Here is a 288,358-nt window from a genome sequence, read left to right as displayed (position 1 = left end):
TTTGCCCCTTTGCCCCTCAGGTACCTGCAGAGAAACGCTTCTCTCACAAACAACCTCAATGACTAGGAGACCTGCTTTCTCTCCTTAACCCACCCACATAACACGTCTTCTTAAAGGGCCGGGGAGGCAAAGTAAAAATAACTGAGGAGTTTCAAGGTAAGTTACTGTTCTAACTTTGTTTTTTAAGAACAATAACACACTGGAGATTTCAGTGGCCCGAAAGAGGACGGCAATTCACAGGGTCAGTGAAGAAGTGAGTCCCCATGTTCGGCTCTCTGTGAAGTCACAGCTGTCCTTAGGCGAAACTCAGGGGACACCTGCACAGCGGCCCAGGCTGAGAGGCAGCTCAGACTTGGAGCGGCTTCTACAGCATTAAGTTACTTTCTTGATAAAAGTTGAGGCTGGGTGGAATCCTAGAGGTTGGGGGGTAACTTACTATACCAGACCCAGGACTGACAAACAGATTTTATTAATTATTTGAGAAACTTTTAAGGTGAAATACTATTAGAAAACTACAAACTGAACCTCATCACCATCCATGGAAGAAAGCAAAAAGTCATAAGAAATGTCTCTTCAGAGTTCTGCTCTACGCCAAAGACCCAAGGCCCAAAGGGTCCCCGAATGCCTGCCTGGTCCTTCTACAGACTCTTTACAAAAGTGTTAAAGAATTAGAAAAATCTGAGATTAAGTGCAACACACTTCACATCCATATTGACTTCTTGGATCTTAATGAGGTATTTCCTAAACATTGTGCGAGACAAAAACTTGACAGGACTTTGGGCCTTGCAAAAGTTCAAAAGCTGCTTGGTCTCCTGAATGTCCCTTCTGAAAGCTGCACCTATCAGCCAGCTTAACAGGAGAGTGGAGATATTTGCAATTGCTTCTGATAATTGTAGGTTGCCACCATGGAAAATTCTGATTAGGGAAAAATACTGGACTGAAATCCCTGGAAATTAGTTCAAGTCCCTCCCCTTCCCCAAGTTTCTTTTGCCAGCATAGATCTAGTCTGTCAGTTTGAAACTCAGATGTTGAAAAAGAGACCTAGCCCAAACCAAACTCCAACTCTATCTATTGCATATTGCCATTTTTTCCCTCACCCAGAAAGAAGATCGAGTTCTGTTCATTTACATAGTTTATTGTTGTAAACATTAAAATTGTCTTTCTCAAAGAAAGAATTTATCAGAAAAAAACAAATCAGTGTCTCTAACTGTCATACACCATAGAAAAAAAAAGGCAGTGACTCATATCATGTGCCATACTGGAAATATACAAAGAAAAATACTACAGAATATGGCAATATTAAAATTCTTACTCAAACATAAAATAATATATTAACTGACAATTTTAGACATTAAAAAAACAAAAAAATTCAAAGTGCTCAGTAATTTCCAGGGAGTTATGTGTATTATAAGCACTCTGGAAACAGTCAAAAGCTGCTGCATGCAAGTTTTGTTTAGCTTTAGACAACAAAATAATCAAGATATAAACTTTCTTTTATCAACATCAACGGTACATACAACACTTACAAACAAGGAATGTTGGACGGTGTTACAAACACTATGTGTCCCTTTTGTCAGGATGTTCTGGTGTGTAGTACTTGTGCCCACCTATTTTACAATTGAGAAAATGTTTAAGCTCAGATAACTACCAATCTTTATAAAATCTAACAGACTACATAGTGTCTGAAATACTATTTATATAATATAGACATTACTGAAGTAGCAAGTGCCTATAACATTTCAACCTAGAGTCAACATGCTGGTCCCTTTTTTGTGTAGTTATAATTTTTTTTTTTTTGCAAACAACACTTATCTTTTAGAATTTGCAATATTTATTCATAAATAGGCACAAAATAATTTAAAAAGCCAAACTGCATTGGGTAAATTTACAAGCCTTTGCCTTCTTCAACTCATGCCACCCACGCAACATTTAGTTTTACTATATATTACAGCTTTCTTTACAGCAGAAAACTTTGAAGTCTTTTAAAGGGCAATACTTATGGGTCCCCTTACGATGTGTGTGTGTGTGTGTGTGTGTGTGTGTGAACATTTCTCTTAACTGCACAACCAAATGCGGCCAAACATTTCCCAACATACATTAGGAATCTTTCTTCTGAACATTTAACTGATTGTTAAACTTGATAATAAAAAGTTTATACCACTGTACTGTGTGTAGTCCATGTTCTAAATCCAGGATGCCCCGAGCCAAAATGCCCTTTCAGGTTCTGCCTGCAGGTTAGGAAATAGCAACAGTTTTTGTTTTCTGTTTTTTGTTTTCCTTTAAGGATTAAGGGGCCGGGGGGTTATGGAAGGGGTGGGGTGGCTACAGCTGAGACAGCTCAAGGGGTTATCTCTGCCCTTGTGACTTGCCCCCTCTGGACAGTTTTAGGTTTTCTTTCCAGTTCCTTTGAAGTGCATGGGAGGAGGTCTAGAAAGGTAAAGTATCCAGAAAGAGTTTGTCAATTATTGCTGGCGGTGGTACCAAGTCTTCCAGTTTCAGGTAGAAAATGCGCTGTAGACCCTGTGTGCAAAGAGTACGGAGTTCTGGGAGCTTCCCCAACAGTTTGGACAAATAGTTGGGGCGGTTCAAACCCCCGTTATTGAAAGTCACGTGGTCTTTGAGACAATTGACAATCTTGTTTTGTAGTTCTTCCACTCTCTTGGGTTCCTTGAGCCCATGTCTCTCTGCAGAAAACACAATCCGAAACAAAAGAAGAATGCAAAAAGCAGTTAGCTAGCGGGCAGGCAAAAGCAGGGGAGGTGGGAGGCAAAGGGAAAATGGGCCAGATCCTTCTGGACAGTGCTGGAGAAGAGCCTTGTGCCTATGGTACTGACCTGTGACCATAGCCAGGGCAGCAATGCAGGAGAAGGCAGAAATGTCGATGTTCATGTTCTGCAAGTTGGAGGAGAATTCAACAATGGAATCAATCCATTCCCCAAAGCCACGAACGCATTGCAACCTGTGCAAGACCACCCCATTGCAAAAGATGAGTTTACCCTCCACTGGGTTGGACCTGCAATTAATACCAAAGAGAGAGAGGGGAGAAAAAGAGAGAGAGAAAAGCTAAACAACTAATTACTTGAAGAGCAATAAATGAGGGATTTAAGAGGCACCTAATTACCGAAGAGTTAATAAAACGTAGACCAGTGGACCTTGAAAGGGTTCAATTTCATAACAATCAAGAACGCCCCCTATCCCACCTCCGTGACATTCATCCAAGACTTCTGGGCTCACTCCTTCCCTTCTCTACCTTTTTCTATGATCCCATCCCTCTTTCTCCCCCTCTTTCATTTCCTATTCTGACCACTTCTCTTTCCTTCCTTTTATTTCCTTTTTCCTCTTTCTTGTCTTGTCTTGATTGCTCTCTTCCTTCTTTCCCAACCTCTCCGATTGCTTCCTCAGTTACCTGTATGCTAATCGCAGTACAAAGAGCTCTAAGAAAGCCGATTCAAAAAGCAGGTCCTGGTCGGCTTTGGGCAGGTCAGCAAAGCCCGGAATCTTCTCGGCCCAGCCCCTGATGATCTCCATGGAGCCAGTCAGAAGATCATAGAATTGTTGGATATGCTGGGTGTCATCTCCACTCATCTGATAGTCAGGGTTCGCCTGGAACTGGAATTTCATTTTAAAAAGCACTTAATGAGGTTCTCTAAAATATATAACCCGTGAAATTGCTAACCCCGTTTCTAGTAGTGGAGCCAGGTTTTTATAACAATTAAACCTCTCTCTGACCAGTAAGGAAATTAGATGTTCCGGGGCAATTAATTCAATTAGGGATGGTGCTATGAGGTCGCTGCTTTAAATATGTAAATTACCATTTCCATACAGACTAAATACAGTGCCATCCAGCCCAGGGAAACGTTCACTCTTATCTCCACAAAACAATTGACATGTTAGTATTCATGCCAGTCCCAGAGTGGGTCTCGAGCAGAAACGCCCTTTGCAAATCTTAATAAAATTGCAGTGACTGTGACTTCTAAGTTTGCCCAACATACTTCCTCCAATGAAAGCCCTCACATTCCTCACAGCGGGGGTAAAAGAAGACTCTGACACTTGATTCCCCGCCCCACCTCCGACACACTGTCTTTCCCTTCCCCGACCCCCATGCGGGTAGTGCCCCCCCCCCCCCCAACGGTGCCAGAGAGGGTGAGGATTAAAGCATCTCTGTGGAAGGTTAGGAATACATCCAAGTGGGGGCTTTTCAGCAGCCTCTGGGGTGGACATCGGAGGCATTAGCGATTGCATATGTGGTGGTGGGAAAGGGGCTCAAAGATGTTTGACCACTCTGGCCTCACACTTCTTCCTGCCGCTGCACTGTCCTCCCGTCCACACTTGTCTGCGGGGCTGCCCGCCTCCTGTGGCTCTCCTCAGCGCTGTGAGAACACAGTCTTGCTTGCCTCCTTTTATCCTGAGTTTGGGGGGGGGGGGGTGTCCCTGATGGGAGTGGGGAGGGGTTCCTGCCCATCTGTCGGGTTGGTCCACACGATACCCCCCCTCCAGCTTCTTACCCTGGAATAGTCCAGGCTGGTCATAGCCGGGTTGGAGTCGACATGGGCCCTGACGAGGGCACTGATCAGACTCACCGGGGGCGAGGGGGGAGAGGGCTCCTGTGGGCTCTTCGGTTTGGAAGGTAAACGACCTCTCCGGCCTTTTAAACTGTCGGTGCGAACCACTGCAAAGAGAGCGCCGGTTAGTGTCCCTGGGCCTAGTGGGACCCAGCTGCCTCCTTGGCCCCTCCGGGGGGGATGGCTGCAGCTGGGGGGAGTGCGGCCGGGCGGCCCTGGGCCCCACTGCTTGTAAAGCCTTGACTGACGAGAAGCATAAAAAACGCGGGGCTGTTTTATGTCCTCTTACAAATGGGTCGTATAGTTAAAAGACGAGAAGAGCCAGTGGGCTTTCTCTGGGGCAGGACGGATGGGCAAGCAGGCAGCGGCCGGTTGGTGGAGGCGGGTGGGGGGACCGGGGCTCCCCTGGCTCTGTCTGTGGAAAGTGGGGTTGGAGTAGGGCCGTGGTTCCCCGAGGGCACAGACTGCGGAGAGGGACCTACCTTCTTTGACCATCCCAACCGCCAGGCACTTCTGAAACCGGCAGTACTGACAGCGGTTCCTGCGCCGCTTGTCCACGGGGCAGTTTTTATTTGCTAAACACACGTATTTTGCGTTCTTTTGCACCGTGCGCTGCAAAACAAAACGAAAAGATAATCGAGGCTGAAAATTAATTTTCTCTTAAAAATCCAGCAACCCAAGGAATCCAGAAACAATTCCTGAAAGACCGGGGTCTACACTCTCTCTCCACAAACAAACACATATGCCTAACTGCTTTCTTTCTTTTTTTTCTTCCTTTTCCTTCCTCTTTCTTTTCTTTTTCCTCCCCCCCGGGCATGTTACGGAAGAAAATTGACAGCGTTAACATTCGAGCTAACCTCGCCGCTCCTTGCTGTGTTTTATATGCCAAGAGAAGGGGAAGGAGACGCTCAGTAAATACAAATCCGTGGGCATTCATATTATTTACATCCCTTGGAGACCTTCTCTATTTAAAATGATAAGATTATTCAATCAGGATGGCGAAATAAAGAGATCACTTAATTTGACCATAGGGAATTCTGTTCCACTTGGTTAGCTCAGACACGGCTCTCTGTCCTAACCAATTTCAATCTGAGCAGAAGAGACAGCTCCGCGCTCATGCAAATGACCCTCTTCCGACTCCCGCTCTGGCAACTCGGGGCGGAGGCCTGCGGCCGGGTCGGTTTTGTGCGGGGTGGGGGATGCGACCCAGATCTCGGGGTCTCCGGGTCTCCGGGGTCTCTCTGAGTTCTTTTCTCACCGCAGGCGCCCGGATGCCCCCACCGCAGCCTCTGCGGACCCCGGGGAAAGAACCTTCCGGGACGGGGCGGGCGGCGGGAACTGAGCCGCCCGCACCCAGGCGCAGCCAGCGTGCACCCCGAGGCTCCAGGCTGCAGGGGGACTCCCCTACCTGCCTCCGCACCCCGTCCTCGCTCACCTTGAAGAACCCCTTGCAGCCCTCGCAGGTGCGCACGCCGTAGTGCTGGCAGGCCGCGTTGTCACCGCACACGGCGCACAGCCCCTCGTTGGAGGGGGAGCCCCGCGACGGCGGCGAGGGCACCTGCGCGTCGAGCAGCTGCGACGCGTGGCCGATCTGCAGGCCCGGGAAGCCCATGGACGCGGGCTTGCGGATGGGGTTGGGCACCGCGAAGGTCTGCCCGTCCACGACGTGGTGGCCGCCCGCCGCCGGCTCCGGGTTCATGGGGACGTGCAGGGGCCCGTCGAAGCGCATCTGGCAGCTGGACACCGGGGTGCCCGGGGGCGACTGCTTAAAGGAGAAGAGGGAGAGGCGGGACACGGGCGCCTTCCTCTGCTCGATCATGTGCGTGGTGGCCACGTAGTTCTGGTGGAAGTTGTGCAGGGAGCCCGGGTCGTCCCACACGGGGCCGTGCTGCACCTGGAAGCCCGGCGTGGAGGACGTTGGGGGCGAGGAGGGCTTGTAGTAAACCGACCCGGAGTGCGGCATCATCTCCTCGGCCTGGGGGGGCAGGTGGCTGTGCTGCTGGTAGTTGTGCATCGGAATGTCTTCTACCTTAATGGAAGCCTGCTGTCCGGACAGGGGCATTTGGTACAAGCAAGGCGGCTTGACGTCGTAGCCTGTGCTGTAGTTGTCCATAAAGGTACTGAAGCTGGGGAGAGAAGTGGTGGCAGTGATTTCAGTGTTGGTGAGGTCCATGCTAAACTTGACAAACTCTGGAGTTAAGAAATCGGAGCTGTATTCTCCCGAAGAGTGGTAACCGTAGCTCTGAGAAGCGGGGCTGGCTCCTTGAGGCGAGGACCCATACTGCGCCTGAACACAAGGCATGGCTGGAAATGAAACAGGGTGATAATATACACTCAGCCTGGTCGACCGGACACTTCCTCCCGGGCTCGGGGGCACCTGGAGCTGCACCGGCAGCCCCAGCCCGCGGCGGGCGGAGCGCGGAGGGGCGCGGGGCAGGGCGGAGCCGGCGGAGGCTGCGGGGCTGAGCCGCAGGGGCTCGGGGAAAAGGCTGATCAGATGCAGACCCAGAGCTAGAAAACCACGAGGGTCTCCCCGGCTCTCTTCAAACGCCTCCCTCCCCTCCCCTCGACCCCCTTTCATGGGCAACCCAGCTCAGATGAGCCTCTCCCTCCGTTAGCTCGGATTCAGCAAGCCCATCCCAGAGATGAAGTTGAACTGTACACAATGAGAAAGTTGTTCCCGAGGGCGACAGGTTAGACAACCTTAAGTTACAGGCTTTGCTGTGGAAGATCGCATTGCCCCTGGTCTTGATATTTTAGGGAATCGGGGTTAGGGGGGCGCGGGGGGAGAAAGAAATCAAGTTGCACTAACCTTCAGCCGAGTTACAGGCGTTTTCAAGGAACTGAAAGGTGGACAGTGTCGTAAAGCAATGAAGGGTAAAGTTTCCGAGATGTTTAGAAAAGCATTGGAGAGCCCAGCCTGTCAGATCTCCTCCCTGAAATACAGACACAGAAAGCTTCAGGGTGCCTTTCCCTCCGGCATCTGCGGACTCTCACCAGGCAGCCCTCCTATGCCTTCCGTGATTCTGTCCTTGGAAACCTGGCCGTTAAAACGCAGGTGTGAAAGGGATGGCTGGAGACAACAGAAAACGCCACCCATGGCACCGTGCAAATCCTTGCGGAGGAGGGCTCTGGGGAATCAAAGGCATTCCATGGACTTATTTCATTCTTAAGAGGAAACAAATTGGCCCCTTTGGCAGGGTGTATGGGGGTGGGGGTGGGGTGTCATTTCCCATTTCAGGTTAATTCTGACCCGAAAAGAGGAAACTAGAGTTGAATCAAATACAGCATTGGAACCTTCTCTGATTTTTTTTTTCCATGGTGAAACTGGCTTTTTCTTTGGGGATTGGGGAAGGAAGTAGAGGTCAAGAGTATAAAATAAGAAAACCTCTTCCTCCACCCCTATAAGTTACAAAACCTTAGCTAGCAAGGCCTGGGCAGCCTGACGATCATCTGAATGTGCTTTTGACAGAGCACCAGGACTGGGGAAACAGGTGAACCGGCAGGCACTTGTCCACGAAACTTATCTTTCAACACTTTTACTGGCCAAGGGGTGGGAAGAGCAGACCCTGCTTTTGCAGCAGCATCTTTGGTTGGTGGCAGGGGGAGGGCAATGTTGCCGATCTGGTGTTGGCACCGTGCTGGAAGGGCTTTTTCCTACATGGCAAACCCCTTCCCTACCAGCCTGCCGTGGTCTGCCTACTTGCTGGAACAAGGCATTCTTGTATCCTGGTAATTTTCAGATGTTCCTACTTGGAAGGCATTCTACAGCATAGATGATCTTATTTAAAAATGAAAAAGAAAGCCAAACATCTACACCTTCTGTTGCCCTTGCCCCCCCCCCCCCTTTCATAATCTTGCTTCATGGGGGAGGGAGGCTAACCAGAAAAAAGTGGAAAGAATTAGACTCTTGACCCCCCACAGCCCCTGAGAAATATGCCTGTGCTAGATGTTACCCGTCTAGTTACTTCCCAGTACTCTTTCCATATTCTCCCCCCTCCGTCTGTCTCTGACACACTCACTGGCACAAGCGCGGCGCACATCAAGCCAGAGATTTCACACCAATTAGTAACAGGACACTCTCCCCCCACCCCTCTCCTTACTCAACAATGCCCAGGAAACACGGGCACCCTGGCCAGCCGCGGTGACACAGTTCCCAAGCAACACACACTCACTGAAGCACTCACTCCCTCGCTGTCACTTTGTGGGTAGCGTCCGGACCGTCCCCCTAGTAGACACCGGACTTGGCGTCTCTCCGTGTCCAAAGGCTACAATCCATTTCGCACTAAGAGCAAACTTCCAGCACATTTATTCCCGCGGACAAGTCCACGGCTCCCCGAACTATGCAAGTCTCCCTTCGAGTCCACCCACGAGGAGCCTGGAAGCCTCTCTGGGGAGCCAGCTCCCCGCTGGTGCCGAGGCTGCGGGGACCAGTGCCCTCTGCGGCCGCGCGCACCCACGCCCCATCCTCTCGCCCCACTCGCGCCCCGCGCCCCCGGCGCCCACTTCCACAACACCTATCCCGGAGAGGGAGGAGGAAGAGACGTGCAAAAGAAGAAAAAAGGACTTAAAACATTAAAAGAAAAAAAAGAAAAAAGACGGATCGCGAGCTGCACTCATGGCACCTACTCATTTAGGAGTTCTCTGCGCCTCTCTTCATTCATTCAAGTCCGCCGGAGTGCGGTTCCGCTGGGATCCGGGAGTGGGTCGGGGAGCGGGGTCCGGGAGCGGGTCGGGAGGGGCGCGGGGAGCCGGGCGCCGGGAGCGGCGGGAGCGGAGCGGGCGGCGGGCGCCGGGCGGACGGCGGCGGACTGGCGCGGCGGCCAATGTGCCTTTGTTTATGTGGCCGCCGCCGGCCCCGCGCACCTACAGCCCCGCGTCAGCGCGCGTCACAGCCCGCCGCCCAATGGCCGCCGCGCCCCGGGCTGGCCGCCGCTCGCTTTGGTATGTTTCCGACCTGACGTCATGAGCGGGGCCGGCTTTAAGGTGGGAACCGTTCTGGGCTCACCTCGGTGACCGGCGTGGTGGGTTTTTTTTTGGGGGGGTGTGTGTGTGCGCGATTTTTTTTTTTTCCGAGAGAGGTGTGACCTCTCCACTCTGGGCTGCTCAGCCCGCAGAGCAGCGACATCTCACCACCCCGCCCCCGTACCCCCAAACCCCCAAACCCCCGCCACCGAGGCCGCCCGGCCGCTCACACGGGAGGGAAGGTGAAACCAAAGGCGGGGCGGAGGGGACCACTGGGGTGGGCACGCGGACCCGCAGGGAGGGGGGTGCCTGGCAGCGCTCTAACCTCACTGGCCCGCAAGCGTCATCTCCACCAGCGGAGGCGCGAGCAGATGTCCGGGACAGGCACGCTCAGAGGGCTCGGGCCATGGGGGTGGGATTTCCCCAGCCCAGGGCACCCCCCTTCTCCCTGGCCCTGGCCCTGGCCGCCGCCTCCTCCTCTGGAATATTCATATTCTCTCTCCCCATCCCCCACCCCACCCCAAACACACACACACACAGAGTCCAAGGTGGAAGGGGCTCATGTGTGTTCTCTTCTTTCCTTGCATTGTCCAAGTGCAAAGGAAGGACGTGGTGCGTGGGATGGGGAGGGGAGGGGAGGGTAAAGGGGGAGGAAGGCAGGGACCCAGCCCTTCGGGGACCCCAAAAGCCAGAGTGAGGCGCCGTTCACTTTTCCTTTCGCAGACAATGCGGCCCGGCAGAGGGCAACAGGTGCGCCTTGGGCAGAGAGATCCTCTCATCTCTCCAGATGCGGACTCGGGCACTCTCGACCCTCCCTCCGTGCCCACCACCGCCTACCCTCCCAAGAGTTGTAGGTAAATGAATGGACCCTCCTCGGAAGCGCGGGGCTCTGGCCGCCTCCACCTGAGAGCCAAGAAGGGAAGACAGAACACAGGGAGGAGGGGGCAGGGTCCCTCCGCTAAGCATCGCGTCTCGCCCTCCCCGAAGTGTGGGCTCCGGGGGAGCCAGCCGCCCCCCGCGGCCCTCCGGTCCCGCCAACTCCGCTCCGCAAGTCCGTGTTTCCGCACCCCCTCCCCGCGCGGGTGGGGCCGGGCGCTTTTAGCAAAGGGAACGCCGCTCCCCCCCACCCCGCGCCCGGCCCTGGGCCTGAGCTGGGCCGGCCTCGGGGGCTTCTCGGTCGGGGCTACAAGAGGCTGGGACCACGGGAGAGGAGGGATGCGGGGGGGCTCTTCCTTGTGCCCGCGGGGTTCCAGCAGCCTCTCCACGGGGCTCGCTTCCAGCCGTGGAGGCCCCGTGGCAGCTCCCCGCCCCCTCGTGCCCCCCCCCCCCCATCCCGGTGTCCCCGGGGCTGGCCCCGAGCGCCGCGGAGCCACCCAGCTCCGATCTGCACGCCGCCTCCCGCTCCCCGGAGGCACGAGCGGGGAAGCCATCAGGTGCCCTGGCTGCCCGGGAGGCCAGCCGCAGGCTCTGGGCGCTGCAGCCGGGAGAAGCCTGCGTGACCGCCTAAGTTCCCCATGTGGCCATGCCCGCTGCTCTGCCGCCAGGCTCAGCGCTGCCCGTGCAGGCGCGAGGGGGGGGGAATTAAACCAGGAAGTGTGTGCATGTGAGGGAGTGTGTGTGCATGTGAGTGTGTGTGTATGTGTCTGAGTGTGTGTGAGAGTGTGTGTGTGCATGTGAGGGAGTGTGTGTGCATGTGAGTGTGTGTGTGTGTGTGTGTGAGAGAGAGAGTGTGTGTGAGAGTGTGTGTGTGCATGTGAGGGAGTGTGTGTGCATGTGAGTGTGTGTGTATGTGTCTGAGTGTGTGTGAGAGTGTGTGTGTGCATGTGAGGGAGTGTGTGTGCATGTGAGTGTGTGTGTATGTGTCTGAGTGTGTGTGAGAGTGTGTGTGTGCATGTGAGGGAGTGTGTGTGCATGTGAGTGTGTGTGTGCATGTGAGAGTGTGTGTGCATGTGAGTGTGTGTGTGCATGTGAGTGTGTGTGCATGTGTGTGTATGTGTCTGTGTGTGAGAGAGTGTGTGTGCATGTGAGTGTGTGTGTATGTGTCTGAGTGTGTGTGAGAGTGTGTGTGCATGTGAGTGTGTCTGAGTATGTGTGTGCATGTGAGTGTGAGTGAGTGTGTGTGCACGCGTGTGAGTGTGTGCGTGTGTGCATGTGAGTGTGTGTGTGCGTGTGTGTGTCTGAGTGTGTGTGTGAGAGTGTGTGTGTATGTGTGTGTGTGAGAGTGTGTGTGTATGTGTGTGTGTGCCTGAGTGTGTGTATGTGTGAGTGCGTGTGTGAGTGTGTGTGTGTGTGAGAAAGTGTGAGTGTGTGTGTGTGTGTGTGTGTGTGTGTGTGTGTGAGTGTGTGTTTGGGGGAGGGTGTAGTGGCGAGGGAAGGCGTATGAGCAGGGGGGTCGGAGGGGAGGGCGAAGGCGAGCTGATGAGCATGAGATCGGCAGCGTCAGAGCCCCGTGGGCAGAGCGAGTCCCGCGAACGAAAGGGAAAAAGTGAGAGTCGGAGCCGGCGGAGGAAAGGGGTGGAGGTGGCGGTGACGCAGGCCGCGGGCATTGACGCACCGGCCGGCGGCGCCCAAAATAGCAGCTCCGCTGGCGGCGCCCTCCCGGGCGGCCTCCCCTTCCGCCGGAGCGGGGCGCCCGGGAGCCCGCCGGGCCGGCGCAGGGCCAGGCTCCCCGCCGCTGTTTCAGGCAGACGGAAACTCAGCAGGCCTTGCCGGAGTGGCAGTTATTATTTTTTAATATATTCCTAGGAAAGCGGGGGCTGGAGAACTATTACCCTGCAACACACAAATAGGCATATCTAAGTAGAGCTAGTTCCTCCGCAGGCTCCTCCACCCCTTGTGCGGTTTAAAAAATAATAATAATAAATAAATAAATAAATAAATAACACTCTCAGAGCCCTGGGTTAAGTCTGGGGACAGCGTGAGGATTTTCTCCCTGAGAGTGGGAAAATGTTCTGGAGTTCTTAAAGTGAGCTCCAAGGAACACATACTGTGATTCGCTATTCTATACCAGCAACCTGTGGAGTCTGGCTTCTTGATAACATAGACTTTGCCCAAGTCTTAATGCACCCAAGAGGGAGAGGCAGTTTTCACAGCAGCTTAATATAATAATTATTAAATGACTTGGAATGGAGTAATTAGATGTAACGTTAAAATGCGAGAAAAGGTGGGCTGATTTCCTTCTCACTACAATCCATTTGAGTTCTCTGGGAAGAGAACTAGTTCCTGGGAAGCTTTACTTTTGAGACACACCATATGCAAGACTGAAATACCCAACTTAATTACTGGCTAAGCTACTCCCAGAGCGGGCCTTTTCGGTAGGGGTCTGAAGTGCTGCGGTGAAAAGGATCAGAAATTGTAAAGGAGGACTATGCTTAAAACTCCAAATTGCTGTGTCCCCACCAGGTTCTGGTGGAAATGTCAGTAGGACCGCCCACGACTGTAATTGACTGATTCTGTCGGTAGGGGGCCAGACTCCACAACGTTCAGGAGGATAAAAAAAAAACAGAGAGAGAGAGAGAGAGAGAGAGAGAGAGAGAGAGAGAGAGAGAGAGAGAGAGAGAGAGGGAGAGAGAGAGAGAAAGAGAAAGAGGGAGGAGAGAGCCAGTACTACTTAGGCCAATCCGGAGGAGAGCATGCTTCAGGCCCCAATATTCATATTGTGCTGGAATTCATAAATATTTACAAATCTGTGATTCTCTTCCATTTGTCTGGGAAAGGGAAAGAGTTGAACACATGGAGTTAGGTTCACAATAGATTTTCTTTATTTCCTCCTGCTCTTTTTTAACTCGCTTTTAGGTCAGGGGGGGCAGAGGGAGGGGGGTCAAAATGGTAATAAAATCTTTCATTTTATCACCAAGCAGTTCAAATTGGCATGCAGTTTGGAAAAATGAAAGCATGTTTTTAAAAATCCTATGATTACATGTTTAAATAAATTATAGTTTAGAAGAGGATTCCTGTGGGTATATTTGCTAGAACATAAGAAAATGATTTTGTGCATGCAGGTTTAATTACACATATAATGGAATCAAAATGTACAATTGAACAACCTTTTAGAAAATGTTAAAAATGATGCTTTAGGCTAAAAGGAACTGAAATTGTGCATTTATATGACTGCAACCCTTCAAGATTCTTGAACATAGATTCTTGAAAATAAACTATTTCATAACTCAATTAAAATAACAATAATGCTTTTTAGGGCTCAGAATCTGATATAACTTTAAATTATTGCCATTTACAGTTATCCCCAATTGGTGGTTTATTTTCTTAGTAAAAGTTGGTCCTACTTCTAAGTAGCTCCTATTTTTGAATCCAATAAAATTTAAAATTATTATTCCTATCAATATATGCTACTATTAGATGACCTCAGTAAAGCATTTAGGAAAGTAATACTATGATATTATATGTTATCATAGTAACCAATATTAAGCAGGACATATTGGCACATGTATGGAAAATGTTTTTATAAAAAAATCAATATAATATATACATTCACATCTAAACCAAAGTAGAAAAATATGAAAAATCAACATAAATAATACATACATTCACATCTAAACCAAGGCTAGGTAGATTATACTTAATAAAATTGAGCTTTTCATATAATTTAGAAAGCAAACATGAATGTAATCCCTTAGGATTTTCTATCTTAATACATGTGAAGAGGGCCTTAGGGATTCACTTCACTAGTCTCCCAAAATGAACCCAGACTAGCCTCACAATGCAGATATGGTGTATATACACAACTCTTATGTTGTACGAATCAAGGTAACTCTAGGATATGTCATAATAAAATTACTTAATGAAACCTATTTTAAGCATAAAAATGAGATATACATTTTAAGTTATATTTAGACAAACACATTCATGGCATTACTTCCATTTGGCAAGGAAGTTTCACTTTATTGATTGAAGGAAAAAAATTTAGAAAAAAAAACCTGTTTCTGAAAATGCAAAATCCTTTTATAATATTAAGGGGTTTGGTTTTGGGGTGTTTTGTTTTGTTTTCTTTTGTTTGTTTTTCAGTTTTTTGTTTTATTTTATTTATCTATTTATTTATTTTTGCTTTTGCCACTTCATTTGACTTAATAGGATATTAATCACCCAATAATTTGTTCTTTTGCTATAGGATGTTTACAGAAAAAGTCAATTGCTTAGCTGACATTCACATTTTGGGTAGTTGTGATTTCACTCAATTTTATTTGGCCCATTTTCATCAAAAACCATTTAATGCAAAGACTTTCAAAAATTCTTTCTTACTTTAATTCAGAACCCAGTTCTAGATGTGCAGAGGAAAAAAGGACATTTTTTTCTAGAACCATTTACTTGTAAATTAAAATTGTAAAACTGAAAAATATACGGTGAAACCTCATGACACTCAAAAAGTATTTTGCATAATAAAAATCCTTCACCTTTTCTCTAATGTTTGACTCTGGATAATCATTGCCTATTTACTTTCAACATTTCACATTTTCTTTTTTATTGTGATAAAATACACATAACACAATTTTATGATCTTTACCATCTTAACCATTTTTACTTGTACAGTTCAGTGGTGTTAAATACATTCACCCTGTTGTGCACTCATCACCACCCTCCCTTCCAATAACTCTTCATCTTATAAAACTGAAATTGTATACCTGTGAAACAATAACCCTCCCTGTTCCCCTCCTCCCAGCCACTGGCAACCACCAATATTTTCATCTGTAACAATTTTTTTTTTGTTGTTAAGCAAGGAAGTGTAACTTTGGTTTTATATTTCATTGCTAATTTCAGTAAACATGGGGGTCATTAAATGTACAAAGCCCTAAACGACATTTTAAAGATCCTGAACATAAGTTGCTAGATGCTAAAAAAATATCCAGGATACTTGAAATTTTAAAATGAGCTATTAACATTAGTAACCATCACGCTATTATATAGCATTTTGTTTAAGTAGATGAAATACATACATGTTGCAACAGTTTTTATGTGTATACCTCAGTTGGCTAGTTTTTGTTCTACCTTTAATGATAAAATAACCACTTTTGATTTTTTTCCTCAAACTAACTGGGTGATAACATAGACTCAGGGCCTAAACTAAACTCTTAATTTAATAAAAAATAAAGATACGATACTGATATATTATGACATATATATGCCATTTTCTCATCATAATTCTGCAATTACCAAGCCTATAACTTTAATACCATAAAAGCAACCTATAGCAAGGACCCTTATAGTGATAAGCAATAAATCTAATTACCATATCCTTTGAATACATGTAATATAAATTTCATTGCTCACTTAAAAGTTCTAAAGTTAACAGCATAAACTTGAAGTTAAGTAATTAAGTAATCCTTATATAGACACTTATTAAAGTATTTATACATATTATCTTAAATCTACATCTATCATTTTGCCAATTAAAATTAGGACTTTAATTGCAATTAAGTAATTTAATTGCCAATTGAACAGCAAAATTGCTAAGTGACTAATTTTAATGCCTATTTTAATTACCAATCATGACTGGGGAGGGAGCTAATCAAGTTACATCAAGCAGTACCAGAGTAATGATGTGAAGAGAAGAAAAAAAAAAAAGTAGAACAAACATTCCAGGCTACATGCTTGAAAAAAAAAAGAAAGAAAGAAAGAAAGAAAGAAAGAAAGAAAGAAAGAAAGAAAGAAAGAAAGAAAGAAAGAAAGAGAGTGAGACATAAATTAAATAAATGCAAACATAATCTTACAAATGTATAAAATACTGTGTTTATCTGAATACAGAACATGAACAGATCAAGGTTAAAGAGCTCCTGCCAATCATCAGTCAAAGTAGGAAAACCAAGTAAAAATTGTATGTGGTATTTACATGGCACTCACCCTAGCCCAGATAAAAACAGAGCTGCATATGTAGCTGAGAATAAAAGACTGTTTTCTGCTTGGCTGGTTAAATATTTACAGTTTGACAGTTTTTAAAAATCCTTTAGAAATGGAATGCTATCACAGAGAGAAACAAGTTTCCAATGCAGCAACATGAGTTTACATTTGAGAAGCAAACAGGGCCAGTGCAGTGCGATTATATTCTCTTTCCTACTGGCTCCCCTCCCCTCCCCCACTCACTGGAATGAAGTTGTATTACAGGCCTGATGCCTATTCATAACCTGCCCCATGTGACCATCAGAAACGCATAAATCTGTCCTATTTTAAATGTTTTAAAATACATTTGTGAATTAAAAATTAACAATTAAAAGAAAGCATTGAGGATTGCATCACAATTAAAATTATTTAGAGCATGGGGAATATACCTTATCCTAAAAGTATTTCTCATTTTTTCATTAAAAATAAACATACTAGCTCAAGATAAAGTCTGTAAATCAGAAAGCAACCAAAAAACAAAACAACAAAACAAAACAAACAAATACTGGTAAAAATCTTCTTGGCCATTACAAGCACATTCTCAAAAGTTTTCATATTCAAATTATCAGATTAGCAATATGAAAGGCAAGATAATATTGAAAGAGAGAAGTGAGGTTGAAAGCCAAAAGTGTGAGAGAGAGAGAGAGAGAGAGAGAGAGAGAGAGAGAGAGAGAAAGGAGGGAGGGAGGCAGGGAGGGAGGGAGGCAGGGAGGGAGGCAGGGAGGCAGGGAGGCAGGGAGGGAGGCAGGGAGGCAGGGAGGCAGGGAAGGAGGGAGGGAGGGAGGGAGGGAGGGAGGGAGGGAGGAAGGAAGGAAGGAAGGAAGGAAGGAAGGTAAGTTCCCATATAAATAATGCTAGCACTTTCCAGCTATAGGATTGCCTTGGCAGCCAGTTACCTCTTGTAGAGTAACAATGGAAATCCATCAAATCTTCATTTAAAATAAAATCATGATGCAAGATGCATATCTTGATTCTGTTACTGTGTGTGTGTGTGTGTGTGTGTGTGTGTGTACCAAAAACATACATAGTTTGTATACAAAAGGACCCAAATTATTCATGAACTATATGTAATGTTATATAACACTTGAGAAAAAACAAATAGTGCCACTTAGGATTTTATTGACTAATGGACTTGAATTCTGAAATGAAGCATAGCAGGACTTTAACCTGGCTTTTGAAGGAGGAATACATTAATACCCTCAGGGCCTAACAAAAGGCTGCAATATCTGTTCATGACGGTAACAACTTTGTAAGACAAGTTCTGTGTGACTGGTAGAAGGGCACACTTACTGTCTATTCAGAAGTCATGAAGATAGAGCTATAATTGACAAGCTCACCACTGATCAAGGTTAAAACTCATTGAGTGTTGATGTCTTAGAAATGAAATCTCAGCCATTACAAGATTACCAAAAACAGCCTCCAGAAAAGGTTGCCATAACTCACATATACAATATATCTTAGTTTGCTCAGTGTAAGAGTTTCTGCTATATAAAGACACAAATTATCATATTATTTGACAATAATATCAAACTTATTGCATTAACTCGAGCACCAAGTAACCAATTATCAGCCATCTCAAAAAGAGAAAAATGGAGAAACATTATATGGTAATTTAAAAACAGACCTGAAAGGACATGAGGTATAGACAAATTTTCAAAATGTTAACTTTCTGAAATTTGACATGACTGAAAATATATACTTTTAAAGACTGTTTATGTCTATTTGGTATTTCCCTAATCCATCAGTTCACACGAATTAATATGGTTTGCATATTGTTGTAAGTAAAGTCTTTTAAAAATAATATGTCTATAACTTTCAGGTAAACGTAAAAATGTTATAGTGAGTCAATTTTCTAAAAAAAAAAAAAGTTTTTAAAAAAAACCTTTAAGTTTCTTATTTCTCAGTGTTGAAAAAGTTAAAAAAAAAAAACCAAAAAAAAACCTTTAAGTTTCTTGTTTCTCAGTGCTGCCTCTCTGCATTAGTGAAAGAAAAATGAGGGATACAGTAAAGGACAGCCATGTTTATCATCTGAAATTAGAGGCCATGAGTTAAATATATAAGTCACCAGGGTTTGTAAAAATAAGACCTGTGAAATATTACAGGATCATTCCAGGAGGCTCCGAACAGAGACTCAGTATGCTGTCATTGACACATTGGGGATGGGGTGTTGGGGGGAACAAGTGACCAGTACCATCACATACAGGATTCAAGTTGGAGTACACATGTAGTATGTAGTGTGTGTATGTATAGAAATTGATTTCCTCCTTATTTTTCTTATATTTCACATTTCTAAGCACGGTTTTCTGTAAGTTACTTTCCAAAGTTTAATAATGATTGAAGTTATTAAAAAAATACACAAACAGCCGAAACCGGTTTGGCTCAGTGGATAGAGCGTGGTCTGTGAACTGAAAGGTCCCAGGTTTGATTCTGGACAAGGGCACATCCCCAGTAGGGGGTGTGCAAGGGGCAGCCGGTGGATGTTTCTCTCTCATCGATGTTTCTAGCTCTCTCTCTCTCTCTCCCTTCCTCTCTGTAAAAAATAAATAATATATATATATATATATATATATTTTAAAAATACACAAATACACAAAATTTCAAATAGTTAATGAATAGATTTAGGAGTTCTATTGAAACAACTCAACACCACTTTTCATAGCAGGCCTTTACTGGTGAGTTTCAAAAGAATGGCGTTCCTAAGATTGCTACTCTTAAGTAACTAGCTCTGAAAATCATATTTTCCATACCCTCATTGATTGCTGTTTGGAGGGTTGATTGGCAATATCCAAGAAAAACAGTTTTGCTAAACTTTCCAAACTTTGTATCACCCAGAGGTGAGAAGAGGAAACAGATTTCTAAGCCAGAATAATTATCAGAGCCCCTCAAATATAAAGAGGTGTGACAGAATCTGAAATGTGGCTCTGTAGTTCAATGAACGCCACAGAAACTTTGGATTGCTGTCTTCCTGTTGTTATAACAACATATCAGGTCAAGGGATATACATTGTGCCAGGTCATTTATTTTACCTTTCAGAGAGTCATCGGGTCATTCCCAGAATATAAGTGATTGACACCCCTGGAGGTGAAAAGGCTAAAGGAACCATATGGCAACATGTTGCATTCCGTCTGCTCTCTGCCCATCCGTGCTTAAGCTGCCATTAGCAACATCTGTACCTCACGGAAATCCAGCTGCGCCGCCGCCGGCTGACGGAATTGTACTTGGGGAGGGGGGCGGAAGGGGGGGGGGATCTAGCTTAGCGCCATTGCCTTGAGACTTCAAGTCTCTCTAAACCAGGACGGATGGAAGCTCTCACAATTAGACGAGACGACACAAATGCTTTATTAAAGTTTAATTTTGAACTCCCAATTAGCGAAAACTGCATTACAAATCGATTGCAATTTCCTAGAAGGCACCGCAAGTTCTCTGCCTGCCTGCCTGCCTGCCACGTGCAAGGCTGCAGAGCGAGCTTCCCCAGCTCCAGGCGGCTGAGAGGGGAGGGACCCGGGAGGTCCCCCAAAACCCCCGCCGGCCCCTCCTTCTGCTGCGAGGCGGGGGCTACTCCAAGGGCAGACCCCGCGGGAGGGGGGCCCAGGCTGGGAGGGGGGACTCCCCAGGCCCGGGCTCCCGGAGGGGGTGGGGGGTGGACGGAGGGAGGCGGCGGGAGGCTGCGGGGCGGAGAGGGGGGGGTCCCCTATCCATCGCCCCGGCCTCTCGGGAGGAGCCTCCTCCCGTCAGTTACGCAGAAGTTTCTCTTTCGCTCTCTTGGCGCTAAAACACCCAGACGGGCTTCCGGGGCGGAGGAGCGGGGCGCCTGGAGTCCCTTGGGGGGGGCTGCCCGGCGATCACCCCCACCCCGGGTCCCCTCCCCTCCCCCACCCCACACAAAGCCCGGGTCCGGGTCCGGGATACGTTACCTGCGGGCGCTCCGGCCCCTCGGAGTCCGCCTTCCCCGCCGGCCGCGCCTCCTGTGCGTCCCGCTCCCCGGGGCGCACCGAGTGGCCCCCTGCGGGCCAGGTCCCCCCTTTCTCACCAAGGAGCGGGGAGACGGGGGGAACGGGAGGAGTGGGAGCGAAAGCTGGGCCAAAGGGAACTTACTGATTTAAAAACAGAAAGGAAGAAGAAGGTCCAGCAGGCGAGGGCCGGTCGGGGCGGCGGGAAGAAAGGGCCGGCCGCCTCTCGGGGGGCCGCGGGCGGGCGGGAGGGGGTCGGGGAGCGGCCCCCAGCCCCCGGCCCCGGCCCCGGCCCCCCGCGGCGGCGGCAGCCGCTCACACAGGAGCCCATTGTCACCGGCCGGACGCGCAGCCCCGCGGCCCCGGCCCCGCGGCCAAGCGCGTCAGCGGCCCCGTCAGCCGGGCCGGGCCCGTGACGCGCAGCGCAGCCGGATCCATAAATAACCCGCGGGCCTCCCGGGGCGCGGGGCGGCGTCGGGAGGGGGGGGGGGGAGAGCGGGGACAGTGAGCCCGCCCGCAGCCCCAGCCCCCCGCGCCCCCGCCCGCCCCGGCGCCCCGCGCGGGCCGCACGCGAGTGGAAAGGAGCTGGGCGACCGGCGACCTGCCGGCCCCGCGGACACACCGAGGGCCGGGCCCGCGGGGACTCTGAGCTCCGCACCGGGGACCCGAGGGCACAGGGAACTTGGCGACGAATTGAACGAGGGTCGTTGTTGGTGCTCAGAGGGCTTTAGACCTCTGGGAGCTCTCTGCGCTCTCCCACACTAAATCCTCCCTTCAAGACAAAAAACTTGCATCTTAACTGTCCTGATCCAGCATTTTAAAGTATATGCGTGTGTTTGCATCCCATGGGGTTCCGAGTACATCCCATATATGGACCATAGCCTTGCTTTCCTCAAACTCCACCTGAATTATTTGTCTAGTTTTATTTATTTGTTTGTTTATTTATTTATTTATTTTTTGCAAGGCTGGCCTACGTCATTCCTGTAAGTTGGGGTTAGAAGCAGCGTGGGTATGACTCCAGGACTCATGCTGCTGTCAGTCCCAGAGCATTTGCATGTCTTTTTGGCCTTAGCAGAGGCCTTGAACATAGCACATTTGAATTTTCCAGAAGGCTACAATCTGTCAATGGTTCTAGAGTTTCATAAACGCTTTCTCTATAGGTAGTAGTTGTTGTTGTCATTGTTATTATTATTATTGGTAGGGACTTTCTGTTCTAGCTCCCATACTTAGGCGATTCTGCCTCACACCCTGACACTGCTCTGCCCATTGAGGTGCCCATATACAACTGGAGGTAGTAAGTTTTCCTGGGACCATCAGTTAATAGACTAGTAAAAGACTCTCTCCTCCTGAGCAAAATGTCTCAGATTATATGAACTCCACATTTCCTGGGACGCTGAGGGAGACTTTGCCCATGCCAGTGGAGTACTGAGGCGAGCTGCATGGAGAGAGTGAGTTTAAAGGCTGGGGAAATAATGCTCCACAATCTCCACCCAAAATGGTGTAGTGAAGGGTTTGCTGAGTGGGGGTGTTGGAAGACTAGGGAGTTTAGGTTTTAATTACAACTTCATTGTACCTCTGTGCCCCCTTGCAGAACTCAGCCGCTCCCTGCCTCAGTTTTCCTGTCTTCCAAAGGAAGGAGTGATGGCTTCTGAGCCCCTTTGCACACTAACATTCTAGGACACCAAAGGACACAGTTGTGTTCAGAAATTACTACTATGAGCACCCAGTGTCTCATGGGAATTGAATAACCAAATGCAGAATAATTTAGCTCCAGCCTATGATTTTGTGCATTTTACAAAAACAAAGCATATTGGAGCCAGTTGAGAAGAAGAATGAATTCAATTATACCATTAAAACTGTATGCTTCATTTACATGACCGCAGATATAATTACAGCCTGGTGATGTTTTAGGCCCTTTCCAACACCATATTCTTTTATGTGAACTTTAATGAATTGTGGGTAGCACAATGTACTAGGACCATTTTCTCTAATTTTGCCCCCATTCTGGCTTGGGTGGAGGAGGTTTTCTGTTGAAAGACACTTCAGGGAGTGGTATTTGCGGGGCAGGCTAAGGTCTGCTTTGGATGGAACCTCCACAGAGAGTTGGAATCTGCCTCGTTCTCCTGTCTCCAGGTTGGTGAAAGCAGAGAATGTAAAACTGGCAGAAACACGTTTAGAGCCAAAACATTTGCTTCACGTAGACACTATCAAAGTGTGATCACAACTAAAAGTTAACCAGTATTTTTCCGGTTCTGAACGCACATCTGCCTCCCTTTTCCATAAAATGTTTGGTGTCTCTTCTTCTGCAACTCAGAAAGAGCTCTTTTTCTTTCTTTTACTGCTACTTTCCTAATGCTTCCAGCTTCTCACATAGCTTTACATCAAAACTCTTTTTTTTTTTTTAATTTCCTTATCCTTTTTTTCATGTGGTCAATTCCATTCACCATTATCCTAACCCTTAAATGTTGAACAGAATGAGAATTAGGGTACAGGCTAAAATGGAAACATTTTCAATTTTAGAGGGAGGAAATAAAACTTGGTTCTAGGACTAATAGAAATGCAGTGTGGGGGGGGGGGGAGGACGACACACACCACACTTTCTTCCAAACAAAACAAACAAACAAACAAACAAAAACAAACCTTCATGCTAAAATTTGCTAAATAAGAGACTGAAAATATGGAAAATCTCTTTATTTGGGGCTCCTTGATAGCATAGAGCTTATTACAATTTTTCAAACATACTAAAGGTTTTAGAATGTGGACATTTCTCAATATTTTTGAAGTTTCTGTCTACCTGAGGGTAAATCCTTTGAAAAGATTCCTACAGTCACAGTATTGAAAAATTTATTAAAGAAACTACTGTGCACTCTTGCCTTATTACTCAGTTAATCCTGCTCTATATTTAGAGAGTGGTGCCAGCCAGGCTGAGGCATCAAAGGAATGAGCACAAATATTTGCCATGTCCCATGCAGTATAGTTTTGGTGATAGAAAATTCATTTTGGAAAATATCAAATGGATAAATAGGTTAACAAGAAAAGCGATGAGAGATTCTCAGCATTCCAAACGAAAGGAAATGAACAACCAAGGTCATAAAACTAGAAGCTTCTGCATTTATAAAACCAAGAAATGGAAGCTTTTAAAAGAAAATAAATTCAGCAAAATTAGCAAGGCTCCCCACATCAGTTCAAAATATGGACATTTATACATAACTGCTCCTTCGGATAAGGTGGTCCTGGTTTTGATGGCTCCTCCCTAGAACTGCACAGACTTTGGTAACTCATTGATGGGACCTATTGCAAACTTTGATGTTGAGATATAAATTCTAACATCAAACCAGAATTTTGTTAATAGTAAATTTTAAAAATTTTATTTGTGAAGGTGCAAAGTCCTAGGCCTCTTTGCCGTCTGGTCCATTCCTGGCTCTTCTGACTTCTGTTCTCTGTCGCGGGGAGCTGGTCCTGTGAGCAGCATTTCCCTACATTTCTTAGGAGCTGGCTGCCAGCTGGGTGTGACCCAAGGGAAGAAACTGTGGGAAAGTGGAGAGCTGGAGGAGGGGAAAATTAGGGTATACCTCACTGTGCCCCCATGCTCCTGACAAGTGCCCCAAGATTCATTTGTTTCTAACCTTCAGTTGTTATTAACGCCTGCACAGACTTATGGGGTGGGGGTGCAGACAATCAAGGAAGAGAACAACATAGCGAAGTATAACCTGCATACCGCAGCTCTCTAAGACTAGTCAGATGGTCCCGAGGCAGAATAGTAAGATGGGAAAATTGCTTGGCAAGTGGAAGGGGACACTGAGATAGACAGACAGCCTATTCAAATTGGCCCCACTCAGCACCCTCACCCACCTGCTTCCTTCTCCCTTGCAAGACCACTCCCTCTAACCTTAAGCCCTCAGGACAGTGAGGTTCTGATCAGCATCAAATAATCTTAGGAACAAAGCCTCGGGTCTGAGTTTTGGTCAAACAAGAGGTAACACCTAGGCCTCAGTGGTGTTTCAGCTCCAGGCCCAGAAAAGCAGCGAAACACATGAAGCCACGCCATGACTGACATCAGGACCAGATGCAATGACCAATGACCCATTACCTTAGCACTGACCAATCGGTAGAGACCATGACCCTGAAAGGACACACCTGGAAAACTGATGAATATTCTACTGAGGACATCCTCTAAAACTCTCGCCTGTAGAAAACAGATTAAAAACCCTTAAGACAAAGGATCCGGTTTAGGCTTTTTTTTCTCTCTCTCTCTAGCACACCTGTGTCTCTCCATCCCCGCCCCCCTTCTTTCTAAGGCACATATCTTTGCTTTCTTCCTCCAAGGGCCCTTCTTTAGCCTCTGTAACTTGTTTCCTGAATCTGTGCAGCCCAGCTGGCTTCACTTACTCTGCCTCTCACCTTCTTTCTAAAAGGCTAAGTAAATCTCACGCATTAGTCTTCTTGGCTCTGAATTCTTTCTTTGCCAACCTCAAGGCCTGAAGTCTAAGACCAGCGCTTACAGTCCCAGCCTCTGGCAAATATCAGAGAAATGAGTGGTGGCCTGAGAAGGAGCATGGAGAACAAGGCCCCTGACAATTTGGGAACAGACAAGAATGGGTGAAAGGTGGGGGGGTGGAGGGGATAGGAGGGGGAGAGAGAAAGGGAGGGGAAATTTTGTCCAAAGTATCAGAGACTTTTGTCCATTCTACCTTTGAGAACTGAATCCCTGTACCCACCACTTTCCCCCCTCTAAAATTCTGGTTATTTCTTCCCTCTTTCTTCAATTCTCATAATTTTTTTTCTGGATTTTTGGCGACAGCCACCTATGTTGTCTCTTGTGACCAGTGGCGTTCTTGCTGTGGTCTGGTTCTATCACCATGGTTGTCTTTCTAAAGACCGCTGACCCGTGATCTCCCCCTTCCAGTATCTCCAATAAAAACCTTCTTTCTGCCTGTTGTTATCTTCAGGATTTCTATAGAAAGTAGCAACTTTCCTTTGGAACTTTGTCTTTAAAAAGGTGCCATTAAAGTTATTTGTCATGCTAACAGAATTTTATTTAAAGAATTATCCGTTTAAAGATTACCCAAGTTTTCAATATTGAGACAGATGGCCCACAGTAGAAGCAACAATGCCCTCAAAAATCTGTCAAATTGGGGAAAGTAAGTGTTCACACAGTGATCAAAAGACTTGTGGAATATGCTTTTTAAAAATAAATCTATAATTCCGTCAAATATTTCTGGTCCTAGGTGAATCTGGGTGGGGAGAGATGATAATAAAGGACAGGATAGACAGCCTGGTGGACTGGTGAACATACATTTTGTATACAAATGGATTAATTTGGGGGCAAGGCTCTTCACCTCTGCACCTCAACTTTGTCATGTTGTTGTGTCAAGGGCTTTATGACACACAGAGCCCACTTAATTTCCTGAAATTAAGCTATAGTTAGCGTTTTCAAAAGTCTTCTTTGAAGTTGTTTTTGCCCAAATTTCTAATGTGCATAATAGTTAGAAAAGAGAATGAAAGAACAAGAAAATATGTCCCTCAAACTGTCCCAATAAATCATGCCATTGAAAAGGGACCCACTCACTCTAGCTTTGAAATCCAGTCTAGAGTCCCCATTACCCCTCTAGTTTATATCTCTGGTCCATCTTGGTTGGATGGTCAGCATAAAGCTGATATATGGAGTCTTGTCTTCCTGTGTATCATAGAGAAGAACATCACTGATGTCTTCATAAGTGTCATTAATATAAGGTTTCTCCTATATCAATAATAATGTGATAATACATTCAACCTTGGTATTTAGTTTACATGCCTTAAATGCAAAAGCTCTTCACCCACTGCTGCCCACATATGCTGACAACTGTTCTGATCCCAGCAGGAGTAACAGATTTTATTTCTAAAGCATTGCAGAACTACAACCAGAATGTTATTATTAGATGAAAGATCTCATACTGGCTTTGCGATAGAGAATCAAGAAAGAGTCAAGATGGAAATAATCTATGCTATTTTTAAATGCCTCACATTTTCAATATTGTAATTCAATTTGGTTTTCAAAGGTAACATTCAAAAGTATAATTCCTCATTCCCCTGCCATCCAGTTTCTTTCCAGGCTAACCCAATGTTATAAAATGTAAGCACACATGTTTATTTAAGAAAGTACATATATATATTTTACCATTAACAACTTATTTTGAAGATAGTTTGTATCGGGACCAAAGAAGTTTTAAATTATTTTTTCTGGTTGCATACTATTCCATTGTAAGAATAGTCATAATTTTCTTCACAAGTATCAAGTGAATGAACATTTAAGTTGTTTCCAAACTTTGCTAATGCAAAATATTCCCTCACTTACAATACATTATTTTACCTATGGACAAATATTTCTTTAATATAAACTCCTAGAAGTTGTATTTATTGGTTAAAACTATGTTATAATTTTTTAAGGAATGTAATTTATCTATTTTTGAATTGTGATAAAACATTCAAAAGGGCACTGGCCAGTGTTTCTCAGTGGATAGAGCATCAGACTGACCACCTGGTTGGGCGGGGGGGGGGGGGGGGGGGGGGGGGGGGGCGGTTGCAGGTTCCACATTCTATCAAGGGCACCTACCTGGATTGTAAGTTTGATATCCCTGGCCCCACTAAGGTTCGTGCAGGAGGCAACCAATCAATGTGTCTCTCTCACATCAATGTTTCTCTCTCTCTCTCTCTCTCTCTCTCTCTCTCTCTCTCTCTCTCTCTCTCTCTCTCTCTCTCTCTCTCTCCTCTCAATATATCTCCAGTAGACACAGAGAAAGAATGTCTCAAAGGTAAGTTTTTTGAGACCTTGAATTTCTGAAAATCTCTTTATTCTTCCTTCTCATCTAAGTATAATAATAATTTGGGTGGTAATACAGTTTTAGGTGGGAAATTTTTTTAAAATTAATAAGCATTGCTCCAATATCACTTTTAAGAAATACAATGCCAGCCCTCACTTATTTGGCTTGGTAGATGAAATATTGGCATTCAGACTGAAGGGTCCCAGGTCCAATTCTGGTCAAGAACACATGCCTGGGTTGCAGGCTCAGTCCCCAGTGTGAGGCATGCAGGATGCAGCCAATCAAGGATTCTTTCTCATCATTATTGATGTTTCTATCTCCCTCTCCTTCTACTTTCCCATCTGAAATTAATAAAAATATATTTTTTTAAAAGAAAAACAATGCTGCAAGGGTAGTGGGGGAGGATCAGAGTGGGCTAGCAGAGATTAAGGAAAAAGGAGGACCTATGTAATACTTTCAACAATAAAGATTAAAAGAAAAAAAAAATACAATGCCATTATGATTTCTACCACAATTTTCCCTCTCTGAAAACTTTCATGATCTTTGTTGCTAGTGTTCTAAAATTTTTCAGTGATATGTCTCAATGTGATTTTATTTTCATCTATTATATTGAGCACTGGATAAGATTTTCAATCTGGAAATTTATGTCTTATAATTATGGGAAATTTTTTTTAATTATTTCATTGACGATTTAGTGAAAATTATATTTATACTAGAGGCCCTGTGCATGAAATTTATGCAAAGGTAGGGTCCCACCCTTCCCTGGCTGCTGGCTGCCAGCCAGAGCCTTCCTTCATTCTGCACTGCCCTTGCTGATCAGTGCATGTCATAGCGAGTGATTGGTCTCCTGGTCAAACTTCTGCAGGAATAATTTGCATATTAGGCTTTTATATACATAGATAACTTTTGGACTTTTCCTTCAATGTTACCATGTCTTTTCTACTCTTTTTCATTTAACTATGTTTTTGCTGTACTTCTTTTTTTTTTTTTTTTTTCAAAATTCATGAATTTTCTTTTTATTTTTAAAAATACATTTTTTGTTGATTTCAGAGAAGAAGAGATAGAAATATCAATGATGAGAGAGAATCAGTGATTGGTTGCCTCCTACATGCCTCACATTGGGGATTGAGCCTGAAATCTTGGCATATTCCCTGACTGAAAATCGAACCATAACCTCCTGGTTCATAGGTCAATGCTCAATCACTGAGCCATGCCACCCAGGCTAAATTTTATTTTTCAACTAATATTCTTATATACTTCCAATTTTTGTTTATTTTTATGGTGGCAAAATATATATAAAATAAAGTTTATCATTTTAAGCAATTGTAGGGGTTACAGTTCAATGGCAATGGGTGTATTTACATTGTTTTACAACCACCCCACCAGCCATTTCCAGAACTTTATCATTTTCCTATACTGAAACTCTATACCCATTAAATAATAACTCCCCATTTCTCCCTTCAATCCCTCTGGCAACCACCATTTTATGTATTTTTTTCTCTATAACTTTGATAGATTCATATAAGTAAAATCACATAATATTTTTTCTTTTGTATCTGGTGTATTTCATTTAGTATAATATCTTCAAGGGCCATCTATGTAAAAGTATGTCAGAATTTCATTCCCTTTTAAGACTGAAGAATATCCCATTTTATTCATATACCATATTTTGTTTGTCCAGTCTTCTATCAGTGGATGTTTGGTGTGTTTCTATGTTTTGGCTATAATGTTGCTATAAACATTAGGGTATCATATTTTTTAATTTATACTAATATATATATAAATATACTTATATATTTATATATATTTCAAGAATTCTCTGAATGTTCCCTTTGTGTAGTATTAATCTTAATTATCTGAAGATGTAAACTGGAAATATATATACTTAAATTTATACATACATCCTATCTAATAAAATACTAATATGCAAATTAACCATCACTCTGTTACACCCACCAGCCATGCCAACCAGCCAATTAAGAGCAAATATGCAAATTATTAATCAAACCAAGATGGCTACAGCCACAGAGAGAGCAGGAGAAAGGCTTGCGTTTTCCTGGTAATGGAGGAAGCCAAGCTTCTGGAGCCCTGGTCTGCCTTGACCTCCACTTAAGGCTACAAAGTTTCAATTATAGAAGACAAATAAATCCCAACAGAAATGGCTGCTGCCATGGAGCAAGCAGAAGGCTTGGCTCCGCTCCAGGCTACAAAGTTTCAATTGTAGAAGATAAATAAATCCCAGATACCAGGGCCTTTGCTTGGGTTACCAGGGGGTGTGGCCAGCCTGCAGACCATCACTGGCCCCTTGCCCAGGCTGTCCCATGCCCCAAGGGAACTCCAAACCTAACCCAGGACACCTTTCAGGGCAAACCAGCCAGCCCCCACCAGTGCACCAGGCCTCTATTCTATTTAATAAAAGAGTAATATGCAGATTGATCATCACTCCAACACACAAGATGGCTGCCACCTTGTGGTCAAAGATCCTGCCCCCATGTGAACACAAGATGGCCACCACAAGATGGCTAGCAGAGGAGGACAGTTGAGAGGGACAAGGCCAGCAGGGTAGGGCAGTTGGGGGGGACCCAGGCCTGCAAGGGAGGGTAGATGAGAGGAACCAGGCCTGCAGGGGAGGCAGTTAGGGGCAAACAGGCTGGCAGGAGAGCAGTTAGGCATCAATCAGGCAGGCAGGGGAGTGGTTAGGAGGTGATCAGGCTGGGAGGCAGAAGTGGTTAGGGGCAATCAGGAAGGCAGGCAGGTGAGCAGTTGGGAGCAGGCAGGCCTGGATTGTAAGAGGGATGTCTGACTGCCCATTTAGGTCCAGTCCTACTGAAGGGTCCCAGATTGGAGACGGTGCAGGCTGGGCTGAGAGATAACCCCCCCGCCATGCACAAATTTTGTGCACTGGGCCATATATATATATATATATATATATATATATATATATATATATATATATAAATTTATTTTCCCTGCATAATGGTATCCATTTTCTCCAAGTTGTATTTGATTGCTTATTTCTTTTGGTCTTGCTTTCCCTGTTAGAGGTTTTTCAGGTATTTTTTAATCCTTGATTTTCTGCTCTTGATTGAGAATAAAAAACTAAAAGCTGATTGGGAGCTCTGAGTGTCTGGGTCCCAAGGGGGGCATCAACCCTGAGCTTTCCTGCAGGGTGACCTGGGAAGGCTGTTTGTTGGGCATCCCTCCTGGTTGGGAGTATATTTAGGTCTTTCCTATTGGGATGGTGAGAGTATTAGAGGAAAGCCCACCTATCTCCTTCCTGGAGGGTTGAGATCTGGCTGCCAGTGTCCTGGGAAAAAGGGTATGAAGGAGTGTTTGAGGAGGTGTTTCCAATAGAATATTCATCTCTTCAACTGTGCCTGGCCCCTTCAGTCCAAAATAAAGCCACAGACATATTCCAAGGTGGGGAGATTCAGTCTCCCAGTGGTATAGATTTGGGAAGGAGATCAAAGGAGATAATTGCTTCTTTTTTCAGCTCTCACCCCATTCTTTTTGAGCACTGGCTTTCCCTCCTTCACTTTCAGTTCCATAATTTCCCAATTGCTAGCATTTTTTAAACCATTTGAGGTTTCTATTATATTCCTGCGGATGATTCTCAGCTTCCCTCACAATCAGCTTAATTTCCACTGTGGGATCTGCTAAGTCAGCTAGGATTTATCTACCTACAATTTTCCTATTTTCTAAAGTATGCTGTTGGTTTTTTTGTTTTTGATTTTTTAAATATATTTTATTGATTTTTTACAGAGAGGAAGAGAGAGGGATAGAGAATTTGAAACATCGATGAGAGAGAATCATCGATCAGCTGCCTCTTGAACACCCCCTACTGGGGATGTGCCCGAAACCAAGGTACATGCCCTTGACCAGAATCGAACCCAGGACCTTTCAGTTGGCAGGCTGACGCTTTATCCATTGAGCCAAACTGGTTTTGGCGAGTATGCTGTTTTTTAATTCCTCTCTTCCTCCCCATCTTTCCCTGTCTTAAAAAAAAAAATGTCTTGAAGATTGTTTCTGAAGTGGTGATAGTTAATGTGCACGTGTGTTCAGTTCTTGCCTTCACTCCATACTGGCCCAGCATAATTAAAGCTTTTCTGGAAAAGAAGATAAGGATGTCCTTAATTCACCAAGCTTCCAATAAGTTTAGGGATCAGAATTTAGTTTTATGCCACTCATTAATGTAATGTTGCCTTGCTGAAAATTCTCTCATTTCCTCATTTTGAGGGAATATTTAGAAACTAGTTTATTTATTCATAACCAAGGTATTAAAATTTGGCCTAAATCAGAGAAAATACTCATTCTGAGAAGGCAATGAATATGTCAGCAAATAAATCTGATTTATAAAGATACAATTTGCCTACAGACACTTTATTAGAAGGAATAATCATTGAGAAAGTATATTTACTTATGAGGGATTTTTAAATTATAAATGATTGGTTAATTGCTCCCCATTTACAAAAAAAAAAAAAAAAAAAAAAAAAAAAAAAAAAAAAGAGCTCCTCTAAGTGGTCTTTTTGAAGAAATTTCAACATATCTTTTCAAGGTCATGGTAACTGGCCAAATTAAAGAACTGCTGCAAGTAATTGAGGTGAATCTGCAAGAAAAAAATAAACTTAAAAATAAAAATGGCACCTGTTTATTACCCAGATATATCTGTTCCCTCTGCTTCATTTTAGTCATAGCTATTTAATTTCCTGAAACAGAAAACAAACAGATTTTTCACTAATGTCAGTACTGCAGAGCTAGCATAGGACAGAAGAGCCAGCTGTACTCGATTTCATCTTATGCATCATCAACAAAATTGGCAGCTAAGTTCTGATTTCAGAGCCTTTATGGTTAATGGTGATGTACAAGCTGTGCTTGATTTTCAGATACAAGCCTGATCTTTGCTGACAGAAAAATCTATTTTTGATTTGTAAATTGAGCAAATTTGATGCAAATTTATTGATGTAGGATAAACGCAGATGATGAAGATATCATTTTTAGACACATTTCTAACCCTAAAACCACTTCAGTTTATTATTATTATTATTATAAGAATCATCATCCTGATAATTAATCCTATAGAATAAAAGGCTAATATGCAAATTGTCCCCTCGATCGGGAGTTCAATCAGGGAGCTAGGCCAGTGGACCTGATCAGATCAGCCCTGACTGGGGCAGGCAGGCCAGATCCCACCATTGCACAAATTTGTGCACCAAGTCTCTGGTAGCATTATAATGATGGTAACTAAGTATTTAACTAAAATTGCAGTTAAGATTTGTGAATGAGTCATAGTATGGACAAGTCTCATACTTAAGAATGTAACAATGAAGCCAAAACCAGTTTGGCTCAGGGGATAGAGCATCAGTCTGTGGACTGAAAGGTTTCAGGTTCGATTCCGGTCAAGGGCATGTACAATACATTGGTTGTGGGCAGGAGGCAGCTGGTAGATGTTTCTCTCTCATTGATGTTTCTAGCTTTCTATCCCTTTCCCTTCCTCTCCATAAAAAATTAATAAAACTTAAAAAAAGAAAAAAAAGAATGTAACAATGAAAAGGAGCAATAAAACTAATTAGCATTAAATTCTATTAGCATCCCTGTCCTGGGTATAAGGCTAATTCAGAATCATATATTGCAAGTGGTCATGGATCAAAGTCTTCTGAGGTTATATAAAGAATGGTGGAACAAACAGGTGTGGAAAAGGAAAAATATACTTCCTTGGTTATAAGCTCTTTGATAACAGAAATTGTGTCTCAGTCATTGCTTAGAGCAGCTATAATATTTTTTAATTCACACAAATCAATACCATTATCATACTTCTTAATGATGTACCACTGAAAGTATTTTAGACTCAGCAATAATGGCTTTATGCAAAATTATCCTAATATATAAAACCTTGGGTCCATCACATCCACAATGATCAGGAGGCTTGACCAACTGGAAGTCAGTCCTGCAGTCAGTGCTGGGTTGCTGTGGTGACCCAGCACTGACTGCTATGGCTGCAGGCATGGTAACACAGCACTAACTGCTGAGGGGGCTACAAATCGGGCCCAGAGAGAGGCCTGAAGAGAGAAGTAGGGTCTGATCCGTGGCCTCTGTGGCATCTGTTGATCAGCACTTGCCTCTTTCTTTAGCTCTGGACCTGATCAGCAGCTGTGCCTCCATTTGTCTCCAGGTCTCCACTGAGGCTGCTTATCAGCCCCACCTTTCTGATCAGGCCTTGTTGATAGGCCCAGAAACACTGACTGGCATAGAAACTGACCAATCAGAACTAAATCTAGGTCAACTGTGAGAAGCCAATGGCTGCTTAGGAGGCAGAGCTTTTGATGCTGACTGGCATAGAAACTGACCAATCAGAACCAAATTGGCCAGCAGAGGAGGGTATTTGGGGGCCAGATCAGGCTTGTAGGGGAGGGCAGTTGGGGATGATCAGGCCTGCAGGGGTAGACAGTTGGGGGCGATCAGGCTGGCAGGGAAGACCAGTTGGAGGTGAGATCAGGCTGGCAGTGGAGGGATGTTGGGGACAAGATCAGGATGGCAGGGGAGGGCAATTGGAGGCCAGTGTTGTCAATCACAAATTGCTTGTACAGAGTAGACAAAAGTAGGTTTACAGTTGTGAGTACACAAAACACAGAGTTTAGTCTTGAATTATTATTCATTAATTATTGTATTATTTATTTGTAAACCTACTTTTGCCCACCCCTGTATTTAAGATGTAACATCTGTACCCACCTCATAGGGTTGTGGTAAGAAGCAAATTAATTCATGCATGTAAAATTATTTAAAAATTAATATCGAGAAATAGTAGGGCTTCAATAAATGTGAGGTGTTATTATTATTTATGTAATTGACATTGTATAAGTATTCTTGCTAAATTACTGATTTTTCTTGGTATCAAATATAGGTTATATACACATGTATATGGCTCTAAATGAATCTGCTGCAAGACACCAGTCACTCAAATAGACAATTTGATGTCTAACATACATATGTATATATATGCTTATATATGTTTATAAATATATACATATATTACATATATATTCAAAAATTATATAACCCTATATAAACCAAGGATATGTAAGTCATCAAGCTTTGTTCAACTTTGTTTCCCCAAAACTGCATATAATAATTGATAAATGAGTGCTCAATTTTGTTCAATCCACTATGAAATGTCTTTGATTATTATATATATTTATTATAAGGAAGAAGTGGTTTGAATGAAGAAAAAAGGTGGATAGATTTTTACACTATACACTTTCACTGAATCAAGCCATTTTTTGTGTGTTTCTTCTGTACTATCAAATGAAGCATTCTCTTAAAAGGCCCATCTCTGTGCCATCAGAATAAAAGAAACCTCACACATTATAAGCAATAAACCAGTATCCCGAGGCCTAATTTACTATCAAGAAGCAGATTAAATACCTTCAGATTACTAGCAAAATATGCCCAAGTATACTCCAAGGGTCTTAAAGAGTTAATATCTCCCTAAGTGCTACCTGGTCTATTATCAGGGAATAATTTAAACATTTAGGAAATGTTTTAATAATATCAACAAATCAACAGTAGCATAAGTGATGTTTGGTCCAATTCTGCAGGGAATAATTAGGTATGGAAGTTAAAAATCTTTTAGAAATGAAGGTGAAAACCTGTTCTAGAATCTTTAAAATTTCTCATCTAAGAGATCATTAAAAATTAGCATACAGTGTTTACTTAGAATTTGCAGTGAACTCAACCCAGGTATCTTTTAAAATTATTTCTATACTAGATGCCTGATGCACAAAATTCTTGTAAGAGTAGGCCTTCCTTCCCCCAACTACCGGTACTTGCTTCCCTCTGGCACCCGGCTTACTGTCTTTTTGTTATTCTGCCATTATTCTCACAGTCTTTCTTTTTGCTGCTTTAAATACCTGTATGGATGATACATCTTGTACCATAGGCTCTTAGTTTCTAGATTTTCCCAGCTTACAATAGAATAATGTTGTTATTCACTCACCCACAGCTACTTTCTCATAGGATCATACTTTTGACTTTGGGATCATCAATGAATTCATCATCTACAAATCTCAAATTCAAGTATTCCACTCTCTGACTCCTACCACCTCACAGTTCATTAAACAAGGTACATATACACAAACAACATTTTGATTTTATTAAGACTTTCAAAACTATTGAGTTTATGACTTTATCACTGTCGGTTTGCCCTCCTCAGATCTTCTCTTCCCTCTATACCCAGCTTCGATTCTATGATACATTAAGACAGCCTTTGAAAACACCCTTTGCTCCTTTCTTCTGCCACCCTCTTTCACCTGCTGATCTGCAACCCTGGTTACAATCAATAGTTCCCATGCACCAAAATAAATAAATATTGATGAGGACACAATAACTATGTTGGCCAGGAACACTCAAAATTCTGACTATATAACTCAGTTGGATAGTTGCATTAGTCAGGTTTTTCAGAGAAACAGACCAATAGGAAATAAATGATAGATGACAAATAAATAGGTAGATGATAGATAGATGATAGATAGATAGATAGATAGATAGATAGATAGATAGATGTATTATAAAGAATTAATTGCCCTAGCCAGTTTGGTTCAGTGGATAGAGTGTTGACTTTCATACTGAAAGGTCCCAGGTTTGATTCCGGTCAAGGGCACATGCCAAGACTGTGGAGTCAATCCCCAATGGGGAGCTTGCAAGAGGCAGGTGGTCAATGGTTCTCTCTCATCATTGATGTTTCTATCTCTCCCTCTTTCTTCCTCTCTGAAATCAATAAAAAAAAAAGTTGTTTGGTTTTTTTAAAGAATTAGTTCATGCAATTATGGAGTCTGAGAAGTATTAAGATCTGCAGTCACCAGAAGAGTGGATGGTATAGTTCCAGTCTTTATCCAGACAGCTGAACCAAGAAAACCAATGATATAAGGTCCAGTTCAAGTCCGAATCTGAAGGCAGGAAAAGGTGCATGTCACAGCTCCAAAACAGTCAGGTAGAGAGAGAAAATTTTCCAAATGTTAATCTTTGCCAGAAACACCCTCACAGACATATCTAGCATAGTTGGGCACTTCATGGCCCAGTCAAATTGACATAAAATTAACCATCACAGAAGTCAGGAGCAATCTTATTACTTCTATAGGACTTTTGCATTCCTGCTTTCCAAAATGACACTTCACATCTTGTCTTTGCTCTTTGTATCTCCTAACCCCTTTTACTCTCTGCTCATGACATTGTTTCATAATTCGTTGAGAAAATGGAAGTAATTCAATAAGAATTTCCTCACCTTTCCAACATAAAAGTGTCCACCTCCTCACTCTATACCTGTTCTCTGACTGCCTTGTTTTATTATAGAACAGTGTCTCTGTTGCCCCTCTATTTTCACTCTGGGTTCCATTCTCTCTCACCTCTCATGGGCTTGGTTTCTCAGTTACCTTCTCATCCTCTCCTAAATCATCATTTGTCTAGTCAATTACTTCCATTATCATAAACCACCTCTAGTAACTACTTTCTTACATACACCCACAACACACACACCACAATTACAACTGCAACCATAACAATAGCAACAAACAGTAGCAAAATACCCTCACTTCACTTAACACCCTCTTCCAATGGCCTCTTGGGTCTCCACTGAAAGGTTTTCTTGGAGGAGTCTTTCCGGCCACCCATTTAAAAATTGTATACAGTTACTCTTCATCACATCATTGCATTTTTAGTCTCCATATTGCATTTATCACTCAGTTATATGCAAATTTGTTGATTGTGACTGTGTACTGTTTTTCTCCCCTCAATATTACATTAGCTCTATGAAAGCAGGCGACTTCTGTCATTTCACCTCTCACAAATGACATACACAAAAGGCTCTTAATGTGATTTTTAAATAATTGAATGAACTATTTTCTGTGTTTTGTTTTGTTTTCCTGTCTATTACTAGTCCATGGATCCTCAAGGGAAAGGACTTATCTGTCTTTGTAGTTGGTTTCATAAAGTCTTGTTGAATGAGTGAATGAATCATTGACATAAATGAGCAATAGCCTAAAGATGAAAGTTATTAACTAACATGATGTTCTGCTTTTAAAATTTGCATTGGCATTTTTACTTTTTAAAAAATCGGAATGATTTCTTTTAGGGTAATACTAATTCCTCTAAAACTAGTACTAATTTGTGTGACATACATATTCATCTAAATTAATTTTTCTAACTTTAACTACAGCTTATAAATAAATAAGTATACATATATGTATGTAGCTGGATGGCTATATATACACCTACCCACACATATATAAAACATATGTTAGCCCAGTTCTAAGAATCTGCCAAAGTTTCTTGGTAAGACTTGCCAAATGCAATCATGTGACAGGATGACAGTTCTCTTCTCTGGGAGAAGTCCAGACTTCCAGTGTCTGGGACAGAAATAATATAGACCAAGAAACACATATAGCTGATGATAGATGATTTTTGGCTCCTATAATGTAAGTTTTGGTCTTCTTATTGGGAGACTTCGAAAATCATTAGTCCAGGAATTATTCTTATTTCTGCTCAGCTGAAAAATTTTCTTCTTGTGTTTCTATATTCAAGCACACTGTAAAGACAGTTTGCCTGGTCAAGATGGGTTTATATTAAACTTTGCCACCCAGTGATAGCATGAGATATTTTTTGCCAGGATAGCTGCCTTATTTTTATCAGAATGTATCCAAATATACCCAATTAATTGCAGCTGCTTTCCCATTGTCAATAATACAGCACTGCTTAAGAGTGAAGATGTTTTCATTCTCAGGTGGGACTGATTATGAGGAAAATACAGGGACACATCCATGACAGTGTTTATTCATAGAGGACAAAGCAGTTAGGGGTGCTTTCAGCTGCAAGCAACAAGAGAACCAACTAACAGTGGTTTCAACGAAGTTAGATTCAGTGGATCAGTGACATTTAGGCTGCCATCTCTGCAATTCTGCTGGCCTTCCCCTCAAAGTCAAACGATGACCACAGCACAAAGGTGTTCTGGCACACTTGTCCTAGCAAAAATGGTGTTCACATGCAGCAAGGAGGAGGTGGTACTGGTGAGTTTCTCCCTGCACCCTATCCTCTTACCAAGGAGAGAAAAGTCTACCTTGAACCCCTCCAACAGACTTCTCATTACAGCTTATTGGCTACAAGTTGGTCCCATGACAATACTTAGACCAGTTATTGGAGCTACCTTTCCTGAGTACTAGGAATTGTTTGATTTCTGAACAAACTAGGGGCTTCATTTGAGAGAATAAAAAGGGGAACGGCTTCACGTTGGCAAGGAATAGTGCCTCCCACAGAAGGCTGCCAAGAACATTCATGAGGCTTCATGGAGGAGATCATGCTTATGTTGAATATTCAATTCAAGTGGAAGTAGCCTGGAGATAGAGTCTGGAAAAACTGAAAGGCACTGAGAGCTGCTCTACACGTTTATGGAACAACCAGGGAAAGACAATAGTCACTTGTAGAGTAGTGAGGGAAATCACTGCAAAGGTTGACAGGAGCCATGTCCTGAAGGCAGTGTAGAGGAAGCAGGAAGTCAAGTTCTCACACCTTCAGGCATGCATTCTGAGATTATTAAAGTTGCAAATAAATGCCAGACTGGGCTTTCCCTCCATAAGTGGTCGAGAAAATCTAAACATTTCAAGGACAATGCTGTCATTTCTCTATTTTTAAAGAAGAAAGGTGAGAGTAGTCATTACTTAGGATATTTTTTTTTCTCTCTCTCTCTCCCTAGCTAAATCTTGCTTGGGGTCTCTCACTTGTTTGCTAAACCAGATCGTACTCAATGTGTTATGGCACCTCAGAGGACTTGCCAACTACACTTTCTCTGAAAAAACCTTTACAGAAAAGAAGCTGAATGCTTGGAATGAAGTCAGTCCTGCTACCTTGATCATTATTTACTAGAAGCCCAGTGCACAGATTCGTGCACTGGGAAGGTTCCTGGGCCTAGCCTGTGCCCTTTTGCAATCCACAACCCCTCGGGGGATGTTGGATAGCTGGTTTTGGCCCAATCCCTGCAGGCCCAATTCAGACAGGAGGGAGCCTGATCCTGTGCATTATGCATCTGTCCCCTGGTGGTCAGTGTGCCTCATAATGACCAGTCAACCAGTCTTTATATATATATATTAGAACAAGTGATGAGTACCTGAGACAAAAGCTACCCAATGGGAATGTACCTTATTGGGTATTCACAGACTAACATAACCAGAGTTTCCACTTTGGGAAGGTTAGCAGAGTCAGGGGTGGGTGGGTGCCCAAAATGTCCATAGTAGAAACAAGGTGCAAAGGAGGGAGGAGAGAGCAGAGAGAAAAAATGAGAGAAAGAGGGAAATTGAACAATAACTGAACTCTAACAAGGAACATAATAAGTATTTGATCTTGGAAACTGGGGTGGGGGTGGGGGGGGAGTGGCTGGAAGGGGAACAGAGAGTATAAACTTGTGATCAGTTCTTTAGTGACCTAGATTATATTGTCATCACCATTCTCATCAGACCATAAGAATCATCTAATTTATTTTCAAAATATGATTTAATCTTATCCTCACCTCCAAAGAATATAATATAGTCAGATATAATTATTAGTAAATGTTGCAATTATACATTATTTTGTATATATATATATATATATATATATATATATATATATGTATATATATATATATATATATATATATATATATATATATATTTTTTTTTTTTTTACAGAGAGGAAGGGAGAGAGATAGAGAGTCAGAAACATCTATGAGAGAGAGTCGTCGATCAGCTGCCTCTTCAACACCCCCTACTGGGGATGTGCACACCCCCTACTGGGGATGTGCACACCCCCTACTGGGGATGTGCCCGCAACCAAGGTACATGCCCTTGATCAGAATCGAACCCGGGACCCTTCAGTCCCCAAGCCGACGCTCTATCCATTGAGCCAAACCAGTCTCAGCAACAATTATACATTATTTTGAATCAGGTTGAATTACTGCTCATTTTCTAGGGTAGCTGAGGAATGAGGTCTTTGAGAAGTCATGTCAATGTTTCCTTTGTGTGAATTTGTAGTTAATGGATCATAGAAATGTCTTTCTTTCTTCTCTGGGTACTTCTGAGTAAGAAAACAGTAGTTGGCCCTAGCCAGTTTTGCTCAATGGATAGAGCGTTGGCCTGAGAACTGCAGGGTCACAGGTTCAATTCCTGTCAAGGGCATGCACATAAGGGCATGTATCTAGATTGCCAGTGTGTGGGAGGCAACCAATTGATGTTTCTCTCTGTCATCAATGTTTTTCTCTGTGTGTCTCTCCTTTCCACTCTCTCTAAAAATCAATGGAAAAATATCCTCAGTAGTTTTTAGGAACTGAGGGCCAGAAGATCCATGATTCATGGATCTGCCAGGATGAGTATAGTCTGTAGGGCAAATATAATAGAAGCAGGATCTGTTCCAGTTGAAGCATACCTATGTATCCCAGAAGAGTAGTTTAGTTCCACATTGTGACTACTCAGAATTACCTGAAGTATTTTGAAAAAAAAATTTCCAGACCTTACAAAAGTGCTACTGAATCAGAATATAACGTTTGTGAAGCTGGCCCAGCAATGATGGAGCTTTCTCCTGTATATGAAAAAATGCCCATGTAATGATAGCATCAGGTCTTTCTTGAGAGAGACTGTCTTTTGTTTTCAGATGATGGCTATCTGAAGTTTTACTAGAATGGTATTCCTTTTATGAAACTATTGTGACAAAACATCAGACTTTAAAATATGTTCTTTCTTTTTTTTCTTTCTTTTTTTCTTTTCTCTTTTTTTTTTTTTATCAATCTTTATTGTTCATATTAGTACAAAGGTTCCTCATTTCTTCCCCCCTCCACCAGGTTCCCACCCCACCCTCCGCCCCCTCCCCATCCCCCATTGTCCTCATCCATAGGTGCACAGTTTATGTTCAGTCTCTTCCTCCCTCCCTTTCCCCGATAGTTAATCCCTTTTCAGATAATAAATCAGTTACTTAGCATTTTCTCATATCGATAATACCTCCACATGCCCAATGATACACTTCACACAAAAGACATTTCCAAATAGGTCAACCAGCCTCATCTAGGCCCCACCCAAAGCACTCACAGATCAACACCCCAGCGCTATACTAACTCAACACATCCAGATCTTCATCACTTGATTCATCAGACCCTCAAGTTCCCGCAAAAGTTTCCAGCCATGTATGAGAGGCAGCCGTGGGGCAGGGGCAGGCGAGGAGTGAGCTGTTCCGGGCCTGGCTGCTCTGGGCCTGGCCTCTGTTGCTCTGGTTCGTTCCACAACCAGCTGCTTCGGTTCTGGTCACTGCCACTCCCGACCTAGTTGCTCTGGACTTGGCTGCTGCTGCCCCGGGCCTGGCCACTCCCAGCCTGGCAGCCGTTGCTCCGGGCTTGGCTGTTCCCAGCCTGGCAGCTGCTGCTCCAGGCCTGGCCACACCCGACCCAGCTGCTCTGGGCCCGGCTGCCCCAGGCCCGGCCACTCCGAGCCTGGCCGCTCCCGGCCTGAATGCTCCGGGCTTGGCTACTGCTGCTCTGGGCCCGGCTTCTCCAGGCCCGGCCACTCTGGGTCTGGGTGTTCCTGGACTGGCCACCCTGGGCTTGGCCGCCTCCGCCTCAGGCCTGGCTGCCACTGCCCCAGGTCTGGCTGCTCCAGTGCTGGCTGTTGATGCTCTGGTTCTGGCTGCTGCTGCTCTGGGGCCTGGCCATTGCTGCTCCAGACCCGGCTGCCACTGCCTTGTGCCTGGCCACTCTAGGCCTGGCCGCCACTGTTCCAACATTCTGTCCTTTTTAAAAAAAAAAAAAAAACAAAACAAAACAAAAAAAAAACGCATTTATGTTGCAATGTTGGCTGGTGAGTTGAGTTCTGACTTAGTCTTTGATTTTTCAAGATCTCCTTTGTATTCTTTCTTAAGTAATTTTACTATCTTTTGCTCTCACTTGATTTCTTCACATTGAGAACTTCTTTGGTTTCTTCCTCCTTGTCCTAGGAGCTCAGCAGGTTGGCCTATGGCACCCCTTTGTTCTCCGTGGGCTCCTGTGCTGCTTCAGCTTGTTGCCGGGATCAGCGCTGCCCAGGAAGCAGCCCCCGGCCTTGGCTCTGTTGCCCGCGCTCAGCGGTCAAAGGCTCAGGGGCATCCCCCCACCCCCCGGAGGCCCCGTCGCCTGGCTCCTTGCTGGTGCCTGGCTGGCGGGTGTCAGGCAGGGGCTCCTGCTCCTTGTTGCGTTCCTCCAGTCTGGAGCTTTTTTTCTCCTTCCCGCTAGGGGAGTCTAGGATCAGAGTCAACAGACTGTCCTCTCCGCGCAGTGTGCGCGACTCCGGGGGCTCCGCTTTTCGCAGCTCCCTCAGGACTCCACCTCACAGCCCCGTCTCCCTCTGCTTGAGCCTGGATCCCCAGGGATTGGCCTAGAACTGGAGTTCAGGGCAGTCGGGAGTGGGGCTCAGCACTGCCGGAGATTTTGTTTCTTCCTGCCAGGGCAATACAGCATCAGAGTCAACATTCTGTCCTCTGCATGCATTGTGTGCGTCTGCGCGCAGTGTGCGCGACTCTGGGGGCTCCGCTTTTCGCCGCTCCCTTGGGATTCCGCCTCACTGCCCCGTCTCCCCATGCCTGAGCCTGGGTCCCCAGGGTCTGGCCTAGGACTGGGGTTCAGAGCAGTTGAAACTGGGGCCCAACACGGCCAGGGCTCCTGTTTCCTTCCCTCCAGGGCAATCCCGCATCAGAGTCAACATTCCCTCCTTACTCAGCCTTTGGAAGTTCTCCCAGGACTCCACCTCACAGCCCCGTCTCCCTCTGCTTGAGCTTGGGTCCCCAGGGATTGGCCTAGAACTGGGGTTCAGAGCAGTCAGGACTGAGGCTCAGCACCGCCGGAGGCTTTGTTTCTTCCGGCTAGGCTAATACAGCATCAGAGTCAACATTCAGTCCTCTGCGCTCAATGTGCGCGCGACTCCGGGGGCCCTGCTTTTCGCTGCTCCCCTGGGATTCCACCTCACAGCCCTGTCTCCCCCTGCCGGAGCCTGGGTCCCCAGGGTCTGGCCCATAACTGGGGCTCAGCGCTGCCAGTTCGGGGGTTCAGCCCAGGCTGGGGGTTTTATTTCCTTCCTGCTAGGGAACACCAGGCGGCACCCAGCCCTCTCCTCCTCTCTGGCTGCGACCTCTCCGCGCGCGTGCGTGCGGTCACGCAGCATGTCTCCGTAACTTGGGCTTTTTTTCAGCTCTTCTGATTTTCCTTCTGGTTTTCTCTTTCCTTCTTGTTATAGAATTTTCAGTCAGTCGACTACCTGTAGCTCTGGGCGATGTCCACTCTACATTTTAGTTGTATTCCATTGAAATTGTTGTGTGCTGCTGCGGTTAGATGTCTACCCGAGCAGCCATCTTGAATCGTCTCTCCTTAACTGTATCTAAAATATGTTCTTAATAAAATAAAAATTAGTAAAACTATTGCTAGGTTTTGACTTTGGGTAATTTATCGGCATCACTATCAATATTTTTCTGATTTAAAATAAGAGTAATAAAATATAACAGCATTATTTTGTGTATATTAAATGAGATAACATGTATATGTTAGACATAAGAAACCCTTGAAACTTTCTTCCTAAGTAAGATGCTTTGGTTTGCAAAGTTTGCCACCTCTGTGTTAAAAATAAAGATGACCTGCTGTTTCAAATAAGCGAAAAGTCTAGATCAGTGTTGGGCATCACCTACAGCTGAAGCAGGACTCTAGCTCTATGATTCTTTCTGTTCTACCCTCTGGGTTTTGTTTTGGCCTCTGGGTTTGTTTCTCAAGGTGGCTGCCAGGATCCACATAGTGAGAGAATGCTGTTCCTGAAACTAGAAACAAAATCCCATTCCTAAGGAAATTTGACGGCCCGTGAGCTAGTGACTATGGCCAGGGAATGCCAATCATTGACTGGCTTAACCGAGGTAGTGTGTTCCTGGATCAATGCTGTGTTAAAGGAGATGAGATCACCTCCTCTCATGGTCAGCAAACTGTGGCTCTTTGGCCCTTTGAGTGTGGCTCTTCCACAAAATACCACGGCCTGGGCAAGTCTGTTTTGAAGAAATGGCATTACAAGTTTGTTTAAAAATTTTGGCTCTCAAAAAGAAATCTCACTGGTCGAACTGTTGATATTTGGCTCTGTTAACTAATGACTTTGCCAACCACTGACCTAGTCAGTTTAACACAGCAGGACCAGTCCCTAAAGCTGGAGATGCTATTACAATATATCCCATCAAAACTGCAAGCATGCCACACAATGGGCAAGAGGAGAATTAAAGTTGTGGGAATTACCACAATCTCCCTCATAGCCTTATTCCCAAAGATATTTGGTATTGGCTACTTGCATACAGTAGCCCCTTTCACAGACCTTCACTGCCTGCTTCAAGTATTAATAGTTTGGGTTACAATGAAAGAAGCTACTAATATTGTACTCAGGGGAAAATGTTATTTACTTCACTTAAAACTTAGAAGAACTGAAATGCTATTGAAGTGTGAAAATATAGAAAATTAGAAAGGAGAAGAAAGGTTCTTATTTTACCAGAGAAGATAACCATTATTAAAATTTAAAGTATTATCATTGTCTTTCTCTTATGTGTGTATATATTATGGATATAGAGATATAGATACAGCATAGATATAGGATATATAGATATAGATATAAATATAGATACAGATATAGATAGATATAGATAAGTAAAACTTTGTATAAGGCATTGTATATATAATGTACTTTTACATTTTATTTTAAATTGAACTTTAAACATATATGTGTTTTTCATTATATAAGGAATGACCATTTTTAAAATTGAAAAATAAAGAAGTATAAAATAAAAAGGAAAGAGAAGAAGGAAAGAAAAAATGGAAATCTCATCATGATACTATTTCTATTTTGCAGTATGCATCAAATATTTGTTTTATGTTGCTAAGGTAAAGCTATTTATATTTGTGTTTTAAGCATGATTAACAAAGAAATGCTCATTTGTCTTAAATGACAGATAATATTTACCACTGGATGGTTTATTAGTCTTTCCCAATTAAAAAAAAAAAAACGACTCAGGTAATCAATATGAGTTTTAAAGATGAGAAAAATCATAACTCAAGCTTCCTAGCAATAAAAAGTGACCACTGTTGCTATACATGGGTCTATTTTATGGAAGAGAGAAAGGAGGATTGCATATAATAATTCTTTTAGTGTGACTCACAACTTAGTAAATAAGTTAGCCATTTTTATTTTATTTTTAATCAAAGTTGTATAATTTTAAAAGACAAATATAAACACAGGAGTCCTCTGCTTTACCTCTCCTTGTGGATCCAATTGTCCTGCTCCATTTTCCCAGAGATGAGCGCTTTCAGCTCTTTCAGCTTTGTCTTCTAGACTCCCCTGCCATATTTCTTCATGCTTTTAGTGCCATTCATCATTATTGATTTTTTAAAATATTTTTTATTGATTTCAGAGAGGAAAGAAGAGGGTGGGAAAGAGAGAAACATCAATGATGAGAGAGAATCATTGATCACCTGCCTCCTGCATACCCCACACTGGGAATTGAGCCCACAATCTAGGCATGTGCTCTGACCAGGAATCAAATCCTGATCTCCTAGTTCATAGGTTGCAGCTCAACTAGCTGGGTCATCATTATTGATTTAAGACAATGCTTATTACCTCCCAACTCTAGATGATGAGTATATAGCACTCTTCCACTCCCTCTCCCACCTTCCAAATATTGTTATATCACAATTTTTGGTGAAACCAACATTGCTGTGTCCATATAAATGTTGCTTGAAGATAAATATATGATTTATTGTGTTTGTATTTTCTTTCTTCTATAACTTTGCTTTCCAGAGTTAATTATTGTCTAATTTTGTTGTTATGTTTTACTTTCTGTATATCTTACATTATTTACCTCTCAAAATCTTAATCTTAATATTAAGAATTAAACTGGCCCACTGTAGTGAAAAACAGCAATAGAGTCAAACATATCCAGTTCCTGTTTCTTGCTTCTGTGCTTGTTTTGTGTGTTAGCCCCTCACCCCATCTTTTCTCCTGTTACAGCTTTTTATTGTAGATACCTGGTGTATTCCTGAGCCTTCCCAGTATCCATCCATCAGTTTTCCTTCTTCCAAATGTTTTGACTTCCCCTCGTCAATAATTTAATTTTATATTATCTTCTTCCTGTGGGTTTATGTCACATTTTATTCCTTTATTTTTATTTTTGTAAAATGTATGCAAGGTTCAGAGAGAAACAAATATAATCATTAACCAGAAGTTGTTTATCCTTTTAAACAAGTGATAAAACCAGAGAACAACTGATAATATTTTATGTTGTCACTAAACATGGTTCTATGTAAATTGACAGGTACAGATGTGCAAATAAACATTCGTGTTCAGCTACAAAACAAAGGAAAAGGAAGAAAGATTAAGGGATCACTGTGGATTAAGATTTTCCAAAATTGCAGAATTCACTTGATATCATTTAAAAAAAAAAAAAAAATATATATATATATATATATATATATATATATATATATATATATATTATTGTTGTTGTTGTTGTTGTGTTTTTTTTTACAGAGAGGAAAGAAGAGGGATAGAGAGTTAGAAACATGGATCAGCTGCCTCCTCACACCCCCCACGAGGGATATGCCCGCAACCAAGGTACATGCCCTTGACCAGAATCGATCCCGGGACCTCTCACTCCACTGAGCCAAACCGGTCAGGACATGATATCACATTTTCATTTCAATTAATGAAAGGAACCCAGGTGAATTAAGAAAAACTATGCAAGTACCTTTACATCATCCTTCAATATTTTTCATTTCTTAATTCTAAATCATCTCAGAGTTTTCCAGACTAAAACTCCAGGACATGATACTTTTTGAGACAATGCATATCAAAAGATCGTTTTCTTTGCCCTAATGCTTGAAAGATAACTTATTTAAGTATGTTTTTAATTCCCCCCCCCCTTTAAATCTCTTTAGATGTTTGTTTCTCCGTTGTCTTGGAAAGGTGCTGTTGTGCAGGCATGCGAAGATGGCTTTTTGTTCCTTTCCATACAGCCTATCTCATTGCTTCTGAGACTTTTCTTTTAGGTCTTGAAATCATAAATGTAGACAAATTTGGGTTATATACTATTGGCAGTGAAAAATCAATAAATAGTTACTTTAACATACATATTGACACATTTCTGGGATTAGGGTAAAATATGGAACAATGGTATAATCAAAGGTTCTTTGAATCAAATACAGATGGTCTTGCTTAATGATCTATCCTAATTAAAAAAGGTCTTAATTTTTAAATCAGCTTTTCTATGGAGTCACAAGTGAGGTTAAAAATTAAAGGCCTGTAAAAAGCTGTATCACTTAATTATCTGGAAACTTCTTACTTTAAAATCTGTGTAAATCTGTGTTATTACTTTCACCCTCCTTATTTCAGAATGTCAAAGCCATGAAGGCTAGTGTTTATCCTTTTTGTAGAAGCTGACGTATATGAAGCTTTAGCTTTTATAACAAAGTGGACATTGTTACGATCCTACTTTTATGGGCAAAAGAAAGAAAGAAAACAATGCCAGCTGATTTTATTATCATTTCAATGTTTCACTTTTTTTTAATTGGAGAAGTTTTCTATTCAAATTACAAGTGCTGTTTTGTTTCCTCCTAATCGTTTTTTTTTTCCCTTAGTCACTTTTTATTGACTTTGTTCATGTTACAAGAGTTTTTGCACTGTCGAACCATGCCTGAGAATTCAAAGAAATAAATGGTACAATGGACAGCCTCTCCCCTCATCATATGTCATATTAAAACTTGATTCATGTGCATGTTGACAATTTCACAGACTTTTAAAAAGTTATAACAAGAGTTTGTTTTAGATCTCCTGCAGGTCTTCAGTTTTTTGGTACAGTAAGTCATTAAAGAAGTTTCACGTACCTATCTCAGTTCATTTCTCAGTAACAACCCTCAACAAAATTTTGCTGGGGGGAAAGAAAAAAAAAAAGCATACTCTTCAGGAAAAACATGTGGCTTAAGGTCCAAGAGATTTGTTAAGATTTTTGGTTCCCAAATGAAGTCTTCAGTCCAAGAATCTTCTATTTTTCACTTAACCATTCAACCTCTCCTTTGCTTGTTCAGCAACTCACCCAAACACATCAGAAGGCAGGCACCCCAGCCCACCGCCAGGAATGGCTGGCAGTCCTGTCAAGAGATCTGGTGCCCCCCAGGAGTCCAATTCCTGTGTTGACACTTTTATCAAGACTAAAGTCCCACAGAAATAAGCTCCCATATCAGGATAGTTTTACTCACCCGTTTGCTTCACTCTTGCCAGTAGTAAGTCTGCAACTCTCCCCATTCGCTTTTTTTAAAACATATATTTTTTGTAACTTTTTGTATTTATATCAGAAAGGAAGGGAGAGAGATATAAAAACATCAATGATGAGAGAGAATCATTGATTGGCTGCATTCTGCACACTCTCCCACAGGGGATAAAGCCCACAACCCAAGCAAGTGCCCTGACCAGTAATCAAACCATGACCTTCTGGTTCATAGGTCAACACTCAACCATTGACCCATGCTGGCTGGGCTCCTCCTAATCTTAAAGATAGATCAGGTGTCACCCATTGCTATATTTGCAGGGTCTAGACAAGCATTTGGCATAGTGTGGGTGCACTGTGGCTCGTGTGAATTTATACCCGAGTATTTTTAAGCTAGGAGTCTCAATGGCGTTCTTCTCATCACTGCATGCTCCGGTGGACCTCCCACATCAGATGGTTTGATTTCTGACTTTAGTTGTGAATCTTTCATCTGGAAGCACAGGATACTTGTCTTTGGAAGATCCATTGTCCATCCCAGCCAAGACACTGCCAACAGCATATTTAATAACATGTTGAGATTTGAGGTCAGAGCTAAGGCACTTGTTGTGAAGCTGTTGTTGAATATGCGCTGAAGGAAATGCAAGTCTTGAAACCTGCTCAGAATGATGAGATTTATCTAGATGGCAGAACTATAGCAAACAAGGAATTATTAAATTTCTTGACAAAAAGCATAAGGAATTGGAATTCATACAGCCCAAGAGAGTTTTAGTCAAATTGAAGGCACTGAAGTTTTAGCAACATCACTATTTCTTTCATATCCTCAGGGCATATATACCTCTATAGTAAATCAAATTATATTTTATTCCTATTGAAGAGTATAATCCATTTAATCTCCATTGTCCAACAGAACTTTTAAGTCATGTTCTCTGACCATTCCTTTAATGAGCAAGTGAAGTCCTGTGTAACTTGAGTATTTCAACAACTGTCAACCAGACTTGTAAGCAGAAATTACTAGAATAATGGCTGGACTATTGTATTTACCCAATCAAAACAAGGTAACTCAAGAATTAAAATAAGCAAAATAGAGCCAGACTCACAGGTAGAGAGCAGGCAGACAGCTCTGATGGTGGTGGTGGTGGTGGTGGTGGTGGTGGTGGTGGTGATGGTGATGGTGGTGGTGGTGGTGGTGGTGGTGGTGGTGATGGTGATGGTGGTGGTGGTGGTAAAGGTGCTAGAGGAGTTGGGGGAGTGAAGGTATTGAGCATAAAATAAAGAAAGAACTCATGGGCATGGACAATAGTGTGGTGATTTCAGGCAGGGGAGGAGAGTAGAAGAGGGCAGAGAAGGTATAAATGGTGATGGAAAAAATACAATAAAAAATTAGTTAAGCATAATAAATTATACTCAAAATTCTTGTTTCAGCTTCTGGACTTGCCATGAGTCTGTGAGAGAATTTGGTTATATTATGAATGGCCTTCCTAATAGGTAGGAGCAAGCTAACCTCCTAACCTCCCTGGAATTGCTCTATTGCAAACTTCTCTAGTCTCTGGCACCTTTGTTTAGGATCGTGATGGCTCAGATGAGTCAAAATCACTTAGAAAAAGTTTCATTCAAGTCCTAGTCCCATCAAAACTAAATAAAATCACAAATAACAGTCATAGAAAAGTCCTTAAATACCTCATTTTATAGGATATTTCTTTATCATGCAATTTGAAATTCAAGGCAATAAATAAAATTTTTTCAAGTCAGTAAAGTAAATTACATATATATGTAATAATTCAAAACAATAAAGAACTTCTCAAATTATTTCCAAAATTACTCTATTTATGTGTCCTGGGTATAACTAAGTCTTAGAGTATATGCCTCCAAACTCCATATTCCAGGTAACTAATTTATATATTCTATTCCATGTATATTCTATTCCATTAATTCTATAGAAAGAGCTAACATTTATTATTTCTATGTGGTAGCGTTCTAAGTGCTTTTCATATATTTACTCAATCTCTTTTAGCTTTTGTTATTTCTGTTTAGAAACTGAGGCAAACAAAGGATAGTAACTTTCTCAAGGTTGCACAGGGAAGAAGTAGCAGAACTAGAATCCGATCCTAGGTAATCAGACTGCAGCATCAGGGTGCTTAATCTCACACAATAAAGCCTCTCTGTAAAAAATCAATAAAATATATTTTTAAAAAATAAAATAAAATTCTTAACTTGCTACACATATTTATCAAGTACTATGATTTTAAAGAGAGTTTCCTGAGTGGAGGAAAGAAGTAAAGAGATCTGTTAAAAAATGTTAGGACCAAATGTTACACTGCTATGTTCATTTTTTGTTTTGTTTTTTTAAATCTTTCATCATTGCCCTAATGAGTACAAAGGAATGTGTCCCCATCCAGATACAACACCAAACTGAGTGTTACAGAAATGAACTCAGAATCTTTGGTGATTATAGACAAGTGACATGAAGGAACCTAATCTAAACAAATTGATTGGAGCTAAACACAAAGCTCCAGTTAATGGCACCACCTAGAAATGCTCACTGAAAGGCTACATCTTTGGATTTTTGTACTATTTGGAAGAGGAGTGGGTTCTGCTAATAGGACAGACTTCATGCAACATATGTTAAGAAAAAAAAATTGGAAGCACTTAAAAAATACAAGTTGGAAGCTCCATCTTGCAAAAGAGGAAAAAAATTACCTTAAAATATTTTGGAGCGTTTAGGAGAAAGTCGATAATAAAATTAGTAAGAACACAGAGAAAGGGGTTTATGAGTCAAGGGACTGTTGTTTTTCTAAATGTCAGCATGGAAAGCCAAACAGAAAGAGGTGAGTTGGGTCCCTGGAAAGACTGACGGGGAAAGCTGAGTGTTAAGTTTGTGACGCGGTTTGATGGCAACCAAAAATTGTCAAGTGCATGATGACAAAGTATTTCCTGGAACTAGGGGCTGCTGCAAGACATATAAACATTGGTAATGTTGTAGGGGCCTGTGCTTTCAACCAAGGTGGGATCTATATGTGGCAGTATTACCTGCGGTATAAACGAAGTTCCCTCGCAGAGGTCTCTGGGACTTGGAAACCATTCATAGATAGTTTGAGCCGAGCTTTATACTGAATTAACAACCTTTGTATATAGCCGAAGAAAATAACCAACTTTAAAATACAACTTGCTCTCTGCTTTTATTGTGACATCATGGAAAATAACCAATTCTGGAACATAAACTTGCACTCTGCTTTCATTTTAATGTCATGGTCCTGAAAATATAGTACTTGGCTATTGACAGAGACTAGGACTTACTTCATTACAGCTTTTAGGGTTTCACCCTAAAAATCATATTTAGTTGAGTTCTTAACTTTAATTCAAAATTGCCTACTCTAAGGAAAGCAGGAAAGTGTGTTCTAGTTCAAAGTTTCCAAATCTCTGTAAGTCTTAGTTTTCTCAGCTATAAAAAGGAAGGATTGGTGTAAACCCTTTATAAGAGTTTTGGGGGCTCTGGCTGGGTAGCTAGGTTAGTTAAAGTGTTGTCCTGATACGTCAAGGTTGTGGGGATAGGGTTCAACCCCCAGTCAGGGCACATAGAAAAATCAACCTGTGAACAGCAAATCGATGTTTCTCTCTCTCCCTCTCCTTAAAATCAATTTTTTTTCTTCAGTTTGTGGGGGTTTTGGTTATTTTTATCCTCATAAACAAATTCAGATGTTGTTGCTATGAGATCTCTAAAGTGACTATTAGTTCCAACAAAAGAGAAGCCTATGTGTGGTGCATGTGTACGTGTGTGTGTGTGTGTGTGTGTGTGTGTGTGTGTGTATCAGACACACAGAGGTAATCATATATGTATATAATATATATAATACTCATCAGTGAACATGATGTTCAGGAAATTTATCATGCTATAAACTAAATAAGAAACCCTCTGTGAATACCAGAAAGCTTCCCTAATATACTTCTCCAGAACAATTGTTTTCCCCACAGAGTAAGAAAAGCACTTTGCAAATTACCTAAAACACAGTCTAAATAGAGTTGTGACTCTTTCTAAAGCCTTGGGTGTTTCAGGCTCACACCTTACCATTTACGTTTCAGTTTGTGGAAACAATGAAGTGTTTTTGTTTAAGTCTTTCCCCTCTAATTAAACAGAGATGGAACAGAGTCAACAATGGAGTTCTGGAAGCAGACAAACTGAAAATGTCAATAAGCTATTAAAGACATGCTCTCTCTAAATATCTCTCTAAAGATACTGGGAAGTTGCATTGATCCTGAATGTTTAAGAAGAGAAAAAGACCTTCAGATCAGAAAACAGGGCTAAGAGAAGCTCTGAAATCTTAGCCTAATGACTCTATCTCCTTTCAAATTCTTCCTGATCCAGATGCAGGGAAAACAAGGCCAAAGCTTGTAAATTTTCAAGGAGGGAGAAAATCCCACAATCCTTTGGAACAATTGTGTTCTCTCCTAATCCTTTTGTAAAACGGAGGAAACTTCTTCAGCAGGAAGCCCCCAGTGCTCAGAAGCACACTAGCTGGATGGCATACAACGATTTTGTCTTTTATCTATTTTTTATACTTGGGGTTGGGATGAGAGTCTATATACTAGTACATGGACCACAGAGCAACCTCAGCTTCTATAAAACTTTTACCTAACTCATTAGTTCTCAAATCTATGGTGATGGCTGCATAAATTTGGGAATATACCAAAATACAATGAACTGTATACTTTAAATGGGTGAATTTTATAATATGTAAATTATATCTCAACAAAGTTGTTATAAACATTTTTAGTGTGTGGCATAAAATAGGATACAGTTTCTTGAGTCACACCCCAAAGAGCTGAATCCTTAAATGCTAAGTCCAGGCAACAGTATTTTAAACATCTCAAATGACTCCAATGAAATGACCCAAGGTTCACTCTTTTAAGGAAATCTAAGAGAGATGGGTAATTCTACTAAACAAGAAAAAAATCTCTCCAAAGTTCAGAATAATCAATAATAATTAAAGGAGTACCCATCCTTCAGATAAATTTGATATATTTTTAATTTTCCATTATGAATGTGAATATTATCAGTATTTTAGGAACCAAGATAAATTTTTACTGGAACTAGGTCAGGAGACCCCTCAGATAACTTATATGAGCATTGAATGAGCCAGAAGGGAGTTTTTCTTACTGTATATTTTCTTACTGACTCCTCACTTAAGACCCTGTTGAGTGATTGGAGCTGTAAAAGTCACCTGTCTTCTACAGATGGGAAGGTAGAGATTCAGCAAGGTTAAATGTCGTGCCTAAACACCTAACGGATAACTCACCAATCTGCTTGGATACTAGGTTTTCCGACTCCTAGTTCAGCACTCTTTTCACCATAAATACCTGTCTTTAAAAAATGCTTCTTCAGCATGTACCAGCACGGCTTGCCCCTAACCTTTAGAAGCTATTGTTTGAGCACATTTATGGAGTTTCTATTGTTAATGATGCTAAGAACCTGAACATCTTTTTTCTACCTGTACCACGAAAAGAAAATGGACAATTTAACATATTTTTCCCACTTCTCTGTAACAGTTTTTGTCTAAAAAACTGGATTAATGTATAGCGCAATGTGTATGTGTGCGTGTGTGTGTGTGTGTGTGTGTGTGTGTAGAATGTGTCTCCATGTGTTTGTGGAAAGAATAGCACATTATTCTAATGTGAAATTGTAAAACAGAATCATTTACTCATGTGTATGTGAACTGTTCAAAGAAACTAACATGAATTGGATATTTACCATGCTGTAAATCTACCTCCCTCCAGTCATCAACCTTTCCCTACCCCCATTCCTTAAAGATATGCATCTGGCTGCTCTATCCAGACCCCACTATCCCTCTAAGCCTTAGAGTCTAAGGTGAATTAATGTTCCCTTGAACATCTGAAGCCTATCAATTCCTTGATCATCTCATCTTTATTAACCATCGTCTCTATTCTACTTTAGATAGTCACTTCCAGGGTTATGTCATTGCTCTGATCTTCCCTGTCTTTGAAATATTTATTACAAAGATCCCACTGATCAAACCTTAAACAATTCATTCTCATTTGACCTCAAAAAATTCTTCAAGCATCTGGTCAACCCTTTCCTCTCTACTTCCTTTCGGGAAAATCTTAGAGCTCCTGCTCACCTCTTTAGTCATACCTTTGTCAGTTCCCAACATGTCTGGCCTTGTCGTGCTTTCGTCACAGGCACCCCTTTCTTGGGCCCCACTGCTGGACTGGGGACTCTCTACATTCCTTTCTCCAGCCTCATCTGGGTCTCCATGCTGCCTGGAAGTTTTCTTTTCTAGTTTTTCCACTTTTAACAAATCTTTAAACATAATGGCTTGGCCACGACACCAAGTAGTTGCACTCTATTCTTCACAGAGAAAATAGAAGATTTCATCATGGGAAAATCTTGAATTTACTATCACCAAGTATACCACAACTCATCCCTTCCTGCTTTTCTTTTGCTACCATAAAGTGGGTGTAACGCCTTAAGGAAGTAACTTAAGGAACTTTTCACATATCTTTATTGCCTCCTTCTCTTCTGACTCCTTTACCTTTTCACTCAGACATACTGAATCTCCCATTTTAAAATAAAAATAAAACCCAAAAGAAAGCCTTTATTACCCTTAGGAGCTCTTCTATCTACCATTTGTTCACTTAGTTGCTCAAGTCAGAAGCCTCTTTTATTCCTTCCTTCTTATCCCTCATACCCGATGGGCATGCAAGTTCTGCCAAACCCATGTCCTCCGTGTCTCTTTGTCCATCCCGGTCTCTATTTCCAACGCAAAGGCTCTAAATCAGTGTTGTCCAGGAGACAGTAAGGTGAGCCACGTGTGTACATTCTACAATTTGCTAGTCGCCACAAAAAAAAAGTAAGAAGAAACAATGAAATTAATTTTAACAATCTACTTTATTTAACCTAATGTATTAAAAATGTGATTTCAATATGTAGTCATGATTAAAAAAAAAAACACTATTAATGGTTATTTACCTTCTCCATTTAGATTAACCACATCTAAATAGACATGTTGCTAAGTGGCTACCATAGGGGACAGTGCAGCCACAGAGCATCATCTCTTGCCCAATTCTCTGCTAAATGCCAGGAGAAAGCTTCCAGTTGTTTCCTGTTGGGGCCCCCTCCCATATGTTCAATATATCACCGCCAGAATGATTTTCTAAAAATAAAATTTCATGTCGTTTTCCTCCGTAGGACTCTGCATGGTTTCTCACATCTAAAAGCTTGTATGGTATTTACAAGGCTCTGCATAAACTAGATCTCACCTACTCTCCAGCTTCAGCTCTTCCTTTTCAGATTCTATAATATAGCACATACCTCTCCTCCCCCAACCCCCACCCCCACCACATACACACTAATTTTATTTTTGGCCCTTAAAGCCACTTTGATCTCCTTGGATTCTAGATCACTGCATATTCTGCTCCTTCTGCTTAGAAAGCTCTTCTTCATCCTCTTTGTCCCCATTCATCCTCTGCTCATGCTTTAAGTGTCCCCAGAAACCTTCCCTCAGGTCTGGATTATGTGTTCATCCTGTGTGCTCATATGGAACTCTTTAGTTTCCTCTACCATATTCTTTATTGCACAATTTATAACTTTCTTTATATTTTGTTCCCTTCCCCTCATGATGGTCAGAATAGGGACAATACTACCTGTCATTTTTTTGTCCCCAACTCCACCCAGCATCTGGTAGGTGATAGATATTTGCCGAGTAAGTGAATGAATAAGTGTCATCTTTTTTAGTACCAGAAAAAAAGCAAAACAAAACTTTTCTATTTGCAAATTCTCCTGTGATTTAAAATGCCTTTATTTATTTTATTTTTATTTTTGTATGCCTTCTTGATTCCTTGGCTCTTACTAATTTTCAGGTGAATTTATTTTCAAAGAAATAATATCTTTAAGGTAGGTTTTTAAATTTCTCATAGAGAATAACTAAAAGCTGCATAGCATGTATTAGAAGAATCAACATTTGATTTTGCTTTCTTTTTATTTATTTATTTATTTATTTATTTATTATTAAATTATTATCTGTGTACATATTTTAACATTGCCCCCCCCCCCTTTCCCATACATACCCTCCCTCCCCAGAGTTTCGTGTCCATTGGTTGTACTTATATGCATGTATACAAGTCCTTCAGTTGATCTCTTATCTCCCCCAGATCTCCCTACTCTCCCCACTGTAATTTTACAGTCTGCTTAAGGGTAACAATGACCTCAATGTCACTAAAACTAATGGACATTTTACATCTTGGATCTATGGCCTGATTTCTCAGGTGCCAGTATTTAAAAACTCACCTCCCCTTTGAAACAGTATTTTCCCATTGGGGTCCCTAAAACCTTATTTTTCTGGTTTTCCTCCCGTCTCCCTGGCTGTTCCTTTTCATTCTCCTTTCTCAGCCTTTAAATGTTTGGGTTCCTCAAAGCTAGACCTTTAGTTCTTTCTTGTCTCAGTCACCACTCTCTCCCCAAATAGTCCTATCCAGTCCATCACTTTATTTTCTCTATACCAGTGTTTCTCAAATATACATTTTAATGTCAAACCTCTATCCTTGTCTCCAAATCTATCATCTAAGTATCTATGGAAGATCTCCCTTTGAAGAGATAAATGCATCCCAAATTGAACAAAATCAAGATAGAATTAATGACCACTTATAAAGCTCACTTTCTCTCCCTCTGTTTTATTGAATAATACCACCATGCTTGTAATTATTCAAGTCAGAACACTGGAAATCATCTTATATACTCCTTCTCTTCTAATCTCTATTTCCAATCAATATTTAGTCAATCAATATTAGAAATTTTAACATTAATAAAGATGCATAGAGTTCTTAAAGCATACATGTATTATACATTTTCACTATGCATATGCAAATATATACAAATATATTTTCAGAGCTATGAAAATGTTTTCTGGGGGTTCCACACAATATTTATATAAATACTGTTATTACCCTTTTTTTCTTTTTGTATATCAGTGGGAAACTTTAGTTTCCTGAGTAAGTGAAGATAAGGGTAATATCATAGTTGGCATCATCTTAGTTAGACAAGATGGACAAGAAATATGAGCATTTGGGATACCAGTTAACATTTATATTTGTTTCTCACTTTTTAAGGAGTTTGTAACACAATAACAAAAGCTTAGAATTGGAGGGGAGCAGCATGAAGTACTAAACCTCTGAGCTAAACCTCTGAATTCCAAGGAAAAGCTATGGCTGCTTTTTTCCTCTTAATTTGCTTCTACTCAGTTAGGGGTAGTTAAAACACAGAGGAGCTATTGAGAAAGAGTATCTCCTTAGGCTGTAATTGCCTTTCCTCCCTTTCCCTTTTGGTGATCACTAAGCAAGAAAGTTCTCTATCCTTTCTTTACCGAGCATCAGTGAAGAGGAAAATCGCTGGCTGCCATCCAGCCTGTCTGAGCCCAACTCCACAGGTGGGGCGGAGAGAGCCTTGGCCTGTGTGGTAACCCTGACAATACTGCCCATCAAAGAGGTAACGTATGCCTCTATGTTTACTCTGTCCATGAGAGAGTAATTCTTTTTATCGACCAGAAGTTAGGTTCTATTATGGAAAAGAGAGATCCTAAGTAAAGTGGCTGGAACATGAAGAAAACTTCTTCCTCATAAAATCCAGGTGCAGATAGCTTAGGGCTGGTGGCTCCACAGCTGCTTGGAACCAACTGTGCCCACCTCCCCAGGTGTGCCCTCCTTCCTAAGTTTCCACCCACACTTTTCTCCAGCCCTCATTTAGGAGCTATGTTTAGTCACAAGAGCACGGTCCGGCAAATGGGATGTGAGGGGAAATATGTCCTTAGAGGAAGGAGATGTGCCTCTTTCTCCAGAGTCTGGCAGGGCTGGCCATGTCATTGTTCTGGTGGCCTTGTGTGCAGCTGAAAGTCAGAAGATCTATTATCATGGAAGGGAGACCAGATATTGGAGACAAATAACAGCCTTTGGCACTAATTTAGAAAGGATTTCTTTTTTTTAAATTCTTTATTGTTAAAAGTATTACATAAGTCTCCTTTTTCCCCCCCATTGACCTCTCCCCAGCCATCCCCAAACCCCAGCACATGCTCTCCTCCTCTTAATTGAGTTTTGGAAAGTCATATTTTTCTAGGAATATATCCATTTCCTAGGTTGTTTAGTTTGCTGGAGTAGAGTTGTTCATAGTATTTTTTTGTTTGTTTGTTTTTACAATCTTTTGTATTTCTGTGGGGTCTGTTGTTATTTCCCCCCTTAAAAAGGATTTCTTTAGACTTACGCTAATCATACAGCCTAGGGGTACAGATTTAAGGCTAAGATAAATTTGATTTGACTTCTGCTTTCAACATCTCATCTATAGGAACTTGGGCAAGTTAAAATGTTCTTGTGTGTTTGTTTCTTCCTTTGGTACTTCATGCAAAATTCCATTGTAAAATTCACTCAGTTGGATTCCAATTTATCTCTGCGTTCCCCTGTGTTTAGTTAAGCACCCAACACATACATTGTACTCTCTACCCTTGTAATAGTTATTGGAAATTGTAGTTTCCCTAACAGCCGTTTTCTTCTTTCCTTCTATTCATAAATCATTGTCTTTCATCTTCCAATTTTCCTCTTTCGTGTATCATCTTTTTTCTTTTCCAGGTCAGTTGTGCAGTTTGCATGTGTAAGTTTTCACTGTCACATCAATCTCATTCCATTATTAGCACATTTTGTTCCTTTACATACCCCCTTTAAGACTTTTTTGGGATATAACTTACATATAAAATTCAACCATTTTAACTGCACAATTAAGTAATTTTACTGCGATGTGAAAACATCACCATAATCCAATTTCAGAATATCTTTATCACTCCAATAGAATCCCTTATGCCTATTTATTTTTAAAGACACGTTTTACCAATTTCCCAATTGAAATTGTAAGTCAGCATGTATTAATTATATGCCTGTTGAGAACTCAGTGGGTGCTTGGTGCTATGGGAATTCATATAGAATAAAATATAATACCTAATCTCAAGCTAGTTGCAAAATGAGACTTCAGTCAGAGACCACCATGAGAAAGTATGTGTCTTATTTGTAGCTTTTGTGAATGGGCCAGTACTACACAACTACAGAAACTCCTATGGTATGCTAAAACTGGTTTGGCTCAGTGGATAGAGCATCAGCCTACAGACTAAAGGGTCCCAGGTTTGATTCTGGTCAAGGGCATGTACCTTGGTTGCAGACACACACCACAGTAGGGGGTGTGCAGGAGGCAGCTGACTGATGTTTCTAACTCTCTATCCCTCTCCCTTCCTCTCTGTAAAAAAATCAATAATATATATATTTATATATATGTTTTAAAAAGCTCCTATGGTTGAGCAGATTGTCTAAATTTGAAAAAAAATCTTTCATACCCCATATACATGGAGATTTTTTTCTCCTTCCAGTCTTTTTTAAATTTATTTTTTATACTTAAGTAAACAGTTGGTTCCTTCCAGTCTTAAAACACCCTTTCTTAAACTTACTGATCATTGATAGCTTCCAGAAGTGTGGGCTTTTGTAACATCTCCCTTAAATACCATCTTAAATATGTACCTCCTTCTGTTTCCACATATTTGTAAGCAGAATCTATGTTATAGAATTTTCATCTTTCCAAGTAGGATCTAACTTACTGTTCAATAAATACTTGTAATTCTAAATGCAAAGTATGGTCACTATAATTTTTCATGTTGGTGTACTTATTGAAAAGAGGAATGTTTATTAACTTTCTCTGAATTAAATGTAACCAGTAGCTTTTTTGAGGCCCCCAGGTTATTGTTAATGATAATTAACTGTGGTGACGAAGAATTCTTAGTAGTTATGACATGAAGAGTAAAATAATGTGATGCAAATTGCCCTAGCTGGTTTGGCTCAGTGGATAAAACATCGGCTGGGGGGACTGGAGAGTTCTGGGTTTTATTCCAGCCAAGTGCAGATTATACTCCTCCTATCCCTTTCCTAGTGTCTTGTAGAGTCTTTCTAATTAATGGTTGAAATGAGATGTAATTGATATATGACATTGTATTGGTGAGGTATACAGCATAATGATTTAATGTCTGTATATACTGCAAAATGATTAACACAATAAGTTAACCATCACTAAACATCTCTTGTTGACATGCAAATAGTCTTCAAGCAGAGGCTCTCAGGCTTAGCTGCACTTTGGAATAAACAGGGAGTTTAAATAGGTATTGATGTCTGCACCCACGCCTAGAGCTTCTGATTTAATTGGTTGGGGTTGGGCTCACACAGGCACCAGCATTTTTAAAGGCTCTGCTAGTAATCCCAATGTGCTGTGAGGAGGAAGAACTGCTGCTTGGACTGTGAATACGCCTGTGAGCTCAGAGCCGGCTCTAATGGAAAGATCCTCTACACCTGCGGGACAGAGTGCCAAGAGCTGCAGCAAGAGTGGGGAAGGAACTGTAGAAACGGTGCCAGAGAGAAACGTCACCTGCCTAAAGTGAGGGCCTAAGATCATTCAGTGTGACTAGTGTGTGTGTAATGTGCGTGACAAAGAGAGAGTGACAAGAGGGAAATCGGTCCCCAATCAAGAGAGATATGAGGAGGGTAGAACATAGGACTGGGCTTTTAAATTGATTTTTAATTATAATTGGCATAGCATTATATTAGTTTCAGGTGTACAGCACAATGATTCAACATTTATATATCTTGCAAAGTGATCACACTTCTAGTAACCATCTTTACCACACAGTTATTATGATGTTTTTGACTCTATTCCCCATGCTGTGACCTTGACCCAGCTCCCCTGACACCAAATCTCTCCCCTACTACTTCCCAGTTATTGTACATATTGGAAGCTTGTACCTCTTAATCCCTTTTCCCTTTGATTCATTCCTTCAGCCATGATCAGAACTGGAATTTTTAATATTCCGTTAAGTTGGACATGTAGTTAGCCTCTCTTTGCCTGTGAGCAGAGCTGGGATAGTTGTATGCACCTACAGAAGAGTGGCAATCCAACAAGTTTTCCTGACAAGACGGCCTAATTCAAAACTGGGCTTCCTGTTTTATCTTTCCCATCAGCCACCGAGGTTGAAAAACCCCACTGAGTCTTTCTCTTCCATGAAGCCAGTCCCATAAATCAACTTCACTTCCTCTGTTGGCTCCAGAGCTTGGCTTCATTTTTTTTTTTTAATTATTATCTGTGTACATATTTTAACATTGACCCCCCCTCACATACGTATCCTCCCTCCCCAGAGTTTTGTGTCCATTTGTTGCACTTATATGCATGTATAAAAGTCCTTCGGTTGATCTCTTATCTCCCCCAGATCTCCTTACCCTCCCCTGCTGTAATTTGACAGTCTGCTTGTTGCTGTACTGTCTTTATATCTATCTTTTGGTTCATCAGTTTATAATGTTCTTTATTATCCATAAATGAGTGAGGTCATGTGGTATTTCTCTTTCATTGATTGGCTTATTTCACTCAGCATGATGTTCTCCAATTCTATCCAGGTTGCTGCAAATGATGAGAATTCCTTCTTTTTTATGGCAGCATAGTATTCCATTGTGTAGATGTACCATAGTTTTTGGATCCAATCATCTGCTGACGGGCACCTAGGCTGTTTCCAGATTCTAGCTATTGTAGATTGTGCTGCTATGAACATAGGGGTGCATATATCCTTTCTGATTGGTGTTTCTAGTTTCTTGGGATATATTCCTAGGAGTGGGATTACTGGGTCAAATGGGAGTTCCCTTTTCAGTTTTTAAGGAAACTCCACCTTGTTCTCCACAGTGGTTGCACCAGTCTGCATTCCCACCAGCAGTGCAAGAGGGCTCCTTTTTCTTCTCAACCTTGCCAACATTTGTCGTTTGTTGATTTGTTGATGTTGGCTATTCTGACAGGTGTGAGATGGTACCGCATTGTTGTTTTGATTTGCATCTCTCAGATAATTAGTGACTTTGATCATGTTTTCATGTACCTCTTGGCCTTCCTTCTGTCTTCTTTTGAAAATATTCTATATTAAGGTCCATTGCCCATTTTTTAATTGGATCATTCATTTTCCTTTTATTTAGTTGTATAAGCTGTCTATAGAAGTTGGAGATTAAACCTTTATCAGTGATAACATTTGCAAATATGTTCTCCCATACAGTGGGCTTTCTTGTTGTTTTGTTGATGGTTTCTTTTGCTGTAAAAAAGCTTTTTATTTTGATGTAGTCCCATTTGTTTATTTTCTCTTTAGCTTCCATTGCCGTAGGGGCAGTATCAGTGAAGAAGTTCTTTTGGCATATGTCTGAGATTTTGCTGCTTGTAGACTCCTCTAGTATTTTTATGGTTTCCCGTCTTATGTTTAAGTCCTCTATCCATTTTGAGTTTATTTTTGAGTATGGTGTAAGTTGGTGATTCAGTTTCACTCTTTTGCATGTATCTGTCCAATTTTCCCGATACCATTTATTGAAGAGACTGTCTTGACTCCATTGTATGTTCATGCCTCCTTTGTCAAATATTAACTGAGCATAGTGTTTTGGGTTGATATCTGGGTTCTCAATTCTATTCCATTGATCTATATGTCTGTTCTTGTGCCAGTACCAGGCTGTTTTGAGAACAGTGGCTTTGTAATACAGCTTGAAATCTGGTATTGAGATCCCTCCTACTTTGCTCTTCTTTCTCAGGATTGCTGTGGCTATTCGGGGTCTTTTATTGTTCCAAATGAACTTTTGAAGAGTTCTTTCTAGGTCAGTGAAATATGCCGTTGGTATTTTAATGAGGAGTGCATTGAACCTATAGATTGCTTTAGGAAGTATGGACATTTTGATGATGTTGATTCTACCAATCCATGAACATGGTATGCTCTTCCATCTGTTTAAATCTTTCTCTAACTCTTTTTTCAGTGTCATGTAGTTTTCCGCATATAGGTCCTTTACTTCCTTAGTTAAGTTTATTCCTAGGTATCTTAATTTTTTTGGTGTGATGTTAAATGGAATTGCTTTTTTAGTCTCTGTTTCTGTGAGTTCACTGTTGGTGTATAGAAGTGCCACAGATTTCTTGGCAATAATTTTGTATCCTGCTACATTGCCAAATTCATTTATTAAGTCAATTAGTTTTTAATGGAGTCTTTTGATTTTTTTATGTACAATATCATGTGATCTGCAAATAAGGATAACTTTACTTCTTCTTTTCCAATTTGGATGCCTTTTATTTCCTCTTCTTGTCTAATTGCAGTGGCTAGTACTTCCAGTACTATGTCAAAGAGGAGTGGCGATAGTGGGCATCCCTGTCTTGTTCCTGTTCTTAGACGGAATGGTTTTAGTTTTTGCCCATTGAGTATGATGTTGGCTGTGGGTTTATTATATATAGCTTTTATTATGTTGAGGTATGATCCTTGTACTCCCACCTTGTTGAGAGTTTTTATCAGGAAAGGGTGTTGGATTTTATCAAATGCTTTTTTTGCATCAATTGATATGACTATATGATTTTTATCTTTCAATTTGTTTATGTGATGTATCATGTTTATTGATTTGCAGATATTGTACCTTGGCTTCATTTTTTTAAATCAAATGCATCTAGTTAGGCCTTGGGCAAGTAGGATAGGAGGAGTGGGCCTTGTAACAGGGGGCCTTTTCTGGCTTCAGCTCTGAAATGTCAGAATTCTGTGAGAAAGAAGTCCCAGAGGGCCTCACGTAATGGACAGGTTAGCCACAACTTGAGGAAAGGATCCTAAAGAGGATGTCAAGGTGACGTCACCAGAGGCAAAGAGCTCCTTTTCCAATGACCTTAATATTACAGTTATAATTTGCACTGGTGAAATCCTTGGGTCGGAGAAGCGGCTCTGCCCCTCTTTCCTGATTCAGAATCAACAGATGTTCAAGTTCTAGGGCCTCAAGATGGAATGAAGGGTTTGCTTTGGAAATCTTCTGGCTTGGCATGGAGCTCCCTAATGACGGTCCCATGACGTGGCTTTTTTTTTTTTTTTTTTTTTTTTTTTTTTTTTAGTATTCTGTATTATTGCATTATTAGCTCAGCATGTGGTTTGTACTCGTTAAAAAACAAAATCTGATTAGGAGCCACTATTTGTTTAAATTACCGTAAGCAAACACAGTAACATTTATTTTTAATCTGGGAGTTAATTATGAAATTTTGAAGCGTCTGCTTTCCCCCCCTGGCTTCGGGCCTGCTGCCCATGTCATGTCTAAGGGGTGACTGCTGCCACTGAGGGAGTGGGCATTCTAGGCCCCCATTGTGCTGCCTGTTGAGGTCAGTCTTAGTCCTGCTGGTTGAAGTGACCTTGACCCAGCTCCCCTGACACCAAGTCTCTCTCTCCCCTGCTCCTTCCCATGAGAGTGTCTGAGGCTTACCCCACCCATCTTTGTCTTGTGTGGGGAGGTAGCAGGCTAAACTGCTTCAGAAAGGGCCAAACTCATACCATCTAACTGTGAATGGCTCACGCTATTTACCTGGCAGACAAACAACCTGCCAGGAGGAGCAATTCCTTCTTTTGGGGCAGGAGTGCCATTGGTGGTTAGGGACGTTTCAGAGGAATTCAAAGGTGTCCAGTGAGTTACATTACCTTCACATCCATCAGTCAGATGGGTCCAAGATGTACATATCAAACAGAGAAAAACCCATCCTGCCCTGACTGTATCACCACTTTTCTATAATCAAACTACAAAGAGAGTAGCGGTGTCGGTTCCTTTCTTTCCGTCTAGGCCCCGTGAAAGAGAAGAGCATATTGCGAAATCGTTTTCATCTCCAAGAGTTATCTGGAACGCCCACATGCCACCCCTTTGCAGAGATCTGGCGCGAACAGGTCTTTTGCCCGGGATCAGGGTTTGTTCGGGGGGTTGTACTGATAAAATCATAAGGTTTTCGGGTTCGCACAGAAAGTCCCCACCGCCCAGCTTTAGAAGCAGGTCTCCTGAGGCACCAGGGAGACACTGGCATCTCAGGTGCTGGGTCCCCGGAGTCTCCACCCGCCCTAAGGAGGCACTCCGACTTCCCACTCTCCCGCTGGGACGGCGGGCCCCAGAGTGCACAGAGGCCGGTGGGTCCTCACTGGGCCCTACGCTGCCGGCTGAGCGGGGTCCAGATGCATCACGGAAAGCAGCTGAACCCGTGCAGGAGGGGTAGAAATGTGCGGCAGAAGCTCGCACCAGAATGAACGCCTAAGAAATTAGTGCAGAAATGTGACCAACAAGAAAGAGAATGAATGAAAGTCTATTCCAGGAGGGCTGTTAGCGGCTGGGGGATGTAGCTCAGTGGTAGAGCGCGCGCTTCGCATGTGTGAGGTCCCGGGTTCAATCCCCGGCATCTCCAAACAGCCACTGACTCTTTTTTCCCACTTCTATTCATACCCTAAAAGTACACAACACATAATTTTTGCTCACGTGGTTTATAGGACGTTCCCCCCCCCCACTCCCCCCCGGCCCCCATAAAAATCTAAAGGGGAAGCCGAAAACCAGTGAAGCTTAGAAAGACAGCTGTTTCTGTTCTCAAAGTAAAAGTGAAACGGGAAATTTGCCGTGATTCACTTCCTTATTTGCTTAAGGTAAACATTTTGTATAATCACTTAGTGTGTTTTGTACACCTAAAGATATGTAAGCTAAAATGAGAGTAAAACTGCATGCTGCATTGGCCGGGAATCGAACCCGGGCCTCCCGCGTGGCAGGCGAGAATTCTACCACTGAACCACCAATGCTCACAAGTGCAAGGTCCTTCCAGATTCACCTAAGTCCTTCCAGATTCACCTAAGAGCTATTTCCATATGAGTTTCGTAATGTTTCTGAAATTATATAGTATTTATATATTCAGTATTTAAAAAAGCAATGTAATGCTTAATTAAATAATTATAAAAATATTGAGAACACATTAACATTTACAAAAAAGTCTCATTAATTTGTGTTGAACTTTATGAGGAGATACTTCTGAAGCTGTCGTTGGTAAAGGAGACAAATGAAAATGTTATGTATATACAGAATTACACAACTACCTATCTGTAGTTTCAGATATTTAGATAATTTTAAATAACTCCTCCCTCTCCATCCTTTTGTCAAGGATTTGTAGTAGGGACAAGGAAACAGCGAAGGGGTACTGGGATCCTGAACCATATTATAAGGATAGATAATAGGGAACTTTGAAGCATTGGTGATTCTTAGCCAAGTGGCCTAATTCTTTACACTGCCCTTCCTTTCTTTATAAATGACTTTTCAACATTAACATGTGAATCTGATCTTTTATCCTTAGTTTCCATGAAAAGTAAAAAATGAAAACCATAGAGGATAGATGAGGAGAAGGTAAAGTGAAAAAATGAATTTATGGAAATGAATCTAAATATATGATAGAAAGCTCTGGATTTAGGCATGATTGGCTCTTTTTCTCTGGGAATAAAATTTCCAACAATTTTCAAGATCACTGAAGACCGAGGAGGATTTGGGGGGAAAGTATTAGAAATTAGTAAACACATAGCAGTGTCTATGTGCTAGGCTATGTAAATACATTACACATGGATGTTAATCCATCGAGATAAGGATTATAATTACTCCAACTTAATAAATGAGGAAAGTGATGCTCATGGAAGGATTGGAACACATGTAGTATCATGTTTAACATCTCGGTGCTTAGTCACCACCCTGTTTGGCCTACAACAGATTAGATCACTGATTACTTGCACCAGAAATACTGTATTTTACTCAGGATTCTATATGGAGAATAGTAGTTAGAAACAGATCATAAAAGGCTACTGAAATAATGTAAGAATTTCTGTTAACATTTATTTTTAAGGACTTTTTAGCATATGGACGCAGAAAAAATATTAAAGACAAATACATTACAGGATTATAAAACATAGGAGTTATAAAGAGATCAGGGAAGCAAAAAACCTAGACTATAATTCTAAATAATCTGTTAAAAAACAAGGTCAAATCATTTTACTCTCTGAACCTCAGTTCTTTAAAATGAGAGAGCTGGAGGGGAACTGTGGTTTTACACTGCATTCTGAAGGGCTCTAGCTTTCCAGAGGGCTTCAGGGCCATTGGCTGGTAAGGCCTCCACCAGCTTATGTTTATACTCACCCATTTATTTGCATTTGTTTGATGAGTTACACGTCTGAAGTAAAAATAAATAAATAAAATTGAAAAGCCCTGAACTAAATGCCTAAGTTCCTTTGAAGTCCGGAATACTATGACTGGAAATAAAATAACAATCTAAAAATAAAAATAAAATAAAATAAAAAGACAACCCTCTGTGTGAGAAACACTACCAAAAGTTTAAAAAGTTCAAAAATCAAATAAGAAGTATGATGTAATGGCAAACATTATTAGTCACCTACCAAAGGTCGTTTTACTTTCTTTCTTACCGATCCACCTCACCCCAGGGACGAATGTGGTACACTAAGCCACTCTCCCATTTTCCTTCCCAAAGATCTATCTGGGATGGGTTTCTGATAGTTCCTGCCAATGACAGGGACGTATAGTCTCGTAGTAGGAGCTTCTGAGAGGGGATGGGAAATCTCTTCTGCCTTATTTTCCTGCTTGTAACACTGCCATATGAGGTGTGCTTGGAGCTCCCCAGACACCTTGCAACTTGAAGACTGATTGAGGGTGGCCCAGCAGAAAGATGGAAAGAGACACTGCGATTGTATTGACTTAATACACACAGCTTATTCCTGTCCCTGGTTACTATCCTGGGATATTCTCTTTTCAGACTTTTGGTTAAGTAAGATAATGACAGCTCTTTATTGTCTAAGCCCCATAGAATTGGGCATTTGGTTACATGTAGCCAAAATCATTCAGGGTGTGTGTGTGTGTGTGTGTGTGTGTGTGTGTGTGTGTGTCCATCAGTTCACATACTTTCTTATGCAAATCTTAGACAAATCTATTCTGTAGAGAATAAATACCTTGAGATTTGGGTAACTTTACCCTAAATCTGTTTTCCTCTGTCACAATGGTAGAAATGTGAAACAGGTCTAGCCAAATATTTCCCTCCCCATTGTATTTAGAGATGGATATGTGACCACACACCAGGGACAATCAAATCTTTACCAAAAGTTTCTTCCCAGCCGAAACCGGTTTGGCTCAATGGATAGAGCGTCGGCTTGGGGACTGAAGGGTCCCGAGTTCAATTCCAGTCAAGGGCATGTACCTTGGTTGCGGGCATATCCCCAGTAGGGGGTGTGCAAAAGAGGCAGCTGATCAATGACTCTCTCTCTCATCGATGTTTCTAACTCTCTGTCTCTCTCCCTTCCTCTCTGTAAAAATAAATAAATAAATAAAATTTAAAAAAAAGTTTCTTCCCAGACCACAAACATAGTAAATTTAGAGAACTCATTACCTCAAAATGTGATAAATGCTGAAACTGTGAAAGTATAAAAAGTTCTTAGAGAAATTCATCAATGGTAAAATTACAAAGGGACAATGAAACTCATTATTTCAAGTTTGTTGAAATAATGTTAAATCTGTAGCAAGTGAACATTTTTTCAGCAGAAGGATCAGAGCAATTGAAGGGATGACGTGGCCAACAGTGTGTCAGAGAAGTGAAAGTTTAAAATAGAGAAATTCACCCAGGAGGTAGTTCAATGGCAGTGGAAAGGCAATGAGGTCCTGAACCAGGGTGAGAACTCCAGCATGAGGTTCATGGAAAGGCAGAATGAGGAAGAAAAATGAATGTAGGAATCTAGCCTCAGTGACCGGCAGAACAGTGGTATGATGTCAGGAAGTCAGGAGAAAGGCCTGGAAGGAACAGGGTGGAGTAAAATGTTTACTCTTGAAAAGACTACACAAGTAGGTGGAGATGCCTGCCTACTGGCAGGTGACATCGCGATCTGGAGAAATAAGGCTGCAGAAGTGGAGCTGGGAGTCAACTGCACAGAAGTGAAAGGTGAGAATGGAGAGGTGGAGGAGATCCCAGAAAGAGAAGAGAGCTGAGGACAGAGCCTCGGGAAGATCTATCTCAGGGAGTGGAAGGAGTGGAGGAGCCAGAGGTAGAGAAAGAAGAGTGGGGTGTCAAGGCTTCTTCAGGCCAACACAGGCTGCTCCCCTTTTCTAAACCTCAGTAACACATTATGACAGACACATGTATCATTATATTTCACAGACATACTCTAATATTAATTCTGGTTCACATCTTAGATGCCATGGCAGACAGTGATTTTCTCATTGGTGTGGTCAAGCAGGGAAAGACCACAAGATAGCCAACAGTGCCTTCTGGGTGGCACACACTAACGCTTGTTCTGGTCTGCCGTGATTCCATGCTCTGTTGAGCGGCCCCACTGTGGTGGGTAGAAAGGAAGAAAGCAAGGAATTCCATGACATGTTACACAGTTGTCTCATTCAGGAAACCTGGTCATTGTGGCAGCCCAATGGGCAGGCAGGAGATTGTAACTTATTATACATCCTATCCGTCAAGGCACCTAGTCCCTAATTGCTGTTGGCTCACTGTGCAAATGTGGCCAGATTTATATCACCTGAAGAAAGCAAACCATTAAGAAACAGAAATAGTTCATATCATACACAGCCAGCCACCAAAGCAATGACTTTTTTTTTTTTTTTTTTTTTTTTTTAACTTGTGAGCGATTGTATTGATTTAATACACACTGCTTATTTCTGTCCCAGGTTACAAACTAGCCCTGGGGAAATGGTGGAGCCAGTCATTTGGATTGCCCTTTACTGGCTGGGAATTAAATCATTACTTATTCCGTTTTAGAATCACAAGCAGTACCCCAAGGCCTGCTTTCCTGAGGATCAAGCCAAGGCCTGGAAATGAAGAGTCCAGGTGTAGTGCTCGGATGCATGCAGATGTTGAGAAGGCAGCATTTTCCCTGGAAAGCTGTCACTGCAAAAACATCCTGCTCCGGATCTGCCCATTCCTAGCTCTCCAGCATGTCTGGTTTCCCCTAGTAAAACGGCACTGAAGTTCCCCGGTCCTCCACATGCCCATCCCTCCTACCTGGTGCACAGCTTTACCAGCTCACTCCCAAGGCTACCTGGGAAACCTCGGATTTATGTCCTTTGCCATTCTGCCTGCTGCTACCGGTTGTATTTTCTTCCTCCCTGTCCTACCCCTTCCCATTTCTCCCTTTCTCTCCCTGTTTCTTATCTCTTTAATTTTTGAAAATTCAATCATTCCTTGATTGCTGGTTCAAGAATTTAATTTTAAACCCACACAGAGTGCTCAGGGGAGGGAATGTGGGTGTGAATTTCTTTTCTCCTTTTCTTGGTACCCATCCCTGGACAGAGCATTTATTTAAATTCTGAGCTGTTTCCCTTGGCTACCCACCATCTAACTGCAGAAATGGCCATCCTCTTCTTCCTCACAAGTCATGTGGTCTTTTAAAATTTGCTAGTTTTTATAAATAACCCACGCATAGGGTGCAAAATTCAAAAAGTATAAGAGTATGTGTTAAAATTTTGATGGTTACAAGATAGGAGGGGAGTTGAGAGATGGATGATAAAGGGGAATGGATTAAGAAGTACAACTTGGTAGTTATAAAATAGCCATAGGAATGTAAATTACAGCAGAGTTAATATTAGTAAACTAGAGGCCCAGTACATGAAATTCGTGCGTGGAGGGGGATGGTTCCTCAGCATAGCCTGCACCCTCTCCAATCTGGTACCCCTCTGGGGAGTCTGAATGCTGGTTTAGGCAGACATCCCTCTTGCAATCCTGGATGACTGGCTCCTAACAACTTGCCTGCCTGCCTGCCTGATCACCCCTAACTGCCCTCCTCTGTTGACCTGATTGCCCTAACCCCATGTCACCCTGATCTCACTTCCACTGCCCTCCCCTACCAGCCTGATTGCCTCTAACTGCCTCTGCCTCCACCCCCACCACCATGGCTTTGTCTGGAAGGAAGTCAAATGTCTGGAAGATGGCTGGTCCACCCGGTCTAATTAGCATATTACCCTTTATTAGTATAGATAGATTATATAGGGTAGGATTGCTTAAGTGTGTGTGTGAGGGGGGACTTTTTCAGCAGGAGGAGATGCTCTTGACAGACAAGAACACATAATCCCTATATCTGGACTGATAGCCAGCCATATACACTATACCACCAAACCAGTCATTAAAAAATTGAATCACTTTCTTAACACCTTACACCAAATAGCTGCTGCCCTTAAAACTCCTCCTCAGCCCCTACCTTAGCCCCTGCCTTCGCAGGTCACCCAGAGTAGGTTCTGAATCGTCAGTTTCTATGACAGTCAGCATCAAAAGCTCCACATCCTAGGCAGCCATAGACTCCTGGTAATTCCCCCAGATTTGGTTCTGATTGGTTGGTGTCCTTGCCAGGCAGCATCTCTGGGCCTATCTCTGGGCCTGACCATAAAGACAGGACTGATCAGCAGCTACCCCAGGCTGCTGGCCAGTGGGCTGACCTGCTGACCTCTGGGAGAGAGAGAGAGGCTTGGCTGCTGGCAAGGTCTAATCCACTTCTCTCTTTGGGCCTAGCCAGTAGCCATGGCCACTTGCTGATCAGCCCTACCTCTTTCTCTCTCCAAGAGGTCAGCAGTTCAGCCCGCAACTACAGAGTCCTCATGAAACATTATAGTATAGTAGGTCATAGAATGGTCTAATTTCCCTGTGTTCAAACCTGCCCACCCAGAGCCCACTCTGCTGGTGCTGACAATTCAAAGCATCTCCTCTTCCAAATCTTGACTTTTTAGGGGTGTGAATTCTGTGGTTTCCTCTTCCCTATTGCCCTGGACTTGTCAACTTTCTTGCTTCTTGGTACCCCCTTCCTGGGCATTTATCTCTAACTGAAAGCTCCGTAGGCTCAGTTCAGCTCACTTGTGAGGATCCCCATTGGTTGCCACTGGGCAATGCTTTTTGCAACTGTCTGCCCCCTCAGCATTTCGCACAAATTTAGTTTTCTGTCTATACTAACATAACGGACAAATCCATCTTTTGAGTTGTTCCTAAATACCTTACGCTTTTTTCTTCCAGGATTGAGTTATCCTGGCAGTGAAGTTGTGGAAGGAAGATATCTCAAGAGACACTTACAGATTTAACTTTTATTGAACACTAAGAACCATTAACACATGTGTTTTATTTTTTATTTACACTCCTTTATTGCAAGGGGCTGTACTGCCAAGTCATATACCGTTTGTCTATTTTGCTCCTTAGCACTCACGACCATCTTATCTTCAATTCATGCTTAAAAGGTTAATACTGCTATTAGTTACTTAGAGACCTCTTTACTCTTCATCTTTCCTCTATAATCTGAATACAGTATTTACCCAAAAAGGATATTGTGCTGGTGAAAGGTATATTCCATTTGGTCAATTAACCAAATGTCTAACACAGGCTAATTATTTCCAATTTAATGTGATTTTTCTCACTTCTAAGATAGAATCTATGTAGTAGAAAAAAAAAACAACAGTGTTGATGAAAATAAGTAAAACTACATATAGTATTTTTTAAAAATATTTTTTATTGATTTCAAAGAGGAAGGTGGAGAAAGAGAGAGAAACATCAATGAGGAGAGAGCAACATTGATTGTCTGCCGCCTGTAGGCCCCACACTGGGGATTGAGCCCAATTGAGCCTACAACCCAGGCAAGTGCCCTGACCGGGAATCAAACCATGACCTCCTGGTTCATAAGTTGATGCTCAACCACTAAGTCACATTGGCTGGACACTGCAGATAGATAGTATTTTTTTTTTTAAGTATATTTTATTGATTTTTTTACAGAGAGGAAGAGAGAGGGAGAAAGAGTTAGAAACATCAATGAGAGAAGAAACACCAATCATCTGCCTCCTGCACACCTCCTACTGAGGATGTGCCCGCCACCAAGGTACATACCCTTGACCGGAATGGAACCTTGAACCCTTGAGTCTGCAGGCTGACGCTCTATCCACTGAGCCAAACCAGTCAGGGCCACACGTAGTATTTTTAAGAACCCAGTCTTTGTTCATCTTGAACTAAGAGCAAAATAATTACTACCCCAAAACCAGGATAATTCTAGTTAACAGATGAAAAAAAACTAGGGTTTAAGTGACTTGCTTAAGATCCTTGAGAGGCTTGAGAGGCTGCTGGCTAGGCCCGAATAGAGAAACGGATCAGACCTCGATTCTCTCTCCAGGCCTTGCCAGCAGCCAAGTCTCAAGCCTTGCTCAAGGATCCTTAGTAAGTAGAGGGTAGTTTTCTAACTACAGAGTTTATACTTTTGACAACTGGCCTATACCACAAAACAAATTTACTCTGATTTGTAGAACTTTTCAGTCATATTAAGCTCTGAATATTAAATAATGTAGCAGTGAACATTTCTAGCAGTTTTTCCTTTAGCACCAAGTAGCTGGAAGACATCAAGCTAATAAGATGTCTTCTACTGTGACCTTAAGAGTCATGAAAACTGAGGTTGTTCCTCAGAAAGGCAAGAAATTCTATTATTTCCATATTCTGACTCTATGATCCTAAATTATAGAACCAAAATATATAAAAATAACATTTAAATTTTAAATCATTGATAAGAATTCTTCCCATGGAATTCTTTTTTCTTTTTCTTTTTAAAAATGTATTTTATTTATTTATTTTTTACAGAGAGGAAAGGAGAGGGATAGAAAGTCAGAAACATCAACCAGCTGCCTCCTGCACACCCTCCACCAGGAATGTGCCCACAACCAAGGCACATGCCCTCGACCCGGAACCTTTCAGTCCACAGGTCGACGCTCTATCCACTGAGCCAAACCAGTTTCAGCTTCCATGGAATTCTTTATAAGTTTTTAAGTAATGTGCCTGGCCATAAAAATATGTTGGGTGGGAAGCCAACCCCACTCAGATATTAAGTAGTTTCCTTGACTCAGTGTAGCATCCTGAGTGGAAGTGCTTGCTCATGTCATTTGAGAATACTGGTAACCACCCAAAAATTCCACCAGTAGGGTTGAATAATAAAAATGTAGACATTATCTGTCCACCTTAGAAAATGCTGCAGACAGTTGTGTGAAACTATTGTGGCATGGTATAATGATTAAAAGTACAGGATCTAGTCAATGCTACCGAGGTTCCAATCCTATCCCCATCTCTAGCTCTGTGAATTTAGGCAAGCCATTTACCTGTCTCAATTTTTTTTCCTTGGTAAAATGGACAGAGAACTGTATTTACCTCAGAGTAAATGGGCTAATGCATAAAGTTCTTCCATAGTGTCTGGAACATAATCAGCTTAGCTCAATAAATGTTAACTATTAATAATAATAAATGAGACTCAGTATTGTAAAACCTGCTTATAATCAGGTTTTACAATCAGTATAAAAATAAGTAACATGGTTATAAGGACAAAGAAATATAGAACTGAGAGAAGAAACTACTTCCGGGGATGGGCAAAAGTAAGTTTACAGTTGTCTCTATGGAAAATAATACAATAATTAATAAATTAAAACACAAGAATAAGCCAAAACCGGTTTGTCTCAATGGATAGAGCATCAGCCTGCGGACTGAAGGGTCCCAAGTTCGATTCCAGTCAAGGGCATGTACCTTGGTTGCGGGCACATCCCCAGTAGGGGGTGTGCAAGAGGCAGCTGATCGATGTCTCTCTCATCGATGTTTCTAACTCTCTGTCCTTCTCCCTTCCTCTCTATAAAAAATCAATAAAATATCTTTAAAAAAACAACAAACAAAAACACAAGAATAAATTGTGCCTTATATACTCACAACTGTAGACCTACTTTTGCTAACCTGTATAGTAGCCAAGATATATTTTTACTAAGTTAACAAAAATAGCAGTTCTTTATTTTATCAATATTTCATAATCTTTTCTTAGACTGTTTGAGGCTATTTTGGTAGAAGTAATGTCAAAATTAATAATCATGATATCCGTTTATATTATAATATACGGATATCATGTAACTTATGGTTACAAAGTACTTTCATAGGCATTTTGCTTGGCAAAAATTGTCTGATAATAATATTTCCTTGTTTTATTAGTGTGGAAACTGAGGGTTAGAAAAATATAGCTATTATTTTAAAGAGGCAGAACTAACACAGGTTTGTGTGTGTGTGTGTGTGTGTGTGTGTGTGTGTGTTTATTCTAAGTTCTTCAATGGGAGTATGGAGAATGGAGATTTATATACTTAACACAATTAGTGAATCAGCAGAAAGTATTCAATTGGATTGAGTTTGCTTCAAAATCTCAGTCACGTCAGCTTACATAATTTGCAATGTTAAATTTAAAAGTTTTGATTCAAATGCACAATTCACTTGGTGACAAAGTTTGATTATCCTTATAACTGAAGGACAGAATCTTTATGTCATTCTTGCTGTCACTTAAATTAAAAATTTGTACTACAATTACAGAGAACATATTGATCTATTTTCATCTTAGTGTTCTAAATAAAACTGCTTTCAGAACCCATGTTTTAAAGCACACTAGTAGTTTTTTTTTTTAACATAAAAGACCTATAGTATACTATTTACCTATTTTTAAAAAAATATATTTTATTGATTTTTTACAGAGAGGAAGAGAGAGGGATAGAGAGTCAGAAACATGGACCAGCTGCCTCCTGCACACCCCCTACTGGGTATGTGCCCTCAACCAATGTACATGCCCTTGACCAGAATCGAACCTGGGACCTTTCAGTCTGGCTCTATCCACTGAGCCAAACCAGTTTCGGCCTATTTTTTATTTTTATTATTATTCAGATTTTATATAAACAAAGTTAAATCCAACATTTCTGTAATAACAATGCTGAGGCAGGAGAGAAAATCAACGTGAGGTCAAACATTCATATTAAAATTTAAAGCATAGTTCTATTATCTGAAAGTATTCATAATACTTCTTACAGATATACTACTATATAAATGTGTTTCTATCCTAAGAAATAGCTTTAGATATTCACATGCTTTATGGAAAAGATGTGAACCAAATGATCTCAAGTTATTTTCTAGCTCTGAGGTTCCATGACATTTTAACGGCTTTAGTAGCATCATTTTATTAGTGAACTTTATTTAAAAAGGGAATCAAGCCCTAGCTGGTTTGGCTCAGTGGATAGAGTGTTGGCCTGCAGACTGAAGGGTCCCAGGTTCGATTCTGAACAAGGGCACATGCCTGGGTTGCAGTCCCAGGCATCTGACCACCAAGGGGCAGCTCCTGCATTGAGCGTCTTCCCCATGGTCAGTGTGTGGTGTGTGTCATAGCAACTGGTTGACCAGTCTTTCGGTTGTTCAGTCGCTTGATCCCTTAGGCTTTTATATATATATATATATATATATATATATATATATATATATATATATATAATGATTTTATTGAATTTAGAGAGAGAGGAAGGGACAAAGAGATAGCCTCTTCCCTCTTCCATCCACATGCCCCCTACTAGGGACCAAGCTCAAAACCCAGACATGTGCCTTGACTGGGAATCAAACCACTGATCTCTTGGTGCATGGGTCATTAGTCAACCAATGAACACACCAGCCAGGCTGGAAGGTACTGTTTTTTTGTTCTTGTTTTTTTAAGGAACAGCAGAGGTCCTTTGGTTGCAATGGAATGAAGGAGGGAAAAGTGATGGTTGATGAGATAAGGGAGATAGATGGGTAAGCGGTGGCCCTGGTAAGAACCAGGGCTTTGGTTCTGAATGATAAGGAAAGCCATTCAAATATTTTAATTAGAGGAAAGGTCTGACTTTACTTAACAGGATTAGACTGGCTGCTGTTTTGAGAATAGACTGGGGCAAGCAATAGAGAAAGCAATGACTTTAATAACCCATGCAAAAGATGATGGGGGCTGAAACCAAGATGGTAGTAGTGATGATGCTGGGAAATTGTTGGACTCTGAATATATTTTGCAACCAGAATTGGGAGTTGGATGCCACCAAAGCTAAAAAAAAAATCTGTCTCAGATAGGCTGTGGTTTGATTAAGAACAAGTGGCCTGTTACTAACAGAGTTAACATAGGATCACAAAAGTGATTTTTCCCCCCCCCCAGATTTTATATTGAATTTTAGAGAGAAAAACATCAATGAGAGAACAGGACATCAGCTGCCTCCTGCACACCCCCTTCCTGGGCATGTGCCCTGACTTGAAATCAAGCCGGCAACATTTTGGTGCATTGGAGGACTCCCAACTGAGTCACACCAGCCAGGGCTAAAAATGATTCTTGAGTGTTTACAAAGGTGCCAGATTCTGGAGCTCAGCTACAACCTGACTCCACTGAAACCTCAGATTGGCTGTCCTCAGTGCCTCTTGGTCACTCACTGCTGTGTCACTGACACACGTCTTGATATGTCTAACACCCTGAATTATATTTATCTGTATAACTGCCTGGTTTCCTCATAATATTTTAAGCACATGGAAGGATTAAGTCTTGTTTTTCTTTGCATTTTCAGAATCTAGCATAATACCTCATACCCAGAAAGTATTTGTTGAAGTGTGAATTAATCAAATTCACTCAGAAGAATCTGGCCTTGGAGCACTTCCTGTTTACTTTTTTATCTAATTCCTTGCAAGGCGAAAGGCAATAAAAATGGATTGCTGAAAAGTTACAAAATATTATCTGTATAATAAAAGGCTAATATGCAAATCGACCAAACTGCAGAATGACTGGTTGCTCTGACATGCACTGAACACCAGGGGGCAGATTCTCAATGCAGGAGCTGCCCCCTGGTGGTCAGTGTGCTCCCATTGGGGGAGCTCAGCCAGAAGCTGGGCTCACAGCTGGCAAGCCCAGCAGCAGTGGCTAGAGCCTCTCCCACTTCCACAACAGCGCTCAGGATGTCTAACTGCTGGTTTAGGCCCATTCCCAGTAGACATCTCCTGAGTGCTCCAGGACTGTGAGCTGGTGATGGCTGGGTTGAAGGCCCCCCTCCCTCAACCTGAGTGCACAAGTTTTGTGCACTGGGCCTCTAATTATCTATATACATATGTAAAAGCCTAAGTGACCGTTACCATCAAACAACCAGAACGACTGGTCGCTATGATGTGCACTGACCACCAGGTGGCAGACGCTCAACTCAGAAGCTGACCCCTGGTAGTCAGTGCACTTCCACAGCCAACCTCCCGAAGTTTCTCCCCCTCCCTCCACCACTTCCCCACGAAACTGGGCCTAGTTTTATTAATAAGTGCTTAAGTACATTCTGAAACTGCATAAAATTAAACATATGCCTTACAATAAAATTATGGTTCATTTAATGAGTTAAGCCAAATCTTATAAATAGGCAATGATTTCCCATTTGTATTCCCCCCCCCCACTTGTATCTTGTATTCAAATTCCTAAATAAGGTGCTAAAAATTAGTTAGAATTTATTCCTTAGTTTACCAAATATTTATTGCACATCTGTTATGTCACAGTTTGCCAAACACTCTTAAGTTCATGAGATGCTTTTAGATGGCATGTGCACACTTTAAAAGTTTTAATTATTTTAATATGTTTATATTTGTGGAAATTATTTCTTAGGAAAATGTTAGATTAAAAGTAAATTACTTAAAAGTAAGTTACATTAAAAAGTAAATTGGTTTGAAGAAAAATGTTAATAGCAAAGGAAGCAAAAGTCATGAGATGGTACTGGAGTGTAACCCCTGACATTTGTTTGTTTTTTCCTTTTGTAATGCAAATGTGACTTGAGCTTTTCATTGTCCTTTCAAAGAGGCATCCTTCAAAGATGGTTATCTGGAATAAACTCATTGCTGGCCATTGACTAGATAAAAAGCCAGGTCACCTTCCCCAACTGAGGCTTCTTTGTATCAGAGATCTTGGTTGATTTCAAGAACCAACCCTGTGGGCTGTTTGTATTCTCTTCCTGAGCTTTAAATTCCTGCTACATGCAAAATTTATCAACAAAGAGTGAGCCCAGGAAACCCAAGCCCCCACCTTCTAGCCCAATCAAAGCAGAACCCAGGGCCCTAAATACTCTCTCTCTCTATGGCCCCAGGTGTGCTATATAATCTCTAGGTCAGTAAATAATAAACTTCAGTCTTTTCAAAGTTTCAAAGTTGATGGTATTACAGAATTTATCAGGCGACTAAAAAATACATAGGAGTACTTGGAGATACAGGAAAAAAAAAACATTCATTGTCAGATGTTTTGCATGTGCTAGTACAGTGACTCAGGGAGACTGTTTCCAAATCCTGAGCAAACCAATATGGAGGAAGCTCTTCCTTTATACCCTTTGGTTTCTTTGTCCCCCAAATATGGATGGGACTTCTGGACCTTTCATGGGCTTTGCAAAAAGCCCCGTGTGTTAGGATGGGGGCCATGAGACCACAGCTAAAGGCGTGGCCTGATGCCAGCACTGATAACCCTCTGGGGGGGTTATGTATTATTCACAGTTTTTGGCCTCTGTAAAATGGGAGTATTTAGGTAAACAGGTCTTGCAAGATCAGATTGTGGAGAAAGGGGCAGTAACTTAATTATAGGCTATCAAGAATATGCACTAGGTTACTGGCACAGATTCAGATTGTTAGTCCCTCTCCCCCCCTCCCCCATGCCTTATTTTCCCCATCATTCCTCGGCTCCTCTCCCCCCTCACCCTCCCACCATCCTCAAGCTGATTTTCAGCCTTGAGGATTCAATAGAAGACTCACAGCTAGGGCATAGGGTGTTCAGCAACTTGAGTCTTTTTTTTTTTTTTTCATTTTAATCATCCAAGGGATTGTAATAGCAGTCCAGAGGTCTGGTCTGGAAAACATCTGGGGCTGATGGGCTTGTGGTAGGTGGGTTGCTCTCCCGTGTCCCCACCTATTGCTTATGAAAGTGGACTTCTTGTGATGTCACGAGAAAAGAAATTTTTTGAGATCTTTTCAGGAGAATTAGTGATATTTATTTGCTTGGAATTAACCCCCAGAGTTTCCAAGGTTCCATTTCTCTCCATTCAGACAAGAAAAAAGTCCCCTTGTGAAATAGAAATGTTTAGGGGTGAAAGGGCAGGTTTAGGGACTTTTTAAAATTAAGAGGGTCCATGGAAGAAACACAGTGGGTGTCTCTCAGCCCAGACTGAACACTCTCTAATCTGGGACACCTCAGGGGATGTCCAGCTGAGAGGCAGTCAGATATCCCTCTCACAATCTGGCTCCCAACCACTCACCAGCCTGCTTGCCTGATTGCCTCTAACCACTTCTGAGTGCCAGCCTGATCACCCCCTAACCACTCCCCTGCCAGCCTGATCGACACTTAACTGCCCTCCCCTGGCAGCCTGGTTGCCCCTAACTTCCCTCTCCTACAAGCCTGGTCCCCCACAACTGCCCTCCTCTGATGGCCTGGTCGCCACAGCTGCCCTTCCCTGCTGGCCTGGTCCCCTAACTGCTTTCCTTTGCTGGCTTGATCCTCACAACTGCCCTTCCCTGCCAGTCATCTTGTGGTGGCCATCTTGTCACTACATAGGGGTGGCCATCTTGTGTGAGGGCATGTTAGTCAATTTGCATATTACCTCTTTATTATATAGGATTATCTCTTTATTATATAGGATAACTAGCTAATTACAGTGGTAACAGGTTGAGGCCAGTTCAAAGCATGTAAAAATATAAAAAGTTTGAGAAATATTATACCAATAATCATAAAATGACAAACAAGATTCCTATAAACCCCTTTTTCTCTGACCAGTCAAATAGACCATAAAATATTATAGCAAGTAATGAAGCTTAGTTTCATGAAGAAATAGCTTCTTTCCATTTTTAAGAAGAAAAAAATCAGCATTCCAATTTATTTTCTTGTTGTTATTGTTGGCATTAAATTTATACATCTAAGGGACTTAAAGTTTCTCAGATATTCACTTTTTGTTTTCTCTTTTTCTTGATCTCTTTTGTCTTTTTAAAAAGTCCTCACCCAAGGATATGCCTTTAATTGATTTGAGAGAGAACAAAAGGGGGGGAGAGAGAGAGAGAGAAACATTGATTGGTTGCCTCAGATACTCACCCCGGCCTAGGATAGAACACAAAACCTTATGTTCTATTCAGTTCCATTCAACTGAGCCACTAAGCCAGGCCCTCTCTTTTGTCTTTTGTCATCTTTATCTGACTTATCATCAACAAGAACAAGTTTGAAGAGACAGAATGTTGTTGAATTTGCCTTACCAAAAAGGGAGATTGGTTCCTTACCATCTTCTTAGATTTTACCTAAGTTTATTTTCCCCACTACCCTCTTGACATAATTTTTTAAAAAATCTTTATTGTAGAAAGTATTACATAAGTTCCCTCTTTTCCCCATTTGACCCCTTCCAACCTGCTCCTCCCCTTGCCCAGGACCGCACCACTTCACTGTCTGTGTCCATAGGTTACACGTATATACCTAAGTATTCTTTTTTATTTTTTTAAATATATTTTATTTATTTTTTTACAGAGAGAAAGGGAGAGGGATAGTTAGAAACACCGATGAGAGAGAAACATCAATTAGCTGCCTCTTGTACACCCCACACTGGGGATGTGTCCGCAACCAGGGTACATGCCCTTGACTGGAATTGAACCTGGGACTCTCGAGTCTGCAGGCAGATGCTCTATCCACTGAGCCAAACCAGTCAGGGCTACCTAAGTATTCTTATAGTGAAATAAACATTGATGAATACCAATCAAAAACTTTTAAGTGTTACCTGGCTATTTCTGTGTCTTTTTTGTTTTTGTTAATAAAAACCAACCATTGTCTTATCTAAAGTAAAATATAGAGAATGAGGACAACTAAATTTACATTGCATTTTTTAAGTTCTAACAAACTTTGAAAATTTTCTGTAAGTGTATTTGAAACATAAGGAATTGTGGGCTCAAAATTGTCATTTGATTCAACATAAATTTTCCCTTTGGGTTTATTGCAAATATTACCATAATGATCTAAAATAATTATTGAACTATTTAATGAAATTTTTGACATCCTAACAAATGTTCAGATTTGATTACAAGAAGGTTATTTTTAGCCAGATTTCTAAAAAGACTAACACAATGAAATTTGTAGCTTAATAGGATATATTTTACCAAGTTTACACCTTTTATTTATTTATTTTTAAATATATATTTTTATTGATAACAGAGAGGAAAGGAGAGGGGAGAGAGAAACACCAGTGATGAGAGGGAATCATTGATTGGTTGCCTCCTGCACTCCCCTCCCCCCAACCCCCGACTGGGGATAGAGCCCGGAACTTGGACATGTGACCTCGACCTGAATTGAACCTGGGACCCTTCAGTTCATAGGCTGATGCTCTACCCACTGAGCCAAACCAAGTAGGGCCGAAGTTTGCACCTTTTACAATATCAACTAGTAATGCTAAATAAAAGCTCCATCATTGCCACTATTTACTTTTAGTTCCAGCTGCATAATTTTACAATTTAAAAGGTTGATCAATAGAAACTGACAAGAAAAATAAAACCAAAACCAATTTTATTTCATTTAGTATTTATTGATCATACTTCAAGCTATTTCAGTCTTTTTTGCTACAACTACCCATAAAGTCATTTATACCTAGAAACGAGTTAGAAATTGATATATAAGCAGAAGGGGATAACTAGGGGACTATTAATAGACCATTTGGACCTCATTTTTTCTCATTACTTTTCCTGGAATATTTGTGGAGTCTTATATACCACAGGTTTATCCTTCTGGGATTTTTTTCCCCCCCACCCAGATTACTCAATTGATGCTGGAAACAATTTTGAGATACAAAGCTTTTTGCTGCATCTTCCCAGTGTCCAGTATTATCTGAATTCTAGGTACCCCCAAACCAAATGGATGGGACTTTTACTTTTCATGAGAATTTTTTGTGTGTTGGATCTACTCCCCAATTATTTGCTGGCAGCTATCCTATGGACAGGGGGTTATCAAATTTTAATCTTCATATACCGTATTTTCCAGCGTATAAGACGACCCCCTAATTTTACAGTTAAAACATAGGTGTAGGCCTATATTCGCTGTATAAGACTACCCCACACTTCCGAAGCAACACCAGTTCTTTTTTTAATAGACTGCCTCTCTGACTCTGGCCAATCTGAGCAGGCTTTTTGCTAGAACACAGTGTCATCTTATACACTGGAAAATACGGAAATCACCCAGGAAACTTGTTAATGTGCCAATTCTGTATAGCAGGTCTAGGATAAAGTCTGATAGTCTTTACTTCTAATAAGTATACATGTGATGCTTTGGCTGCTTACACAGGAACAGCTCTTTGGGTAGCAAAGGTCTACAGCAGAGTTGTTCAACACGGAGCAGTCTGTTCAGCATGGTGTCGTCTGAGGACTACCTACATACAAATTAGCTGAGGATGCTCATTAGAATGCAAATCCTTCATCCTTAACCTGTTTTTACAGAGGCAAAGTCTGTGTAGGTAGCCTTTACTCCTAGACTCAAGCATTTTTAAAAATATATATATATATATATTTTTATTGATTTTAGAGAAGAAGGGAGAGGGAAAAAGAGATAGAGACATCAATGATGAGAGAGTATCATTGATCAGCTGCCTTCCGCACCCACATTGGGGATCCAGCTTGCCACAGGGCGTGTGCCCTGACTGGGAATCTAACTGTGACTTCCTGGTTCTTAGTTAATGCTCAACCACTGAACCACACTGGGGGGCTAGCCTCAGTCATTTTAAAACAAGTGCTCTAGGTTATTTTTACATACATTTAATATAAAACGACAGCAGCAACTTTGCATCAAGCAGCCTGCCACCTGTACTTTTCATGGGAGCAGAAAAAGGTTCTCTAGAAGGTACGGGCAGAGTGGGCTAGGAGGTAGCAGTGGTTTGCCTTTCTTGAAAATTCTGTCTGATGATGTGGGTGATGGAAATGTGCATGTGAGCATTTCAAAGGTGCTCCAACTACTTACACTATGCTTGAGAGTTGCAAGGGGAGGGGAGGGAAAGGGGAAACTACAACTTTTTTTCTTTATATCCTTTACCATAGATTACACAGTTATCTTTTAAAATTACTCATCCTTAAAATCTACTAGGCCCCAAGCCAAAAATGCCTTGCTTTAGAGCAGTGATTTTCAAGCAGTATGGCATGGTACATGGTTGTACCACAAGAGGCACACCTGTGGGCTGCAAGAATTTTTAGAACATGCAATACCTGATTATTTAGTCAGGAGCACTGACCTTTTTCCCCTTAGATTGTAAAATAAATAAAAAAATGTCCAACAGCCAACACCATAGCCGTTCAGTGTGACTGAATCAAAATTATATCTTTTTTTTGTGTGTGTCAGATCAGTAAAAACCTATTTTTGGTGTATCGCTGAATTTTAGGAATTAGTTTATGTGTGCCATGAGATTAAAAAGGTTGAAAATTGCTGCTTTAGAGTATGACCTCACTTCTGAGCAGCTTGAAGATAAGGAACTCTTTCCTGTTCCTGTTTTCCTCCCCCAACCTCATACTGAGCTCAAAAGAGTCAGGAGGCTTTGGCTAAAAGTAAATGACAAAGATTTATTCAAGGGTCTTAGGATTTGCAAATCACAAGCACAGGTGGGCAAATACCCAGTGTTACAAAGGAGAAATAAAACTTTGAGAGATTTTACAGTGAAAAGCACATGTTTGAAACAGTTCTTAGTCCGCAGATTGGCTCAGGATGGTAATCTCCCAGATGCCAGGTGGTCTGGATAATGGATACCAGGTGGCCTGCACAATGAAATATTCTTTCTGAAGCATGACAAGTGGTTATCTGTAAGACTTATACAGGGTGAGCAGGAGCAGGTTTACAGTTGTTTGTACAGAAAACACAATAATTAATAAATAATAATATAAGAATAATCTGTGTTTTACATACTAACAACTGTAAACCAAGTTTTGACCACTCCCATATACATCTCCAGCACTGAACGTTTTTTATTAAGTCCTTCAGAGATTTATCTATAGGTACGTCCCAGTGCTGGTGCACAACTGAATGTTCAAAAGTTAAGTTCCAGTCATCCTGTGAACCAAAAGGTCACAGATTCGATTCTCAGTCAGGGCACATACCAAGGTTGTGGGTTTGATCTCTAGTTGGAATGGTATGGGAGGCAACCAATCATTGTTTCTCTCTTTCCCTTTCTCTCTAAAATCAATAAAAACATATTTAAAAAACAAAACACACAAAAAAGAAAAACAAAACAAAACAAAAAAACATTGCTTAAAAAATAAAAAGTTTAATTCCAGACTTGTTAAAGCAAAAATAGAATTGTTTCCTTATGCCTCAACCTACTTGTTTTTAATAATTTAGCAGCTTGACCAGAGTGACTCCATTTTATTTATTCACTCTTTTCCCTAAACCTCTCTTCTGCTTATCCTTCAACACCCAGCTCTGGTACACCTCCCACGGAAAGCTTTCCTTGGGCAAGCTAGTAACAGGTGCTAATTTTTTTTTTTTTAATGTTCATCATCTTTGATTCAATAATTCCACTAAAAATATATCCTTAAAAAATCAATTGAATAAGAAATACAAAGATATTTAAAGCAATATTATCTATAATATAAATTGGAAGCCATCTTTGTAGGTCCTTTGTATAGGTGATTGGTTGAATAAGCTATGGTATATCTTCTCCTTGAAATGCTGTGCAATCAGTAAAAATGATTATATCAATCTATGTTTATTGTCATGGAAACATATTCTTGATATTATGTTAAAAGACTTACAGAACATTATATTAATAATTATAATATTTAAAATAAATATCATATTTAGTTCACTGATGTTGGCTAAATTCTTAGTGCAAAGGGCTCTTAAACATTTGTTGGATAAGTGATTTCTACTGCCCAAGTTTGTTCTCTAAGAATTGTACTTCTATTATAGGGGTGTTGAACTCAATCAGAGAAGGGGCCAAAATCTAAAATCCAGCCTAAATCGCGGGCCGAATGGTTTACTGAACAGTCATAAACTGTCATTGTGATGGAAACGCAGCGGAGTGCAGTGATGACAGCGCGGTGCGGGCCACATTGAAAGGCCTGGCGGGACGAATTTGGCCCGCGGGCCTTGTGTTTGACACGTGTTCTATTAAGTCATTTATCTTTACAATACTCTACTAAGGTAAGTATAAATACCCATATATTATAGATGAAAAAAACAAACAAACAAAAAAGAACCCAGATGCTCAGAGAGATTAAGTAGATTGCCTGGTCATGAAGACAGTAAGTGGTAAGACCTGTTTTGAACAATGTAATTCAAAGCCCAATGTCTTCACATATTCTTTTATCTTTTATTATTTTAAAAAGTTGTGACTATCTAGTATAAAACATTTGTATAATATTTATAGCAAGTTATGAACAGTGGTTAATTGTGGTTGGAGTGGTGAGATGACAGAGATATTTTTTTTCTCTTTTTTGTTGATATGTTTTCATGCTACTAGAATGAGCATGGATTATTTCTGTAATGAGATACCTACATTACAAAGGGCTTTTGGGGTTGGTTTCACCACCATCAATAATAAAAAAGCCTCCTTGGCATTTGTCTTTCCAAAAAGAATGAATCATTCCCTTTACCACGCTACGTCAAAACCCAGTTCTAACATCTACTTTTTGGTCTTTCCATTCTTTTATAGAAATTATTCTTTCAAAGTTGTTTTTTTCAACTTGACAAAGTTGGAAAATGTATTTCATTTGTCTTTTCAGTTTTAGGGCTAATATACTAGTAGTGCTGGGTGCACCAGACAAATATTCACAGAGATTTCTTTCATTGAAAAGATCTTTAAACCATGGGTCATGCTATCTTTCTTTGTCCCTTTCCTTGTGCAGTCACTATTATGTGTTTGTCCTCAGTCTCTGCCATGCAGAGCGAGCCTCTACTGCCCTTTATCTCCTACTGCTAAGAACAGTAGCCACTAAGTGTAAAAAATCAAAACAAAGCACTTTTCCATCTCCCTGAAGGAGTAAAAGCAGTGAAGCCCAAATAATGCTTAGTTACCAAAAGCCACGCCAGGTGTCTAATCGAAAGGGTATTGATTTTAGCTAGTAAATAGCCCTTAATATAGTTGGAACCTGGGTTGAATATGCAGCCTGGTAATTAGCTAATAAAGCAAACAAGAGCTGGAGAGAACATGGCACAGTTGGATAAGCAGCAGCCTATCATCCAGGAAGCTTGCTAGGTCTAATACCTCCTCATACAGAGGACTGAAGTTACCTTTAAGACTCCAGGCCTAGTGTTTTCAGCCGTTAAATGAGGAAAAACTATAACCCTATCACAGGGTTTGAGATACAACTAAAAGCAGTTGTAAATGATTGGCAAATATTACATGCGATAGACATGCTTCCTGAAGACAGATGTTGCAATTTAATAATCTGAAGGAGGGAGGCTTAATAACTATTTTAGATCATTAGGATAATGTTTAGTGCCCCAGGATAATTATTAAACGATTCTTGGTTTGTTAACTCATCGGATACTCCAGAGAAATCCATAGCCTGATTAATTCTCACATTATCCACCAACTGCTGGGTGAAGCTGCAAAATGGCAGTGGCCAGTTGGTAAAAAAAAGAAAAGCAAGGGTAAGCAAGGACCAACCTATCACTTTCAAAAAGAAGAAAATCAGGAGAAACCAATATGGCAGCATAGGGCAGACACCCGAATGCAGCCTACCACAACAAATTTGAATTTAGAACTGAAAAACAGGGGAGGCATTGCCCTGAAGTGCTGGAAGGCTAGCTGAGAGGAGGCTTTGCCATCTGGGAAGGAGAGAGAAGGCACGCTGAGCCTCAGGAACTGTGAAGGTAAGAAGAACTGTGTGTGCGAAAAGGCACTGGCTTACTCCTGGTGCGGAGAGGAAGGCTGGACCGAGATTGCTGCTGGCTTACTCCCTGCCCGCAGAGAGGGCGGGCCGGGCTGAGTTCACTACTGGCTTACTCCTGGCGCGGAGAGGGTGAACAGCTAACTCGTGGCTGGCTTTCTTGTTCAAGAGGAAAACAGAATCACCCCATTGCTCTGATAGACGGCCTCAGACAGGGAGAGTTCAGACTGTCAGGCAGTGGGCAGAGATCTCTTGGAGGTGTGTGAAGCCAGAGGCCATTACTGCGGGACTTGGGGAGGAGCCGAAGGGAAAATAAAGTTTGTCTGCACCAACCTGAGACGCTGCCCCATCTGTGGGTGAGCACAGAAGCTCTCCCAGAGGTTGGCTTTCTCTAAGGAGAGACTGGCCAGAATCCAAAGCTTGTCTGTGCCTCTACCAAAGAGGTGTGCATGCCTGCAACCATTCTTCCAAAACTCTCCGAGAACAGGACTTTTCTAAGGTGAGACTGACAGGGAACCAAAGATTGTCTGTGCCACCCCAAGACCCTGCCCTATCCAAGCGGAGTACAGAAGCCCTCCTAGCTGAGACACTGCTGATCCTCACAGCCAATTGGCTTGGAGATCAACGCTTCCCAATGATACCAACAATAAGTGAGGCTTAACAACAAGACTGCACACACAGCCCACAAAGGGCTATACCAAGACTGTCCTCCGCAGGTAACTGGGAAGGCTGTGCTACTGGGCTCTACCAGAACACCTAGTACACAAAGCTATTCCATCAAATCAGGGAAACAACTAAAATGTAGACAAGAGGAAGGACACAAAAGAAGGAGATGGAGGAAAAGAAAAGATTGGACATTGAGTTCAAAACTACAGTTATAAGGTTATTCAACAATATCCTAAAAAAGGCCGATAAAATAAATGAGACCTATGAGGATATGAAAAGGGAGCAACTAGAAATAATAAAGGATCAACTAGAAATGAAGAAAACATTGTCTGAAATAAAAAATATTATACAAAGTCCTAAAAACAGACTGGAAGATCGCAAGAATCAAGACAAAGATTTAGATCACAAAGAGCCAGAGGACACTCCTCTGCAGAAGGGAGAAGATAAGAGAATCCAGAAAGTTGAAGATAGTGTAAGAAACCTCTGGGACAATTTCAAGTGAACCAACATCAGAATTATGGGGATTCCAGGAGAAGAGAGAGAGCAAGATACCAAAAGAATATTGGAAGAAATAGTGACAGAAAACTTCCCCCACCTGAGGAAAGAAATAGACTTACAAGTCCAGGAAGCCCGCAGAACCCCAAACAAAAGGAATCCAAGGAGGACAACACCAAGACACATCATAATTAAAATTCCAAAAGCAAAAGACAAAGAGAATATTAAAAACAGCAAGAGAAAAGCAGGTAGTTACCTATAAAGGAGCACCCATACAATTGTCAGCTGATTTCTCATCAGAAACCATGCAGGCCTGACGGGAATGGCAAGAAATATTCAAGGTGATGAATAGCAAGAACCTACAGCCAAAAATAATCTACCCAGCAAAGCTATCACTCAGAATAGAAGGACAGATAAAGAGCTTCACAAATAAAAAAAATCTAAAAGAGTTCATCACCACCAAACCAGAATTATATGAATTGCTGAAGGGGGTTATTTAGGAAGAGGAAGAAGATAAAGATAAAAACTATGATCAACAAATACATAACTATCAACAAGTGAATCTAAAAATCAAGGGAATTAGAAAATCTGATGAACAATATTAACTGGTGAATATAATAGAATCAGAGGTATGGAAGGGAAGTGGACTGACGATTCTCGGGGGTGAAAAGAAGAGTAGGGGTGCAGGAAGAGACTGAACAAAAACTGTGCACCTATGGATGAGGACAATGGGGGTGGGGAATGGGCAGAGGGTGGGGTGGGAACCTGGTGGAGGGGAGCAATTGAGGGGGGAAAGAGGATCACATTTGTAATAATCTGAACAATAAAGATTTATATTTAAAAAAAGAAGAAGAAAATCAAAGGGAGAGAGAGAGAATGAAGGTGTCAAAGAAAAAGGTTAAGGTGCAGAAGATCTAAAGCAGAGATAGGAAACCAGAGGCCTATGGGTCAGCCTCAGCATCCCAATGCATCACAGGCCTGCAGAGGTGTTTTGTGTTGTGGCTGGGCTTTATTTGTTTTTAAATTTGAGTGTTAATATTTTCTTAAGTGGAAAAAAATACTGTATATACAAAGTTCAGATCATCATTTTCTTAATTTTAATAAATAAATACATTTTTACTTTAAAGTTCAGAATATCTAGTAACAGTAAGCTTAATTCACTCATGACAATAATGGACAAAAGCCGCATAAAGGCTGCCCTTTTATTTTTTCTAAAGATGTTGAATATGAAAATCTTAAGGCTTATAGAAAAATAGAGAAAAGCATCTATGCAACAAATGCTAACATTTTGCTATATTTATTATAGAAGTAAGTACTTATATCTATGCATTTAAATTTTTGCTGAATCATCTTAATGTAGATATATTACTTTTTCTCTAACTACTTTAGCAGACATTTTAGAAAAAATAAGGACAGTTTCCTATATAAATGCCATATGATTATCAAACTGAAAAAAAAATTTCGGTTGTAATTCAATATTCAGTCCATATTCAAGTTTCCACGGTGTTTGCAAAATGTTTTTACATTCATTTTCTTTTCAAGCCAGGATCCAATAAAAGCGCATAGGTTGCATGTGGTTATGTCGCATTAGCCACTTTGACTCTAGCTCAGGCTCCCCCTTTTCTACTATGAGACTATCTTATTGAGACGATCAGTTGTCTTGTGGACTTTGTATCAAAACTCTTGCAGTTTTCTTGCTTTTATTTTATTTAGTTCTTTTTCTGGATGTTTCTTCTGTTCTTTCATTTGTGACATATTTCTTTGTCTCCACATTTTGGTGCTTTCCTGTGTTTGTTTCTATCTATTAGATAGATATGTCTCCTGGACTTGGTGGTCATCTTGTATAGTAGGTGTCCTCTAGGGCCCAGTGGTTCAGCCTCCCAGTCACCTGAGCTGGACACTCTAGGTGTGCCCGTGTGTGAGCTGTGTGCACTGTTTTATTGTAGTTGAAACTTGGTTGATGTTGGCATTACTGGGAGGAATTGGTTGTGAGAATTGGCTGCAACTACAATGGAAGAGCTGATGTGAAAGAGCTGACCCTATGGAGCAGGACTTGCTTCAGTGGGGCTTTGGTGCTCCCAAAGTTTACCTTTTGAGTGTGTCACTTGTGGAGGTGGTAGTTGAAGTTGTCCACCGGAAAGAAAGAAAGGAAGGAAGGAAGGAAGGAAGGAAGGAAGGAAGGAAGGAAGGAAGGAAGGAAGGAAGGAAGGAAGAAGGAAGAAAGGAAGAAAGGGGGAAAAAGTACATTGTGACCTGGCTGGGAGTTGTTTACCCTGGGACCTGGGAGTTAACCTTGAAAACTGTTCCTTTCTCTGTATCTAAGAATTGCCTGTCATTATGGAGTTGCTGAGACAATGGATTCCCCAAGTCATCTGCCCTTTGCAACCCCCAGCCTGCCTTACCTATAACCTGTAACCATTATACCCATTCTTATTCCTTTTGCCTGCTTTCCCATGTGATCTTTGTCCTACTACCCAATATAACCAGTTGGCTTATGGTGGTAGGGGGTGTGAGGGGGAGCAAAGCAGACTTTTCTGGATAACCTGCTGGCAATGCTGGAAAATACAACACTCATATACATTTTAACCCTGCCTCTACTTAATTGGCTAAAGTATTCACAAGCAGCCCAGCAGCATTTGTCGTCCAGTTTAAAAAACTATGCTCTATGTGGTATCTATGTGATACCTTAATCAGTAAAGAATTTTTAAAATAAAATAAAACAAACAAACAAACAAACAAACAAAAACTATGCTCTATTTTTTTTTCAGCCTTATTTTGGCATTTCTTTACTTATTAAAAAATAAAGTAAAATAGAAAATAAAATAATCCAGAAAGCTCTCAAATTTTAGAAGTCTCTGGTATTGCTTAATTCTCTTACACAGTAGAAAATTGAGACCAGTTAAGAGGATATATATTGCTTTATGTGGATGTAAATGCTAATAATGTCCTGATGGGCCAGCTCTGCAAAGACAGGTTGGCATTAGTGCCAAAGGGAAGTAAATAAAAAGCTGTATCAGTTTCTGATTGCTGCTGTAAATTTCAAATTACTACAAAGTTGGTGGTCCAAACAAGAGAACTGTATTCTTCCAGAGTTCTGGGGTCCAGATGTCCAAATCAGTATCCCTGAGCCAAAATCAAGGGTAAGCAAGGCCTCACTTCTAGAGCATCTAGGGGAGAATCCATTCCTTGTTTCTTCCAGCTTCTGGTGGCTGCTGGCATTTCTTGACTTGTGATCTGCATTTATTCCAATCTCTGTGTATAGCAACATTCATTATCTCTACCATCTGTGTGAAATCTTCTTATTCTCTCCCTATTCTTTTTTAGAAGGATTAGTGTGATTGCATTTAGGGTTTACACTATGATCTCAAGATATTTAATTTAATTATATCTGCAAAACAACCCCCTCTTCCCGTATAAGGTAGCATTCATGGGTTCCAGGGAGGCCATTCAGACTACCACAGGGTAGTTTTTAAGTCTTTGCTTTTGCCATGAAAGCCTGGGCACAATTTACTTTCTACTTAGTCCAAGAGCAGGAATATAAGTTGTGTCTAGGGTAAGCATAAGGATAGAAAAGCTAGAATTTCAGCCTCAGTAGTCTAAGACCCACTTTAGGAAGGCCATCTTTGTGACTATAGGACTCTGCTCTTGTTGCAAAACCGAGGACAGGCAGGTTGATAGCGAAGAGCACATGCTTGGGAGACATTGCCTTCCTCCATGTTTGACTATTGAAATATATTTTTAGAACACGTATTACACTTACCAGAAAAAAAAATATATTTTTAGATGCCCTGACACAAGTTTCTGGCTTCTTATCGCATATCAAGTTGTCTCAGTTCTCAGAAACTTGGCCAGGGTTAAGAGCTAGGCAGAAGGAAAGGAGATTATTTACAGTGTGGTCTAGAGAATTTAAAAATATAGACACACTTCATTACATTGTCAAATTTCTCCTAGATGAAGTTTTCATTGAACCATTCTCTCCTCTTTTATACCTGCCAAAAAAGCTATTTTACAAGTATTCTATAACTTAAAGCTAATAGAAAAAAAGATTCTCTACTTTTCTGGTGTCCATTTTTTTTGCTGATAGAGGGGGAATGAAGGAGATTTGCTTCTGAGGCCAAGTTATTTGCTGAGGGAACAGCACTGGTAACTCTCTGGCCTATGTGCTCAGTGTGTAAAGCGTCTTCCTCTTGGCTGGGCAGAAATTAGGTCAATGTCTACATGTTTCAAGGCTGCTGAATGAAGACACAACATTGTCATTTTAAAACTAGTCATGCACAGTCACAAACCCTGTCCGTTACTATTGTTGACTTACTTTTGCTAATCTGATTCACTTATTTTAAAAAATTCATATTAGACCATTACAAACAGTGGTCAAATTTATTTTACGCATTTATTGCCGAGATGCAAGCCATTTTCAGGTTTATATAACAGCTATTCAGATGAAGAACTGAACAAATCTCCAGTTTCTCTGGCTGTTTACCCTCTGCTCACTTGCCTCTTTCACAGAATCATAACCAGGTTTACTTTGAAGAACCCAATTCTCCATTTTATTTCAACTCCCCCCTTAGAGCCTAATACTTATTCATGATCTCTGCAAGAGTTTTTTTTGGGGGGGACATTTCTGCTTACCCACAACCTTCCTGCTGCTATTAAATAGGAGGTTACATTCCAGAGACAACATTATTCAGTGGACATCATCAGCACTTGCTACCGCTTATTTTCAAGGCTGCCCTGTTTGAGGAACGAAGTGGATGCTGCCTCGAGAAATCCACATTTCCTTTATCCTTGAGACCTTTCAATCCAAGGGAGTTTCTCTCTGGTGCCACTTTATATTGATGCTTTAAATATTTACTTTATTTTATTTTATTTAAAAAATATTTTATTGATTTTTTTACAGAAAGGAAGGGAGAGGGATAGAGAGTTAGAAACATCGATGAGAGAGAATCAGCTGCCTGAGAATCAGCTGCCTCTTGCACACTCCCTACTGGGGATGTGCCCACAACCAAGGTACATGCCCTTGACCAGAATCAAACCTGGGACCTTTCAGTCCGCAGGCCTACGGACTATCCACTTAGTCAAACTGGTTTTGGCTAAATATTTACTTTAAATATACTTTTCCAGATTTTTATAAAGCAGAAATAAAACTTGAAGTACCCATTAAATATACATTTAGTATTTTTACTTCATTTTTTTCAAGGATCATATATTTTCACCTCATTCTTGATCCTAACTCTGAGAATCACTGATGTGGGGAGATTTCCCATTGACTATATTTAGTTCTCTATCATTCTGCTTTTAAGAATAAATAATAAGTAGTTGGAAGCCTACAAATGAGCTGTTCTCATCCCAAAGCCCCAGTGTCACTGGTCAAGTCTTGTTCAAAGATTTGTTTTAAGGTTTTCCTGGATAGTATTAATCTTTTAGAAGTTTTATATTAACTTTTTTCTTTGTAAGTAGAAAGCTGTAGTCTTTGTTTACAAACTTTTTGTTATGATCTTAGCATTCTCAAGTATTGTTAACAATGAATTAGATTATAGGTACACATATTACTTAAATTATGTAAACTACTCAAATGCACCAGAGTAAAAAACAATATAATGAACATACAGAGTCATTGGAGCTTGGAACAATGGTGTCTTGGCTCAATTTTGGACCCAGAGTCAGAATGTCTGGGGTTTAGGGAAGAAAACTGACATTGGTGTACTATTATTAACAATCAATATGCTAGGCATTTCACATGGATTATCCCATTCAATCCTAGTTTGATCATTTACTGTTTGTGTTATTTTAGGCATGTTACTTAACAATTTTGAATCTCAATTTAGCCATTTGCAAAAATAAAACACCCCCCCGCAAAAACAAAAAAACACAAAAACACAAAAACAAAAATACACCTCATAGAATTACTCTGAAGCTTAAAGATTATATGTACCTTGATAAAACTAATGTTTGTCAGAGTAAACACTGTGTTAATGTTCTCTATTACCATCCTCACTGATGAGGAAACTGAGGTTGAAGGATGCTAGAGAGACAGGTCCAGGTTAAAGAACTTAGATAAGGATGGATTTGTTAACATGAAAACATTCAAACCTGTAAAGAATTTTTGTGAGTTTATTTGAGCCAAACCATGGACAATTGCTGGGAAGCAGCATCTCAACAGATTGGGATAATGCTCCAGAGAAGGGCTGTTTCTCATTTATTTTTATACATTGCAATCAAAGGAGGGGACATAGGTGGGTTGCATGAAATCCATTGGTGATAGATTAGAGAAGAAGGAGAAAGCAAAGCCGGAGTGGGGGGGTGAGGGGGTGGGAGAACCCCTAAGATTGGATAAAAAGTAAAATGATAGACACATACTTTGGTGGGTGCAGCATAGTAACAGTAAACTATTAACATGGTAACAATAACAATAAAGGAATTTGTGGCATCTGTCCTGGTGCCCAGGCACATTAGAATGTGCCCCAAGGAGTCCAGAAAAAGGGAAGTTACAAGTTACCCAGACATTTCAAGGATATTATTATAGATGCAAATAGACAGATAGGCTCAGTTAAGGTAAAGCTTGACCTTATCAGTGAAGATACTGGCCTAGGAGGTGACTATCCACCATAACTGCTTTTATTTTATTTTATTATTATTATTTTTTAAATATATTTTATTGATTTTTTTACAGAGAGGAAGGGAGAGAGATAAGAGAGCTAGAAACGTCGATAAGAGAGAAACATCGTCCAGCTGCCTCTTGCACACCCCCTACTGGGGATGTGCCCGCAACCCAGGTACATGCCCTTGACCGGAATTGAACCTGGGACCTTTCAGTCCGCAGACATTGAGCCAAACCGGTTTTGGCCACCATAACTGCTTTTAGTTAAAGTCTTATTTTAGTCCATCCTTTGTGGTGACTTTAGGTCTCTGAGTTTGCAAGACTGCCATGCAGGCCTTCCCTGAGCTTGTCAGGTTAGCATGTGTCCCCTTTCGGCTACAGATTTGAAGTTTACAAACTGTTCTCTTTACCAAGTAGTTTCTAATTTAACCTTGGTTTTAGGTTTAACTAATTCAATAATTTCAGACTTCCTGGCCTTAATTGCATCATTTGTAAAACAATAAAAACTTGGGTGTAAATTATGTTAATGGCCCCTTTCAATCCTTTTATTACATAAATTTTACAATGAGTTTTGGTGACTGATGAATACTTGGGGAAATTTTGTTTTTTCTCTTGCAGACCTAAAAGGGGTTCTATGGAAAATAACATCATTGAGTGATCTGATTATAAATTCTTAATGTCAACTGTAAAAAAAAAAAAATTCATGGTGACTAGCCACACCCAGGCATATAACTTTTTAGTAAAAAGGTTTATTGTTGTCTAAGAAAGCCCTGTCCATTGTTTCTGGGCATTTCAGTTAACACACGTTTGAAATGCCTCTTTTTCAGACCTCTCAAGTAAAACCATCTTGAAAAGAGCTCATAATCTTGTCCTTGTAATCCAACCCCCCTTGCTTTCTTCATCTTCATATCTTCTTTTTCAGTTTCAAATGCATAAAGAAGCTGTGAACTGCATTTTCTCAGTCCTTTGAGATCTTGCTTCTAGGTGTATCCCCTCTTTGGTTCAAATCCATTTTTATAAAATTTTTTTTCCAGGTTTGGATGTTCTTACGTTGACACTCTAGAAATGGGCAAGGGCTAAAACAGCTGGCCCTTGGCATGTGGTGGATGTGTAACTGGACAATCAATGGGTCCAAGCTGCCTGTCACTACTTGAGCCAGTTAAGCAGAGACAAGGTTGAATCATATGTGAGCTTTTATTCCAATAATGCCATCTGTAGGGGAGAGCAGTGGGTCATCCACAAAAATCTGCTCTGTAACCTCCCATAAACCAGCTGCTTATATAGGACAAAGTTTACACGGGGAAGTAGGAATTACAGACATGGGGAAGTAGGCAGTGTGAGCTGGGGCAAGACTCCATTGTTTAGGCGACAAGGTTGTTAATCTTTTCATGATGTTAGGCAGTTCTTGAATAAAAATGGTTGACTCCCAGCTCCAAAGTTGACTGCCAGGTTCAAGGTTGACTACCAGGTCCTGAGAACTTAAAACTCCCAGCCAGGTTAGAATGTCCTTTTTTAAATCAGAACAAGGCAATCACGGTTGATTGAGCATGATTAATATTTCTTACAACTATAGCTATCCCCAATATTCTATTTTTGCCCCTAATAGATGGTCATTAAAGATACTTGGTAGAATCACCAGTGGAAGGTTCCCCATGTTGGGGAAGGTTCATCCCACATTTGGGTTTCAGATATCTCATCAGCAAGTAGCCTTGGGAAAGGAAGGAATTCTTTTTTTTATATATATATATATTTTATTGATTTTATACAGAGAGGAAGGGAGAGAGATAGAGAGCTAGAAACATCGATGAGAGTCATCGATCAGCTGCCTCTTGCACACCCTCTACGGGGGATATGCCCGCAACCAAGGTACATGCCCTTGACCGGAATCAAACCCAGGACCCTTTAGTCCCCAAGCTGATGCTCTATCCATTGAGCCAAACCGGTCCCGGCAGGAAGGAATTCTTGCTAGTTTTGTTACACTATAATATGGAAGATAATCTAAATTCACCACTACAAAAGCAAGTTAGATTAATTGTGGGCAAAGTTAAGCTTTGGTAAGACAGGAACACATGGAACGAAGTAACCTTTTAGATTTGGGTGCCCCTGTGAGGCTGAAAACCCATGACTGTGCTAAAGTTTTCTTAGGCACAGGAGAAAAGACTTAGGTGGCACCCAAGTTATTTGACACCCTCCATTTGAAAGACAGTAAACATAGTTTCATTCCAAATGCTGAGTCATGACTATGATGACAAGGAGAAACACTTAAGACTTTAACTTCCTAGTTGTCAGTAGATGACTTCTGCTGAAGTAGTTATTTCAGGTTTTAAATTACGTTATAGTAAGTACTTCCCTCTTACACTTTTACTCAGTCTTCCATGTTCTTAGCCCTCACCCTAGTTACTTGTTTGGTTTTATTTTAATTCCATGAGCAAAAAGAAGCTGTAGCAAGTGTATGTGTGCATAAGTTTTTTTAAAAAAAATCTTTATTATTGAAAGTATTACATATGTTCCCCTCCCCCCCTCCCATTGACTCCCACCCCTGTCTATCCCCAAAAAGTTTTTTTTTTAAAATAAAAATTTTGTAGATATAGCATAATACTTAATTCTGCATTTTGGTTCACAAATTCATAATTATTCCCCTCTTTCTCTCAAAATTATCTTAATAATAACAAGAAATTGCTTAGTCATATGGGAAATTATGCTCCTGTTAGATACCCCGATCCGTAACCAAACTCAGTGGAATTCTTGTCATAATATGCAAGATGTGGGGGCAGAGATGGAGAGGCAGAGGCTACTTTAGGTCCTCATAACTAGTATACTTAACTCTGAAGCATTATGTATAAGGCTAAAAGGAAAAATTTATTTTCATATTTTATTCCCTCTAGAAAATACCGATGAAGTATAATAAATAGGGGATCATTTTGATTTCATAGGTTTTTTTGGGGTTTTAAAGTAGAATTATCATAAACCTACATTTTGAAATTATCTAGTATTTATCTTAAAAAATTGACAACTTTTTAAAAACCGTTTTGCATAAAACAAAAATGGATGCCTAATTTCTGCTGATTAATTACAAGTCAGCTATGTTTTCTTGTGATATTTTACAGCACTATCCTATTAAAAAATTTTTTTTCAAGGCTGTAGTTGAGATTAAGTGTGTGTACAGAGTGGGGGAGTGGAGGGAAGAGGTGGGGTTGTTTAGAAAACCAAGGTCCAGAGTAAACTGTAGGCTGATCACTTTAAGCTTCCTTATCTGTCCTTCCCAACCTCTCCCATACACACCTTTTTCTTTTGGTGCTTTTCCTGAATTCCACTGGATGTCCTGTGTCCTTGTGCTTTCCTTTGGTTGTTTTGGGCTCCAACTTTGGCAAGAGAAATCATCCAAAGCCTCTGACTTTTTTTTCCATCTCCTCTAAATTCTCTACTTCCTCCCAAGTCCTATTTCATTATGGTCTGACTTGGGTTTGACCATTATTGATAAGGACTGAATCTGTGCCGACTTGTTAGCTGGCAAGGTGACTAGGACTTGTGTGGAAAACACACAGTCAACATAATGGGCCCTGGAGCAAATTATTCACCTAAGCATTAATTTCAAATCAATAAATACTATTGAACACGTATTACGTTATAGGCAGTGTGATAGGCTCCAGAGTATGAAGGGGAATAACAGATGGTCTCCATTTTCCAAGCACTGAACTGTTTTGGGTGTACTAGGGGTAAAGAAATCCAGGACTGGCACCTCAGTTCAACTAGATTAACATTCTGTGTAGCATGCTGCTCTTCTAGAGTTTGGGATTGGAAAAACTATAAAAGCATTGATCTTGCATTGGTTCTCAACACTGGTTGTTTATTAGAGTCACCTGGGCAAGCTTTTAGACTGTGTTTCTCAAACTTTAGTGTGCCTCCGAATTACTGGAAAGGCTTGTTAAATCAGATGGGAAGGCCGGGCCTCAAGTTCAGGAATCAGTTAATCTGGAGTGAAGCCATATTTGCATTGCTGTGAAGTTCTCAGTCGATTCAGCTGGCTGCTAGCTCCCAAGGGCCCCTTTAAGAACCACAACTTTAAAATATAAGGACTTCCGGATCCTATCCCCAGATTGACTCAACGGATGTGGGGATGGGAACTTGGCATAGTGATTGTACACCCCACTCCTATTCCAATGTGTATTTTGGGAGAGGAACAAACTTTCCTCTACCCTTCTATGTTCTTCTGGCTGGTGCAATAATCAAATGGACAAGAGAGATTAACAAGAGAAAAATAACCAAATGTAATGACATATATATCTGTATTTATGGAAACACCACTTACGTGAGCAGCACAGAGCCAGAAAGGGAAAATGAGGTGCATATGGTATTCTGAGCTAAAATGACACCAGGCCCTTGGAGCTTCAGAGGGGAGGAAGGTCATTTACAGGAAGATAAGACAGATGTTTAGTAATTATGATAGAACTTGCCCTGCCCTATAGATAAGTCTTAAAACGTTAGTTCTTGTCATACCTCATTATCTGCAAAGCTCCCAATTTAGATTCTTTAAAGGAGAGGTGAAAGTTTCTCCTGGAGCCCCCCCAGAGGGTCTCTATTGCCTCAACTTAAAATAATCCACCTGCCAAAATAGCACATCTTGGTGGGGCCTGTTCTGAACCCCTTCAGTAGCCACGGCTGACAACCACCGTTCCACCAGATCCACTACCCACTGGATAGGCTGGCTTCCTGAAGTTACTGGGATGCCATGAACCTACACATGCCTCTGGGTTAATTTTAATAATGATGTGGTATTTAAAGAAATTAGTATGCGACTTAATAAAGAACTGGAAAGAAGACCCACCACTTTGATTCTGGTTGAGACAAATTTGGCTGCCTTCTTTTGGAAGGCCTTCCTGGATATTTTCCAACACCACGATAGAAATATTTGTCAAGCGCCAGAGGTCTTCAGAAGAAAGGTCTTCAAGAAAGACATGGGGTCCATTTATATGAATCCCATCAGCACCCTCCTGGGCTCCACCTGGTCTGGCCTCTACACTGGTAGTTCCAAGTGAGCTGGGCATGCTCAGTGGGCAGGGTCAGTTTTGAGGGGTGAACTGGGAAGCCTGCTGCTGAACAGCGGGGTCCTGCGCCTCCCTCCTGGGGTCCGGGCTCGGTCTCCCCGGCGGGTGCCCGCGCGGACACTCGGGCGGGGAGTCAGGAGGCCGGGCGCGCCTCCAGAGCGCGCGGGGGGAGCCGGGCCAGGGCTCTGCGCTCTGTCGGGGGAGGGAGGGCGGAGGGGGTTCCCCAGCCTCCCAGACGCGTTTCTAGGCCCAGGGAAGCCTGGCCGCAGAGCAGGGGAAGCCAGATTCGTGGGCGGGAGGCGAGCATCAGGTAAGCCAACCCCGCGGGCGGGCGCGCGGCTCCTCTCCAGGGCGCCCAGAGGCAATCGGACACCTCCACCCTCGTCCCCGGCCTGGTGCCGCCAGGCTTTCCCGTCTGGCCAGGCGGAGCGGCGGGTTTGGAGTGGGTATCGGCGACAGCTCAGGGCAGGATCCGCCGCCTGCGATCGGGCCCTTCGCAGCCGCCGCGCCGGGGCCCCACCCGGCGGGCCTGGAGCCCCGGGTCCCCGTCCGATCGCGTTCTTAGGGCCGCGGAGACCTCGCCGGCGCTCCCCGCTTCCTCCCCCGCCCCCTCCGCCCCAGCTCCCGCCTCCACTTCCGCGCCTCCAGGCTGGGCCCGAGGAGCCTGGGCCCCAGAGCGAGGCCCTAGGGGTCGGGGCGGAGCGGTGGCCGGGGCGGGAGGAGGAGGAGGAGTAGGAGTAGGAGGAGGAGGAGTAAGAAGAGGAGGAGGAGGAGGAAGCACGGGCGGGCGGGGCGCGGCGCCGGGGCGTCGGGTTTCACCAGCGCGGCCCGCCCCGCGGTGACATCCCCGCGCGCCCGGCCCCGGCTCTGATTCCCGGCGAGACCGCCTGCGCCCGGCCCGGAGGAACCGGCGCCCCTGCCCGCGCTCCCCGCCGCCGCGGGACGAGGCTCAGGTGTGTGCTCCCCGGGGCCCCGATCCCGCCCCCGGGGCGAGCTCCCCGCCGACCCCGGCCCGTCCGTGCTCGCCGGGTGGGTGGTGGCGGGAATCCGGGGATGCACGCACGCTTTCTCCCCAGCAGAAGGTGGACCCGTGCTTACTGGGGCTCAGCTGTGTACTTTGGGGGGTGGGGGGTGGTAATACATTCGCTTCCTTAGTGAAGTGGCGGACTTCGGAGGAGGGAGGGAGGGAGTTCTCTCTCGCTGGAAGTTCCCTGCAAACTTTGGGCTGGTGGGTGTCGCTCCTCTGGTGGGGGACTGAGCTCCCTTCCGAAGCGGGGGAGGGAAGGGTTAGAGGGGCGCTGAGGCTGCTCCGAGGACCTCACCTGCTGGAGGCTGGCGGTTCTGGGAAGCGGTGGGAGGCGTGGGCACTCAGAGGAGCTGAAAGCCGCCTCCACGCCCCCATGAGCCACTTGTGCGGGGCAAAAGGAGACCTGCACCAAAGGCGCCGGCAGGAAGGGACAGGACAGCCTCTGAATGGGGTGCTGCTCCAGGCTGCCTCCCGCCGCGTGGGGAGAGGGCCACTCGCTCCTTCCGTCGGTGTCCCAACGTCGTTTACAATCACAAGTTCTCCCCAAAGCCTTCCTGGCAAGGGCCAACCCAAATTACAAACACATCATAAATATCACGAGAAGAGGCAACTATAGGAGAGCTAGCAGCTAGTTGAGTCAACCTATACTTGCATATCTATGATAGCTGAGGGGAGGAAGGGTACGTTTCATCAGGTCTTGATTGCTTAGAATGCTGCCTTGTTCCAAGTTTAAGAGATGTGAAGTTTCTTTTCGGAGTGTGGAGGCTGATGGCAACTTGCCCAACCGGTGCCAAAGCACTTCCTGGTAGCTAGCTACTGAGCAATCTAGTGTGGAGTCCTACAGTTTTTGCTGGCCATTTGCTGGGTGCCATTGCCTAGTGGATATCATGGGTAGCCTGGGACACCTTATGATGTGTTTCTCAAAGGGGCATGTGTCAAGTTTAACATTCCCTTGGCTTTACAAATCAGCGCTTCAAATAATGACCCAGTTCCTTAGAGAATACTAGATGAAAGGTGGAATTGGGGCTTGAGAACCAACACGGACAGAGCTGCCCATTCTGGTAGCTCACATAGTCACTTGATTTTATAAAGAAATTCTCAACAGCATTAAAGCTGTGCTTCCTTTCCTCTTCCTCTGATTATTAAAAGGCGCAGTGTCCTGGCCCAGTAATTGACAGCAGGGCCACAGAATGCAGTGGGCTTTACATCCCTCCTATCCATTTAGTTTTTGCTGCTATTTAATCTCATTATAGATATTAAAAAATCATTGGTAAGCTATTATACCTCTGTTTGGTTATTTGTTTTCTGTCATTCATCACGAGCTTGTCAGTTCTGAGGGAGGAGTTGGTCAGCCTCACACAGTTTTGTATTTCCAATGCCTAGAGTGGTGACTAGCATGTAATACGCCCTCAGTAAATGTTTCCTCCATGAGTGACTACCTGGGACAAACTCTAGCTGAGTGTAGTTGGGGAAGAAAACCAAAGACCTTGGCATTAATCTGTTTAAATACACTGAGCCTCAATTATCTCCTTTTCGAATTGTGGGTAATGTATGAGATAATACATGGAAAGCTGCTAGGGATGGACCTGTCAGGAAGTAGACTTAAAAATATTAGCTTTCTTCTTTATATGCTTTCTTTTTACATTCAGAAAGGGAAGATTTGGGTAAAGAATACAGTTAGCTAGCATGTCATGCATGAATTATCCAGGCTCTCTCCTCTTTAATTTGGTGTGTCTGATTGGGGGAAGAGGGGAGGGAAGGTGGTGAGTGGCAGCTAGGGTTGTTAAAGAAAGGAACTAATTTCCAGATCATTATCTAATTTCTCCTATTTTTTTTTTAATGCGATAATGTTTTCAAAACTTCTGTTTTCATGCTTGTCAACCAGACTCACTAGGTTGTCCTAAGTGCAGAAACAACACTTCAGAAAGAGCATTAGAAATCAAATGTATGTAACACTTGGCTTCTTAAATGAAGTTTTCTGCGGGCTTGTGCAGCATTATATAGTACCAAGCTCGAGGTAAAGAAAAAGTATGGAGACTAATGAAAGACCTTGCATAATCATATACCCAGTGGTAGAATGTCAACTTATAATTATTAAAAAAAGTATATATATATATATATATATATATATATATATATATATATATGTATATACACGCACACACACACACACACCTATACACACACACACACACACACACACACACACATATATATATATATATATATATATATATATATATATATATTAATTTCAGAGAGAAAGTGGGGGAGAGAGAGAGAGATATGGAAACATCAGTGATTAGAGAGAATCATTGATCAGGTGCCTCCTGCATGTCCCACACTGGGGATGGAGCCCACAACCCGGGCATGCTCCCTGACCCAAATCAAAATGCGATGCTCAACCACTGAGCGAAGCTGGTCTGGCTTAGCTTGTAACCCTTGTGTTATGGAAGGGAGATGTTAATGTGGGTTCAAGTGCTTGAGACAATTTAATGGTGAAGAGAACTTCATATTGGCAACAGAGAGACTTCAAGTTTCCTAAAGATTACAGCAGATCATCTTTGTTTTAAGAATGTTTGCTATTTTGTACTTAGTGTATCAAATTGCCAGCTCAATCATCTGCTTTCAAAATGAACTATCTGTGGAAAATTATATTAGAAACCTATAGCAAAATTTTGTATGTGTACTAAACAGTGCTTTTCACTATGTCTCTGAAATTTAAAGCCCAGGATTGGAATTGCCATGGCCTGTTGCTCTATCCAACTGGGTACAATGGTGTATATAATTGAGTATATAATTTTTATCTGAAGTTTCAGGGAATGTTACTAGTCATTAAGCTTGGGATCTTTACAACTGGCTAATTTCAGGATCGTTATTCTGGGAGATAGGGAAGGACTGAATGTAAGTAAACCAAGAAGGTATTATCGAAGTGTTTTTTGATGTTTATCAAAATAATTAGATAATTTCATTAGGACTTACCACCTGTGAGATAAGAGGAAACTTGGAAGAAGAAACTAATAAAGGGCATGTCATATATTTCCTTGTTTAAAATTGTTGACAAGATGGGGGAAAGAAATGTAGAATGAAGGAATTGATCTCAGGGACATTTATGGAAAAAGAAACTCTGGGAGCTCATGGTTTAAATACCTGAGGATAGCCGAAACCGGTTTGGCTCAGTGGATAGTGCAGTCGGTCTATGGACTGAAAGGTCCCAGGTTCGATTCCAGTCAAAGGGATGAACCTTGGTTGCAGGCACATCCCCAGTGGAAGGTGTGCAGGAGGCAGTTGATTCATGTTTCTAACTCTATTCCTCTCAATTCCTCTCTGTAACAAATTAATAAAATATATTAAAAAAAATAAATAAATACCTGAGGATGTTCAGATAATATTTGTAATCAGAGTTTGTCCAGAACTCTAATTTTGTGTCCTGACATGAACTTGACTATGATTTCCCCCCCCCTTCATTTTCCAGGATTTTCATTTTCTTTGTTGGAGGCTCTTACTGGTTCCTTGGTTTAAATATTTCTCCCTACATCATGTCTGTGCTCTTGTTTCCCATTTTTTAGGTGAAAATTTTACATTGGTTCTTTCAAAATCAGAGTTTTGATTTATGCAGCAGACAAAACATGGTTTTTGAATGTAATTAGGTCAAGTTTTTGTTGTATTAGTTCACTAAAATTAGTGAGGAAAGCTAGTTCATTAGTGGGAAAATGTTTCCCTCCTAAATAATATTTGTTGTTACATATGTATTAACAAAATTTAAAAACATTATTTGGGGCTGTCCTTTAATTTTTCAGGCAAATTGAAATTATTACTGATTGTAATACTTTCTTTTTTAATAGATACTGTTAAATGTGTGGAGATATATATATATATATATATATATATATATATATATATATATATATATATATATATATATATAATTGTTCTTGTTAATCCTCACCCGAAGATATTTTCCCATTGATTTTTAGGGAGAGTGAGAGAGAGGGAAAGACAGAGAGAAACATCAATGTGAGAGAAACACATTGATTGGTTGCCTCCTACATAAGCCCCGACCAGGGCCCAGGCCAGGGAGAAGCCTGCAAATTGAGGTATGTGACCAAAATCAAACCCTGGACCCTTAGGTCCCTAGGCTGACACTCGATCCACTGAGTCAAACTGACTAGGGCAATGTGTGGGCCTTTTTTTGAACAATTACTGTTTAATGTTTAATTTATATATATATATATATATATATATATATATATATATATATATATATATGTATATTTTAGCCTAGTATTTTTTAAAATAGTGATATGTCCTCTGTGGAATCTCATGTTTGATCACCTGCCCATATTCTTCTGTAAAATATTTTAAGATAGTGGAGAAAAGAGACCCCATAAACCACATGTGTCAAACACAAGGCCCGCGGGCCAAATCCGTCCGCGGGCCAAATCCGTCCTGCCAGGCCTTGCAATGTGGCCCGCACCGCGCTGTCATCACTGCACTCCGCTGCGTTTCCATCACAATGCGGCCTGCAATTTAGGCTGGATTTTAGATTTTGGCCCCTTCTCTGATTGAGTTCGACACCCCTACCATAAACTAACAGTTTTTTGAAAATGAGATTTCTACAAGCTGCTACTGTCAAATGGGATGGCCTCTGAGTGTGAGTTATTGACATAAGCTGAGAAAGCTTTATTACTTACTTTATATCCAACAATGACCACTAAGGCCAGCTGGTTATACCATAGGAACAAAAGTATATACTCACAGGAAATATTTAAGAAAAATTTTGGTTAAGATTTTTATGCTGTTATTTCATTAAAACATAATAAACATCTGAATGCACTTGCAAAGTGGTAAAAATGATGCAGTTAGTTCAGAGTATTAGGTTCTCAAAAGTCATTTTTCTTATTTAAGTGGAATAAAGAAAGGATGTTTGCTTTCATTGTGGTAACATCAAAACTGCTTTGATCATATCACCCTCTGCTCCACCCTTCCGAGGCTCACTCAGCCTGTTGGATAAAGTTCTAAATATTTGTCCTGGAATTTATGGCTTTTCTCAGCTTTTCCCACTTTATTTTATTTTTTTCCATCACCATTTATCCCCCATATACTCTCTCCCACCTTGATTCTCCACCCCCTACCCGCCGCAATCACCGCACTATTGCCTGTGTCCTGGAGTTCTTTCTCTTTTTTTTCTTTTTTGTTCAATCCCTCCACCTCAGTTTCTTGCCTTACCTATCTAGTGAATTAGCCAAATTGGATTACCTGGCATCCCTTTAATCTGTTGTACTGCTTACCCTATGCTAATGATCCTCCTCCTGCTTCACCATTTGAAATCCTATCTATCCTTGAATATCCTGACCACTGGTTGCAGTTTCATGATGCTTTCCCTCACAGCCCAGTTAGAAGTGTCATGCACGTTTTCTATGTTTTTTTGTCTTAAATTCTGTTTTTTTTTTTTAATAGATATAGTTGGCATATTAGTTTCAGGTTTACAGTATAATGATATGACACATGTGTAATCACCACACTAAGTCTAGTAGTCATCTGTCACTGTGCATTTATCATAGTACCTGCAATAGGCCTTCCTTCCCCTGGCAGCTGGGACCAGTTTTCCTCTGGCACCCGGGACCCAGGCTGCAGTGGAGCCAAGCCTTCAGCCTTCAGTCTTTGATCCATGCTTGCATATGCAAACCAACCCACCATTTTCTTGGGTTGATTTGCATACTCACACCTGATTGGCTGGTGGGCATTGGGGAGGTGCGGTCAATTTGCATCTTTCTCTTTTATTAGTGTAGATTACTGACTGTATTCCCCTTTACCTTTTTCACACACACCCCCATAACCCCTTTTTTCTGGCCACTATTAGCTTAATCTCTGATTTTATGAGTCTGTTTTTTTTTTTTTTTTTTTTGTATATTTTTTATTAAATTATTATCTGTGTACATATTTTAACATTGCCTCCCCTCTTTTGTTTTCTTTATTTGCTTTTTATTTTAAAAAAATCTTTATTGTTGAACTTTGTTTTTTAGATTCCACATATAAGTGAAATCATATAGTATTTGGCTTTCTCTGTTCAATTTATTTCACTTAGCATAATATTATGTCCATTTACATTGTTAAAAATAGCAAGAATTTATTCTTTATTATGGCTGAAGAATATTCCATTGTAGATATATACCACATCTTATCCATTCATCTTATCAATGGACAGTTAGGTTGCTTCCATATCTTGGCTATTGTAAATAATGTTGCAGTGAATACTGTACAATTTCTAAACACTTCGGCTACTCTTATTTTTTCCTGTGTATGATAATTAAAAGTGCATCATTTCCTCTCCTGCTGGAGATCATGCAGAACAAAGGCTGGATCTTACACAATTTTGTAGACCCGGCATGCCCAACCCACATGTCTTGCATGTAGACACCTAGTAAGTAGTTGTTGAATGAATGATTGCATCATGATTTACTCATCACTTAATTGCTCAAGAGCTAAGTGGCAGGAATGGGTTGGGTGTGAGTAGACAGCAGATAACACTCCGGCAGGTACATCTCAGATAATCGGTTAAACTGGATACTTTGTCTTTTTCAGGCCTCTCCTTTCTCCCTACACATTTGGCAGTTTTGACACATAAAGTATATTTAGGAGGGGGGATGGAAAACTGCATTTGAACCAAATTTATAAAAACAATCCCTGAGAATCGGGGGAGGGATATACAATTGAGGAGGTCATTTGATATCCGCTGAGGACTCGGCTAATTTTGCCAGAGCTCTTAGGACTCTTTTCTGTCATTCATTTAACCCTTCTTCCCGACCTGCCCACTAATCCAGTCTCTTAAAGAATTCAGAAAATGAATTCATAACAAGAGAGTTGATAAAGTTAACTTGTCACTTTCTCAAAGGTTTCTGGGTTCTCAGGGGACCAAAGTCTTGGGGACCATTTATATGGGCTAGATCACATGTGTCAAACACAAGGCCCGCGGGCCAAATCCGTCCCACCAGGCCTTGCAATGTGGCCCGCACCGCGCTGTCATCACTGCACTCCGCTGCATTTCCATCACAATGACAGTTTATGACTGTTCAGTAAACCATTCGGCCCGTGATTTAGGCTGGATTTTAGATTTTGGCCCCTTCTCTGATTGAGTTCGACACCCCTAGGCTAGATAATAGGAGACTTTGTGTCCATTGATAGGAGATTTTGGGGAGCTTTCTTTACTTCTATGCATCCCCGCAGTCACATCTTAGCCACTTAAGTGGGGCTTTGGTCGGTCTTTGAAAATTTCAGTTTCTTCCTCTGTTAAATAAGGTGGCTGGACTGCATGGAATTTAAAGCCCACAAAAAAGTATGGAGTGTTTTATTACTCTTGTCCTGCCTAAGGGAAATAGTCTTGACCAGTGGGTTCTGTTCACTGCTGGACCCTGCCTAACTTCTCTTACGTCCCTGAGCTTTTTTTTTTTTTTTTTTTTCAGCCTCTCTAGATGTAGCATTTACTTTTGGGAGATGCTGTTCCTTGGTCTCCTTCCTGCTTTATGCTAATAGGATCTGTCCTACAAGTACATATTTATTTATTTATTTCATAATATTTGCTAGTATTAACCTCTTTCCCTCACCCTAACCAACCATTAAATAGCTGGTATATTTATTTAAAAAAATATAGATTCACAGGATTTTTTAAAGTAGGAAGGGGGTTAGAAAGCTAATCTAACTTTGTCTTTTTATTATTTATAATAAATAGTAGTATCATTTATTGAGCAATCATATTCCAAGTCCTGTGCTAAGCACTTTGGGCACATCATTTCAAATCAACAGTGAACCCTGACACATCATATGGGGACCAGTTCCAGAGAACTTAAGTGAGTCACTCAAAGCACATAGTTATTTTCTGGGACGACAGAAACTTCCTTGAAAACACAGAAATAGAATCAATATATAATTGTACTCGCATATCTGTCATGCATTTCCTGCTCTTTGCTACTTTGGTTTCTATTGCTGTACTCATTGAACTTTGACTTTTAACACTTCCGTTTTCTTTTTGTTTTTAAAATATTTTTATGAATATCAGAGAGAATGGGAGAGGGAGAGAGAGATAGAAACAAAAATGATGAGCGAGAATCATTGATCAGCTACCTCCAGCATGCCCCACACTGGGCATCTAGCCCACAACTTGGGTGACTGGGAATTGAACTGTGACCTCCAGGTTCATAGGTCGATGCTCGATGCAGGCTGGGCTTACCACTTCCACTTTCTAATACTTTACTCTTTAACACCCATGATATTCTTTTGATTTGGCTTCAAGGAACCCATGACAATTTAAAAATCCTCTTTAGTCTTAATGGGTGTGGAAACAAACTACGACTTGATATTAGTCTGCTTTTTGTACTTCCACACCTGGGTTTATGGATGATATTGGAGAAATGAACACTATCATGCTCATTGGCAATACATACAAATTTATATTCTTCGGCTGCAGTTCTTGCATCTATTTCTAGATTGCACCTTTTCCCATTTCTTGCCACAACTTTTCCGAATCTTCGACATTTTCTTTGAGCCTTTTACCCTACCTGTGCATTTTTTTTAAAAAACAGAAAATGATTGATAGTGGTTAGAGCAGACTAAACTGTCATAACAGAAAGACCTGAAAATAGATAAAAGCACAAACACAACAGATCATGGCTTTGTTGGTGAATGGCTTTCCTCCACTGGGTGATTCAGCCATTCTAGAACTTTTTGTTTTGTTACTCTGCCATCCCTTACTTAGGGCAACGTTTTTCAACTCATGGCACACATGGACCAATTACTTAAATTCTGTGGCACACTGAAAAATGTATACTGAGTGGCCAGATTATTATGATCTCTAAACACATAATAATCTGGCCACTCAGTGTATATCCTATATAATAAAAGGCTAATATGCAAATTGTCCCCTCTACCAGGAGTTCCACCAGCAGGCATTTCCCCTCCCCCTGGCCAGGCTGGCCAGATCCACCCATGCATGAATTCATGCACTGAGCCTCTAACATATATATATATATACACACACACACACACACACACACACACACACACACACACACACTGAGTGGCCAGATTATTATGCATTCAAAGATCATAATAATCTGGCCACTCAGTGTATATTTTGCCAATCTGACAAAAAAAATAGTTATAATTTTTATTCATTCACACCAGATGGCTATTGTGTTGGCTGTTGTCAGTTTTCAAAATTTGACAAGGGAAAATAGGTCAGGCATTGCATTTTTAAAAAGTTCTTGTGGCACATTGGTTGAAAATCACTGTATTTTCAACTAGTGAAAGTGAAAGAGAAGCATATCTACTTTCTTATTGCTTAGTCTTAAAATAAATGTATCAATTCCACTCACATACCATTGGCCTGAAATCAAGTGCACAGACACACTTATTAGAAAAGGGAGATTGGCAAATGTAGTCTAGCTGGGACCAGGAAGAAGAGAATATAGGTTTTTAGTGAAGAGTTAGCTATCCCCCTCACAGTGTTCTTGCGTCCTATTATACTGAGAAAACACAGATAGATCAATTTTCAAGATTTTACTCTCCTTTCCACATCTACATATCTGAGTCCACCAACTCCATCAATCACTACCAACACTGAGGTAGATTTATGCAAACTTGATGATTTCCTCAATACTTTTCATCCCCTCAGATAGCTTACTCCATGGAATTTCTCCATGTTAAAAGGCATTTTAAACATTTGTAAGAATGTTCAAGTTTCTCTGTGGGGGCCAGATATGGCGGGGATCTCCCTTTTTCTGTGTCCTGCATGTAAAGAGATCAACAAACTGGTTCTAAGTGGAGACAGCCAGGGATTGAGAAATAGAAAGAAAGAAAGAAAGAAAGAAAGAAAGAAAGAAAGAAAGAAAGAAAGACAGACACAGAGATAGATTTAAAAGCTGGGAGCTGGGTGGGACACCATTCTCTCTGATGGAGAAGCAGCATGATGACCTTAAGCCAGGAAACACATTTATTTTATACCCCTAATACCAGGAAGTGACACAAAACCTTAGGATCAAAGGAGATTATTTGCATTCTTAAGTAGGCCCTAGCATTCCTGTTGCTTGACTGGATAGACCTGCCCCTGCCAACACCTGGGCTGATATGAAGGCCAAGCTGATTATACTGTCTGCCATCTTGGGGAAATGTGTATCCAAAATGCGGCTCTCCAGTCGTCTCTGGACTCAGCTGACAATTTAAAGAAATGCCCATGTGCCTTCCCAGAATGCCCTCTACATTTCTCACATTAAAAAAACAAACCAGACTGAAAACCAGAACTATTTCTCCACCCAGTGCTCTCCTCTTGCTACATGTTCACTTCCTCCTTTCTTTCAAGCTGTGCTTCCTGAAAGCATATTCTATACCTTGTTTTTCTACTTCTTCCCATTCCATTTACTCTACAGCTGTTAGAAATTTGGCTTCTACCTTAATCTGTTCTTGTTATGATTACTGGTGTTCTCCTGGCTGGCAAGTCAATGAGACCTTATTACTTGAAATGCCTGTGGTGCTGCTCATTCTCTCATGAAAATGAACTTTTACTACACTGCTATGATTTGTTGTTCTTTGTTTGGACTGCTCCTTGTGGATATTTCTGAAGATTCTTCTCTTTGATATTGGAGTTCCCTCAATTTACTGTCTTCTCGTTGTAGATGCTCTCTGCACTATCAAGTTTATCTGCTATATCCCATTCAATGATTCCAAAGTCAACATCTCCAACTGGAGCTCTTCCTTGAGTTCAAACTCAGTGAACATTTCTACTTGGATGTCCTACAGTCAAGACAGGACTCACCATCTATCCCACTCTCTAAATGCTGTCTCTTCTCTACAATGCTGTTTTCTTCCATCTATGTCATCTATTCATTTGTGAAGTTTATTAGTCACCTAATTATGTGCCAGACTTTTTCCTACAAATTAAGATTATAGTTATACACAAAACAAATATGATCTCTACTTTAAAAAAATATATATTCTTATTGACTTCAGAGAGGAAGGGAGAGGGAGAGAGAGAGATAAATACTGATGATGACAGAGAATCATTGATCAGTTGCCTCCTGCATACCCTCCACTGGTGATCAAACCCAAGCAGGTGGTGTGACCAGGAATCAAACACTGACCTCCTGGTTCATAGGTCGATTCTCAACCACTGAGCCACACTAGCTGGCTGATTTCTGCTTTTGTAGAGTTTACATTATGGTATCGGGGAAGAAGTAATAATGATTAAATTAACAAGTGATTTATGAGATGGTGATAGCTACGGGATTATTTTGGATTTGGTTGGTTTGAAAAGACCTGTCCAAGGAGCTGACATTTGAGTTGTTTCCTAAGTGACCAGAAGGGGCTAGCTGTGCAAAAATGAGCAGAGCATTCCAGGTAGTGGACACGGCTGGTACCAAAACCCCACTTGTATACGTGGTGAATTCGATGGGCAGAAGGTGAATAAACCTGGAACTTAGTGAGTGAGAGTGACAGATGTCTGTTCTGGTTTCCTGTGGCTGCTGTAACGAATTCTCTAACCTTGGTGGCTTGAAAGACAGACATTTATTCCCTCATAGTTCAGGAGGCCAGAGTTTCAAAATCAGGGTCACTGGCCAAAATCAAGGTGTTGCAAGTCTGTGTTCTCTTCTTAGGCTCTAGGGAGGAATCTGTTCCTTGTTTCTTCCAGCTGCTGGTGGTTTCCAGCACTTATTAATTTATGGTTAATTATTGCAATCTCTGCCTCTATGGTCACAATGCCTTCTCTTCTGTGCGTGTCAAATCTCCCTTTGCTCTTTTTATAATGATGTATGTGATTGCGTTCAGTTTCCACCTTGGAAGTTTAGGATAATTTCTCCATCTCAAGATCCTTTGTTTAATCACATTTGCAAAGGTTTTTTATTTTATTTTTATTTTTGGTTATATAAACTTTTGAGTGGATATCTTTCGGTCTATACCTCAATGTACAAGAGAATCTTTAAAAAGTAGGCAAGGTTCAGAAGAGCCTTTTTTTTTTTTCTTTTCTTTTCTGTTTTCACATTTTTATTGGGGCCACAGAGAAGGGTACCTCCCACCCTCCCCCCGTTAGTGGAGGTGTTCACAGTTTCTTCAGCCACTCCACACTTGGGCCCCATGGGTCCCGGGAATGGTTGGGCACATGGGGCATGTTCCCATCATCTCGGAGGGGCACTAGGTGGTTATAGGGTGTGACCCTGTTGATTATGGCCGTGTGCTTGGTGTAGGGGCGGAAGGCAGGGAGAATTATAGTTCCGGCCATCTTGGTTCAGGCGGCCAATCTTATGGAGCTTTATAAGGCCGGTTAAGGCACTTAGTTTTGTTCAACAGTTATATAAGCCATTGGATGATTATGTGCCAGTAAGTGAAATGCTGTGGTTTTGCTATAAAACAGAGTCCCTCTTAACTTCTCATAATGTCTCTCTAAAAAGAAAAAAAAATAATGGAAACTAATTTAAAAATTAAATTAATTGTACTCCTAGCAAGAGAGTACTAATTAAATATTAAGGAATAAGGTTTTGTTGAGTAGAGTTGAGCTTTGAAGAACAATAAATCATTGTTATATAAATTATCTCCCCTTCCCCAACCAGTTTTGTCCCCTTGGAGGTATTACTGCTCCCATTCAGAATGCATGCTATCAAAGACTGTTTTGATTGCTATAAATGGACTGGATTAAGGTAGGTGAGGGAAGGAAGCTTGAAAATAGGATTTTAATTAAGAGTCTATTTTAATTGCCCAAACTGAGGAATCACAGTTGTATGGACAAGCAATTATGTTAAAGATGGAAGGAAGTGAATGGACTTAGGATATGTTTTTGAGATAGAGTTGGTTGACTGATCTTGCTGAAAGATTAATTATATATAACAAGAAACAAGAATCTAGACAAAGGCTTATATTTGTTACTTGAGGAACTGGGCCATAAACTGAGAAAGGGAGAACTGGGAGAGAAGCAGGCTTGACAGAAGGCATAACATTCTGTTTTGGGCCCTGTTGAGATTGAGGCACTTATTAGATATTTCTTTGGAGATGTCAGACAATTAAATAAATGGAGTTTGGAGATTCTAAGTGGCATTTTGGCTGAGGATATGGAGTTAGGAATGATTTGCTGTAGATTGTATTTGATACTGCTTGGCATTACCCATAGAGAATGCATATATAGAGACTGGGGCCATTAGGAGCACTGAATTATTTAGAAGAGAAGGAGGAGTGGCTAGTGGGATAGGAAGAAAATTAGTGTGGTATCCCTCAAGATGAGTTCAAATCTTTTTGAAGGAGATGTGTCAGTTATAGTTATTGCATTTGGTGATATGAGGCCATTTGTGATTTTGACAATCTGACATACAGTTTAAGTAGAAACTGGATGAAAGGTTATTGGGTTGAGTTGTGGAAATAGAGATAGTGCTTATAGTCAACTTAATAAATTTTGTTGTGAAGAGGATCAGAGAAATGGGAAAGTTCTTGGAAGAAGAAGATATTGGTTAAGGGAGTTTTTTTTTTTTTTGTGTGTGTGTGTGTATGTTTTTTTTGTTTTGTTTTTTGAATCAGAGAGTAATAGAGTGAGCTTAAGTAGAGAAGAAATGATAGAATGATTAAGGAGCAAGGAAAAACTAATGAAGCTAGGAAAGAGTGATGGATAAATGTTGGAGTATAATTCCTAAATGGCCAGGAAGTGAGGAGATCTAGGGTACAAATGAAGAGGTTGGTGGTTACCAGGAATAGGGACATTTCAGTCATAGTAAAAAGGACTGCAGAGCCCAGCCGTTGTGGCTCAATTGTTGAGTGCCGACCAGGAGGTCACAGTTTGATTTCGGTTAGGGCACATGCCCAGGTTGGAGCTTGATCCCTATGGTGGGTGGGTGTATGTGGAGGTGGGGCGCGGGAGGGAGGGTGTGCTGGAGACAGCTGGTTGAAGACTCTCTCATCATTCGTGTTTCTATCTCTCTCTCCTACTCCCTTCCTCTCTTAAATCAATAAAAATATATTAAAAAAAAAAAAAGGATTGCAGAGACAATGGGTAGAAGCTGATAGGTCATGGATTGAGTTGTAGGAAGTGGAGTTCTTACCTGATTGCTTCTTCCTTCCCAAAGAAGTGTGATAATATTGGGGTGGGGAGCAGTGAGACAGGTTTGGAGAAAAAGATTTGCAACAGCTACCAGGAAGGGCCAATTACAGATGTGCAGTCCTGAATATTAAATAGAGGTTAGTTGTGGCTGTGCGCTTTCCTCCAGGCATTTCTTCAGCTTTGTAGGTGGAGGCTTGGAACTGGCCAATGGTTGGGTGCGATCTGAGGATGAGCCAGGTAATTGAGAAGCAGGAAGAGAGGTCTAAGGGACTTAAGGGTGCTTACAAAGGAGAGGTGACAATGATGGACCGTGACTCTAAACTTGGAAGAAATGAAAGTGAGGGTGTAACTAATAATGGAAGAAATTGTAGGGTTGGAAAGCCAGATACTGCCAAGAAGATGCTGGAATAGAAAGAAATAGCAGAATAGATGAGCTGGAAAAAGAAAAGGCGGTGCTCGCATTGTGGGATGCTTGAAATCTCAGAACTGGTGCAAGTGATCAAGATGCCAAATCAGAGGTTAAAAGAATGAGAGTGGGTGGCCGAGGCTGTGTCATCAGAGGTGAGAAGATCATCAGAGGTGAGATGGTTTAGGAACTGGAGGCTCCATGGAAATGTAGAAGATGGCTAGAGTGAAGTGAAACGTGATTCTGTCTGATCCTACAAGGAAAGCTTGGGAAGGGAAACAGCCAGGTGCTCGTCATCAGTGAATGAGGGCACACAGTAGTAAATGAGTAGATGACAGCAAGAAGGGAAATGGGGGGTAAAGTCCAGTGACATGAACTTCAAAGCAGGTACAACTTTTGAAAGAGGATAGAGGAGAAATTGGAAGGTAAAAGGTGAGGCAATCCATTTCCAGGCTGGGGGATTTTTAGAAAAGGAGCTGAAGTGTTACTCAAAGTATTTACAACTCAAGTGGAATGGGAATCACAGAAGCAAGCTTTTGGTCTGTAGTAGGAGCCTGGGTACCTTTTGTGAAGCTAGGCATTAACTCTTTAAATCACTTTATCATAGGAAGGTCCCAGGCAAGGATATACTTACCATCTGGTTTATAGACATTTTGGTATTTTAGCAACTGAGACAGCCATCTCTATTTACATTGGTTGAGCACTAGGCTTAAATCTGAGTGTATAACCAACCTCCCTTGATGGAATAATGGAAAGACAGTGTTAATAAGCTTTAGCCTTAAAATTCAGGTTAAACCTTGCTTTCTCCATGTTTCTGGGTTTTACCCAGTGGAAGGAACATCCAGAGAAGAGAATATTATGGAGTTTGTAGAGGGTAGACAGAGGGGCAGGGGGAGGGCTGAGAAGGTGAAAAATGAGCAGATTGTTTCTGGTGAAGACTGAGGTAACGAGGATTAGGGGACATGCTGGAATTGGTCCTGAGAGGTCTCGGAGAAAGCTGGGTGAAGACCTTGTGGCAGCTCCTTTTGACATGGTGGCCAGGGATGAGCAAAAGGCTCCTCAGAGTTTCCATAGCCTTAGGCATCTCCTGGTGGCCTAATGGCTTATTGGAGAACAAAGGCCTCCTTGGGCACCACTCTCAAGTGGCAGGAGACCACATTCTCTAAGGGCCTCTTCCTAGCCACCATGGTGGTGTGATCCCTGGGGGGGTGCTTTCTCCTATTTGGCAGAAACTAAGGAGTGCTGCTTCTGGAGGTAATGATCATAGCAATCTTCCCTCCAAGTGGATTTAGACTATTGTATTCTTCACTCCACTTAAGTCACTGTCATAGGCTTAAGTATATACCTTTAGGGGTTCATGTGTGGCTGTTTACACCCAGCCTCCTGATTTCCCTGCTCCCAGACTCATGTCCTTTCCGTTTATCTCCCAGCACGGCTTCAAGGAACTGGGAATGGGAGAATGATCTTTTAAATTCAAATGTGATTCTGTCTGATCCTACAGGGAATGTTGTAAGGATTAAGATAATGTGTATAAACTGACCAGCACAGTCCTTATAATGCAGTGTGTAACCAGCAAATATACCTAAAAGCCTTCCCTGCCAATTCATTGCCTACTGGACAAAGGCCAACATCCTCTGAATGGCATGTATGATCTCCAGAGATGGTGCCCTGCTGCCTGGTCAGTCTCCTTCCCCACGTATGACTATTGGGTTCCTGCATATCACACCCTCTTGTTCTGGAAAGTGAAATATTCATTCTTGTTGCCATGCCTTTGCTCATGTTCACCCTGTACCTGGTCAACCTTCAACAACATTTGAGCTAATTATTGCTTTCTCTACATACCTGTCCTGATGATGTTTCCTATCTCCCTTTCCCCCAGGGTAATTCCCCCCTAAGCCCCCTTCCAAATCTTATTTGTATCACTTGTATTTGTTTTAGAATCTTCTCTAACTTATGAATTTCTTAAAGCCAGAAATTATGAATTATTCATCTTTGTTTACTCACGGGCTACCACACTAGGTGCCCGATGAATATTTGTTGAATAAATAAAAATCCAATATATATTTGAGTTTACAAATTATATTTTGTTTATGTATGTATGTATGTATGTATGTATAATATGTATGTATGTATTTATTTATTTAGTTAGTTAGTTAGTTACTTCAACAGTGGAGATAAAATTTCTGATAGAGAAGATGAATGCAGGAGAAAATGAGTGGCCATGAGTTAGGATGGGAAGTGTACTTAATCCTGTTATTTTTCTTTTACTGATGGCTTTTATTTACTTGAGTTATGTAGTGGTTTTGCTCTCAGTTGTTATTGTTTTATTCTGAATTGGAATCATGAACTTAAAAACAATTTTTACATTGAAATATAATTGGCATGCAACATTATATTAGTTTTAGGTTTACAACATAGTGATTCGACATGTGTCTTGTGAAGTGGTCACCATACTAAGTCTAGTAACCACCTGTTGCCTTGTACTTCTTACAATATTTCCTGTGCTGTAAGATACCTGCCAAAGGTATCTTACTGCTGATTTGTCTTCTAGGAATTAAGTGGTTTCACGCCTTACATTTATACCTTTGATCCATTTTGAATATATATTTGATATGGTGGGAGAGAGTGGTTCAGTTTAATTATTTTACATTTACCTGTCCAGTTTCTCCAACACTACATATTAAGGAGTATGTTCTTGCCTCCTTTGTCATAGAGTACTTGACTAAATAAGCAAAGGTTTATTTTTGGGCTCTCTGTTCTGTTCCATTGATCTATGAGCCTGTTTTTGTGCCAGTAAAATACTGTTTGGATTACTATAGCTTTGTAATATAGTTTGACATCAGGGAGTGTAATACCTTCAACTCTGTTCTTCTTTCTCAAGATTGCTTTGGCTATGCAGAGTCTTTTGTGGTTCCATATACATTTTAGGATTATTTGTGCTAATTCTTAGAATAATGCCATTGGTATTTTGGTAGGGATTGCCTGGATATTGCTTTTGGTAGTATGGACATTTTAATGACATTAAGCTGCCCAACCCATGGGCATGGTATTTCTTTCCTTTTATTTGTGTACTCTTCAATTTCTTTCACCAATGTCTTATACTTTTTACAGTATAGGTTTTTCACTTTCTGTAATAATTACCTTTCTGAGTTTCACACCCTACATCAAATAAAGTAGTTTTCTCATGGTGTTTAGGTATGATGACCAGGCAGTTTCCAGTGCCTTCTTACAATTGCTGGATTACTATGGGGAACCTTTTGGAACCTTGGTTAAAATATCCAATTTCTGCCAAAACCGGTTTGGCTCAGTGGACAGAGCATTGGGCTGTGGACTGAAAGGTCCCAGGCTTGATACCAGTCAAGGGAACGTACCTTGGTTGCGGGCACATCCCCAGTGGGGGGTGTGCAGGAGGCAGCTGGTCGATGTTTCTCTCTCATCGACATTTCTAACTCTCTATCCCTTTCAATTCTTCTCTGTGTAAAATCAATAAAATATATTAAAAAATACATATATCCAATTTCTTTTAGCTTTCTGCATATCTTGAGTTTCTTGATCCTACATGAACTGGTTAATAACAAAGAATTGAGGTCATGTAAATCAGACATCAGCAATAAGAACCTAGTAAGAGAAGAATGGAAAGGGCACATGTGAAATGAGGTGGCAGGAGTGAGTAACTTCTTAGTGCATATGGATGGGGAATGATGGGTGTTAAGGGGAGAGCTAGGGTATATTGAGGGGTGGTGGAGGAGTCTGGGGAATGGAAGGCATTCCATGGATGTGGGTAAAGGTGGTTTGGGGAACACAGTGCGCTCTTTGGCAGAGGTTTACATGAACTGAATGAGTGAGCAGACAAGACCCATTTTGACACTTCAGATGGGGTCATTGACCCTGGTTCCCAGGTTCTTGCTATCAGGTTAACCAAAGTCAAGTTATATGTTTTTTACATCTCACATTAAGATATTGTAATAAAAAGGACACATGTAAAGAAATATTTTGATTTGTTTAAAAATATCAAGTCAGAGCTGATTGTCTTGACATTTTTGCTTTATGTTAGTATGTTCTTTATGGTAAATGGTGTTCAGGGTTTATGGTTGAGCCAGAAAGCAATTCCTCACCTTCTTTGAACTAAAAATAAATTCCAAGAAATATTCTGAATAGAGGGGAAGAAACACACTCTTGTGGGTCAAAGTTGTCCCAGTGACTTGGGTTAACTCAGGCCACAAGCCTTTGCTCAAGCCTCTTCTGGGGAATGTTTTAAACCCATCAGCTGAACTGCTCAAGACTGATGAGATAGACGCATGAACGCTGGGCTCCCTGAGATCAGCGCTTGACCTCCCCTGAAAGAGAGCCTGCTGCCTCCTGACCTCTGTAACAGGTAACCTGTGGCCTGGGGTCAGTCTGTGTTAGATCTTGGGTTTTACAATTTTTATTTTTATTTTTTTAGAACAAATAACAGTATCCATTCTGTTTGAGAGAATGTTTATTTTGGAGAGCAATGCTAGATGCTAGAGAAATGACGGAAGAGGCCTGCCTACTGTTTTTTCAGGGAAGTGGTGGGATTTATTTCCCAGCCCATGAGTCTTAAGTGCCTTTGCTTGGTCTGAGACAAGCTCCACATAAGCTAAAGCAGGTTATGTATGGCCCTGTGTAGATTGGCTGCTTTTGTCCTTCCTTTTTCTCTATCACTCCAATTCAGCAATGCAAATGTGGGAGCCCGTTGTAGGTGCTGAGTAATGGGAGTTGTTGATGGCAGGTGCATTTTTACACCTTATTATAGGATCTCACATTCTCAGGGTAAAGTGTGAAATAGATGAGATTTTATGGATGAGAAGACTCAAGCTCATAGTCACACAGCTAGTAAGTGGCTAAGTTGGAATTCAACCCAGGCCTGCCTGTCTTTGAAGGGCCCCTATACCGACTGCCTCCTGCCGAGAATGTTCTCTAGCCATGCCTCCTGCAGAGAATGTTCCTTAGCTGTGTTCCTGCATGAGAGCACTGGATTGTCACAGGGTGGGGAGACAGGAGGAATGTTGGCCCCATCGAGGATGGCCCGTCCTTTTCGAATTGGCACAGTGGATGGGTGTCTCCCTCCGTCTCTGTTGTTGGCTGAAGAGTTAACCTTGGGGAACATCAAATTCGAGTAAGTTCCACCAGCTTTGCAGACACTGATCTTATTAGGTGTTGGGATTTTTGATGTTGTGTTAAACTTTAAACCCTTCACTGGGTGTAATATAAAATAACACATTTCAGAACTAGTTTGGTGTTCAAGGCAAATTCATTCTAGTGTAGAGACTGTTCTTCAGAATACGGTAGATAATTTTGTGACATTTTCCAGTTCTTGCTCCAAGATTCCTAATAAATTATAAACGATTCTTTTCATTTCTTTGTATGGATCTTTTATTTTAGTTCATTAAAGATGAGAAAAGTTGTATAACAGGAAGATCACTCAAGTTATGATCAGATGATGTGGGATTTAGTCAAATGTCAGCTGTCTGCAGGGTGCTCTTGAGAATTTTTACTTTTTTCATTTCTCCCTGTTTCTCCCCCGCCCTGCCCCCTAACCCCCACACTGGACTTGTTTTTATTATAAGAATAATTCACACTCACTTGAGAAATTTTAAAAAAGGACTCACACAAGGAAGAAAATCAAAATGACTTGCAACCCTACCATTCAAAGATGAAATGGGTTCTAAAGATTTTGGGTATATAACCTTCTAGCTTTCATGTGTATGTATGTGTGTATGGATGTGTGTATGCACATATTCTAAAAGAAATACACACACACCAGAACTGACTTACGTACTTTTGTTCTCTTCATAGTTAATTTTCTACTTGCCCATCATCTCATCTGTATCCAGATTGTAATTAACACGGGATGAATTAATTCCTAAGCTATAAAGAAACTCTAGAATGTTTAACTTACTTAAGGCTGTCTGCTTACTTGTAGGTCTTCCTTCACTTTATTATAATTATTACCAGCTTACAACTGTTGCTTTTTCAAGTCAGTGTGGGGTAAGAGATGCTGATGGCAAACATTTTGGTGGCGAGTTTGGAGAACAGGAACAATGGCCAGAGACCCTGGAGAGCAAAAGGCCAGGGCTGTGGGACCTAGAAGTGGCATGACAGAGCAAAAGTACTAATGATCTCAATCTTTTATATGAGGAGACTGAAGTCCAGAGAAGTCTGGCTTTGTGCAGGCCGAGATTGCCCTAGATAGGGTGGAGTATCAAACACAGACTGAAAAAAAACACACACCGTGTTACTGGCAGCCGCCAAACTAATGACCCAGGAAGTAGGTACAAGTGCACTGGGTGAGATCTGGCCTGAAGGTCACTGGATTGATATTGGAGTCTGGAGTTCTGGCAGGCGTTCCATTAGAAATTTCATTTTGTGAGTCACTTGCCTTCTGAGTGCCTCATGGTAAGAACACAGACTCCAACTATGGGGCTCAATGTCTTGGGTTAACTTTGGGTGTCATTAAACATTATCTTGAAATTTATGGTTGAGGAGAGGCTGTTGAGTATAAATTGCCAACGTGCTCTGCTGATTTCCGTCAGGGATGTGATCTGACTGACAACGGTGTGAGCCCACTGGGGTCTGGTGAATTACATCTGCTGAGCCAGAGTGTTCCTTGAGCTGGAATTGAAATGCATGGCCCTTCAGCTTCCATGTGATGCCAACACTCAGGCAATTGACTTTTGCTCTTCAGTCTCCAACAGGGGGAAGATTATGAAATAAAATGGGGAGAGGCCAGGCATACTGAAGACTCAAACCCATAAATATAAATAACCGCAATTAATCATTTGCAGTCTCTCTTGTCTATTAAATCTATACTCAGTGGGTCAGCAAGTTGCACACAGCTCTTCAGCTCTCAGTCTGCGGTTGGTGGGGAATGTCCCAGGAGCAGCAGCTTGTTGAGATGTGACCCAGGGTTCTTTTCCAAGATGAGTCCAAAATCAGTTCAAGTTGTAATGAGTTGTGGGGGTGAAATTCACTCGCAGACAACCCTAGCCCAAGGGGGAACAGAAATAGAAAGGAGACTTCTGCTGCTGGCATTTGAGAGGCTCTCTCAGTTGACACGTACTCTTCTTTGCTACCAGCTTGTTAGGCTGAATAAGACAAAACAGTCTTTCAAGTGTGTAAGCTCAGTAGATATTATATTCTAGATTATCCCTGAGGTATTTATTTTTCTATTATGGAATCCTGTTTTTGATTGTGGCTTATATTTTGACTATTATGCGATTTGTTAACTCTTTCTCCTTGGTATGTCCTTTTTTTCTTGCTTTCATCTATGCACTATGAACATGGCCAGTGGTGTTCTTAGGTAAGAAATTACTGTTTTTACTCTTAATACCTTGAGAGGTAATGAGGGGTGATCCTCCCTCCCCATCTCCCTCTTTCTCTTTCTCCCTTTCTTCCTACAAGTTTCACCTTATCATTGCACTGATTAAGACCATCCACTGATTTTATATCCCTGTCTTTTCAGAATAAGTGCCTTACGAGGAAGAAGTCATATGTGGCTTGGCACCTGTCTTGCTCTCTGACCTTTTCTGTAACCTGCTGCTCCTGTCATTCATTGGGCTGCAGCCAGAGCAGCTGTCAGTGTCCACAGAGGCCAAGCTTGCACACCCATTTCCTCCTTGTGCACAACCCTTCTCTCAGCTCTCTGGGTGGCTGGCTCTTCCTCCTCAGTTACATTTTTGCCAAATCACCTCATGAACATTCCATCTAAAGTGGATCCCCGCTAACCCCAGCCAGTCTCTAACCTAATATTCCGTCTTGTTTTCTTCATAGCACTTGTCGGTTTCAAAGTACTCGATTTGAAAATTGGTCTCCTGTTTAATTTTTGTTTTCCCGGGTCCGTGAGAGCAGAGAGATTGCCAGTCCCTAGAGCAGTGCTGAGGACACAGCCGGCATTCAGTACCAGGACATCCCAGTTGAATGTATGTTGCAGAACTGAATGTTTCTCCTTTCATTTTCCTGACTTGCATAGGTCCTTCAGTGAAACTTTCCTGAGTACTCAATTAAACTCTTGCTTTGGTTATTTTCTTAGAATGTACCATTGTTATCTTTCCCTCACCAACTGTAAGTGTGTTTTTCATAAGCCAGCTTTTGACAAGGAATATTGAAGTTTTTTAGGAGTGGCAGATAGATGATTTTTTTTGGCCAATTTATCAGTAAACTCTTCTTTAAATACACGGTAGCACAGAAAAATGGTTCTAATTATTTCTTGATCAGAAACAAACAGCTTTGCTGCATTTTTTTTTTTTTTTCCTCAAGAGAATTTGGGTTCTGTTCAGATGAGACAGAATTGAAATAGGAATTTTCTTTTTCTAATCTTGGACTGTGTGCTTGTGTCTGGTTTGAAGTTCTTAATCTTCATGCTCTTAGGAAGCTGGTGGTGTTTGTTTCATCCATATTGTGTGCAGCAAACTTCTAGGTAAACTCTTCTGACCTAGAACTCAGGAAGGAAGGGAGCAAAGACCTTTGAATAGATAGAGCCAGGCTGTTGAAAATCCAAATGCTAAAATGCTGATAAGTTGTTCCTTCTGCCTTGCTCAGAATTATTTATTTGTATTTTAAACACAGTTTTAGCTAACTTGGCTCTCATTCTTCTGACCACAGTGGTAACAAGTTAGAAGTGAGCTGGAGAGCTCCAAGATCAAAAGGGAAAATTACCAGCAGCCCGACACTTTGGAATAAACAGGAAAACTTTGTAAAGCAGACAGAAGAAGAATTCAAGTGGAACAGGCTGTTGGTTGGGGCCCCCTTAGTAAAGGAGCTGATACTGTTGTCGCTGGTGCTTTTCCTGAGGGCACGGCCCTTTGATAGCTGAGTTTGATGTTCATATGGATGGCTCTAAGTCATCAGTAATTGACTTCATGGGCAATATCCTTTATTTAAGAGGAAGACTATAACTTGTATTTTTTTTAAAATAAATCTTTATTGTTCATATTATTACAAATGTTCCTCATCTGCCCCCCCCGCCCCCACCATTGCTCCCTCACCAGGTTCCCACTCCATCCTCTGCCCTTTCCCCACCACCCATTGTCCTTATTGTATTTTTTTTAAATTTAAGTTCTTTATTGTTTAATGTATTACATTAGTCTCCTTTTTACCCCATTGATCTCTCCCCAGCCGCCCCAACCACCAGCACATCCCTTACTTCCCCCAATCCCGGTCTGTGTCCATTGGTTATCTAATAAAAAAGTAATATGCAAATTGACCATCACACCAAGACAGAAGATAGCTGCCCCCATGTGGTCAGAGATGGCTGCCTTTATGTGGACACAAGATGGCCACCACAAGATGTTCTGCAGGGGACGGCAGTTGTGGGAAGTTAGAGGTGACCAGCAGGGGAGGGCAGTTGGGGGAGACCGGGCCAGCAAGGGAGGGCAGTTGTGAGGGACACAGGCCTGCAGGGGAGAGCAGTTGGGGGGGACCAAGCCTATAGTGGAGGGCAGTTGGCGGGGACCTGGCCTGCAGGGAAGGACAATTGGGGGGCAGGCCTGCAATGGAGAGCAGTTCTGGGGAGAGGGGTGATTAGGCCTGTAGGGGAGAGCAGTTGGGGGAGACAAGGCCTGAAGGGGAGGACAGTTGGGGGGGACCCAGGCCTGCAGGCGAGGGCAGTTGGGGGGTGGGATCAGGCCAGCAGGGAAGGGCAGTTGGGAGCCAGCAGTCCTGGATTGTGAAAAGGATGCCTGACCACCCGTTAGTGGGATTGGGCCTAAACAGGTGTTTGGACAAACCTCAAGGGGTCCCAGATTGAAAAGGGTGCAGGCTGGGCTGAGGGACAATCCCCCCACCCCTGTGCACAAATTTTGTGCACCAGGCCTCTAGTGCTCATATATATTATAACTAGTATTTTAGAGATGTTTTAATTCAAAATAGTTTAGACATAAAAACACACACCTGTAAACTTCACTCAAATGTAAACTCTTGCAGATCAGGAGTTTTGTATATTTGTTCTCAGTTGTACGTTCAGTGCCTAGCACATGTTAGATGATCTGTTAATAATTACTGAATGAAAGAATGAACTCAGGACTTATTACCCAATACAGCTAACTAAATAGGACATTAAGATAGTATCACCTTTAATGGTTAAGGTTTTTTTTTTCCTGTACCTATTGAATAAAGAAAATAATAATATGAATTGAAAGTTAAAATATTATAGCTCTGGACATTTTCAGAGATATTTTATTTATAGGTGGCATGAGGAACCACACATTCAAATGATTTGCCTGAAATCACAAAGCAAGCTGGTGGTAGAAACAGCATTACAAGGCAAGTTTCCTTAATCTCACCTTGCTGGTGCTTTTTTAAAATCTTGTTTTGAGAATAAGAATAACATAGAGTTTTTTTTCTTTTTGTAGCAAAAGCGGTTCTAGAGAAAATATTGAGTAGAATCCTTTATCTTCTCATGTTCATGCTATTTAACATTTTTTTCTTATAGTTTTTTAGAGGGGGCGGGAGAGAGAGCAAGTGTGAGAGAGAGAAAGAAGGGGGAGAAAGAAAGAGCGAGAGAAGGAGAGGGAAAATATTGATGTGAGAAACATCAATTGGTTGCCTCCTATATGCACACCAACCTGGGATTGAACCCACAACCAAGGGTGTACCCTGACTGGGAATTGAATCTGCAATCTTTTGGTGTATGGGACAACACTCCACCCAACTGAGCCACCTGGGCATGCTATTTAAATTTAGAATGTCAAATGTGAGGGTATTAGCTGTGTAATGTTGGTACATGGCTACCTCCTGCACAGTGACTAGACTTGTTAATAGTCTAGGACTTGAATGCTTTCCACTTAGGGTGTGTGCCAGTCCTTTTCAAGAAGAAAAGAAAAATCTAAAGGGAGAGGCTTGAAGAGGATGCCTTGTTCAAGTGGGGAAAACAAAATCTTATGACCAAGTTTGTTTTAGCCAAGATGACTAAGGAGGTGGAGATACAGCTTTGCATAGTATTTTTGCATAGGTGAAGGAAGATCTACTATTTTTTTCTTTACCATTTTGGAGGATGAGGGGATGGAGCATTTACAATATGTTGTATGATTTGTATTCCATATTTTGGAATGAAATTGTTAGAATCTGTCTCTTCTGTTGTCTGATTCTTATTTCCTTAAGGGTCAGTCATTTTATTTATTTATTTATTTATTTATTTATTTTTTTAGGGAGTATAATTGCTAAGCTAAAAATGCAATACATAGTTATTTTAATGCTAGTATATTTTAGATTTATTTTGCATGATGCTTTATTGTGTATAATTTGGCCGTTCGTTGAGAGCTACATCAATACATGGAGCAAGTTATTAGCTAGATGTGTAGGGGAGTAAGTTTTATTTTATTTTTGCTAATCCTTATCCAAGGATATTTTCCAATTGATTTTTAGAGAAGAGTGAAAGGGAAAGGGGGTGGGGGAGAGAGAGAAACGGCCATGTGAGAGAGATACATTGATTGGTTGCCTCCTGCACCAGCCATGAGCCCCGAATGGGTCCTGGGATTGAGCCTGCATGTGCCCTTGACTGAAATTGAACCTGGGATCTGTCAATCCATGGGCAGATGCTTTAAAAAAAAAAAAAGTTATATTTTGATTTCAGAAAGGAAGGGAGAGGGAGAGAAACATCAATGATGAGAGTCATTGATCCGCTGCCTTCTGCACTCCCCCTACTGGGATCGAGCCCATAACCTGGGCATGTGCCCTTGACAGGCATCAAACCTGGGACCCTTCAGTCTGCAGGCCAATTCTCTATTCACTGAACCAAACCCACTAGGGCGAGAAGTGAATTTTAAAAGTGAATTTCAGCAGGCTACAGAGGGAAAAAAGCTACAGGATATAAATTGTGGTTAGCTTTATTTCCTGAAGATACTCTCAAGCTGAAGGAAGTAGAATAATGTTCTCCCATTCCAGTCTACTTCTTGGTCTCCGCTCTCAGCCAGGGCGTGTGCATTAATAGAGCTGTAATAGAGCTGTCATCAAATTTAGGACTATTTTATTTATTTATTTATTTTTACAATGTAAGTAAATTAAGTGAAATTATTGTGCTATAACTAATTATAAAAATTATCATAGTTTTTATTAATAAGCTCAGGATTTCATGAACTATGTTCAACAAGTATTACCTAAAATGTCTTTCTAATGATAAAAATATAATGCAATTGCAACTGAACTTCTGAAAGAAGTGGTACTTTCCCCTTTCATTCAGTGTTAAAAATAATTAGGGAAAGTTAAATCGATTGGCATCAGCATTTGAAAATTTAAAAAATCAAACTTTTCAAAGTTTTGTATATTGAAAGGCAGATTCTCAAACCTTCATCTGTGCTACTAAAAAAAAAAAATAATAAAAAAAATTCAGGGCCGAGACCGGTTTGGCTCAGTGGATAGAGCGTCGGCCTGGGGACTGAAAGGTCCCGGGTTCGATTCCAGTCAAGGGCATGTACCTTCGTTGCGGGCACATCCCTGGTAGGGGGTGTGCAAGAGGCAGCTGATCGATGATTCTCTCTCATAGATGTTTCTAGCTCTCTGTCCCTCTCTCTTCCTCTCTGTAAAAAAATCAATAAAATATATTTAAAAAAAATTCAGAATAATGATCTTGAGTTTATTTAAGATTTTTTGAGAGTTCAAAGAAGGATGACTACATTTAGAAATGGCTTTTTTTGGCTAATGGTTAGAGTGTTGGTCTGAGGACTGAAGGGTCCTGGGTTCGAGTCAGGTCAAGAGCTCCATCTTCGCCTGGGTCAGGGCTCCTGCATAAGTGTCTTTCTTATGCAGATGTTTTTCTCTCTCTACCTCTTCCTTTCCCTTCCACTTTCTCTAAAAATCAGTGGGAAAAAATATCCTCAGATGAGAATTAACAAAAACAAAAGATATATCTGTAATTAAGATCCAGGCCAATAGAAACTTAATTATCTAAGACACTTCTTTTTCCCATACAGTGGCCTCCCTACTTTTTTTGTTGATGTTTTTTTTTGCTGTGCAGAAGCTTTTTATTTTGATGTGGTCCCATTAGTTTATTTTCTCCTTAGTCTCCTTTGCCCTAGGACAGTATTTCCCAAACTTTTGACATATGTGTACCCCTTCTATAATTTTCGTAACACTGAGTACCCCTTGTACTCATGAAAAGGTAGAATTAGGCGCAGCTAAGCACTGTGCAGTGCATATCCCCACCAAACTCTTCCCGTACCCCTGGGGTACGTGTAACACACTTTGGGAAGCACTACCCTAGGAGATGTATCCATAAACATATTGCTATGAGAGATGGCTGAGATTTTGCTGCCTATGGTTTCTCCTAGGATTTTTATAGTTTCCCAACTTACATTTAGGTCTTTTATCCATGTTGAGTTTATTCTTGTGTATGATGTAAATTAGTGGTCTAGTTTCATTTTTTTTGCATGTATCTGTCCAATTTTCCCAACATCATTTATTGAAGAGAGACTGTCTAGATTCCATTGTATACTTTTGCCTTCTTTGTCAAATATTGAGTAATGAGTTGGGTCGATTTCTGAGTTCTCTTTTCTGTTCCATTGATCTATATGCCTGTTCCTGTGCCAGTACTAGGCTGTTTGATTACGGTGGTATTGTGATCCCTGCAACTTTGTTCTTCTTTCTCAAGATTGCTGGAGCTATTTGAGGTCTTTTTTGATTCTATATAAATTTTTGGAGTGTTTGTTCTAAAGTTGTGAAATATGCCATTTTTATTTTAATGGGGATTACATTGAATCTACAGATTGCCTCGGGTAATATGGACATTTTAATGATATTAATTCTGCAAATCCATGAACAAAGAATATTCTTCCACTTGTTTATATCTTCTTCTATCTCTTTTTTCAACATCCTGTATTAACCGACTTATTTTCATTGGTTGTTGACCTTGTTCTCACTCTCTTTTTTTTAGTGGCTTTTATTAAACTGATTTGAACCTCTGGAACCAGCTCAACCCTTTTCTGTGCCAAGTCCTCCTTCTGTCGAGTTTCTAGGCTCCTGCCCTGCTTTGAGCCTGAGGAATGGTCCTGGGCTAACCTCTTCTCAGTCATCGGTAGCTGTGTGTTTGACCCTGAAGTAATCTAACTGACCTAACAGTGCTCAGGGAGATTGAAAGGAAGCTTTTCCAAAGCACTTTCTTGCTAGAAGCTCTGTGAACCAATACACATGTAATGTTTATTGTCTTTCATTCTCTCTTTGTTTCCTGATTTTTGCTACTTTTTTTGTCTTTATGGAATTCTCTTTCTTTGATTGTATTTCACCCTCCCCACACACCCACCCGAATCTTTGGGTTGAGCCCTTCTGGTTTGGGATTTCCTAGGGAAATTGATTAGAAATAGAACATGATGCTCACATATGAGCCTAACCAGTGGTCAAGGAAAATAGGAGGGTGGGGGCATGAGATTGGAATGGGGGGTTGAGGACAATATGTGATACATTAATCAATAAAGAAATTAATTTAAAAAAAAGAAATAGAACATGACTTTCCTAAGGCAGCCTGCCTTTCTGATAGGACATGAAAGGCAAGGACAAAGCCAGGGTTTGGATGCTGAGCCAGGAATGTGTGATTTTGTAGCTGTAGCTTCCTAATGAGCCACAATCCAAAATTTAGGCTACCCAGAATCTGAGGATCCATTGTATTTCTAACTTTTCTGCTGACTTGTACTTGCTTCTTTCATTTATTTTGTTTTATCAGGAAAATAGTTTTCTCAATAGCTTCAGAGAGGTTGTCATTGTTGTACTTATGGCTTTAAAGATTAATTAATTACATAACTTATTTATTTATAATAAGGGAAAGGCAAGAAGAAGGTGAATAAAAGATAAAAGTGTCTACTGTTTCCTCGTGACTTAGTATATTCACTTATTTCTATTGGGATAATATTTTTGAGGATCAATTTCCTATCCAGATTTGGCCTAAATTCTTTCTTACAATTTTTAAAAAAAATATATATTTTATTGATTTTTACAGAAAGGAAAGGAGAGAGATAGAGAGCTAGAAATGTCGTGTCGATGAGAGAGAAACATCGACCAGCTGCCTCCTGCACACCCCCTACCGGGGATGTGCCCGCAACCAACGTACATGTCCCTGACCGGAATCGAACCCGGGACATTTCAGTCCGCAGACCGACGCTCTACCACTGAGCCAAACCGGATTCAGCTCTTACAATGTTTTAAACAACCCCCCACAAAACAATTAAGTTTTCAGTTCATGGACTAGGACTTCTCTCTTCTTCCAAAGAAGAGGTTGGGGGCCTCTGGTGTTGACTATTTTGTTCATTTATATCCGGCAGCTTTCAAAAGCATGTGCATTTCTGCAGGACCACATGCTGCCATGTGAGATGTATGTGCCTCTCTGCTTCACTGGGGAATTCCTTTTCGGTTTTGACAGTGTAATGTCAGTCCTGGGGAAAGAGAAGGTAGTACACGGTGTGCTTTGATACCGTGTTAAGCACTTTATCAGCATGTTCTTGGTGTGCCTGAACCAGGATGTTCTTTCTGGTAGAGAAGTGTACAAAACACTTGCTATCACACCAATTGGAATGATAAAGGGTTTGCTTTGTTGAAACATGTTTAGTTCATTTTATATATATATATATATATATATATATATATATATATAATTTATTTTTTTACAGAGAGGAAGGGAGAGAGATAGAGAGCTAGAAAGATAGAGAGCTAGAAACGTCGACCAGCTGCCTCTTGCACACTCCCCACTGGGGATGTGCCCGCAACCAAGGTACATGCCCCTGACCGGAATCGAACCTGGGACCTTTCCGTCCGCAGACCGACTCTCTACCACTGAGCCAAACCGGTTTTGGAGAAACATGTTTAGTTCAAAACACCCAGAAACCTTGGCTTTTATAGTTAAAATGAGGCTGCTGGGTGGGAAGGTGTTTTAGAGCTCACTCCCCTTTGTTCCATTTTGCTGGGGAGTTGCTGCAAGTTCCGTGGTTGCATAGGACTTCCTTTGTTGAGGTCCCGCACCCTTATTTTGTAAGATTCCTATGACCATCTCCTGTAAGTCACCGATTTTGTATAAGCTGGACCTTGAGCCCTGGCCCTTCCAGTTGTACCTTCTGTGGGTTAGACAGGATGTTATGACTCAAAGCAGATGAGGGGGCGTTTTTCCTGCACAGCTATCAGGTAAGTGCCTGCACAGTGGAAGGATAAAGAGCTTCTTGCTACTTTGAACCTACCTGCACATGCTACGTAAAGGGCTTAATACCTCATTACATCCTGGTGTTTTCATTTTATGTTTGATTTTAACTATTTTAAAAAATATTGTTTGTTGATTTCAGAGTGGAAGGGAGAGTGAGAGATAGAAACATCAATGATGTGAGAGGATCATTGATCGGCTGCCTCCTGCATGCCCCCCGCTGGGGTTTGAGCCCACAACCCAGGCATGCACCCCAACCAGGATTTGAACTGTGATCTCCTGGATCATAGGTCAACACTCAACCACTGAGCCACAGCGGTGGCTCATTTTATGTTTTAAATTCCTCACTCGTCTGGGTTCCTCAGTGAATGTGGTTAGAGTGGCATGGAATCCTTTCTATCTTGCTTGAGAACACAGATCCCAAGGACTGCAAGATTGAAATGACTCATCTGAAAATGGTCTTTGAGCTATGTCTCCTTCCCCTTCACTTCTCCCCAAACACACACTGACTACTCTTGTCAAAGATGAGAAGAAATATGCTTACATCTATGCTGGCAAAAGACTCAAAACCTCGAGAAGTTCCAGTTTCTCTTAAGTTAACGGAGAGCTGAGATTGGAAAGGAAATTGCTATTTCTACACCAGAGGCCCAAGGACAGGAGAATTTTTGGAAAGGTGAAGGCCCTGGGTGGATATCCAAGGAAGAGTGATAAATCCATATGGATGTATTTGTATTTATATTAAATTAAGAGAGAAGCTAGGGCTGTAAGACAGGAAGAGGAGTTTGTGAACGTTATTTCAAGAATTCAGGGGCCAGGAATTGTGCTCTTGTTCTGGAATAAATTTGCTGGTGGGTGGGGACCCTCAGCCATTTTTCAGTGGGTGGTTATTTCTTTCTTTTTTAAAATATATTTTATTGATTTTTTACAAAGAGGAAGAGAGAGGGATAGAGTGTTAGAAACATTGATGAGAGAGAAACATTGATCAGCTGCCTTTTGCACCGCGCCCCCCCCCCCCCCCCCACACACTGGGGATATACCCGCAACCAAGGTAAATGCCCTTGACCAGAATCCACCTGGGACCCTTCAGTCCACAGGCTGACGCTAAACCAAACCGGTTTCAGCTGGGTGGTTATTTCTTGCTTTTAAGTTTAAAATGTGTGGTTAAATCATTCAAATATATGAGTTAGCTGGGAGAGTAGCCTTCTGTCTGAAGAGGAGGTAGAAAGGGTGAGCATTCAAGGATCTGAGAAATAGGATCTGAGCAGTTATTCTTGTTGGTGTCATTGTATTTTTTAAAAAAATGCATTTTTGATTTCAAAGAAGAAGGGACGGGGAGAGAGAGATAGAAACATCAATGATGAAAACATCAATGATTGCACACCCCACACTGGGGATGGAACCCACACCCCCAGCATGTGCCCTGACTGGGAATTGAACCACGGCCTTCTGGTTCATAGGTCGATGCTGAACCACTGAGTCAGCTAAACATACAGGGTGGAGTCACTGTACTTTTAATGGGACTCCTAAAAGACAGCTAAGAATTAAGTTGAGCCAGGTAAATTGCAGTTTTATATAGAAGCATGGGTTTACAGACTTTGAGGAGTGGCAAACCCAGTTTTTGTTTGCCCAAGTACATGAACTGTGCAGGTATAGCTGCAGTTGGCTTTCTCTCTGACTACTCTTGTGAGTTTGAGACCCACCTGTCCATTTTTTTTTTTTTTTTTACTGTTTTCTCTGAGTTAGTGATTTAGATCTCAAATTTCTTTAATTTCAAACTAAGCTCTTCTTCCTTAAACCTACTTTTCTTTCTAAAGCTTAATATTGTAAGTTGAGAGCAGTCCCCAGTTACCAGGGGAAAATCCCTGTGATGTTAGGTCTCTTCCTGCTTCTTTTGTAATCGGTTGTCAGGTTCTGCCCTGGTTTCTATTTTGGTGCTGTCATTAGATTTCTGCAAAGCATCAATCTGAACTTTTGAAATAGTCCTAAACCAGGCTCTAATTCTCTCACATGGGGACTATTTCACTGCCTGCCATCGATCCCTCTATGTTGATTATAAGCTCACTCTTTGTTTTCTTCTAGGAGTTTTATGGTTTCAAGTCTTACATTTAAATCTTTTGTTGTTGTTGTTTAAAGGGAGCTCTCACATTTTTATTTACTTTAAAAATTTTTTTTTTGTTAATCCTCACTCGAGGATATTTTCCGTTGATTTTAGAGAGTGGAAGAGAGAGGGAAAGACAGGGAAATATTCATGTGAGAGAAACACATCGATTGGTTGCCTCCTGCATGAGTCCCCACTAGGGTCTGGCTGGGGAGGAGCTTATTTACTTACCCTTGACTGGAATCGAACCCAGCACCCTTGCATCTGCAGGCTGACTTTCTATGTGTTGAGTCAAACCAGTTAGGGCTGTGTTTGAGTCTTTAACCCATATTGAGTTGATTTTTGTGCGTGATGCAAGATAGTGATCCAGTTTCAATCTTTTGCATGTGGTTGTCCAGTTTTCCTACCACAATTTATTGAAGAGAGTATTTTTTTCCCAATGGAATATTCTTGACTCCTGTGTCAAAAATTAATTAACATTATACTTGTGCATTTATTTTTGAGCTCTTTATTTTGTTCATTGATCTTTGTGTATTTTTATGCCAATGCCGAACTGTTTTTATTACAATAGCTATGTAATATAGTTTGAAATCAGGAATTGTGTTATCTCCAGCTTTGTTCTTTCTCAAGTTTGATTTGACTATTGAGGGTCTTTTGTCTATCAGAGCACTCAATATACCAGTATAGCTGAAACCGGTTTGGCTCAGTGGACAGAGCATCGGCCTGCAGACTGAAGGGTCCCGGGTTTGACTCTGGTCAAGGACATGTACTTTGGTTGCGGGCACGTCCCCAATAGGGAACGTGCAAGAGGCAGCTGATCGATGACCTCTCATTGATGTTTTTAACTCTATCCCTCTCTCTTCCTCTCTGTAAAAAAATCAATAAAATATATTATATAATAAAAAGAATATACCAGTATAGCACAATTAGTTATAAGACAGAATTACAAGACAGACTTTGATATTTAATCCTCAAATTGATTGTGATCCTCTTCAGGGTGGTTGATATACCCACATATATATTTAAATGAGTACCCTTTCACTTAGGGTTTTGTTTAGTTGGGCTGGTCTTCTTGCAAGAGTTAGAGGGCTGGCACTGGTCTGTGCAAATACAGGAGTCACTCCTGAAACAGTGTATTTGTGGTTTAATTCATGGGCTATTAAATATGGACATCAGGCCGAAACCAGTTTGGCTCAGTGGTAGAGCGTCGGTCTGTGGACTGGAAGGTGCCAGGTTCGATCCTGGTCAGGGGCATGTACATTGGTTGCAGGCACACCCCCCGTAGGGGGTGTGCAAGAGGCAGCTGGTCGATGTTTCTCTCTCATCGATGTTTCTAGCTCTCTATCTCTCTCCCTTCCTCTCTGTAAAAAATCAATAAAATGTATATTTAAAAATAATTAAGTAAATATGGACATCAGGCAGAAACAGCTTTAGCCCAGTGGATAGAGCGGCAGCCTGCGGACTGAAGGGTCCCAGGTTCGATTCCGGTCAAGGGCATGTACTTTGGTTGAGGGCACATCCCCAGTGGGGGGTGTGCAGGATGCAGCTGATCAATGTTTATCTCTCATCGATGTTTCTAACTCTCTATCCCTCTCTCTTCCTCTCTGCAAAAAAAAAATCAATAAAATGTATTAAAAAATATGGACATCAGGCTATGCTGACTAAGCTAATTTTTTGTTGTTGTTCATCCTCACCAAAGGATATATATTTTTTCCATTGATTTTTAGAGAATGGAAGGGAGGGATAGAGATAGAGAGAAACACCGATGTGAGAGATATATCGATTGCTTTCCTCCTGTGTGCTTCTGGACCAGGGCGTTAATCGAACCTGCAACCAAGGTACGTGCCCTTGACCAGAATGGAGTCCGAGACCCTTTAGTCCTCAGGTCAATGGGCATTCTAACCATTGAGTACCCGACAAGGGCCTAAGCTAATTTTTTGGATTATTTTCTTACCTTTGATTTTTCTCACAGTTTTAGTTGCAAAATGTAAACATTTATTGATATTCTTGTTCCCCTTTGCTAAGTTACTGGCTGTAGCTCTTCTTAGAAGGAAACAGCTTATCTTTTTATAATATGTGCAAACTTGTCTCCTTATAATGGAATGTAAGTAGGTATAAGAAGTCCAGAGCATGTGGTTTATATTTTTCTGGTTTTACTTTTCTTTCAGCATTGAAATAAAGTTCTTACATTATCTGGCAGAAGGTTACGAGTAGATATTTTATCAGAGGGCTCTTCACTGCCTTAGTCAAGGGACTGTACACTTGGAGTGAGTTTTGAGAATAGGACTTTTCCTTTGGGAGTAACAGGAAGATATGGGGTGTCTCTTTGAGAACAAAGGCAGGGCGGAAACACCCACTGCTTAAGCACATACTGGTAGACGAAGTTGTGGTTTTGTCACTTACCAGGGATTGGCCTTGGGCAAGTCCCCTACTGCCTCTTTTATGAAATTAGGATGTTGTAAGGTTGATGTGAGCTATATATAAGTTTTTTTGGTGGGAATCTTAATAATAAAAGCATAGTACTTATTATATTAGCAGATAATAAATGGTAAATATTAATCATCATCATTGTATCATCATCATCGTCATCGTCATTGTCATCTTCATCTAGAAGAGCCAGGTCAAACTGACCGATTCTGTGTTGTGTGTGTGTGTGTGTGTGTGTATGCATGTGCTTTTGTTTTTGAATTACCTGTAAGAGTGATTTATTCATTAGAATTACCTAGATGACCTTATGGATGAATTTGATCACAATAGAAATAACGATTCCCTAAGTATAGATTATCTTACGAAATTATTGAAAAAGGAAACTATTGATTATAGTCAATATTATTACTAACTTTGCAAAATAATGTATTATTGCAGTTTTTTGTTAGTATTAGTGGCTTATTGAAAGACCCATGAAAATATGCCCCTTAGGAAGGTTTGGTTTCAGAAAAATGAAATTTAAGCTGTATAATAAGGTGAACAAGGAATACAGGAACCCAGATAACTAGAAAAATTGCCTCCAAAATTAAATGGCTGAGTGGCCACCTTTGCTGAAATATTTTCATTGGCTGTATTATATGACATCCCTCAGTTGGCTGTGTTGAGGTGTGGTATCCTTTCTGAGGTCATAAATGGCATTGTCAACAAGACAGAAGCAATGATTCTGAGCTAAAGTCAATCAGCTATAAAACACATCCAAGGAACCATCAGGCTGCTGTTGGTATGGGGAGGGCAGATACACACATTGTTAAGGTAAATAAAACCAGGTCTCTATTGTCGGTCCCTGCCTGCGGGAGGTGGGGGTGGGTGGGGGGTGGGGGTGGGGACGGGGACGGGGACGGGGACGGGGACGGGGACGGGGATGGGGACCCAGTTAGCCTGGACATTGTATGCCATCTTGTCTGGGCTGCTAGAGTTTCTGTTGTGTGATCGACACTCTTGTGAGCATTTACAGCAGTAGTAGAAATGGTGCTGGTGAGCTGTAACAAAAGGATGCCTTCTAAATTGGCTAAATCGTGGTTTCTACTATCAGAGAAACCTGGGACATTAGGTTTTGTTTACGGTTAACTGAGCGATGAACGAAATGCTTAGCCAGCATATACCAACTGTTGTGCACAACTTGGGAGAGGGGATGGTCGATGGAGAGAAGGGACAGTCAAGAAGATGCCTCCAGCAGCAGAGCACGTTTGTATGCCTGAGAAATAGTTTTCTGGTGAGAATCTTAATAATAAAGACGAATCTTAGACTTTAGGAGTTTGTGAGAAGGAATGAGATCAGAGTAAAAATAAAGTTTTAAGAAATGCCAACTTTTATTTTAGCAGATAACTTATAGTATTCCAGAATAAATTTTCTGTGGAATCATAGTTACCAACTGCACTGCGGTTCTTTGCTTTAGAACCCAAACATTTTAGTTGCCATAAGTTACATTGAGATGATAAGTGTTCTTTATTATCCTCGGTTAAAACTGTCTTCATATCAAATACTTTCTTGAGGCAGGAAGTATCTGTAAGAGCATAAAGTGTGTGTGTTGTCCAGACAGGTCAGACCTCCTCCCATTCAGGAAAATAGGGTAGTGACTTCCTTGAAAGAAGTGGGTGTGCCAGCTCTTTTTGTGAATAAATCTCAGACAGGTTTTATGGGCTCTGGGTTCGAATTCTTCTTAGGTGATCACACAGTGTTATCTTTTTTTTTTTGTTTAGAATAGTAAAAACTGGCAAAAGGTGGTTTTTTTTTTTTTGGTATGGAATTTTTTAATGCATTTTTTTATTTTTTTGGTTTCTGAAAAATAAAGAATATTTAAATCTTTAAAAAAGCTTTAAAAAAATGCCATGTGTCTAATAGCAGGAATATTTTTACAAAAGGTGCGAAGAAAGACAGTCGAAAGCTAACACAATGCAAAGACCCTGGAAATATATTTATACAGTGAGCACAAAAGAGTAGTTGTGGGGATTTCCCTTGAAATAGGGGTGTCAGGCAACTTTGGCTAGAGATAACTTTTTTAAGTTTCTTTAATGAAAGGAGCTGCAGCAGTGTTAAAACCGCCACCGTGTGAAAGGATCAAAGCCTGGCTTCCTGGGACTGTTTGTAAAGTGTAGACTCCTTTAGGGATAGAAATGTAAGTGTGTGGGCTCTGGGCTGTACTGAGAACTTCATTAGGAAGGGGAAAACGCAGGGAGTTGGATCACAATGTGAATGAAACACTTGACAAAGAACCTGAAGGGGGCATGGAGTCCATTGTCATGTTGATTGACAGAAGACTTCTCCTAGTTCTCCTGGCTGAGGGGATTAGTGGCTGAACAAATCTGCGAGGACAGTGCAGTTTTTGTCAGATACGCAATGACATTTCTTTTTACAGCTCTCTTGACTTTATACTGTTTAAATAGCTCTGGTTGTCCTTTAATTTGCTTCTTTCTTTAAGTCCTGTTGGAAGGGAGCTTTTGTATAGTCAATTCCCGTGTTTATGTTTTTTTAATTTTATTGTTTTTGAATGGAAATACTCAAAATAGCATGTTAGTAACTTACTTTATATTTTCTTTTCTAGGTTAACATAGTTTCATAAATACACAGTCTCTTTATCATTTGGACTGTTCATGCAATGAAAATCCTAATTAACTTTTTTTTTTTTTTTTTTTTTGTAGGCTAAAAAATGGCATTTAAGAAGGCAGTAAAAGGGACTATTCTTGCTGGAGGAGGTGCTCTTGCAACAATTCTAGGCCTCTCTCAGTTTGCCCATTACAGAAGGAAGCAAGTAAGTAACAGCACATATATGGATTATACTATGGAACTTAAATCTGTGAAAGAATTGTGTGTGGGGCATGTGTACAGAAATAGTTTTATTTAGAAACTAGAGGCCCAGTGCATGAATTTATACATGAGTGGGATCCGGCTGGCCCGCCCCGGATCAGGGCTTATTGGGCTGGGCCAGGTAGGGGGAGAGGTCCAGGGTGGTTGGCCAGCTGGTCCTGCCCCCTGATCGAACTCGCAGTGGAAGGGACAATTTGCATATTATCCTTATATAGGATTGCTGTCTTAGTTTGATCTGAAAGACACTAATTTAGAATATTGCTTTAATGATCCTTGAGAAATGCATGTATCTGATTTAAAAAAAAAAAAAGTAAATTTCTTTATCAGAAAGCATTACATAACTTAGCCTCTGTTTGCTCTTTGGTTTTAAAAGACTGCTTCATTTCCAAGTGCCAGCGTTTGTTCATTTAGACTTCTCCTTGTTTCATTCTTCCAAATGTCTGGACACCTTCTATGTTCCTGCCAGAAGTTTGTCTTATTAGAAGGCAGGCAGCTGAGAAAGGAAATGGAAAAGAAAGGGCCTATTTAAAAGGCCCAAATTTGAATCTTGGTTTTGTTTCCTAATGGTTTCCTTCACGTAGAACTACTTTATATTTGGTGAAATTTTTATGGGGAAAGACAAGAACATGTGATTGGTATGAAGTTCCCAAATAATTTCAAGTGTTCAGTTTATTTTTATTTTATTTTTTTCCCCTTTGGAGAAAAAAGGCACCACAACTATGCCTTCCTATAGTTTAAATCAATGTTTTTCAACCTTTTTTGGGCAAAGGCACACTTGTTTCATGAAAAAAATCACGAGGCACACCACCATTAGAAAATATTAAAAAATTTAACTCTATGCCTATATTGACTATATATAAAGTAATTCTCTTGAATAGGAATCAAATAAACACAAAGAAAGTATTTTATAATTACTTTATTATGAAATATTAAGTAAACAAAATAGTGAAAAATTATAAAATTCTTGTCTTGTCTGCACCTACGGCACACCAGGCAACATCTCGGAACAGCGGTTGAAAAACGCTGGTTTAAATTAACTCCAAGAAATAATTCTGGTGAATGGCTTTGCTTTTTTTCAGGCTTGAAATGCTGGTAGCCACCTCAGTAGTCAGTGTAAGTCTCTCAGGTTGTAAGGACGTTTTAGCGATGACTGCTGGGTGGTGGATTCTCTCCTCTTTTGTTTTTGGGTGGGGCATTCTCTAAGCAAAGATGGAGATGCAGGAATGTGGGAAGCTATTTCTGGCTGGGTTATCTATGAACTACTCCTTTTTTTTTTTTTTTTTTTTTTTACACTTTTGTGATAACCTTTAAGCCAAGGTTGTCTTACATTGGTTGTTTTGGTTGCTTTTGGCTATAATGTGGAGGAGCCAGGCACAGGCTTGGAGTCCTATACCCTGAATGGGAAATAATACTTTAAAAATACATATTAAGAAAAATCAACTTACTGGCTTATAGTTTAAAAAAAAAAATTTTACCCATTGATAATTTTCGATGCACACTACTTTCTTTTAAAATGTTGTCTTGGTTCCTGAAAAGTGAATGTGAAAGGACAAAATCAAATTTATATGTGATAGTTTTCCTTCTATTCTTTCCCTTGTAAAATATAAGCTAATGTAACCGACTTGGCACCTGAAACACTTAGAGAACTATTCAGTCACCAAATGTGCTTTAACCATTGACCAACTCTGAGAATCAACCTATTTGTATTTAGAATACAATCCCCGTCTGCATATTAGGAGGGAAGCTTTGTGCTGGGAATCAAATGAGCACAAGCCAGGAGCTGGGAGCCAGGAGAGACAGCACTGAGGGTACAGAGCAGGCTGTTGAGGCTATTTCAGAAGTGCACTTTTGTTTGAGACTTGGACTTGAATGGATTTGGTTACTTCTGCCATCCTTACCCAGCGCTATCTGTAATGATACTGGAAAATGCCAGTGTCAAAGGTAACGACATTTAATATGATGAGTTGTTGCTAAATTTGTACATGGTTTATGACTTAACCACAGTAAGCATGTTCCACCTCAGAGCTTATAACGTAACTTTGTACCGGGGTAATAGGTTTTGTTGTTGTTGCTGTTTTTTAATGTTTGATTTCTTTTTTATTTTAAGGAATAGAACAGTCGGTACTGTCTCCAGTTAGAGGTGAATTTTAATCATTCAAATAAAAGGCAAATAAGGGTCTGTTGATTTCTGGGACATTTTATCATTTTCTCTTTCCTACATTAGACCTCCTGACCACCCTAATAGCCAAAATGAAACAGGTAGCAGCAGTTCGAGTCATTTATAATCTTAAGCTGACAAGTGTTTTTGAGAAAAATCACCATAGGCATATTCAGTCAACGAGTTGCATATGATATGCATCCAAGTGTGTGCATTCTTTTGCAGTGATTGCTGTCCCTTTCAGCCACTGCCGTGAGCATATTTCGGATAGCAGGCTGAGATGTAGCCATCGGGATTGCAGAAAAAGGGAGAGAGAATGATGTGGAGGGAGCAAGGGGGAAAAGGAGACCAGCTCACTTGAGCCATTGACATAAAATGACCACAGGCCTCAGCTGTCCTTTCTCAGAAAATATCTACCAATCAGAACCATCGTAGGCAGGAACATTTTCTTGATTTTATTTTATTTTTATTTATTTTTATTTTTTTATTTTTTTAATAGTCAATAAAAATCTGCCCCTTGATATCCATTGTTTGGCTGAAGTTTGGCCTTAAATGTGACTAGGCATGCTCCTTTTTTTTTCTTTCTTTCCTTTAAACAGAGCAATACTTTGTAGTATTGGCTTATATATGTGTGTGTGTGTGTGTGTGTGTGTGTGTGTGTGTGTATACATATATATATGTATATGTATATATATACTGTGTGTGTATATATATATATATATATATATATATATATATTTATTTATTTCAGTTTTCTAAGATGATTCCAACTGTCAAACTCTCTTCCTTTAAGAATAAGGTGGTGTTGAAAGCCCAAAATGATGATTCCTGAGAAAGCTGTCTCTTGACTTTAAGTTAAGGCACATTTTGCTGGCATTTCTGTCTCCCCTGCCCCCTAGTTTGTGCTCACTTTACTTTTCCAGTACAAAGCTTCCTTCCTAAAATGCAGACGGGGGTTGTATTCCAGATACAAATGGGTTGATTCTAAAAGCTGATCAATTGTTAAAGCACATTTGGTGATGGCAACACTTCTGTAAGTGTTCAGGTGCCAAGTCGGTTATATTTGCAAGGGAAAGAATTTTTAGAAGTGAAACTATCACATATACTACTTTTCTCTGCTTAATTGAACAGAAAACAATGAAATTGAGTAAGAGGTGGTTCACTTCCCTCATACCCGGTTACTTGAATAGGTGAGGAAATAGAGACATTTGTGCAGAGGCTGGCAATTCTGGGGGCAGGTTGGGGGGGAGGGGGGGATAGCAATGTTTTTTTGGTCTCACTTTACTTTGTAGCATGCCTTTTCTTTTTACAAGCACGTTGATTACATTTCTATTATGTTTTCAATGGTGTATAGTGTCCACTGTTAACTCGGGTGAAACCCAGAGATTTACTTTTTTCTTTTGAGATAAATGAAGTCAGATTTAGAAGGGATGGAGATCATGATGTATGGGGAGAGCGATTATTACCATCATTATATTTTCTTTCGGAACTAGGCAAACTAAATCTTCATTTCCGGTGAGGAAGCCAATAGAGGAAAGGAGATGACTTTTCACTGTGTCCACCTGCAGGGGAGGAGGTTTGTGGTCACACTGCACCCTCGTTCCTGGACCCCTCCATTACGCATGCAGTGGTTGAGTGGTCTTGAAGGGGCTTTCTGTTCATTTCCCCACTTTTGTTTCCTCACCCAATACGTAGGTGACTAAGTTTCCACAAAAAGCTTCTTGACTTTTCCTTTCCCCAGACCAGCCATATGTCAAGGGACAGGAAGCTGAATAGTAGGGTATACACATCCCAGCTCTATCTTAAGGCCCACCAGGGATGTAGCAAGCAACCAGCTTCTGCAGTGCTGTGCAGATTCTCAGGAGCAAGGCATTTGTCACTTCCTATTTAGTATACGTCTGTTTAATAATAAACTGTTAATGGGAAGGGACTTAGAAGACATCCAATCTTCCTCTCAGTACAGGATGTTCTGCTTGTGGTTCTTTAATATCTAGTGAAAGGAAAGGGTTACTTATGGGAGACCTCCGCCCTCACTCCCCTTCTTCTATTTCCAAGCTGATAGGAGAATGGAACTGATGAATAGGAGGGTTTATATCAAGAGTGAGGGCCTTGGGTATTTTTAAGCCACTGAACAACTTTAGTGGCAGAGTGGAGAGTGTAAAAGTCAGGGCTGCCTGAGGGTTCTCAGGAGGGTGGGAAGAATGGAGTATGCAGGAAGAGAATGGAGGCAAAGATAGGGTGGGAATGCAAAGATTTAATGAGGGGCCCCCTAGGCTTTTGACTTTTCATAATAGACCAAAGCACTTTTTGAAAAAAGCTTTTTAAAAAACAACAACATTTATTTCATACCTTCTGGGTCCTAACTGGAAACATTGGTGTGATAGTGTGGGTTTCTTTTCAACCCCAGTGGTATGGCTGATGTAACCAAGACCTATTTAGGTCCGAGGGTGGGCCCTCTCACGTAACACATACGGGGCTTGTTCCTTCCATTACCCTCTCTTGAGGTGTGGTGGGCTTTGTGAACCAATGCTGAGGTGGAACCTGAGAACCACTCAGAGCTTTCTCAAGGCCCGGATGTGAAAGTCTTTTCTTTTTTGCACCAGACGTTGGCAGGGAGTGGGCTTAAGAGTATGGAAATCAAAGTCTCTTATCAGCGTAAGGAGTGGTATTAAGATCAAAGAATTGAGAGGTTCCAGTGATTGATGTTTTATTCCTGAGCAACATCACAGAGAGGACAAGAGCATGCTCTTTGATGCAGTCTTTGCAGGCTGCCTGTATCTAACACTGCTTCTTAAAAATTAAGTGACTATGGGAAAAATTATTACATTCTTTCAGCCTCATCCCCTCCTACCCCCTGTAAAATGAGGAGAGGAATGGTATAGTACGTCTTTGCTGGGTCCTGTGACTTTAAGTGAAATGATGTATAAGAAAACCAATGTTACCATAGGCTAATTGATATAAATAAGAGTTAAATATTCATGAATGGACCTTGAGCGTTTCACGCTAAGTGAAATAAGTCATATGGAAAAGGACAAGAATCACATATGGGGTATAAAGCAGAAAGCAACAAATGAACAAAACAAACAAACTCATAGTTATAGACAACAGCATGAAGGTTGCTGAGGGAAAGAGGGGTGGGGGGAGGCAGAAAAGGGAAGGGGGTCAACTATATAGGAACAAAAGGAGCTAGACTTCGGGAGGTGAGCACACAATGCAATACACAATAATGTGTTATAGAATTGTACACTTGAAACATGTTATTAACAATGTCACACCAATACATTTTTTTTTTAAAAGAGTTAATTTCCTATGGCATCTCATCAACTTCATAACAAAATGGTGTTATTGGGGGACAGCTGTACTTCCCTCATAGGATTGTGGAAGAGCAGTTAAGCCTGGGAGAGTTTCTGGAACTTAGTAAGCTTTCAAAAACCATTAGCTATGTTAGATTCCCAGGTGATGTGACTAGGAAGTGTGCTTGTAGTTGGCAAGAAAGTTGTTCTTGTCACTGGGGAGTCTTGCATTCAGGGACACCTTTTTAAGGCTTTGAGGTTAGTAGCAATCAGTATGTCTTTTATCTGAGGTGGTTGGAGAATGAGTAGGAAACAGTTATACAAACATCCTCTTGTTTTTTCTTCTCCTTGCTTTCTGACCTGAAGATGAGCCAATAACAAGGTGGACAATCCCACTTATTGACTTAAACTCTTTTCTGAAAGTTGTAAGTAATAACTTTCATAAAGTTTCCACCCTTCCTTCCTTCCTTCCTTCCTTCCTTCCTTCCTTCCTTCCTTCCTTCCTTCCTTTTTTTAACTATGTAGGCTGATATGAGTTATGGCAGATTTGATTTGTTTCATCAATGTTTCTCTCTCTCTCTCTCTCTCTCTCTCTCTCTCTCTCTCTCTCTCTCTCTCTCTCCCTTTTGTTGTCTCTTCCTTTCTCTTTAAAAATCAATGAAAAATTAAAAACTTGCATTTTTTTTGGTAAATTAGAATTTTCATGTACCATTTTAGCTTCTAGTACAATGCAATTCAACTTATTATTTCCTAAAATCAATGATGTAGTAATAGTTGTTGATGACTTTCTGCTTTGCAAAACAGTCTCACTTTGTAAAAGAGAGCAATTCATATACTTTTAGTGGCTGCCTACATATTGTAGTTCCTTTTGCTTTGTGTATTACTTAAGGGAACATGGAAAAAGTCATAGTGACAATGTGTTAGGTTATTTTTAAAAAATACATATATTTTATTGATTTTTTTTTTACAGAGAAGAAGAGAGAGGGATAGGGAGTTAGAAACATTTATGAGAGAGAAGAATCAATCAGCTGCCTCCTGCACACCCCACACTGGGGATATGCCCACAACCAAGGTACATGCCCTTGACCGGAATCAAACCTGGGACCTTTCAGTCCACAGGCTGACTATACACTGAGCCAAACCAGTTTCGGCTAGGTGGGTTTAATTATAGTTAAGCCTTCGCTACCTTTGTTGTTAATATCATCAGCACCTATGAGGAGCCGAAGCTGGTTTGGCTCAGTGGAAGAGCGTTGGCCTGGGGACTGAGGGATCCCGGGTTCGATTCCAGTCAAGGGTATGCACATTGGTTGCGGGCACATCCCCAGTGGGGAGTGTGCAGGAGGCAGCTGGTCAATGTTTCTCTCTCATCGACGTTTGTAACTCTCTATCCCTCTCAATTCCTCTCTGTGTAAAATCAATAAAATATATATATATATATATAAATATATATATATATATATAAAGAACCTATGAGGAAAAATATTTGTGCTAATGAGAGGCAAAGTGATATATGAATTATTAAAATCTATGGGAATTTTGAGGACATTGTTTAATTTTAGTCTTTCTCCCTCAATACATTATTTGTAAGGGAGTCTAATAAACCAGGGCCTTTTGATTGATAGTGCCAATGCCTAAAATTTCAAAAGGTTGACAAACAACAAAGAACAGAATGATCATATCTAATCAAAGAAAGACATACTTTGCAGTTTATTTTAACGGATACTCTGATGAAAAGATGTTTAGCTTTCTGAATGTGTCTTTTATACAAGTGCAGTCGGGTTTTGGTGAACTTGTTATTGTGCTCGGGCTATGCAAGTTTTTAGAACTCTAGTTTCCTCACAAGGTGAGGATAATGTCATTTACTCCCAGGCTCTTTTCCCTGCCAAGCAGTCAGTCAGTCAGTATATAGAGGCCAATGATCACAGTACCTGACACATCGCAGGTCTTTCGTATCTATTGTACTTATTTCCCTTTCCGTGAGAGAGGATATGAAAATTTGGAACAGACATAGCCTTGTTATGCATAATAAAAAAAAACTATGACACCAGATTTCTTTAAATAGCTGAACTTTTGGTTGCTATTACATTGCTTATATTAACTGTTGGACAGAGAAACTGGTAGACGTCAGAGAAACTTGAGGTCCAGATGAGTAACGATAGAAGAGAAACCAAACTCCAGCGTATAACACCAAATGCTGGTGAGGATGTGGAGCAATAGGAAATCTCATTCATTGCTGGTGAGGATGTAAAATGTTTGATGGTTTCTTACAAAACTAAAAATACATTTTTACCATATGACTCAGCAATATTACACTCATTGTTATTTACTCAAAGGAGTTGAACATTTATGTCCACACAAAACCCTACATATGGATGTTTACAGCAGTTTTATTTATAATTGCCAAAACTTGGAAGCAACCAAGATGTCCTTCACTAGGTGAATGGAAAAATAAACTGTGGTACATCCAGACAATGGAATATAGAGAGAAATGTTATCAAGCCATGAAAAGACATGGAGGAACTTGAAATGCATATTACTAACTGAAAAAAGTCACCATGAAGAAGTTACTTACTATATGGTTATAACTATATGATGCCTGGAATAGGCAAAACTCTGGAGACTGAAAAAAAACACACAAAAAAACAAAAACCAGTGGTTGCCAGGGACGTGTGGGGACAGATGACCAGGCAGAGCACAGAGGAGTGTTAGGGCAGGAAACTGCTCTGTGTGATATCATAATGATGAATGTGTGTCATTGCATATTTGTCCAAACCCACAGAATGTACACTACCAAAAGTGAGCCCTTAAGGAAACTATGGACTTTGGGTGATTATGATGTGTTATGTAGGTTCATCCTTGGTAAAAAATGTGCCATTCTGCTATGCATATGTGGGAGCAAAGTTATATGGGAAATCCTTTGATTTTCCTCTCAATTTTATTGTAAACCTAAAACTGCTCTAAATAAAATAAAATAAAATAAAATAAAATAAAGCCTTTAAAAATATACTTAAAATCTTAAACATAGCCTCTGGAACATGTCAATTAAGAAATTTAAAATCATAAAAATTCACTTCAGCATTACTTTTCAGTAGTATCTTGATTGAATATAACCATATGCATTATATATATATATATATATATATATATATATATATATATCACATTTAACATCTTTTTTTTAATTCTCACTGGAGGATATTTTTCAATTAATTTTTAGGGAGAGTGGAAAGAGAGAAGGAAAGACCGAGAGAACCATTGATGTGAGAGAAACACATTGATTGGTTACCGCCCACAGGGGCCGGGGCTGCAACCAAGGGTCGTTCATGCCCTTGACTGGAATCAAACCTGGGACCCTTCAGTCTGCAAGTTGACGCTCTAACCACTGAGCAAGACTGGCTAGGGCAGGGCATTTCATAACTTTAAGAATTTAACCTCAGTTGTAAATATTTTCTTGTTCCTAAGCTAAAGCATATCTGTGGGTTTGAAATGAGTATAACTTTTCTTGAGCACTGATGTCGCTGAAATTATGTGACACATTTGCTTACCAGATTGCTTTTAACTTCGTGAGTCAATTCAGGCTAGCAGACTTGTTTGTTCTCTCTGAGTAAATAATCTTCCATCTCCAGAGGGATTTTTCATAGTTTCATGAACAGCCTTTCTCTGGGGGGGGGGGGGGGGGGGGTGAAGAAAAGCACAAAAACACCCCACAAAACAACAGACAAAACTTACAAAGTACTGTAATAGCAGCTGTTCTTAAATGGTCTTCATTTTTGTTGATTTTAATATTTAGGTGGAAACTACATTGTTAGATACCATGTGAGGAATGTATTATATGTTGAGGAGGGGAAAGGACTGGAGTTGAGTGATAGAGGTGTCGGTCCTCCTTGCCTGCTTACAGTGCTGTCAGCATCACTTCTGTGAAATCTGAAGGAAGAAACATCTCTGCACCGTGGTTCAGAGGGGCTGGCATTTAATGATCTGTCTGTCCTTTCGGAGCGTCTCTATGGATTTATTTTTCTGTAAACGATGGGGCCTCATCTGTCCCAGGAAGATTCCGAACCATGTACAGACTACATACAACGTAGGCAAGTTGTGCATCTTGGGTTTGAATGCTACACGTATCTCACGTTTGGTGTATTTAGTGGAGTAAGCTATTTAGTGTAATAAACAAAGCCCAAACCTCATTACAGTGGAGGTTTATTTCTTGCCACATTAAAGTCCAGGGTGGATAAGTTGAAACTTGTTTTTTGATATTATTACGGAACCAACCTCTGTCCCTTTATTTTAGTGGCTATTACACATTATAGGGCTTAAATATATATATATATACTGTTATTGATTTCAGAGAGAAAGGGAGAGGGAAAGACAGAAACATCAATGCCCTACTGGGGATCGAGCCTGCATCCCATGCACGCACGCACATGGCCTTGACTAGAATCAAACCTGGGATCCTTCAGTCTGCAGACCAATGCTCTACCCACTGAGCCAAACTGGGCTTTTTGACCTACTGGATCATTTTTAGCTACCGTAATCGTAAGGGAAGGTGGAAAATGTGACCAGTAGTGTTCTCTGGAAGAAGAGAAAAAGTTTGGTTACATACCCATCCTGCCATTACATCTGTGTCCCGACTAGTTTTTTGTTTTTTTTAAAAAAATATATTTTTATTGATTTTTTACAGAGAGGAAGGGAGAAAGATAGAGAGCTAGAAACGTCGATGAGAAACATCAACCAGCTGCCTCCTGCACACCCCCTACTGGGGATGTGCCCGCAACCAAGGTACATGCCCTTGACCAGAATCGAACCTGGGACCTTTCAGTCCGCAGACTGACGCTCTACCACTGAGCCAAACTGGTTTCGGCCCGCCTAGTTTTTGATGTTAGTTTTTGATGTACCATAATTCCTTTTGATGAGAATTTTATTATAAGTTTGTGTCAAAGATTCTATCATTCATTTACTTCTCTTGCTTAGAGAACCCTGTGCGTAGATTCCTGGAAGGACTGTGTTTCCTCCTAGAAACACAACTAAATATATTGAGGCTATGTCTGATATCTGAAGCTTGATGAAGATTCTGAATGCACTGTATTTTCGATAAGGCCAGTTGAAACTATTCTTAACTACTCTGTATGGTTCACTGTTTCTTCAGAGACATGTTTCATCAAAGCACTAAAATTATGCAGACAGAGTTGGAAATGTTCTTTGAAGAGCATCCTATCATCTTCCTTATAATTTTGGGTTTTATTTAACACTTAGCTCCCAAAGTGGGGCCATGGCAATATCTTTGCGTTCTAACTCACACCAGGCTTTCGAGGAGTTTGTGATGCTATTTTACTGCTGGCATACAAAACCAGCGAGGTTAACTGTGCTGTGATAGGTCACACAGTGAGTCAACGGCTGAGCTATGATTAGCGTTGACAGCTGGTGAGCTTCTAGGCTTCGCAAACCGAGCAACACTGACATTCATTTTGATTTGACTTTGCATTTCATTTTCAACTATTTATTCATTTTAAGGTCTCTTTAAGAAACTTTTTGGGGATATTGTGGGACTTGGTAAACTTTCTATAAATGCTTTGGAGAGAGTCCGTCAGCTTTCCCCTCCCCATCTTCCTGCTTAATAATTAAGTTGTGTTTATGTTAGGCAAGCTTCCTCTAGTTTTGCAAATTAAGAAGAAAGTAGATACTTTAAGATGAGTTAGCCAATATTAATTTAACTTGCTTATTTTGAAATGTGATTTTTCGACAATGAAGTTTTGAGATCTCGTGATAAGCTTGTGAGTACAAACTAGAGAAGTTATAAATATGTGTAGTATATTCGATGAAATAATTCACAAGGAAATGGAAAGTATGCATCACAAGTTTGATCCAAAATGGTTTTGAACATAAGATTAAAATGTAGCCAATGGTCATGTGGATTGCTTGGTCATTTGATTCATTGGGTCAGCATCTTTAAAAAATATATATTTTTATTGATTTGAGAGAGAGAGAGAGAGAGAGAGAGAGAGAGAGAGAGAGAGAGAGAGAGAAACAGAAACATCAATGATGAGAGAGAATCATTGATTGGCTGTCTCCTGCATGCCCCTCACTGGGGATTGAGCTCATATCCCAGGCATGTGCCTGACTGGGAATTGAATGGTGACCTCCTGGTTCATAGGTTGACACTCAACCACTGAGCCATGCCTGCTGGGCTGGGTCAACATCTTACTCACCTGAGAGGGGATGGGGGAAGAGTGAGCCTTCTTTTAGTTCTGTATCTGCTTCCAGGTATATGCATTGGGGAAGGTTTTAGGAAAAGTGCTGTTTCTTGGAACCTGGTTGTCATCTTTACTGCTCATGGTGGCTGGCTACAAGCTAGTCAGAGTCCCTGGGTCTTCTGATTACACTGTCATCAGTACTTTTCAGCATTACTGGTGTCAGAGAGGCTGTTGGATCTCGGGGCCCAGGTAACCCAAACATATAGGCAACGATAACCTAGCAGAGGTGAGGACATATGGTTTAGAGTCAAACCTGGGATCAAAGTGTGATTCCAGTGACTCAGTGACTTTCCTAAGGAATCACAAAACCCAGTTTCCTCTCTGGTCAAAGATTTTCTCCCTTCTGCAGTAGTCATGATACCTAAAGGAGCTAGCGTGTTAGAGTGTGTGGTCTAGAAGCAGTGAGGCAGTGACAACTCTCATATCTTCCCTCTCTGCCTCTCGGATCTCAGGCTTCCTCTCCAGATCTTCTAATCCTCAGCACCCTATGGGAATTTAAGGGCAATGTCAAGTTTAGACACCTGTAAACACATATTCTATGTTTTAAAAATATTTATTTGAAAACCAATGAAACATACTTCTTAAACCTCAGCTTATGTAGTCTATTATGATGTGAGCTTATTTGAAGGCAGACAGAGCCAAAGGTTTTTTTTCCTATTTTTCAGCTATAAAAGCTTTTATAATGATACTAGAGGCCTGGTGCACGAAATTTGTGCACTTGTTGTGGGGAGAGGGGGCCTCAGCCTGGCCTGTGCCCTCTTGCAGTCTGGGAGCTTTAGGGGGGATGTCTGTTTGATGGCTTAGGCAAGCTCCCTGCAATCGGACATCCTTAGTGCTGTGGAGGCAGGAGAGGCTCCCGCCACTACCACTGTACTCACCAGCCATGAGCCTGGCTTCTGCCCCCTGGTGATCAGTGTGTGTCATAGGAGCTGGTTGTTCTGCTGTTTGGTTGACTTGCATATTAGCATTTTATTATATAGGATAATACGATTGCTATTAAAAAAAATTTCTCTGTGATTTCTCAGAGGAATCCCCTCCACTTAAAGGTTGGATAGCACTTTCAAGGTGAAGTAGGACTCCATTCTCAGCCACCCTTGAGGGATGGACTTGTCTTGTTTTCTCTTGATTGGTCCCCAATGGAGATGACAGTCTACCCATTTGCAACTGTTCTTACAGAGTAATCATGTATCCATCCATTACCAAGTATGTTTACACTGAGAAATGTTGCTTAATGTCATGTAATTACAGGAAAACCACCAGTTTAGGATCACAAAATGACTCAGGAGGTGAAGGCCATTAAAACGACTTAAGGTTCACTGTTAGGAGGTGCTTGTTGCATTTTACTTTCCGGGAATATACAGTTATCATCAGCCTGTTTCAATGACAACAAAACACAAAGCAATTTCCCTTAAATTTAATGGTTCCATTATCAATGTGTGATTGAATCACATAATATGGGAGAGAATGATAGTTGCAGCATGAAATGATTTGCATGAAACCCTACTTTATACTCCAATTATTACTCTCCACAATTACAGGACAACCTGGTTGTTAATTGCCTGTGGTCTTAAATATGCACTTCTTTCAGAAATAGACACTAATTATTAGATCTTGTTTTTGGTCTCACCCGAAGTTGCAAGTGTCTAGGCTTTTTTTTAATTTTATTTTTATTTTATTTTTTTATTTGCAAGGCTAATGGTGCACAGGCCTAGTGAAACAGATCTCATTCTGACTCCATTCTGTTCTCTGGGACGTACGTATGCTCTCAGAGACTATGAGCTTGGCTTTCAATCCCACGTCGGTGTTCAGTGTGCCAGTCTGTCTCTCGACAAAAGCTGTATATTTTCTATCAGAACGCTGGAAGGATTTTATCTTTTTCAAATGTATATAGAAATCTGCTTACACATTGATAAAACAGCTAATTCTTCATAGTCCATAACAATTAACTATAGCCAAAATAACAACATGAGAATAATATTCAATAATATTCTATATGCGATCTTCTAATTTTTCTAAGATAAGCATTTTTTGTTTTGTTTTGTTGAGGAGCTGTAGTTGGAACTGTGCCAGGCAAAAGGCAGTTTGCTTTGTGTGTTGGTTTTTCCGTCCTCCCGGCATCAATGGCTGAATTAGGAAATAGATTCCGAATCTGGTAGTCCTGGGCCTGTCTTCGGTCAGGGTTGGCAAACTTCTGCTCCTGGAAGGGCCAGACTGGTGCCACGAAGCCAGTGAATGGGAAGGCTGGGCTAGCAAGAGCACGGTCCTGCTGAAGGGAGTACTGCTGTTCCCTTTCAGCAGGTAGATCTCAGATGGACATTTTTTTTTTTTTTTTTGTGATATACAGTTATTTTATTAAGATATTTTTATATTTATAAAATGATATATGTACTATAGAACATATTAGAAATACATACAAGTACAAAGATACAAAATAAGTGATTCTGGTACTCAGAGACAACTTCTTTTAATACAGGTATATGTCCCTACCTCATTCCTGAGACCAATTATTTTGAAATCTAGAATTTTTCATATTTTGGTAAGGTAATCCAATGTGTGTACCAAAGATTTAATAATACACTCACTGGAATGTTGGACAGTGCTTCATAATCAAACATAGTATTATATCTGCAGCAAAATGTATAAATATTTACCCTAGGAAGAATAAATATAGACTATAAATAACTTCACAATTGCTCATGTCAGATTTTGATATCAAATGGGTTAGTAATAAATATATTTCCATTTCAGATCCTTTTGCATTTTGAAATTGCCTATAAAGGATTATGGACTTGTATTTTAGCACATTATTTTGACAATTTGTAAGCAGTTATTAGATGCTAGGTATCATGCGTGGAGTTTAATTTGCAGAGATTTATGCTTTTCATGCTGATATAATAATTTCTAGGATATTGGGGTCCTGTGCCTTTGAGAGATGCCTAATAATAAGGAAATACTGTTCATAGGATTTGTCTGCATTCACTCTAATTGTCAGACCTCAGTTTTGCCCATGGATGTTAACTCACATTCATCCACTTGTATCTGTCGTCCCCTGCTGGGATGACTATATTTGATCCTAATTCTGCTCCAAATTCTCTCTCTTTTTTTTAATTAATTAATTTATTTTTTAAAATATATTTTATTGATTTTTTTTGCCCCCCTTCCCTCCCTCCCACACATCCCCTCCCTCCCCAGAGTTTTGTGTCCATTGGTTGTACTTATATGCATGTATAAAAGTCCTTCGGTTGATCTATTATCTCCCCCAGATCTTCCTCCCCTCCCCGCTGTAATTTGACAGTCTACTTGTTGATATACTGTCTCTATATCTATCTTTTGGTTCATCAGTTTATAATGCTCTTTATTATCCACAAATGAGTGAGGTCATGTGGTGTTTCTCTTTCATTGATTGGCTTATTTCACTCAGCATGATGTTCTTCAATTCCATCCAGGTTGATGCAAATGAGAATTCCTTCTTTTTTATGGCAGCATAGTATTCTATTGTGTAGATGTACCATAGTTTTTGGATCCAATCATCTGCTGACGGACACCTAGGCTGTTTCCAAATTCTGGCTATTGTAGATTGTGCTGCTATGAACACAGGGGTGCATATATCCTTTCTGATTGGTGTTTCTAGTTTCTTGGGATATATTCTTAGGAGTGGGATTACTGGGTCAAATGGGAGTTCCATTTTCAGTTTTTTGAGGAAACTCCACACTGTTCTCCACAGTGGTTGCACCAGTCTGCATTCCCACCAGCAGTGCACGAGGGTTCCTTTTTCTCCGCAACCTCGCCAACACTTGTCGTTTGTTGATTTGTTGATGTTGGCCAATCTGACAGGTGTGAGATGGTACCGCATTGTTGTTTTGATTTGCATCTCTCGGACAATTAGTGACTTTGAGCATGTTTTCATGTGCCTTTTGGCCTTCCTTCTGTCTTCTTTTGAAAATGTTCTATTTAGGTCCATTGCCCATTTTTAATTGAATTATTTATCTTCCTTTTATTTAGTTGTATAAGCTGTTTGTAGATGTTGGAGATTAAACCTTTATCAGTGGTATCATTTGCAAATATGTTCTCCCACACTGTGGGCTTTCTTGTTGTTTTGTTGATGGTTTCTTTTGCTGTAAAAAAGCTTTTTATTTTGATGTAGTCCCATTTGTTTATTTTCTCTTTAGCTTCCATTGCCCTAGGGGTAGTATCAGTGAAGAAGTTCTTTTGGCATACATCTGAGATTTTGCTGCCTGTGGATGCTTCTAGTATTTTTATGGTTTCCCGTCTGATGTTTAAGTCCTGTATCCATTTTGAGTTTATTTTTGTGAATGGTGTAAGTTGGTAATCTAGTTTCATTCTTTTGCATGTGTCTGTCCAATTTTCCCAACATCATTTATTGAAGAAACTGTCTTGACTCCATTGTATATTCGTGCCTCCTTTTGTCAAATATTAATTGAGCATAGTGATTTGGGTTGATATCTGGGTTCTCGATTCGATTCCATTGATCTATATGTCTGTTCTTGTGCCAGTACCAGGCTGTTTTGAGAACAGTGGCTTTGTAATATAGTTTGAAGTCTGGTATTGAGATCCCTCCTACTTTACTCTTCTTTCTCAGGATTGCTGTGGCTATTCGGGGTCTTTTATTGTTCCAAATGAACTTTTGGAGAGTTCTTTCTAGGTCGGTGAAATATGTCGTTGGTATTTTAATGGGGAGTGCATTAAACCTATAGATTGCTTTAGGAAGTATGGACATTTTGATGATGTTGATCCTACCAATCCATGAATATGGTATGTTCTTCCATCTCCTTACATCTTCCTGTATTTCTTTTTTCAGTGTCGTGTAGTTTTCCACATATAGGTCCTTTACTTCCTTAGTTAAATTTATTCCTAGGTATCTTAATTTTTTTGGTGCGATGGTAAATGGAATTGCTTTTTTAGTCTCTGTTTCTGCAGTTTCTCTGTTGGTGTATAGAAAAGCCATGGATTTCTTGGCATTAATTTTGTATCCTGCTACATTGCCAAATTCATTTATTAAGTCAATTAGTTTTTTAATGGAGTCTTTTGGGTTTTTTATGTATAATATCATGTCATCTGCAAATAAGGATAACTTTACTTCTTCTTTTCCAATTTGGATGCCTTTTATTTCCTCCCTTGTCTAATTGCAATGGCTAGTACTTCCAGTACTATGTCAAACAGGAGTGGCGAGAATGGGCATCCCTGTCTTGTTCCTGTTCTTAGAGGGAATGGTTTTAGTTTTTGCCCATTGAGTATAATGTTGGCTGTGGGTTTATCATATATAGCTTTTATTATGTTGAGGTATGATCCTTGTACTCCCACCTTGTTAAGAGTTTTTATCAGAAAAGGGTGTTGGATTTTATCGAATGCTTTTTCTGCATCAATTGATATGACTATATGATTTTTATCTTTCAATTTGTTTATGTGATGTATCACGTTTATTGATTTGCGGATATTGTACCATCCTTGCATTCCTGGAATAAATTCTACTTGGTCGTGGTGTATGATCTTTGTGATGTTCTTCTGGAGTCGATTTGCTAGAATTTTGTTGAGGATTTTGGCATCTATGTTCATGAGGGATATTGGCCTGTAATTCTCTTTCATTGAGTTGTCTTTATCTGGTTTTGGTATTAGGGTGATGCTGGCTTCATAGAAGGAATTTGGAAGTGTTCCTTCCTCTTGGATTTTTTGGAATAGTCTGAGGAGGATAGTTTTTAGTTCTTCTTTGAATGTTTGGTAAAACTCTCCTGTGAAGCCATCTGGCTCTGGGCTTTTGTTTGCTGGAAGCTTTTTGATGACTGTTTCAATTTCTTCCCAAGTCACTGGTTTATTGAGATTTTTAGATTCTTCCTGATTGAGTTTTGGAAGATTATATTTTTCTAGGAATATGTCCATTTCCTCCAGGTTGTTCAGTTTGTTGCAGTAGAGTTGTTCATAGTATTTTGTAACAATCCGTTGTATTTTGGTGGGGTCTGTTGTTATTTTACCTCTTTCATTTCTGATTTTGTTTATTTGGGTCCTCTCTCTTTGTTTCTTGGTTAGTCTGGCTAGAGGTCCATCTATCTTGTTTATCCTTTCAAAGAACCAGCTCTTGGTTTTGTTGATCTTATGTATTGTTTTTTTGGTCTCTATGTCGTTTATCTGTGCTCTGATTTTTGTTATTTCCTTCCTTCTACTTACACTGGGCTTTTCTTGTTGCTCTTTTTCTAACTCTTTGAGTTGTAGAGTTAGATCATTTGTTACACTTTTTTCTAGTTTTTTGCAATAGGCTTGTAAGGATATGAACTTCCCTCTCAAAACTGCTTTTGCTGTGTCCCATAGATTTTGGATTGTTGTGTTTTCATTGTCATTTGTTTCCAGGATGTTTTTAATTTCTTCCTTGATTTCTCTGGTAACCCAGTCCTTGTTTAATAGCATGCTGTTTAGTCCCCATGTGTTTGATTTCTTTGGATTATTTTTATTGTAGTTAATTTCCAGTTTTATGCCATTATGGTCAGATGGACATTTTCTAATTTTAATGTGGAACACATCAGGTTTTAAATATTGGAAGTGTGGCTCACGCTTTTGAGGAAATATTGTGCTGACTAATTTGCTAGTGTGACTTCCAGTTTTAGCACATTCTATTGACTACTGTTTCTTTCCCTGCTATTGTCACCCAGATAATGTATTCGTCCATCTTGATCTGATTCAGCTGTAATTTCCAGACACTTTCTTAGGTCTGGACAAGGGGTGCCACTTGTTGCTGTGGTAGCCTCTTCTCTGTCTTTAACCCAGCTGTTCAGCGATATTACAATTTCCTTTTTATCTTTTTGTTTTGTCCTCCAGTGTGTAGATTCCTTGAGGGCCTTTAGCACCTATTGATTGAGTGGCAGTGGGTGAGATGTCTTCTCAGGACCCAGGAGAGAGCTGGTCTCTTGGGTGATTTAGAACCGGTGGCTGTCCCAGGCTTCTCCCAGAATCTCGGCATCAGTCCTGGAATGGAGCCTGTCTCCCAGCTTCCCATTTCCTCAAACTGCCTTAGGAGGAAGGAGGGTGAGAAGAGGTTGGGGAAATTGGGAGCAAAAAGGCCTCTATTCTCAGAGCGTGCTGTGATTTACCACTGCTGTCTCCTCCCTGCTGCTTCTCTTCTCTATTTCCCCTCCATCAACATATTCTAGGGAAGGTAGAGTGCAGATGTGTTTTTGTGACTCAAAGCCATATGAAGCCAAAATGAGTCTTTCTCTTGTCATAATTAGAAGTAGGGCCTTAGGCTGTTTACTGCCTCTAAAATAAACATGGTGCTTAGCTTCTCAGTTGCAACACTTTCCAGCTTTTAGGAAAAAAGTAAACAAAAATAAAATCTTATTTTAAATGTAGTGGCAGAAATTAAATAAGTCATCCTCAATAGTGCCGTACAGTTAAAAAAAAAATGTTTTGAGAGGACTGCTCAGCAAAACCTCCACAACAAAACCGTACCAAAAAACAAAACAAAAACTTCCCACATTTGGCAACTGGTGATAACTCATCCTATTATAACTATTTAGTCTGTTTCCTTATTTTTCCCCTCATCATGTGTAGAGTCCGTATGTATAGCAATATAAAACTTAGTATCCATTGCCAGGCAGTGTGAGTTCAATTCCCAGCTCTACCATATAGAGTGCTTAACTTCTCTGTTCCATAATTGTGCCTAGCTTACAGGGTTATTGTTAGGAGTAAATGAGTAGGAAAAAAAAAAAATAAGGGCCTGATACAGAATGACTATATATATATATATATATATATATATATATATATATACACACACACACACACACACACACACACACACACACACACACTTACCTATAGTTTTTTTAAGTCAGGTTTATTAATGTATAAGTTGAGGTGCAATTTTTATGCAGCAAAATTCACACTTTGATAATATACACTTCTGGGAGTTTTGACACGTACATACGATAGAACCATATAACCACCACCACAATCAAAATCTAGAACATTTCTATTATCCTTAAAACTTCTCTTATAGAGAGAAGTAGTCAATCTTTCTTGCCCCTAACACCAAATCCTGGCAATCACTGATCCGTTTTCTGACCCTATACATTTTTGCTTTACAGAATAGGATATAAGTGGAATCACTTCTGAGACTAGCTTTTTTCGCATAAGGATTGGCAAACTTTTCAATAAAGAGCTAGTAAATGTTTTTTTTTTTAATTGCACTTTAAAAAAAATTAAATTATTATCTGTGTACATATTTTAACATTGCGCCCTCCCCTCCCCCATATATACCCTCCCTCCCTAGAGTTTTGTATCCATTGGTTGTACTTATATGCATGTAGGTGGTAAATGTTTTAGGCTAGCAGGCCATATCTCTGTTGATACTCATTCTGCTATTGCAATCATGGATGATACACGAATGATTGAATGTATTTATTCAAACAGGTGGTAGTTGCCCTGGCCAGTGTCTCAGTTGCTTGAGCATCATTCCATGGATCAAAAGGTTGCAAGTTCGATTCCCAGTCAGGGCCCAGACCCAGGTTGTAGATTAGGCTCCTGATCAGGGTGTGTATGGGAGGCAATGGATTGATGTTTCTTACACTGATGTTTCTCTCTTTTCCCCTCTCCCTTCTTTTTTCTCTAAAATCAGTAAAAACACATTAAAAAACAAACAAACCAAAAACAAAAAAATACAGGTGGCAGCCAGATTTGGGTAGAAAACCACAACTTGCTGACATAACTTAGCATAATGAATATGAGACTTACTCATATCGCGTTATCAGTAGTTTGTTCTTTAAATTGTCAGTTATTACTCCATTGCATAGGTTTATGATGGTTTGTTTAGTCAATTGAGGGATGTTTGAGATTTTCCTGATTTTTGGCAATTATAAATAAAGCCACTTTAAACACATTCCTACAGGTTTTTGTATTAATATAGGTTTTCATTTCTTTTGACTAATTACGGTACCTAGGAGAATTGCTACGTTGTATGGTACATGTATGTTTCCTTTTATACAAAACTCCCAAACTGTTTTCCAAAATGTCTGTATCACTTTGTGTTTCTTCCAGCAAAGTAAGAGGGTTCCAACTGTGTTGTATCCTCACCGGCACTGGTATTGTCTACTCTAAAAGACTGTGAAGAATCTTGGAAACCAGAGTAAAGATATTTACCTTTAACTTAAATTAAGTTGGAAGCTCTTGAAGGGTTTTACACTTGGAAACAACCTAAAAATTATCACCTCAGGGTAGAGAATGGTTTTGAAGGAGACATGGCAAATGTGTGAAGATCTGTAGGGAGGATATCATGTTTGTATAGGAGGAAGGGAAGACACCTTGACTGGAAAGATGGCAGTGAAGATTAAGTGATTAGATGTGAGAATTTTTTTAGGAGGTGAAATTGGTAGAACTTAGTGATTCATCAGATACGGGACTTGAGAGAGTGGTACACGCAACTACATGTATAATGTTACCTTCACTGAGATGAGGAACATTGACAGGGAAAAGAAGTATGGGGAGATAAAGTCATCAGTTCAATTTTTAAATCTATGTGAGATGTCTGAATGGAGGTACCAAGTAGGTAGTTTGATATCTGGCCTGGAATAGGGGAACAAAATTGGAAGTCTGTGATATAAAAGATATCTGATAATATGGAGTTGAAGATATTTTCTAGAGAGAGTTTTTAGTGATCTGAGAATAGTGATGGGGTAGTGGGGTAGATCCAAGAAGAACCTCAGTGTTTAATGTTAGGTTAAGGGATATCCTAAGGAAAGTAAGAGAGAGCTGTTGAGAGAGAGAGAGAGAGAGAGAGAGAGAGAGAGAGAGAGAGAGAGAGGGAATATGAATGAATGAATTTGTATAAGATTGTATCCCAGATGCCAAGGTGAGTGAAGAGTTATGTGTGTGCTGAGATGACAAGTAAATTAGGAATGGAATGTGCTCATACAATTGACTAGTAGAACTATAGTGGACATTAGCCAGTTTTGCTGGTAATGGCGGTGGTGCTACCATGTTTCCCCAAAAATAAGACATCCTCCGAAAATAAGACCTAGCACATGGAAAAATAAAACATTCCCTGAAAATAAGATCTAGCGCATCTTTGGGATCAAAAATTAATATAAGACACTGTCTTATTTTTTGGGAAACAGGATAGTATACATGTAAAAATCTATACTAGAATGAATTGAGGAGTGGGTAGGATGCAAGGTAGTAGAAAAAGCAGAGGCATACAGGACTTTTAAGAACTTTCAGGTTGATTATTAGAAATGTGTTTAAGAGATGCTTTTGATTGTTAAGATGAGATAATTAGAGCATGCTGGTGAGAAGGATGAGCAGGGGATGACAACAGAAGAATCAGCGTAGTCAATGGAATGACATACCCACAAGGCATGAAAGATGCCCATCAATCAGATCTAGTAATCTTGTGGAAGAAGTTCAGATGAATTTAATATTCATAGTTGTGACCTGTGAACAGAGAAAAATATGGGTCTTTTAGCATTACCAAATTCTAATGACATATATGAAGATATACTGCATTAGAACTTGAATTTGTTTTTTAAGTATTTCTTAAATTTATTTTTCAGGTATTTCTAGAAAACTTACCAAACAGAAAATGTCAGGAAAATTCTTTTGCTTTGTGAAGTCACTTGTCAGTCTCATGGCCCATTTGAAATCCTCAAATGAAAGACTTCCTCATCTGAATGGCCATTGCTCAGTGCTGTGTGTGTGTGTGTGTGTGTGTGTGTGTGTGTGTGTGTAAATACTTTTTCCTCATTAAATGATGGAAGGTATAGACCATGACTGAAAGTGATTTTAGTCTCCATAGTACCTAGCAGTTACATTTATTTAGTTTGTTACCTTAAATGTATGTAAATGTGAACACAGGGAAATGGTTTTTAGCAGATAATTAGGATAAGTTATATGAAGGAGAAAATGATTTTGTGGCTTGGCATCAGAATTAATAGCATGTAAAATTATGGAACCTGATTATAAGCTTTTGTTTTTATGATACTTAGTAAAATATGTTTTGAAAGTTCCCTTTTATATACTACTAAGGAATGAACAACAACAACTCTTTGGTGGTGATACTTTATAGTTGATCAATTACTTTCATGTTACTGTACCATTCAGACGGAGGTTAACTCAGAGAGGAAGAGAGAGAGATCATAGGATATTACCCCATTCTACAGGTGAAGAAACCAAGCTCCAGAGAGTTAATGGGTCAAAAGTCACATTACTAGTAAACAACAGTGCTAAGACCTAAACTGAGACCTGCTGACCCAACTCTAGATTCTTTCAGTGTACTCGATGGCTTTTCTAGAAATCCAAGGAGGGATTCGGTTTACTTTAAGTGAATAAAAATCACTTAAAACAATCTCTTCATCAGCCATATTCACCTTTTCTTGATCAAGCTGTGGTCTGTGGTTCAGAGGTTCTATGGGGCCCCTGCAGTAAAATTGGGAAAAACACTGCATTATGGCTGGCCCAGATGCTGTGATTTAAAGAAAGAATACAGAAGTGATATATCTGTGGATAATGATTTCTCAGAGCCATGTTAGCCAGCACTGTTCATTATAGTGAATGAACCTCATGTTAGCATTATGGGGGGAAAAAACAGATTATCTATTTTCCTAGGCTTTTGATTCTGACTTCACACACACACACACACACACACACACACACACACACACACACATATATATATATATATATATATATATATATATATATATATATATAAATAAAAGACCAGCCATTTTGACTTAGGAGAATAAATTACTGTTGTTTTTTTTTTAATCTGTAACACATTGTTTAATGGCAGGGAAATTATGTTCAAAGATCAGAGAGGCAAGTAGGATATTGGTTTCATTTATATTTCAGTGCCAATGAGTTGGCGTTTTTTTATTTTTATTTTTATTTTTTATTGATTATGGTAACACATAATTGTCCTCATCCCCCCATTCTCACCCCAAACCCCTCCCCACAGATGCGTACCCTCCTCCCCCCTGTTGTCCCTGACCACTGGTTAGGCTTATATGCGTGCATACAAGTCCTTTGGTTGATCTCTCCCCTTTTCCCCAGATAAGTTACATTCTAATGAGAGAAGGTCATTATTCTTTAGGGGGACTATGGCTGGATTTAATTATATTATTGTTAGAGCTTTCAAAAATCAAAACAGTGTATATTAATGTATAAAATTTGTATTTTATAGTAAAACATTTAATGGGCAAAGCTCTGACTACAATCTTTGAAAAAATAGCATTCCCATTGGCCTTAGCAGATTATTTAAACTTGTGTTAAACAGATTCTTTTTAAACTTATAGACCCTCAAACTCTAGAATATATTTTTATCAGGGGAATTAAGGAATGAAGAGCACATACTTTTAAGAAATTATAGAAAGTCATAAAGCGCTTTCTAAAACCTTCTCCTTTCAAAACTTTTAAATGTTATTTGAGTGAATTGCTGCTACTGGATAAAAACATATCCTTATGTTCTCTATATACTGTCTTAGACAAGGTATTTGGGAATTGCTGTATGGAGTGGGGAATAATTAACTTTGTCTGTATATGAAACCAAGGTGGAATCTGAAACTAAATGTTGCATGGCTCAGTGGTTGTGATTCATGAGGGGGAAAAACACACCTAGATTTTAAGGACTTTTCCTTCCCAAGACAGTTGGTCGTATAACTCCATGTGGACTGTAGACTGTGGTCTACCTCTGGTATTCCTTATCTCCTTGCAAATCTCTTTTAGTGTGTGGTAAAATTTATTAAGTAAGCATTCCAGATGAACAACTGAATATGGTCTCCTTTTACTTCAGATGAGCCTGGCCTATGTTCAAGCAGCCGAGTACGTCTCAGAACCCGTGAACAAGGATCCTCCTTCCCGAGAAGCTCAGATTCTGACTTTGAAAAACACGTCTGAATTCGATGTCCTTGTCATTGGAGGAGGAGCGACAGGGTGTGGCTGTGCACTGGATGCTGTCACCAGAGGTGAGTCCTGGTGTGGATGGATGGGACACAGATAAGTTTCCACCTTTCTTCCCCAGTGCAAACACACAGTCGGCCTCTGCTGGTAGCCACATTCCTGTTGCATTTACTAATTTTCCATCCTTTGTGAAGCACCTTCATATATTTTTTTTATGTAGGCACTTGCACAGTTTTAAGATTAAATAGAACTTGTTTACACCAAAATGAATTTAAGAAGGAAAGTTTGTATTCCTGTGATTTTTATGATCTAATGTTCTTATAAAAATTTTAATATATAGTAAAGTAAATACACCTCTATGAAATAAGAAATATTTGTATATGATCTGAAATCACAAGTCAGTAAAGAGTAGAAGAGATTTATTAAAGTGAATTATTCTATTAAAATAATTCTTTGGTTTCTATAGCTCTTAAAATAACTTCTTCTAGTGAAATATGGACTGCAGTTTGGGAAACTCCAGTGTATGAGAATAAACTGTTGCTAACCTATTCTCACTCAGCCACTCTATTAGTCAGCATTAGGAAAGACATAATAGTTCATTAAAAATGGAAGCATGTCCTGATCACTGGGTCACCTCCCGCCCCTGAGGGCTCCTGGACTGTGAAAGGTGGAGGCTGGGCTGAAGCACCCCCCACTCCAGTGCATGAATTTTCATGCACCGGGCCTCTAGTTTATTACATGAAAGGATTTTCTCAGGTTAAGTTATTCCACAGCCATCCTAGATTTTGTTACGTTACATACTTGGTAGAATTTATTCTTATAGAAATGAATTAAATTTAAGATTTAGGGTCCATTTTGTGTGGCTCAGTGGTTGAGCATTGACCTATGAACCAGGAGGTCATGGTTTGAATCCCCCAGGACACATGCCTAGGTTGCAGGCTCGATCCCCAGTTGGGGATGTGCAGGATGCAGATGATAGATGATTCTCTTTCATTATTGATGTTTCTATTTCTCTCTCTTTCTCCCTTCCTCTCTGAAATCAATAAAAAGTATATTAAAAAAGAAAATATTTAGGGACACAAACAAGCAAAACAATGCCCCAGATTAACTGTGCGTGCACAGGATACACACTTAAATTTTAATCTTTATAGATTTGCTAGCTAGTTTCTTTCTGTCACTTCTGGCAAATACAAAATAATGGCAAATACAAAAGATAGGCCCTGGAATCTATTCTGTTGCCACAAACCCCCATTTTCATATCATTTTCTGTCTCAGTGGATTGTAATTTGAGCCAGATTATCCTTGGGCATGCTAAAGCAGACAGAAAGAGTATTTATAGTTATCTCAAAGTGTTTGAACTCAACTCTTTCTCCTGGAGGCCTGGGAAAGAGAGGACACATTCCAGAAATAATGAGAGACCTTGTCTGGGACTACCTGTCCTGGGACCATCCCAGGAGTTGGAATTTACCAGGTGACAGTTTTCTATGTCAGAGGGGATCCTTTCTCCAGTAGGGTTCAGAAAAAAGATGTTCAGTACATGCTGAAATGCATAGTAATTCTTTTTATTAGTTCCACAAATATTTCCTGAGTACCTGTTGTATGCATGGCAATATGCAAGGCATTACATGAGATACAAAGATGATTGTATGGTTGGTGCCTTTAGGGTGCTCACCATTCTTTAATGTGCGTATAGACTGAATTACATTATAGAGATTATGTGTCTTTCAAAATGTTTGGACGCATTATGGATGTGTAAAGGTGAGGGTGGTCATAGCTAAAAAGAATGGTTGAGAGAAAGAAAGCTGCTACTTAGCATAGGTAGAATTTTTATACTTTTATTGATTAAGAGAGGAAGGGAGCAGGAAAGAGAAACATCAATGATGAGAGAGAATCATTGATAGGCTGTCTCCTGCATGCCCCCTACTGGGGATCGAGCCTGCAACCTGGGTATGTACCCTTGACTGGAATAGAATCTGGGACCCTTCATTCTGTAGGCCAATGCTCTATCCACTGTGCCAAACAAAGTAGTGCAGCTTAGGTAGAATTTTAATAGGCAGACATTGCTGGCTGAAAGAGTTCCAGTCTGAAGGAACATGCAGAAGGGACGACATGGAGGCAGTGCATGAGGGTGATAGCACGTGCTTCAATTCAGAGTACCCAGGCTGTGAAGGGGACAATGAGAGAAGTGTAGACAGGCAAAACAGGCCCTTGTGCCCCAGGGAGAGTACTCTGGACTTGGCTTTGAGATCCTGAAGAGCACAAGGTTTGGTGAAGAGGATGGATAGGCAGCAAGGAAGGGGCAGGCATGGGCATGCACTTTTAAGAGACCCAGACACATAATAGAAAGGAAGCCACTTGATAGTATAGTAGGATGTAAAGAAAGGAGGTAATATGTACAAGAATTGTTCTCTGTCTGTGTCTATATCCCCCCTCCCCCCAACCCCCTGCTTCAAGATAGGAGCAATCTGATTACTTCTGTAGACTCAGATAAAAGCCTGTGCAGGAGGACTTGACTATGCAAGTAATAGGAGTCAGCATGTGGAACAAGATCTGGTGAAAATACAAGGGGTGGGATATCGGAGATGTATCTTAGCTTTGGCAGGGAGATAAGAGGCATTTCTCGGGACAAAAACAAAGGGCAAAGATTCTAAGATACAAAAGAGGAGACTGTGTGACTATGAAGAGTGGTTCTATTTGTAGGTAGGACTCTGGGCTTCATTGTATAAAAGGTTTGAACTACGTTATGGAGAATATGATAGGGTATAGATTACTTTGCTGAGATTAATTAATGTAGTATATTTGTGTGTGTGTGTGTGTGTGTGTCTCTTCCCATGTCTGTCCAGTATTGCTCAGAGTGGAGGCAGAAACATTATATAGTTCGGTAGAATCCAGAATTGATAAATCATTGGGTGTTAATGAAAAAAGAATCTATAAGGGCAGAGGGAAGTGCTTAAATGGAGACCTAGGAAAGCCAGCTTCCCTTGAAGAGTTAGTGTTGTTAAAGGACTGTGAATGAAATAATTATAAGCCAACCACTATTAGATGCCTTTTATTCCTTTTCTCCTTTTTAAAAAATCCTATCTATGCTCACTTTCGTGCATTTTATACAGATATCCTTTTAAAAAATATGTTTTTATTAATTTTAGAGAGAGGAAGAGAGAGAGATAGAAACATGAATGATGAGAGAGAATCATTGATTGACTGCCTTCTGCACGCCTCCTACTGAGGATTAAGCTCGCAACCCTGGGCATGTGCCCTAACTGGGAATTATAGCAGTGACCCTTTGGTGAACAGGATGATGCTCAATCCACTAAGCCACACCAGCCAGGCCTACATATATATTTATAAAAATATAAGATCAGCCGAAACTGGTTTGGCTCAGTGGTAGAGCATCGGTCTGTGGGCTGAAAGGTCCCAGGTTCGATTCCGGTCAGTGGCATGTACGTTGGTTGTGGGCGCGTCCCGGTAGGGGGTGTGCAAGAGGCAGCTGGTCAGTGTTTCTCTCTCATTGACGTTTCTAGCTCTCTCTCTCCCTTCCTCTCTGTAAAAAATCAATAAAAAAATACGTTAAAAAAAATAAGATCATACTGTAGTTACTATTTTGTAGTGTTTATTTCAAATCCTATCTAATAAAGAGGGAATATACTAATTGGCCCTCACATCATAACAAAGATGGAGGGAATATGATAATTGACTGCCATACCATCAATGATGGTGGTGTCCACAGCCACAAGATGGCAGCGCCCAGTCCCCTCATCCCTGCCGGGGCGGCAGGCATGTGGACAATCTGAATGCTTGCCTCTGGAGTCCCCCAGTCCTCTTAGTCCCCAGCTGCCCAGGGTTGGCCAAGGTGCTGCCCAGGGTTGGCCGAGGTGCAGGCAAGCCTTGGATGGCAGCTGCCTAGCTGCCTAGAGCCACCGAGGCTTAGATAACCAGGGTCAGCCAAGGCCTGTGCTGCTGGCAGTGGCAGCAGCAGAGGTGTGATGGAGTGTCGCCTTCCCCTGGTCACCAGGTCGCCTCCTACCCCTGAGGGCTTCTGGGCAATGAGAGGGTGAAGGCCAGGGTGAAGGACCCCTCTCCAGTGCATGAATTTTCATTCACTGGGTCTCTAGTATTAGTATATTTAGTCAGTCTTTAAATATATACAACATACATTATTTTTTATGTGAGCCAAGTACTGAATCAGCTCTGAGAATACAGAATGAGAAGATGTGGCTTTGCCCTCAAGGAGCTTATAATCTATTAATATTTGCTGAACAAATACATTTTTTCTTTTGGGCAGTGGAGGACAGTCAGTAGTGATAGGACATCAACCACTTCGGTGATTGTGGATAGAGATAATTTTGGAGAGATAAGGGTTCCCAGAGTCTAATTGTTGACCAGACTTTTAATTTTTATAGTTAGTAACAGCCAAGAAAGTGCTGTACTTTTAATATTTCTTAGCTTATTGACTGCTGTCTTTTACAGTAATTGACTGAATGTGTAATTTGATATATGTGGAACTGTGATTTATAAAGGGAATGGACGAACCTTAGTTTGTATTTCTTTTTCTATGCTGGTAGCTCTCTGGGGGTAGCCTGTATAATTAAAATGTATAGAGATGCTGAACTTAATCTATATTTATCCTTTTACTAACATCCCTGATCATATCAGTGGCCCTCTGAAGTGTGAAATAGTCATGGGCATTTGGTTAATGAATTGTGCATTGTTGCTGTTCATTCATGGAATTTGCTCTTTTATTATATTTGATGCTTCACTTAACAACAAATTTTGCTTTCTCTGCATTTGATATGTTTTTACCAAATTATTCCTGATTGTATCCATTAATCTTTAGTCACATTTGACAAAAATAAATTACTGTGATCTTTTAAAGTTACCAGTAATAATTAGATTTTTCAGGACATCAAAGTTTTGGGGGAACACTAGATATTTAAGGGCTTGTATAAAAATGTTTGTACAAGCTTTCTGATAAAATACTATGCCCCAGTGCAATTTGGGTAATAGATAAACAAAGAGTACAAGGAAGAGGAAAAAGTCATGAACCCTTCATAATGAACAATTATTTGCATTCTTACTATCTGCGTTTTTTGGGAATCAATTTTCATTTGGGAATTTTATATTATAAATGTAGTTTGCACAGTTCTCACGTTCTCCTATAGGTCTCTAGGGGTCATTAGAAATTGTTTCACTGTTGAACACCTGGGTGTCCAGTTCCTGGGCAGAAGCACAGCTTGGAAGCCCAGTTGTGGGCACTTTGTCCCCAAAGAGAGCTGTAAGGAAGGGAAACTGACAAATATATTCACTCTCTCAGCATTCTTCAAGTTGTCTTTATCCAGTTCTTCATGTTCTTCAATGTGACTTTACTTATGTATCAAGAATCACCAAGTACAGTTTTGGTTTAAAATCTGGTTTATGTATAGATCTAGCTAGCAATTCTGGAATTCTCACTACAGTTCCTTCAAGTGTAAGGCAGTACAGCACAGTGATTAAAGATCCAGGTTGTAAACTTAGAATGAATTGGGATCAAATTTTGGCTTCATCTTTTACAAGCACCATGACGTTCCACAAGTGTCTTAAAAATTTTTATTTTTTGTAATTGATTTCGGAGAGGAAGAGTGTGGAAAAGAGAATCTTCAGTGATAAGAGACAATCATTGATCGGCTGCCTCTCCCATGCCCCACAACCCTGGGCATGTCCCCTGACTTGAATCGAACCGTGACCTCCTGGTTCATAGGTTCATGGTCAAACGTATGAGCCATGCCTGCTAGTATCTTAAGCTTACAGAGAACCTCAGGTTTCTGAGGCACAAATGAAGGAATGTAACAAGACTCTTTTTTTTTTTTTTAATATACTTTATTGATTTTCTACAGAGAAGAAGAGAGAGGGATAGAGAGTTAGAAACATCAACAAGAGAGAAACATCCATCAGCTGCCTCTTGCACACCCCCTACTGGGGATGTGCCCACAACCAGGGTAATGCCCTTGACCTGAATTGAACCTGGAACCTTTCAGTCTGCAGGCCAAAGCTCTGTCTATTGAGCCAAGCCAGTTTCGGCAGTAACAAGACTCTTTAGCATAAGTAAACATTTACAAAGAGCAGGAGGTGTGTGCATTGCAGACAAAATGCAGAAAAAGGAGAACCTTGGAAAATAGTGCTTACAGGTTTCTACCCCTTCACCGTGTCTACCTTCTCCCACCATGAGGGAAGAGAAATTCCTGTTTCAGGACAGTAGAATCACAGCTGGTGAAAGTTTGCTGGACACTGCTAATTAGACTAGATTGAAAGTTTCAATTAAAGTTAATGTGGAGATCTAATGTAATTTTAATTAATATAGTGATTTTCTTTGGCAGGAGTAGAGAAACTTGTACTAAAGTTTATCTGGAAAAGTAAGCCTATGAGACTTACTAGTTAATTTTGAAAAGGAATAATGATAAAAGAGATAGAGATCAGATATTAAAGTGTCTTCTAAAGCTAGTTTAATTAAAATAGTTTTTTGTTTTTTTTTTTTGAATAGGGAGGTCAGTGAACAAAAGTAAGATTCTAAAATTGATCTAAATACATGAAATACCAAAATTATAATATGGTAAAGACAACATTTTAGGTCTGTCATTACTAGCTATTAATAAGTGATGCTGGAGTATCCACTTTCCCAAACACACACACACACACACACACACACACACACACACGTTCTGTTTATCATTCATGTGGATCAAGAATTTAATAAAATACTGTAAAACTATTATAAGAAAGTAAATGAAAATTTTTTTTTAAATGGAGTAGGAAAGATGATTTTAAGCAAGACACCAATAAAGCCATTTTTCTTTTGGAAACCCCTGTTAAATTTGATTTCATAAATATTAAACTTTATCTATGGCAGAATTATAACAAACATGTGATATTGGGAAATATTTGTAACATCAAACGGTTTGTGTCCTAATTATTTCCAACTTTTCTACATCTGTTGTTTTAGTATGTTATGGTACACTGCATATACCGATTGTTTATGCCGAATAGAGAGAATCCACCTTTTAACAGGTGAATTTGATCCATTTTCATTTATCTGATTCCACGTGCATTTATTTTGTGTGTTTTTTTTTTTTAAATCTCTTTTACTTTTTCCTCATCCTTTCCTTCTTTTGTATTAAAACAATGAGCATCACTTCCTGCTTCCAGACCTTCATCTCTGTAGATAGAGTTCCACCACCACTCAGGCCCATCAGACTTTCCCAGAACCGAAGTGAGGCTCCTGCTCTCGTGCTGCTATCGGGCATCCTGCTGACCAGCTGGTGGTCCGGGTGCTGCACCCCCTGCGTCTGTCTTCCTGCCTCCTGGGTGCGCCCAGCTGCCCGGGCACAGCTCAGACAGTGGGCAGGAGGACCCTTGCACAAGAGCCAGAGTTTTTCCTCAATTCTTGCATTCAAGTGCTAATCTGGCATCTTTGCCTTTCCTTCCTGGGAGACCTCTATTCCTCTTACCCTTTAGGGACAGGACTCTTGGATTCCATTGCCTGTTTCTAGCCCCAGAGCCCAGCAAGACAGAGGCTGTGGGGGCTTTACTACCTGCTACATTTCTGGTCCATGGAATATTTCTCTGTATTTAGAGGATTTCAAAGTTGGAATAGCAAAAAAAAATTAAGAAATTAAATTAAAATAAATTAAAAAATGGGTGCCTGGATTGATAAATTATGTACATTCAGTTATTGAAAATTAATTTAAAAGTACTTACAGGGAAAATGGCTACACTATATTGTAAGTTGAAAAACAAGTTGTGAAAAACACACCAAAAAAACATGTTATGAAGAGTGACTTTGTTAATTTTATTTGTCTTTAAAGCTAAGCAGTATACAAGTTGTATACTTTCATAAGCATGGAAAATTTCTGCTAAGATACAAGGGGGATTTTAATATTAGCATTGGTTACCTCTGGGTTTTGTGACTAGGAAGCCAGTGATGTATTATTCTCTCTTTGCATCCTTTCATATTGTTTGGATATTCTTCCTCTCATTGAACATTGGCTGTTTTTATAATAAAACTAGAGGCCTGGTGCATGAAATTTATGCATAGACCTGGCCAGTGATTAGGCCCGACTGAGACCTTCCTTCCCCCGGCTGCTAGCTGCTGCCCAGGGCCTTCCTCCCTGCTGGCTTCCAGCTGTTGGCTGGGGCCTTCCTTCATTTTCCTTCCCCGTGGTCAGCACATGTCATAACGAGTGTTTGAACTCCCGGTTGGTCAAACTCCCTTATTTTCCCAAAATTATATTATTACAATTTAATGTTATGGCTTAATACATTTTTGAGCTTGCTGTGTTTTTAAGGAAAACAGAGTATTCAAATGATATATTCTAACTTCACAAAGTATCTCCATTAATGGTTTATTTATTTCCCAATATAAAATAATCCAATATTATACAGTTCTATAAAATGCTAACAATACTAGTCCAAAGCACAGGATTATGATCAGGAGGATTAAAAAGCCAGGATTACTTTGCAGTTTTACAGGAGTGTTATTTTTTAGAGGAATTGATCCTTCATTTAAAATGTTTAGCCATTGGGTTAGTCCCTTTTCTTATTAATGGCAATGATTTTTTGAAATATCGGGTCTAGTAATAATTAATGTCGTTTTAAACGTTCGTTTAAAATATTGCTTGGCGTTGACTTGTATTGACAAAACCTTCAAACACGTGGTATCTACAGAACATGTGAAGTGCAATTAACAAGTTTTGCTTGAAAAAGTTTGTGTTTGGTTTGGTTTTTGTTGCAAAACTAGGGCTAAGAAGATGGCGGATGAAGAGCATATTCGGCACTGCATGCTTTACGAGTTCCAATTAGGAAGAAAAGCAAGTGAGGCTGCAAAAAACATCTGTAGTGCTCTTGGTCAAGATGCAGTTAGCGCCAGAAAATGCCAGCATTGGTTTGAGAAATTTCGCGAGGGAAATTTTTCGTTAGATGACAAGAGTGGTCAAGGCCGTGTGTCCAATTTTGATCAAGAAGCTCTTCAAGCTCTTTTGGTGCAAAATCCTCAAATTACCCAACAAGAGCTTGCGACAACTTTAAATTGTTCACAAAAAACAATTTCCAATCAATTGCGTGCACTTGGCAAAGTCCAAAAGTTTGGAAAATGGGTTCCTCATGAGTTGACCGACAACAACCGTAATCAAAGAGTCACAATTTGCAGTTTGCTCCTCTCTCGTCAAAACTGTTTGCCGTTTTTAGAGCAAATTGTTACCGGAGATGAACAATGGGTACTGTATGTTAATTTGAAAAGGCAGCCTCAATGGTTGGACAAAAATGAGGCTCCGCAGTCCACGCCAAAACCTGACTTGCATGCGAAAAAAGTGATGTTGTGTGTTTGGTGGAATTTTAAAGGAATTCTTCATTATGAACTTTTACCATCTAACCAAACCATTACAAGTGCAGTGTATAGTGCCCAATTGGAAAGGTTAGCCCAAGCTTTAAGAGAAAAAGAACCCGCGCTGATTAATCGGAAGGGCGTAATTCTTCACCACGATAACGCATGACCGCATACTGCAAGAATCACTGCTGAAAAACTGCGCCAGTTGGAATGGGAAGTTCTCCCTCAACCTGCATATTCTCCTGATATTGCCCCTTCCGATTACCATTTGTTTCATTCTTTGCAAAACTTTCTTCTTGGAAAAAAATTAATAATGAAGAATGCCTCAAAAATGCATTGACCGATTTTTTTGCATCAAAATCACAAGAATTTTACAACAGAGGGATTAAAATGCTTCCTGAGCGTTGGGCACAAGTAGTAGAAAACAACGGCAACTATATGGTTGATTAAATTTTGTTGTATTGTTTAAATAAATTCGATTTAAAAAAAGTATTAGAAAACGACATTAATTATTACTAGACCTAATACAAGGGTAAGTGCCCAAAGCTTTTCTAAAGATAGATAAACTCCCCCCTTTCCTTAAATGATATAATTTTTCTTTCATGGGACATGTGGCTTTAATACCTGAACTATAGTACCAATGTATAGAATGTCTCAAGTTATTACCTTTATGGTTATTTATAGGGATTACTCTTTCCTTTCTATTGAAAAATAGCTAAAGTATGCCATATATGCCATATCTAAAAATTTATTCTAGTGAAATAATTAAAGATGCGGAGTTTAAATGAAAATATAATCTTGCAGTTCTATCTGTGACATGAGGTAGGAAATAACCCAAAATTGAATAAGTGAGTCATTATAAATATTTAGTGTTATATTATCCACACATTAAAATGAAATAATAGGAAAATATTTATTGACATGGAGAGTTGTTTACACTAAACATTGTTAAATGAAAAACAAAAAAAAGACATTATATGATCCTAATTTGGAAAGATGTATGTATGTGATCATATACATGCATAGAAAATGTGAACATTTAAACACCCAAATGTCAACTGTGGTTGTCTCTGAGTGGTGTGATTACAGGAGAGTTTTATTTTGTTCTTACTTTTTTGCATTTATTATATTGAGCATATTTTTATGCATAATAAGGTAATCAGTAAAAGGCATTAAAATATACTTCTGTTCTATTTTATGCTGTGAAAGTTAAATGTCGTATCATTCCTCCCCTTAGATGGTAATTATCCATCTATATTCATCCAACTCTCTTTTTTTAAATTAAAAAATTAAAAAAAATTTTTAAATTATAGTTGACATACAAAACTATACTAATTTCAGGTGTATAACAGTGATCTATAACTAGACTTACTGGATTTATCACTTCATCCAGCTGCCTTATTTTTAATTTTTAATATATTTTTATTGATTTCAGAGAGAAAGAGAGATATAAACATCAATGATGAGAGAGAATCATTGTCTGGCTGCTTCCTGCATGCCCCAAACTGTGGATCGTGCCTGCAATCTGGGCAGGTACCCTGATCGGGAATTGAACCATGACCTCCCAGTTCATAGGTCAATGCTCAACCACTGAGTTATACTGGCTGACCACCCAGCTGTCTTGATTTATAAATTAGTTTACTTGGAAGTACTTGGTAGCTAGAACTTCTCATTGAAGTTGGAGAAGACAAAGCTAGAAAGAGCTGTATTTAGTTCACACCCCTACCCCATACAGAAAATACAATTTTATTTTATTTTTATTTTTTATTATTTAAATAAATATATTTTATTGATTTTTTTTACAGAGAGGAAGAGAGAGGGATAGAGAGTTAGAAACATCAATGAGAGAGAAACATCGATCAGCTGCCTGCTGCACCACCCCTACTGGGGATGTGCCCGCAACCAAGGTACATACCCTTGACTGGAATCGAACCTGGCATCCTTCAGTTCACAGGCCGACGCTCTATCTCCTGAGCCAAACCTGTCTCGGCAGAAGATACAATTTAAACTTGCTAAGAGATGAGCTGAAAGGTAGAGTTCAAGGTGACTCTATTCTTCTACTGGAGATAATCCTTTTATTGTTTCACCTAAGAATTTCAGAGTAATTTTACTCCAGTATTAATACTTCACCACTGTCATGAAACTCCTGAGAATACTTACTACAAGCAATCAATAATAAAAACAGATAAAGCAATAATAGCACCGTAAATGTTCTGGTTCATCTCAGCAGTGAGAGAGCTTATTGTTTTCCATAAAGAAGTACCTAACATCTGAAAAGAAAGAAAGAAACAAAAACTATTTCTCATAAACTCTTGATCTCGTTGAACAGATTACCTACAGGCAGGGAGGCCAGCCCTTCATTGCCAGCCATTGGGGAGGCGTTCTCTCTGCTGTGAAGGAAGGCCTTTGAGACTCCACGAATGCAGCCAGGAGTAGAGGCTTGAAGCCTGTGGACGCTATTTCTGAGATCCTTCAAATTTAATTGTTTTCCTTAAGAATACAAAATATTAGCATTCATTGTCACTAAAAAATACTGTCTCTTCTCTTTGAGAAGATAAAACAGCACCCTCTTTTTACTTCCTTGCTTTAGACTTAATGTATCAGAAAACTAAAGTCTTAATTTTAGATCAGGATTTTGTTTTTCTACAGATCAATAATTTTTAAGGGGAGAAAAAATTTTTAAGGTAGAGGTGGAACAGAAAGGAACATCCTATATAATAAAAGCTTAGTATGGTAAGTGTCTGATCATCGGGTCATCTGTTCAACCAATCAAAGCACAATATGCTAATGATATGCTAAGGCTGCTCAACCACTTGCTATGACGTGCACTGGTCACGAGGTGGCAGACTCTCCAACCAGTAGGCTAGCTTGCTGCTGGGATCCAGCCAATTGGGACTGAGCAAGATGGGCTGGATATGCCCTGAGCCCTCCTGTCCTTGCTCTCTGGCTGGCAACCTCCCATATTCCTCCCTCGCCACAATCGTGCACTGGTGGGGTCCCTTGGCCTGGCCTGAGCCCTCTCCCAATCCAGGACTCCTCCGGGAATGTCTAGTTTTGGTCAGATCCCACAGGCCAGGATGAGTGTTAGATAATAGTAAATCAGCTAAAGAATGTATTTTGAGAAACTGTTATAACTTCTAGTAGTGTCTTGACTTTACATTGTCCCCCGATCCCCATCTTTCATTCCTGTCAATAAAGCTAAGAAATTCAGAACATTTAGCATACAGCATCAGTTTAAATTTTTAAAATATTTCTTTTTCTAGAATATTTAGGTTTTTTTTTTTGTGGTTCCCCAAAACTTTTGGTAATGCATTTACATTGCATTAATATATCAATGTAGCTACAATTTGATTTTTATGTTTGTTTTTTTGCTCTGGGAGGAGCAGTACCATTTCTCACCAGGAATGCTGATATGACACTGGAAATAATGGGACAAGAAAAACAGCGTGGTTTGACAGAGAAGCCCATTTTAACTTTTGTTGGTATTCACTAGGGTTTCTCACATACGTACATGTGAATAACTTTTTAAAATGTCCAATACTTGCAAAAGCAGTTTTGATGCTTTAAAGTGTTAGGTCTCACTTATCCATCCTGAAATATCTTCCTGAGATGGCTTGCTAATTCCTAGAGTAGTTCCCTGCCTTGCGCTGTCAGTTTGGGAAAGGAAAAAAAGTATTCTGTTAACACAAGTCCATAAAATTCTCTCTTCCTGTCCCATTCCATATCATCTTCCACCCTGTAAAGCTGGGATCACCTCTGCCCTGCTCCTGCGCTGGTGGGTCCCCTGCCTAAATGCCCTCCTGCCTCCAGCTCTCCTCCTCCTCCAGCCCTGCCCTCCAGGCCCACTCTTAGAGAAATCTTTCTAGAACATTCATCTGATTTCTCAGCTTAAAGCACTTTGGTGGTTCTCCTGATAGGCAGCACAATAACATTTCTCAAGAACAATATCTGAGAAACTCTGGAAGATTTTCAGTTTTATTCTTCTTTTTGTAATGATTAAAAAAAAAAAAAAATCAACAAGCACACCCTTGTTCTTCCAAACGGATAACTTGTGAGACAGTGGCCCACAGGACAGGATCCAAGGGCTCCAAAGTAGACAAAAGGCCTCTTATGATAGGCCTTTTACCTCTCCTGCTCAGGGTCCTTCCCATCGCCCCTTGAATCCTGCACTCCAGTCCCTGAGGAGGGACCAGTGGTTCCTACAAAAGTTAGGCCATTTTAAGCATTTGCCTTTCTATTAAGTGGATTTTGGCCAATGATTCCCCCCCCCTTCCCCCCCTGCCACCTCTCTGCAACACACTCCTCTATAGACTCAGCCTTTCTTGAACACCCATCCCAGGAATTTAAAAATTCCTTGCCTTGGCTGTCGTTCTTGTTCTTCTAGGGATTTGCACCATCAATAAACTACCCTAAAATGTAGTGACTTGAAACCACATTTATTATCCCAGTTTCAGTGAGCCAGGCGTCTGCGTGTGCCCTGGCCTGCCTCTGGCTCGGAGCCTCTCAGAGGACGCAGTGCTTCCCAGCAAGTCATATGCTTGTTGGCAGAACCAGGGCCTCACAGGTTGTTGGCCGGCGGCCTCCATTCCTCATGACCTGCTGACTGGGGTGTCCTGCAGTTCCTTGACTCAGCATGGAGCTTGCCTCTTCTGAGCAAGTCAAAAGGACAAGGAAAGTCAGTCTTTTGTAACTTAACACAGAAGTCAGGTGCCACCGTTCTGGCTGTGCCCCACTCCTGAGAAGCAAGGCACGAGGTCCAGCCCACACACCGGGGTTAGGGATTAGATAGTAGGAAGTGGGGATTATGGGGCACTACGGTGCCCTCTACCACAGCCAGCAGGATGCCTTTGGGCAGGCCCAAGTGGGGAGCCAGGGACTGGCTTGGAGGCTGCTTGACTATTCTCAGTCTTAGGTCCCTGCGTCTCATGGCACGGGCATCTCGATGCCAAGACTTTGGTTCTGAGGTTGAAAGAGAGGTATATATTACACAATCTGGCTCTTAAATGTCATTTGAAAGTGTCTCTCTCCCTCTCCCCTACCCCCAAACCTGATCACAACTGAAGATACACAGTCTATTTTAGAGCTGGAAAAACTCCCTATGTTGGACTTACTAAGGCAAGGTGATATACAATACAGTAGCTCACCAAGACAGTGCATTTGTAAGAGAATGCAAATGTAATCTTGATTACACACTTTGGGGCGTATGTCCTGAATTTACCTGCTAAGCCAGAGTCAGGTAAGAGTACTCTGTCTTGAAACCTGTTGGGCTGGGAGCTACTAATTCCTTTGTCCATGCCTAATTCCTTTCCGACATCATCACTTAGCTCTAAGTTGGCACTAAACTCTCAATATTCATAAGTACTATAGTTTGATATAGTTTATTTTTTATAATACACCCAGTACTACATTTACTAAACTCTGATAGGGTATTCATACTTGAGAATTTTACAGATCTTTCTCTGCCATAAATGCTTAAAAAGAGGGACCTGTGAGTTTTGTGTTATTTAGTTCCTTAGTTAGAGCATTAGCAATTTTTGCCCTTGAATCAAAGTTCTCTTCTTTCCTCTCCACAGCTTCCAAATATTTTGTCCTTTTGAGTCAAGGGAATTGGCCTGATTTTATGATGACATTTGGGTACGATATTTAAACTGTTAAAAGTTATAAAAACGACCCTTTGGTATTAAATGTAATGAATGGCTCTGAATTGAATACATGCACAAGTTCCCTTATATGAGCTTTGTGAGCCCAAACTGCTCCAGTTACATATTCTCATTGTAATTGGATTCCATGACATTCTCTCATCCCCAAGAGTATGCCAGGCCATGAAAATTCCTCATGGCTTGGTGTTGATATATACTTGGGGCCTTTTGAAGTTTTGAATTTCATCTCTAACTAGTGTATGGGCCTCACAGCACTGCTAGTCCTACCCAGTCCTGGAGAGATAGGGGTGTCTCTGCAAGAAAACCAAACCAAACCAAACCAAACTAAACCAATTTAATCTCTAAGAGATTTATTGCAACCCTCAAAGAAAGGGGGAGGGGGATGACTTCTGAAACCGATCTTTCTTTGCTCAGCCTCACCTTTACCAAGAATATTGTCCTTTCTTGAGTTCATTTGTCCTGGCTTGTTTTTTTCTTTGTAAGTCTACAATATTATGCTTGGATGTCTTACATTAAACCAGGAACTCCTCAATATCAGGGGTTAATTTTATTCTTCTTCTGTTGTGATATCTTTGATCTCTTTCCCCATTTTAGAGTCTCTGTAACACCATTCTAGAAATAGGAGCCAGCACATGTGAGGGCTAGTCTAGGCTCGTTGATGATGCATTAGAGTAGATTGGAGATGTGGGGCTGGAACAGGTCTGGCCTCTCGGAGGGAAGGATGAATAGGAGTTCCAGAAGGACTTGTAAACACGACTGAGTTAGCCTCCTGGGTAAAGATGGGTGCAGGCTCTCCTCGGACCCTCTATAAGTACCGGAGTTCGTTACTGCCCTCAAGTTGTGCTGTAATATTTCCTTAGTTGTGATTCATTCGCCGTTTAATATGCGTCTCGTTCGGCTTTGACTTTTCCCCCAGGAAGAGACTAAAATCTCTTCATTATAATATAGACAGTGTACCGCACTTGGAATACAAATGTATCCATGTTCAGAGTAATTTTTCTTGTGATTGTCTCTACCCTGGAGAAGGGCCTTTAATGAATTACATACAAATTGTGTAATTTAAGAAGTTAATTTGGTTTTCTGGTTACACAGGACTGAAAACAGCCCTTGTAGAAAGAGATGATTTCTCATCGGGGACCAGCAGCAGAAGCACTAAATTGATCCACGGTGGTGTGCGATATCTTCAGAAGGCTATCATGAAGTTCGACGTCGAGCAGGTAATTGTGTATGCTGGCTGTTAAACAAAAATTGCGACTATGCTTTTTTTCTACCCAATTAAATCAGGCTTTTTTTTTTTAAATTTTTTTTAATTTTTTTATAATGGCTCATAACATTTCTTCCTATTGGAAATACCTATTTAGTGTAGCCTGCTGGAATATCTTCCAGGAGAGATGCCCCGGTTCTTTTCTGTGGTATTAACGTTTATGGGCAACCAGGGGCTTTTTCTACACAGGCATGTCAAAGTGGCAGATTTACAAAATCACTTCCGGAGGTGTTGCCTTTTTAAACAATGGTGATTGCTGTTTTTTCTTATTTCTTTTTGTTTGTTTGTTTGCCAATAGCCACCAAATTGCTACTTCCCCAGCAATTTCGGGGAGCTGTGCTGTGTAAGACAGGGGGAGTATTAAATTGATCCTCTTCACTCATACTGCAGCCATACGTTCTTCTTGCCGCTGACATATTCTTAAGGAAAGATGATCTGAGTCATGCTTTTTTTATGTCACACATTATTGTGTCCAGTCTGCCACCACTTGAAAACTGCCAAGGCAGTGTGGAAGATGACATTTCCCAGAGGGCTAAAAAAGATTAAAAAAAAAAAAAACACCCAGCCGAACTCCGTATCTGTCTTCGGTACGGGAAAAACACAGCAGCACTAACTTGACATTGTCACTTGTGAATCTGTCCCCTTTTCTTAGGTGTCTCGGTGACATCGAGATGGCTGCGAGGAAAAGAGTACAGGGTTTAGAATCAGATGGCTTGGGATGTGTTCCAGTTTACTGCTCAGATTTTAGGAGCCTTGTAATGCTGGTTCCTCAGAGGGTATAAGGACCAAAGGAGTTAAGAGATAAGCTTTTTTATAATACTCTATAAAATCCTGTGCAACGCCTAAGCATCGTCTCTGCCTGGGTTAGTGGAGGCCAGAGGGGATGTTTAGCATGCATTGGAACAATCTGTTCTCTCTTACACGGGGAAATATTACAGGGGACTGAGGAAAGGGACAATATAGAGAATGCAAGATAAATTGTTATAATAATCTTGTAACTCCAGTCAGGAAAATATCTTACACCTGGGAGCTCTGACAGCATGTTTTTCTCCTATGCAAATACGGTTAAGGTTTCTAAAAAATCTCTCCGGTTGACAGCATGATGTATTATTAGAAATTTGATTAGGAGGGAGCTGTCCTCGCTCAGAGGTATGGAGGTTTCTGTGTATCAATCAGTTGGCAGGGTGTCTATTTGCCATTTGAAAATATTATGATCTGTTACTGCCAAACTAATTTTCTCTGTTTTGCTTTTCAGTATCGGATGGTGAAAGAAGCCCTTCACGAGCGCGCCAACCTACTAGAAATTGCTCCCCATTTATCAGCTCCACTGCCTATAATGCTTCCAGTTTACAAGTAAGCATTTCGGTAGCATCTGTACACATTGCTTATCTGGGGTTAATAGAGAACAACACAGTTTTAATGGAAACATTCCCTCAGTTTGTATTTCTTAATGTAGTTTTAATTAGTTGCAATCTTTAAATCATGCTCAAATACTTTCCTTTGTTGTATTTAAAAGGGTGGCTTTTCCTAAATCACTCCCTACTGACCAACCTCCAAAGGCTACGTCTTGAAGGCAAGGAAGCGGTGTTCTGTATTTGTAATTAGTAATTTCTCATGGCAGTTTCTGGCAGGATATATAATGTGCTCTGAGGAACATAAGAGGCCCATGTGAAGACTAAAATGCAGAGCCTGCTGCAAAATCTGAGCCTAGCGTGTACCAACTCCAAACCTAAATCATTCTGGGTCATTTCAATTTGTGCGTTAGCCCGGACGTTGTCTGGAAGTGTCAGATATGGCCTGGCAGGTATGGCTCCGTGCTCAAGCATCGACCTAAGCACCAGGAGGTCCTGTGTCAGTTCCCAGTCTGGGCACATGACCGGGTTGCGGGCTCGATCCTCAGTGTGGGCGTGCAGGCGGCAGCCTGTCAAAGATTCTCTCTCATCATTTATGTTTCTGTCTTTCCCTCTCGCTTCCTCTCTGAAATCAATAAACAATAATTCTTAAAAAAAGTGTCAAATTATACATTTTAAAACCCATTTTCCTAATATTGTTAAAGCTATTCACGAAGTTGCCTTAAATTAGAGTACAGGTAACATGAAAAAGTGGATTCTGTAACTTTGTTAGCCAGGAGTGTTGTGGGGGACCTAGAAACAGACTTCACAATTGTCCATATCGTGTCATAGATTGCTTAGGACACCTCAAGCCAGTGATTCTCTACCCTGGGGATCCATTAGGGTCACCTAGGCCCCTTCCTAGTTTAGCTAAATCAATCTCCAGACATGTGAAGGCTAGGCAGTTGTGCTTATTTTTGATGCTCTCCAGAGAATTCTAAAATGCAACAAGGTCAAGAGCCATTGCCTTCTCAGGTTCATTCACTTAACACAGTTCAGCTGAGCTGGTGTCAAACACAGCAGCACAGTTCTGTTTCTTTTGCAGTCCACTTCTAGACATATTTTGCTTTTCTTAAATGAAATATATCTAATAACATAAAATGGCATGCCGTGATTGTTACACACTGTTTCTAAAGAAACCGTCTCCCCTGTTTATGCTGTAGGTGGTGGCAGTTACCTTACTACTGGGTAGGAATCAAACTATACGACCTGGTAGCCGGCAGTAATTGCCTGAAAAGCAGTTACATCCTCAGCAAATCGAGAGCTCTTGAGCATTTCCCCATGCTTCAGAAGGACAGGCTGGTAGGAGCAATCGTCTACTATGATGGTATGTGTTTTTTTGTTTTGTTTTACAAGGTACTTTACTCTCACTCATGACCCTTACAGTATATTTTTAATGAGATAGTTTTGCATTCTTCATTTTAATGTGAATCTTACACAATATAAGAGGAACACACCCACTCACCATCTTCTCTAATACTAGCTAAAAACCTCCGCATTGTGTTTTGCTTTTCATAGGTTTAATTTTGCATTTTTCTTTCCTGCTTGGATTTCTACTTTGTATCTTATGGTTGGTTTGGTCCATTTTCCCTCATTATGAATTTGGACCCCCGCCTCCATGTCATTTAATATGTTATATGCTTGCCAGGGACTACTTGCATTATGAATATATTATAATGTTGAAAGGAGCTGAGAATCTGTTAGGTTTTCTAGATGAAACCTCTATTTTGAAGGGGTTAGAAACCAAGAGAAAAATGCGCCCTGGGCTGAAATTGACATGTTCATAGTTTGCACAGGACACAATTCTTGAACATATAATTTATGATGAAGGTGGATGAAAACTGCATTTATTAAACCAACTCCTCTGTTCTTATTATTTTATTGCTGTTGGATGTTTTCTAATAGTGACATTATTTAGTATCCATTTGCCATGTGTTCAATGTTCATTTTGTGTGTGAGCAATATAATTTTGTATATTTCCAGATGGATCACAATAAACATGAAGTAAAAACAGGAAAAGCCATTTCTGAAATTCTTTATAGTTTTAAAGGGTGTGTAGAATTAGCAAATAGTCCAAAGATGTTTATTTACAAGGAAATAACTGGATATAGATATTGTATTTGTTCAAAAAGTCTTTGAAATTTTGTGACACAATAGGTTCTGTAGTTCAGTGAGTTTTTTAAATCTCTATTATGTGATGTTTGTATTTCATGTTAGGTATTTAAAACTCTTTTTTTTTCTAAGTATATATTATTGATTTTGTACAGAGAGGAAGGGAGAGAGATAGAGAGTTAGAAACATCGATGAGAGAGAGTCATCAATCAGCTGCCTCTTGCACACCCCCTACCGGGGATGTGCCCGCAACCAAGGTACATGCCCTTGACCGGAATCGAACCCGGGTCCCTTCAGTCCCCAAGCCGACGCTCTATCCATTGAGCCAAACCAGTCCTGGCTGTATTTAAAACACTTAGTGTGAAAATATTTATATATATTTAGGAGGCTTTGATATTTATGTTACTTCATTTTATAGGATATCCTCAAGACCACCCCGCCTCCCCCCATTGTTAGGTTTTTGAATCTACTTAGCTGTCTGTTAGACTTTCACGTGTGAATACAAAAAAATGTATGTGCAATGGGGACAAACTCAAGAAAATATCCTAGGTGCAACATTAGGGAAATGTTAAGGGTCTTAGACAAACATGAAAAGCTAGAAAATTCACAGTTGACAGTGCCCATCAGTATGTGAACACCATGGAGGGTGCAGGGCACTTACCTGCACTTTTGGCACCCTTGATGGAACCTGTTCATTATGGACAACCTTAACTGTGAATTTGCTTTCTCAGCATCAGACCCTAATGCTGGGCCACTGTGGTTTACTGGGTGATTACATTGAAGAAGGTTTGGCCCAGGAGGCGTAAGAAGGCGTTCTACTCATCCTGACGTGGAAGTGTGGTATTCTTTGCCTCTTCCTCCTGCACAGACGCTCTAAACTTGTTCCTGTGAAGATGCTAACTGCTTTCACTGTTTTAAAAAAAATAGATATTTTATTGATTTTTCACAGAGAGGAGGAGAGAGCGATAGAGAGCTAGAAACGTCGATGAGAGAGAAACATCGACCAGCTGCCTCTTGCACACCCCCTACCGGGGATGTGCCTGCAACCAATGTACATGCCCTTGACCGGAATCGAACCTGGGACCTTTCAGTCCGTAGACCGACGCTCTACCACTGAGCCAAACCAGTTTCGGCTGTTTTTGTTTTTAATGTGTACATATCTGAGTCTCCTGAAGAGGATTCTTAGTGGATATCACATCTGATTTTGTGGCATCGTGTCTTACGTTAGTTTTAATATTGTTATGAATTATAAATTCTTTTCAAGTGTTTTTATTGATTTCAGAGAGAAGGAGAGATAGAAACATCAATGATGAGAGAGAATCATTGATTGGCTGCCTCCTGCATGCTCCTCCCCCTCCACCCTCCACCCCATCCAGGCTTTGAGCCCAAAAGCTAGGCATGTGCTGGGACTGGGATTTGAAACGTGATCTCCTTCCTGGTCCATGGGTTCAACCATTGAGCCACACTGGTCGGACTAATGAATTTAGATTCTTAAAGGGAAATCTATGTCACATATGCAAAACAAGAACAAAAACAAAAACCTCCCACAAAAACAAACAAACAAACAAAAAAACATAACCCTATTAGAATCAAAGGGGATAAAAAATTTCTTTACTTTAGAATTGGCTTTTACAGTTTGTTAAGGTTGCAAAATTGAGTTTAGCAAAGATTATCAAAAAATTTAATGATCATTATGAAAATAATTTTATGTTGACATTTAAAAATTTATTTTAAAATCTAAAGTCTTGACTGGAAAGGGTAAAAATAATTATATTCTGCTCCTTTGAAATAGTTTTCTTTTAATCCTTGTTCAGAAATGATACAGGGCCAACTCTGTCACTGAGTTGTTCAGTCATTAGTTAAGTTAAAACAAGAATGTGAACCAAAATGTAGTTCTGTGGTTTCTCAGCTGTGCTCACAGATAGGACAATTCCTATCCATTGTTTTCCGAACATGGTGATGAGCAAATTAAATGTCAACATGGAAATCAGGTACAAAAGAGAGCATATAAGAAAGGAATTAAATGCAGTAAATATACGCTTAGAGAAAGGAGGAATGCCTTATCCCTTGATCAAAAAAGAACATTAGCCGAGACCGGTTTGGCTCAGTGGATAGAGCGTCGCCTTGGGGACTGAAGGGTCCCGGGTTCGATTCCGGTCAAGGGCATGTACCTTGGTTGCGGGCACATCCCCAGTAGGGGGTGTGCAAGAGGCAGCTGATCGATGACTCTCTCTCATCGATGTTTCTAACTTGCTATCTCTCTCCCTTTCTCTCTGTACAAAATCAATAAAATATATTAAATAAATAAATAAATAAATAAATAACATTAGCAACCTGTTACCAAAGTGTTTCAGAGGAAAAAAATAACTTTCTGAACATTTACTTTTGCAAACAAGGTCTAAAATTGTTATTTATAAGATAAACTTTTCTTAACAAGAAAAAAATAATTCTCCATAACTAACCATTATGAGATGTAGTAACAATCATCCAGATATTGGGTCGGCAGCTAAGTAATTGCGGATTTTTTAAAGAAAATCAAAGACAATTTTTTTATGGAACTAAATAACTTTATTCTGTAATGTATTGCCCATTTTGATCAATGACCTTTTGCCATCTTTCAGGCAGCATCATAATCCCACGTTCAAAAAACTTGTGGTTTTTATTATAAAAAAACTGAATCAGGTACGATTTGACATCATCATCATTATTGAAATTTTTACCATTCAAGGAGTTTTGTAAAGATCGAAACAAAAAGTAATCAGATGGTGCAAGGTCAGGACTATATGGTGGATGTGGCAAAACATCCCAACCAAGCTCCATTAATTTTTGCCGAGTGACCAAAGATGTGTGTGGCCTTGCATTGTCATGATGGAATACAACATCTTTTTGATTTGTCAATTCGGGCCGCTTTTCTTCAACTGCATTGGTTAATTTCGTTAGTTGTTCAATGTAGACATCAGAATTGATCGTTCGGTTGGGTGGTAAGAGTTCAAAGTAGACAATTCCTTTGTAATCCCACCAAACTGATAACAAAACCTTCTTTTGATGAATATCAGCTTTTGATGTTGTTTGAGTTGGTTCACCTGGCCTGCTCCACGATCTTTTCCACTTGATATTGTTGTAAACAACCCATTTTTCATTGCCAGTTATCAGTCGTTTTAAAAATGGATCATTTTCATTACGTTTCTTTAGCAAATCGCAGCTGCTAATGCGTTGCGTTAACTGTGATTCTTTCAGTTCGTGAGGAACCCATGTATCGAGTTTTTGAACATAGCCAAGTTGTTTTAAGTGATTTTCAATGCATGTATGTGATACATGAAGCTTCTCTGCAATCTCACGTGTTGTACTGTGACAGTCCGAATTGATTATTGCTTTGATTAGGGCGTCATCAACTTCAACTGGACGACCAGAGCGTTTTTCATCTTTGAGTGAAAAATCACCAGAACGAAATTTGGCAAACCAATTTTGACACTGCCGTTCTTTTAAGGCTTCGTCACCATAAACAGCACATAACTTTTTATGAGCTTGGGATGCGTTTTTCCCTTTGCGGAAATAAAAAAGCAAAATATGACGAAAATGTTCCTTTTGATTTTCCATTTTTCAACGAACGCCAAACGAAAAGTACAAAACAGATCAAAAAACTTTTTTTACTGGTTAACAGCTGAATAGCCAACTATCAAATAACAAAATGTGTTTTACATTTGTACTATGTCTGCAAACCTAAAAATTCAACTGAAGCCATATATGTGTGAAACCCGCAATTACTTAGCTGCCGACCCAATAGTTTAAAAATGCATTTGAGCTTCTTGATATAACTTTTTTTAACTTAAAAAATAATTTATTGAGGTGAAATTCATGTAACAAAATTACCATTTTCAAGTGAACAGAAGTAATATTTATAACTCTCATCTTAGGAGAATCTTGATTATGATAAAAACTTAAAAAAGTGGCACAAGTAATTGAAAGAACTTTTAAATGTTACCAGAAGTTTTATGAACAAAAGAACTCTTATTAGTGATACATTAGACAGTCACATCAACACCAATGAAAAGTGAAATGTAGGCGTATGGAAATATAGTGACATGGACTAGAAGACATTGTCATTCACTTGGACTGATGGCTGAAACATCATCATACTGAGATGTTGAGCTAGCTGAAGATGTTCCCTCTGAAGTATGAAATGAACAAAGGTAAAATTTTTTTTCTTAATTACTCATAAGGATACTTCATCCTAAATAAATAGGAATGACCATTGCATATGATTAAGGCAAAATATATTCCCTCCACACAAGTCCAAAAGGTCATAAAAGTAATTCCATATTTTTTATTTTTATTTATTTATTTATTTTATTTAAAAAAAATTTAAATTATTATCTTTGTACATATATCATTGCGCACACCCCTCCCCCCATACTTTCCCTCCCTCCCCAGAGTTAATTCCATATTTTTAAAAATGTAGTAATTATAGTGGCTGGGCTCAGCAAAGGTATGATCCATTGCCATGTTTTGTTGTTAACTGCTGAAAACAAACTCACACATATAGAGGAATAGCTACCTTTTCCTTTTTTTTTTTTCTTCAGTGCAGACAAAGTAAATGTCAGATTTCTCAGTAAAATCCCTATGAAATGAAAGTTGGAATAGGAAGTGACATACAAGCTTGTATTTTCTTCTTATATTCTGTTAGAGGAAACATACAGTCAGCTCACTGGTTTTCTGACTGAGACATGTCCAGCTGTTGCCTCTCTGCTCCTTGCCATCTTCTACCAAAGAGCTACCAGCTGACCCCGGCCATGGCCTTGACCCCTGGTCAGGGGTTCACCAGACAGAGTGTGTGACTGATCTAACTCGCCCAAGTCAGCGAGAAGTGGTGAAGGCCTGACAGGCCTGGGTGACTTGTCCGCCTGTGAGATTTAGTGAACCAGCTGTGGAGAGGAAGTAAGTCTCCTCAGCACCTATTTTGTCTTCCTCTTTCAACTTTTCTTCTCTCTCCCTGTTCCCAGAGGAGATAGATCTTTGATGCCACTCCTCTTGGACTCCAGTCCCGATTCAGTGCGCAAAAAGTGAGATGTAACTAAAAATCATTAAATATTTGAAACCATTAAATCCCCCCATTAAGCTTCCCTAAGATACAACTGGAGAACAAAATTATAGCTCTAAATTCTTTCTTTTGAGAGTCCAGTCATGGACACAGAGAGTTGTCTGTTATTTCCTACTTGATAATGCCCTCAAGTATTCCTTGTGCACCTATGAAAACGGCAACCTACAAAAAATTACATTAGCTTTCCTAATGTAGATAAAAGTTGGTTATATCCATGCTTCAAAGGGGGAATTAAAACCCAGGCATTGTTAGAATATTCATTTTTATTCCACCTTAAGACTCACAGCATACACATAGATGGATTCTGCTGGCGAGAGAGCAAAGCTAATTTAATCTCTGGCTCCCCTGAGGTAAATGTAGTTGATGGTGCTGCCCCTGCCCCAACCTCAGCTATAATCCCTGGCTCCTGGAGGTAGGAATGCACTGAAGTGAGGAAAATTCTGCAGCAGGATATAATGATCCAAAATGACAGGGACAATAATGACAATGAATTTCATGTCTCCCAGTCATGGGCTGGAGATGCTTGACTAGGCTGACTTACACAATTAAATTGTTACAGGTACAGCAGGAGACGCAGTTAGCTGAGTGCTTTGGGGAACGATGCCTCTGGCAAGAGGCATATTGTGGCATTCAGACTCTTTTGTCAGGAACAAACTATTGCTCCTCTAGGCATGCACCTGCAATTGTACACTTGAATAAAGAAAGCCCGGGTTAAAGACAAGTCTTTTAAGGTGCTGATTTTATCTGCTTTGAAAGCTTTAAAAAATTAATTATCCAATAACAGAAAGGTGATAGTTTTTGGTCTCACTGTTTTTTGTTGTTGTTGAAATCCTGGAACATAAGTCAAATCTAAAGTCGGTGCTTTTAATCCTCATTTACATTATATGCAAACAGCATTGTTGAACTAATTGGGTGTCATCTACTTTGCATATGACAGACACATTAGTTCCTTCAGAGGAATTGGAATAGGTTGAATAAGTAACTGAATGATGTGGATTTACAAACAAAATAGCAGCGCTATTACGCAAGTTTGGCTACCTGCTTCTTACTGCAGTTCTTAAAAGTGTATCGCGACCTCTAGTGTGGGCCTCGTGGGTGCTGCTTGTAGGAAGAAGATATTAGAATTCCTTCTTACATATACTTCTATCAATATTAGAATTCCTACTTAGATCTATTTTATCCAATTCCATTTCAATGTCCTTTTATGTGACTCAGTAGTTCAGGAGGTCATGGTTTGATTCCTGGTCAGGGCACATGCTGGGGTTGTGGGACCAATCCCCAGTTGGGTGTGTGCAGGGGGCAACCGATCAATGATTCTTTTTTTTTTTTTAATGAGGATTCATTTATTTGCTTTCATTTCCAGATAAGCAGACATTCATTGAAGTTAGTGTTTTGAGAGAGTAGCAAAATGCCACAGACACGCCCAGCCTTATAGAATTCTCATGAATGGGTCCCTGTGTCTGGATGGCAGTGAGATGGATTCCCACTGTGGACCTGGCTTGTATTTGTCCATGGCTTAGGATACGGGGGATGATAGGACCAGCGGGTATGCACCCTACTTCCCAATGCTGCGGTCAGGGAGCTGCCCCTCGGAGGCACGCTGTGGAGTGGGATTGGAAGCCAGGTTCACCCTGTGAGCGCCATCCGCTCTCTGCTTCAGGTGTACGGCACAGATCTCTCTGAGTCCCAGGCGTACGTGACCACGAACTAACAGATTTCCGTGAAAAAGTGTTTTGAGTTCCAAACTGCTGGTTTATAATGACCTTTTGGAACAAAACCTCTCAAAAGTTGAGATGATTCGTGATTGCGCTTGCTTTGTTTACCTTCTCATTTAACTGCAGATGGTGAGATTCAAGGCTTCTCAATAGCTTGGGCTCTTTTGACTGGCGATGGTTTGACTAGTGACTATTGAGTACATACATGTCTCTATTTTAACCTTCATGGTGGTTTCTCTGAGAAGTAGAGTTGTAGTAATTTTTTTTTATTTTTTATTTTTTTTATTTTTTTAAATATATTTTATTGATTTTTTTTTTCCCCCCTCCTTCCCTCCCACACATCCCCTCCCTCCCCAGAGTTTTGTGTCCATTGGTTGTACTTATATGCATGTATAAAAGTCCTTCGGTTGATCTATTATCTCTCCCAGATCTTCCTCCCCTCCCCACTGTAATTTGACAGTCTACTTGTTGATATACTGTCTCTATATCTGTCTCTTGGTTCATCAGTTTATAATGTTCTTTATCATCCACAAATGAGTGAGGTCATGTGGTGTTTCTCTTTCATTGATTGGCTTATTTCACTCAGCATGATGTTCTCCAATTCCATCCAGGTTGCTGCAAATGATGAGAATTCCTTCTTTTTTATGGCAGCATAGTATTCCATTGTGTAGATGTACCATCGATCAATGATTCTTATCATTTATGTTTCTTTCTTTTCCTCTCCCTTCTTCCCTGAAATTTAAAAAAAAAATAAAAAATATATATATATATAATAAAAATCTTGTTATATATGGTTCAAAATGTCTATAACATATAAGTACAGGAATATATATACACACACATATAATGATACTGACAGGTGTTTATAAATAAACATCCATATTGAGGTTATATGTTGACATTTACTATACTTTTGTAACACTCGACTTAATTTTTCTTTTTTGAACCACTGGATTGGTAATCGGTCATCATGTTATGTTTTGGTAACTGACTAATTTTACTCTTATCAAGATAGATGTATTCAGTGAGAAGAAAAATTCCTCTAGAAGAGTAAACATTACCAAATCCCTTTCTTCATTTCTCAAGGTCCAATTTCTAGGAAATTTGATGGAGAGGTGTAGGAAAAAACAAACCCAAAATCTATTGACAAAGAGGGTTTGCTATCTTGGGAACCTCAAAATTATCAAAATTTGACATGATAGATTAACACTTATTTATTGTTTTTATTTCCATCCTAAAGTAAAGATATAATAAATTTATTTTAAAATGTAAAATTCTATTTGCCAACAGTTTTCCAGGCTTCTTTTCACATTTTTATTATTGTACATACTGAGGTCAAAATTGCATAGATAATGATACATACAAAAGACTATAACATATATACACACACAGCCTTCTTTTTTTTATCTTATGTAAATATTTAAAAATTGTTGTTTAGTTTTATTTTTAAACTTTGTAAAAGTATAATGTGATCAGTCATATAAGGTGATATACACACTTTGGAAAACAATTAGGCCCTCGTAGTAAAGTTGAGCATGCATATTATTCCTCATGATTCAATAATTCTCCTACTAAGTTTATGCCCCAGAAAAGCATACAAAGTGTCCACCAGGAGATAAGTACAGAAAAGTGCATTGCAGCACTGGGTATAATTTCAAAAGAGGAATAATTCAAACATCTACCAAGAGACAAATGAATAAATATCCTATAGTGTAGTCACAATATGGAGTAAAACACAGCATTGAAAGTGAATAAATAAAGCTGACGTGAACAACACAGATGAGTCTTAGAAAAAGAATGTTGAAAGTGCCACAAAAACTTGTCTCATAATTGTATCACAATCGTACGTGAGAACTGCTTTCCACAGTATTGTAGTGCAGTTGAAACAATAATATGGAAGCAGACGCCTTAGGCTTACAAACTTTATTGAGTTTTCAGCCCCACATTCCACATTTATGACTTTTTTAATAATACCTAACTCATAGGTATTTTATAATACCTAACTCATAGGGTGTTTTGATGTTTAGATGAATTAATAAGTGTAAAATAACATTATAGAACATTATTCAGATATTAATAGCTTTATTGGGGTTAATTTTATGGGTAATCTACAGTATATCAAATTCTTCTTTTCACGAAAATGTTCCAAAGGGAAGCATCAGTTTCACTAATGTCCCTTTATACATTTGAAACCTGCAGCTTTCCCCAGATAAGTTTGTAAAACATTCTTAGGAAAAAGGAACATGTGCAGATAAACAGGTTCCATGTAAATATATAATCTTTGAAATTTAAGAGTTAGAAAACATACATTCTAAAACAACCTAACTCTAAAAATTTCCATCTCTTAGACACTGATTTAAAACACATTTGTTTTAATAGTTCTCCTTGCCCATATGCAGTTTTACACATACATTAAATGTATAATTTTTATCTTGAGTTCCTACTATCAGTTTTCCATTGTACTTCTTCTCTTGTTTTCTGTGAGTTACATAAATGAATCTGACATTATTGCTCATATAGCAGGCATATTTTTTTTTTTGCCCCCGAATGTTGCCTTTTTGCTATTCAATCTATCTGGATACCAACTAATGCTAAATGAAGTTTGACATGTACCCCTAAGAAACAAAACTTATAAATTGTGGCTTCAAAGAAAACATTGAATAAATAGGACACATTTGTGTCCACCCAGGCTAACATCTAACATATGGTTTAGCTTCCTGATGATGAGGCAGAGCAAAATAGCCTCTAGGAAAGTTTACAATTGTTTATTGCTCATTTGACTAGCATGTATTAAATGCCAGGCTTTCATTCTCTCATAATTAGTTCTATTAAAGAAAATGAAAAGCACTAAAAAGTAGATTTGATCAGGTGTAGGATACTGAGAAGGTAGTCAGTATCATATTATGCTCTGTATATAAAGGCTTAAAATCAGTGCTAAATCGACCAATAGTAGGGTTTTTATGCATAGAAGTTGTTTGAGCATGTGGTTCTGGTGTATTTATGTAAGTTATCTACTTCTCACTGTTGCTAGTTGACCCTTTTTGAAAAGATGTAGGATCAAAGGCAATTGCTCTTGTATTACCCCTTCTCTCCGGTTTACTCACTCACCCAAAATATATACTAGTATTTATGGAGCTCCTGCTATTTTTCAGACATTGTGTCTGGCCTTAGGGCTAAATGCAGTAAGTACAGAGTTCTGAGCTTTCGAGTTCTGAGAGAGTTCACTGCATGGATGCCAAATCTTGTGCCAAACACATGGTCCCCACTACCAACAATGTTTTACATTTGTAGAGCAGTGTATAGTTTTCAAACCATTTTTCCTCCATAAATTATATTAGTTGACCTTGCTCAGCATGTATGTTGGAGTGGGATATTATGATCCCTGTTTTAAAGGAAAAGGATATCATAGCTGAATATTTGGATCAGTATTTTGGATAAGTGGGGATGTAAAAGTAATTTTTTTTTTCTTGGCTAAAAAGGAAGATTTTTTTTTTTTTTTTTACAAAGTATAGATTTATAACATTATGGCTTCTTGAAGTCTGTCATGTATTTTAACAAAAAACTGCAAATGTAATGAGATTAATAAAATGAACTTCCCATTTCAACACAACACCTCATGGTTTACCTTCATCTATACTCCTATCTACTTCCTACTGTCCCTGGATATTTTATCCACGAATATTTTAGTTTGTATCTTTAAAGGACATTTGCTCTTTAAAATACAACCACTCTGCCAAAACCGGTTTGGCTCAGTGGTAGAGCATCGGTCTGCGGACTGGAGGGTCCCAGGTCCGTTGGTTGCGGGCACATTCCCGGTAGGGGGTGTGCAGGAGGCAGCTGGTCGATGTTTCTCTCTCATCATCTCTCTCCCTTTCTCTCTGTGAAAAATCAATAAAATATATTAAAAAAGAAAGAAAGAAAAGAAAGGAAATGACCATTTAAAAAAATAAATAAATAAAATACAACCACTCCTGCCGAAACCGTTTGGCTCAATGGATAGAGCGTCGGCTTGGGGACTGAAGAGACCCGGGTTCGATTCTGGTCAACGGCATGTACCTTGGTTGCGGGCATATCTCTAGTAGGGGGTGTGCAAGAGGCAGCTGATCGATAACTCTCTCTCATCGATGTTTCTAACTCTCTATCTCTCCCCCTTCCTCTCTGTACAAAATCAATAAAATATATAGATGTTTGACACTAATTTCTTAATATCAAGTCATGTACATATGTTCCCTGTAGTCTTCTAACCTTACTCCTGATTAAAGAAATAAAAATCAACCTATAAAACAAACAAAATCTTATTCAAGGTTCATACACACACACACACATACACATCAATTCATTCCTTCTACCTAATAGGTTTTCCATGTTTTCCTTTGTTTTTATTTACCAGTTTTTGGTTTTATTTACCAGTTTCCTATATTTCTTGGTCATTGGTAGTTAGACTTGCTCCATCAATCTGTTGCTGTATAAACTTAATGGCTTCAAACGCCAGTGTGCTCAGTTCTGAGGATGGATGGCTCGGCTGGGTTTCTCTCTTGGATCCCTCTCTGGTTGCAGTAAAATGGCAGCTGAGGCTGGAGTTTTTCTTGAATGTCTAGCACCTGAGCAGAGAAGGCTGAAGCAGCTTGGGGGTTCCGCATCTGTCTCACTGGGTTTTTTTTTTTATATGGCCAGGCTGGACTTTTACGTAGTCAGACTTTTTACGTCGTAGCTGGCTTACCCCAATGAGTGTACCAAGAGACCAAGGCTTAACTGCAAGTCTTCTTCTGACCTTGGAACTTATAGTAGTCACTTCTACCACATTCTGCTAATTAACGTGAATGAAAGCGGCAGTCTAGGTTTAAGGGGTGGGACAATATAAAAGCAAGAAAATAGGCATAGTTTATTGGGGAGACATCTTTGTTGACTAGCTACAAGGAGTTTGGGTCTCAAATTGTTTTTAGCAAAAACACTATGTAGTGTTATGACCTTCTCTTATCCTTTTTTTTTTTTTTTTTTAAATCAGTCATTATAATCATTGCCTAGATCAATTAATAATATTTCATTAGAGAGCAAGAGGTTACAACATGCTATTTTCCTAACTCTCTTTCCTTCTTTATATGTTGGATTTCTTATAATGTTCCTGCATCAATTCTTTGCCTACCTTGTTACATTTTGTATAAAATGTTAGGATAAATGCTTGAGTCTTTCCATTAATTGTTAGTTTTTAAAAAGAAATAGTTGGTTTTCCAGTATTTTCCAAGTGTTATGAGAATTTTTTTTTAAACTACCAACAAATATAAAGCATATTTAGCGTATGTCAATTCATTATGTATTACTGTTCAAACTGTCCTATCTCTGGCCTATGGGCACCTCCTGAGGTTGGCCCTTTTAATATGCTGTCAGTGGTGGATGATGACTTCTGTGTTATCTGGTATCACAAGTTATGTCCGGGCTCTTCTTGAAACTTCCCTGCCCTAGACTTGGAAGCAGCCATTTCTTCAACAAGCTTCGTTCTATTCCTTCCTGTGGGAGATGGTAATCAGAGACCATAATCTCTTTGCCGTGGTGTTCATTGCTACTGATTGGTCATTATTTCTAGGCCTTAGAGTAGAAAAAAATAAGAAAAGTGCTTTGCTTAAAGAAGAAAAACATGCCCTGGCTGGGCGGTTCAGTTGGTTGGAGCATTGCTCTCTACACTAAAAAGTGCTGGTCTGATTCCTGGTCAGAGCACGTACCTATGTTTTGGATTCAATCCCAGTCAGGGCATCTGACTGATGTTTCTCTCTCACAGTGATGATGGAGAATCATTGATCAGCTGCCTTGTGCACATGCGCTACTGGGGTTCAAGCCTGCAACCCGGATATGCACCCTCAACCGGAATTGAACCCAGAATCTTTCAGTCCGCAGGCTGATGCTCTATCCATTACTTTTATTATATAGACTTTAAAATTAGTCTGAGTTGCAAATCCAAATTTTTATCATTATATAAAACATGCTCTGATTTGTTTAAATTTGCTGAAACCTAGTTCATATCATCTGCTTGTGTTAAACGGCAATCTGCTTAGTCAAACTAAATGCTCATGTTAATTATAACGATTTAAAGAAAAGATGGGTCTGCTTTACATTAATAATACAGTTATATACTTAGTAAATTTTATCTTTATATTAATGGTACATTTAAACACATTAGATAGGAATCTAATTAATTATAGTTTACAGTCAAGGTTTAAAGCGTTGAGGGATTTTAAGCTTTTGTTTTAGAGACGTTAGGAAAACACAGCCCAAGAACTATAAGCCATATTTAAATGTGCTGCACACTGAAGCTTAAGGTAACAATGCAATGTGTTTGTCTTGAAGTAATTTTCCTTCAGAAATTTGATATCATGGATCACATTCGGAAAAGCAGGGAGTGGGAAATATTTGCCACTGGGATGTGGGAAATGGAAATAAAAAGCTAGAATGATTTTTTAAGGAACTGATTCTCTTGCTACTTGATTGAGAGGCAATATAATGCCTCATGTATCTGTTGGCAGAGTCTCTAGGTGCCCACTGATCTTTCCACTCTCGTGTGTTTTCTAACATTCTTTTGAGGGATTGAGAGAGTCTTTGCTCAGATAAAATTATTTGAAAGAGAAGAAACAGAGAAAAACAACAACAGTAGTCAAATCCACTTGGAGTTTTGTATATACCACACAGCAGCTTTCTTAGTGTTATGTGATTCCAGGCTGGTGTCTCACCTCACAGGAAACAGTAGTAATACAAACATCTCTTCATAACAAAGCGCCACACTTTAGTGTCAATATCTGTTCTACAACCAACCTTCGTAACGTTAAATAGAAAAACTGTGAAAAAAGTTATTGGTACATAGTTCTTATAAACAGACCTAACACCTTGGTAGATTCTATTCGGTGGAACCTAATGGGCCACTATTTTAGACTGAATTCCTAACTGTTTCATTTTTACTATTAATACTTACTCATATCACATTTCATATTAGTAAAACACTGCTTAGACCATCATGTCTGCCCACAGAATACGTGAACCACACAACACCTGCTTTAAAAAAAAAAAGCCCCCTCAGTTCTGCCTATTAAAAACACACACATCATAACTGACTTCCCACACTACTTATATAGCTGCTGCTCCTTTATTATCCAAAACCAAATAGATTCTTGCATTCTGGAAAAACTGTTACCCATCTGTAATTTGCTACCTATTAGGAATAATAAGTCTTTTGAACAGAACATGATAAAACACACACACACACACACACACACACACACACACACACACACACACCGTGCACAAGAATTAGATGAACAACTATCAGATTAAGAACAAAAACAACTTGTACTTTATGTCAGTAATGATTACTACACAACCCTGAATTAACTAGGAATAGGTAGCACCAAAGCCTCGCAGTAAACCAGAAGCTCCATATTTCCCAGGAGTTTTAGATCCTTCTAACTTTAACGGGATGGATGCAACAGTGAATGTACTTGGCTATTCATCCCATCTCACTTCCCCTCACAGAGGACAAAGTCTGGCTGAAAGGAGCTGAGACAAGGCTCCCAGGGCTTCTCTTTCTCTCTCGATAACTTTTTTTGTGCAACACCTTGTACCTCAGTAGCTACCTCAAGCTGTTTTGGTAGAAGAAGGGGTACCAATACATGATCATTACAAAGATTTACAAATTGGATAAATTCATTATCACCCCTTAAGGGAATGAAATAAATTCAGATTTTCTTTTTTAGTAGTTGTCTCTTCAAGCAGCATTAAACACACACACACACACACACACACACACACACACACACGGAACAGTACATGCTATTAACAAGAAAAAAGTGTTGTGTAAAGTAAGATTAATATGTATTTTTACATTTTCCTTCTAATTCTTGTATATTTCTTTTCACACTTTCGGATAAAACTGGTGTCTTCATGATCCTTAAGTATGACTAGAGAGGAAAACGAATTTCTCCATTCAAGTATATATATATTTTTATTTAAGTAACAAAAAATCCTATTTAAAAGAAGGTAAACATAAACATAATTAACATAAACATAATGAAACAAACATACTATTTTAAATAATATTTGAAGTATATAAATACCTAGAAGCAATTAAATTCCTCATCCACTAAAGATTAATTTTTAAAATTTGCTACATCTAACCATCTCTTTTCCCCCACCCCACCTCAAATGTGAATAGAATTAATTCACCCCATACATTTGAATGTAGACAACATTTGTCTGAAACTTAGCTTCTCTCCTATTGGTTATTATTAGTAAGTATCTCTATTCTGCAAGCCCTTGACTGCCTCTAAGTGTTATTGAGGGCCTTCTGTCTATGACCTAACCACCACCACCCCCATCATCGTGCCCCCCCCTGCCTCCCACCCCCTACCTCTGTGCCCCTCTTCCCTCATTTCATGTCTTATTTGAGCTACAAACTGCAGACTATTTTCCTTTCTTAATTGTCTTCGGATTTTGGCATTTTAGCCATTTTCTACAGATACTGAACTTGAAATTCTAGAGATACCAGAGGGTTTGACCCTATCAACTCTCTTATTAAAATTATTTTGCTGGCTGCAACAGCAGTTATTAGTTGAGCATAACCAACAAAACAACAGGAATTAGAAGGCTAATGAGTAATAGATAGCTTGGGGAAAACAATCTTTGATTTCCACTCTGCCACCTGCATTTGATATACAAATCAAGCCTTTTTAAGTATTGGACAGACCCACAATAAAGCAAGTTGCCATAACGTTTTCCATATTCATGATGGAAGGAGCTGTAGTATCTCGCGTCAGTTTGGGAGTCTGCGTGCTCGAGTAGTTCCTTCAGCGTGGGACACCTACAGTCAGCCTAGGGGCTGGGGGGCAGGGACTGCCACCTCTGATCTTTAAATGGATCCTCTACCTCTGCCAGAAAGAGTGTTTCCCAGGGTGGAAGCAGCAGCAGCCACTGAACATGGAGTGTTGAGTAGGTGGCAGCCACTCTCATTGCTTTCAGTTTTGCTCTGTCCAGCTAAGTAGGAGACCTCCAGAAAATTCTGGGCCATTGCAGCATCGAGGAGCCCTTGGCTAGATCCTGATGGTTTCTGCCTGCATAGATTGGCTTAATCTCTGAAAAGGAAGTAAGGAAAAGCTGAGCAGTCTTACTCTCCCCCATCAGCTCAGGAGCTGTGAGATCTGAAGGAAGGTTGGAGGATGGTTCGGAAGCAGGAGTTGCATTTTAGTTTCTCATTTTTGCTGATGAAGTTGCTGCTCCCCAAACTACTCCCGGCCTGTGTCTCACCTTCCAGCCTTTTAGTCCATTAAAGAGGCTGATTCTGTCAGTAGGAATTCAGGTTTGGATCTTAACCCCGAAGTTGGTTTTGTTAAATCTATCCTCCCAAAGCTGGGGAAAAGTCCAGGGATATAAACACTGCTAACTTCCTGTTGAATGATTCTTGGGAGGAAGTTGACTAAACGTTGACATGCATTACTTCTGCATTGAAGTGTTCCTACTAGGGATCTAGGCATAGTTTATATATTGACTCAGTTGTGTAGACTCTAAATATGAATGTTAATATTTTCTAAGGGTTTATTTTTCTATAGCTCTATACTTAATTCTTCTTCAAGACTGACCTCTATGTATTAGTCTTGGGAAATTTGGAATGAGTATAAGGGAAGCAACACTTTGCATAGCAATATGAAATAATTTGTAGTTTCATATCTTTCTAGATGGGATAGTATTCTTAGTGTTTTTTTTTTGTTTTTTTTTTTAATTAACTAGCAATTTTATTTATTTATTTATCTTTTCAGCAACCATATACTAACACCGCACATATAGTTCATGTGATCTGTCTCGGAGATGCACAGACTAACATAATGGTACCTTTCCTCAAAAAAGTTATTTGAGTCTTAAAGCAGACCAATGACTTTCACTAACAGTAGGAGTTCTGTGAGAGGCACACACCTAGAAGAGCTTCCTAAGTGTGTAACAGTTTGCTGAATTGTAAGAATGAATAGGACAGCCAGGTGAAGTCATTGGAGAGAATGTGGAAGCGAACACTGTGGCCAGAGGCAAGCAGGCACATGGAAATACTCTGTTTCCCCGAAAATAAGACAGTGTCTTCTATTAATTTTTTCTCCCAAAGTTGGCGCTAGGTCTTATTTTCAGGGGATGTCTTTTCTTTCCATGCGCTAGGTCTTATTTTCGGGGAAACACGGTAGAAGCAGTTGTAGATAGATCTTGAGAAGAGGGGGGTGGCGAGGTGGGAGTAGCATACAGGACCTGGATTATGCAGGGTCAGCCATGCCACACAATAAAGAGTTTATTTTGAACTCTGCAGGCAGTGGGCACCCAGTGAATGAAAACAGCATTTAATGCAGGGAACTCAGAACCTGGGGAACACATTTGGATGATTAGTAGGAAGTGTTTTGGATGAGATTTAATGCTAATTTGAAAGAGCCCAGGCCAAGAGAGAGGTAACAGCACAGGAAAAAGAAGGTATGATAAGGAGCAGTATCCACAAGGAGCTCATGTTTCCTGGACAACTCCAGTGTCCACTGACTAGATTTTCTTATTTTTGATAGTTAGCTTAGCTTTTTTATTTTTCTGTCTGCTCTTTCTAGGCCTCTGTTAAATCTTCCTCAATTTGGAAGTGAATTAGTAAATCAATGTGAAGTGTTTTCCACACTTTTTAAAAAAAGGAATAATCTAGATTTTTAAAAACTTTAGTAATGTGGGCTTTTAAAAACAATCTGTAATTGCCCAACTGGTTTATGTCAACATTTTGGAAAGAATATCAGTCTTTAAAATGGCATTAGAGATATAAATCCTTGGGGGAGTGAAGAATGCCTGGCGCATGCTAATTTTGTTCTTATCCAGGTGCAGGAGAGAAAGGAGTAGCCAAAGCTATAGATAGAACAAAGGGATGTCAGTTGCAACCTGGTCTCAGTTTGGGCTTAGCTCTCTGCTCACTAATCCCATCTCAGAATGTTACTGGTTTATTTATTTATTTCTAGCCTGTATCATATTAAGATCTTACTTTGACAAATCGCATTTTGATTTATAGTCTGTGCTTTTGGCATGTGCTTAATGGCATTAGCCAACTCTAGACACATACTGAATTCATTATGTACCTTATGTATGTAAGTAGTAATACTTCCTTTTAATGAACATACGGTCACATCAAAGTGCTGTGAGGTTGTTTTACAAAAGCGTATTTGTACAGTGCTCCTCGGAAGTTGGAGACGTGTGTTAAGCTGAAGATTAATATGCTGTATTTAAAGTTATATTTTAATGGAGTAACATATTATAATTTTGCTCTCTTTTTAAGGCAAATAGACTATAATAGTCTGGGTCTTTTATTTAGATAGCAATAACTCAATAAAAGTCCATTGTATTATGTTTATATGTATGCCGTGTTTTACGCTCCAAAACTCTTAGAACTAACAATTATTCAGATAATAACTTAACATGTGCCATCACAATCTCTGTCCAGAGGGAAACTTACACTCTTAGGAGAACTATGTACATATATAAAAATCTTAAGCAGCCTGGCTGGTTGTGGCTCAGTGGTTGAATGTTGACCTACGAACCAGGAGGTCACCATTTGATTCTTGGTCAGGGCACGTGCCCTGGGTTGTGGGCTCAGTCCCTAGTAAGGGGCACGGCAGGAGGCAGCCAATCAATGGTTCTCTCTCATCATTGATATTTCTGTCTCTCTCTCTCTCTCCCTTTTTCTCTCTGAAATCAATAAATATATAGTTTTTAAAAAATGCAACAATTTCTGGATATTCATTTTGCTATCCTGCTACTTTGCTGTTCATTTATCAGTTCTAGTAGTTTTTGGTGGAATCTTTAGAGTTCTCTGTATAGAGTATCATGTCATCTGCAAATGATTTATTAATTTTTATGAAAAACAAAGCATCATGTGGATCAGTTGACTCATGATGGCTGTTTAAAAATTCTGTTAGGGCAAACATATTTGAATCACCAAATTATGATCAGGATTCTGCTTAGTAAATATCAAATTTGAGCAGAAGCAATTGGATGTTATTGTAGCTTCAAACAATATCAGTTTAAAATATATTTGTGAAGTGAGCCTGAAGGTTTATTTTGCATTGAAAAAGAATTAAATTCTTACTTTTCTGCCTCTTTGAGTTTCAAGCCCCCCAAAATGTTTTGTAGCTAACATTGAACCTGGATGGCTAAGAGATTATTCTGATAACTGAGAAATGTTAATGACTTGGATAACAGATTAAAGACTGTCTCCAAGGAAGAGGGAAGGTAAATTAATAGAAGGAATTCTTCATGAACCATAATAGCTTCATTCTTTAAAAATACATATATTTATTGATTTCAGAGAGGAAGGGCAGAGAGAAACATCAAGGAATCACTGATTGGCTGCCTCCTGCACGCCCCACACTGGGGACAGAATCCACAACCCCAGGCATGTACCCTGTCTGGGAATCAGTGTGATCTGGTTCATAGGCTGATGCTCAACCATTGAGCCATGCCAGCCGGGCAGTAATAGCGTCATCCTTACCACGGTTCCAGTTTTCTAGTGCTTCTCCATATGCTCTACTTGGATTAGTCAGTGGCTCTCTAGAAGATTGGCCGAGGAGCTGGCGTACACCCTCCTGTGCCGATGGAGAGCAGACTCTGAAGGGTAAAGCACGCGTCAGCCTGTGGCAGCTGCCTCCTCATCTCAGGTACGCTGGGTCTCCAGGCCCAGCGCTCTCCCTGGGCTGCGGAGACCTAGCCAGATGTTCATGTCAGTGTGATAGTGCACATTTTTTCCAGACAGTCAGGACATCGGACTCTGGTCAGGCTGATTCGATAACAGTTTGATAAGGCGTGGAATCTTCCTGTGATTAGGGAGAGAAATTTGATAAGATACCGACAGGACTGGCCCTGCCACCGATAAAGGTTCTCAAAAGGCTGCTCCCACTTAGAATTCCCCGGCTGGTCCTTAGCACACGCTTCCAGGTATTTATTATGTAGCTCACACTCGGAGTCACCCCTGGGGCAGGTTGAGCCATTCCAGCAGGTTTGTAGAAAGTTGTGTGTGCATGCACTCACACACAAATGAGGAGAGGAAGACGGGAACGGGGTCCTTTGTAAGTAAAAGGACTCGCTTCTGCCAGTCCTTTATGCAAGGTGTATTGCTTTCAGAAAGGCTTCCTTGACTTTGAAGTAGATTCTTAAGTTTTCATTTGGTTTATTTGAAATTTTGTGATTGCAACTTATAAAACTGGGAGAGAGAAAAATAAAACTGGGAGAGCCCGAAGAATCCTGAGTGATGATAAAGTTCCACTCCATGGCGTAAGCAAAGAGGAAACTGAGGCACAGAGGTCGGACTTGCCCAAATATTCTGTCTTAGGCAAAAAAATAGGTCTGGCTGGCCCTGGTCAGGTTGGCTCAGTGGATAGAGCATCAACCTGCAGACTGAAGGGTCCCAGGTTCGATTCCAGCCAAGGGCAAATGCCTGGGTTGTGGGCTTGATCCCTAATAGGGGGGTGGGCAGGGGGCAGCCAATCAATGATTCTCTCTCATCATTGATGTTTCTAGCTCTCTTTCCTTCTCCCTTCCTCTCTGAAATCAATAAAGAAATATATTTAAAAAAATCTGGCTGATTTAAGGAGAAAACTGTCTTTTAAGAGGACATTGAACAACAGGCAGAAATATGGGAACACTGAAGACAATTGAAAAAATAAGGGACCAACAATGTTTTGCAGCAACTAAAGCCACAGGCAAAATCCTGTTCCAGAAATGGAACATCGTTGAAGACTTTAGAGCTGATGGCCATCCATTGAGGCTTGTTCTGACACCACTGCTGACATTTCTGTCGCTGCTGCTGCTCTGCCTCCACCTTCAGATTGGGTTCCTGCATCCCATGCTCTGGGTCATTCTCTCTAGATTGATGTCTGTATTGAGAGCATCCAATTGCTGGTGCCAGGTTAGAGGCCTGAGTTTTTCCGTGGGCTTTCCTTCTCTGAGCGTGCGGCAGACTGCCTATCTTCAAGGCTTGCCTGAGAGAGAGAAGTGGTGGGGGGTGGGTGTGTATGCAGCCGGTCAGATGCTGGGAAGCAATACCAAACAAACAAAACCCAGACAGATATCTATTATAAAAACACATCCAGTTAGTGACTGTTTGGAGGATTAGAATGTGAGTCCTTTGACTTTTCTCCTAATTTTTAGCAGGTGTTGATTTCCTTTGTAAAAACTGAAAGAGAAATAAAGTCCCCGAGACCAGTGGTCGCCAAACTGCGGCCCGAGAGCTGTGGTTTGCCGCTCTTTTGACTAATGAGTTTGCCGACCACTGCCCTAGATTAAGATTTGGTGATGCTAACATTTTGAAACACTCAGTTATCCTGTCAACACTGTTTTCCTCCGGTCTTCCTATCCTTTGTGACGCACACAAAGGAATACCTTGCTTGTCAAAGGTGAAAAGAGAGAAAAAGAAACAAAAAGAGCAAGCAGTGTTCCTGAAGTGCAGAGATTAGAGATCATTGTGGCACATTTCGGGGGAAAATTTGCTACATTTTAAAAACATTTCAGGCAACCATATCTTTTAATTATGGTGTAAAGTGGTCTTGACTTTCTAGTGAATTTTAAAAATATTTTAATAATGATAGTTAATATTTGTTGAGAACTGTTATGTTTTAATATACATCGCCTGTCTCCTTATTCCTCATGTTAACCCTTCATCAATCCCATTCCTTCCCCTTTTGTAGAGATGAATGAAAATCTTAGATGAAGCAACTAGTGTGAGGTTTCCCAGGGGCTGAGGATGGGACTTGAACTTATGCACACAGTCCTTTGAAAGAAGCTTGCACATCTTCCTATGACACGAGACAAACAGAGAGATAGCTGGAGCACCATGGTTGGTGATGTTTTAGGAAAAGTGCGGAGGCAAGAGAAAGGACATGTGCTAAGCAGTGGAGAGACTTTTTGGAACTCACGACTTTTCCAAAGTCGACTATAAACTTGCTCTTGTAGCTCAGAGTCCTGGAGCAGCTGAGCCAGCCTGTTTAATAAGTATTTGTAAAAGAGACAAATCTCGACCATTTGCAGAACACCTTGGGCTAAGATGCCTTGTGTTCCAGACTGCAGTTTTCAGTAAATCGTGACCTTTGCCCTCAAAGCCAGGCATTCTAAGATGGCTTATCCATGACTTTTGTGCATTTCACAAACAGCCAAGGCGGATGACCTGTGGGTGGCTTCAGGCCACATGGTTGACTGGTCTGCGAGAGTCCCACTAGTGGGTCATGCTTTCTGACTTTTCACCTCATTTCAGTTCATTGCTTTTGTCACATTGCTCCCTTCCCCTTTTTCTTTTCTTTTTTTTCTTTTTCCTTTTTTTTTTTAAATATATTTTATTGATTTTGTACAGAGAGGAAGGGAGAGAGATAGAGAGTTAGAAACATCGATGAGAGAGAGTCATCGATCAGCTGCCTCTTGCACACCCCCTACTGGGGATATGCCCGCAACCAAGGTACATGCCCTTGTCCAGAATCGAACCCGGGTCCCTTCAGTCCCCAAGCCGATGCTCTATCCATTGAGCCAAACTGGTTTCGGCCCTTCCCCTTTTTCTTAAAGGTATAAAAGCTTACTTCTGGTTTGCGACAGAGAGGGAATGAATTGTCCAGGGTAGTCATCGGACATGAGAGGTCTTCATTGTAAGACATAGAACATTTTTGCACAGATAAAATTTTGTTGATGAAAACCCAAACATTCTGTTATTTGCAGTTTACACGTGGTTATATTTGTTCAGCTCTAGCTAGATTTCTAAATATCTGAATAGTAGAAACCTTACTCTTTATTAGATTCATTTAAAACTTTTTCAAGAAAGGAAAGTCGTGAGGGAATAGAAGCTTTATGTGCTTAAATATGTCATGTTAAGGCACTTCACAATGTTTCGTTTACATGGGGCCAAAGACCACAGATCCACACTGATTGCTAATTATTTAGATTGTAAATAGCTTATCCGAGAACTTAGGAGGAAACAAAAGAAGCGTGAAGGAACAAAAGGCCCAGGATAATGAAAAGGATATTGCAAAGAGAAAGGCAGGGCAGAATTGTGATGCAGGTCACATCCTGTACCTGTATTTAATTGTACCTTTGTATTTAATAATAAAAATGATTACATGCTTAGTGCTAACACGTGCCCCTTCCTGAGAACTGTAGTCTGGGTAAGTGACAGCAAATTACTCCAATTCATAAACTTTGAGTATTATGCTTTTGTTTTGAGTTTTACCAGTCTATTCTAGAAGACATTTCCTGGAAAAGTGTACATTAACCCAGGAAGATTTTAAAATGTAATTCCTGATAAGTATATTTAAACTATAGGTGAGGACTTTAAAGTATGAGTAAAAAAAAAAAACAAAAACATTTTCCTAGCACTTTTTAATCAAATGGAATTGTGTTAATACCATAGTTACATTTCTGGTAGTTTATGCTTCATATAAGCTTTGGATATAATTGAACATTAGCAGTGATGACAGTTTATAGAAGGTGGTCTTGCTGTTAGAACTTACCTTCTTTGCATTCTCTCTACTTCTTGCTCCTCTTGACCACTTTTCCGTAACAGCCCTGTCTAACATATCACCCCTGACCCAGGGAGTTACTCCCCCTGCCACCTATTTCCCCCTTTATTGCCATTATTGCCATTTTTAATAATCTTATGACTTTCTTTTGGTTGATTTTTATCTGTCTTCCCCATGTGGTTCCACAGAGCAGAGACGAGGTTAGTAGTCCTGTTCTCCCTCCTTGGTGGATCTCTAGTGCCTAGAATCACGCCTGGCTCACAATATGTACACCGTCAATATTTGTTAAAGGGATCTGCCACTTGCTGTCCTAATCATACACCACACAGCTCACCTTAACTTTTTATCACTGGCTTCTCTCTTTTTGCTTCTGTTTTCATCAGAGATTTTGTGATAGGAGCCGAGCTACTTCCATTGTCTGGGTAACTAGGTAGACAGACAATAATAGCCCCTTGGTTTAGTGGAGAACACAGCCTTTAGCGGGGTGGGGGTAGGACTGAGGGGTTGCGGACCGTTCCTAGAAGAGCCTTGAGCACATTTTCTTTATTTGACCAGTGATTACGTTCCATATTCATGTCCATTAACTCATTCATTCATTTGTTCAACAAATATTTGAATATCTACTAGGTAGCAAATGCTGTGGTAGGTGCTGTGAAAACAAAATTAATAAGATGCTTTCTGTTCTTTTAGGAACATCAAAGCTCCCTAGGTCTGCAAGGACTATTTGTGTGCCTGTTGTAAAACCAGTTCCTAGGATAATCCCTGATACATTAAAAGCATTGAATACATGTTTGCTCAATTAACGAGTGTTCAATGCAAATGTTTAGAAAACAGTTTGTGCTGTACTAAATGTGCTTATAAAGTGTGCTGTGGAAGCACAGAGGAGAGAAAGCTCTTGTGGCTGATAGGAGCCAGGGCAGGTTTGATGAAGGAAAGATGAAAAGTTGAGTAGTGTAGAGAGGTAGGGCAAGATGTTTTGTGGAGTAGGGACAATATGGGCAACAAGCCAGAGGTGTGAGAGAGCAGAGTTGTGTTTGAGGAAGGGCACTTGGGTCAGCTTGGAGATGGAGGGTCAGTGAGAGGGAGTGGTGGGCACTGAAGCTTTGGAATAATGACTAATTCCCTTATTCAAATACCATATGCACTAACTAGCTCTTGTGGCACAAACTAATCAACTCACCATGATTTAGTTATAGCATTTTTACAGGAAAATGAATTGTGTCTTTCTTTCTTTTTTAAAAAATCCTCACCTGAGGATGGATGGATGGATATATTGATATATCTTTCCTTTTTTCCTTTTTTTTATTTTTGAGAGAGAGAGAGAGAGAGAGAGAGAGAGAGAGAGAGAGAGAGAGAAGAGACACAGATAGAGAGAGAAACATTGCGAGACAGACTGAGGTTTGAGCATGCAACTGAGGTATGGGAATTGAACCAACAACCCTTCTGTATGAGGGCCCACTCTCTAACAACCGAATAAAATTGGCTAGGGCTGGATTGTGTCCTAAATAGCCATTTTATAATGCAGTTTTGAAGATATAACCCATTGTTCAGTTGGGACTATATAAGAAAGTTGGTTACATTGCTTGTATAAATTACTTATTGCCACAATCCTACACAACAAACAACCCTTAGTCCCCAGTAGCACGAAAACAATTAAGATTTACTGCTAATGCACTGGAGCAGCCGGGTTCTTCTCATTTTGCCTTGGGTTAGCTCAGAGATTTTTTTGCTCTCGACTCAACTTGCACTCAGGTCTGCTAGCTGGTGTAGGATGGCCTTGGCTGGAATGAATGATTGCAGCCACTTGCTACATGCCTCTCATCGTTCTACTGGTTCCAGCAGGTCAGCCTGGGGCTGTTCTTTTCACAGCGTTTGAAGAGCTTACCTTTTCCTTTTTCCCTCACATCTACTGACATCACATTGACCCGAACAATTTCACCTGGCTGAGTCCAGAGTCAGAATAGGAGGAGATGCTGTGAAGACGTGTGGCAAAGGAGGCATGGCTGCCAGGAGGGGTGAAGAATTGGGACAATTTTTGCAATATTCTACATAGCCTATAAAGGCCAATCAAATCACAATTGCATTATAACTCCATATCTAATGCAAGAACATGATTTCTGATTTACTTTATAAAGCACCTGTTTTTGGTCTTTATTAATGCCCTTTCTCTTTTCAGACATATTGGGGCAAAGCCAGAGAAACCAGAAATGAAAAAAAATTGAAGTATTGAAAAAAGTGGTAGCTAGCTATTGAAGACCAGCCACCTTCTCATTGTATATTTTCAGAGGGGCCACCCAACTCCTCCCCTTTTATAGGACACTGAAGCCCAGAGAAGTACCGAAACGTGTGACCCAGTCATTCCAAACCCAGAGCCACTCACCAATATGTCCTGTGAGGCGCTGAACTGTTTCCCTCACCTCTGCCTCTAGCCGTCATTTACCTACGGAAATGCATTGCTGTCACGATTTACTCTGAAATAGGTTCTCACTTTGAGTTTTCCTCTTTACATAGTTTATTCATCATATGTACTTAAATCAGAATTTAGTCATCTCTTTACACACACACACACACACACACACACAAACACACACACCCCATACCCCTACCTTTTTTACTCTGCCTCTATCTGCACTCTTCCCATTAGACAGGGAGACTTTAAATATAATGGTTATATGAAATCAGCCTCAGTTTGGTAGGTTATTAGCCTTTGAATTGTCTCTGTCTGCCTGCTAAGCAGAAGCTGTCTGAGAGGTCACGGTGACACTGTCAGTCTGAGACACTGAAGCGTGCCCTGTGCATTTTGTGGGAAATGGGATGGGATCTTGGGAGAAGTATTCTTTCTTTCATGCATCCTTTTCCCCCTTCCAGAAGTAGGGTCAGGGCACAGGGAGATGGAAGGAAATGCTCTCAACATTTCTTGTGGCGATTTTAATTGCTTATGAATTTTTGGACAGGTGTTATTTTAATCAAGGACTATTTTCCCCCCTAACAATTAGACTTTCTGTATGAATTCCTGAGTGTGTATTCACAGGTCTGTGCACTGTACATGCCCATTTAAAAATATAAATATTTTATTAATTTTTTTTTTTTTTTTTTTTTTTTTTTTTTTTTTTTTTTTACAGAGAGGAAAGGGGAGGGATAGAGAGTTAGAAACATCGATGAGAGAGAAACATTGATCAGCTGCCTCCTGCACACCTCCTACTGGGGATGTGCCCGCAACCAAGGTACATGCCTGGACCCCTTGAGTCCACAGGCTGATGTTCTATATACTGAGCCAAACCTGTTCAGGCATGTACATGCCCATTTTAAAGTATGCTGTATTAAAACAAGATTGTATGTAGAATTTCACAACACTGTAGAATTTTAGATCCAAAGGACCAGGAAAACACCAGGTAATTTGTTACCTAGGGATTTTCATATTTACTCATTCTTCATACCGTTTACACATTCGATGACTACTTCTCTTTTCCCAACTGTTTTGCATGATAACTTAGCTGCCAAACTTTGAAACCCTCTGAGTAGAGCAATATTGCTATGTCTTCAAAATATTTATACTTGAGGTCTATCCTATGATTACATCCTAAAATATTTTCTACCCAAAATATCTTGCACTAACCTGTGTGTGAGGCCATTGAGCATTGAGGATGAAGGCAAAAATCCTTCTCTACCATCACTGACCTACATTCTGTTCAGTGGGTTGATTGAACATTTTGTTTTTTCTAAACAAGGGAAAACAGTTATAGTTCCACCTCTTCTGTGCTTCCTCTCAGAAGCACTGCAAGTTCAGAATGTGCACATATGTAAGATTTCAAGTGCAAAAGGAGAAGAGTAGGAAACAGATTTTCACAGTCCCCGTCTGGGCGCTTGTGCAAGTGCCAACGTAAAGCTATTCGCTGATTAGTGAATAGTATGTTGCCTGGCTCTGAGGAAACAGATTGGAAAATCCAAACTTAATAAGCAAATCAATTGGGTGGGGGAGGTGAGATTGTTGTAGCGCATTCCAATGACATGCAGTATTTGTCAAAAACTTTCTTCTCCAGAAATGAAATTGCAGGAGGCATGCAGATACCTTGCAAAATGTCAGGAATGGGGGCTAGGAGGAATTTAGTTAAGAAGAGTGAAGATATACCACTTATCCCAGGAAGCCCACACTGTAAGCATCTGGGTATCTCAGGGCACAGGCTGACTGTAATGTGGGTAGGGGAGGAGATCTACCCCGAATCCAAGGAGGGAAATGAATTAAGCTGAATGTCTGCAAAGAAGAGAGCTTCTGGGTGGAGGTGTGAACTTCTGGTCCCAGAGGAAACTCAATGTATTAATCAATTTCTAGAAGATTCTAATAGCTGGATTTGCTTTCCCTTGCAGAGTAAGGAGAAACTTGTAGGATAAGTCCTGAGGAAATCATACATAGCCATTTCTCCTTTCATTCCACTTTGGGTTTAAGTTCAGATTTTATATTTCTGGGTTTCTCTGCTCTCCTTAAAACTTCTTGCAACCAATTCATGGAGGTCTGAAGTTCTTTAACTCTAGACAAAGCATTCCATAGTGAAGATTGTAAATCGGTATACTAGTGGATGAGAAAGTTTTATAAAATTTATATGTAATTATGAAAAAAATTAGATAATTAAGACTATATATCTAAGGCTATAAATAAGTCTCACTTATTTGTGGATTTTGGCTACACTTAACATTTACTGGATACCTGTTCTGTGCTTGGTACTAACAAGAAAAAAGAAAGATGAACAAGTAAAACTTCCTCACTTCCCACGACTGGAATGAGGGAGCATGGCCAATTACACAGTAATTACAATGGGATGTAAGTTCTCTGAGACTGGAGACACCTTTATCTCTCTCACCATTGGGTGTTCGCTGCATTTGTCAGTGTCTAACTCATAGCCAAAGCTTATTGTTTCTTAAGCTGATGGATATATGGATGAATGTGGTATCACAAAGATTATAAAAAAAAGGCACGGACACACTATAATGGTGACACAGGAGAAGGAATGAATAACGTTGCCTTGGAGAGACGCAGAGAAGGAATGACTTCATGGGGAGATGCATGAGAGATGAGCCAGAGCATGAGAGATGAATAGGAACTGCCTGGAGCTCCCTCCATGGTACTGCAGCCAGAAGAATGAGCGTGGGCGAAGGCAGGAAGTTGTGAAATAACACAGATGCTCAGGGATTTGCAAATAATTTCCTAGTCATAGGTCGTGAGAAGAATGGGAGTGGAAATGTGGCAGCTAAAGCCCTTCGTAAATAAGAGACGTACCTGATTCGAGTTGAAGCAAGTGCTGCCGGCTATCAGGGCAGGTGTGGAAAAGAAGGAGCAAAGGAACTGGTCTCCCCCTCTCACTTTAACCGAGCTCGGTCTCGTTTACCCTCAGAAGTATTGGGACTTAATGGGAACTTAAACCTCGTGCTGTCTGATCAGATAGGCCCACTAGAAAAGAAAATCTCCCCATGGAGGAAACAAGGGGACATATGTAATACTTTCATTAATAAAGCTTAAAAAAAAGTATTGGGATTTGAAAGCTAATTAGGGAGGCATTTCTTAGTATAGAAGCCACAGAGCTTGATGAACTATACAAGTACTGCTCCAGTAAGATTTTACATTTTAAAAGGCATTAAAAGAAAGATTTTGTGTTTTCAGAACTTAGAGAGTTTTATTACTATTGTACATGATTGTGTAATAGAGATACCATTTAACAAAGGCATCTGTCATTTAATAAGTGGAATTCCTGTCTGGTTCCTTTGAATAGACTTCATGTAAGGTTCAAAACAGCCGAGTCACACATGGCTTTCCAGAGACCTGCCATGTGTGTAAATCAAGGCACATCTGGATGGGTGGGGGTTTCCCACTGCACTAACAGGTTCTGGGCTTTTTGAATTGTCTGTGATGTGTTTCATTGTTATGTGAATAAATCTACCAGAAAGATTGGATGGGATGAGTACTCTCGTTAGTTTAGATGTATAATTTCTTTAAAGAGAAGATTTATAGTATCAATAGAATTTTTAAATAGTTTTTATTTTACTTTATTGATTTCAGAGAGAAAGGAAAAAGGAGAAAGATTGATCGGCTGCCTCTAGCATGCCCCACACTGGGGATCGAGTCCACAGCCTGTGCTTGTGCCCTGACTGGGAATCCAACCATGACCTCCTGGTTCTTAGGTTGATGCTCAACTACTGAGCTAGGCCGGCTGGGCTCTAGTGGATTTTTTATTTTGTTGCGTTTGACTCCGTGTGCATTTAACTTTGTGGAACATATTCCAATTTCCTACATTAATAAAAGTTGATTTCTTAAACATTAAACACACCTACTAACTGTTTCAATAGCAACTTTGGGGTCATGCTAAGTTGAAAGTGATAGACATGCTACCCCTCTTCTTATGTCTAGCTCAGGTCCCAAGGCTGCTGTTGTTTTCTTTCTTCTACTTCCCTTCTGCTAATTTTTTTGATAAAATAACTTTCCATTCTGCATGTTGAGGTTTAATATGTGCTCTTCGCTTGATAAGAGGATTTCATTTTGAAGGAAAGGTTCTCGGCAGATTGTATTAGCCGAGCGGTTTTAGAATAAGATGTTTGTGGGGAGGGGTGGCAGTGGCATCACAGCCATCGATTCTCTCTTTATAACTTTGCCCTTTTAGCTGGAACAGATTACCTGTGTTGTGCTTCTGGCTCTGCACAGACTGAATCACAAGGAAGAAACTTTACATAAACCATTTATACTAAATGTTTGGTATGCTGGCAACATAAATCAACAACAATATTCATTACAAATTCATCCCTTTATCAGTATTATCTTGATAGAAGCGATCCCAGTGTGTGGGAATTTGAACCCTGCTTCAATACATCTAGCCCCGGGTAATTAATTATTCAGGGCACAGAGAACCTGGCCCCTGCAATGTAGAGTAATTCTTCCTGGTCAGCGTTAACTCCACTGGCAATAATAAATAGAAAAAGTCTCTAGTGATGCCAGTATTTTAAAGTGATTAATCATCTTTCCCCCCTCTTTCACTCCCCCTTAGTTTTCTTTAACTAGGATTTTTTCAGCAATAAATCTTTAACAATACAGGTAGGAATTGTTCTGTAATTAAATTTTGCCCTGCTTAATTTCTTACCTTTTATGTGTGCGATTAAAAAAAAAAAGTTACATGTTAAGGAGCTCTGATCAAAATTCAGACCCGGGGGGGGGGGGGGGGAGAGATCCTTTTATAGAATACTGAGAGATTCTGTATGGAAGATTAAGCTCCTGATTTTGAATATTAGATAGCGCACGTACTCATAAAAATTGTTAATCAACACCAGTTGGGGTGTCAAATATTCTGAAGTTTCGGATTGCTTCTCTTTCATGCAGAAGGGTTGTCTGTATTAGGAAAAGTCTGACATATACATATGTTCCCCAAACTGAGAGAATAATTACGTATTGCTTAACTTTCAGATAATCGGTCTGAGCTTTGCAGGAAAGGGAATTTTTCGTCCTTTTCCATGGCACAAAAGTGAGCTTTCTGGAGTGGCAGGTAGATGCCTGACCGAGGACGACTGTGTATTTTTAAATCCTGCCCTCCAGAGCTGACCAGCCATCACTTATATCCCGTGTGACAGGGACAGATGTGACATATCTGTTGTGACACACTTCTGTACCGCCCGCCTGTGGCTGGAGGTGACTCCTGTCCCCCCTCTCTCCCCGCTGCAGGACAACACAACGACGCGCGGATGAACCTTGCCATTGCTCTCACCGCTGCCAGGTACGGGGCTGCCACAGCCAATTACATGGAGGTCCTGAGCTTGCTGAAGAAGAAGGACCCCAAAACGGGGAAGGAGCGCGTGAGCGGCGCGCGGTGCAGGGACGTGCTCACAGGTACGCCGAGGGCTCCGGCAGGGAGCGCTTCCTAGCATCTTGCCTCGCCTGTATTATATATACTGAATTATAATTTTCCTGTCACTTCTCTTTGACGTAAGCAGATTTCAGAGTCCTCTTAATTATATCCTTATTGTCAACTGCGACCGGTTTAATGTGAAAATTTTCTCTTGTGGGACCTGGCAAATTTACCCCGAAAAATGACGATGATAGTAATGATACTAAAATGCAATCATCGTAAATGCCCACAAAATCCCCACAGCTATGAACGCATTTTGTTTTCTTTGCAGAAATATGTTGCTAAAACAAAACATACGTGCAAGTTTCAGAGTATCATTCACATGGCAAAAACAGTGCATTTACACGTTAGAGTCAATCACTTCACTTTGGTTGGATTTTCCTTCTTGTCCTGAGCCTAAGGCCATGTAGGCACCCTTTCAAAATCACACCCTTTCTTCAAACAAAACCAGCAATGTGACATATATTGTCTCACAGCAACACTGCTCACATGTTTGAGGTTTAAAGAGAAAGCAGCTTATTTACTCATATCCTTTTCTCCCTATTTGGCACTTGGATGCTGGGCATTTTGCAAAATAACAGAGCTGAAATGAAAAAGTGGCATGCTCTCCCTCCAGGCCCTCACTTTGGACTCGGTTTTGGAACATTTACTCAGGTGCGAGCCTTCTGTGTGTCTTTTCAGTAACTCTGGCTGCTCATGTCACTTAGTGTGGTAGACAATATACTTGGCCATAGGTGGAGCTAGTAGATGAATTAATAATCCAAAGCACCCGTGAGCAGAGAAACAAATGGGGTGTGTGATTGATGCTGCTTTCTTCCACAGGACAGGAATTTGATGTGAGAGCCAAATGTGTTATCAATGCCACGGGACCTTTCACAGATGCCGTGCGCCAAATGGATGATAAGGAGGCCGCAACTATCTGCCAGCCGAGTGCGGGCGTCCACATTGTGATGCCTGGCTATTACAGGTACTGGATTCCCACTGTGACTGTCACCAGAGAATGAGGGGCACAGGCATTGTCTGGATTTAGTGTTTTAGTAGTTTACCTCTCTCAGTAACAGATGAGGAGAAATATGTCTAATCTCTATATTGTACACCAGAAACTAATGTAATATTGTATATCAACTATAATTAAAAAATAAAAGATGAGAAATAAGTAAAGGAACTCATCCAGAAGACAAAATACAATTTCTTAGCTTTAATGGCAATACTCTTTTCTACGAGTTACCAGCAGTGATTTGGGATTCATTTTTGTACTTTCTTTAGCGTAGTCATCTTCAGAGAGTAAGCCTTAGTGTGTCAGAATTTTCATTTTAATTAAAACATTAAAATTTAATTTTGCACAAATTTTCATAAAGGGCTTTTTAAAAATATATATATATTATTGATTTCAGAAAGGAAGGAAGAGGGAGAGAGAGATAGAAACATCCACAATGAGAGAGAATCACTGATCGGCTGCCTCCTGCAAGTTCCCCGCTGGGGATCAAGCCCATAACCCGGGCATGTGCCCTTGACTGGAGTGGAACCTGGGACCTTTCAGTTCACAGGTCGATGCTGTATCCACTGACCCAAACCGGCTAGGGCTCATAAAGGACTTTATAATTAAAAAAGTTAATTTTATAAAACATCCAAATTTACTTATGTAAAAATTGAAAATAAGGACCACTCGGGTAATTTTTATGTTTACAACTTCTGAAATATATTTTGAAAAATATATTAGCAAGTAAAAATTAGATATCATTTCTAATTTATCATAATAACACAGATAATCAGAAACTGAGAAATGGTCAGGGATAGAGATGAAATAAAAATATCAATTGCCCTGGCTGGGTAGAGTGTCTGTTCACATGCTGAGAGGTCTCAGGCTCAATTCCCAGTCAAGTGTGTGAACCTGGGTTGTAGGTTTGATCCCCAGCCCTGGTTGTGCAGGAAGCAACCAATTGATATGCCTCGAATCTCTCTATTTTCCCATCCAGACTCCTCCCCCTCTTCTACTTTTTCTAAAAATCAGTGGAAAAAATACCCTCAGGTGAGGATAAAAAAAAAAAAATCATTTCATTCTACTTTAGGAGAAATAAATATCCCCATGTTTAGTTAGCACTTTGACCTGCAAGTACTACACAGCCTGCTGGAAACCCCTGGGAGGCATGGTCCACTGCCCAGTTCCCTTCCAGCTCTATTGCAGATGAGCCTCGTGGTTTGGGAATGCAACTTGGATTAAGAGTTGAAAGGCACTGACCTTGAGCAGCTGTGACACTGGCAATCCAGAAAAAAGTTTTGCTCTCCATATCAAGCCATTCTCTTTGGCGGGGTGAAGAGATCTCAGGTGGAAACTTCTCTCTGGGTTCATCAGCCAATCACACTTGGCAATTATATAACTCAAGGCTTTCACTAGGTCCTCGGGGATGAGTTAGACCATAGGGGGGCTGCCCTATAAATGGTCTGATCATAACCGAAGGCCTACCATTTCAACTAGAAACTGCTCAGTTTGAATATGCAGTGAGCTCATTAGCCACTGACTCCTTGGATGGAGGCTACTAAATGGAGAGCAAGGACTATGCGTTAGTCTGTCTTGGGTTGTTTTCGGAGTATCTTTATGGCATTTATTAAGCTTGTCATGACCCTAACATTCCACGTGTGGAATTTTCTTGGGCCATGGTAACAGCTTTTTAGAAATTATTTTAATGCCAGAAAACCCAACACACAGAAATAATTTCTCGCCGGGACCGGTTTGGCTCAATGGATAGAGCATCGGCTTGGGGACTAAAGGGCCCCGGGTTCGATTCCAGTCAAGGGCATGTACCTTGGTTGTGGGCATATCCCCAGTAGGGGGTGTGCAAGAGGCAGCTGATCGATGACTCTCTCTCATCGATGTTTCTAATTCTCTATCTCTCTCCTTTTCTCTCTGTACAAAAATCAATAAAATATATATTAAAAAAAAAAAAGGAATAATTTCTTTTTCAAGGTACTCTTTAGTTGACCTAAGAAGTCTGGATTTTTTTCAGAGTTGTGGCTATGCTATGCTCTTATAATAGAGCAAATGGCTGAAATGCATGAAAAACATCTTTTAGCTTAAAGATTTTTTTATTATTTTTTTAACCATTGACAAGAGGTCAGTTTTTGTTTTTTTTTCTATGAGTGTCTGCATACTGTTAGCTCTACCACTGATTGCTATGTAATTAATAAATTGATTCCAGTTTAAATAAAGGTACTTCAGGCAGGCAATGGTCTGCATGAGAAAAATGTTCATTACATTTAATCCTACACACACACACAAATTAGCAGGAAGCTTTTTTGCTTCTGATGTCAAGTGAATCTTACATATTGAAAAAGACGTAAGCCTCACTCTGTTGTACATACCATCACCATAGTTGCTATCCATTTTCAAACTTTAGTGTAACAGTGCAGAATTAATTCTTTATAAGAAAACAAACTTTTCCCTAAGGGAGAACATGAATTAGGTAATTTAGAACTGATGAAAGCTATTTCCAAATGGATTCTTAAATTTTTATACCAGACATTAATAGCTTTGTCTTCCCTCTGTGCTTGTTAATTCTGTGTTTGACACATATGTCTTCACTTAAGCAGTTGATTCTCTACAGGTTCCAGTTACGTGTGTTGGTAACCATCACCTTCACCCTTTAAACTGCTTTTATTGCATTGGAAGGTTTTAAAGGATTCAGTAGTTATGCTTTTCTAACAGCATTTCATGTCTAGGTTGCCGTATATTATAATTTTATGCTGAAGTTGATGAGGCTTATTTGAGTTATATAGGAGTATTACATGATATCTAGCCCATAAGATGACCATATATAAGATATACCAACATATAATTTGTTGGAATATGGAATTTATCTTCTTGTTTCAATATAGCACTACTTATAAAATTGAAAACTTGAACTCTGAATGAGTTAAATTTCCAACCCTAAAGTGTAAGGGCATATTAACCCAGGATCAAATTAGGTGCTTACAAAACACATATTTAACTAGTTTCTTTTAAGATTTTAAGAGAATCTTATAATAAATATAAAGACAAAAAAAATAAGTCATTCAGAGACTGGAAATACTCCATACTTATAGTTTTCAATATATAAAAATGAGAGTGAAAATATTTTCTTTAAGTAACCCTGAGTAAAGATGATATCTTAGTTGAAGCTTTAAATGATTGATATACTTCTGTGATGATTTTTGCATGTGCTAAGTGGGGACTGTGGCCCTCTCTCTCATGTCTTTCAAATAGGCTGTAGAAAGTGATTTCTTTTCCCCAAAGTTTGTGTAGACACGGCAGGCATATCAGGAGGCTGATGGATGTTGCAAAAAAAAAAAAAAAAAAAAATAGTCTTCTTTGTGGTTTAAATAAAGAAAGTGCATTAGCTGAGCTGACTGTGGATTTCCTTTAGATAGGACATTTTAAAAAATGATTTTAGAGAAAGGGAGGGAAAGAGAGAGAGAGGAGAGAAAGAGAGAGAGAGACAGAGAGAGAAACATCTATGTGAGAAACATTGATCAGTTGCCTCCTAAATTCACCCCAAATGAGACTTAAACCCAAAACCAGGGTGTATGTCCTGACTGTGAATAGAACCCACCACATTTCAGTGTACAGGATGATGTGCTAACCAATTGAACAATGCTGACAAGGGCAAACAATTATTTTTTAACAGTCTGATCACTGCTTCTCTGGGAGTTGTTAGTGTCTAATATTTCTATATGTGAATCAATCTGGTATAAAAAGTTTTTAAAGGGAATACTATCTAATAAAAGAGAAACATGCAAATTGACCATACCTTTGCTACACCATGAGCCATGCCCACCAACCAATCAGGAGTGAGTATGCAAATTAACCCAACCAAGATGGTGACAGCCACTGAGCTGGAGCAAGCAGGAGGCTTGGGTTGCCCCCAACAGTAGAGGAAACCAAGCTTCTCCTGCCCTGGCCTCTGCTGAAGGCTACAAAATTTCAATTATAGAAGATAAATAAATCCCAGATACCTGCTTCTGGCCTATGCTTGGGTTCCTGGAAGGTGTGGCTGGCCTGCAAACTACCACAGGCCCCTTGCTCAGGCTGCCCCACGCCCTAAGGGAACCCCTATCCCGATCCGGGACACCCTTCAGGGCAAACCATCCAGCCCCCACCCATGCACCAGGCCTCTATCCTATCTAATAAAAGAATAATATGCAAATTAACTATCACTCCAACATGGGCTGCCCCCATGTGAACACAAGATTACTGTCACAAGATGGCCAGCAAGGGAGGACATTTGAGAGGGACCAGGCCTGTAAGGGAGGGCAGTTTGGAAGGGGACCAGACCAGCAGGGGAAAGCAATTAGGGGCAATGAGGCTGGCCTGGGGAGGGCAGTTAGGGGTGACTGTATCAGCAGGGGAGGGCAGGCCTGCAGAGGAAGGCAGTTGTGGGTGACCAGGCCAGCAGGGGAGGGCAGTTAGGGGCAATTAGGTTGGCAGGGGAGCAGTTAGTCATCAATCAGGCTAGCAGGGGAGTGGTTTTGGGGGTGATCAGGCTGGCAGGCAGAAGTGGTTAGGGGCAATCAGAAAAGCAGGCAAGCGAGCAGTTGGGAACTATAATATTAGTCCTGGATTGTGAGAGAGATACCCAACTGGCCATTTAAGCCCAATTCTGGTAGGGCAGTTGTACATTCCTAGAGGGGTCCCAGATTGGAGAGGGTGCAAGATGGGCTGAGGGACAATCACACCACCACCATCACCACCACCACCATCACCACCCCCCCCCCTCACCCCCCCCTCCCACACACACACACACCCTCGCCCCCCGGCACAAATTTCATGCACCGGGTATCTAGTGATAAACATAAAAGGTTGACTATATGCCCTTTTAAGTTTGTGGATGTAAGAGAGATTTCTTAAAAATTTATTTAAACCAAGTAGAATTGTGTTTCCTATTGCAGAAGTTGCATTAATAGAAGTTGAAAATAGCTCCTGGTAAATACTGTTAACTCTGGCTTGCTTTGAGAATTCAGTCAAATAGAAACAACTTTCTGGAGATTTATAGTGTTCTATTTGAATATGCTACTTTCAAATTCCTTCCACTCCTTTAACAACTTCTCCAAATGTCTTTGAATGGTTAATGATATATTCAAACAACAGTTTCTACTGATTTAATAACACTATTGGATGGGGTTTGGTTAATTTTTTTAATAGTTGCCCATCCTTTCAAGTGTGTTTTCTAATTTGGTTTTAGAATATAAGCACACATTAGTGAAAATTCTTGATTAATATTTAGGAAGATTTTATGTAATCTGTCAGAAGAAACATCCTTAAACTTCGATTTCATAGCATAATGCATTAGTGCCTTCTCTCTGTGTAAATATTTTCATCACATTCTCCTTTTTGGTCTTATCCTAGTACATTATTATTTTAGTAGTAGAAAACTGAGCCCCTTTCTTATGGCTGTACTCCTTGAGATTTTTGTAAAATGAAATAAAGTAAGAAATCTCATATTTGGTCAAATGGTACAAGTTCAACTAGGCAAAAAGAAGTAAAGAACTTTTTGGTTACGTTTTAGTTTCTAGAAAGTTGACCCTGCACTTTTCTCATGTGCTTCTGAGACCTTCTACTAAAAGATGTGCCAAATGTCAAATGTCCCAGGAAAATACTTCTCATAGACTTTAAAAAAAGGTTGAAGAGCCGAAACTGGTTTGGCTGAGAGCCGAAACCGGTTTGGCTCAGTGGTAGAGCGTCGGTCTGCGGACTGAAAGGTCCCTGGTTCGATTCCGGTCAAGGGTATGTACATTGGTTGCGGGCACATCCCCGGTAGGGTGTGTGCAAGAGGCAGCTGGTCGATGTTTCTCTCTCATCGACGTTTCTAGCTGTCTATCCCCCTCTCCTCCTCTCTGTGAAAAATCAATAAAATATATTAAAAAAAAAAAAAAAAAGGTTGAAGAGCTATCTTTAATTGACCATCATAAAAGAAAGAGAGAGAGAGAGAGAAAGAGAGAAAGAAATACATTGGTTGGTTGGCTGCTCTCCATATTTGGGTGCTGGGGGGAGAAGAGACAGAAAAAGAGACATTGATTGGTTGGTTGCTTTCCCTATATGTACTAACTGGGGATTGAACTCACAATCTAGGTATGTGCCCTGAATGGGAATTTAACCTGCAACTTTTTGGTGTATAGGACAATGCTCCAAAGAATCGAGACAGCCTAAGCCAATTTTGTTTTTAAAGGAATTTTTAGGTTAGTTTAATGGCCATAAAAATAACAGCTCATGTTATTCTTGTTGGTTTATATGAGATGTGATGAATGAAACAGGTTATAGATTAAGATTAAATTTTTACTAATTTCAAAAATAAAAACATATTCCTTTTATCTCAGCCCAGAGAGCATGGGACTTCTTGACCCAGCGACCAGTGATGGGCGAGTTATTTTCTTCTTGCCGTGGCAAAAGATGACTATAGCTGGCACTACCGACACTCCAACTGATATTACTCACCATCCTATTCCTTCGGAAGAAGACATCAACTTCATTCTGAATGAAGTGCGTAACTACCTGAGTCATGATGTTGAAGGTAATCTATCCATTCCCTTCAGCTTGCCTTCTCTCTTTTATAAATGTCTCTCAAACCATTCCAGCTCTCCAGGTAACTGCCATGTCTGCAGTCTGACTCATCTTCACACCTGCCTGCTCCACTTCTTTCTTCTTCCAGAAAATTTATGAGAACCAAATTATAGCACTGTGGGAAGAGGTTGCCTTTCTTCTCCTTCTGTTTTCTGCATCCACATGGATTCACACAGTCCTTTTCTGGTAATTTTTAGTGGCGCAATAGGAGTGCTGCACATGAGTTCTAAACATACATGTTCTTTGAGAACAGTATGAAATATTTGTACTGCTATTTAAATTCCAGAGCTTGGGAAGGTCTGATGTACAAATACAGGGTATTCATAGGAAATAATTAGAAAAATAATTAGAGCATAATGGTATATTTTAAGAAGCTTCATGAGCTGTTACCATGTGGAAAGTAGAGTTTTGACTGTGAATTTAGCTAAAAGAAGTGTCTGTTTGCTTGTATTGAAAATGTCCAAGTTTACTTAATTCCAATGCTAACCTGGGCATACTTTTATTTAACTTGGATGTCATAGCATTTTCTCCAATGAACATATATAATGATTTTTTTTTAAAATCCAGGCTAATTTTATAAGTTTCAAAATATTATCCTTCTATATTTCCTCTGTCAGTTAACAACCTCACCATCCATCTAGTCACTCAAGCTAGACATGGCATGTTTGTCTTTGGTGATCCTTTGCTTTCCATATCCATTCTGGTTTCTATCAGTGCTCACTCCTTACATCCCTTTCCCCTGGCTCACCTCCGTCATTTCTCACTTGAACAGTTACATTGGCCCCCTAGCTGGCTTCTATTTGTAGATCTCTGTCCCCACCCAGTCCGATCTTTTCACCAGAACTGTCTTTCCAAAACACAATTCTGATCATCTCTTACCTGCACTAAAATATCCCTTGACTGTCTCCCCATTGGAAAAGTTCTAAACCATCTCCTATGGAATTCAAGGCTTTTCACAATTAGTCTTTGCAGGTTTATATTCAACTGTACTACCTCTGTGCATTCTGTGGTCTAAGTGTTGTGTTACCATATCATCAGGTCATGCACGTTTAGACTGAAGGCTCGCTCTGGGATACCTTCCCCGCCAACTTTTCATCTTGTCTTTTTACCTAGACTCCCATAAAATGCTGGCCTAGTGTATCACATTATATTATAGGTAGCACTCTGAGATGTATTTTCACTTGGAGCTCCTTGAGGGTAAGGGTTTTTTACTCAGGTACAAAGCTTACTGTCTATCTGTTATGGCACTCATGATGGTTTTGAATTAAAATTACTAATTAATTAGTAATTAGCATTAGCAGCTTGGAAATCTTTCTGTAGGAAGGTAGGAGGTTTAAGATTTAGTCTCCATTTACAATATATCAGAAATCTTATAATGCTGGCTTCAGTGGGAGACATGCAAAGACGATTTCTGTCATGATGCGACTCATTGGCATCTATGGATCCTTTTTTCCTAGAGAATTTTGTTCACTGTGTGATCACATATTTATAAACAAACTGCTTTGAAAATGGTTCAGGTCAGTCTCCTAGTTTAATTGATTCACATTTTGCAATTTTAGTTTCTTCTAATTTTAAGCAATGGGTTTTATTTGAATAGTGTCTCCTTGGATATCTATAATAATAGTATAAATATATTGAGTACCTGTAATCGAAATCTATCTTGCTAGTACTTAGGTTCACACACAGTTATTAGGGAAATAATCATGATTAGTTTAATATCTGTATTTAAATAATCAAAGTGCTTTGCAATTTTACCTTAATCCCTTTTGCAAGGGAGGAGCTTCTTCTGGGTATGATTATATTTTAATACATTGCTTATTATTAATGAACTATGTTTCATTTCAAATTTACATTAAAAGTAGGTTTATATCTTGGCCTTACAAACAGGAAGTTTGATTGTTGGAGCAAGAAATAAAATTAATTCAGGAGCAGAGAGCTCTATGTTGACAGTTTCCAAATTCTTAAAGTTCAAATGCAGTAACAACGAGAAAGCTAAATGCTTACGTGTGCTGGGAGGCTGGATGTGCGGGAAACAGATCTGGTTCCAAGAGTCTGTCCTGCATATCCCCGTAGGTGGGGATTTCCACCAGCGACATAGCTCCGGGCTGTAACAGAGACTGGACCCTGCACCCTGCTCTTTCATTCTGCCTATCAGTAAAGGGAAGACTTTTGCCATACCCAGTGGGAGCTGGGTGATCTGTAAAGCTTGTTTCAGTTCATATACCTTTGGTAATCAGGGAATTGATGAAACTAATGAATAGTTTTTGTCAATTCTGATTTCTGATCAAAGTGGTTGATTGAAATGAACAAACATCTAAACACTAAATCCAGCCTTTCTCTGGTGGTCTGGGGACTTAGTTCTCCAGATAGCAAATACCTGGGGTAAAAATGAAGTGTGTGAAAGATCCCAGCTCTTTCACACACTTCATTCATTTTCCTATGCACCCCATCTGTCACAGCTTCCTACTTATAAACTTACCCTTTGTTACAACGAACAATGAATGATTCTTTATAGTTGCTTTTCGTTTTTATTTCTAAGTTATCGAGAGCCTCATACTTGAGGAATTACCATCAGTCTTGGGAGAGTGTTAGCTGAAGGATATCTATATCTTAAAGTGAGACATTCAAATTTGTATTTTTTCCAAGGAATTTCTCTTCTCTCCTGAGGAAATGTGGGAGAAAACTCACCGTCAAGAACCATTGAGTTATTTGATGACATGCTGTTGCTACACATACTTTAATCTTTCCATTTGTGTATAATATTAACACATGCTTTATTTTTTGTAAAGTCTACCATTATTGAGCACTTTTTATCCTAAACACTCTGCTAGCCATATTGCCTATATTATTTCTTTGATTCCTCAGAGCAACCCTATGAGGTATATTTTAATTCCCACTTCATAGATGAAGAAACTGAGTCCCAGCAGTCTGAAGTTTCTTGCCAATAAATCTTTTGTGTGTGGGAGACATGGTGTGAGTTGAGTACAAGTCAGTCTGGCCTCAATACTTATGCTTCTGAAAACAGCACAATTCTCTGATTGGTAGTTTCAGGTTTCATGATGTGATATTATATTTAGGACTACGGAGTGGATTAAGTCTCAATTCATTTTATGGGAGTTTTTCGACACTCTCAGAATGATAACAACCTTTCCTCTTATCTGGCCTTATTTGAGTTTGTATATTAAACTAGAGGAGATCCCATGGTTCCTCACTAAAACCTTGGGCTAAGCCATCTTCTTTACAGATTCAAAAAATTTAAAAAGTTTGATATAGATCCTAGAGCAGTAATCATTTTTAAAGGATTTATTAAATGGATGAATAGTAAAATCCTGACAACAGTTTCTGAGCCTCCCCAAATGGCTACATCCTTAAGGAAAAAAAAAAAAGTGTCAAATCTTAACACTCTATGCTGTTCACAGCAGCTGCCACACTTCTGCAAAATGCGTCGGAACAGATTCGCAAAGCATTTTGCCTGTTGGGAATAAGACCATGTCTTCTTTTACGACGTAGAAAGCTTTCCATTCACAAGCTGAATTTTCTAGATTGCTTGTTTGTTCTTTTCTGAAGCGAGTGGGTAATTGATAGTTGTGTGGTACCTATCTGGTTAGGAAGAAAAACGATCCTTTGAAAAATGTATCATTAAGTCTGCTGTGTGCAGGTTAATCAGAAGGATGCAGTGGTGAAACTAAGCTACGACTTACAGGGATTGAGAGAGACAGAAGATTTGCCAAGTGCTTTATCCATGTAGTTTTTCTGGAGTGCTTCTCCAGGCAGCATTTCTAGTTGTGCACAGGTTTTCACATATGCAATTAGGAGTGTTTATAGATTGCCTGCTTTTCAATTAACAACTGCACCGGCCATATCAACTCACTGCAGACCTGCCTTTTCACTGCCAGAGATTGTACCAAGGTTATCAACTTACACAGGCTTGGATGTCTTCCAGCTGTTTAATTATAGTGTCACATGTTTTGCTTTTTCTAGTTTCATTAGTTTATAAATGTAATATGGTATCTTATTTCTGTGATTAACACTTCATTTCAGCAGGTTAAACATGCTGGTAGAGAAGTATTGATTTCTGACACTATTTCCCCTGTGTTCACTTAGATATTTCACATGCTTTTTATTGATTTTTCGAAAGTGGCACACATGAGAAAGAACACCCCCAAACGTATGGCTAAATTACTGATGTGAAACAAAAACACACATTTAGCTCTTAATTGTCACTTCCCTGGGGCTTCATTTTCTATTAATGTTAAAACAAACAGTTGTCTTGCCAAGTTTTTAAGAGTAAAAATATTAATTATAATTTGAAAAATCACATAGTATTTAGTCTTTTCGGCCAGCTGTGAACAATGTCTATGCAAACTTTACTATTTCTATGGTATTCCGTATATGTTATATATAATAAAACCTGAATTAGTTGTTTATCAGCATTGTAATAATACTTCTTAGACATGATGGTAGGACAATTTTATTTTCTAACTGCCCTTTGGAAAATATTGCCAAGGACTTATATACACTCTGGAGGTACTTGTGTTTTTTGTTGTTGTTGTTGTTTTGTTTTTATATCTGGGCAGTTGACACTTAAAAATCAACTAGGTGCCATCAGGGTAAACCACTCTAAAAAGTGCTGTTTAATGAGGCTTTTTCTCAATGTTAATAGTAGTGTTATTTTCTGTCATCTTGTTTAAAGTGCTCATTTATTTTGAAAGGGAATATACAATTATTTAAATATAACCCGACCGGCTTGGTTCAGTGGTCAAGCATCGACCTATGAACTGCAAGGTCACAGTTCAATTCCCAGGCAGGGCACATGCCTGGGTTGTGGGCTCAGTCCTCAGTGTGACATGCAGAAGGCAGCTGATTAATGATTCTCTCTTATCATTGATGTTTCTATTCTCTTCATCTCTGAAATTAATAAAAATATGTAAATATATAAATAGTCATTTGAGATTTCATATAAAACCTAGCCTATTGGCTCAGAGGCCCAAATATCTTGTTTTTTGATTTGGTAATGTCAGCACTTCTTGTTTGAGATAGAAAGTTCAGAGAATGCTTTAATATGTCACTTATTGATCACCATACTTGACTCCCCACTTAATGTTTATTGATCTATACATATTATACATTGAGAACTATACATATTATACATTGATACAGTATATAAAGTCTTAAGAAATAGTAGAATTGACATCGCTGAAGACTCAACATGGTGAGGGATAGGAGGCAGTAATGAACTCTTTGGGAGGGAGGGGGGCAAAAAAATAATAAAATAAAATACGTCTTCCTTAAAAAAAAAAAAAAAATCTTGTTTAGCTATCCTGACAGTATGAGAACCAGAAAAATCAAGATGTATTTTTGAACTCTGAAGCATTACCACCTTGAACTGAGTTATTTGCCTCACACATTGTACCACTGAGAGTAAGAGTAAGTGATATTTACTACCTACTCTTGGCTATAACCTGAGTGATAGAATTGATATCCAGGTAAGAACTTGAGGGTAGGAATACTAAACTGAGTAAAATTACTTTGTGTGTGTGTGTGTGTGTGTGTAAGATTAGAAAGAGGAGGATAGTCTGAAATGGTAAGTATGAAACATGTTATGGCAGTAAAATTATTTGGGTGAAAGGAGAGCAATTACAGCAAATTGTATTCTCCTGAGCAAAGGAAGCACAGTCACATTTCACAGAAAAGTAGCTCCATTGGAGATGTGGGTGAGGGGGCCCTGGTGGCAGTCACCAGCTTGATGATCTAAGGACAAATCTAGATCTACCACTTGGCAGCTTTTACTCTAGAGCTGTGCAATATCATAGCCACATGTGGCTAGGTAAGTTAAAGTTAGTTAAGATTAAATACAATTTGAAATTCAGTTCACATGAGCCACATTTGAAGTGAGTTGGACAGCATAGGTGTGGACACTCATCACTGCAGAAAGGTCTGTGGGGCAGTGTGCCTGCACAGTCCGAAAGGATGTATGTCTACCTTTAGAGAAGGCAATAGTCTGTTTATTAGAGTCAATGAATTTGTATTTTTTTGTTCCATAAAATAATGTGTAATCTTGTAAAAAGAAGAACTCTGGATATAAGAATGCTCAAGAGGTAGTTAATTTAGTGACTTCGTAGTATCTAAAGTGCATGTCTCTTATTTCTCTTCACTCTGCCATTTTCCAAGTTGGGTTCATCCTGGGGCTGTTTCCCTCATGGTTCAACATGGCTGCAGCAGTTCCAGGCAATAGTAAAAGATTCTCTCTCTCTCTCTTTTTTAAAAATATATTTTATTGATTTTTTTACAGAGAGGAAGAGAGAGGGATAGAGAGTTAGAAACATCAATGAGAGAGAATCATCGATTAGCTGCCTCTTGCACACCCCCTACTGGGGATGTGCCCGCAACCAAGGTACATGCCCTTGACCAGGAATCTAACCTGGGACCTTTCAGTCGGCAGGCCGACGCTGTATCCACTGAGCCAAACTGGATTTGGCAGTAAAAGGTTCTCTACGCTGTGGGTCTACTGCATAGAAATTTCTTTTTTTCAGAGAACTTTAGTTAGTGATTGTTTAACAGTGTACAATGTTTCCACCATGGGCGAATACTGTGGGAAAATATTACTGTGGGTGATAACGAGAGAAAGCTGATAGTTCAGTTAGTTGCTGTCTTTTATACAAGTGGTTACAATTTATGTGTCAGGTGTTTAGCAATGCTCTGTCCCATGGACTTAGTCTATCACTCAAGGGCTGACTTGTCATTACTTAAATTTGAGTGACAAGCACTTTATTCTTCAGCAGTAAATAGCTGAAAAGTAATCCATAAAAATCATTAAATCTCAAGGTCGAAAGAAAACTGGTAGAGAGAGAGCCTGATCCAACCACCCTCTGGTTGAATAATATAAAAATTCTACAGGCTATGAAGACTGATTCATATTTTAAATGTGGTTTAAAATTTGATTATCCCTTTAAAATAAATTTAATGGCAAAATTTATCTGATATAATTCTTAGGCTAAGAAAGGAATGTTAAGATATCAGCAAAAAAGAAAAAAAAAACACAACAAGTTCCTAATATATTATGAATTCTTCCTGGTAGTGTTGAGTGTCAGTTTCAAGAGGAGGATTAAAAATGGTATCAGTATGCCTAATGCTTTACTTAATGTTCCTCTATGAATGAAAAACAAGTGTTTTAGTTCTTACTTTTTCTTTCAGATTACACAATTTCATAGAAGTATTTTTCTTCCTGTTATACCAGAAAAGGGAAAGCATTTGCTACCAAGATTATTTGCATATGCTTCAGATTTACTCTAAAAAGCCCAATTTTCCATGAAATAATTTTAGAGTCAGTCAGAGGGCTTTAAGAGTTGAAACCAAATTCCTGGTCAGCGTGGCTACCTAAGGAATGTCACAGACACACTCTGCAGACTCTGTGGTGACCACAGTGACGTTCTAGTGGTTGGCTAAGTTTTATTTTTAACGCAGGGTGATTTGAACTCTAATGGAAAATAGTGGTAATTTCCTAGTTGGGCTTTTTGTAAAGATGAAAACATTACATACTTTATGTGATCTTTTGAAAGACTTTTGTGGAACCCTGTGAAGCAAGAATTATAACCCTATTCCATGTGAGCCATTAGGCTTAAACCTATGAAAGAGAACGCGCAAACCGAAGGGCAGGTCGAGGACTGAAACCCCAGTATCCAGACTCCCTTGCGGGCTCGTGTTGAGAAGCCTGGACGCCTGAGGCTTTCCTCACCGTATTGTTTCTTCTTCCTTTGTTTCAGATACAGTGTTTGGATATGGTTTGATTAGCCACCCCTGTAGAGGCATATGGGCACCTCTTCTTTCAATCATGTTAAGAGTGTGGCCCTTAAGGAGCCGTATTAAAATATACTACATTTAACTTAGTCCTAATATAATTTTTTAAAATATTTTTTTAAATTGATTTTTAGAGATAAAATACTTAACTCCCCATTCTGCCCTACCCCTCCCTCTGGTGACCACTATTTTAGTTTCTGTTTCTATGAATTTGACTACTCTAGGCACATTATATAAATGGAATCGTAATAATTATCCTTTTGTGTCTGGTTTACTTTAGCATTATATTCATCCATGCTGTAGCGTGTTTCGGAATTTCTCTTTCAATGCTGAATAATAATCCATTGCATATACTAGCATATAATATATTTTATTTATCCATTGATCTGTTTGTGGACACTTGGTTTGTTTCCACATTTTGGCCATTACGAATGTTGTTTTTATGAATTGCATTTTCTCTGCTTTCTATTATTTTTTATATGAACCTAGAAGTATAATTACTAGGTCATCTGGTAATTCTAATTTTTTTGAGGAACTGCCATGCTTTTACCCATAGTAGCTGCATTTTACCTTTCAATCTAAAATATACAAAACATTTCATTTTCTCCACATCCATCCCAACATGTGTCATTTTCTGTGTTTGTTTGTTTGTTTGTTTGTTTTTTAATAAATTTTTTTTTATAATAGCTATCCTAATGGGTAGGAAGTTGTGTATCATTCTGGTTTTTATTTATCCTTTCCTAATGATTAGTGATATCAAGCATCTTTTTATATGCTTATTGGCCATTTTTACACCTTCTTTGGTATAATTATTATTTAAATATTTATTCAAATCTTTTGTCCACCATTCAACTAAGTTGTTTGTTTTTTAGTTATTGAGTTTTAGGAGTTCTTATATAATATATCCTAGATATTAACCCTTTTTCAGATACATGATTTGAAAAAAAATTTCTCCCATTATATGGCTTGCTTTTTCATTCTGTTGATAATGTCTTTTTTAATGTATTATTTTAATTTTTAAAATAATTCTTTATTGTTGAAAGTATTACATAGGCCCCATTTCTCCCCCATTCACCCCCACCAGATAATTTCTTTTGATGTACAAAAATTTTTAATTTTGATGAAGCCCATTTTATCTATTTTTTCTTGTGCAGCAAGTGCCTTTGGTGTCATATGCAAAAAATCATTTCCAAATTTAATGTCATGAATCTTTCCTCATGTATTTTCTTCAAAGTGTTTTATAGTTTTAGCTCTTGTGTATAGGTCTTTGATCCATTTTGAGTTAATTTTTGTATATAGTGGAAAGTAAGGGCACACTATTTTTTTTCATGTAGATATCCAGTTTTTCCATTTTCTTGATGTTTTTAAGACTATATACAGTCAGTTTTTATCACTATAGGTAATGACTGGGAATAAGATGAAGAATGACCCAAGTCATGGTTGAAGCAAAATTGTATTTCTTTATTATCCAGGAATGGATTAACTAGTTTAACCAAAGTAAGAGCAACAGAACCAGGTATAAGCAATCACATCCTCACCTCCCCAGGGTCTGCATCGTTAGGCAGCTGTTGAATTTGTGTGCATGGTTAGTTCCTTGATGTGGAGAATGGAGAGGAAAGGAACTAAGCCAACCCTGAAGCCGATCTGGATAAAGAAGAGTAGATTCTGAAAGCTCTGCCTTTAGGTTTTGCCCTTCCTCCGATGATGTTCCAGAAGCACAACTAGGCTACTCTTTTTAGCATTTTTATGTCAGTAATGAGTGCTATGCAAATGCTGTCTAATTTTGTTTTTATGTCATCAATTTTTGGTATTGAGGGGTAATCTGTTTTGGCAGAGATAGTAAGAAAAGTTTCATAGTATCTTGACTTTTCAAAGAGTTTCCAAACACTATAACACAAGTATTGTATACCTATATTGGGAAGAGAAATATCTATTTTTGTGGCAGTTATAAAGATAATGGAATGAAAAAAGAAAAAAAAAGTAGAGTATGGAAATTGTCAGCAGTTGAGAGACTGTGATTCAATGGGTAAGAATGTGCTGCTCTATCATTTATAAGATGTTTGCTTTGGGCAAGTTGGTTTAACTTTTCCAATCTTCTTCTTTTTTTTTTTTTTCATCTGTACAGTGAGAATAATAATAACCAATGCTATGGGGCTTTGTGAGGTTAAGTGAGATGAAATGTGTATGCCAAGTGCTTTGACAAGGCTTAGCCGGCTGGAAGTGCTCAGTTAAGGATCTGTGTCTTCCCTGAGAAGAGATAGCAAGACATATTCTAGGAAAATTACAAGTCATAAGTCTATTAGTTTGTTTTTATTTTGTTTCTGCCTTTTTTCCCCCCTGTTCTTTTTAACTTCTTCTCGTTATCCGAGCTGAAGCTTGCTAGCATTTGTGTGTTTTTTTTTTGTTTGTTTCCTCTTTTCAAATTTTTTCCATGAAGATTATCTTTGTAATAAAATAAATTGATTTTTTTCTTGTACTTATCTACTCAGTTCTTATATTTAAGGACTTTTTCTCGCCCACTTCCCCATTTTTAATTGATTTCAAAGAGGGAGGGAGAGATAGAAACATCCATAATGAGAGAGAATTATTGATTGGCTGCCTCCTACATGCCCCCTACTGAGGATGGAGCCCACAACCAGGACATGTGCCCCTGATCGGAATCAAACCCCAGACCCTCCAGTCTGGACTCTTCAGTCCGCAGACCAATGCTCTATGCACTGAGTCAACCAGTTAGGGCTTTCTCTCCCTTTTGAAGTGCATATTCATGTGTTCCTTTTGTTGTACTCTTTTCTGCTGATTAACTATTTCATAGTTTTGTTGAGATGTCTCTGAGTCATCCTCTTACCCTCTGTCATTGATCCTTCCCAGTGAGGAGAGGGGATGTCCTGGCAGCGTGGAGCGGTATTCGTCCCCTTGTGACAGATCCCAAGTCTGCAAACACTCAGTCCATCTCCCGGAATCATGTTGTGGATATCAGCGAGAGCGGCCTCATCACAATAGCAGGTATGGGCATCACCTTGTTACTTGGGAAAGCTTTAGAGAGGACCTTGTGTTCAGTGGTCACACTGGTACCTCTTTGAACTATAATCAACAGGCTTTTTATTTATTTATTTATTTTTTAATTTTTTATGATTCTGAGTAAAGTATAACATCACTTTGCCATATTTTTACCAAACAACAGGTGGATTTGTTATTAATATGTTGATAACTGATTTAATATAAAAAATAAGGGTAGTAACCTAATGAATTATTTATTAACTTGTTTGTAGGGGGAAAGTGGACAACCTATCGCTCTATGGCAGAAGATACCATAAATGCTGCTGTCAAGGCTCATAATTTGAAAGCAGGTCCAAGTAGAACAGTTGGGCTTTTTCTTCAAGGGGGCAGGGACTGGAGCCCCACACTCTACATCAGGCTTGTCCAGGATTATGGACTTGAAAGTGAGGTGGGTGTATATTGCTAGATCTTTACCTGCCTACTATTGTAGTAATCTCACTACTACCAGCAGCAGAATCAGCAACCGTGTCACCTCCCTTAATTAGAATTTCCTCTTGTGGGGTTCATTTCTGTCTGTGCACTCTAGATGTGAATTAATAGAGAAAAGAGAAAAAAAAGAGGGGTTTATTTGCTTTAGTGGCCTAAAAACACACACACACAAAACAAAACAAAATGAACATTTTAGATTCTCTTTTAAAATCTAGGATTTGTTTGCTTTGTTCCTAGCAGACAGGACATCCTAAATGCTTTCTGTCGTGAGCATCAGGGGAGCTGTTCTTAGAAGTGATATTGGGAGCAGAACGAAGCTGAAGCTCCATCAGTCACTGATACAAGTGATGCATGTGCAGTAGAGTTCATGCTGGCCTAAGCATTTGGGGCCCAAGTGGTTTCCTCCCACAAAATCAAAATCTAATACTTTCCTAGAACTATTAGTTACAGGCTGTATAAAGCTGACAAGATAAGCTTGTAGTTGTTTTTTTGTGTTTTTTTTTGCTTTGTACCTACAGGTATTGATATTCAAAGTCTTAATGCAGTTTTGCTTCCCTAGGTGGCACAGCATCTTGCCTCCACCTATGGGGACAAGGCTTTTGAGGTGGCCAAAATGGCAAGTGTGACTGGAAAGAGGTGGCCCATTGTTGGAGTGCGGCTGGTGTCAGAATTTCCATACATTGAAGCAGAGGTACGTGAATGGCCATTTGGGAATCGGCATGGGTTGCCATTCATCTGTTTGTTTTTCATCTTTAAAAAAAAATTTAAGTTTGGCTAAGTTTTAATGCACATATGTGAGCTAAAACCTGGAGTAAAGTGTCTGCTAAACCTAGATATTTTTCATTTATATATTTTTATTTTAACTCTAAATTGGTATTGATAATGGTAACCATGATAATCGAAAATAGAGGATTTCTTTCTCCTCCAAGAGTTATCCTGTCTTGTTAATTCATAGTTGTTTGCCTTTTTGTGAATTTGCAACTTTGTACCAATCATGTGCTACCTGATGACATATTTTGATTTGACATTTAACTTCTCAAAGATTTATGCTTTGTTTCTCATCAAGGTTTCACATTTTATGAAAAAGAGACCATGCTTTATATTTACTTATAATTCACTTCACATTAAAACCTGGGTATCCAGTAAGCATTTGGATACTCGGAGACTGAAATCTTGTGACAGCTTCAAGAGATGAGACCATATCTTTTTTTTTTTTTTTTTTTTTTTTTTTTTTTATTTATTTTTTTACATATAGGAAGAGAGAGGGATAGAGAGTTAGAAACATCGATGAGAGAGAAACATTCCCCAGCTGCCTCTTGCACATCCCCTACTGGGATGTGCCTGCAACCAAGGTACATGCTCTTGACCGGAATGGAACCTGGGACCTTTCAGTCCGCAGGCTGACGCTCTATCCACTGAGCCAAACTGGTTTTGGCGAGACCATATCTTTTTGATACTTGTTCTTTGCCTATTCAGCTATGTAAATTAGCATCCATACTATGTATAAGCAAAGAGGTACTCCATTCCTGTGAGCAGTAAATGAGAGTGAGGCAGTTTGCATGTTTGTGGCAGGTTCTATTCAGAAACAAGGCATTAACTCTTGACCAATTTGTTCCAGTTTCCAAAACTTCTTTGGCAGGCTGATGGGCAACTTGTATGATGTCACAATTTGTCCCATGCCTGCCATAGAACCAGAGTTTGTAAAGAAAAATGTCACATTTCCTAAGCATGATTGTTTCCAGTAAAGTTTTATTTCCTCTTTGAAAAAACAAACCTAAACTACTAATTACTTTAATTCAAAACCAGGTGAAGTACGGGATTAAGGAGTATGCCTGCACCGCAGTGGATATGATTTCACGACGCACTCGCCTGGCTTTCCTAAATGTTCAGGCAGCAGAGGAAGCACTACCCAGGATTGTTGAGCTGATGGGCAGAGAACTGAATTGGAATGAGTCTAAAAAACAGGTATTCATAGAAGTCTTAAAAATTATAGTAACCGTTATAAACATGTAATGTGATCTGTTAGTAGAGGCTAGCATAGTTTTTGTGGTGACTTTAGATTTCTTGCCAGTTCCTATGAGTGTGAGAGTGTGTGTGTGTGTGTGTGTGTGTGTGTGTGTGTGTGAGAGAGAGAGAGAGAGAGAGAGAGAGAGAGAGAGAGAGAGAGAGTGTGTGTGTGTGTGTGTGTGTTTTATATTGCCAAATCTTAGGAAACTGGAAAGATGTTCTTGTACCAAAATGTGTTGGTTGTTTCTGGAAAAACCCTTGTAGAAAAATGCTATCAAATCCATGGTCATAATTCCTGAAAAAAAAAATAACATAATGATTGTGGGTAGACCTTTTTCTGGTTTTCACTGAAAACACTCTTAGAATGTAATCTACAGTGAAATTTATAATCCTACGAATTTGCCTTTGGTAGGAAACCATTGCCAGCAGTTTTACTGCTTGACCATTAAGTGCATATTGATTTGTATCATTTGAAATTTTGTATTTACACCCAAATTAGAAAAAGAAAGCCAATGATACTCAGATGCCTACAGATACAGCCCTGGGCTTATTATAATAAGGAGAAGATCTTAATTTTTTTTTTTAACCAAATTATTATGATATGCAAAGTCACTTTCATGTACTCATTCAAAAAGTACTTTGTATCCTCACTAGTTTACTTCTTTCTCTCCTAGCCTTTCTTGAACCCATTTCATTTAGACAGTTTTGTTGCCACTTTGTTGTTGTAACTCTAGTCATACTCACCAGTAACCTCTAGCTTGCTCAAAATACTTGTCAAGGTTCCATCTTCCTTTTACTCAACTAAATAGTGACATTTACACACTTGATTCCCCCTTGAGCTACTATTTGGAACACTACCTATCTTAGTCTACTCGGGCTGAGATAATAGAATGCTGGTACTACAGACGGGGTGGCTTCAACAACAGGCATTTATTTCTCTCAAGTCTGGAGGCTAGAACTCTGAGATCAGGGTACTAGCATGTTTGCATTCTGGTGTGAACCCTCTTCCTGGCTTTCAAACAGATGCCTTCTTGATGTGTCCTCACATGGAGGAGAGAGAGAGGGAGAGGGGGAGCCTACTCTCCAGATGCATACAAACCTAATTATCTCACAAAAAGCTCCATCAGCGAATACCATCACATTGAGCGTTAGGGCTTCAGCGTACGGATTTGGTTGATTAAGCCTAAAGCATGATATCATAACCTGATCTAAATCCATCAGCAAATCTCATCATATTTATCTTCAAATCATGGCTTGAACTAAACCATTCATTCATTCATTCATTTTGATCTTTATTGTTGACAGTATTACGTTATGCCCCCCACCCCCTTTTTCCCCTCTGTTGACCACAACTAGCTTATTCCTGTAGACCCTTTCTTAAACATATGTAACTGCTCACCCTGATTCAGCATCTTTTACATGGATTGTTGTAATTGTTTCCCTCCCCTAAACCAAGGTCCCTGCTTTAACAACTTCAGTGATTCTATTAAAACATAAGCCAGATCATTGGATATGTCAGTCTGAAGTTCAGAGGGAACAGTTGAGTTGGTATGTTAGCCATCAGACTGAATGAGCTCCAGGGAGTTCATGTAGTCCAAAGACTGAGCCCAAGGCACTCCATAATTTAGAAGCTGGAGAGAAAAGGAAGAATCTGGGAGAGAAAAAGGAAGTTATAGCTAGTGAGTTTGGAGAAAGTGTGAGAAGCCTCAGGAGAGAGCTGTGATCAGAAGGGAAGGAAGTATTTTAAGAAGAGGGAAGGCATCTGCTATTTCAAATGCCGCTGATGAGTTTAGTAAAATGAGGACTGACAATTAGCAATTTATTTGCTAAAACTTCTTTCTTTTTACTCACAGTAAAGCCAAAGTCCTGACAGTGGTTTACAAGACCTTTGTGATCTGGCCTCCACCTTTCTGATCCCTGCCTTCCTTTCCATTATTCACCCCCTTCAACCCACAGGTCAGGTTGCTTTTCTTCATTCATATTCTGCTGATGCCGCTGCTTGGAATGCTCTTCCCTGGATATCCTCCCGGCCTCCTCCCTCACTTCCTACTGGTCTCTACTCCAGAGACCTTCCTCAACTGGGCAAAATAAAAGAGCTCCTTCTCCCGTTTGAATGATGTTTTCTACTCCATTTCCTACTTTATTTTTCTCTTTAGCATCTGTTCCCATTTGACACAGGATGTATTTAGTTGTTTATTTGTTGTCTACCTTTCTTCTAGGAAATAAGCTCCCAAAGGAGAAGACATAATCTGTTTTGTTTCTGTACACTCACGGTCCAGCATATACAGGGGGCCCTAAATAAATATGTATTGAATCAGTGAGTGAACATTATTGAGCATCTGTGTAAGGAAGGATTGGGCATAGATTCTGTCCTTGCGTTTTTCTCGTTCTGGCATAGATTCCCAAAGATGGTTACATATCAGTCACCTGGGAATGTAGGGCAAAGGGCAGAGTTCGAGGGTTCTCTTAGACCATCAGAGTCAGAGTCTTCAGGGGTGAAACTATGGCCCTCCGTTTAAAACTTCTCTTGTAATTTGAATGCATTGTATGTAGTATGCTTCTGGTGGAATTCACCAGTTGAAGGAGCTCTTAAATCTGACCACAACTTTATCAGGCATAAATAAACCTTTACCCCCATTTTATAGTTGAGGAAATAGGCTTAGGGAGTAAGTCCTGGTCAGAGTTCATACAACAGTAGTATGTTGTGCAACTAGGATTGAAAGCAGTATTCTGATCCCAGAACATAAGCTTTTCCCACCTGCCCTATTGCCTCTGCTTTGGTGGGACTGGTTTATAGCTCTTCCTGCTTTGAGTTTTGATTTGATCAATTAAAGCTATATATGGAGGCAACACAGAATGAAACTCACTCCTGTGCTACTGCCAATCATTTTTAGCATATAGAAGGACTGAGGATAATGTGTTCCTATAAAAGTTATGGTTGGAATGATTTGAATATGCAGGAAGATATTTTGTGCCAGGAATTCAGGCTGTAGGAGGTAGGAAGGAGGAAGAAATTTCTGTAAACTGGTGTGCTCAGTCCTCCCAAGGAAACTAGATTTAACTTCAGTTCAAATTTTATGAGCAGATTTATGTACTCAGGAATATTCTCCCATCCCCCCCTCAACAAAGAAACAGAAATAAAAGATCTAAAGTTATTACTCAGTATCCAAGACATTGGAGTGTTAATGAGGTCTGTGGATAGTCTGGAGAGAACAAAGGAGAAGGGGGAAAAAAGAATTAAAGGTTAGAAAGCTGGACTTCTGAGAAAAGGTTAAAAGCATTGGGATTATTTAACCTGCAAAAGTGAAAGAGGAACAAGGTGATAAATAACCCTCTGTAGATGAATTGTGCTTGTTTTTACCAGTCAATACTTAATGAGTGACTTGTATGCTGAGCATTACACCAACTATTTTAGGGGAATAATAAGTAGCTCATAGTTTCAAGGACGTTGAAATCCAATTGAGTAGTTATAACACGTGTGTATCTCAGAAATGTGTGTATGTTTTCCAAAATGTAGGGAAATATTTAGAGAACTGTCATTCAAGACTTAATTCAACCAACTTAGAAGAACCAGTTAGGGAGGAAAGCATTATCTAAGGGCAGTGGGAATCGAGGGATGAGTTACTGGGCATATTTAAAAAATAGAACACTGCCAAATTGTGTCCCACAGGGTATAAATAATATAAGTCAAAAGATGATTACATGGTCAAAGGAGTGGAAAATTATGAGTTAAACAAGTGAAATCATTTTCTTCAACGTAGATGATTTGGTGCCTTTAAAAATGCTTATGTGCACTGCCAGTCTTTAAAAAGGAACTTGCTCGGAGACAGACTCAACTCTCACGTTTTGGAAGGGCTGGAGAAAAGGAGCCTAGGAAGTATTTTAGGAAATGCCCCCATAGGATTTGGTAAGAAGGTTTTATAACTTTCAGACAAAGCATGCCTTTTCTTGAGAGACTTTAAAGAGAAGACCACTTAAATAGGTTGAGGAGTCTCAAAAAAAAAAAATTCTTTCAAAATTGATTTCAATGGGGAAGAAGCTGGTGAAGAAATGAAGTGACGAAAAAAGCAAGATGAGAAGCAGCAAATTTAAAACATGGAAGATAAGTGCTCAGGAATGAAAGGGTATTTAGGAATGATATGGATGCATATAAATAGTGTCAGGGATTGGCTGTTGGGGAAAAAAAATGCTAAGAACAAAAAAATACACAAAAAACTCCCACAAGAAACAACTTTTATAAATGGAAAAGAATGTTTGATGAGACTGGCACCATATTCTTCAATGCTGGAGAAAAGGGAGAACTTTTCAACTTACAGATTGTTTTTCTTTTTTTCTTTTTGGTCAAGGAGAATGATTTTCAGTGTGAAAAGAGAAAAATAAATATTGGTAAGAGGAAATAGATATTTAAATAGAAGGTTGCTCTAAATGAGTTTGTATGCCAACCCAGAAAGATTATACTTCAGGCCACTCACAGAATTTGCAGATGGAATTTATTTAACCACTGTTGAGATTTCAAATATTGTGGCAAATAGAAACAGAACCAGAAGACAAAAGATGGGCAAATGTAGCACCAAATTCCAAAAAAGAAGAAGAGAGAAAAATATAGTTTGTAGCTTATAAACTGGTGATCTTAGCATTACTCTTGGAAAGTTTTCTAGATTATGGCATTTTAAAGTTTATTTTATTGATTTAACAAGAAGTGTAGTGATCATTGGAAGCTAGTAAGGAATTATTTAGGAAAAAATAATTTCAGATATCTCATTTTCTTTTCATAAAGATTAGCAAGATTGTTAGATGAAGGAAATGATGTATTTGAATTCCTTAAAGCATTCTGCAAAGTCCCATGTAATATCTTTGTAATCAAATGATCACTGTTTGTCTCAAGAGGTCTTTGAGGATTCCGTCCTTGGTTTGACTTAGTCTATTTTGCTTCAAGTGCTGAGATTACAATGTTGATGGCATGCTTCTTTGGCACATCAATAGTAACTGGAGGGAGAGTGAATGTTTAATGACAAATGGAAGCAATGGGTGAAATTTCTTTAAGTATAATTAGAGATAAATGGCAAACCTTGCAATACGTAGAAACATGACTCCATTTGTTCATGATAGATTTGACAAGGCTTACCAGTAACACATGCAAAAATGAAATGTGGTTTCTGTTGTCTGTGAATGCATAGCGGTTAACAGTAAATCATGGCTGCCCCCAAATGCAATTCTAATCCTAAACTACATTAATAGGAATCTTTTCTCTGAATTGATGAAGCTAGTATTTACTCCTTCCTAGATGCTTGCTAATCCCAAGCAAATTGGAGCAATTACAAAGAGATGGGTTTAATCTCAACATAAAACTTTTCAGCAGTTGGAGCCGTCCATTGCTTCCATTTGTCATTAAACATTCACTCTCCCTCCAGTTACTATTATATGGGCTACTTTCAGTGGCATTGAGTTATCACCGTATTGTGAGAATTTTTTAGATGGAGATCTCCTGCTTCCTTTTTTGGGATGTTGTAAAGGAAATGTGAAGCTAGGGAGATGCATTGGGTGGATTCTAGGGGAAAATCACTTCCAACTTTGAAATTCCATGATTCCTTGCTTGATTGTGTATGAATAAGTCACATAGGCAATGAAGGGAAATGAATTAAAGAGCTTGTTCTTGGAGGAAAGCATCAGAGAAACAAACTATTTCCAGGGAAATGATTCTTGAATGAGTTTTATAGAATGTGACCTGGTAAAATCGGTGCAATGGAGATATGTTGTTTTTATTATATTATAACTGGTGGATTTTCTTGTCTGAAGAGAGTAATCTGTCAGTGAAGAATGCCTTTTGTAACTTCACAGACAAGTCCTATATATATCTTATATGTCATGTGTGTGTGTGATATCAGATAGATCATATATGGTATATTTTGAAAATACATAGTATATATTAGCTGAGAATATTTTAGCATTTCTAATTTTATATATACTATATTTTGCCTTTTCTATAATATATATGTATTTATTTTATTTATATGTTTATATTAAATATGTGTTTATATTATGTAATATTTCTCCTGAGAGAAAATAAAGTAGGAAGGGAATAATCTCAGAAAAATAAGTTTGTCTTCGCCTCTCCAAGAAAAGGCATTGTCATCTGCATAAGATCCTTTGATGGGAAGTCTGGTGGAATTTAAGACTTGCATTAGTGAGCTTTCTCTAGATTGTGCTCTATAACAAACAACTGCAAAATCTTATTAGCTGTCAATGACAAGCATTTACTTTTCACTCGTATTACATGAAGCCTGCATGTTAGCTGCTCTCGCTCTTTTCTATATGCCAGATTATCTTCAGGTGTCTCTGATTTGTTCCCTTGACATGGCAGAGAAACCAGAGAGGCAAAGTTGTGCAGATGCTTTTAAGTTTTTACTCAAAATAGCCTAAGTCATACCTATTCATGTTCTGTTGGCCAAAGTTAATCATCCAAACTCACATCAATAGGCTGAAAAGTACACGTATGGAAAGGGGAGGGAGTTTGGTGTGTATATATAATGTAAAATGGAGGAAAGAAGATATTTGTGAACAATATACAGTACAATAGAGTCATTTTGAAAGTTCCTTGATGAGAGACAGACATGATGAAAACTAATAATGGCTGCCTGGCCAGTATGGCTCAGTGGTTGAGCATGAACCTACGAACCAAGAGATGATGGTTCAATTCCCAGTCAGGGCACAGGCCTGTGTTGCAGGCTCAATCCCCAGTAAGAGGCATGCGGGAAGCAGCTAGTCAATGATTCTCTCTTATCATTGATACTTCTATCTCTCCTTTTTCCATTCTCTCTGAAATCAATTGTGTGTGTTTGTGTGATTTTTTTCTTTTTAAAGAATGACAATGTTCTCAGCAATAATATCAACTGAGTCCGGAACATTTGAGAAAACGGGTAGAGCTAGTCAGGATAGCTTGTTTCTCCTCATTACTCAGTAACTTCCACCCAGTTATCAGAATCCTAGTGACAGAGTTTCAGAATAGCTAATCTCATGTTGTCTGTCTGGGTATACTGCACACCACATTACAAGTAGTTATTTAAGTCCTATATACCTTCTTCACTTCTATTTTTTTTTTTAACCAAAACCATAAAATTTGGTCCTGTAGATTTTGCTAGAGGAAGAGTATTCTGCATTAAAAGGAAACAAAGTAATAAAACATGCAACAACATGAATGAATCTTAGAATCATTATGCTGTAGAAGCAATAAATGCAAAAGACTACCTGTTATATGAGTCCTTTTATGCACTAGAGGCCTGGTGCACGAAATTTGTGTGTGGGCAGGGTCCCTAGGCCTGGCTGACAATCAGGGCTGATTGGAGCCTTCTTTCCCCCAGGTGCTGGCTCCAGGCTGCTGGCTGGGGCCTTCTTTATTCTGTGCCTCCCCCTGGTGGTCAGCACATGTCAACTGTGAACAGTTGAACTCCTGGTCAGTCGAACTCCCGAGGAGACAATTTGCATAATAGCCTTTTATTATATATAGGATTCTAGAAAAGGCAAAACTTGTGACAAAAAGCAAACAAATCAGTGGTTGCCTAGGAAGAGATGAGCTGCAAATAGGCAGAAGGAAGCTTTTTAGGGTGATAGAAGTGTTCTATATCCTGATCATGGTAGAGTATACATCAAACTACGTACCTGAAATAGGTGGATTTTGTTGAATATAAATTATACTTCAATAAGTCTGGAAGAAATAAAAAATGTGCTGGTCAGGTAAGTGAGGATGAGCTAGCTTCTTTTTAGAATACCTAAAGGAAAAAAAAAATCAATACATTTTACAATAAATCTTTGAAATTTGTGTGTGTCTGTGTTTTAGGAAGAACTTGAAACAGCTAAGAAGTTTCTGTATTACGAAATGGGTTATAAATCTCGATCAGAGCAGTTAACAGATAACTCTGAAATTAGCCTGCTGCCTTCAGACATTGACAGGTACTTCTGATAAGTTTCTTTCTACCTCCCTTCCCTCTTCCCCCCCCCCCCCTTTTTTTTTTTTTTAAAAACCTACATAAGTATATTATTCCATTATTCAACATTGTATTCCAGGTACAAGAAGAGATTTCATAAGTTTGATACAGACCAAAAGGGCTTTATTACCACTGTTGATGTTCAGCGTGCATTAGAGGTAATTTTTTTTTTTTGACTCAATATCTTGGAGAGCAAAAGAATGCAAAGATTATATTAGATATTTTTTCCCTATCTAGGTATTTCTATGGGTAATATTTCTCTTTTAATTTTTGAAAAGTTGGTAACATTATTAAAAGGATTTGCATAATTTTTAGTTAATCTTTATTTTGTGGTTTAATATAGAGTATCAATATCCAAATGGATGAAAACACACTACATGAAATCCTGAATGAAGTAGATTTGAACAAAAACGGACAAGTTGAACTCAATGAATTTTTGCAGGTGAGTTGTACTGAAAGGAAACAAATGTATTTGTGGTGGCTATTTTTTTTTTTTTTTTTTTTAATCTTTTGGTTGTTAATGGTTGCTCCAGAATAGAGTTTGGCCACACAGTTGTCACTTCATTCTGAAAAGAAGAGAGCTTGAAGCCCGCAAAGATTGATATGTCTGCCTTCAAGGATGCATGCTCCACATTCTTTTTCCTTTTTATAAGACACATTCTGTTATTTTGGGCAATTGAGATTAAATTTAAATTAATTATGGCTCACTAGGGGGTGAATAAGAAGTATGCTTTTTAAAGAAGTATGTCATGGAATACCACTGCCAGACCATTCTTTGCCTGCTTCAAGTAGCTAGTAACACAATATTTCTCATGTGGAAAGTAATTTTTTTAAGGAAAAGTTTTAAAAATCATTGTTGCATTCATCTCAGAATCATATTCACTTGAGATCCTGAGATGTAATTATTATATTCTTACATTATAAAGAACCTGAAAAACAAAAGAAAGGGAACATGCATTCTGGGGTCAAGACCATATAATTCAAGCATTTTTATTTTTACTTACTCGTGGCTCAATTCTTTAATCGTAACCATAAAGGGAATACATTTTGCTACTTTAACTTCAAACTGAATGCTACGCATCATTCCTTAACAGAGAGAAATTAGAACAAACCCACACATTATTGTGGCAGTCCGTTGGGCTCCGATAATATGAAGTATGTGTTGGTTTCCAAGCAGCCAGGTTTTTTTCCGCAGTGCTTCTTGGGCAGGTATTTCAAATGAATGCCAGGTCTTGCTTGCACCATGGCAATGATGAATGCTGAACATGAAATAAATTAATGCTGGGGATTTTGGTCAATGTCAGCCCTTTCTTCACTGTGTCAAGTTAAACAAACAAGATCAAGGCAAAGGAAATGGTAATTGTCTCTCTGGAGATGAGCTGCAGATAAGAGCATTGTTGAATCTAAATGCAGAAAATTTTCACAGGTTGTGTCCAGCATTACAAAAAAGGATGTTTAGTTTTCTAGCTTACCGGTTACCTAAGTTCACATGTTGAATTGAGGTTAAAATTTGTGCTTGGCTATTAGAAATCATTTAATACATTTTTGCCTCGTTTGTTTTTAGAATATTTTATGGGTTGTCTCAGTATTTTAGAAAACTTTAAAGAAATAGTTTATGTTTCATTTCATGTGTTGTAAATAAGCAATAGTGCTTAAGGTTGGAAGGCTAGGGTTTTTAGAAGCAATAAGAATCTTAATTTTATGGATATAATCTCTGGTTTGAGTTTTGAGTAATTTTTTGAATGCAGTAGAGTTAAACACATAAAAGTAAATTTAAACCGTCTGTGGGTTTTCTTGCACAGTTTTAAAAAATTGAGCATTTTTTTTTATCCAATTCTTAATGAAAGAGAATTCATGCCTCTACTAAGTACAAATAGAGTCTAATTTTCAACTTGAAAAATGCTGATCATATTTCTCATGAAATATATTCACACCCAAATGTTTGTTTTTCCCCTCCTTATAATATGGTTTCAAGATACATGTTTAAAAGAAACTTTGAATTTTTAAAAGATGGTACATCATATAATGTTTATGGATAAGTAAAAAGCTCCAGTCAGTTCTATCAGATTTGTTAGCTCTGATAAACTTTGAAGGTCTTCATGCACTCAGAGACAAAACAATAGACAATAAATTGTTCTGTGTTTAGATGTCAGCATTCTTTATGTTACGTCATTTGTCATATGTAAAGTATGTTGTCAGGGTTGTTTTTTTTTGTTTTTTTTTTAATACAATTTTCCCCCTCGGGAATGAGTCCATGTTTACCTCATTAAACACCCTTGACGGTATAGATTTGGTCTCTCAATAATCCCCACTGGAAGGATCACTACAGGGAGCACGAGGTTGCTTGACTTTATTTTTAGGTTTGGGCTCTAATGTCACTTGTGCATGTAGGAGTCAATCTCTAATAGGCAATAGCTTGTGAAGCAGCTTTTAATAAGGTCAGGAAATTCTGATCCTGCCCCTTGGCACATGCCTCTGACTCTTCTTCAGAGCCATTTAAAGAAATATAGCTCTGTAAGCTAAAGACTATAACCCTAAAAAATATTCGAGTGAATGGCTGACTCAGTTCTCTTTTAAATAAATAAATAAATAAATAAATAAATAAATAAATAAAAGATTGAGGAAGTGGTACTAGGAAAAGCAAGTAGTTAAAATCACATAAACTTGAAAAAGAAAAGAAAAAAAAAAAATCCCCACCCTCATAATGGCGAAGTGCCTTCAAGATTAAAGGCCTTTGCCCATTGACTGCATATAATTTCAAGACTAATTCTGATTTTATCCATTGGATAAAAATGAATTAGCTAAATTTATCTGGGCTGCGGAGTGCTTTTAATTCTTCAGGTAGATCTCTGGGTCCATTTTCAAGTACTTAAATGTAAATTACTTTATCAAGTCTTTAAGAATTTGGATTTAGGGGAAATGAAGCTGTAAGTACAGTAGCATTGAAAAAAAGAGTAGTTAAATATAGACCATGGTTTGTCTTTGTTCAATCCCTGAGATTCGTTTTTTAAGATTTTTAAAATGGAACTTAAGATCCAATATTTGAGTTGCTCAAAAAAAATATGAGCCCTGAACACATTAAAGGCCAAAAAATAAAAAATTAAAAAAAATGACATATTCTATTTGCATTAAAAGGCAGGTGATTTTGCTAGATGAGTTTAGTTTTTACAGCAGTGATAAAATACCTGCCCATGCCCCCATATCTGAAATATTCAAAAATCGTCCTCTTTCGATGTGAGCTGGAGGACCTGGGATGGCTTTTGATGGAGCTCTTAATGACCTCTGCCTACAGCAAAGGCGACCATGCAAAAGGGAGTGAACGGTCTGCCTTCTGAATCTGTTGCGTGTTTTCTCTTTAAGCTGATGAGTGCTATTCAGAAAGGAAGGGTGTCTGGAAGCCGGCTGGCGATCCTGCTGAAAACGGCAGAGGAGAACCTGGAAAGAAGGGTCCCCATTCCGGTGGACAGAAGTTGTGGAGGATTGTGAGTGTGAGCGGTGACTCCTGGGCCAACACACACAGGAACAACAGATCATCGTGTAACAACAGTTACGAAAGACAACACTCCAAAATAGCGGATATGGATAGCTGCTTAAAAGAAAAGAAAAAAACAACAACAAAAAACACTGGGAAACATTCCAAGGCTTTAGGATGTTGCTGTAAACCCCTTCTTTGTACTTGCCATTCACTCTAGCTTCTAAAACGTGTATTTTATCCCCTTTCCTCATATTTGATGCACCCCGCCTTAATGTTTTGTTCCCATTTTGTGATCGATTAGACGGACATGCTCTCTTTTTGTGTATGTGTTCATTTATTCTAATTCAACTCTAGAGGCAGAATGCTTTGGCTGAGACTGAAAGACGCTGGAAGAATTTTATAACATACACAAAGCTTGATGTTAAGCTTATAGGTCGTATTTGTTTTTAAAAGAAATGGAGTGAGCTTGGCCTATTAAGAGAAGACCTCTCAGCCATTCCTTCTTCCAGCTTGTCTGCCTTCCCTCTTCAAACCGTCACACAATTTTCTATGCAGAGCCTGAGTGGCAAAGCTGGAGAGGGAAGGGAACATTTAGATCTGGTTATAGGAGCAAGTCTGAAAGAGAAACTCCGAGAGCTTCCAGAATCGCAGGTATAAGATAAGGATAGCATTGACATTTCTGGGAGTTACAGTGATAGTTTCATCTCAGCAATTCTTTGTGGGTTTCCCCCCACCCCTCAGTCACTGCTGGATTTTCTTTGACTATTATAGTTGCCAGGAAGATTCTTGCTTTTTTAACTTTCAAAACCGGCATTTCAGTGGTAAGTTCGATGTAATGGGATGAGACTGAATTTCTCAAATCTATACAGGAGTAATTAATACAATTAAAGGTTAAAACCCTGGGTTTATTAAAGATCCGCATATGAGAGCACAATTTTTAATCCCCACATCCTAAATGTTAGAGCGTGTGACATTGCCAGACATGCACAGTTTTGCTTGGTTTACTTCATCCGTTTGGAGGACTATTTGTAAACAGACGGCAACGAGGATGGAAATAGCCCTTTGGTAACTTTATAATCATTTGTAAAAAGTCACAACACTCAAGGTCCTTTTGGTTAGCAAAAGCCTCTCTCATTCTGTACTTAGTGGAAAAGTTCTCAACCAACCAAAAAGAAAAAGAAAAATATAAAACCACACAAACATACTCTCACACACATCCCCCCAGCACAGATACACACACAGAGAGACACAAAACAAACAAAAATCCAATCTGCATTGCATTTCACAAATAATGAATTGAATTGAAAGGGCTATTTTGGTAGGCTTTTGCAATATTTTGTTGGCATTTTAGCCAGTCACCTGAATATTTATTTTTTGTGCTTCCTCTTGTGAAGTTAACTACCTATTTTTTGTGTCTCCAGATCAGGTTGTGTATGTGAAATCTGACCCTTTATTTAATGTCAGGTGTTCACTGCACACACTTAAAGTCTTAGTTTTTTTAAACTGGTACATGAAACGCTTTTGCGCAGTTATTTCTGTTTATGCCAATATTGTAGACTATCTTCATGCATCTTTTGAGTGGGGTCTGAGCCAGGATGTCATAGTGTAAACACTGAAATTCACTCACTTAAGCACCCATCTTCATGTCTGAAACAGTGAAGGTAGCATCTTAACTCCTTTTATTTTTAAAGGCTGTTTTAGACTTGCCACTTCAAAAGGAAAACCTAAAACAGAGCAAGGGATGTTCCGAGGTACCACTGTGAAGTTTTTCTTTCAAAACTGGTGTGATTTTTTTTTTTTTTTAAATATACTGGCTATTTATTTTTTTAAATACCGGAAGCTTGTGGCTTTGTAACTTAGTATTTTTCTATCAAGACAATACATTTCACTGTTTGGAATCCGGTGACACTGGACAGAAGAGCTGTCCTTTCAAACATTACGGTGATGTACCTCAATATTGTACACTTGTGCCCTCTGTCTTTCTCTTTTTCTAGTTAGAGGCGATGAGGAGCACTTGTATCCTCCCTGAATCCATTACAGGAGGGACCCGGCTTCAGACCTGACCGGCCCGGGCAGGGCTGTGTCTGTAACACACGCCTTGTTAGTGCATGCTTTGCTAGGAGTGAAGTTCCTTTAAGGACAAAGAAAAGCACACTTTTCTTCTTTTGAGCATATTTGCTTTTGCTTAAAAACCTGCTAATTCTAAAACATACGCTCCTTCATCGATCCCAGAGACTCCTCTTGGAAACGAGCTGGTTCCAAGCCTTGACTGTGAATAAAGCACCCCCACGTTGTGGTGTAAGTTCTTAATTAAACCTGGGCAGCTTCTTCATCTGATTGCAGAAACGAAGCAAGAAATAGGGGGATAAGCCCCTGCAAAACCTACTCCAAGTGCAACAGAATTTTTTGCCTTTTTATATAAATGTGATGTAGATGATGCTGTGGGGGTGGGGGTGGGGAGTGCAGAGACTGTCCTTTGCCAATCAAGTGATTTCTTTCAAGAGCCTGTAAGGGGATTCAGGTGAAGGAAACCCCATCTGTGGTGGAGACCTGGATGCCCCTTTTTTAAACAGCTCGACCGCAGTCCTATAGGAGTGATCCTGCTGGATTATTTGTTAAGCCAGGGCTGCCTGCCTCCTCTCCATCATGCTGTTTGCAGAAATTCTTGCTTTTAATCAGTTTATATGGAGTGTAACTTTAGGGTTTCTACAATTCAGTGCATGCCCCCTATGCTGCTTTAGTTTCTAGCTTCGTTTTGTCTTTTTTCAAATTATGTAGATTTCTCTTTTGTACAATGAAAATTGCTCTCTGACTTTCACTAAACATACTGTCAGAATGATCATTGATCTTAATCCCTTTTGTATGTCTTTGTATTTTGGCCTATGAATGTAATCATATGATGTCAGTGACACTATAACTTGCAAAAGCCCTGCCTACTGTGTTTTTAAAGAAGATCAAGTATAAGCCCAGGACTGAAGTAGAGATACATACTGCATGTTTTCATGGCTCTTTTATGTATCGTGTTGGGTTATTGTTCTAGATTGGACTGTTGAATACTGTGTTTGAGGCTGGGTTGTCATTTTTATAACTGTCTTGGTGTTTTACTGCCATTATTTATTACTTTTGATATACGGAATGAGCTGCATGCATTTATAGAGCAATAAGAGGATGTATTTAATGTGCCTTGTTTTTAACGGAATCAGAACTGAAAGCATGAATCAATAAAACTGATTAAAATGGTCCATTTGCTGGCATTTTGATGTTACTTGCAGTCAGAGAAATAACTTTGATTACTATTGAAGTTTTTTTTTAAAGTTTGAAAATATGTTTACAAACTATGTTTTATCATGGCACTTACACATTAATTCTTTTAGCTTGAAATTTCATCATTTGATCTCAAAAGTAAATCTCTGCATAGACAGATGTAATTTTTTGAGGCTGCCAGGATTATTCGTATTAATTTGTTGCTGCTGCCTTTAGGGCATGACTTCTGGATTTGTGCAATCCTATTCTAAAATTACATTCATCCTATTACAACTAACAGCTGAATTCTTTTTTCTTTTTTTTTTTTTTTTAGTCTCCAAGAGCCTTTCAGCCTGAGGGTTCCCAGGCACACTGATGAATTTTATCATAACTAAAATCAATAGAAATGAATGGGAAAGATTACATAATCCATTTTGATCATCTCACATGTCAAGTTAGTACAGGGTTGCCAAGTGTTGATAAATGCTCTGACAGAAAAAATGCTATATATTTTCATTGTCGGTAAATCAGTAAAGCTGTTATCAGTTTTAACACAAGTTTTACAATGCCCATGTTATTTTATGGGTTTTAATTTACACACGTATGTGGAGCATGCCACACGCTCCATTTGTGGTTTAGATGCACCGCCCCCTGGTTTTTGGTGCTCAGAGCATGTGTGAGCTTCTGAAGTTTCTTTGGAATTGCATAGAATGCCCAAAGCCATTATCCTGCGGCACCTCCCCCCCACCCCGCCATTGGTACATTGGTAACAATGAACTGTTTGTTCGGTGCCTGGAAAAAAATATATGGCAGCTTGAAACATTGTTCATTGATCTAGCTTACCAAGTTTTATAGCACTTTAAAATTTGTCAACATAAAATTTGTCAAAGTGGATTGACAGTTTTCAAAATGTATATACAGTTTCTGATAATTAAAGGAAAATGGATACTAACATTGATATTTGCAAATCTCTGTCAACACCACATCATCATGGGTGTTAGATTCTACCTGAGGACATCTGACTTATGAAGGAGGCACAGCAGAAGTTTTAAATTGGTATGGCATCCTTCTAAGGAGAGGATTTCTTATAGGAGATGGAGTTGATGAGCCTTTTGTGCCTGCACGTTGTATTTTAGGCCTCTAATGAGCTACCAAACTTGTGAAATACATGCATATAACATGATATATGTGAGCATTGATGACACCAGGATAGTCCTGTAGATCCTGCACAAAGAAGGTTGTGGGCCCTTTGCAAAAAAGCAATAATTGTCTTTGCATTTTGTTAAATATTTGACCCAGAATAATAACATTTACACGATCTAAGCAAAACTGCTTTAGCAAAATGATCAAGGCCATCTTTGTTCTCCACATTTGGCATTAAATCGCATTGCTTAGCACACCCTCCCGACAGCCCCCTGTTCATACTGGAGTTGCTTGAAACTGAAAGCTGAGGTGTGTATCTTAGAGTCGTAAGTAGCCTATCATGTTTCAGTGGAAGAGATGGGAGAATCGAATCTCGGAGTGCCCACCTGGGATGTTAGGGCATGGCACATGGCACAACTGGTTCCACCAGCTTCTGAGCCATTCAAGCCCACTCCTTTGTGCCTTAGAGTATCTGCTCTCACTTTCCAGGTATAGTGACTCCCATAGAGTTCAAGTTCACTTCTTCAGTGGGGGCTGCTAGCTTTCCTTCAGATTGGTGTCTCAAGGAGTTAGGAGATGTCAACATTTTTTTCTCTTTTTGGTCCTGATACTTAGGAAAGAAAAAATAGTTTTGGTTAGGGAGAATCTTGAATTGGAGGCTGTTTGAAACATATACTGTAAAACCAGGTCTAACTTTTTTGTGACTTTAAAAAATCCAATGTAGGTATATCTGATTTTGATTTAAAAGCTACCTTCCCGTGTCTGTCTAAGCAATCCGAATGTAATGAGATCGGATCAACATATCACTTTTCTTTAACCTGACCTCAATACCCTCTGCTAAGTGAGCAGTTCCTTCTCACAATCTCCTTCCTTCAAAGGTCTCAGAGCAAATAGCTGCTGCTTCTCCCCTCTAATTTGTTGCTTGTTAGATTTTTTCTCCTTTACTTAAAACCAATTGTTTTGTTTTTCATCTCCCTCATTAATTGGTTTACAATTCATTCTTATGCATGCAGAGTTTTTCCTATCTTAAGTTAAGAAGCTGTAAATCTTAGATCCATTGAAATGACAGTGAGAAATATTTCATTTTATCCCATGAATCACTTGCCATCCTTATTGTAGAAAAATGGCAAAATTATGGTGTACCATGTTTTCATAAATTACTCTGCCCTCCCCCTCCCCCTTCCAGTTCATTGCATTATTTGTTTGGAAAAACTGCAAGAGTCAGAATCCAGACACTTGTGGTAAACAATTTTGATTTTACAGCAGGCTAGTCAAAATTTCATAACATCACAAATGAATTCCTCTGGAACCATGAGGAATTTAATTCATGTACAAATAGGTCACCTATTTTATAACTCAAAAATAGCTTGATATTAAACTATATTCTGTGATTTGCTAGTATAACAAAAGGCGAAGAGTGTCGAGTTCCTTAAATAATATATATAGTTTTCAATGGGTTTCATATGTCAAATTAGTCATTTATATCTCAAAAGTGTATGCTTTGCACTACGTGTTTGAACGGTATTAAAAAATCATGGCTTCTTCCAAAAAGGAGAAGTCATAGGTTTGCATTTCACATATGACCCTAGAATGAATATCTAATAGGGAAATTCCCTTTCCCTTAGGAATATCCTCGTAAGTAAAAGTGAAAAATATGTCTATGGATAAACATTTTTAAAAGCCATCAATTAGATCAGTTACTATAATGTTATAATATTGCTAAGAGGACAGATTTGTCTGTTGCCCTTAATCTCTATTTTATCATCAGATCCTTTAAGGAACCTGGTCCATTATTTATACAGTTAGGGAAAAGTCAAGTTTATCCTGGTAAATACATTCGTCATAGTGAGCTGCTAAACGGTTTTCAAAAATGGGCCATTTTTTAAATGGACCTTATCCAGCTTGATCCATGCTTTAAGCAGCACTGAACCATTAAATAAAAACCTGGGACAAAATGCTTTTGAAAAGGGTTAATTAGCTTTAATATTGATTTATTCCGTATAGATGCTAATAGACCAGAACATTTATTTCTGTTTTGGATCATTAAAAACCGGCTTTAGTTCTAGAACAATTTGTTTCTAATAAATAAAAATTAGACCCATTAGAGTAATTTTAGCATAACCCACAATACATGATAAGGAACTTTTTAAGAGAAACAAAAACCTGGTCACTATCTCACAATTCATTGTGATTCCATCAGAAGCGCCGGGTGCAAAATACAAGATCATTAAGCTCGAACACAACTATTTCTACTTTAGCCCTAAAACAGGTGAAGTGTAGACGGAGTTGATGTAGGGGCTGAAAACTCCCTGAAGCTGAAACTTGCCTAAGCTGCTCCTGTGTCCTTTTTCTCTATCAGTAGGATTCACTCCCATCTTCTCCATCTCTTAGGTTTCTCCATCCATGGACTTTACCTTGGGAAAATATTACTAATCATATCAAAAAAAAGTTGACCACGGCCAAGGCCAAGGTGCTTGTCTCTCTGCAGGTGTTACCTCCCTTGCTGTGCTTAGTTTTTGTTCTAATGCTGCCCTCTAATGGATACCAAATTATTTCATTAGATCAGGAACAAAAGTAAAATTTTAGCTTTCTTAGATCTAGCTCCTTCTGCCCTGGCCCATCACTCTTTGAAACTGTGACCTTTTTTCCCCTCTGTATGTACACGTGCCGACCTGGGAAACATGTGAATTGTGTGGGACCACCTGGCCAAACGCGCCCTCCCAACCAGGGCATTGCAGTGGCAATGAGACTAGTGTGTGCTCCGCCGAACTTTCTTTTTTTTTTCTCGGCCAGCACCTGGAAAGGACTGACGTTCTGGAGGACTTAAAAATGAGGGATAAAAACAGTGTAAGTGCTGTATGAAGATGATATGCTGTATGTTTTATCAGCCACTGGCACCTAGTTCAAAAGACAAGAAAATTAGCAGCTGTGGTTGGGGAATAGGCCTGTGCACGGGGTGGATACGAAATCCGTACATGAAGAATATCAGCACTTTTCACATGCTGCGTTCTGACACCCATTGCTAGCGCTGAAAACTATCTCTATTGTCCAGTTTGATTGCTTGAATCAAACTGATTTACAGCAAATCCATCTGAGCTTTGATAAATCTATTACAGTTTCATTTCACTGATTTCATTAACGTGAATAAAACCAGCCATGCTTTCTGCATAACTGCCTTTTAATGGCTTGGCCCTGTCACCTGCCTGAATATTAATCCCCCTGACTTATTGCTCCACAGAGGGAATGAGTAATGGGTATTTGAATGTGATCAGCACAGTACAATGCAATTAAGGAAGCAGTACTGTTCTGTGCCTTTAATCCTGAACTAATTTGAATTGCAGTTTGATAGCACAGTGAATCCTGCATAATTATGTAGGGTGCATATTAAACTCTGTGACAAACCGGAGAAGCTTTTAACCATCACAGCTATGGTAGACAGGGGAAGGCCGGAGGCAGAGGGCCCACCATCGGCCTGAGAGCTCAATTAATAGAACCCTTCAGCTTGGCAAGCCTGGAGAGCAACACATCTTGGCACAAAAATATAAAGTTGTCCTGTTTCAAGTAGATTTCATCTGATAGGTATTTAGGCTTTCAGGGCTTCCTTTGAGTTTGCAAGGTAGCCAGGAGTAAATTGTTTCTTAGGAGAACTTCGTCTTCTCTTAGCGCTTTCAGCGGTTAGAAAAGCAGCAGTCACAGTTGGTAGCTCTGGGCCACCCAGGTACTAGGCCCTCTCCAGTGTAGCAAAGGGGCAGTGAGTCAAACCAGGACCAACACATAGACCTGGTCAGCAAAAAAGGGCAAAACACACACACACAGGCTCACATACAAATGTTTAGAATGTCCCCACTTAACACATCCTCTCTCCCCAGAAGAAATCACTTTTAATCATTTTAGCAGAGATCAGGCTTCCCTGAAATATATGTATTATATGATGGTAGATTAATTTACTGCTGCCACCTAGAAGCTTTTATTACTCTATATTAGTGCTAGGAATTTTAAAAAACACCTCAACAACATAAAGTAAATATTCTGAATATGTTAGACCTTTTGTGAATATATTGGCAATTGATTTGCATGATCATTTAGGAGTTATTTTTGTGTAAACCCCCCCTCCCCCAATACAAAATGTATACACTCCTGGCTATTAAAAGGAAGGGTCAGAAATAAAGACAACCTTACCCCTATGCTGTGGTTTTCCTTGCTACTGTTAGTTACACAGAAATAAGAAAGTAAGATGTATTAATTTATGTCTTGGGCTAGTTGTGCAGTAGGAAATAGCAATAAAAGGCCAGAAATGACTCATTTGCTGCTGTTAGGGCATTTAAGGTAAACAATCAATATCATACTTTTAATGCATTATTATTGGAGTAAAAATGACATCCTAATTCTATGGAACTATTTGTACATAGCACTCTAAAGTTACTTTGCCAGAGTAGCTCTGATACTTAAATGCTTTGTTGATGGATTAGACAGATAAAAAGATGGCTTTTACCTAAATAGTAAACACTAGGTGACAGGATAGTTAAATTCAGAGGAAACACAAGTAGGCAAAACTCCATAACTGTTTTTTACTACAATCCACTCAATACTTGTTTAAACTTAGGAATTTATTTTTATGATACCTCCTTACTTATTAATGATAGAGGAGCTTGTGGTTACACTTACTGAAGCTTTAAGCAACTTGGTTACAGGGAGAGGTATGTCTGGAGGAAAATACCTAGCACTATATATTCCAAGATAATAAATGTTTTTAAACGGTACTTCTTTTGCTCTCCAATTGGGAATGTAGGCTTAATCCAACAAATTGCTATTTAAAATAAACTAAATGCAAAACGCACCAACCAAACTGGAGTTGGGGGCAGGAATGATTTCCCTAAGGGTGCACAATAATATTAGCAGGATTACAAACCTTTAATTTTTTCAATCTAATTGAATCCAATAGAATTACTGTAGGTTCGTAAGAGTCACCTATCCTGCTGGGCTACCCTAATCTAAATATTGCTAGTTAACCTTGTTTTTCAAAAATACATTGGAAAAAGCTAAATGGAGCCTCTTTCCATAATCAGTTTACATTATGTTGCACACTAACTGTTGATTACATTTCCCAGAGATGAATTATTTCCCTTATGCTACCTGAAGTGATTTTTTTTCCCAGCAATAGTATTCAATTCTGGCTTAAATAAAATAATTTTGTTTTTAATGCCTCAAAAACATTTAAATTATAAGTGAGAATAGATAAGAGAATTTAAAAAAAAACTGGAAAAAGTATCCTAGAAGGAATATTAAAACACTTTCTGATAGACTGTTTTTTAAATAAATCAAGGCGAGTCATTGAATAGATGCCACTCCAGAAAAATGAAGTATTTGAAAGGCTGTGCTAAATGCAGCATATGTTCTGTTATTGAAACTGCTATAAATCAGTTAAAAAAAAATACGAATTATGTTTGAAGTCATACTTTTAAGGGTTTAGCATTCAATTTACGTATATCTTAATATGTTACTTTTTACATGGAAATATTTTTCTAATTTTGGTTTGACTTTACATGACTTCTGAGATGCTCATTCTATTTTATCCACTTATGTTCAAAATATAACAATAGCATTAAGAGTTTGCTGGTGCAGTTAGCTCTAACAAAAATGTCAAAACAATCTTTGTTCACTGATCTAGAGTTTTTTTTTGTGTGTTTTTTAAGATGTCAATTATGGCTTCTCCTTTGTAGTATAACAAGTATTTTCTTCTTATGAACCAAGCACTGTGAAAATAATAATAAAAATTCCTGTTTTACTCTTACCTCCACTTTCCCCACCCTCATTATTGTTGTTGTTTTTTAATCATAAAACAATTCTAGAGTAGTATGTTGCTTAAGCTAAGGCTAGGCTGTTAGCTAAATTAAGCCATTGTGACTCAAAATCCTCCTTTAATAAGGTTCATGCTGTCTACAACTTCATCATTTTCTGCTGAATGATAATTACTTTATTCAATCATGTTCAAGGTTTTAGTGAAAGCTAGCATTGATTGATTAACTTCAATTACCATGCTTACATTTGCATAGATAAAAACTGCTTTTCAATTTGTGAGTGGCACGCCAGTGGAAACCCTGCGCTGATATTTGCATTTCAATGTGAACAGTGAAGAATAAAGGTGGAAGAGAGGTCTGATCAGTGCTAAGCCCTTTCTGCTTCAGTGCTTAAGCATTTTTTCCATAAACACTCTTGTTATGATGTTAGTTTGTTCAAACCACTCGGAGGTAACTGATGGAGGCTCCTGTTTACAAGCTTTAGTGACAATTGAACAGTATGGATTCGGGGGAAGGGACTCCCATAGTAGCTTGCAGGCCGTCCACCAAGTTAAAGACGGATGGAATCTCTTCCTGTCGCCTGTCACGGACGCTCCCAAATGCCAGCAATGCTTGGGAGCTCCACCTCCTCTGCCACCTCCTGGCTCTCAAGGGTCTGGCTCCACAACAGCTAGTGCTTTTTTCCCTGAGCGGTCTGCTGGCCGAGGACCAAATGTTGAGCTTTCATTAGTCCCATTTTCTGTTTAAATGCTTTTCATTCTTATAGAATGGGCCCCATAACTAATATTTACTTATACTTACTCATTGGATGTTATCATCACCACGTGTGGTTTCAGTAACCTGATGGTTTTGCATTAGACGAGGCCCGCCCTGTTTTCCTCACCCTTTGGTGGTTCAGAGATACAGAGGTTTGCCGTAGTTTTCCTGGCCTTCTCTGCATATTGCAGTCTACTCAAAGCCATTTTATCCTTACTTCCATCCTGAGAAGTTCAACCTTTATCAATTCACCAAAGCTCATAACCAGAGAGCTGTCTCTTAAATCAATTTGAACTTCTTTTTTTCTTCTTTAAGATAGGAAACTAAGTGGATCACTTGGTCAATATGAAGCTTTTTTTGTGGGTTAATATTTTGATTCTAAACAGTTTCGAGCATAGTGGCACTCGATAAATCTTTTTGGTTGTGAGATTTTTAAAAACGGAAACTCCTACAAACTCCAAGACGCTTCTTCTTGAAGACTAAATAGATTTCCCCAAAATAATGACTTCTTTAGATCTTTAGGACAAGAAAGTAGTACCATTGGAAATATACCATCAGATCTACCTGCAGAGTTCATATGGGCACCCAGACTTAAGTAAATTTTTATATGCATAGAAAAATCATTTATACAATTTGCAACCTATATGGTAATGCATATATTGTTTCTGTTCTAAAGATTAAAATAACTGGAAGGTTACATTACATATTTTTTCTTTGCCAAATGAAAAATTATCTGGGAACTTTATGTCAATTTTAAATAGTATTTAAAGATAGAATGATATTTTGCCCAAATCTTATTAGTTATCACTTTTGTTCTGGTCTGAAACTATATGATAATTATTCTTTAATTAAGTTAGGGTAAGAGTTACATAATGTTACACCAGTCTCCCACCCCCATGTTTTCAGTACTTAGAAGAGCCACCTTGTGCTATATGCTTAAAGATCAGTCCTGGCCTTCTGCTAGAGGCCCATGGTCCCAACCTAATAAATAGGCAGCTATTGAGCTGCGCTTCCTAAGTATGGACCAGGGCCATTGCCATTAAGGCTGGCCTCTGTATAACAGCAAGAAAAAGCCATGCTCCTAGGTTGGCAACCTCTGGCAAATGTATAAATATTGTTTGTTAACGCTGGGCTGATAATGTTAAGTGAATAAGTCAAACCGGTGATTTCTCTATAGATATGGCAATAACCCTCTAAATAAAGTTTCTTCATTAAAGAAATTTCTTGGAATGCAAAGGGAATCAAGCAGAGATGAACAAAGCAAGATTCAGATAGGCACTTGTGACAAGCAAGGGGTTTCTTTTTCAATTGAAGTTGCTTTGAAGCAAACAAGGGTAGAGATGGTAACAGGAATAACACAAACAGATTTCACTCAGGATAAAGAAGTCAAGATAAGAAGACAAATTGAGGGAAAATATCTCAGATTCTTAAACATAATGTTAAAGATGTTCCATCAATTCAAGCAGTTCATTCTGAAATGTTATCCACCCAAATGTACAGAACTTTTTTTGTAGTTAGTTTTGTGACTGATGTGTTGAAAAAATGCTATTTTGAAAAGTTAATTTTAGTTGGATTGGATAATTAAGTGTAGAAAAATGAAGCAGTCTTAAAAGTCAGTTAAATTTTGTCAAACCAGCAAGATATAATAGAAGTCAAGAAACGCATTCTTGAAAGAATTTAAATGGGTAAAATGAATAATTAATAGTAATTTTTAAAAACTTTAAAAAGTCAATCTTAGGAGATGGGAGTGAGCAAATTACAGATATTATCAAATGTTTGTGGGTTAAACAAATATGAATTGCAATGTGCTATGGACATGGATTTGAGGAAATAGTGCTAAAAACAAGCCATCTAGTATTGACTATCTTATTTTCACCCTGAATGCAATAGTGAGAAATTTGCTCTGTGAATATAACCGTTTTGTCATTTCTCTTAAATTGGTGTCCTGTTAACATTTAGAATTAGAAAAGCATATAATTTTAAACTAAGTGTACCTTAAAACTCAAAAATGTGAGCACATCTTTCTCTCTGGGGTGATTCTACGATCTTTATTTCTTTACTTCCAGTTCATTCTCAGTGCCTAATATGACTCAAAATCTCATCCAATACAACACTTATAGCCTCAAGAGTAACCCTATGATCCTCTAGATCTGTTCAGAGTTTTTCTGTGTTGAGTTGGAGACATGAACTCCAATTGTGTGTATGCCCACTGTCTGACTTGCCAGCTGTTTCTGGAAATCTAGGATTGGAATTCACTATAGGAATTCTCACCTTTTTCTTCTCTTCTATTGCTAGGTTCCATCTTTTTTTGTTTGTTTGTTTATTTTGTTTCCAGCTCTCTCCTCCTTCTCCCTTTGTTTCCATTTTCTTTTATCAGTACCACCATCTCCTCAGAACATTATTCTGTTTATCTGGCTAATCTTAATAGGAACCAGATATATTGGTACAGAGTAATTTTTCTTTCCATAGTGTCACAAGTTTAAAAAGTGCATAAAAGGTAGTGTTTCCAGACCTCTCTTCCAAACATTTTAAACTTTACATAATTATTTAAAGTGATATATTTAAGACAAATATATTTAAGATGCTAAAGAAATGCAGTATATCTTTTAATTGAAACAAAGATTTAAAAAATCTGGGTGATACCTTGGGCAGTGGATGGAACTCCTGTAAACTGCTCAACATGTGGGTGAAATAGTCACTACAGATTGAAGTCATTTTAGAAATGCCTTTGAATTTAAAGTCCAGTTATATGAAAATGGAAGACACATTCTTAACACCTGTACTTATAGACACCTAACAAGAAAACAAAGAGCAGAAGAGTGAAACAGCTCTGATGAAGCTCCAGAATGCCTGTTCAAATTGTTCTACTTTCCCTGGTCACCCAAATGAAAACACTGTGATCTCTTAAAATGAATTCAATAAAAATTTAAATTGTTGTGAGTTTTAATCAGGGCCTGGGGGGAACAGTCCCCAGGGATCCCCACCTCCCATCACTCCACCCATTTTTTTTTACTTTTCCTTCCCCAGATCTGACTGTGAGAGGACCTAAGGTAGGGTGGCTATCTACAGCAATTGTTCAGAGGCTGGGATGTAGGGTTAAAGCTGATGGGATTAAGGGGTCGAATTTCTTCCACATTTATGAGCATCAAGGTATTAAATGAACAAACTTGGAGTCGGGAAATCTGATTTGTTTCTTATTTGGCATTGTCTTCCTGTGCCCTTCACTCCAGCAGCCACATTATAGAGCCATAAAGTCATGAGACTGCTGAAAAGTTAAAATTGGCGATATATCATTGTTCTTGAAAAAGCCCCTGGTTCTTTATCCGTAGCACGGAAGTGTCATTTTCTGTTTGGATCACCTGCTTCTCAGGGTCACTGTTAATGATTCATCAGAGGTTTTAAAGCAATTTCCCCTTGATATTTTAACAATTTTGCTATAGAGAAAATATACTTGTTGGGGGGGGTGGGGGCTCATTTACCCAGCATTAAAATAGTTATTTTCCTCTTATCCTTGGAAGAATGCAAGCTTTTAAGAAAGAAATCCAAAAAACGACGGGATAGTCAAATGAAGGAATTTTTATGGCAGTGCCAGAAAAAATTTCCTCCTTCTGTCCATATACCAGATCATTTTTTAAAAAGTGACATTCAAATGACAATCACATGGCACTGTCTTTGCTGGAGTTGCTATGTACGATGGCGCTAAACTCTGTATTATAATATATGTTGCAGATGGCACCTACAGTGCATTTATGTAGAGATTTTGTCCACCCTTCCAAAAAGATATATTTACTTACAACGATTCAAAACAGATGGATAGACAAATCTGTCTTCGATATTTAATACTAATATATTAATGTGCAAATGACTTATAACAATAGGTTTGTTTTCCAGAGCTTAATGCAATGGTTGCCATAAGAACACAAATTATGTGTACATTTTAATGCATCTATGCTTCATAATTATGCATGGTTGTGTGCTGTTATAATTGACATAAAATATAAAACAGGTCAAAGAGCAGCTATTAAAACTATTTTTCATTTTGCTTCTTGACAGCTGGCAACATTGGTGCCTGGTACATTTAATAGGGCCATACATGGAAGGCACAGATAGCTATGGAATTGCAGCCGCATTCAAGGGCTTCCGAATGTGTGACCTAATTATTTCAAACATTGTTTTAAAGCTGATGATTTCATTTGGAAGGTTCCTATTTTGAGACCACATAAGTGAAGTAGTTTAAAACAGAAATGAATGAGGGAACTAGGAATGGGTATTGTGTGTGTGTGTGTGTGTGTGTGTGTGTGTATGAGTGTGTGTGTGTGTGTGTGTGTGTGTGTGTGAGAGAGAGAGAGAGAGAGAGAGAGAGAGAGAGAGAGAGAGAGAGAGAGAGAGAGAGAGAGAGAGAGAATGAGGAGAGTGGAAATTTTATTTGAAAATAATGTGTCCCAAGCCCTAGCTGGAGTTTGGTTCAGTGAATAGAGTATCTGTCTGCTGACTAAAGGGTCCCTGGTTTGATTCTGGTCAAGGGCACATGCCCAGGTTGCTTGTGCAGTCACCAGTGGGGGGCTTGCAGGAGGCAGCCGGTCAATGATTCTTTCTCATCACTGATGTTTTTGTGTCTCTCTCCCTCTCCCTTCCTCTCTGAAACCAATAAAAATATAGTAAGAGAATAATGTGTCCTGAAATAATTTTTTTCTCTCCCTTAGGTAAAATGAAGAGGTGGTCTCCCCCAATCATTTGTATTGATAACTGCGTTTCTGCTCTATGTGGCCTTCACTCTGTTTTCTTTTCTAACACACTTCAGAATTATTTGGGAAAATTCTCATCTCCTAAAGGATTACATAAGAAGAAACTCTCATTTTCTAATTACTTAATGCACTCACCAGCGCACAAGGGAACTGAACATTAATAGCCTCACCTTAGCAGCGAGGGAGGAGAGGGCAAGGGAGGTTAAGTGACTTGCCCAAGGGCACTCAGCAAGCCTGGCGAAGGCTGGAATGGGAACTCTGGACACCTGCATCTCAGGCATGAGCTCAGGCCCTGCTCCTGCGGCCTCAAATGTTTGCAATTCTTCTGAGGGCCAAAGACATCTTCATTTTCCTGTCATAAAACCCCAGGGAGCTCTGGGTGAAAGAAGTATAACTTGTGCTCAGTCAACCAATGGCAATGCAAATTCGACTTGACTTACAAAAAGTTTCCATTATTGTATTTTTCATATGCAGAGTTTTGGAACTGTAAAGCAAAAACGTGAAACTCACACCCAGCAAATAATGATTCCTCACTGCCATCGTGATATGCCAACATAGCAGGTATAACTCTCGTTTCTGCATTTTTATTTGAGAAAGATCATTCTCTTTAAACAGGTGCTGAAGGACACTTTTCCTTAGTTAAAAATCTAACATCTCCTACCTTTTTAGTGTGTTGAGGATGTTTCCTTTTTACAAATATTTTAAATAATTACAATGTGAAATAATGAAGTTAATAGGAAATTGAGAGAAACTGAAGTGGAAGAAGAGGCTGGAGGAAATATAGTTTGAAAGACACTTACTCCATGGGTTACTGTGTGTCTCCATCTCAGTCTCCTCTAGTTCTTCTCTGTCCTCTCTCACAGTGAGATCCCACTCCTAAAAATCTCCCAGGCATCCAGTTTCCCAGGAATCATCTGAGTCTATGGATTTCCACAGCCTTTATGCCAATCGGAACTTGGCTGTTTCCTTTATTTAGGCTGCTTTAAAGTGCTTCCCTGTAGATTGAGTTTTTGTCTCCTCCAAGGGCACAGCCATGGTGTATGCAGATGGAAACCAGGCACCAATGGATAAATTAAAAATTGGGAGGAGGTATCTTTTTTTAAAAATTGCTAATAATCTATTCTTTAATTATTTTAAATTATGCACGTAAATTATGTATTTCTCTATGCAACACTCTATTGCCCACACGGGGGAGAAAATTACAGAATAAAGAAGCAACACCAATCAAGGTCATGATAACAACTATTATTTGTGGCTTAATATATGTCAGATACTGGTCGAAGTATATATATTGACTTTTTTTAGTCATAAAAATAAATTCTTTTTTTGAATTGTTTGAAATATTACATATGTCTCCTTTTCCCCCAATTGACACCCTCCCCACCATCCCACCCTCACCCCCAGGACAAGCCCCTACCACCTAGTGTCCGTGTCCATTGGTTATGCTAATATGCAAATTCTTAGGTTGATTTCTTACCCCCTCCCCACCCCCACCGGCCTTCTATCTGTGGTTGGACGGTCTGTTCAGTGTTTCTTTGTCTCTGGATCTGTTTTTGTTCATCAGTTTATGTTATTCATTATATCCCACATATGAGTGAGATCATGTGGTATTTATTTTTCTTCAACTGGCTTGTTTTGCTTAGTATAATGCTCTCCAGTTCCATCCATGCTGTTGCAAATGCTAAGAATTCCTTCTTTTTTACAGCAGCGTAGTATTCCATTGTGTAGATGTATGGCAGCTCTTTAATTCACTCATCTGCTGATGGGCACTTAGTCTATTTCCAGATCTTAACTATGGTGAATTGTGCTGCTATGAACATAGGGGTGCACATATCTTTTCTGATTGATGTTTCTGGTTTCTTGGAATATATTCCTAGAAGTGAGATTACTGGGTCAAATGGGAGTTCCGGTTTCACGTTTTTGAGGAAACTCCATACTACTCTCCACAGTGGCTGAACCAGCCAGTCTGCATTTCCACCAGCAGTGCAAGAGGGCTCCTTTTTCTCCACATCCTCACCAGCACTTGTTGTTTGTTGATTTGTTGATGATATATTAACTTTTTAATGCTTCATAACAACTCCACAATTAGGTACTAGGAGTATCCCTTTTTATAGGTGAAGAAACTAAAGTACAAAGAAGTTGGGTGGCTTTGCTCAGGGTTACAAATGTGGTAAGTGGAAGATCTGGGATTGTGTGCAGTGGGGAGCTGGAATTGTTTCTTGTTCTTCCTGGCATAGAGAGATGAGGACATGAGGTAGTGAAATCCTGCTTGATCCAAGGCAAAAAATTCCAGTTTATTCTAAAGGGTTGCTGGAATCAAACCTGGGCCCTATAATCTGCAAGCCAACACTCTATATACTGAGCCAAACCAGCTAGCACTACCTCTTTATTATATAGGATTTTTTATTAATCCTCATCTGAGGATATTTTTCCATTTTATTTATTTATTTATTTATTTATTTATTTATTTATTTATTTTTAGAGAAAGTGGAAAAGAGAGGGAGAGAGACACACAGAGAGAAATATCAGTATGAGAGAGACACATTGGTTACCTCCTGATCAAGGTTCAGGATTGAGCCTGCAAATGAAGTACCTGCCCTTGACTGGAATTGAACCTGGGATCCTTCATTCCTCAGCCGACACTCTATCCACTGAGCCAAACAGGCCAGGGCAATTCCTATATTTTAATCATGGTTCTAAAGTTACCTATCTCAAAAGTTCTTCTCCACTTCTATTTCCCAATTTCTTGTCTCAGAAAGAATAACTAAATTGCCCCTTCCCCAATCTCCATCAAGCTTTGTTAGTGCCTCTCTGATAGTAATGATCATATCTTATTATTTTACTGTTTATCTGACTATGCTGATAGAAAACCATCTGGTCCTGGTCAGGGACTTTGGCTTACTCACCTCTTTATGACCAGTCAAGAACCTTGCAAGCAGTGGACACACAATAAACACGTACTAAACTAAGACAAATTCTGGCAGCCCCCGATCAAATAGCCAGGACTCAGTTCAGGCATCAACAGGATGCCTGAACTGAGTCCTGGCTATTTGTGTGCCTGGACTGCTTTTCCATACAACAATGGGGAAAGAGGCTGACGGGTCCCATTCTGGGCATAGTTTAAGGTATCCAAGGAGACCAGAGGGATTGGCTCTTGGGAACAGTTGGCTGGAGAAGGGGCACGCTTCATGGTTCTCTTTGTACTTCCAACCCTCTTCACAACTCTGAACTCCTTTGGAATTCGCTCACAGGAGGTTTGGAGGATCTGTATAGTGTTTCTGCTTCTCAGCTTTGCGTGAGGAGAGTGCGGGGGCAAGGCTGGAAAGAAGGCAAGCATCCCTCTTCTTGCGTAAGCATATGCTGGGAACCCTCCCTGGCCTCTGGACAAGGCTAAATGTATGAGGCTAAAAGATTTGAGGGAGGAAAAAGAAGATAGATGGCACATTTTATAAAACTGGAATTCGTAGGATGTCTAGGAATTCAAAACACTTTTATTGCCTTACAAAACCTAACATGGCACTGGTTCTATGTATGTCTATTTTTCCGGTAACGTAAATGGGAATAAAGGGCATTTCTTGTCCTTCAGTGCTGTACATCCCACTTGTTATTAGTAACACAGGCTTATATTGTAGCCCACGTTGTGCCTCACTACAACTAGTCTTTATAAGCAAGCCGGGTAGATGGTGTCAGACCAGATTTCAGCTTGAGATGATACTAGGGTGGGGTGGAGGACCCATAACTTTTAACTTCAACAAAGAGGCTGAATCTTAAATAAAATCTCAAAGAGAAGATTCACTTGTCACTGCATTCTGTGGTTTTCTTTTGGACTTCAAGTGTGAAAAGCGAAGGCAGGTTTGGGGAAGTTATTGCTTTCAATGGTGCAAATATTCTCTGATAATTGTAGAAGGCCCTGGGGAGAGAGAAGAGCAAAAAAGACTGTAAGCTTTTGTTTCTCCAAATGTCAAAGGTTACTAAAATAGGAATGAGAAGGGATGAAATGGAAATTTTTAGTGACTATTATGTCATTCTGTCCGAGTCTCATTGAAGGATACCCAATCGGCCCTTGTTCCTTGGTGAACATGTCTGCTTTTTTCTAGTCCCCCTCCACACTCCCTCAACCCCATTAAAATAAAACCAATCCAACCAAACTTGAATTAGACAGGAAATTAGGGAAAGAAAGTTTAAAGAAGTATATATTTGAATGGTTTTTGAGTTTCATAAAAATTTATTTTGCAACAAACTTTATTGATGATTTATCATTATACAAATTGAAAAAAAAATGGAACAGATATAAAAATAACTCTAACTTCTCCTGAAATCTCAACATTTGGAGATAACTGCAATCAATATTTTGGTGACCAGCCTTTCACTATATCATGTTTCCATACACATCTATATTTATGGTATATCACATATACTGATCTTTTCATGGGTACTCAGCATTTGCTTTAGGACTTTTCACTAACTCTATGCCTTTCTTACATGTCAACTGCAGTGTATGAGGCTACTTATTACAATATATTTCTCAAGAAATAGTTGTTCTCACCTTTTAGTATTAACCAATTAATAGCTTACTGGTTCTTTATGTTGGATGCTAAGCATCTTTGATATGCTTGTTGATAATTTGGATTAACTCTTATTTAAGTTGCCTATTTATATCCTTTCCCATTTTTAAATTGGAATTGCTTGGTTTGTAAAAACAATGACTTGTAACACATTATTTCTATATGCATTCAAGTATTGTTTTCTTACATTTTTTTTGGCAATTGAAGTACATTTTCATTTTATGAAGTCAAATATGTTTTTTATAGTTTGTAGATCTCCTGTTTTTGCTATATAGCTCTCCAACCCTTAGCTAATAAATACACTAAATTTCTACAAGCTTTTTTGTTTTTGTTTTGTTTTTTAACTAGAGGCCCGATGCATGAAATTTGTTCAAGAGTAAGCCTTCCTTCCCCTGGCTGCTGGCTCCGGCTTCCCTCTGGCATCCAGGACCCAGGCTTCCCTTGCAGCTTCAGCTTCGTCCAGGTCATCCAGAAGAATGTCTGGTCTAATTAGCATGTTGCACTTTTATTTTTATAGATCCTCACTTGAGGATATTTTCCACTGATTTTTAGAGAGAGTGTTAGGCAGGGGGAGAGATAGAGAAACATCAATGTGAGGGCATTGGTGAGGGCCTCTTGCATGCATACCAACCAGGTCCAGGGATAGAGCCTGCAATCAAGGTATGTGTCCTTGACCTGAAATTGAACCCAGGACCCTTCAGTCCTAGGGCTGATGCTCTATCCACTGAGCCAAACCGGTTAGGGCTCTACAAACTTGTTATTGTTTTATGATTTATACTCAAATCTTGAATCTATTTGAGTTTATTTTTGTACATGTGGTGAGGTAGGGACCTACCTTTATTTTTTCTGATGAGCAGCCACTTTTGGTAGCACCACTTGTAACACATTTTTCACATTGAAATGAAATATAAGTCAAGTATATTGGGATTTATTTCTTCTCTCTTATTTAATCCAAGTGGTCTATTTTTTTTCTTTCTTCTCAAGTCAAGAAAATACTCTCGAATACAATGGCTTTATAGTATGTTTTATTTCTGGAAAAGCAGGCTCTCCTTTCCCTATTCTACTTTTTCATAATGAACTCTAATATTCTCAGACAGCTGCTCTTCTGAAATGAATTTAGTTAAGAGAAGCTCTTTTGAGATTCTAACTGAAATTGCATGAGATGTATAAATTAACTTTGGGAGAACTGACATTTCAATGGTACTTTTTTCCCCTTCAAAATAATTTTGATAATGTAAGTCCTTCTTGTGAAGTTATGTTTTTATGGCTTATATTTATAATCTTCTATAAAATAATTAAAACCAGAAAACCAAGTGGCTGCCTTCCCACAGTCATTGAACTCTTGAGAAAATCTTTGACCCCTGTGACATCTCAGCTAGGACAACAATCTGGTCAGGAGAAATTATACCAGATAGAGGAGAAAGAGGGTGTTCAGATGTTAAGCACAGATCTTGTCTATGTCTATTATAAATTGAACTTCAAGTTTATACTAAAAATCTTAATATTTTTAGCAAAAACCACAGTCTCTCAAAACTATATTGGGTCTTGTGACATTTATTTTAGCATTCCTAACACTGAAAGGCTAAGTTTCATACACTCTGCTTCATATGAATTTTGCATTAGATGACTTTGAAAATTATTTTTATGGTTCTTTTCTATAATATTACAAAAGTAATATATGTTTACTGCAAAAATCTCAGCATGGAAATATCCCAGTCATAGAAAAAAAAAAATAACCAAAGTTGATTTTCTTCTCTAATGTTTTTTATTTAAAACTAGTAGCTCTGCGCACAAATCCATGTGCCAGTAGGTCACAGCCACCCTCCTATAGCTTCCCCCTCCCCATAGCTTGCTGCCCTGCCCCATCCTATAGCTCTCCACCGCCCACTTGTAGTTTGCTGTCCCACCCTCCTGCAGATCCATGATCCGGTCATTATGCAGTCTGTCATTACGCCTGATGGTGTAAAGCACATGTGTCAAACACAAGGCCCGCGGGCCAAATCCGTCCTGCCAGACCTTGCAATGTGGCCCACACTGCGCTGTCATCACTGCACTCCGCTGCGTTTCCATCACAATGACAGTTTATGACTGTTCAGTAAACCATTCGGCCCGCGATTTAGGCTGGATTTTAGATTTTGGCCCCTTCTCTGATTGAGTTCGGCACCCCTAGTGTAAAGGATAATTAGCATATTCCTTTCTTATTATATAGGATGAGGCTAAATTGTATTTGTTATAACTTGCATTTTCACTTACCTACACCTTATATATTTTTATGTCAATTACATATAAATCTTTCTTCTTTTTAATGGATAAATACTATTCCATTGTGTGTAAGAAATCATAGTTTATTAATTATTATTACTTAATCATCACCCAAGGATATTTTTCCATTGATTTTTAGAGAGAGTGGAAGAGAGAGGGAAAGAAAGAGAGAAACGTTAATGTGAGAGAAACACATCGACTGGTTGCCTCCTGCATGAGCCCTGACAAGGGAGGAGCCTGCAACCAAAGTATGTGTCCTTGACTGGAATTTGGTCTGCAGTCCAAAGCTCTACCCACTGAGCCAAACCAGCTAGGCCAGAAACCATAGTTTATTTCATCTATCTTCTAGTTTATGTAAATTGGAATTGTTTTTAAATCATTATTAAAATAAATATCTTTATGCAATTGTGCAAATAAATTTTGAATAAATTAATGGAACTGATTAAACTTTGCCAAAGTGCTGACACACTTAATGTTAATTTAATTAATTTGTAGTATATTTGACAGGCATCTCTACCAATAGTGGTTTAGAGTGCTGTTTTATAGCACCATTATTAGTGCTATCTTTTGAAAAATTCCAGAGCCTTTCACTCAGCAATCATTCAAAAAGTTGGAAATCTTTTGTTATATAACAGAACAAGGCATACATTCCTTTTTTTTTTTTTTTATCTCTTCTTCTAGTATGTATTGTCTTATGAATTCAGCAGGATGACACTGGAAATATCCCAGATTTCTAAAATTCTATTCTCATTATTCAAAGAAAATACAATCGGCCCACCATTTTCAGGCATACACTTGAAGTTGTTGTTTTGTTTTTTCCCCCTTCACTTTAATGATGATTTTGAGCTACTTCAAGTTGTACTATTTTATCTGTTGAAGTCAAATAAGTTTATTTGTGATATGGCTAAAGTGGAACTCTAATTCAATCTGTCCAAAATGAACTCATGTTTTCCTCAAATTTGTTAATTGGCTCAGTTTCCTTCATCTTGGTGAAAGGCAGCATCCTCACCACCCTCAGGTGCTCTGCCCTGAAACAAAGCAGTCACTTTTCATTCCTCATGTTCTCTCTTCTTCACCATTTAACCATGCATGCTGGATCAGGTCTACCTCCAACTATTTAGCTTCTCCCATCTGTACTATCCCTTCCCTGAAAACCCTGCAATGGGTCATCATTGTATTTAGAACTAAACTCAAACTATTTAAAGGGGTTCCCCAAGCTATATTTTTTCTTATTCACTTTCCCCAGTAGTTCCCTGGCCTTCTTTGTATTCATCATACATGTTAACCTTTTTTCTCCCCTCCGGGGGCTTTGACTTGTTGCTCTCTCTTCCTGGTTCAGAGTTTTCCTGCTTTCTGCAAGGCTGGAATTGCCTCATCACTCAGGTCACTGATCCAATGTCACATCTTCAGAGAGGCCTTTTATGACAACCTCATCTGCTACAGGCCCTCCTAGGTAGCACCCATCACTAGCTGAGAGTATTTTGTGATCAAGTTGCTTGTCTCCTTCTCATCCCTAATCTCGAATGTAAGGTCTATGGTAACAGGGATCTTAGTTGTTCATCCATGCATCTCCCATGCCTGCAATAACATTGGGCTTACATAAAACACCCAATAAATAGATACTTATTTCATAAATGAGTTCCTGAGGTCAGGCTAATGACTCAGGCCCGAGAAAACCAACTCCCCTACTTCTCTGCTCAAAACGCACCTGACATGATGAGACACAGGGCCTTGAATGTGCCACATTTGCTCAGATGACCTAGGCCTTGATGCCCTTGCTGAATTTGTACAGAGAGGGCAAGTTAGATCCAGAATCTAGAGCTCATAGCTCTTATAATAGCCAAATGAGACCATTGTGAAGATGAAAGTATTTGGGGTCCTTGACCAAAATATCTGGGCTTTTTGTTTTAAATCAGTTTACTATTTAACTAGAGATCTGAGAAGAATTCTTTTGGTTTTCATTGAGGTATAACTTTCATACAGTAAACTGTAAAAAGTGTACAGTTCAATGGTTTTTTATAAATACATATCCCAAGTTACCATTTCAGATCAAGATATAGAAAATTTTTATTAGCCTAAAAGTTTCTCTCATGCCCCTCCTCTGTCAATAACCATTTTCCAGTTTGGATTCTCTCAGCATAAATTTGTCTGTTCTTTAACTTTATATAAGTAGAATCATAAGTACCTGCTGCTTGTGCCTATCTTCTTTCACTTAACCTAATGTTTGGGATCCATCCATGTTACTTACTCAAGACACACCCTCCACTATGCTTGCTAATGGTAACCAGGGATTTGGGTTCATTCCAAAACACAGTTTTAACTTTTGCACTTCAAGCTTCTCCAACACCTGGAGTGGTGATTTGGTAACAATCTCAGTTAAGGGTTTTGAATGTCATTCTTCCAGAATGTATTAGGACAGTGTCGAGTTAGGCAATTATCTTAATTCAACTAAAATAGTTGGTCACAGTATACATTAAATGAGCATCTTGAGTCAAACTGGAACATGCAGTCAACCTGAACAAAATGAGCTCAGCCATAGAGGGCCAAATTTCTTAATTAGTTCTCAGTGGCAAGATCATTTTATGTTCCCAAAAGTGAAGTATAAATTCTACCGGTGACACAATTCAGGAAGACTTCATGAGGGTGAATTAAACCTGGCTTCCCACTGTCCTCTGCAGCATCGGAAGCCATGTTCATTTGTTTCTCACTGTGAGTGTTCCCAGAAGTACCGATATGCTATAATAAAGAAGTAATGGCAAACTTGATTGTGGTATTATTGAATTAAGTAATACAGTGCAGTCCCTTGACCTTTGGCAGGTTGCTGTTTCCTCTTTATTTTTTTTCCCCTTCATTCTCCCTCTTCCCGTTTCTGGCCAAAAAAAGCATATTAATTACATGAGCCTTTAAGATATCTTATTCAATCAATCCTTTCATACTCCCAGGTATTCTAAAAGTGGAAGAATTTTAGCAGGTAAGGAATAAAATATAAGTAATTGTTTGCTTTTATTTGTTTGGCTTAGTTTCATTTGATATAGGGTAAATTATTTGCAGTTTAGAGACTGTATTTATAAACGTTAGGAACAGAATGTGGTGATACAATGTGTTGACACTTTTTTTAAAAAATTACTATTGCCGTTAATAATGAATGTAAGCCGCCTCTTCCAAGACTCAAACATACATTTCCTGAAACTTCACAGAATATAATCCATTGATGGCCAATGTAAGGGACCAACTATTTCCATCTTTAATTATACCTCTGGGGGCTTTCCTTCTTAGATTTCCTTCATCCCATTAATATATTGGTGAGTTGGAAAATTGCTATTTTTTTGCTGTGGCAAGTTATCATACTAGTAGTGGCATCTCCTATGCTTGATAAAGAAGACACATAAGTAAAGAAAATTTAATGAGCATATTTAGTTTTGTCTTATTATTTAACTGAATTGTGTAGGTGAATTACATTTCTCTGCACTGAAAATGTTCACCCCTTTAATACTGGTCAGATGACACAAATAGTTTGATTTTCTCCTAAGTATTGAAAATGAATCATTCATGGTAGAGGGTTTGAATCCAAACATAAATAAATTTTTTAATGAGAAGCAAAATGTCATAGTTATGTTTTTATTAAAACTTATTTGGCAATAAACTTACAAAACGCTTTGGAATTTATTAGAAGATATTGATACCGTATTGAGATATTTTTCCATTGCAAAGCATCTTACTTTGAGAAACCAAAAAGCATATAAGATAGCTTACACTCACTTCTCCCTTCAATCCAAATAGAAATGTTAATGAAAGAGTTCAGCTCTAGGAAGCTCTTATGGGTGGCAGAAAAAATAATTATGAGTATCCATTAAAAATCATACGTAACATCTAGAAAAGAAAGTAACATGTCAAAATAAAGCTGCATGTTTCCCTTCAAGTTTAATCTCAGCTTCCTCTCCTTGCCATCTGTTTGGTAACTGTGACTGTGTTTGATATCACTCAACCTTTAAGCCTTCACTTCAGGCCCAATTTCCTACTCCCTGGGACTGCAGCCCCTCCCAGCAAACCATGCAGCCATCCCACGAGAAACGGGTAATCAAGCCAAAAGAAAATTGGTGGGCTACTACTGCCCAAAGTTGAACAATTCAAATGTTAAAAATGATAATTGTAATTGATTTACTCAATTTAATATATACAAATATATAAGCCTATAATAGTGCTTAAAAAAGCAACCAAAAATCCCATTATTACTACCTTTAGAAATGACTTTAATACCAACTCTTTACTCTAAAATGTGCTAACTTAAGAGAAATAGGAAATGCATTTTATCTTCCTTTTCCAGTAGCTGTAGCTAATGAAGGAATGTTTTTCCTTACAAAACAAAACCAGCTAAGAAATTTGGAAGGAATGATATGAAATGTATTAGCAACAAGAAAAGCCGAGTATCAATAAATTTAAAATCTGGAGTACATTAGATTATGGATATATAGGTGCTCTTTGTATAACTTGCTCATATTTTTATCTGCTAGAAGATTTTCACAATTTAAAAAAATTGCCAATAAGCAGAAAATAAACCTATTAAGATCGCTACTTGGGTTAAAGAGATACACTTTTATAAAACATCCTCTTGATATTCAGAAACTACATTCATTCTGGAAAATTTCTTTGATGAAGGAAGGAGGAATAAAAGCTTGTGCAAAACCAATTTCCTTTCTAATTCAGTAAATCAAGAAAATAACTATTTCCAATTGCATTACTTAAAAAAGTTTCTGCAGGAAATGGCAAATATAGGTATGATATTTCAAAGACATACCCATCTTATTTTTTTTAAATATATTTTATTGATTTTATACAGAGAGGAAGAGAGAGGGATAGAGAATTAGAAACATCGATGAGAGAGAATCATCGATCAGCTGCCTCCTGCACACCCCCCACTGGGGATGTGCCCGCAACCAAGGTACATGCCCCTGACCGGAATCGAACCTGGGACCCGTCAGTCTCCAAGCCAACGCTCTATCCACTGAGCCAAACCAGTCTCGGCGATACGCATCTTATAAGATGATGATACCAAACCCAGGAGCTGCTTTCTTTTGCCCCTGTTTTATGTGTATCTGTAGCAGGAATGAGAGACACAGCCAGAAGTCTAGGATCTTACAGGGTGTTTGGCCAAGGATTGTCATAAATTCAACATTTTTTTTTTACCAACATCTCAATTTGGAACAGCCTTTCATTATGGAAATAGCAAAAGTGGCCTCCTTGCTCTAATAAAGTATCAGAAGGAAGGAGGACATCAGGTAATATGTATATTTTAAGATATACTTACATATAATTATATGTATATTTCTATATATATACATATATAAAATTTAAAGACTATGGCAAGCGAAAAAGATTAGAACATATTCTTTAAAAATGCTCCTTAAAAGTAAAGGACCTATATGCGGAAAACTACATGACACTGAAAAAAGAAATACAGGAAGATGTAAGGAGATGGAAGAACATACCATGTTCATGGATTGGTAGGATCAACATCATCAAAATGTCCATACTTCCTAAAGCAATCTATAGGTTCAATGCACTCCCCATTAAAATACCAACGACATATTTCACCGACCTAGAAAGAACTCTCCAAAAGTTCATTTGGAACAATAAAAGACCCCGAATAGCCACAGCAATCCTGAGAAAGAAGAGTAAAGTAGGAGGGATCTCAATACCAGACTTCAAACTATATTACAAAGCCACTGTTCTCAAAACAGCCTGGTACTGGCACAAGAACAGACATATAGATCAATGGAATCGAATCGAGAACCCAGATATCAACCCAAATCACTATGCTCAATTAATATTTGACAAAGGAGGCACGAATATACAATGGAGTCAAGACAGTTTCTTCAATAAATGGTGTTGGGAAAATTGGACAGACACATGCAAAAGAATGAAACTAGATCACCAGCTTACACCATTCACAAAAATAAACTCAAAATGGATACAGGACTTAAACATCAGATGGGAAACCATAAAAATACTAGAAGCATCCACAGGCAGCAAAATCTCAGACGTATGCCAAAAGAACTTCTTCACTGATACTACCCCTAGGGCAATGGAAGCTAAAGAGAAAATAAACAAATGGGACTACATCAAAATAAAAAGCTTTTTTACAGCAAAAGAAACCATCAACAAAACAAGAAAGCCCACAGTGTGGGAGAACATATTTGCAAATGATACTACTGATAAAGGTTTAATCTCCAACATCTACAAACAGCTTATACAACTAAATAAAAGGAAGATAAATAATCCAATTTAAAAATGGGCAATGGACCTAAATAGAACATTTTCAAAAGAAGACAGAAGGAAGGCCAAAAGGCACATGAAAACATGCTCAAAGTCACTAATTATCCGAGAGATGCAAATCAAAACAACAATGCGGTACCATCTCACACCTGTCAGAATGGCCAACATCAACAAATCAACAAACGACAAGTGTTGGCGAGGTTGCTGAGAAAAACAACCCTAGTGCACTGCTGGTGGGAATGCAGACTGGTGCAACCACTGTGGAGAACAGTGTGAAGTTTCCTCAAAAAACTGAAAATGGAACTCCCATTTGACCCAGTAATCCCACTTCTAGGAATATATCCCAAGAAACTAGAAACACCAATCAGAAAGGATATATGCACCCCTGTGTTCATAGCAGCACAATCTACAATAGCCAGAATTTGGAAACAGCCTAGGTGTCCGTCAGCAGATGATTGGATCCAAAAACGATGGTACATCTACACAATGGAATACTATGCTGCCATAAAAAAGAAGGAATTCTCATCATTTGCAGCAACCTGGATGGAATTGGAGAACATCATGCTGAGTGAAATAAGCCAATCAATGAAAGAGAAACACCACATGACCTCACTCATTTGTGGATAATAAAGAGCATTATAAACTGATGAACCAAAAGATAGATATAGAGACAGTATATCAACAAGTAGACTGTCAAATTACAGCGGGGAGGGGAGGAAGATCTGGGGGAGATAATAGATCAACCAAAGGACTTTTATAAATGCATATAAGTACAACTAATGGACACAAAACTCTGGGGAGGGAGGGGATGTGTGGGAGGGAGGGAGGGAGGGGGGCAAAAAAAAATCAATAAAATATATTTAAAAAAAATAAAAATGCTCCTTAATCCTATATAATAAAGAGGTAATATGCAAACTGACCCTCACACCATCACAAGATGGTGGCATGCACAACGGAGGCGGGGTTCCCACAATGAGCCATAATGAGTGATCAGCAGGGACCTGAGGCTGCATGGTGCCAGGCCAGGGTGGGAGACCTGAGGCTGTGCCCCCTGCCTGTCCAGCAGGGCTTGATGGGGGACCTCAGGCAATGCCCCATCCCAGGACAGGGGACCTGAGGATGCACCCCCTCCAGCCTGGCAGGGCTTGACAGGGGTGGGGCTGACTGGGTCTGGATCGCACCCAATGGGGGTAGGATCAGCTGGGTGTGGGTCTCACATGATTTTGAGGTGCACATGGATGGGTGGGGACTTGATTCTGGGTCCCGCAGCAAGCCTCAGACTTGGACAGGAGAAAGATTTTCATATACATCTTACTAATTTTCTTTAACCTCTGATACTTCTATTATAGAGAAAGGGCAAATAACAATATTAAAATATTTCCTCTAATTAATTCCCTTTTAATGTGCACAAATCTCTTACACCAGGCCACTAGCTCTTCTATAAACAACATTGTTTAGTGGCCCAAGATTTATGCAGAATACTAGATTAAGTGCACTAAGGGAATTTATTTACAAAGAAACCTATGAAGTTGTACTCTTTCATTAAAAATTAAATCAACTTTGTAATTATTAAAAATGTTTTGACCATATTTCAGAGCTATTTTATTAGTATTTTCTGAATTTTCTAACCTCTTTATATCTTTACAAATCCAACAATTTAACTTTATTTTTCCACAAGTATCCTATTTCCTTTGTATTACTTAATAAATAATCTAGGTCTTTTCCATTGCTCTATGGTATTTTCTTAAAATATATTTATTACTTTCAGAGAGGAAAGGAGAGGAAAAGAGAGATAGAAATACAATGAGGAAAAATAATCATTGAATTGCTGCCTCCTGCATATCCCACACTGAGGATCAACCCTGGGCATATGCCTTGACTGGGAATTGAACCATGATGTATGTGGGGGTTCATAAATCTACGCTCAGTCACTGAGCCAAACTTGCTGGGCTCTATGGTATTTTTTACCCTATGGTCTATGCAATAGCAGTGTCTGCTGCCTTACTATTTTCTTTCATTGATCTGTCTCATCACAGTATTTTAATTACCTAAGCTTTATAATATTTTTATGTCTAATAAAGCAAATTATCTTTCTTTTTGTTTACTTATTTAGATGAACTGTTCAATTATTTTGATGATTCATTTCAAAATCATGTTGGAATTTTAAAACCTGGTTTGAATTAAATCTATTTTTTTATTTGGGGACTGACAGATATGAAAATGTAAAACCCTTTTCACATATAAATGTATGTAATTATCTGTAACTGTGTCTTTACATACATTTATCTACATGTATTTATCTAAATGTATGTGCAAATATTTATATAAATTTATTTATATTTGAAAACATATGTACACAAGTGTTTAGATATTTATATGCTCATATAATATTTGTCAAAGATAAAATCCCAGCTACATGTCTTCATTAGGGAAAATGAATGTGGGGGAAAGACTACAAAATATCCTTCTGCTCACACCATACACATTTAACTATTGGTTTAATTAAGACTTAATGCTTTAATGGAATTAATTGGTGATTATAAGTAAATGAAATTTGCACTTGGATTTTAAAGACATATTTGAATTTCACTAATCTTGCAGTCTCAGTAGCCTAGAGGTTTAAGAGCTTTGGGTTTAAAGAAAAATGAGTTTAAAGTCATATCTCAGACACTTAAGCTAGCTACATGACCTTCTCATGTACCAAGTTAAAGAACAGCTCTAAGCCCCATAAAATAGGGATAATTCTATTGTCCATCTCTTAGAGTTGTTGTGAGGATTAAATGACATGATATGTGTAAAATAATGATGCTTGTGCCTGGTTCACAGTAAACTTCCCTAAAATGTCAGCTATTAGTTCAATCTGGAATAAGCAACCACCAAAATTTCAATGTAAATCTTAGGCTTTCTCCAGACCTAAATAATAAGTTTTGGTGAAATACAAACAGAAGAAAACCAGTTTGAATTGCTTAACTTCTCTCCTACTTTGAATATTCACTAGAAATAACTGTCACATTCTCTGCCATTCTCTCTGTGCTTTATCTGTGACCTTTGCCTAATTTTTCCAGCATCCCCTGTATTCTATTTCTTGGACTCTGCCTCTCATATTATCTTTCACCCAATGCAATTTTGCCTAAGTAGTTTTACTTTTGACTTAATTTTTAAATTTACATAATTTCTACTTTTGCAACAGTATTAAGCATCACAAAACTGATGGAAGTATGGGTGACCTCCATCATGAGATTATGGTTGGCATCCTCAGTTATCTTCTCCTTTTTTTCTCATTTCATAAAATCCTATAGCATGAGTTCACTTGAAACTGTGCCTTTAGTGTCTATTGAATTTGGCCACTCTGTTTTGATGTGCACATGACAGCTATAGACTAAATAGGCTAATGAATATCACAAAGAACATTTTTTTTTGAAATTGAGAGAATACCATGCATCAGGCATGTGATTCCTAAATAACAGATTTATAAAACAAGGTTCCATTTATATAGCTATTTAGTAAACAATGCAAGAGCTTTCATTAATCCCATGCCTTTATTAAAATTATCATGAATGGAACATATTAACTAAGATTGAGTTCTTATCTATTAATGCAATACTTTTTAATTCATACAAATATAAGAATAAAACACATTACTCTTTTCTGATTGACATTAGGAAACTTTACTATCAATATTAATGCTATCAATATTAAGAACATTCTCACTAGTGAATGTGTAAAAATAAAACAATATTGAGAGGGTATCCCTGATTACACGTTGTTTGTTTTTCCTGCCACTAGACTCCTTACCTTTTAAAGTCATCACATAATTTCATTTAGGATGCTAGGCTCAATAAAGTTTTAAATGGATTATAGCTTCAAAACAATATTCTACAAATATATATTCCTGATTAAAAATAATTAAAAAACCTAAGAATTAGTTTAATTTATTCATGTACATTTCTGAGTTTTCAGTTTTTAAATCAAATTTGGTAGAAACTGCACCATTTTCTATAAACTGGTAGAAACATTTAAGTGCTATGAAATTCAGAATTCTTAAACACCCTTTTATTGAGCAATGGTCCTTAAGTGATGGCATCCATTGTCAAAGGCATCTTTCAAAAAATACAGCAATTTTTGAAAGAGAAACGAGATTGTCTTTTAAAATAATATAACCTCTGTGCAATTTTCTTTCTTTCTTTTTTTTTTTGACCCTTTTTATTTCCTGAGAGTTTTAAGTAAAGATCTCCAATTTAAAACCTATTATTCTGTAGGAACAGCTTTTCCCCCTGCCCCCACTGTAACCTTGCTGTAATCTCTGCCCTGTTATTTTCTGACTCCTTCACTTTGCTTAGGACTGAGCTGTACTCAGAATATAACCAGAATGTGTGTGTGTCCGTGTGTGTGTGTGTGTGTGTGTCCGTGTGTGTATGTGTGTGTGTGACATATGTAACATGGAGCAGACAAGTAATTTTAAATGTATTAAATATCAATCTAATTTTGCTTTATCACTGTCATAATCCAAGGATTCTTCCTTACTCAGTTTAACTGTATAGATTTTCATGAAGCTAAAGTTTTAAATAATGAGATTATCACAGAAATAAGTATTTATTAATGAATTGTTATTCCATATTCACAAGGTACATGCCGTGTATTAATAGTATGGAAGAATCATAACAATGAAGAGGAGATATATTTCTTGGAAAGCATGTTCAATCTTATCCAAATAGCTACACACAGTCAAAAAGGTAAACTCTGATCACATCACATTCTGGTCATCTTTGCCTAATTTAGGAGGTTTATTAGAGGAGAAAAACTATCAATATTTTAAAGCAGTGTCTTCAGCCTGACTGGCATGGTTGAGCATCAACCAGGAGGTACAGTTCGATTCTGGACCAGGGCACATGCCTGGGTTATGGGCTTGATCCCCAGTGGGGGATATGCAGGAGGCAGGCAATCAATGATTCTCTCTCATCATTGATGCTTCGGTTTCTCCCTCTCCCTTCATCTCTGAAATCAATAAAATATATATGTAAAAAATAAAGCAATCATCTTCAAACCAGCTTGCACAAAAGGGGTACATTACATGCTTATAATAAGTTTAAGGGAACCTATTCTATTCTTTCTTTTTTAAACTGCCTGATAAATTACTACTGGTCTGGTTTGCCCTTACCCAGCCTCCCTCTTTTTGCTCTCATATTTCCCAAGAGAAAATCTTAACACCTTTCTGGACTTCTGCATTGGTGGACTGCCATGGTGCAAACCCCCTGGTACCAAACAAAGGTTGACTGGACAACTCCTTTAATCAAGGTCTCATAAACAAACAACTCACATCAATTTATTCAGAAGTGGGTTTATAATAAATTTTTACTTCTTAGGATTACTATTAGTAACATAATATATTTTTGAGGTTTTGATAAATTGTTTATCAATAATAAATGAAGTGACAACTAAATCCAGAGAAATATTTTAACTTTATTCAATATGTGCATTATAATAACTTCGTTGCTTTAAAAAGAGCATATAGTCACAGAAAATGTCTTAAAATAAATTATAGATAGGTTGGCCAGTTGGTTGAGCATCATCCCATTCACCAAAAGGTAGCCAGTTTGATTCCTGATCAGGACACATGTCCAGGGTTGCAGGCTTGATCCCCAGTAAGGGGTGTGTAGGAGGCAGCCCATGGATTTTTCTCTCTCATTAATGTTTCTCTTCCTCTCTAAAACTCAATGTGTGTGTGTTTTTAAAAAGGTAAATTACATATTCTTATAAGTATACTATATATTTGCAGAGAATTATAATAGGGCAACCAAAATGAGACTTTCAAGCATAAAATATATTATTTTAGGATGACATTATATAGGGAAAGTGGAATAAAACTATTTCAGGAGAGAGAAAAGTATAACATAAATTCCAACTGGTTTTTTTTTTTAATGAAAATTATGGGTCTGAAATTATTATATTTGTGTTTCATTAAAAACATCTAAAGAAATGATGGAACATTTTATTTTTAAAATATCAATATTTATAATATGCCAGGAATGACATCTTCTGCAATTAATCATATGAAAAAATGTTATATATAAAAAATGTTCCAGGGTGTACAGAATTAAACAAAATTTATTTGGCAATAGTAGAACAAATGTTTGAAAACCTCTGTTCTAAAAGATAGTTTCTGCTTGGTATTGGATTCATTTATTGGCTCTACTAATATATTGCAGTAATATAATAAAACAAAAGAAAATTCTGTCAGATCAGTATGGCTCAGTGGTTGAGCATCGGCCCATGAACCAGGAGGTCATGGGTTTGATTTCCAGTCAGGCACATGCTTAGCTTGTAGGCTTGATCTCCAGTCGTGGGTGTGCAGGAGTCAGCCAATCAAAGATTCTCTCTCATCATTGATGTTTCTATCTTTCTCTCCCTCTTCCTTCCTCCCTGAAATTAACTAAAAACAAGCAAACAAACAAACAAACAACAACAGAAAGTTCTTATCATGAAATGTTTGAGGGGGTCCATAGCTGATCTGAGCCTACATAAAAAAAAATTGAGGGAATAATTCGTCAATGAGTTTGGAGGCCATGGATTACTTTTCAACTTTTGGTCATTTCTACCTTTGGTCAATTTACTACCTCCTGTTAGCAGGAGGTAGTAAATTGCTTTATTTCTAAATACAGGTTAATCCAATTAGTTCTTTCTTGTTATGGGTTATTAGTTGCTGGTTTTCAGTTGCCACTTTTAGTTTTAGAGTGACAGTCTTGCTCAATTTATCAATCACAATAATACCACTTTTTTTGGGGGTCAAATGGGCAGGCACTGTGGACATGCTGTGAACTAGAAAAATGTAACTTTCCAAATATTTCCACTGAAAACAAAAGGCATTATCAATCTGCTGTTCAACATCCTATCATGTCAATTTGTAGAAATAAATGAAACATCATGGATGCTTGCTGAGAAGAAAATCAACAATAAATGACATCTCAACAATAATTGGTATAAACGCTTATACAGATACATATACTTTTTTCTTAGCCAACTTGAACAATGGATTTAATTTTAGTGCTTCAGAAAAAGAATAAAAGTTAGTGGTATTATGTAAAAATATCATGAGGTACATAGATAATTCTTGAAGATCAGTAACACTTTAAACTTCTAGAGAAAAGGTCTGCCTTAACTCAAATGATAGTTGCCCGAATTAATATTCTCATAAAATGAACACCCCCAAATTTCCCATAAACATAGAGCTTGGAACAAAATGAGCTACTTTTCCCAAGTCTTGATTTGGCTACACATTAAAACATTCAGGGATTTGTTTGGAATTATGGGGGCGAGAGCAGATCAGAAGTTGAAAATTGTGAAATAGCTAAAAAAAAAAAAAAATGAGCTCATATTATTGAAAGAATACAATAAACTGATAATGCTACAAAAGATGATATGGGTACTAGCTCAGGATGGCGACTGAACGAGAAGGGCCCCGGGAGAAAGAGGAAGGCCTCTGGGAGTCACTGTGCAGCCCAACGAAGGGAGACCACATGTTGGTGGCGGTGGAGAACGAGAGGCGGGGAAAGCTTCAGGAGCTATTTGGGGGAGAAAATGGAAGAAAACTGATGATGAATAGGGAGAGGTTTATGAAGGGGGTAAGGGACACACCAGAACTTAATCTTAGGATTTGGGCTTGAGAATCTCTAAAGCAGTCAAGAATGCTTTCTAAAAATATCTTTCCAAAGAATGGCTAGATTATTAGGTGTATTCTTTCTGAGTAAAGATAACTTTAGGGGACGAGCATCTAAATTTTTGCTAAAATTATATCACATCCTCTCAAAAGGTGGTTTTACAATGTAGCACTCACTACCTCATGAAGAAAAAGATGATAATGTTATAAAGTTAAAAAGTGAAAGGTGCCACGAAGTTTCTATAATATGGCCACATTTATATTTGTATTTGTGTACAAATATCTATAATGCCTATAACTGCATAGAAAATAAATTAAAAGAGACTCCAAAGTGTTCAGAGTGATCATATTGGGGAGGAGAGAAGAATGGGAGTTAGTAGCGGGGAATTAATTTATATCCTTTATTTCTCTGTATTGTTTGAATGTTTGCACATTGGTAAGGTCAGAGGAGGTATTCAAGTGGATTGAATCATTCCTTATTTCCAGAAACATAGGGTAGTGGGAAAAGGTCTATACTCCAGCAGGTGACATCGATTCTAAATTTTCCTCTATCACTTGATACCACAGGATTTGGGCCAGTAGACTTATCCTTCAGGTCCTTAGTTCTTTATCTATAACACTAGATGCCCAGTGCATGAAATTCATGCATGGGGGTGGGGAGGGTGTCCCTCAGCCCAGCCTGCACCCTCTCCAATCTGAAACCCCTCAAGGGATGTCCCTCTCACAATCCAGGACTGCTGGCTCCCAACTGCTCGCCTGTCTGCCTTCCTGATTGCCCCTAACTGCTTCTACCTGCCAGCCTGATCACCCCTAACCACTCCCCTGCCAGCCTGTTTGCCCATAACTGCCATCCCCTGCAGGCCTGGTCCCCCCAACTGCTCTCCCCTGCAGTCCTGGGTTTCCCCCAGGCCTGGGTCTTCTCTTCCCTGCAGGCCTGGTGGCTCTCAACTTTCCTCCTCTGCTGGCCTGGTCACCCCTAACTTCCCTCCCCTGCTGGACATCATGTGGTAGCCACCTTGTGTCCACATGGGGGCAGTCATCTTTGACCACATGGGGGCAGCTATTTTGTGTGTTGGAGTTATGGTGAGTTTGTGTATTACTATTTTGTTAGATAGAGGCCTGGTACGTGGGTGGGGGCCATCTGGTTTGCCCTGAAGGGTGTCCTGGATCAGGATGGGGGTTCCCTTGGAGTGTGGGGCAATCTGGGTGAGGGGCCTGTGGTGGTTTGCAGGCCAACCATGCCCTCTGGCAACCCAAGTGGAGGCCCTGGTATCTGGGATTTATTTATCTTCTATAATTGAAACTTTGGAGCCTAGAGTGGGGGCCTGGGCCTGCCAGGATGTGTGGAAAGCTTGGCTTCCTCCATTGCCGGGAAACTCAATCCTCCTTGTCATTTGGCGGCTGCAGTCATCTTGGTTGGGTTAATTTGCATACTCACTCCTGATTGGCTTGTGGGTATAGCAGAGTGATGGTTAATTAATTTGCATATTATTCTTTTATTGATAGGATAGGGGGTTAGGTTAAATCAGGAATGCCAATTAGCATTTGGCCTTTATTCTCCAATCCATCACTCTTGGTAGGCATTTTTAAATCCATCATGGCTGTCTTTCTGCTGAGACCAGATCTCTTAGAGGCACCGCTTACTGATAGTTTCCTGTCTCAGTTTCCTTATTCCCCCTGCTCTGGAATCCTATAACAGATCTACTGCCAATCAGAGCTGACACCCAGGAGGAAAGGTATTTGTCATCATGAATTACCTGGAGAGGCAACATAGACCGTTTAGAGAGTCTTGGAACCTCCTTGCAGCCATAGGCCTTTGACTGAGTCAAACTTGACTTAAAACCCTACACTGCTATTAATTGCAATGTGTAATATTAAGCAATTGAATGATTCTCTCTGAGTTTAGTTCTTTCATCTATAAAATGGGGACAATAATTCTACTCCCGGGCTGGCCCATAGTCAGCATGCAGTCAATCGTAAGTGTTATTTGCTCTAAGATTTTTACACATCCAGGATTATATAATTTCAATCTGAGAATAAATGATGAAAAAAATGTATCCTAATTTACTTATGATATTTTATTTCGTCTTGTTGTGTGCCTGTGAAGATCTGCCTCTCCCTCTAGCTCCCCAAATGAAGATGCTTACATCTGCCCACATCTGTTTCTCCATGCTGGTTAGTGTGGCAAAGTGGACTGCATTGAGCAGAGCATCAGATGTCAGGGCAATTCCAGGGAGCCTGGGCACAGACCTTACAGCTCCTTCCTCCATGCGTTCAGCTTTAGAGGTGTGATTCTTTATATTTAAAGAGGGAATCCAAGTGGAGTGGTTTTGGCCTGAAGGGCAATTTAACTGCTCCATGGTGATCTTCAGCCAGGAAGGGGCATAGTCTTTTCCATGAACTGAGAAGCCAATCAAGTCTCTGCTCCCATCACCTACTTGGGTAACCCTGTAAGCATGACAAGGTGGGGTGTGTGATGTGATTTGATTTGTTAGAGTGTGAGTGGTTTATAGCCGTCATTTGTGAGTAAATTACTTAGCCATATTCTTCTTTATGACTGGCTAAAGAAACTTAGTTGATGGTATAATATAATTTATTCCTGTGAATAAGTGAGTGACCTTCACATCTCACTCTGTCTCTTGTGACTTATGGGCTTCTTTTCATTCAGGGAAATGGCCTGTGTTTTACCACTGCCCACCATTTTCCACATTCTGTTCCACTAGTTGTGTACATAAATAGATTGGCCTTCCATGATGCTGATCAAAATTATATTAACATACTAAATATTGAAATAATGTGCAGGGTTGTAACAAAGGACCTTTCTTCTAAAGGTCTTCAGGCCCTCTTCAAATTTATTTTTCCTGCCTTGACTGTCCTGTTTGGTATTGAGGCAAATTTAAATAGATTTTATTGATTTTTTTTTACAGAGAGGAAGGAAGAAGGATAGAGTTAGAAACATTGATGAGAGAGAAACATTGATCAGTTGCCTCCTGTATCCCCCATTGGGGATGTGCCTGCAATCAAGGTACATGCCCTTGACCGGAATCAAACCTGGGACCTTTCATTCCACAGGATGACTTTCTATCCATTGAGCCAAAATGGTTTCGGCAAGTCCTATTTTACAGATGGGGAAACTAAGGCTCACAACTGAAAAAGGCAAGAGGCAGGCCAGAGAACATGGAGCAGGGAAGTAGTTAGAGAGATGCATGGGATATTTGTCAGCCTGGATGTCACTGTGTGGAGGCAGCTGTGTCATGATTTGCTTAAAAAACAATAAGCACTGATATTTGTGGAGCTCTGCACTTGTTCCAGGCATTGTTCTAAGTGTTGACGTAAAGTAGACCACTTAGTCCTGGTGACAGTTCTTTGAGGTGGGCATATGATGGCTGCCCTCCACTGTAGAAAAGAACAGAAAAAACTAGATCACTGGCCCCGGGCCCCCCCGGACAGGGACTCAGTGGAGGACCAGGAAATGCACCGTCTTTTCTTGACCTGTAACAGAAGGTAGCTGAGGGGACTTCAGAGTGCACTCAGTTTGGTATTGCTCAGGATGTGATCATTGTGCTGCTCTGAATCTCTAATCCTAAAAAAAAAAAAAAAAAAAAAAAAAAAAGGTAAATGGAAAATTCCCAAGCTTTTTACTTTTGTAAGGGGACTGCACAATAATCTGCTATTTTAGGAAGTTCCCAGAGGATTCCTGCGCACACTATTTTGAGAACCTGTGCTTTGTTTTAAACTGTTCTGTGTGCAGCTGGAGAAGTTCTTTGATGGCACTGAGCAGCAGAAGGACAGAATGGGATGGAATGGCATGCGGAGGTCAGCATGAACAAATTGAGGTTCACCTCTATTGCAACCTCACTTCCTCTGATTTTCTCTTTTATATTTCAAGATTTTCAATACTATTTTTATGCGGAGTCCTGCAGATTAAAAAAGAGGAAGAAGAAGACTGGAAAACCTAGGCTAGTTCATTTCACAGATATATAGACTAAGACACAGATATATTGGAATGGTTTTCTCAATGTAATCCAGGTTAATAGGAGTGGTGGGACTCAAAACCTTAACCTCCTAAACTTGGAGCTATTGCTCTGTCACCATCCTATAGGCACTAATTAGTGCTAATTGCTAACTCTAAGAATAGCAGCTTTTAAAAGTCAAGAGGA

The 288,358-nt window shown here is 39.7% G+C and overlaps 2 protein-coding genes and 2 non-coding genes across 15 annotated transcripts; 2 read left to right on the top strand and 2 right to left on the bottom strand.

The window, feature by feature from the left end:
- Positions 1-1,117: 1,117 nt before the first annotated feature.
- Positions 1,118-20,455, bottom strand: NR4A2 (nuclear receptor subfamily 4 group A member 2). Of its 8 annotated transcripts, none has more exons than XM_045575366.1 (8): positions 20,330-20,455; positions 7,375-7,498; positions 5,998-6,866; positions 5,045-5,174; positions 4,506-4,669; positions 3,407-3,609; positions 2,835-3,013; positions 1,118-2,684 (listed from the first exon to the last, which is right to left on the bottom strand). In XM_045575366.1, the coding sequence occupies exons 3-8, from the start codon at positions 6,862-6,864 to the stop codon at positions 2,428-2,430; spliced, it is 1,800 nt and encodes a 599-aa protein (XP_045431322.1). In that variant the 5' UTR covers positions 6,865-6,866; positions 7,375-7,498; positions 20,330-20,455; the 3' UTR covers positions 1,118-2,427. The 8 variants fall into 8 exon arrangements, 7 of the variants coding, with proteins under 7 accessions (XP_045431322.1, XP_036277648.1, XP_036277644.1 ...); XM_036421755.2 differs by lacking the exon at positions 20,330-20,455 and adding an exon at positions 9,192-9,345 and having other exon boundaries at positions 5,998-6,688; XM_036421751.2 differs by lacking the exon at positions 20,330-20,455 and adding an exon at positions 9,192-9,344.
- A 45,210-nt stretch (positions 20,456-65,665) lies between these two features.
- TRNAA-CGC lies at positions 65,666-65,737 on the top strand. The gene has a single exon. It is a non-coding gene; the product is annotated as a tRNA-Ala (tRNA).
- Positions 65,738-66,048: 311 nt separating this feature from the next.
- Positions 66,049-66,119, bottom strand: TRNAG-GCC. The gene has a single exon. It is a non-coding gene; the product is annotated as a tRNA-Gly (tRNA).
- Positions 66,120-101,003: 34,884 nt separating this feature from the next.
- On the top strand, positions 101,004-251,001 carry GPD2 (glycerol-3-phosphate dehydrogenase 2). Of its 5 annotated transcripts, none has more exons than XM_036420733.2 (17): positions 101,005-101,114; positions 139,662-139,771; positions 164,317-164,488; positions 180,528-180,652; positions 181,955-182,052; positions 183,254-183,417; positions 215,238-215,402; positions 216,244-216,388; positions 222,769-222,962; positions 233,678-233,812; positions 234,079-234,254; positions 234,855-234,986; positions 236,102-236,260; positions 244,137-244,249; positions 244,364-244,442; positions 244,628-244,726; positions 247,645-251,001. In XM_036420733.2, the coding sequence occupies exons 2-17, from the start codon at positions 139,670-139,672 to the stop codon at positions 247,768-247,770; spliced, it is 2,184 nt and encodes a 727-aa protein (XP_036276626.1). In that variant the 5' UTR covers positions 101,005-101,114; positions 139,662-139,669; the 3' UTR covers positions 247,771-251,001. The 5 variants fall into 5 exon arrangements, with proteins under 5 accessions (XP_045431595.1, XP_036276626.1, XP_036276628.1 ...); XM_036420735.2 differs by having other exon boundaries at positions 247,528-247,712; XM_045575638.1 differs by lacking the exon at positions 101,005-101,114 and adding an exon at positions 101,635-101,757.
- The last annotated feature ends 37,357 nt before the right edge of the window (positions 251,002-288,358 follow it).

This window comes from Pipistrellus kuhlii, unplaced genomic scaffold (assembly GCF_014108245.1).
Source record: "Pipistrellus kuhlii isolate mPipKuh1 unplaced genomic scaffold, mPipKuh1.p scaffold_m20_p_7, whole genome shotgun sequence".
Classification (NCBI taxonomy): Eukaryota; Metazoa; Chordata; class Mammalia; order Chiroptera; family Vespertilionidae; genus Pipistrellus; species Pipistrellus kuhlii.
Note: the sequence above shows the minus strand (reverse complement) of the source record. Positions and strands in the feature narration are given on the sequence as shown.

Coding starts and splice junctions, on each gene's coding strand:
- NR4A2 (XM_036421750.2), bottom strand. Junction 5,175..5,997: donor GCTGCAAGGGGTTCTTCAAG/GTGAGCGAGGAC, acceptor TTTGTTTTGCAG/CGCACGGTGCAAAAGAACGC. Junction 2,685..2,834: donor TGCCCTGGCTATGGTCACAG/GTCAGTACCATA, acceptor TGTTTTCTGCAG/AGAGACATGGGCTCAAGGAA.
- GPD2 (XM_036420733.2), top strand. CDS start 139,670: ATGGCATTTAAGAAGGCAGTAAAAGGGACTATTCTTGCTGGAGGAGGT. Junction 164,489..180,527: donor ACTGGATGCTGTCACCAGAG/GTGAGTCCTGGT, acceptor CTGGTTACACAG/GACTGAAAACAGCCCTTGTA. Junction 216,389..222,768: donor GTGATGCCTGGCTATTACAG/GTACTGGATTCC, acceptor CTTTTATCTCAG/CCCAGAGAGCATGGGACTTC.